Source organism: Heloderma suspectum, chromosome 2, assembly GCF_057233095.1.
Source record: "Heloderma suspectum isolate Gila_16-S chromosome 2, 16-S_ref, whole genome shotgun sequence".
NCBI classification, from domain to species: domain Eukaryota; kingdom Metazoa; phylum Chordata; class Lepidosauria; order Squamata; family Helodermatidae; genus Heloderma; species Heloderma suspectum.
In genome coordinates, this window is record NC_139459.1 from 300,070,586 (window position 1) to 300,307,181 (window position 236,596).

At 42.7% G+C, this 236,596-nt stretch overlaps 1 protein-coding gene and 1 pseudogene across 4 annotated transcripts; one reads left to right on the plus strand and one right to left on the minus strand.

The window, feature by feature from the left end:
• Positions 1-855: 855 nt before the first annotated feature.
• Positions 856-230,254, minus strand: ARHGEF3 (Rho guanine nucleotide exchange factor 3). Of its 4 annotated transcripts, none has more exons than XM_084840053.1 (12): positions 229,734-230,254; positions 173,488-173,554; positions 144,689-144,751; positions 46,209-46,316; positions 28,940-29,110; positions 16,483-16,545; positions 16,215-16,311; positions 15,455-15,531; positions 13,775-14,032; positions 12,229-12,399; positions 9,880-10,066; positions 856-6,919 (listed from the first exon to the last, which is right to left on the minus strand). In XM_084840053.1, exons 1-12 carry the CDS (start codon positions 229,766-229,768, stop codon positions 6,570-6,572), a joined length of 1,647 nt encoding a protein of 548 aa, XP_084696179.1. In that variant the 5' UTR covers positions 229,769-230,254; the 3' UTR covers positions 856-6,569. The 4 variants fall into 4 exon arrangements, with proteins under 4 accessions (XP_084696179.1, XP_084696182.1, XP_084696181.1 ...); XM_084840056.1 differs by lacking the exon at positions 229,734-230,254 and adding an exon at positions 216,149-216,237; XM_084840055.1 differs by lacking the exons at positions 173,488-173,554; positions 229,734-230,254 and adding an exon at positions 157,804-157,907.
• LOC146354880 (uncharacterized) lies at positions 177,589-182,673 on the plus strand (annotated as a pseudogene).
• Positions 230,255-236,596: the final 6,342 nt, after the last annotated feature.

Genomic DNA, 236,596 nt, shown 5'->3' on the forward strand with positions numbered 1-236,596 from the left:
TAGTAATTAAACTATTATTGTAAAGTCATTTCCTATTTTTTTCTTTCTTCATCATCTATTTCTTTTTCAAAAGCAACCTAGCTCCTTATTAAAACTTCAAGTCAACTGCATAAGTCAACTTAATTCCCAGTGCACAAAACCTATTCAGTTACAAATTAGAATAGAGTCTGATGCAATTATCAATGTACAAGCCCCACCAAATGTATTTGACTTGTAATTTCTCTTTAAATATTTACTGATGCTTACAATGGTCTCATGAAGTTTCTTATCTAGTTTTACTAATCTTTTCTCTTTAGTTATTTAAACTACAATTACTCATTCGTTTTTTCTAATTATAACTGTAGTTTAACCACTGTAGTCCAGTTTGCACAATAATAAAATATCCATATTTTATAACAAAACACAAAGTACAAAAGTTTGAAGATGCATACTTGATTCAAAACTGTTAGGGTAGATGATTTTTTTAAAACATCAGGGTTCATGATTCAGCTACCACTCTTGGATTTTTATGGTGCTGTGCATCTGCTTCCTATACCCAGATATGTACAAGCACTTTGTTGTACTCAGGCAAAATGTTTGCATTGAGAATTACAATGCACGTTGCTTTCTAACTGTGATTTTCACATTACAGATGAGACAGATGAAATTGGTTAAAACAGATTTTTTTTTTACAGAGCCCATTCAATTTATGTCACATTTCAGTTACTTGTTTTATAAATTTTGATCATCAGTGAAGTATCCTCCATTTAGCTTAGATCAAATGTAAATATTACAAGTAGGATTTTTCAGAAATCAGTGAAGGTTTTGAAGTATGGGGTCATTTAGCTTTGCGTATTGAGCAAGAAGATATGAAAAAATTGTTCAGTGTAATTTATTTGAAATGCTTTGAGAAAAGTGCAAGTTATGCAAAATGATTTCATTAATACGTACATAATTTTTAATAAATGACAACATTACACAGTTTCTCCAACATTTTGGCAAGTATTTGTCATTTCAGTAGTACACATTCTAACAGCGCAATTCTGTGTAGGTTTACTCAGAAGTAGTTCCATCGAGTTCAATGGACCTTACTATCAGGCAAGTGTGTATAGCATTGTAGCCTAATGTATTTTCTATTTCCTTCTCTTTTGTAAAAATTCCACTGGTCCTGTTTGGATGTCACACTAAATCATAGTTCTCTTGTTCTGCTTTTCTTGATTGGCTAATACTCAGCTTCCAAAATGAAGCAATTTAAATAAATTACAAGCCTGAAAGAGAAAATAATTATCATGTTTAAATCCTATACATACAGAAATATGTTCTAGAGAATAAAATTGGCCATAATACTGTTTTTAAAAAATAGAAGTAAAATAATCTCTTTTATATTGATTAATTCAACACAATGATTCCTCTAACACGTGGGAAAACATATATACAAATTAAAATTGACACCTTATTTACTCCCCTAGTTTTTCTGTAAACATGTAAAATATACAACGTATGCATTTTGGCAATATTTTAGGAATATTACTGCATGTGCTGAGGTTGGAGTCAACATGGTACAGAAAATAACAATGGTTTGAGAGACAATTTCAGTGCACTAGGTTGTAAAATTTAGGGCCATCTTTAAGAAATGGATCAAATTTAGCATTCCAATATTGTTCAAACTTTCATTTGAAATTAAAGTTTGACCCAGAACTACCAATTTTATTGACATTTTCCCAGCTTTAAGGGTGCAAAGCTGATCAAAGTTGTTCTTGATCTTAAAGAGTTGGCGAAACATTTTCTGAGATGTAGAAGCCTTTGCAGTTCAGATGCCAGAGTTGCAGCACTAGTGGATATTGCAGACAGTTGCCTCAAGAAGCGAATACGAGGGCACACAGTAGGCCCTGAATGAGGCAAAATTCCTTCAATGGGCCCCAAAGAAAAATGATTGTGAATCATGGGTTTAAATCGAATGCGTAATCACATTTTTTTAAAAAAATATATAATTAAGCTAGTTAAAATCTTAATAGAATGCACCAAAAACATGAAGGTGATTTCTCTGAACATAACCAGTGAAAAATTGACACTTTTGTGAATATGTCTGGTAGAGTCCCATTCCCAGGGTTTGCAAGTTTCTGTAAGCATTTTATATAGGTCTAGACAGTCCATCCCCCTTCATGGATCACTGCCTTATTGTGGCGAAGGGGCTTGCGTAACTCAGTGAAGCCATAAGCTATGCCGTGCAGGGCCACCCAAGACGGACAGGTCATGGCAGAGAGTTCTGACAAAATGTGGTCCACTGGAGAAGGAAATGGCAACCCACTCCAGTATTCTTGCCAAGAAAACCCCACGGAACGTATCACAAGGTTAAAAGAGATGACGCCGGAAGATGAGCCCCTCAGGTCGGAAGGTGTCCAATATACTACTGGGGAAGAGCAGAGGGAATTTGCAAGTAGCGCCAGAAAGAGTGAAGCGGGTGGGCCAAAGCCTAAAGGACACTCAGCTGTGGATGTGTCTGGTGGTGAAAAGAAAGTCCGATGCTGTAAAGAACAATATTGTTTAGGAACCTGGAATGTCAGATCAATGAATCAAGGTAAGCTGGAGGTGGTCAAACATGAGATGGCAAGATTGAACATCGACATCTTGGGAATCAGTGAACTAAAATAGACAAGCACGGGCGAATTTAATTCAGGTGACCATTATATCTACTACTGTGGGCAAGAATCCCTTAGAAGAAATGGAGTAGCACTCATAGTCAACAAAAGGGTGGGAAAAGAGTACTGGGGTACAATCTCAAAAACGACAGAATGATCTCAGTACGAATCCAAGGCAAACCATTCAACATCACAGTAATTCAAGTCTATGCCCCATCCACTGAGGCCGAAGAAGCTGAGGTTGATCGGTTCTATGGAGACCTACAACACCTTCTAGAACTAACACCAAAAAAAGATGTCCTATTCATCATAGGGGATTGGAATGCTAAAGTAGGAAGTCAAGAAATCACCGGGATAACAGGCAGGCATGGCCTTGGTGTACAAAATGAAGCAGGACAAAGGCTAATAGAGTTTTGTCAAGAGAACACGCTGATCATAGCAAACACTCTTTTCCAACAGCACAAGAGGTGACTCTACACATGGACATCACCAGATGGTCAATATCGAAATCAGATTGATTATGTCCTTTGCAGCCAACGATGGAGAAGCTCTATACAGTCAGTAAAAACAAGACCTGGAGGTAACTGTGGCTCAAATCATGAGCTGCTTCTTGCAAAATTTTGGCTTAAATTGAAGAACATAGGGAAAACCACTAAACCATTCAGGTATGACCTCAATCATATCCCTTATGAATATACAGTGGAGGTGAGGAATAGATTTCAGGGATTAGACCTGATAGACAGAGTGCCTGAGGAACTATGGACGGAGGTCCGTAACATTGTTCAGGAGGCAGCAACTCAATCCATCCCAAAGAAAAAGAAATGCAAGAAAGCCAAGTGGCTGTCTGAGGAGGCTTTACAAGTAGCTGAGGAAAGAAGGGAAGCGAAAAGCAAGGGAGAAAGGGGAAGATATACCGAACTGAATGCAGATTTCCAGAGAATAGCAGGAGAGACAAGAAGGCCTTCTTAAATGAACAATGCAAAGAAATGGAGGAAAAGAACAGAATAGGAAAGCGTAGAGATCTCTTCAAGAAAATCGGAGATGTCAAGGGAATGTTTTGTGCAAAGACGGGCATGATAAAGGACAAAGAAGGCAGGGACCTAACGGAAGCAGATGAGATTAAGAAGGGGAGGAAAGAATACACAGAAGAACTATACAGGAAAGATCTGAATGTCCCTGATAGCCATGATAGTGCGGTCACTGAACTTGAGCCAGACATCCTCGAGAGTTAAGTCAAGTGGGCCTTAGGAAGCATTACTAACAACAAAGCTAGCGGAGATGACAGTATTCCAGCTGAGCTATTGAAAATCCTAAAAGATGATGCTGTTAAAGTGCTGCACTCAATATGCCAACAAATTTGGAACACTCAACAGTGGCCACAAGACTAGAAAAGGTCAGTTTACATTCCAGTTCCAAAGAAGGGCAATGCCAAAGAGTGTTCAAACTACCGTACAATTGCGCTCATTTCACATGCCAGCAAGGTTATGCTCAAATCCTACAAGCTAGGCTTCAGCAGTATGTGCACCAAGAACTACCGGAAGTACAAGCTGGGTTTCGAAGAGGCAGAGGAACTAGAGATCAAATCGCCAACTTTCGCTGGATCATGGAGAAAGCAAGAGAATTCCAGAAAAACGTCTATTTCTGCTTCATTGACTACACTACAGCCTTTGATTGTGTGGATCACAACAAACTGTGGCAAATTCTTAAAGTGATGGGAGTACCAGACCACCTTACCTGTCTCCTGACAAACCTGTATGAGGGTCAAGAAGCAACAGTAAGAACCGGACATGGAACAACTGATTGGTTCAAAATTGGGAAAGGAGTACGACAAGGCTGCATATTGTCTCCCTGCTTATTTAACTTATATGCAGAGTACATCATGAGAAACGCCGGGTTGGATGAATCACAGGTCAAAATTAAGATTGCCGGGAGAATTATCAACAACCTCAGATACGCAGACGATACCACCCTAATGGCAGAAAGCGAAGAGGATCTGAAGAGCCTCTTGTTGAGGGTGAAAGTGGAGAATGGAAAAGCTGACTTGAAACTCAACATTAAAAAAACGAAGATCATGGCATCTGGCCCCATACTTCCTGGCATATAGAAGGGGAAGAAAAGGAAGCAGTGACAGATTTTATTTTCTTGGGCTCCAAGATCACGGCAGATGGTGACTGTAGCCATGAAATTAAAAGACGCTTGCTCCTTGGGAGGAAAACTATGGCAAACCTAGACAGCATAGTAAGAAGCAGAGACATCACCTTGCCGACAAAGATTCGTATAATCAAAGCTATGGTTTTCCCAGTAGCAACGTATGGCTGTGAGAGCTGGACTATAAGGAAGGCTGAGCGCCGAAGAATTGATGCTTTCGAACTGTGGTGCTGGAGAAGACTCTTACGAGTCCCCTGGACTGCAAGGAGGTCAAATCAGTCCATCTTAAAGGAAATCAACCCTGACTGCTCATTGGAAGGACAGATACTGAAGCTCAAAGATTTTGGCCACCTAATGTGAAGAGAAAAGACACTGGAAAAGACCCTGATGCTGGGAAAGATTGAAGGCAAAAGGAGAAGGGGACAGCAGAGGATGAGATGGCGAGATAGCATCACCGATGCAATGAATATGAACTTGAGCACACTCTGGGGGAGAACGGATGACAGGAAGGCCTGGTGTGCTATGGTCCATGGGGTCACGAGGAGTTGGACATGACTTAACAACTGAACAACAAGACAGTCCATCTGGGTTTCATTCCAAATCTTGTCCCTGAAAAGGTCACTGAACAGATTCCCTGTAAAGGAGTGTTTATAAAAGTGTCCATACCTGTGAACCACATATTATGAGAACAGGTAGTATACGAGATAGTGAGGGAAGAAAGGCGTATTTTTTGCCAGCATGACATAATAGCCATCCCAAAGACAGGATGACGTTACATACAGCTAAAAGTGTGAATGTAAAAAACTATAAGGGATATTAGCACCATTTTACATACAAACCACCTGGCTGTGACACAGAAAGGGCTGCATGAAACAAAACAGAAGCAATTTAAACCAAATCACTGGGATATTTCAGTTCTACTTTTTTCTGGTACTTTACTTTTTCCTTGTTTTTCTAATGCTTTATTACAAATGGATTAGTAGATACACTGCCACCTGCTTATATAAAAGCACAATCATATAAAAATTCAGATTTTAATCTGAAGGTCCAGGTCTGGCAGCACCATCTGCTTTCAAATGACTGTTTGGCTTATACATTCTGCACTGGGCAGAATTTAGCTGTTAAATGCATGGATCTTGGCTTCCCCATAAGGACTCAGGAATCTATCTATACTTTAAGATTCCTGCTGACCTGATAGCAAAGCTACCTTAGGTTATCCTAAAACATAGAGCTTTTTCACAAATGCTTGTACATCACTTGATTTCTCATCGTTTCGTGAATGGACTCTCCACTGGCTCGCTCACACATAAAAGTGGTCACTGGATTGTGCAAGTCAAGTCATCCAGTAAGGAAACCATTCATTTTAGCCTTTCAAGCTTTTTGATACTTGTGTGTCATTTGCAACAAATGTCTGGCTTTGATAATCTTCTTTAAAAGCTTGTAGATACCTTGTGGTCAGCTGCCATGTAAGATATCAAAATAGGGTACTTTATAAACAGACATCTGTTATGTAATATGCATAAAAACAGTAGTTTAGAGATCATATCTACCAGCAGGACATTTGGAATAATTGATCAAGTACCTCTCTCAGCTACTGAAACATTTATAGAATATCACAGGATTATAATTGCCATACAGTCTAAATTACTCACACTGGCAGTTACAGTACTATGGTCAAAAAGTACAAATATAATAGAGACTGAGTTGACATTGTCACAAAAATATTAAAAAGTGCTTCTTGCTCCATATATGGAATGCTGATACTGTACAGATAAGACACAGAACACCTCTATGAAGTTTTTGTCAGACATTACTTTCTAATGCTTTGTTATTTTCCCAAGTGTCTGTCTGCTCCATGTGGTCACAGTCAATGCTGATTTCACTAGTGTCCATACTACAGTCAGACCCACTGTCTGATTGGTCCATTTGCTCAAGCTTTGATTCCTGCTCGGGTACTCTGTTCCTACTTGATGAGGTTAGCAAGGGTCCTTCGGAATCGGGCAGTCCACCCTCACCTGATACACACAAGACTGATTCTTTGGCTTGACGAATACAGTTGAGCCACTGCTGTTTATTGAAGGTGTCATTTGCTTGTAATGAATGGCACTGGCTTTGAGATCCGTTTGCGAAGCTGACTCTAAAGAAGTTTTTAACTGAAAGAAACCAGCCTTGTTAGTATATAGAATGCTTTCTGGAAGAGCTCATATGCTACTTTGTTAAATTTCAGAAGGAGATTAGATAGATAGATAGATAGATAGATAGATAGATAGATAGATAGATAGATAGATAGATGGTGTGTGTGTGTGTGGTATTTCTATACCACCTTTCTGAAACCAACTAAGGTGATGTTCAAAAAATTCAAAACTTAAAATAATAATCAGATAAAAACATAATAACACCATAAAAGCAACAATAAGAACCATGACAATTAAGGGTGATGTGATCACAATACTGTGCACAGGTTAGCAGCCTAACTGCCATATTTTGCACCAACTGAAATTTCTGGAAACTCTTAAAGGGTAGTTCAAGTCTTAGTTTGTTTCTTCCAGCAAAGTAATAGTAATCTAAATAGCTGCATATTCTATAAAGTGTTTTGAAGAACTTGGATTTTAGATAAAGTCCTCAATATTTATACTTCTATTCTACACTAAAGATACATCTCAACAGCACAGACCTGCACAATTTGGGGCCCACCAAGCCAAATGCAGCCTACCATCCATGCATTCATGTCCCACTAAGTCATTCTCCCCATGCCCCACACCATTTTGGCAGTTCCATATAAGCAGGAGCCAAAGCAGAGGAAGGTTAATTGAGTCTCCTCTATACAAAGCTTGGCGGGCAGGGGTTGGATTGGTCAGTTGCAAGCTGGACATGCCCACATGGGAGAAAACAGTTTCCTACACAAAATGCAGCTCTTCAAACTCAAAACAGTTTGTTTTCTTACTGTAATTACCTCCCCACCTTTTAACTTCTTTTTTTTTTTTAAGAACAAAGTCTCATACAAAAATTAAGTAATGCTAAAAATATGAGGCAATTAGCAGCCAGTGAGATGAAGTAATGGCAGTAAGCAGCAGCCACCACCAACAACAGAAAAAATGACAGAGAATTCTGTCAGTGGCCCTCATGGAACTCTGCACATCTACACAGTGTTGTCCTCGTCTATCCATGCCTCCAGTGATACTAGCAAGAGCACAGGGGCTCCCCTCTCTCCCAGTAATGTGGGCAGCCATTTACCACGGTCTCACTATCTCACCCGTGATCACTGCTGGGAATTAGGTTGCCATGTGTGTTTCACAGCATTATCCTTTAAACGCCACTCACTTAAGGTATCAGTACAAACACTTAAAGGTCTCCTTAGTCTTTCTTGGCAGCAGCATCTAGCACACTTTGATTTTTGAGCTGACATACTGCTTTTTAAACTCTTGCTCCTTCCTAAATAAGAAGCGGTTTGTTACTTTGTATGAATGAGACATTGTGGGGGGGGGGGGTTGTCTTCACCAGCAATTTACTCCGAGCTGGCTATGTTTGGAGGTCGTTAGGGATACATGATGTTGTGGCCATCCCACAGTCACCCCGGAGCTTATCTTGGAAAAAACAGTTCTTCTGAGACGACTTTTAGTCTGATTGTTTTCCTTAATTTGGCTTGTTTGCACTTCTGTTGTGGTGTGCACCACCCTCTGCATTTACTCCGGCATGACAGCCCTGCCCAGGGGTATGTCTCACCTGGCTTGACCTCACTAACCCCGATCAAGGGGTGTTTCCCCAATGTTTTCCCCGCCTGTGTTTCCTCACCGTTTCCACCAATTCACAGCTGGCCATTAGAGTTCTGAGCTACCTCATGGCGTTTACTTCACCTTGCCTACTACTAAACTCTGGTGGCTATCCTGGCAAAGTATACGTGTGCTGCAGGCAGCCTGTAACTTTTTTTAAAAAGTAAAGCATTAAAGCAAACTAGCGCTTTTGTCCGCAATACCTATACCCCCTATCGCACTATTGTGCGATACTGAGATAGTGGGTATAGGAATAGCTGGCAAATGTGAGATACTGAGACAGGGGGTATAGGTATTGCTGGACAAATGTGTGATAGTGACACAGTGACATTCAAAACCCCTTTGTAGGTGTGATTTGTTTAATTACTTCCTTTCAGGATAGGTGATTTCTTCCACCTCACTATGCCTCTATCACGCAATTGCTCTATCACAGAATTGTGCAATTGCATGATAGGACAATTGCGAGAGATAGGGGATGTAGGTGTTGCTAGACAAATGTGCAATAGTGACAAAGTGAGATAGCGCTTTTAAAGGGGAAGGAAAAAAAGAAATTGGCAGAAGCATAGGTTGGGGAAGCAGGTGTCTCCTCAGAAGTAACTCCCATTGTGGTCAATGAGGCTTGTTCCGTAAAGATCCATGCTGCGTGTCTTTACCATTTGCATTGTTGAAAGGAAGTAATTAGTGGGGGTGGGGTGGAAGAGAGAGAAAGAGACTGATTCCATGGGACCATTTCATGGGAGGAGATCTCCCAGGGTTTTATCAAGTATCAAAGGATCCACAGCTGTGTTTCCTTACTGTTTGCTTTGTTGGTGTAAGGAAGAAATTAGTGCTAAGCTCTGACCCATAGCGTTATGGGAATATCAGCGGAAGGAGATCCGGGAGGGGGGGGGGAATACTGTCTTACTGGCTGAGCAGCCCCTGCCAGTCTGGTAACATTTACTCCAGTCCCTCCACCCCACCCAGAAGTATGTTCTGTGAAGTGTCTTATACTGGTGCGAGCCCTGCGCTGATCAAAGCGCACCAAAACTGATTCTTTGAAAAAATCCGGGTAAGCCTCCATTCGCTTCTCCATTATCATGGAGAAACCCCCATGGTGGTTTCTGCTTCCAGGAAAGATTTTGGAAGAGTCTTGTAGTGCATGAGCAGAGGTTTCTTTTTTGGACCTTGTAACCTCTCACTTTACATTTCTAAGAGATTGATTCATTTATACAGTAGCTATTTGAAGAAAAATGCACATTTTCATTCTAACAAAGCAGTTAAATTGGAAGAACGCTTTAAACAAGAATATGCAATTCTGAAATTTCAAAATTTGATAAAACTGAAATAATCTTATTGTTTCTTACTTCTCTCATTGTTGCTAAATGCACCACGTATGGATCCACCCAATCGCATCTCTCCATCTTGCAAATCTTCCAGCACAAGATCCTTCACAGGAATGGGCTGCCGATACAGTTGGTAGCAGAGTTGTTCATTATAGGTAACAGTGCGAGTAATTACCAGCACTTCTTGGAAGAGAAAGACATGCAGTTTCTAGTGGTAAAGAAAAAGGAAATTGTGAGTTGTCATACTTACAGTTTTTGTTTCTAAGGGCACAATCCTATGCATGTTTAGACAGAAATAAGTCCTACAACTCCCAGCATTCCCCAACCAACCATGCTGGCTGGGGAATGCTGGGAGTTGTAGGAGGTTTTTTCTGTCTAAATATGCATAGGATTGTGCCCTAAATTCCCTAGTTGTTTTTTTTAAAGAAAAAAAAAAGTTCAGTAGCTCAGCACTGGACAGAAGAGGGGTGGAAATGGTCCATGACTATTAGGACATTTTCCCTATGCATTCAAATGGTAGTCTAGAGAAATTGCAGGATGATGTACCAAAAATATAGTCCTCAGAAGCAAATAGTTAAATGGTCTAAATGAGAAAACACCCTACTCTTAGCTTAAAAAGCAATGATTAAAAAACAAATAAATGCTGCAGTACCTTTGCTCTTTACAAGCAGCTTTCCCCCCGCCATCAAGGGTGCATATGAAAATAATGTACCCCTGGTGTATGCATTCATTGGCTGTCTGGTGAGAGCCATGACAGCCTGGGTGAAAACAGAAGTCTTTTTCTGACTAGTTGGGAAGCATAACTGAGCTCACAGAGAAGACAGGGACAAGAGTGTTCTTAGAGAGAAGTTGCCCATGCCCACAGAAATTCTTTTAATCTCTGTTAAATGGGTATAAACATCAATTAGTATTCCATGAACATGGAATCTAGCATCTATTCAAAAAACCTGGATGCATGTGGATTTACACTATGAGATGTAATATCTGTTATTCTCTTGAATAAATGTAGTTGTGTTCTCGATACATCTTTGTACAGCACATTTTTTTCCAATTTTGCCCACCCTTATAGGAGAACAAAAGTCGTATGGCTATGGGCACACTGGGACATTTATTTATATTTAGCATTATTACCCTGTCATTCAGCTCAAAGAACACTCAGGGCAGTTCTCTGAACAGTCCTAACACTACCACCACTTAAAAATACTATAATATTCTATAGTATGGAGGATGTAAACAACATCTAAAACTAGCAGTTATTTAGGTGTAGAATTATTTCCACATTTATTTTATTTCCATATAAAATTATGATACCATTTTTCTATAAAACATATTCAAAGTGGTTTACAATTAAAATAATACAATACAAAACAGTTTAAGAAGGTAACACTCAAACACTAATAAAAAAAATGCAAATATCTAAGTCATCAATCAAACCAAACATCATAAGGAGAAAAATAGGTTTCGGTCTGATCAGAACCTGGTTGGTGGACCACCAGGGGAATGCTATCTATATATGCCATCTCAAGTTCCATGAGGGACGAAAGGCAAGATATCAATATACTACAGTCAGAAACCATAATAAATAAGGTGTGCAAGGATGGAGTTTGACAGATCCCTCAAGGAAACAAGTTCTATAGTTGTGGCACAATGCTTCAAGTATCTCCAATTCTAATCTCATACAGATGGGGAATCAGGCATCCTGAAAGGGACATAGTGAATGGGGAAGCTAACATGAAGATGGTTAAGAGACGGCCTTTCTACATGAAGCTTTTATGCTACACCTTTACCAGAACTTCTGCTTTTGGATTCTTTGCAGGATTAAGATCAGCTCCTTTACATGTGTTTTTTTCCGGTGGGGGTGTGTGGTGGTGGTGTTCTTTTCTGGCTTTCTGTAAGTTCCATTACACAACCACTAGGCGATGTTGTGCTATAGCAGAATTGAGCATTACCCAGGGCTTTATAACACCATTCAGAAAAAATGCCACACTTTCCTTGTTAGGAAAAAACCCTGCAATAATGGATGCAAAGCATGGAGAGAGGCCCTGGAGGATGACGGCGTTGTGCAAAGGACCATGAATGAGCAATCACGAGAGCACAATAAAAGCCTCAGAGAGTCTAGGGGAATATGATAGGGGCTTATTATAAAACCTGACAAATGTGTTAAAAGTAGATAAAGAATACCTTCTCTCCTGAACACAATATGATCCATTCCACCCATGCCCCGCCTCCCAGTTCTAAACTCTGTTATAAAGCCAGTTGCAACCTTAAATGTCAAAATAAGCAGTTCACTCTGATTATAAATTATTATCAAAGTATAAAACAGATAAAACATCACTGGCAAAAAAGAGTTTTGAAAAATGAATTCCTTACCGCTCCCCTGTTGTTCTTTAGTTCACCATGACAACACACAACACGTGAATCATCTATCAGAGAGTCCTTTTGGCCTTCATCAAGATATATTAGCCTCTCTTTGTAATATTGACATTCAGATTCACCTGTCTTTTTGTTGATTTCCGCCACTATACCTTGGACAATATTAATCTGTGAGAAAGACAATTAAAGATAAATCATAATTTACCAAGCTAATTTTGCTACCTCCTGTCCTAGCTTTTTAAATGCTTGCTTCTGAAGTATTTAAAATCCTCCTAAAGGCCAGCAAAGAGCATGTCCTGGGGGAAAGCATTCCCAAGATGTCCAAAGAAAAAGCACTGTCCCTAACACAGTTAAGACTATTTGCCTTTTGGATCAACTTCCTGAAAAATTTTAACACTTCAAATTCATTTAGCCTGATGTGTCATATGATCTGACTTTAGCAATTTGCATTGTTGTATTACAACAGTACAATACAATGCAACTATTCTAGCATAAGCAGTCAGTGGATTATAGTGCTTACAGTCCCCTAGTTAAATTAAATTTTCCAAAACTATACTTTGGGAAAGGCAACCCTTCCAAAACTTAAATACCAGTATGCTAAAACTGAATATGCAGAACAAAATAAGGTTCTTTGAGTACCAAGTAACATATATTTACATTATATAATTGTGAACATTCTGTAAGGAAATTTATTAAAGTCAAGAGATTTGGGAAATAAATTGGCTAGACATGCAAATCAAATGCCACCTAAAGCTACAGGCTACAGCTATGTAATTTGGCACTGGAGCACATTGGTGCAACACTACTAGGCACTGTACATTAAGTACATGTACTGTACATGTCATGCCTGCCCTGCAGATCTGTGAGATAGATATAAAGCCAGAAATTGATGAGGAAAGAAACATGGTGATTCCTTTGTGGTTCCACATGGGGTGGCGGGGGAGGTGGTTTGGTGAGGCTACTTATAATCCTGTCCATAATGCTAGGATGAGGACCGCCCCTTTTCATGTACAACACTGCACACAAAAATCAAGAGCGTTTAGTAAAAACACAATGATAGGCAACTGATAGTCCCATTGGACAGACATCACCAGGTAAGTCTAGTGAGACTGGCAGTTTTTATGGTAAATCACTTCAGCTCTTGTCTATATAACACCTATTTGATGTAATGGGCAAAGTCAATTTTAATGATCACTAGAGAAGGAGCACATTGTTATTTTTCCCTTCACTCACATCAGTCAAGTCTTTTTCTTTAAAAAAAACGACTGGGGAATACCAGTTTTGAATATAATTAATGGCTATATATCATGACTTTAACGTACATATTACTTTTTTACTTATGCATTGCCTCGGTGCAATGGCATGATGGCGTCTTTCTTGAATACAGTTGTGTTAAGCATACAAGCAAAACAGAAACTGAGGCATGTCAGGAATGTGAATCTCTTCCATGCAAGAGCCTTGAAATTGACTGTGGCAACATTTTTAAACAATGCTCTATTATAGAAGATTAATTAGATTACTAAGTACATTACTAAGTACATACAGCTTCTTCAAGGTGCTGTTGGTCTGGATGATCATTTGGCGTGTGTCTCAGAATCTCTCTGAGTAGTAGTGGGTACTTCACCAGACGGCTTCTTGGGATGTCAAGGAAATTCCATAGGTCTAGTTTGCGGCTGAAAGGTGACTCTAGACAACGCTGCAGGAAATCTTGCACCCGATGGTCCTGCTTCTTATGGTCCAGCAAAGCTTTGGCAGCTACTTGGTTGCTACAATAGCTATCATAGGAATTCAGGCAAGGCAGCTAAGGAAAAAATAAATATTTGGAAATAGTTTGTGGGATGTACATTTGGCAAGTGTTTTTAATATATTCGCGTCCTCTAATTCATGTTCACGTTCTAAGAATATACATCTTGCACAGATTGTTTTCAACATTTTAATCCTGTTGCGCAGTGGTTTTGACTTATGCAAAAAAAAAAGCAACTTTTTATTTGATAATAGTTGCTACTGAAGGATACCAGTTCTACAGCTTATTTTATGATCCCAAGAAGCCTGGTACTGCTGCTTACTACCATCTAGAAGTATAAGGGAGCAATCCTAAGGCCACTAGACACTGTCTAGAGAGCCATAGGATTGTTCTGTTTCTGGGAACCAAGGTCGGAGCCAGGGCTCTGACCTCAGTCCCCAGAAACCGTGTTTTCCACTCCCTCATAGCCAGCGTGGTTCTCTCTGTGCTGGCTACATCTCCGTGCTTAGAAATGGAACACGGAGACAGGGAAAAGGGGGTGGTCCTGGGGGTGGTGAGGGGAGGACACAGCAGAAGCTGCTTTACACAGCTTCCTATCGAGTCTTCAGGCCCCTTCCCTCCCGCACTCCAAAATCGCCCGTCTAGGCAAAAATGCAGGGTGGCCGGAGCACGGAGGAGAGAATCCCCTCCATGCTCCAGCCACCCTTCATAGGATAGTCAGCAGCCTCCAAGTTTGGAGGCTGGCGATTATCTAGATGGGATTGCGTCCTAAATTGAGCAATCTAAAATATAATACAAAACAGACAGCAGCAAAACTGTTTAAACATTAAAAGCCTGTCATAAAAGAAATAAGAGGCCATACGGAGTTGACGTTTCTCTTCAGCTATCTACCATAACTCCAAAATGCAGTAGTGAGATGTGATGATATGATTGGTTCATTTATGCATGTGAAAGTAAGATAACCCTCACACATACATATCCCTTTCTCCATATTTAGATACCTTAACATTTTCTTCTTTATTGAACTTTACTTCTTCCTTTCAAGGCTCTTCTGTCCTTACTCTGCGCTTTACCATGTAACATCGCTACATAGATAAGCACAGATCTTAGACATTTCAAGACACTTGGACCTTGCAAGGGAGGAGGCTGTCTGGCAAAAGAGGTGCAAGTGGCTCTGTCCACAGTGACCCCTTGGCTCTGCCTCTGCCAGCGGGCTGCCCTCTGTTCTCTCAGCCTAAGTAGTCACCAGTCACCACTGCAATTTAGCTCTACTCATTAGAAGATGAACGCCCACATAGGGTTTAGATTGTTTGTAAATCCTGACATCAGTGTCCATTCTTTGCATATTTTACTAGCCTCAGTTATCATACTGCCTGATTGCTGTGATATCCAAATACTATTATCTTGTTTTCAATTTTCTAACCTCGAAAAATGGTAACAAGAAAACAAGTTAGCACCATTTATGAACATTTTCCATACCCAGCCAACAAGGATGTGACCAGCTGAGTCTGTAGATCCATCAGGCTTCCTAATTTCTTTCAGTCTCCTAAGAAGATCTGATGAAAATACAAGGGAAATAAAACATTAAAAACATTATGGAAAAAATCATGGCTTGTAAAGAAATACAATCTTCAACTTTCTCAGGTGCTGGTATGTGAGACCTTCACTGTCTTTGATGGCCTGGTTATCACTTCATCATGAGAGACAATGGTAGTTTGATATATATATATATATATATACAGAGGTCCACCCACACACATACACACCACAATTACACAAATCTTATGAAAAAGTTGAAATGGACAATTATTTTAAAAACCCTCTGATAGATCGAAAATAAATTTTGCTGGTACACAGATAGCCACTTCCACACAGTTTTTGCCAGTGAAGTTTTTTTGGGAACATTTTACCCAAGTAATGAAACTTTAACAGTGTAAATACTGAACCAATTCCAAGATGTGTGTCAACAAAGACACTGAAAGTTAAAATCAACAAACACAGCAACGACAACTAATAAAACCATAATGTAGTTGGTAAACAATGAAAAGTCAATTCCAATATACATTCTTCCTCCATACACAAAAATCCACACAGGATTTTGTAGGGGAGCTCAAAGATTAGATTCCTTTCCATTTCAGTTCATGGGTTTTCTTTCCTTCAAATCCATTGTGGAATTTGCAGTCCAAAATACCATTTTACACAACTGTTCCGCAAACATATTGAATAAAAAGAATCATACCTTCATGCAGAGGAATTAAAGAGTCCAGTGTCCCAAAAATTTGGTTTAATTCTTGCTCTGACATTATAGAGAGCTTAAGCATCGGGTCATGGTAAGCCTGCACAAAGACAGAAAAGTCATAAAATAAACACATATTTGAAATTTCCAAATTAATGATATCCTTTACACTCTGGCTCTTGTGCCCCCCAAATTTTTATGTATTAGAAACCTTATCCATATGCCTATGAACAAATTCAATAGAGGGACAAAACATTCAAGAGTATAATACCTTCTTCGCTAACTTCAAGTCTTCTATCAAGTCTTCTTCCCCTTGCAAAAGCTCGAAAATAGCCTGTAAAAGGAAACATAATCTTGAAAAATGCAGGTTGCTTACCCATAACTGTACTTTATTTTATTTTTATTATTAAATTTATTAATCGCCCATCTGGCTCGTCACCCAGCCACTCTGGGCGATGTACAACACACAATAAAAACAATTTAAAACAATAAAATTCTACAATAAAAACATTTTCTAAAATACCCTAACCCACCCCAAACGCCTGCCTGAACAACAGCGTTTTTAATGCATGACGGAAGCTCATTAAAGAGGGGGCATGACGGAGTTCCCTAGGGAGGGAGTTCCACAGAGTGGGGGCCACCACAGAAAAGGCCCTCTCCCTCGTCCCCACCAGTCTAGCTGTCCTGGCTGATGGGACAGAGAGAAGGCCATCCGAGGCTGATCTTGTTAAGCGGCCTGTCTGGTGCTGCTGGAGGCGCTCCTTAAGATAGGCTGGGCCGGAACCATATAGGGTTTTAAAGGTCAAAACCAACACCTTGAATTTGGCTCGGAAAACAACTGGTAACCAGTGCAACTCCTTCAGCACTGGAGTGATGTGATCTTGCCGGTGGCTGCCTTTAATCAGGCGAGCCGCCGCATTCTGTACCAGCTGCAGTTTCTGAACCGTCTTCAAGGGTAACCCCACGTAGAGTGCATTACAGTAGTCTAAACGAGAGGAGACCAGGGCATGTACTACCGATGGGAGCAGATGGTCGGGAAGGAAGGGGCGCAGCCGCTGTATCAAATGGAGTTGATACAGCACTGTCTGGCTCACAGCTGACACCTGAGCCTCCATGGACAGCTGGGAGTCCAAAATGACCCCCAGGCTGCGGACCTGGTCTTTCAAGGGTAGCCGTACCCCATTCAACACCAGGTCAACATCCCCTAGCCTCCTCTTCTCTCCCACCAAAAGTACCTCGGTCTTGTCAGGGTTCAGCTTATTCCTCCCCATCCAGCCACTCACCGTCTCCAGACATTTGAAAAGCACCTTGTCCACTTCATCAGGAGGAAGAAGCTGGAACCGATCCCACAAAACCGGTTTGCCACAGGCCGCCTCTTGCTCACTAACTGTATCCACAGCGTGCAGAGTAATACACCTAATCTGATCAATTTTATCTGCAAAGTGCCTTGCCAAGGCCTCACAGGAGGCCTTAGAATGCTCCAGTGGTTCCGGAGCCACAGGACCGACCAGGCTCCGGACCACTTGGAACAGCCTCCTGGGACAGCACTCTGCAGATGCGATGGAGGCAGCATAATATTCCTTTTTTGCTGCCTTCACTGCCACATGATAAGCTGAAGATACAGCTCTAGCCCGTGTCTGATTGTCTTTGGAGCGAGACTTCCGCCACCGGCGCTCTAGCCGTCTCACCTCCTGTTTCAGAGCTCGTAACTGCGGATTGAACCATGGTGCAGTCCGAGCCCTGTTCAGGGGGAGAGGGCGTTTCGGAGCCACCTGATCTAATGCCCCAGTGATTGCGGCATTCCAGCCACCCACCAGGGTTTCGACCGAGTGGCCGTTGGCATGCCCCAGAGAATCCCCAAGCACGTTCAGGAATCCATTTGGATCCATAAGACGCCTGGGGCGGACCATTTCAATGGGTCCTCCACCCCTGCGGAGGGGTTGTGGAACCGAGAAGTCCAACGTCACCAGATAGTGATCTGACCATGACAAGGGGGTGGTGGATATACCCCCGACTTCCAGATCACTCCCCGCTTCTCCAGAAACAAACACAAGGTCTAGTGCATGACCGGCTACATGGGTGGGTCCAGTTAGAATATGGTGCAGCTCCCAGGAGGCCATGGTCTCCATGAAGTCCTAAAGTGCTCCTGTAAGGATGGCCTCTGAATGTACGCTGAAGTCCCCCAACACCAGTAAGTTAGGGGACTGCACACGCACATCAGAGACCACCTCGGCCAGGGAGTCAGTCGTGCAGCGGGGTGGACGGTACACGAGCAGAATCCCCAGACTGCCCTTCGGGCCCAACCTCCAGTACATGCACTCAGCAACCTTGGTCTCCCGGAGAGGGGGTCTGGTGAAGACTAAGGATTCTCGGTAGATAACAGCCACTCCCCCTCCCCGATCCCCAGCCCTCGGCTGCTGTGCATACGAAAATCCAGCTGGACACATGGCTGCAAAGGTTGGAGCAGCAGCCTCGGCCAGCCAGGTCTCCGTAATACATGCCAGGTCTGCACCCCCATCCAGGATCATGTCATGGATGAGGGAGGTTTTCTGGGTAACAGACCTGGCATTGCAGAGCAGCAAACGAAGGCCAGAAGATGGGGTCACGCCTCCCCCAGCCATCCTTTGGCTCTGGACAGGCCCGGAGCAGGGGACAGATACTACACATCTCTCGCTTGTTCCCCTTACCTGGCATGGCCTGCCCCTAGCACTCCGCCAGCGCCTGCCACCCAGCCTCGGTATGTTCTGGCCCCCAACACTCTCCCCACTGCCTCCATCAGGTGGACACATGCCCCCTCGCTCCTGCCTATCAGGCAGGCTACCCACCCCTAAAACCACAACAAAATCCCCCAAGAAAAAGAACACACACACACACACAACAATTAAAAATCCCCTTAAAAATAATGCCAGGCCGGAGTCCACAGGGAAGGCCAGGTGGTGGTGGTGGTGGTGGTGGCGGCGGCGGCAGCAGCAGCAGCCGCTGCAGGCCCAGCAGCAGCAGGCGCGCCTCTTCCCCGGTGATGGTGGTGGCCTCTCCTGCAGGCCCTGGCTCTCCCAGGCCACCTCAGCCAGCCAGCTTAAGTAGCCCCTCCAGGGAGGGCAGGTGGAGCAGCACAGCTGGCTCGGTACCTGGGGGCCTGCAGGGACTGACGGTCTGCCAGGCAGAAGTCTCCAGGGAAGGCCTGGTGGTGGTGGCAGTGGCGGCGGCGGCGGCAGCGGCGGCGGCAGCAGCAGCAGCAGCAGGCCCAGCAGCAGCAGGCCCAGCAGCAGCAGGCCCGCCTCTTCCCTGGTGGTGGTGGTGGCGGCCTCTCCTGCAGGCCCTGGCTCTCCCAGGCCTCCTCAGCCAGCCAGCTTATGTAGCCCCTCCAGGGAGGGCAGGTGGAGCAGCACAGCTGGCTCGGTACCTGGGGGCCTGGTCCTGCAGGGACTGGCGGTCTGCCAGGCAGAAGTCTCCAGGGAAGGCCTGGTGGTGGTGGCAGCGGTGGTGGCGGTGGCGGCAGCAGCAGCAGCAGCAGCAGGCCCAGCAGCAGCAGGCCCAGCAGCAGCAGGCCCGCCTCTTCCCCGGTTGTGGTGGTGGCCTCTCCTGCAGGCCCTGGCTCTCCCAGGCCACCTCAGCCAGCCAGCTTATGTAGCCCCTCCAGGGAGGGCAGGTGGAGCAGCACAGCTGGCTCGGTACCTGGGGGCCTGGTCCTGCAGGGACTGGCGGTCTGCCAGGCAGAAGTCTCCAGGGAAGGCCTGGTGGTGGTGGCAGCGGCGGCGGCAGCAGCAGCAGCAGGCCCAGCAGCAGCAGGGCCAGTAGCAGAAGGCCCGCCTCTTCCCCGGTGGTGGTGGTGGCTTCTCCTGCAGGCCCTGGCTCTTCTTCGAGTGGTCATCTGTGCATTCACACACATGGGCTCTGTGCCTGTGCTGAGTCCAGTCGGGAAGCTTCCATAGCTGAGGAACGTTTTAGTGGGATCCCTTCCCCCACTGTCCACTGCACATGTCCCAGTGGGTTCCCGCCCATTCCCTCAGTTCCATGAGACCGCCTAATGTGGCGTTGGATCCGAGGGAAATCAATCACACCTTGGTACCAACATCAAATGCGACACTGACACTGAAGTGGGGACGGTGGGAGGGTTGTTTGAATGCACAGATGACCACTCGAAGAACTACAGTTACAGGTAAGCAACCTGCATTTCTTCTTCGTGGTCTCTGTGCATCACACATACGGGCGACTAACAAGCTCACTTACTGCAGGAGGGTAGGTGTCTTTAAGTCAAAACTGATGACAGGACGGCTCGCCCAAAAGCACAGTCTGAACGTGCTTGAATGTCGAGTTTGTAGTACTTCACAAACGTTGACGGTTTCGACCATGTCGCTGCCCTGCACAAGTCCGACAACAGTAAACCTCTGGTGAAAGCCGTAGACGTGGCCACTGCACGAGCGCACACCAAGGGGATGAGGGCATTCCAACCCTGACAAATCATAGGCCAATCCAATGGTCTGCACAACCCAGGAGGCCAGTCATTGGGAGGAGACAGGAGAGCCCCTCTTAGGACCACCGTAATAAATGAAAAGGCATTGCATGGTATGGAACGATGCCGTCTGTCAGGGTGGAAACTGAGCCAATAGAACCCCAGAGCAGTTCTGATTCTGAGGAGGAACAGCAATCCGTGGGAGAGGAGCGCGCTCATCTCTCACAGGCACAGCAGCTGACAGAGATTCCTCCTGCCAGCATTCCTAAGATAGATAGTGCACCTGGCAGCGAGAGAGTGCGGGAGGGGGGCTTGCTGGACGCTTGACGCCGAGAGCGAAGACAGCTGGAGGGCGTGGAAAGGAGGCGTAGTGCTCCTTTGGCACGCAAGCAATGGTCACGTCCCAAGGACCCAAGGGAAAGAGGAACTCTCCCTAGCCCATAAGTTCAGGGTCTTCCTGTGATTCTCCTTCAAATGGGGACCAACTGCCTAACCTGGAGCATAGGCTACTCTGCTGTTCCTTGCTTAGTCGCTGGTGATTAGCATCTGAAAGAGTCATTACGCTGTAAAAGGATTAAAGCCTTGAAAAGAATCCTTTTGTCTGTGTCTTGAGTTAGCTACTGGAGTAGACTGAAAGAGGCCGCCAGGGCACTTCTGACACCGTCCTGGATTTGTAGAAAGCCAGTGCCCTCCTGAAATTGAGAGAGTGCAACTTACTCTCCAGGTCAGAAGAGGGGTCCGGGAAGAAGGTTGGGAGCAATATGGACTGGTTAACATGGAAGTCAGAGACTACTTTTGGGAGAAAGGCAACATCTAGCCTAAGATCAACCTTGTCTTTATGAAAAGTCATGCATGGATGGTCTACCCTCAAGGCACAAAGTTCACTAACACGTCTAGAGAACGTGATAGCCACTAAGAAGGCAATTTTCCATGAGAGCAGGCGAAAGTCTGTCATGGCCAGGGGTTCAAAAGGCATTGTCCAAAGAGGTGTGAAGAGGACCGAAAGCATGACGATTGGCAGAGGACTGGAAAGAGGACCATTTCACGGCATAGGAACGACAAGTAGCCAGCTCCCTCGCCGCATCGAGGATTGCCTGAACTCCAGGCTGAACCTGAGAAGGAGAGATCAGTGCTGGATCCTCCAGGCTGTGAGGCACAATGTGTGGAGGTGGCAAATCCTGCCTCGGTCCAGAGCGATTATGTCCGGATCCTGCAGAAGGCGGAAGAATCGTCTCCTCACAAGGTGGCGTAAAGTTGGAAGCCATGGTTGTCTCGGCCACCAAGAAGCAACAAGAATGCAGTCCGTCCTGTTGTGTGCTATCTTCTGCAGCACCTTGGAGAGGAGCAGAAATGGCAGGAACAGGTAAAAAAGTTCTCCCCACCACCAAATTTGGAAAGTATTGCCTAGGGAGGATCGACCGACTCCTGCTCTCATACAGAAGTGGGAGCATACGGCATTTGCTGCAGTGGTGAACAGATCTGTTGTTGGAGTGCCCCAATGCTGGAAGAGGAGATGTAGACTAGAAGCTGACATCTGTCACTCGTGAGGAGACTGGTACCGTCGGCTTAGAGTGTTTACTAAGACATTGTCCTTTCCAGCAATATGAACAGTGCTCAAGAGAATGCCCCGCTGAATTGTCCATTGAAAAATGCTCAATGTGAGGTTGACGAGTCATGAAGAATGTGTCCTGCCCTGCTTCTGGATGTGCCAGAAGACTGATGTATTGTCCATCAAGATTTGAATGTGTCTGCCTTGAAGGTAAGGCTCGAAAGCATGCATTGCTTTCCACGTCGCAAGGAATGCCAAAAGATTTATGTAGTATTCCTTTTCTTTTGGAGAGCATAGGCCCTGATTGGGCTCCCCATCCGGAAAGCGAGGCGTCCGCTGTCAAGACTCGTGTACGCTGGATGAAAGGCATGCCCCGATCCAAATTGTAAGGCTGTATCCACCAGAGGAGGGGCGTTAGCACCTTGGTTGGGACGAAAAGGCGACAGCACCGAGCATCTAGGCTGGAGTTGTAGTTTCGAAGTAACCAATTTTGTAGTAGTCGCATCCAAAGTCTTTCCCACCTGACAACAGAGACCGTAGCAGCCATGTGGCCCAAGAGAACTTGAATGGAGTGGGCAGTGACCAAACGACGGGTAAAGACAGTCTCCGCAAGAGCATTTAATTGTGTTTGTTGACTGAGAGGGAGGTAGGCTCACGCAACCATGGAATCCAGTAGAGCTCCTATAAACTGGAGAGGTTGAGTTGGCTCCAAAGTTGACTTTTCTCTGTTGACATAGAGACCCAATGCGCCCAGAAGGTTCAAAACAATTCCAATAGCATGGCAAAGATCCCTCCTTGAATCCGAGACCAGGAGCCAATCTTCGAGATAAGGATAAATTCCGATGCCTTGCAGTGTCAGGTAGACACAACCACCATGCACTTGGTAAAAACTCTCGGAGTGATCGCCAGGCCGAATGGCAGGACCCGAAACTGGAACATGTTGGTACCAGTGATGAAGCGCAGGTATCAATTATGGGCATCCGCAATTGCTATGTAGAAGTAGGTGTCCTTCAGGTCCACAGCAGCAAACCAGACATTTTTTCGAAGAAGGAGGAGGATTGTAGCCAAAGTGTACCTTTGTACATTCTGTACCTTCTGGATTGATAAACTTGTTCAAGTTCCTTAAATCCATGATGGGGCAAAGGCCTCCACCCCGTTTCGGTATGGTGAAGTACAGGGGAAGAAGCCGTCATCCTGATGGAATGGAAGGACTCTCTGAATAGCTCCCTTTTGGAGCAAGGTAGACGTCTCCAGAAGGAGGGCCAGTGAAGGTGGTGTGACGCAAACAGCCCCCAGTGGGGGAAGAGTGTGAAATTCTATCATATAACCCCAAGCAATTATGTCCAACACCCAGGTGTCTGATGTTATCCTCTTCCAGGTCCGTAGGAAGCGTGACAGAATGGAACCAAGAAAGAGAGTGTTGGAAAGAGTGGGAGCAATGAACATCGGGGAGTCAAAGCTAACGCTTTGAAGATAAGTTGTTCCTGCTGCGGAGTTGACAAAATTTAGCAGAGGAAGTAGGCTCTTTCTTTTATTGAGTCGGTTGGTAGTGCTGGTACCGGTCAAACTGCTGCTTGGTCATGTATGGTTGGGGCCAAAACCATCTGTGACCCTTGTACTTTTGCTGTAATGGTTGAGGGGCCAAGCCCATTTTGGTTATCTTCGCTTTCTGGACAGAGTCCATCTGCTCATCCGTTTTTTAATTGAAGAGCCCTTCTCTGTTAAAAGGCAGATCTTCTATTCAAGACCTAGCTTCAGGAGTCAAACCCACAGACCTCAGCCAAGCATGTCTTCTGAGGGCAATGGAACCGACTATTGATTTGGCATGACAATCTGGGGCATGCCTCGAAGTATTAATCTGCTGTCTTGATAATCTGACAGCTTCGGCATGGAAGACCCTAGCAAGTTCCTTTTGATCCTCTGGAAGGATCACAGAGGGAATCCATCTTCTCCCACAGAAATAACTGATATCTGATAGTTGGCCACTCGGAGCCCCAAAGCAGCCATTGAATACATCCTCCGACCCAGGAGGTCCAATCTTCTCCCTTCTTTATCAGCAGGAGATGCATGAGACTTCTGTGAGCGAACCTGCGCTGCCTCCACAATGATGGAATTGGGGTGTGGATGTAAATACAGGAATGTCGTGTCCTTTTCCTGCACTCTATAAAGGGATTCAAGGCATTTGGATGTTGGAGCCATGGAGGAAGGAGCCTTCCAAGACTGGTGGACTGTCTGTAAAAGAGTCAGGAGAAAAGGCACTGCTACCAGTTTCAACGTTTCGGTGTGGTCAGCATCGAAAACAGGATCCTGTATATGCTCCTCCAGTTGCTGTACATCGATTCCTAAAGACTGCACCATTCTGCAGACTTGTTCAGCAAAGTGAAACATATCCTCAGAGAGGGACACCCCATCAAAGGAGCCCACTATATCGTCCGGAGATGGAAGGGACGGCAGAACAGAGGAGTATGACAAAGAATCCGATTGGTAGTCATCGGTGGAGTCATGGTGCAAAGTTGCTGGTGGAACAGTCTGTTGATGGAATCGGTGGTAGGACTGAGGTCAGGGTTGAGAGCACCAGTTTAGATGACTCCACTTGGCTCTTCAGCAGTGAAGTGGAACGAGGTGGCACAGGTGGAGGTACTGGGAACTCATCCCTGTCAGGAGGCTGCGACATAGTCTTCGGCGGAAGAGGCTGATATTGCAGAGAGAAAAGAGCAGCATACCTGGAGCGCTCCGAAAAGTATCCTCGATCCCGAGCAGCATGCCATTCACCAAAATGGTAAGACCCTTGCAGAGGGTAAGACCATTCAGAGCATATGTCTCAGTCACCTTGGGGGGACCATGATCTGTCTCTGTGATGACAGTCAAAACGAAGGTCCCGATTGTCAGGGTAGAAACTGAGCCAATACAGCCCCAGAGCAGTTCTGATTCTGAGGAGGAACAGCAATCCGTGGGAGAGGAGCTCGCTCATCTCTCACAAGCACAGCAGCTGGCAGAGATTCCTCCTGCCAGCTTTCCTGGGATAGATAGTGACCCTGGCAGTGAGAGAGTGCTGGAGGGGGGCTTGCTGGACGCTCGGCGCAGATGCAGGGAGCGACGACAGATGGAGGGCTTAGAAAGGAGGCGTAGCGCTCGCTTGGCACACAAACAACCGTCGCGTCCCGAGGCCCCAAGGGAAAGAGGGAGGATCTCTCCCTAGCCCATAAGTTCAGGGTCTTCCCGTGGTTCTCCTTCAAACGGGGACCAACTGCCTTACCTGGAGCATAGGCTACTCTGCTATCTTTCCCCAGTGCTGTTCCTTGCTTTGTTGCTAGTGATTAGTATCTGAAAGAGTCATAAAGTAATAAAGGAATAAAGTCTCGGAAAGAATACTCGTCTGTGTCCTGAGTTGGCTATTGGTGGGGACTGCAAGAGGCAGCTAGGGCGCTCCTGACACCGATAAGAAGAGAGATATGGTCCTGAGTGGAACCAATGCTCTTGATCCCGAGGAGGGGATGATAGACAGCAATGCGGGGCTTCCTGCCTGAAGAGCGAATGACAGCCTCCGGACAGAGAGAACTCTTGATCCCAAGAGGCTGGTAGCAGAGGGGAAAATTCCCGGATTTCGCCATCGGACACGATCGACACCAGCTCGGTGACCGGACTGCCAGGTGCCGGACAGAGTACACGGATTGGCGAGTCCAGCAATGGAGGGGGTGCTGGGATCAAAGAGGTGAAAACTTCTTTTTCTTATGTTTTTTCAGGCTACTTGATCCCGACTTCAGAATCGTTGCCTTTTTTGTGATTTTCCTCACGACCGAGAGTGCTAAGGAGCGCCCAGGAGTCAGAGAGTCAGTCTGCTCGACTGAGGTAGCCGGACGAGGAGACTTTGGCTTAGAGGAAGACAAAGTCGCCTCAAGTCTGTCACTCGTGGAGGACTCAGCAGTGGTTTTGGGGTCAGTAGCCAACAATGCTCTCCTCCACAACTCTGCCTTCAGTCTGTTCGTTCTGTTCTTTCATGCTTACTTAGTAAAGGATTTGGCACAGAAAGCAGGAGTCAGGAAGGTGTCCTTCTCGGTGTGGGTCAGTGAGGGGCAGCTTGCTCCCACACTTGACACACTTTCAAAAGGGTGCCTTTGCAGCCCTAAGACAGCACTGCAGCCACAGTAGATAGACGACAAAGACCAGATGACAAAGGAACTTTTTGTTGTTGTTGAAGGAAGACAACGACGAGGGGGACGATGAAGAAGAAAACGGACAAACAAGAAGACACACAAAAAACAGTATGAAGGACCTCAGCACTTCTCTTTCTGCACAGAGGAAGCTCCAAAAGGACTAACCACTGTGGCGGTCTCAAGGAACTGAACAAACGGGCAGGAACCCGCTGGGACATGCACAGTGGATGGTGGGGGAAGGGTTCCCACTATAACATTCCTCAACTGTGGAAGCTTCCCAAATGGACTCAGTGCAGGTGCCGAGCCCATATGTGTGATGAACAGAGACCACGAAGATGAAATTTGCTATTTTAAGGTTTCTCATATAATTTTTTAAAACTATGGATAAAAATATAAATTTGATCCTAGCATATGTATTATACTGGAAGGAAGGACTAGAAAACCAACGGACTAAATAACCTTTCCATAGCATCTATTCTGTCTTATTTAACTTTTTATATTCTTATCTATAACTTATTTTGGCAAGATAATTACTAGCCATATCATTAATTATATGGTTCATTTCTATATGTCAAAAGTTCTAAATCAGTGAATGGCAACAAAATTAAGAAGGGGGCATACAGTTAAAGCTCTGTTACAGCTGATTGGGTAATGACCCAAATAGTCATCTGTTGTTTTGTTTATGTTGTGATGCTTATATACTAAAGATTAATATTTCATACCAATATTTCAGGACAAGTTTAATTTCTTCATAAAAGACGACTTAGAAACATTTCCACCTATGACTACAAGTCAAGCTGTATTCACCACCCTTTGTTAGTCCCTTACTCCAGATGGTGTTTAAAAAGCTTCTAATCTTATTAAAAATGTTGTCAGCCTGCTTGCTCTGAGACCCACTGCTGTTGACTGGGCTTCTATGATATCATGGTATGCTCAGAAGCATTCTAATTGTACAGGGTGAATCTTAACAGCGCAATTTTGGGGAGTGAAAGGATGGTTTGGCTTGGAAAATCTTCACACAGCCTAGGGAAAGGAGGAGGTCTCAGGACAGACATAGTGACCAAAAGCTGAGGAATTTGTGAAAAGAGCCCAGGGTAGAGAAGCTAAGATATAAGGAACCCAGAGGCAGTGTTGCTCAAGGAAGGAAAGAAGGAAGAATAGGCAGTGAGCTCAGAATAAGGAACCTGAAGGAAAAAGCAGTGGGGAAGGCAGAAGACTGAAACAGAATAGAACAAGGCCTAGGGGAAAGGCTCTCTGATTTTGTTAAGAATTGTGGCAGGAAAGAAAGCAATGTTGGGTTGGCATGGGAACGGAGGGCCTGAAGTTGAATGGGACAAGGGGCAAGATGGCTGAAAAAAATGGGGCAGTGAGATAAGGATGGAATCAAGTAAACAATGATAATGAAGGCGTCCAAAAATCAGAAAGAGTGGCCAGGGAAAACCCTCCCAGAGCACAGTCACTCAAGTGGATGCCTGCTGTTTACAAAAGTGGGTAAAATATTTTCAAGGCTGGGGAACTCTGTTCAAGGAAGTCCAGAAAGGGAATTGGCATGGGGGACCTCAATTTCACATACTGATTAACCAGCCAAAATTTTCGCTATAAGTCTTCAGTCAGAGATGGCATTCAGCATGGTTGGGCACCTGCCAGGGACCACAATCTGGCAGCACCTCTTCGGTCATTCCCATCACCTTCTACCTGATCCTTTTAACTGGAAACAGATACTGGGCTAGATGGAAAAATACCTGACTGTCCAGTACAATAATGGGACCAGCAAGCCCATGCATGACAAGGTATTGTGAAAATGGGTCAGTATTTCTGCTTCCTCTTTTTAACCAAAAATACCTTCTGCATGTAAAGCAATGCCAAATGAAAAGTGCCAAATGCCAAATGAAAAGAAATAAGGCCAGCTTGAAAGCTGTAACACAGCAAAAGAAGAAAAACAAATAGGACCGGGCTATAAGTTTTCCTTTAAAAACAGAGAGCTTTATTTATATCTCCCCTTTGTTACATGATGGAATTTCAAGGTGACAGACACAGAGTTCTCCGACAGTCTTCCATCAGCACAGATCAAACCCAGACCTGTTCAGCTTCAGCAGATTGCCCTGGAGCCTTTTAATTAGGTAACTTGTAGGACTCAGGATACTATGCTAAGCTAGGAATGAATGCTACGCTATGCATGGAATTTCCTTCATTTCCAACATATTTTCTTCAGTTTCATAGCCTATTCATTATGAACATTTTATCCATGCCAAGACATTTACCCCTCCCTCCCTCAGCTTAGAAGAAAGAGTGGTTAGCTTCTTGCTTAGTTCCTCCTGGGTCAAGAATGTGCTACGTTGTCTTCTTTGATTGTGAGGGATCCTTTGAAAGCATGAAGTAGTTGTGCATTTACATGTTCTCTGTTAATTCAGTGTATGCCAAGGAGATAGGTGACAGCTAATTCTGTTACTGCCTAGCCAAGCAAGGAATGTTGGGATTTATATTCCGAAGGGTATGTGAATGTCTATGCTCACCTGCATTCCTTAATCCCATTTCATGCAAAGGTGTCCAAAGAAAATATAAATACACAAACCTCTTGGCGCTTGATTTCTTTGGATGTGAGCATCTGATTGACACGAACGTCAAAGGTCTCGCTCCAGAGTTTACTGTCTCTTCGCTTGGTGCTAGCGGGGAGTACATTTCTAGTCCAGGGACGTGAAGTAAGCAGATCAGGCCGACTGTCACTGCGGAAACTGATGGAACGCTATAAAAAAAAGAAAAGTAAAGGTATCCGTAATTATCGCTTAGCTTACATTTCATTTTAAATATTGGATTTGATCCAAAGTGGCATGAAGCTCCCTGGGTGACCTTGGACCAGTCACATTCTCTCAGGCTGTGTTTCCACCAGTGATTTACTCCGAGCCAGCTGCGTGTTGAAGTCATTAGGATTAGATGACGTTGTCGCTATCCAGCAGCCACCCTGCAGCTTATCAGGGAAAAACTGGATTTCCTGAGACTGCTTAAAGTCCGATTCTTTTCCTCAAGTCGTGTTCTCCCTGGAATAGTTGCTGTATGCCCCAACCCCCACATTGACCTCAGGAACGCTAGCCCTACCCAGGGGTGTGCCTTTCACCATGACCCTGGTCAATGGGTGTTTCCTTTCTCCTGTCCCTGTGATTCCCAGCACAAACCAATTAGTGTTTACTCAGAAGTAACATTGTGCTCAATGAGGCCTCTCTCCCAAATGCCCACATCGGAAGTAATTCATTTCCCCTGCCCTATTAGAGCAATCAAGCACAACAACAGGAGAGAAAGATTGGGGCTCATTAGGAAGCTTCTCCCTCACTTGTGCACATTGGAAGTAATCACTTCTAATTTTCACCTTTCTTAGGGAGAAAGTGGGGAGAGCCTGGAGTGGGATAAGCCTCTATTACTGGTTGAGCAGCCCCTGCCAGTCAGATGACGTTCACTCCAACCCCTCCACCTTACCCAGAAGTATGTTAGGAGAAGCGATTGAAAATGGGGTGATGCACACCCCCATGGAGCCTTGCCCAGACCAAAAGCGGGTTCTAGAAAAATGTGAGTAAGCCACTCTTTCCTTCTCTTTCTGTTGTCGTGGAAACATGGCCTCAGCCTTAACCTACCTCACAGATGTTGTGAGGATAAAATAGGTGGGGAGGTGGAAACTGTGTATACAGTCTTGGACTCCTTGGAGGAAAGGAGGGATGTTAATGCAGTGAATTAATAATATAAATATGAGCATGTTTCATACAGTTTCCTTTTCAAATGCTGCCTCCACAAAACTCTAAAAAATCACTAAATTCCACCAAGTTCAAAAAGCAGTCAGGAAATATAGTAGTAGAGCAGTTGAAGTGCTGCTTCATACAGTTTCTTCAAGGGTCTAAATCTTGGGTGTGGGTGTAGAACAAATGTGATTATTATTCCAGGTCAGAAGGAAACCGACAAACTGGGACACTAAAAGTTCAACACATTACGTGGGGGAGGGGGGCAGACATAATTTACTATAAATGAATACAAGTTCTGCAAAACAAGCAAGAGTTTCAAAAATTTAGGGGAAGTTTACCAATATGAAAATACCAAATACGCACATTTTTGATCACCAATAGTTAGCAGAAGGAAGGGGCTTAGTGAATTAATGTGTTCAATAGTGGCTATCTGTACTGATTACAGAATATAAGCTACCTCATTCACTGTAATCACCAAATTACAAATCAGAAGTTTTAAAAGACTATTATTTATCAAACACATTGCACCATTTATATATTAGGACGCACTCCTATGGGATTGCAGCCCATTAGACAGAAGCCTCCATTAGCCACTGATGTGCAAATACATGTAGCAAAGGATTGGGCTGGTATAGCTGACTTATTTATTTATTTATTTATTTATTTCTATACTGCCCAATAGCCGAAGCTCTCTGGGCGGTTCACAAAAATTAAATCCAAGCAACACACAATAAAACAATTTAAAATATACAGAACATTAAAACCACAATATAACAATACAACCACAATAAAACCTAGCAGCAGTGCAGGAGTTTAAAATACAGATTTAAAACACCAAAGATAAAAATTTAGAAAGCTAAAATGCTAAAATGCCTGGGAAAATAAAAAGGTCTTCACCTGGCGCCAAAAGGAATACAATATAGGCGCCAGGCGAACCTCACTAGGGAGCTCATTCCAGAGCCAGGGTGCCACAGCAGAAAAAGCCCTCCTCCTAGTAGCCACCCGCCTCACTTCCTTTGGCAGGGGCTCACGGAGAAGGGCCGCTGATGATGATCTTAAGGTCCGGGCAGGCACATATGGGAGGAGGCGATCCTTCAGGTAACCTGGCCCCAAGCCGTTAAGGGCTTTGAATGTTAACACCAGCACTTTGAATCGGGCCCGGAAATGGACAGGCAGCCAGTGCAGCTGGAAAAGTACTGGCGTAATATGAGCTCGCAGGCCAGTCCCTGTTAACAACCTTGCTGCCCTATTTTGGACCAGCTGAAGTTTCCGGACCGTTTTCAAAGGCAGCCCCACATATAACGCATTGCAGTAACCCAGACGAGAAGTTATCAGAGCATGGATAACTGTAGCAAGGCTATCTCTGTCCAGGTAAGGGCGTAGTTGGTATACCAGCCTAAGCTGATAAAAAGTGCTCCATGCCACTGAGTTCACCTGTGCCTCAAGTGACAGTTCTGGATCCAAGAGCACCCCCAAACTACGATCCTGATCCTTTAGGGGGAGTGCAACCCCCTCCAGAACAGGTTGAATATCACCTAGCCGTGCAGACGAACCACGCACTAACAGTACCTCCATCTTGTCTGGATTGAGTTTCAGTTTATTAGCCCTCATCCAGTCCATTACCGTGCCCAGGCACTGATTCAGAACAGTCACTGCCTCACCTGGTTTTGATGTAAAAGAGAGGTAGAGCTGGGTGTCATGTGCATATTGATGGCACCTCAGCCCACACCTCCGGATAACCTCCCCCAGCGGTTTCATGTAGATGTTAAACAGCATGGGGGATAAAATAGAGCCCTGTGGAACCCCATGGCACAATTGCCATGGCACAGAGCAATAATCCCCCAGCACCACCTTCTGGAATCGGCCATCCAAGTAGGAGCGGAACCACTGTAGGGCAGTGCCTCCTACTCCCAACCCAGACAACTTATCCAGAAGGATACCATGGTCGATGGTATCGAAAGCCGCTGAGAGGTCCAGGAGAATCAACAGGGTCACACTCCCCCTGTCCCTCTCCCGGCAGAGGTCATCCCACAGGGCAACCAAGGCAGTTTCTGTTCCAAAACCAGGCCTGAAGCCCGATTGAAATGGATCTAGATAATCCATTTCATTCAACACTACCTGGAGCTGTCCTACAACCACCCGCTCAAGCACCTTGCCCAGGAAGGGGATGTTGGCCACTGGCCTATAATTGTTAACATTCTCTGGGTCCAGGTTAGGCTTTTTCAGGGGTGGTCTAATTACTGCCTCTTTTAAAGCGGCAGGCACCACTCCCTCTCTCAAGGAGGAATTTACAACCTCCTGGACCCAGCCGGACAACCCCTCCTTGTTTGATTTAATAAGCCATGAAGGGCAAGGGTCAAGCACACAAGTGGTCGATCGGACTTGGCCAAGCACCTTGTCCGCATCCTCAGGCCTCAGTAACTGAAACTCATCCAATAAAACTGGACCAGACGGTGCTCTGAACACCTCTACCAATGGAACTGCATTAATCGTGGTGTCCAATTCATGACGAATCTGAGCGACTTTATCCTCAAAGTGCCGTGCAAACTCGTCACAGCGTGCTACCGAGGGTTCCACCGTCTCTCTCCCTGGCCCAGAATGTAACAGGCCGCGAAGCACTCGGAAAAGCTCCACTGGACAACAATGAGAAGATGCAATGCTGGTGGAAAAGAACTGCCTCTTTGCCACCCTCACCGCCACAGAGTAGGCTTGATAGTGGGCTCTTACCTGTGTTCGGTCAGACTCAGCACGAGTTTTCCTCCACCTGCGTTCTAGCCGTCTCCCCTCTTGCTTCATTGCCCTCAGCTCAGATGTATACCAAGGAGCTGGCCGGGCTCTGCTCAGAGGGAGAGGGCGCTTGGGCACGATCGTGTCAACCGCCCGAGTCATCTCTGCATTCCACAGAGCGACCTGGGCTTCGACAGGAGCACCAGCCATACCAGCAGGAAAATCCCCCAGAGCCCTCTGGAATCCATCGGAATCCATTAATCTCCGGGGGCGGACCATTTTAATAGTTCCCCCACCCTTGCAGAGGGGAAAGGCCGCCAGAAGTCTAAACCTCAGCAGGAAGTGATCTGACCATGACAAAGGGACAGATGTTAATTCCTCCACTTTCAGATCACCATCCTCCTGCCCAGTCGAGAAAACCAGATCAAGCGTGTGTCCTTTTGTATGTGTTGGGCCGATGACATGTTGGGACAGCCCCATGGTTGTCATGGCGGCCATGAAGTCCTGAGCCGCCCCGGATACAGCGGCCTCGGCATGGAAGTTGAGATCCCCCAGGACCATCATCCTAGGGGTCCTCAACACCAACACTTGCAGTTACTTCACCATTATCAAGTATTGCTTCCTCTTGCCTCCTCATTGCCCAGATGGCACTGAATTCATATGCAATGCCAGACTGATGTAGCCAGGGACCCACTCTTTAAGTAGGTATGGACACCTGGGGGCAAGTGCAAGATCAGGTCTTTGTCCTCTAAGAGCAAGCAGTAGGGCCAAGAGAGAAAGGGATCTTGTAGGACCTCCCATTTATGTACTCAGATGGATCATTTTCCTTGGTATTGACAATTATTTTATTTAAACATGGTATCAGTCATATCAAAGTAGTTTTCAAAGATAAAAAAACAAGTAAAATAATGACACTGAATTCATATTCAATACCAGACTGATGTCTGATTGATACAAGCAAAACAGCAGATAAATGTGGAATTAATAGTCAGAGTTTTAAATATTTACAATGTAATCATCCTATATACAGCTACACAGAGGTGTGTCCCATTGAGTTAAATGAGACTTAATTCCTGACTTAACACCTGACTTCCTATGTTCTTGCCAAGAAAGCAATTCCAAAAGCCTCTGGAGCAAATCATTTAGAGAACCTCTGTCTGCTAACACTTAGAAACAAACTCAATATGACAGCTCTGATACTTTCAGCATTCAGACACGCTACTAACTGTGTTTCGGTTTTCTGAAAAGCAGCTGCTTCATTTCCTAAGTACTAAGTTATACACCCCCTTCATGGATCACTGCCTTGTTGTGGCGAAGGGGCTTGCGTAACTCAGTGAAGCCATAAGCTATGCCGTGCAGGGCCACCCAAGACGGACAGGTCATGGCAGAGAGTTCTGACAAAATGTGGCCCACTGGAGAAGGAAATGGCAACCCACTCCAGTATTCTTGCCAGGAAAACCCCATGGGACATATCACAAGGCTAAACAATACGATGCCGGAAGATGAGCCCCTCAGGTCGGAAGGTGTCCAATATACTACTAGGGAAGAGCAGAGGGAATTTCCAAGTAGTGCCAGAAATAGCGAAGCGGCTGGGCCAAAGCTGAAAGGACACTCAGCTGTGGATGTGTCTGGTGGTGAAAAGAAAGTCCAATGCTGTAAAGAACAATATTGTTTAGGAACCTGGAATGTCAGATCAATGAATCAAGGTAAGCTGGAGGTGGTCAAACATGAGATGGCAAGATTGAACATCGACATCTTGGGAATCAGCGAACTAAAATGGACAGGCATGGGCGAATTTAATTCAGGTGACCATCATATCTACTATTGTGGGCAAGAATCCCTTAGAAGAAATGAAGTAGCACTCATAGTCAACAAAAGGGTGGGAAAAGCAGTACTGGGGTACAATCTTAAAAATCATAGAATGATCTCAGTACGAATCCAAGGCAAACCATTAAACATCACAGTAATTCAAGTCTATGCCCCAACCACTGATGCCGAAGAAGCTGAGGTTGATCGGTTCTATGAAGACCTACAACACCTTCTAGAAGTAACACCAAAAAAAGATGTCCTCTTCATCCTAGGGGATTGGAATGCTAAAGTAGGAAGTCAAGCAATCACCAGGATAACAGGCAGGCATGGCCTTGGTGTACAAAATGAAGCAGGACAAAAGCTAATAGAGTTTTGCCAAGAGAACATGCTGATCATAGCAAACACTCTTTTCCAACAGCACAAGAGGTGACTCTACACATGGATGTCACCAGATGGTCAATATCGAAATCAGACTGATTATGTCCTTTGCAGCCAAAGATGGAGAAGCTCCATACAGTCAGTCAAAACAAGACCTGGAGCTGACTGTGGCTCAGATCATGAGCTGCTTCTTCAAAATTTCAGCTTAAATTGAAGAACGTCGGGAAAACCACTAAACCGTTCAGGTATGACATAAATCATATCCCTGATGAATATACAGTGGAGGTGAGGAATAGATTTCAGGGATTAGACCTGATAGACAGAGTGCCTGAGGAACTATGGACGGAGGTCCGTAACATTGTTCAGGAGGCAGCAACTCAATCCATCCCAAAGAAAAAGAAGTGCAAGAAAGCAAAGTGGCTGTCTGATGAGGCTTTACAAGTAGCTCACGAAAGAAGGGAAGCGAAAAGCAAGGGAGAAAGGGGAAGATATACCCAACTGAATGCAGAGTTCCAGAGAATAGCAAGGAGAGACAAGAAGGCCTTCTTAAATGAACAATGCAAAGAAATCGAGGAAAACAACAGAATGGGAAAGACTAGAGATCTCTTCAAGAAAATCGGAGATCTGAAGGGAACGTTTTGTGCAAAGACGGGCATGATAAAGGACAAAGAAGGCAGGGACCTAACAGAAGCAGATGAGATTAAGAAGAGGTGGCAAGAATACACAGAAGAACTATACAGGAAAGATCTGAATGTCCCTGATAGCCATGATAGTGCGGTCACTGAACTGGAGCCGGACATCCTCGAGAGTGAAGTCAAGTGGGCCTTAGGAAGCATTAGTAACAACAAAGCTAGCGGAGATGACAGTATTCCAGCTGAGCTATTGAAAATCCTAAAAGATGATGCTGTTAAAGTGCTGCATTCAATATGCCAACAAATCTGGAACACTCAACAGTGGCCACAAGACTGGAAAAGGTCAGTTTACATTCCAATTCCAAAGAAGGGCAATGCCAAAGAGTGTTCAAACTACCGCACAATTGCGCTCATTTCACATGCCAGCAAGGTGATGCTCAATATCCTACAAGCTAGGCTTCAGCAGTATGTGAACCGAGAACTACCGGAAGTACAAGCTGGGTTTCGAAGAGGCAGAGGAACTAGAGATCAAATCGCCAACATTCGCTGCATCATGGAGAAAGCAAGAGAATTCCAGAAAAACGTCTATTTCTGCTTCATTGACTACGCTAAAGCCTTTGATTGTGTGGATCACAACAAACTGTGGCAAATTCTTAAAGTGATGGGAGTACCAGACCACCTTACCTGTCTCCTGAGAAACCTGTACGAGGGTCAAGAAGCAACAGTAAGAACCAGACATGGAACAACCGAGTGGTTCAAAATTGGGAAAGGAGTACGACAAGGCTGCATATTGTCACCCTGCTTATTTAACTTATATGCAGAGTACATCATGAGAAATGCCGGGTTGGATGAATCAGAGGTCGGAATTAAGATTGCTGGGAGAATTATCAACAATCTCTGATATGCAGACGATACCACCCTAATGGCAGAAAGCGAAGAGGATCTCAAGAGCCTCTTGTTGAGGGTGAAAGAGGAGAGTGCAAAAGCTGGTTTGAAACTCAACATTAAAAAAACGAAGATCATGGCATCTGGCCCCATCACTTCCTGGCATATAGAAGGGGAAGAAATGGAAGCAGTGACAGATTTTACTTTCTTGGGCTCCAAGATCACCGCAGACGGTGACTGTAGCCCTGAAATTAAAAGACGCTTGCTCCTTGGGAGGAAAGCTATGGCCAACCTAGACAGCATAGTAAGAAGCAGTAAGAGGTCAAATCAGTCCATCCTAAAGGAAATCAACCCTGACTGCTCATTGGAAGGACAGATACTGAAGCTCAAAGATTTTGGCCACCTAATGTGAAGAGAAAAGACACTGGAAAAGACCCTGATGCTGGGAAAGATTGAAGGCAAAAGGAGAAGGGGACGGCAGAGGATGAGATGGCTAGATAGCATCACGGATGCAATGAATATGAACTTGAGCACGCTCCGGGAGAGAGTGCAGGACAGGAAGGCCTGGCGTGCTATGGTCCATGGGTTCACGAAGAGTCGGACACGACTGAATGACTGAACAACAACAACAAAGTTATACACCCTTGCCACCCAATGGAAACAGAGTTGGTCAATAACAGCCTTTTTGATTCAACTGCAGTCTTGTGAAGTAGCATTTCTCTCCTGATATATGTGAGCAAATATATCTTTAGACTTGAAGTGGCTTTAGATTTGAAGTGGCTTTAGATTTGAAGTGTCTATTTCAACTCATGGAGGTTGCTTCCAACATGTGCTTTCAGAGGGCATCTCTTCTTTCTCTCTCTCTCTTTATGTTGCCATTAAAAAAAATCACACTAGAATAGTAGAACGTGGTCAGTAGTTGAAACTAAGTACTGAGCAAAGATGGGCAGAACGACCAGAAGTTATGATCCAAATTTGACCAGCTGGCCACTGTACTCAAACCAAATTTTAGATGGTTTTGCTAATATTTCAGATAACGTATGGTGTATTTTTCTTTGTTTTAGTCAAAGGTTCTCTTTGTTTTGGCTGTCTGCTGACAACAGGCTATATATATAGTCCCTGCCAATTCCTATAATTTTTCATAACAACAGTGTTGAAGAAGTATATAAAGTGAAATATAGGATATATAGACAAAAGGGGCAACATATAAGTGCTCTGTAGTCAATACAAAAAAAGTTAACCAATATGTTAAAAAATTAAATCAATTTAATATTTTATTTCAGCTCATTGTGCATTGAGATATAAAGATTTGAAAAGCAGCCAAATGCATTAAATAATAATAACAATAGCAGCAGACACAGAAACATGCTAGCTACAAGAAGGTACACCCACCCACACCCACATACATGCAGAAAGTTCCAGAAGCATAACTATGCTAGTCGTTCATATGTTAAAGAATAAAACATATTACAGCAAGAACAGGAAGAAAGCATTGCTTAAGAAAGGTTGCTGATAAAGCTATTTATGAAAAATATTTCAAAATTAATCAATCTTGATTATTATTAAACATCCATTGTAAATGGACTGCTTTTTGTCCAGCTTCGGATGGTGTATGCCACTACAACCATTCCTGTTATGGTCAAACCTGGCCATGGTCCTGCATATATTAGTTATATCTCATCTGGACTACTGCAACACACTCTCCATGGGGCTGGCCCTGGAAACTTCAGCTAGTGCAGAATGCTGCAGCTATAATTTTGACTGGCACAAAGTGCTGGGATCGTGAAACTCCTTTTGTAACAGCTGTACTGGCTGCCAACTTGATTCTGAGTGCAATTCAAGGTGCTGGTTATTACCTTCAAAGCCCTAAGTGGCTTGGGACTTGGCTACTTGAGGGAACATTTCCTCCCATGGGAATCTGCCTGTCACTTAAGATCAGCTGTTGCACCCCTCTTCCATGTGCCATTGCTTTCTGAGGCACAGTTCTTGGCAATGCATGAGAGAGCTTTCTTGGCGGTGGTACCCTGCATGTAAAACTCCTGACCCCAAGAGGTTAGGTCATCTTCCTCTTTATCTGTGTTCTGCTAAACAGAAGGCTTTTCTATTTAAACAAGCACTGCTTGTTTAATTTTATTTATTGATTGCTATCTTGGATTCTTTGTGCTCTTGTCTTTATTGCCACTTTTAGTCATAAATGTGTTTTAATGACTGTTTTTAAAATTTGTAAACTGCTCTGATTCCTTTTTTGGAGAGGAAAAGTGAGGTGTGTATGTGTGTGTATTTCTTAATACACACCACACCCTGGGGCTAATTCCTAGCTATATATAAAAATCTTCATAGGAATCTGTTAGCAGGTGGAACTTACATTAATATACATGGATATACCACATCTGGAGCTTGGATTCCTTCATTTCAAAGCATGACTGGTGTTCAAAGAATATTGTTAAATACTGATGTGGAGGGGGGGACGGATGTGAGTATGTTTAATTCTGTTACCTATTTCTAATTTTCTTTATTTGTTCTTGGGACTGAAATATATATCCTGAATCATGCACATTAGGGCAACAATTCCAGCTTTGTAAGATGATGGGATCTGAGCTAGCGGTCACTGACTAAGACAGAGTTCTTGTGGCTATGGTGGACAGCTTGATGAAAATGTCAACCCGGTGTACAGCTGCTGAGAAAAAGGAAAATTCCATGCTAGATATATTTAAGAAAGAAATCTAAAAGCTGTCAATATCATACTGTCCTTATACAAATGTATGGTGCAGCCACACTTGGAATACTATGTACAGCTCAGGTCACCACACCTAAAAAAGGATATTGTAGAACTGGAAAAGTACAGAAAAGAATAACTAAAATGAATAAGGCGTTGAAGCAACTCCACTATGAGGAAAAGTTACAACATCTGGAGCTGTTTAGCTAAGAGAAAAGGCGAGTGAGTGGAGACATGATTGCTGTTGTTCAGTCGTTCAGTCGTGTCCGACTCTTCGTGACCCCATGAACCATAGCACGCCAGGCCTTCCTGTCCTACGCTCTCTCCCGGAGTGTGCTCAAGTTCATATTCATTGCATTGGTGATACTATCTAGCCATCTCATCCTCTGCCGTCCCCTTCTCCTTTTGCCTTCAGTCTTTCCCAGCATCAGGGTCTTTTCCAGAGAGTTTTCTCTTTGCATTAGGTGGCCAAAATCTTTGAGCTTCAGATTCAGTATCTGTCCTTCCAATGAGCACTCAGGGTTGATTTCCTTTAGGATGGACTGATTTGACCTCCTTGCAGTCCAGGGGACTCGTAAGAGTCTTCTCCAGCACCACAGTTCGAAAGCATCAATTCTTCGGCGCTCAGCCTTCCTTATAGTCCAGCTCTCACAGCCATACATTACTACTGGGAAAACCATAGCTTTGATTAGACGGACCTTTGTCGGCAAGGTGATGTCTCTGCTTCTTATTACGCTGTCTAGGTTTGCCATAGCTTTCCTCCCAAGGAGCAAGCGTCTTTTAATTTCAGGGCTACAGTCACCGTCTGCAGTGATCTTGGAGCCCAAGAAAGTAAAATCTGTCACTGCTTCCATTTCTTCCCCTTCTATATGCCAGGAAGTGATGGGGCCAGATGCCATGATCTTCGTTTTTTTAATGTTGAGTTTCAAACCAGCTTTTGCACTCTCCTCTTTCACCCTCAACAAGAGGCTCTTGAGATCCTCTTCGCTTTCTGCCATTAGGGTGGTATCGTCTGCATATCGGAGGTTGTTGATAATTCTCCCAGCAATCTTAATTCCGACCTCTGATTCATCCAACCCGGCGTTTCTCATGATGTACTCTGCATATAAGTTAAATAAGCAGGGTGACAATATGCAGCCTTGTCGTACTCCTTTCCCAATTTTGAACCACTTGGTTGTTCCATGTCTGGTTCTTACTGTTGCTTCTTGACCCTCGTACAGGTTTCTCAGGAGACAGGTAAGGTGGTCTGGTATTCCCATCTCTTTAAGAATTTGCCACAGTTTGTTGTGATCCACACAATCAAAGGCTTTAGCGTAGTCAATGAAGCAGTAATAGACGTTTTTCTGGAATTCTCTTGCTTTCTCCATGATCCAGCGAAAGGTGGCGATTTGATCTCTAGTTCCTCTGCCTCTTCGAAACCCCGCTTGTACTTCCAGTAGTTCTCGGTTCGCATACTGCTGAAGCCTAGCTTGTAGGATTTTGAGCATCACCTTGCTGGCATGTGAAATGAGCGCAATTGTGCGGTAGTTTGAACACTCTTTGGCATTGCCCTTCTTTGGAATTGGAATGTAAACTGACCTTTTCCAGTCTTGCGGCCATTGTTGAGTGTTCCAAATTTGTTGGCATATTGAATGCAGCACTTTAACAGCATCATCTTTTAAGATTTTACATAGCTCAGCTGGAATACTGTCATCTCCGCTAGCTTTGTTGTTACTAATGCTTCCTAAGGCCCACTTGACTTCACTCTTGAGGATGTCCGGCTCCAGTTCAGTGACTGCACTATCATGGCTATCAGGGACATTCAGATCTTTCCTGTATAGTTCTTCTGTGTATTCTTGCCACCTCTTCTTAATCTCCTCTGCTTCTGTTAGGTCCCTGCCTTCTTTGTCCTTTATCATGCCCGTCTTTGCACAAAACGTTCCCTTGAGATCTCCAATTTTCTTGAAGAGATCTCTACGCTTTCCCATTCTGTTGTTTTCCTCGATTTCTTTGCATTGTTCATTTAAGAAGGCCTTCTTGTCTCTCCTTGCTATTCTCTGGAAATCTGCATTCAGTTGGATATGTCTTCCCCTTTCTCCCTTGCTTTTCACTTCCCTTCTTTCCTCAGCTCCTTGTAAAGCCTCATCAGACAGCCACTTGGCTTTCTTGCACTTCTTTTTCTTTGGGATAGATTGAGTTGCTGCCTCCTGAACAATGTTACTGACCTCCGTCCATAGTTCCTCAGGCACTCTGTCTATCAGGTCTAATCCCTTAAATCTATTCCTCACCTCCACTGTATATTCATATGGGATATGATTTAGGTCATACCTGAATGCTTTAGTGGTTTTCCCTATGTTCTTCAATTTAAGCCGAAATTTTGCAACAAGAAGCTCATGATCTGAGCCACAGTCAGCTCCAGGTCTTGTTTTTACTGACTGTATAGAGCTTCTCCATCTTTGGCTGCAAAGGACATAATCAATCTGATTTCGATATTGACCATCTGGTGATGTCCATGTGTAGAGTCGTCTCTTGTGCTGTTGGAAAAGAGTGTTTGCTATGATCAGTGTGTTCTCTTGGCAAAACTCTATTAGCTTTTGTCCTGCTTCATTTTGTACACCAAGGCCATGCCTGCCTGTTATCCCGGTGATTTCTTGACTTCCTACTTTAGCATTCCAATCCCCTATGATGAAGAGTATATCTTTTTTTGGTGTTAGTTCTAGAAGGTGTTGTAGGTCTTCATAGAACCGATCAACCTCAGCTTCTTCGGCCTCAGTGGTTGGGGCATAGACTTGAATTACTGTGATGTTGAATGGTTTGCCTTGGATTCGTACTGAGATCATTCTGTCGTTTTTAAGACTGTACCCCAGTACTGCTTTGATAGGGGTGTACAAAATTATGCATAGTGTGGAGAAAGTGGATGGGAAGCCATTTTTCTCCCTCTCTAATAATATTCTCTCATAAAACATGAAGCTGAACGGTGGAAGATACAGGACAGATAAAGGAAGTTCTTCTTTACGCAATACATAGTTAAATTATGGAATTCACTTCCACAAGATGTAGTGATAGCCACCATTTTGGATGGCTTTAAAAGAGGATTGGACAAATGCATGGAGCATAAGGCTATCAATGGCTACTAGTCCCGATGCATATATGCTACCTCCATTATCAGAGGCAGTATGCCTATATATACCAGTTGCTGGGGAACATGGACAGGAGGGTGCTCTTGCACTCATGTCCTGCTTGTGGGTTTCCTGTAGGCAACTGACTGATGGACCTTGGTCTGACACAACATGGCTTCTTATGTTCTCATTATTCTGAACTCACCAATCTTCAGTCTTTCTGTCCATTGTTTGGTTGGTATTAGCAGAATCTAGCAATGAAGACATAGGCCTTGACAAATCATGGTTTGTCATTACAAAAAGGAATCAGAGCAAAATTCAGGTTCGTGAGCTCTCCCTTTTCCTCCTCCTTCATCCACAATTAGAAACTTCTATTCAATGAAGTTTCCTCTTTTATCCAAATACATGAAAATATGGTTTGCACATACCATAGTTAATTAACAAAGCAGGACCTAATCTAATCCTGATTTGATATCATTGCTTATTAACTATGGTTTATCCAAACTACAATTTCACATATTGGAACAAAATGGGAAACTGCAGTTTGATACAAACTGCAAAGAAAACAGTTCACCCCCTCCCAATCTTGGGCCCCCATATGATTTGAACTACAGCCCCCATCATCCCCAGCCAGCAAGGTCAATGGTCAGAGATAAGGGGAGTTATAGGGCAACATCATCTGGGGACCTAAGACTGGGGAAAATTTCACATCTGAAGTGAATGCATGAACTAGAAGCTACTGCAAGAAGCAATTGGAATTAAGATTTTGCAATCATAGAATAGTAGGGTTGGAAGGGGCCTGGTAGACCATTGAGTCCACCACCACCACCCCAATATAAATTAACATTTGTCATTAGGAAGCAGCATTAGAATATCACAAAGCACATCTCTCAGGAAAGTTAAGGTTTTCAGCTAGTGGTGCAATGTGTTTAATTTAGCAGAGATGAACACCCCCACAAATATCTCCGTTCCCTCAAGCTACCCCTTTCTCTGGGGCATCAGAGATTGCCACATTCAGAGAATGAATGCTGGATAGCATGGGTCTGTTATCCAATACAAAATCAATAGTTGGGCAATAGTTTTATTAGGGCCGACTAAAAAAAAAAATGTGAAAGATTTTGAGTTCACCACAATTCTTCATTAGGCTAGGTGGTGCAAAAATCGGGGGATGGGGAAAAAAAACAGCAAAGTCACAAAATTTGCCCCATTGTTGTAGCCATGAGGTCTGCAGTCTAGACCTAGACTGGGTCTATCTATACTGCAGACCTCATAGCCACAACCTTGGTCAAATTTTTGAACTGTTTTTAGGTTCATTATGGAGCACAACACCTAAGGAGACAAGTGGATGTCCATTCAGCCAATCTGCTTCTCCCTCAGGTTTGCAAGGTATGTCCAGACAGCCAAGTCACAGCCAAGGCACAGCACAGAGGGCAGAATCAGAGTCATATAAATAAAATCGCAGTGAGGAAAATGTAATGGCATCCAAGTAGGAAATGAAAAGAGCATAGGGTTCAATTTCCCAAAACATCATTCCAAAATGACAGCTCTTTTAAAAAGATGGAAGAGTAACACTAAGGGTCTCCACACCTTCTATTTCTCTTCTGCTCTTTCTTTTTCTTCTTCTTCTTCTTCTAAGTTAAACTTTCTGTGTTATGGGAAAAGATGGAAGAATCCTAGAGAAAACACAGGAAGGCCACAACAGGAGAGATGATTCCATCATATGAACATCCCATAAGAAGTGTGTACAAAAAGGGTGGCAATTCTGGAATAATTAGTTCATCTGATAGTTGCCCCAGGATGAGATTTATATGCCCAACAATACAGTTTCTAGACTCCACAAGTGAATTCGATAATCTTATTTCCCTGCTCAAAATGTCTAATTTGTATGCAGAGTGTGGTAATTTCTGTAGCATACATGTGTCATTCAGGAAAGAAGTGGTTATTGTTTTAAAAGCTTGTAATATCTCTTGTCCGTTAAGAATCCTGACAGTGAAGTATGTGAAATGCAATGACATATACTACAATTAAAAAAAAAAAAACTTAAAAAAAAGTTTTTTCTTCTTAAAGGCGATTTCAAGCAGGATGATGTTTTGTTCATGGAAATATGAAAAACTCCTCAGATCCCTTGTGTAGTTTGTCACCTATGAGTGTGTAAGGTTGCTGGCTTGAGATATCATGATGCTAGCATCCTGGGACAGATCAGACACAGACCAGCAAGCATACGCAATTACACAGACACTTAAAGAGTAGGGCTTCTCTGCATTGAAGCAAGAATCCCGCAACCTAACCGGGGCTTCACCTTCTGGAGTCTTTGCAGGATTACGATCAGCACAATACACGTGCTTCCCCCCTCCCCTTTTTTTGGCCATTTCCTTTACGGGCAAGTTCCATATATTTCATTTATACAGCCAATAGATGGCACCGTGATATTGCACGATACACCACCTCATTGATAGCAGTTTATATTTATTACTGTATTTTTGGTGATTTTTAAAAAGGCGGAATAAAGCGTAAAAACAATGGAAGAGGCACTGGAGGTTGACGACACTGTGAAAAGGACACGCAAATTTCCATGAGTGACTGACCACAGGCGCACGAGAAAAGCCTCATGTGAAGAGGGCCATAGTCTCTGACAAGCAGTTGGCCTGGCCCCGTAGTGGCTTCAGTGTTTCGCATCCATGTCCACACAATAATAATACATGAATACTTTGAGTCACACACTGAAAGGGTGCTGGTAGTGAGCCCTGTACACAAGGCTGAGTGTCCACACAGCACTTTGCTGTGCACTATGGATGTTGTTATTTTGCAGCCATGGTCACTAACCACAAAGGCTGGGTCAGGAGCAGTCAGCCTCTTCAATATACTGAACTAGAATATCTCTCCCTAATATCAGTTAGCTCTTTCTATGGTAATTACATGGGTGGGACAATTTCTCTGTCAGATGACATACCAAACTGCCACTGAAAACGTGCAAGTTTCAAAAACTGAGAAATGTAGAGTAGAATGAGAGATGTTTATTGCTTCACATTCATGTTTTCTTGTTATTTGGTAATTTTAGTAAGTTCAGTTTTCTACCTCCTTCCCTCAAAGAAGATAACACACACAACAAACAGACTATTTTGATTATTCTCAAATCTTACATACCAGGACAGCTCATTCCTCTGTATGCATTTTAATGCCATCCATATATAAATATAGATAGCATGTAAGGGCTTATTTAACACTTGTAGATGGCACCACTATTTTTCCATAAGTGCTTGAAAATTGAACAGAGAGCAGTAGTTATGAAAATTGCTCACTGGGAGGTGAATTATGAATGCTAACGTTGCCTAGTTCAGTGACGAGAGATTATCTTAAGTAGTACTATGCCTGCATTTCAGTCTATAGTTTTAAACTGTCATATGCTTCTAGAAAGGTTATATTTTTAAGCAAAGGATCCCAAATTTAATATCTTGAATTCTTGTTGATGAGAAATCAAAATGCTAGTTTATGCATGCACGGCGTTCAAACAATTGTTATGTTGGCACTTCTGTCAGAATAATGGAAGATCTATTCCAGATATTTCCACCCAAAGCTGTTTAATATTTTGAAAAGAGCACAGATCCATCTACACCAGAAGAATGAATCATTAGGAACTGTGCATACATAAACTGTTGTGCAACAGAAATCATTTACTTGTTCTTACTGAAAGTGAAAACCATGATTCATATCTGATATTTGATTGTGAAAACAATGTTTTTCATTATCAACATATGGATGTGCAATATGAAAAAGAAATGTTCTACACAGAACATAAGAAAAAAGCCACAACAGTAGATGTATTCCTTATATTGAAACACAACAACAACAACAACAATAATAATGGTTTTACCTGAAGAGTCTGGCCAAATCGCTTCAAAGGTGTTGCTCGGACAGGAGGGATTAAGCTTGCTAGTGATGTAACTCTAGAAAGAGGCTTGACCCGTTTATTACTGGGTTCCTGTAAATTTTAGGCAAAATAATTGCATGTTAGAATCATAAAGCAACAGAGTGATTCTGTCATACAAGAGAGGACCCACAACAAAATGTTGCAATTGTATTCCCAGTACCTAACAAGAGCCCGGCTATTTAAAATTGGAGCCTTGTGGCACCTTTGGGCTCATAGAAAAACGGGGAGGTTTCAGATGGAGAAAAGAAAAAGAATACCTTGTTTTCCCTTTCACATTATCCCAAAACCTTTGTAATATATAGTGCTAAAGGGCTCTGATTTGAGTCTGGCTGATAAACCCAAATCTGAGTATTATCATCATCATTTATTATTATTGGTGTTAATAATATTTATTTTTACCCCATTGTACAAAAACAGAATCAAATATAAAACCAATAAAAATACTGAAACAGTAACAACTGCAGCATTAAAACACCCAAAATACCAACAATGTAAAATATGTAACATTTAAAAGCAGACTAAAATGGAAAGACCAGGGAGGGGGGTATTGGAGGATCTCTATTAGGAGGGTAAGGCCCTGTCTCTCATGCCCACCTGTCTGATCTCATGTAATGAGATGTAATGATGGGACAGAGAGCAGGGCCTCAAATGTCAGTCTCAATGATTGGGCAGGTTCATGTGGACTAGGTGATTTTCTGAGGACTGCTATATAGTGGCAGGAGATGGGGAAATAAAAATGTCCCCTTTCCTGTTTATAAAGTGCAGGGAGGGGGATTAACCTGATGGTGCATATAGCCCCCTCAACACTACAAGCTGTTACAGTCTCAAGCAGGGCAATTCTTTTGCTTATGCCATTTTTCCCCTCCTCCAACCCATCCAAAGCCACATGTTCAATGTTCCATGGCTCAGCTGCCCTCATCCGTTCCACTGAAAGCACTGTGGTTCCACTGAAAGCACCGAAAGCACTGAGCAAAGGCTCTTGCCAGACTATTTGGGGGGTTAAAAGCATTTTTCCTCTCTTAATTTACATACTAATATTCCTCTGCATACCTGGAGGTTGTCCCCAAGTAGGGAAAAACACTAGCCATAAGAAGACAGGTCCTCTTATGGATCAGTAACTAGGGAAAGAACAGACAGCAGAGCATGGGAATAAATGGTAAATTCTCCCAGTGGAGGGAAGTAAATAGTGGGGTGCCACAGGGCTCTGTATTAGGTCCAATGCTTTTCAACATGTTCATTAATGATCTGGAATTAGGAGTGAGCAATGAAGTGTCCAAGTTTGCTGATGACACCAAATTATTTAGGGTGGTTAAAACAAAAAAGGGATTGTGAAGAGCTCCAAAAGGATCTCTCCAAACTAGGAGAATGAGCATCTAAATGGCAAATGCAGTTCAACATAAGCAAGTGTAAAGTGATGCACGTTGGGGCAAAAAAATCCAATTTCAAGTATAGCCTGATGGGATCTGAGCTAGCAGTGACAGATCAAGAAAGAGATATTGGGTTTTTGGTGGACAGCTCAATAAAGATGTCAACCCAGTGTGCAGCCACTGTAAAAAAGGCAAACTCCATGCTAGGTAAAATTAGAAAAGGAATTGAGAATAAAACTGCCAGTATCATACTCCCCCTATACAAATCTATGGTGCGACCACACTTGGAATACTGTGTACAGTTCTGGTTACCACACCTAAAAAAAAAAAAAAAAGATACTGTAGAGCTGGAAAAAGTGCAGAAAAGGGCAACTAAAATGATCAAGGGGCTGGAGCATCTCCCCTATGAGGGAAGGTTACAACAGCTGGGATTGTTTAGCTTGGAAAATAAGAGGTTAAGGGGAGACATGATAGAGAGCTACAAAATTATGCATGGTGTGGAGAATGTGGATAGGGAGACATTTTTCTCCCTCTCACAAAGTACTAGAACCTGGGGTCATTCTATAAAGTTGATTGGTGGGAGATTCAGGACAGATAAAAGGAAGTACTTCTTCACACAGCGCATAGTTAAACTATGGAATTCGCTACCACAGGATGTAGTGATGGCCACCAATTTGGATGGCTTTAAAAGGGGGTTGGACAAATTCCTGGAGGAAAAAGGCTATCAGTGGCTACTAGTCTTGATGGCTATGTGCTAGCTCCAGTACAAGAGGGAGTGAGCCTATGTACACCAGTTGCTGGGGAACATGGTTGGGAGGGTGCAGTTGTGCTCATGCCCTGCTTATGGGTTCCTGGTGGACAACTGGCTGGCCACTGTATGAATAGAATGCTGGACTAGATAGACCTTGTGTCTGATCCAGCATGGCTCTTCTTTTGTTGTTAAGGTATTAGAGAGATTCAGCTATAACTATAAATGAACACAACCAATTCTTGTGATCATAATTAAGATTTGTTTTGCTCAATACACACAAATGTGTACTGGCAAATGCAGCCCAAGGAGAAAATGCTGTGCAGGGGGAAGCAAAGAGACACTATTGACTTATGTAATTTCATACACACAGTGCAAACCTATCCACGTTTACTCTGAATTAAATCCCACTGGGTTCAATGGTGCTTACTCTCAAGTAGGTGTGCGCAGGATTGCACTTTTAGACAACATCCTACACATGCATTTAATTGCTTCCCGGTAAAATTCCCTATCCCCTTTAATAACGTAAACGGTTCAGCAGGTTTTCTTGTTATGACAACCTTGCAATTGAAGGGCATAGATAGAGTTTAAAAACAGAACTCTTTAGCATCAAATATTTCTCCATGCTGGTAGTCAAATCACTTCACATTTCTGCATTCAATAAATATAATCTGTTCCAAGAGAAATTAGAAAGCTAAAGATTACAGTATCTGTAAAGGTCATTTGTTCACATGTACATCTCCTGAATGTATTATACATATATATTATACAACATCCAATATGTATTTAAATGAAATGAGATTTAAAAAATGGAATAAGCATCTGGCATCAAAGAACAATTCAATAACTAAGATTTACAATACATCTCATACACTATTTAATACCTTGTATGACAAGATCCTCTAAAAAATAATATTCTATTTCTGCACCACCATAAAGTGTAAACAAAACTATGATGGAAGAATCAGAAAGAGCTCTAGCAGTAATAATTGTTAAAGTTTACTATTACCCTTGCCTTCCTAATCTCCATCCGACATTGAAGGGTTCTTGGGCAACACATGTAAAAGATAAGTTGTGAAAGAAAAACCAAAATCTTCCAGGTAATGGGAATGAATCCATCAAAAATCATATTGCAAGAGCATCCTAAGCCATTCACCTTTCTTTTTCAGCCATGATTATGACGTTTGCTTAAGCACCTTATAGCTCCAGTTTCCTAGAAAAATCTCTGGGAAAATAAATCAGAGCTTACTGCAGTCTTCCACATCTTAGCAGATTCATGTTAGCAGTTCTTCTAGTACACACACACAAAAGTTAGAGCAGTGGTAGATTAATTAATATTGGCCAGAAATATTACTTGCACCAGCAGAGTTACTAAAAGAACCAAAAGCCAGCTAAATATTTATTTCTCCACAAAGCTGAAATCCATCAATACTCATAAAACATGGCACAAAAACATGCTAAAAAGCCCTATATAGATAATGGATTTATACACTTGTGGATCCTAATAAGAAGCAAACAAAAAGCATGCTGCACCCTAATCTTCAACCAAGGTGCATTCAGTTTCTTTTGTCTTCAGCAGCAGTCACTTGGCTCAGTGTTTTTGAAGGTACGTTTATTTTTATGGCACTGCAGCACCATTGGAATACTGAACACAGTAGAAAAATCTTTGAGCTTTCACTGTAATTTTCCTCTAAATGGCGCCTCAGCCACCCTCTGTTTCTTATTTTTCATGCCAGTGCTGCCGGGCCACAATACTCCTATGACAGAGAGAAGCTTTTCATCAGTAATACTGCACTGCACTGCAGTCAGAACACAAACAATGTGACAGAACGTCTCAAGTGTGTGGGTCAAAGCTATGTTACAATACACTGAGTTAAAAGCTTACCTGGGTATATATTTCCTTTACTTTCATGCCTCTGGAATATAATAACCTATTGAAAAATGATACTGACTTATAGGGGTTGTTATTTTTAGACTATAATTCCTGTCAAGGAATTCCAGGATGTTTAGTCACACACACCCCTTGCTGACTGTCTTATTTCTCTCCATGAACAGTGACCTTCACTCAGACAACCTGCTCTTGTCCTTGGATAAAAGAGGAAAACGCATGATACTGCTGGAGTTGTGGACTTGCAGCTCATCCCAACCCCCGTTTTGCTATGAAAACAAGGGATAGTATCCTACTGGGCTGCGTGCTCATGGGACGCACTGTTCATGCAATGGGACTTTGGAGCTTCTAAAAATAACCGCAAAGGAGCAGAAATGATTATTTCTGGAACAGGGAAGGTTAGTGGTGTTCTCAGAAGGGAGCTCGGCTGACCTGTTCCAATCTGGACATAAGCATTTCTGCTTGTTTCCGGGGTTGTTTTCAGAAGCAACTAACGCACTGTCACGCAAGCAGTGGGTCCCGCAAGCACTGCAGAACCAGCAGAGATGGAGCAGCCCTGTTGAATATTGCTCAAGATGCCCTTAAATTTTTTTTAAAAAACATTTCTTTACCACCTTTCTGGAAAAACCAATCAAAGCAGTTTACAAAAAAATCAAAAAATGCACATCACAAACAAATAAGTTACATGTGAAAAACAACTTGAAAAACTGTAACAGTTTAAGGGATGTGTCTTGACTTCCTTCAAGTTCAGCAAGAGTGGGGATCAGTCATAGTTCCAGTGGGAGTGCATTCTAGAGCCTGAAAGGAACAGAAGAGAACCCTTTCCCATGTTCCCGACAAGCAGGCCTCTGTAAGTGAGGGTATCTTCAAAAGGGCCTCTCCTGCTGATCTTAGTAACTGACCAGTTTCATACCAGATAGGGCCTACTTATCTGAGGACTGCATAAGTATCCTGCTAAGGCTGGGTCACACTCAGCGATAAGGCAAATAAAGGGTCAAATCCACTGGCAAGTCAATAAACAGGCAAAGGTCAAGCACAAAGGTATTAGTCCATCAAAAGAGCAGTTCTAGGCAGGAATAGTCAGTACAGGCAATGGTCAAAGGCACAGTATTACCAGGGAAGAGGGAGGGTTCCAAGAGAGAGGTCTGAGGTATGGACCAGGTCCAAACACAGACAAGCAGTCAGATACAAACTCAATCCAACGAGCAGAGTCAGGCAGGAGTCCAAAAGTCAGTAACACAAAACTTATCACAGAACAAGACACTGGAGCTAGTAGTAAGACATCATTTCCAGCAGCTCTCAAGTTCCAACTGATAGCTGAAACTGCCAGAGCCCCACCCAAAGGCACGGCTGCAAGTCCTCTGCGCAACAGCAGGAGTCTTACTTATGAGGTGTACCTTTCCTCCTGAGTAGACCTTTACTCATGGGGAGTCTGGTTATGATTCTTGAAGTGTGGGCTTTGTGTCTTTGTGGAAGCCTATGGCTCCACCTTATGGAGCCAATGCACTTGAGAGCTGAATGGGCACTTTGCTTCCTCCTCTGCAGCAATGGGTGACTTACAGTCCTCAGGGATCCCATCTGGGGGTCTCCCAGAGTCCAGTGCTGAAGAAGAGCCTGATCTATCCTCTTTACTGATGCTAGAGGTGCCTGAGGTCTTGCTAATGTGCGGTCCCCAAACCAGTATCACGTGTGGCTCTCAGGGCCAGAAGGTTGTAAACCCGATGTAAACTGATCTTAACAGATGGACTAAGAACAAGACCAAAGTGCATGTTCAGACTCTCTTATCCACAAACTATGAAACCTAGGGCCCATCTACATGGAGACGCTTTCCAATGTGATTTCAGTTAAAAATTGGATTTGCTCCTCCCATGGCACATGCAGCCAATGAAGGTGGTGTACACAAAAGAAGAAGAAAGAAATGCTTTTGCATGGCAGATGAGAAACGGCATTAGTTCAGACATATGTTGGCGGACTCTCGTGGCATCAACAAGCTTCCTTTTAAAAAAAACTCAGCTCCATGCTGAGGAAGTGCAGTGCAAGTCAATGGAAATTACTTCTGAGTAGACATGTGCAGCAGGCTGTTTTCAGGTCATAAGTGCAGATTTCAAAAGAACAGACTCACCCCAAAGCGCAGGCTCATTTGGGGAAAAAACAAAACATGTTAAAGTTATTAACATTATGTGAGAAGCTGCGCTCCTCCGCTCCTCCAGAAAAGCGGAGATTCTCCACGCCTCTCTCTGGGCTCTGTGCAGAGTACACACAGTGCAAGTCAATGGGAATTACTTCTGAGTAGACATGTTTAGCGGGCTGTTTTCAGGGCAGAAGTGGAGATTTCCAGAGAACAAAAGTCATTCCATAGCAATGTGCTGATTTTAAGGCTCGTTTTGGGAAAACAAAGCATGATCATGCACAGGTCTGGTCCTCCAGATATGATGCAACTTTCCTTTTCTCCTATCAGTGCTGCACCCCCCAACTGGCGCCAATGGCAGAATCACCAGTTGAGGTCACACAGACTCCCAAACTGCACTGAAGCTGGTGCGACAAAACTACTTTGCAAAAATGCGGGGTTTTCAGCATGAAAACGCCCAGGAGGAACATCATGTGCCACAATTGTTTGTGAGGCACAGTAGAACTGGAGTAAATCCCCTGTGTAGGTGGGGTCCTGAAAGCATTAGACAGGTGGATCCTACTTTCTCCAATATAAGTGCTATGTAGTCTACAATGTTCTGCCAACTCTGTTGCCTGGTTTTTGGAAGAGGCACACAGAATCAAGTTAGCAGGTTGTTGGCTGGATAATATCACCTTATATGAGAGTGGTCCTGAAATTCATTCAGATTAACTAATTTGAATACCCTCCTGTCAATTGGCTGCTAGCACTGGCAGAGCCAGTGTGGTTTAGTAGTTAGAATGTCTGACTAGGGTGCGACTCAAGATTGCATATATTGTCAAATTCCTGAAATTTAATATATCAGTATCTGGGCCATTAAATGTACTTACAATAAACCATGAAAGTTATCAAACTGTTAATTTGACTAGAGGAGCAAAACAAAAAACAAAACACAACAAATGGGCCAGTACTGAACTCAGGATTTGTTGGAAAAGCTTATATTACAAAGTGAACTTCTGTTCTGCTATGGTTATAAAGCAATTTCATGAAGGCTCAATAGGATTTTTGAAGTTGGGCTAGCAGAATGTCATCATTATTGAAGCAGTGGGAGTCTTCTATTGCAGGGACCTCTGGGGGATGCTGTGCAACTTTCTGTGCTCTGAACAGAACCGGCCCCTATCTGCATTGCTCTATCCTATGTTCTGTCTTGAACACACTGAAGGGTGTGAGAACCCACAATCTGGCTTTGATAGAGATATGTTTTACTCCGTGTGTTCTATATTATTCTGAACTACTTATAAATCTATATAATTATCTAGAAAGCCACATTTTGCCATCTTTTTGCCTTTTTTGTATCAAGGTTTCAGAGTGATACAATGCTATTATTTTTGCATAATCTAAATACTGATTGCAAAGAATGAAAGAGGTTGTTGGTATCTGACTTCTTATGCCTACTGAAGGAAAATGGTTCATCATAGATAAAACACAACTCTGACTTGGCAGACCACATCAGAACTCTATCTCGGTTTTCACAACAGTATTGTTCTGTATCTTTATCGCCTAGAAGTTTCCAGCAAAACTGTTTAAAGGTGTAATTTGACATTATCTTTTTTTTGCTATCAAACAATAGTTAAGTACTACGGCCTTGTTCTGATGATCATATCAAGATATGAATGAGCCTTTCACCCATGCACTCAGCCCCTTTGTTCTTCATGGTGTGCCACAATTAAACCAGGAAATCTCTAATTCAGCATATTTTCCTGTTTTATCTGAACCAGGTTTAAGTGAGGCTCTTAGACCAACTTCAAACTATGGTTTGTGATCCTAGCTTGTTCCAAAGCTGATATCCATCATTTCCCAGTTCAACAAAACAAGGAACTACGTTTCATTAGAAACTTCCTGGCTTAATTGCAGTGCACCATGAAGGAAGGAGCAAAGAGGCTTCATGTGTGGGCAAAAGGCTTGTTTGTATCTTGATTTATTACGCCAAGATATGATCATCCGAATGCAGCCACAGTGTGCAGTCCATAAAATTGAGCTCTTATCCTTTTTACAGTTTGCTGACAACTGATATTGTATTTTCTATATAACAGAATTCACGGGCTAGATCATTTGAGACAGAAATGATGAATAACCCCGACTCACACATTCAAAGCCATCCACAAGACAAACTAAGTCTATTCATTTACTTACGGAATGGGAATTGGTATTGCCTCAGAAAAGGTTCCCCTAGTTAGGTTAAATTAATTCCATTTCACAATATTTATTAGTTTTTTTATACAGTTAATTCAACAAGACCACCCAAAAGCTCCTTACCTTATTTTGAAGGAGAAAAGGAGACGTAGACAATTTTCTTAATAGAGAAAAAAAAGAAAAAGGCCAGAGTTCCTTGATTGTCTTTAGATTGACAGAAGCAGTGACCTGAATAATAAGTACTAGAAAACTGCAGTATTGACTGAAGCAGGTTCCACAAAATTGTTTTGATTTGTAGGCTAAATTTGTTTCCAAGGTAGCTAATTAGTTTCAGCTAATAAAAATATTTAAGAAGAGCGTATTTTTAATATGCTGTTCTTACATCCTTGCATCTTATTTATACAATAGGATGCAAAGACCGTACAAAATATTGAGAAACAAATCTCCAGAGAGATATCCCCTGAGAATCCATTCTATCTTTGACAATCAATACTGTACCCTACAGTTGCCATTCCATTGTGTTCAGTACGTCAAGTTATTCTTTTGCCATTCATAATATTTCTTTATTAAATCAAAATTTCATGGCAACAGTTACAGGCTGCAATCCTACTTTGGAATAAGCCTCACTGAAGTCTGTGGGACTTATTTTTGAATATACATGTACAAGATTGGGCTGTAAATCTCCTTACGCTCAAAGTCCTGAAGAAATCCTTCATTAGAAAATATTTCAATCAAATTCCATATTTTAAAACAGGTTCTACTATTTAACAACAAAGTCCTAAAAAGTACTGTTGCATATAAATTTATACAATGGCTATACCAACATCTGTGACAGTATAATAGTATCTCACAGCATGTTGCCAGCTAGAGACACTGGTATAAGATGCAGAGTAAAACTAACCAACTGAAACTAGCATAAATCAATAGGGATTGTTTTTTGCAACAACATGTTCAAAAGTGGGATTTTAAAAATGGTAAATGGCAAATCTACATAAAAATCTGCACACTTTACATATTTTCTTGATCCTGCTAGGGTTAAAATAATCCTGCTAGGAATTAAAAATAATCCTGCTAAGGTTATCTGATCAACATGCAGATTGACTTCCAGATTGGGCCCCATATACAAAAAGGATTTGCCCAGTGCTTCATTTGCAGTGCCTCTTGCTAGAGCGGGATTGCTCATGCACTGCCAGATGGTTAGCACTGACCAGCCTTAACAACTAATGAGCTGTTTGGATAGACTGGATAACTTATTGTAACCTCAGTAGATGATCAGAAGCAGCAAAAGACCTAGGATAGACTCCAATATTAGTCCTACTTAGAGTAGAAAATGAAATGGGGCTTAGGTTAGACTAACACCCTTATATGTGTTATTTGGGGAGATCATTAGCCACTGCTGCATATTATGGACTGAAATCACTATGCTATGCCAAAAATTCAGTAATGTGTACCACAAAGTAACTGGAAATATCTATATTCCACACACAAAAGACCAGAAAAAACTATTGACTGCCCCGTGGAACAGATTCCAGGAGAGAGGCAGGTGAAGAGAACTTCAGAGACTGCTTCTCCTGGACTCTCCCCCTGTCCCCCACTGCGCCATCTACCATCAACTAGCCTATGGGAAGGATTCCGGGGTGGTGGTGTCTCCATGAGCGTTTTACTGCGAGGTTGCTGCATTCAGAGACCATTTGGGGCACATGACATTGCGGCCACCCCAGAGTTTTGTGCCGAAAAGCCAGTTCTTCTGAGACTACTTTTAGTCCAGTTGTTTTCCTTTAAGTTGGCTTGTCTAAGCTTCTGTTGTAGCGTGCACCTCCTTCTGTATTTACTCAGGCATGACTTCCCTGTCCAGGGATGGATGTGTCTTTCACCTGTCCATGACCTCACTGACCTGGTCAAGGGGCGTTTCCCCAATGTATTCCCCACCTGTCTTTCCCCAGTGTTTCTGCCATTTCGCAGCTGGCCATCAGAGTTCTGAGCTACCGCATGGCATTTACTTCACCTTGCCTACCGCTAAACGCTGGTGGCCATCCCGCAAAGTAGAAGTGTGCTCCAAGCAGCCCCAACTTTAAAAAAAAAAGAATTAAAGCAAAATAGCACTTTTCTTGGCAGTATCTACACCTCCTATTTCAATATCATGCATTTGCCAGCAATTCCTACACCCCGTAATTCGCTATCTCACTATCACACAATAGTAGCGCTTGCTAATGTGGTTTTAAAGGAAAATTTTTTTTTAAAAATAGGCAGAATCGGGCATAGGTTGAGGAAGCAGGTGTCTCCTCAGAAGTAACTCCCATTGTGGTCAATGAGGCTTGTTCCCTAAATAACAATGCTGTGTTTCTTTACTGCTTGCTTTGTTGCTGTAAGGAAATAATGCAAAGCTTCGCTCCATCGCATTACAGGAGCTTCAGGGGAAGGAGACAAGGGAGTAGAGCCTGGGGGACAGGAGCCTCTCTTATTTGTTGAGCCGTCCCTGCCAGTCTGATGCAAACCCCCCCGCCCCCGGAAGCATGTTCCTGTGAAGCGACTTAGAATGATGCAGTGCACTCGTTCATGGAACCCTGCACGGACCAAAGCTGGTTCCTTGAAAAATCCAGATAAGCCACCATTTACTTCTCCCGTTGTCGTGGAGACACTCTGAGGAGAGAGATGGGAGGCAGATGAGGATGACACCAGACACTTGCTCCTGTTCCAGCTGGACAGCTATCTCTGTCCCAGAGCCATCTTCCACCAACTCCCCTGAGTGAAGGATTCTGATGATTTTTTTAAAAATTGTTAATATTGTTTATTGTGATTTTATTATTTTTATCTTACTTGTAAGCCACCTTGGTAAGATTTGGATCCTGAAAGGTGACTTACAAATAATTTGAAAGAAAGAAAGAAAGAAAGAAAGAAAGAAAGAACAGCAGCTAACCCGTGTCTTTCATCACACTCCGAAAATTGAGTGTTTCAAGAATACATAAAAGTTTGGTTGTTGGATTTTTTTGATGCAAGACTATTAATCATAACAGTAAAGCAATGATTAGGGCTTGAAGGAAGTGATCTGGAAAACAAATTAGACTGCATTTAACCATGTAACAGAGACTCCTAAAGTTGAAACAGTATATAGTCTTTGTCTCAAATATAAACCCCCAGCCTTACAACTAAAATAAAACAGAACTGCTTTGTTTCAGACACCTTATTCCTGGTACAGCTTCTATACTCATTTACTTTCAAAATTTCTAGTTTGGTCAACACTGTAAGGGCATGTCAACATTTTTGATGGCAGAAAGCCTAAAAAATTATTATTTGCATTAGTTTGCTACTGATTGAATTGGCACTAGATAAAATAATTGTAACAAAATAACCCCAAGTACTGGGCTTTAGTGGAAAACCACATTACAGGAAAGTCACGTTCAAGCTCTGCTACACAGCAAGTTACCAATATTTAGAACTGGACAGGATTTTGTTTTTTAATTATGAAGGTTGGGGGCATTTTTCGATGTTTAATTCACTGATCACAATCCTATGCTCACTTCACTGGTAGTAAATTCCACTGAACTCACCGAAAATGATTTCTGAGTAAATATGCATAGCAGCAGGCTACAACTCTTATTGTGCACTCTCAGACAGAAACATTTTTCTCATGAGAAGAGAGCTAATGAGAACTGAGCAGTGAATAAGTGTTAAATTTTAGCTTGAAGAGTAGACACATTCCTGGAAAACTAGCCTTTTGGATTACGTTGTAATTTGAGCAATTTTTTTAATTGGGGGGGATCATGAAATTTGCGCAAATGGTGGTGTAATTTTTTAAAATATTTTTTTATTGGCAGTCCTGTGCAAGTGCTCATAATCGCAAGTCCACCTGTTAGTTATGTAGCCCCATAGAGTTATATTCCCCTCTTGTCGATATCCTTGTCAGTTTCATCATCTCCACACACTACTTGGTTTAGCCCAGCAGAGCCATATCAAAAAACTTGTCAAGTTCCCTCACCCATTCACTCTGGAAGAAGTGGTCGATGAAACTCACACGTTCTTTGACAAGTACGGAATACAGCTCTGCCAAATTTCTGCCATTATAAAAAACTCGCAGAATCCATGTATTGGCTCAACTCGATACAGATCGATTCAACAGCAGGGGGAGAACAGAATGAAATCCACAGGGCCGAACCAGAAAAATCTGTCAAGTTTTCACCCCCAAAACAGAATGCTCATACATCCCCACTTGCACTACAGCCTAAATGAATTAAGGTGAATGCTGCCAGGTGAATTCTTTGCCTGTTTCACATTAATCATGGAGTCCCAGTTTGGCAAAGAAATCCTGATATGGGTTATCTTTGCTTTAGAGTAGTGGTCTGGATTATATAGGTGCCAATTCTGATTTAATGAGCCCCTTCTGTTTCTTCAATATCTGTAATCAAGGGGGTTGTTGGATGTGTAAGCTGGAAGCAACAATTTAAAAAGCGCTCCTGGAAAGAGATTAGTTTTTACTTAACTCAGTTTTTATTTCAGTGCTATACTGTGTAACAGTGGCATGGTGAGCGCCTTTACTATACAGAGTTGGGTGAAGCTCAAATTCCTGAGAAGCTCACAATGACCTGAGTATAAACCCAGATAATAAGCAAGAGGATGTGGCTAAGAACACCTTCAAATTCCTGCCAATGCTGCTTGTTCAAGCTCTTAATCAGTATATTGGATTAATTGAAAAAGCTGGTCACAGCTCTATGCTGTGCTGATCAAAGTACAACCGAAACATCAGAGAAGACAGGAGACAAGCCAGCATTAGTAAAATACGAAAGATCTTTCTAACCAACTTTTATATTTCAGGTTCTGATAACATACGAAGGAGTTTAAATATATGAATGTCTGGATTGTCCAGAGCCAAGAGCTTCAATGCAAGTTCTATTGTAAGCACAAGTATTCTCTTTAGGCTTAAACCTAAACATAATACTTATTAAGTTATTACATTATGTATTATGTGTAAATTATGTGTCCACCTAATGGAGGCAGTGGGGGGAGTGTTGGGGGCCAAAACATACCGAGGCTGGGCGGCAGGCACTGGCGGAGCGCTAGGGGCAGGCCATGCCAGGTAAGGGGAACAAGGGAGAGATGTGTAATATCTGTCCCCTGCTCTGGGCCTGTCCAGAGCCAAAGGATGGTGGGGGAGGCGTGACCCCATCTTCTGGCCTTCGTTTGCTGCTCTGCAATGCCAGGTCTGTTACCCAGAAAACCTCCCTCATCCATGACATGATCCTGGATGAGGGTGCAGACCTGGCATGTATTACGGAGACCTGGCTGGCTGAGGCTGCTGCTCCAACCCTTGCAGCCATGTGTCCAGCTGGATTTTCGTATGCACAGCAGCCGAGGGCTGGGGATCGGGGAGGGGGAGTGGCTGTTATCTACCGAGAGTCCTTGGTCTTCACCAGACCCCCTCTCTGGGAGACCAAGGTTGCTGAGTGCATGTACTGGAGGTTGGGCCTGAAGGGCAGTCCGGGGATTCTGCTTGTGTACTGTCCACCCCACTGCACGACTGACTCCCTGGCCGAGGTGCCTGAGGTGGTCTCTGATGTGCGTGTACAGTCCCCTAACTTATTGGTGTTGGGGGACTTCAACGTACATTCGGAGGCCATCCTCACAGGAGCACCTCGGTACTTCATGGAGACCATGGCTTCCTGGGAGCTGCACCATATTCTAACTGGGCCCACCCATGTAGCCGGTCATGCACTAGACCTTATTGAAGAGCTGTATCTTCAGCCTATCACGTGGCGGTGAAGGCAGCAAAAAAGGAATATTATGCTGCCTCTATCGCGTCTGCAGAGTGCTGTCCCAGGAGGCTGTTCCAAGTGGTCCGGAGCCTGGTCGGTCCTGTGGCTCCAGAACCACTGGAGCATTCTAAGGCCTCCTGTGAGGCCTTGGCAAGGCACTTTGCAGGTAATTGATCAGATTAGGTGTTACTCTGCACGCTGTGGATACAGTTAGTGAGCAAGAGGCGGCCTGTGGCAAACCGGTTTTGTGGGATCGGTTCCAGCTTCTTCCTCCTGATGAAGTGGACAAGGTGCTTTCATCTGTACGGCCGACCACCTGCTTACTTGATCCTTGCCCATCTTGGCTCATTATGGGCTGCGGAGAGAGACTGGGTGAGGGGATCAGGGTGGTGGTGAACTCTTCCCTTGAGGAGGGAGTGATGCCATCAGCCCTCAAGGAGGCAGTGATAAGACCGCTCTTAAAGAAGCCCTCCTTGGATCCTCAAGTTTTGAACAACTTTCGCCCAGTCTCGAATCAGCCATTTTTGGGCAAGGTGATTGAGCGGGTGTTGGCGGTGCAGTTGAAGGCACACTTGGAAGAAACTGATTATCTAGACCCATTTCAGTCAGGCTTCAGGCTTGGGCATGGGACAGAAATGGCCTTGGTCGCCTTGGTAGATGATATGAGGAGGGCTCTGGATAGGGGTGAATGCTCCTTCCTTGTTCTCTTCGACCTCTCAGCGGCTTTTGATACCGTTGACCACGGTATCCTCCTGGACCGCCTGGAGGGGTTGAGCATTGGAGACACCGTACTGCGGTGGTTCCGGTCCTTCCTCTCTGGCAGATACCAGAGGGTAGCACTGGGAGAGGAGGTTTCAGACCCGTGGCCACTCACTTGTGGGGTGCCACAGGGTTCCATCCTCTCCCCGATGCTATTTAACATCTATGTGAAGCCGCTGGGGGCTATCATCAGGAGGTTTGGGGTGCAGTGTCATCAATATGTGGATGACATGCAGCTCTACCTCTCATTCAAATCTTCACAAAGGGTGGCTGTAGAATCCCTGTCCAAATGTCTGGAGATGGTGAGTGGCTGGATGGGGAGGAATAAGCTGAAGCTGAACCCTGACAAGACTGAGGTACTTTTGGTGGGAGACAAGAGGAGGTTGGGGGATGTTGACCTGGTGTTGAATGGGGTATGGCTACCCTTGAAGGACCAGGTCCGCAGCCTGGGGGTCATTTTGGACTCCCAGCTGTCCATGGAGGCTCAGGTGTCAGCTGTGAGCCGGACAGCGCTGTATCAACTCCATCTGATATGGAGGCTGCGCCCCTTTCCTTCCCGACTATCTGCTCCCATCGGTAGTATATGCCCTGGTCTCCTCTCGTTTAGACTACTGTAATGCACTCTATGTGGGGTTACCCTTGAAGACGGTTCGGAAACTGCAGCTGGTACAGAACGCGGCAGCTCGCCTGATTAAAGGCAGCTGCCGGCGAGATCACATCACTCCAGTGCTGAAAGAGTTGCACTGGTTACCAGTTGTTTTCCGGGCCAAATTCAAGGTGTTGGTTTTGACCTTTAAAACCCTATATGGTTCCAGCCCAGCCTATCTTAAGGAGCGCCTCCAGCAGCACCAGACAAGCTGCTTAACAAGATCAGCCTCGGATGGCCTTCTCTCTGTCCCATCAGCCAGGACAGCTAGACTGGTGGGGACGAGGGAGAGGGCCTTTTCTGTGGTGGCCCCCACTCTGTGGAACTCCCTCCCTAGGGAACTCCGTCATGCCCCCTCTTTAATGAGCTTCCGTCATGCATTAAAAACGTGGTTGTTCAGGCAGGCATTTGGGGTGGGTTAGGGTATTTTAGAAAATGTTTTTATTGTAGAATGTTATTGTTTTAAACTGTTTTATTGTATGTTGTACATCGCCCAGAGTGGCTGGGTGACCAGCCAGATGGGCGATTAATAAATTTAATAATAATTATAATAATTATAATTATTATTATTAACACTGGAATAAGTAACCACTGGGATAAACATAATAATGCTATCCAATGGTAATTCTGTACATACATATTAAGTTTCTGTCATAGCATCAAATGAAGTACTATAGCCTTGCAAATTGCCCGTGTCACAATAGTGAGTTAACCTGGCACAACTGGGGATAAAGTCATTTTGAACTGCTTCCAAGGCCATGCTTCCATGACAATGGAAGGAGAAGCTAATGGAGGAGTACCAGATTTTTTTAAAGGAGTCGGCTTTGCTGTGAGCACAGTTCCACAAGCAGATTCTCCGAAGCAGTAAAAATTGCTTCACAGAACATACTTTCTGGTGGGGGTGGGGGTTGGAGTGAACATCATCTGACTGGCAGGGGCTGCTCAACCAATAAAAGAGGCTTCTCCCTCCCCCCCATTTTCTGCTTTCCCCTGAAAGTCCAGATGCACCTGCATTTCAGGAGCAAACCTCATTGAGCACAATGGGAGTTACTTCCCAATAGACATATGCTTGTGCTGGGAAGGGGCGGGGGAGAATACAAAGATGGAACCCAGACCCCATTTTAACCCACAGGAGCTCATTGACCACAATAGGAGTTACTTCTGAGAAGACAGTAATAGGTTTGTTTTAGGCAAAACAGCAGTAAACACAAAGACAGAAACCAGCCCCCACTGTAACCCGCAGAATATCTATAACGCTGTGAAGTACTTCCTAAGGCAATGGATTGGAGCCTCGAGGTCACGCTTAATCGCATTTAAGGAATTGGGCTTTGATATATGCCCTGTCAATTGAGGGGCTTTTCTGTTATTTCTGTGGTCATTGAGAGGGCAAGCCTCATTCAGCACAAGGGGAGGAAACACCTCTTGACTGGGGCCATGGTGAAAGGCACACCCCTGGGCAGGGCTAGCATACCCAAGCTAAATGCGGGGGTTGGGGCATATACCAGGGAGAACCCGATTTAAGGAAAGAATAGGACTTTAAGCAGTCTCAGGAAATCTGGTTTTTTCCCTGATAAGCTCTGAACTGGCTGCTGAATGGCCGCGACGTCATGTATCCCTAACGACCTCAACATGCAGCCAGCTCAGAGTAAATTGCTGGTCGAAACACCCCCCAATATGATGTGCTGCTTTTAATATATCTTACATGAATGTCCACAGATGGAAACATTATATGGGAAGTGTAGAACTTTTCTAGAGCTAAACCCATTGACAAATATAGGATCCTGTTCATAAATCCATCAGAAAATGTTACAGATCACATGTAAGATTTCTGCTTTTTGGCACTATTGCAATACCTTTTAAAAGTCAACACAAAGTGTTACATCCAAACACTTAGAAAACATTTCAAAGTATCAGGAAAGGATCACCCCTAAAGAATGGCAAAACATTCACTCTTCCAATACGATTTCTAAAAACTACATAATAATAGGAAGACTTTTATGAGAAGACTAGAAATCTAAAATGTCTGGAAATTTTGAAGCAATGGGAGGAATTAAAAAAAAATCAGTAAGATTCCCAGCATAGTTATTTCTTCCATTCCTTATTAAAATTATTAATCTATCTTTTACTGACAGACATCAGTAGAGATACTCCAAGTCATGCTCAGTTTCCCAAAATGACTAGAGTCATCATATAATGTGTGAAGAAAATGTCAATTCTTCTTGATAGTTTTGGTTTTGTTCTATAGAGTCCTATGTTTCTGGGCTTGTTCTGGATAGATGTTATAGCAGTCTTGTGATATCATATCCCCCCTCAGTCTTCTTTTCTTAAGGCTAAACATGCTCAGTTCAATCTTTCATCACAGGACTTAAGTTTCTAGTCACCTGATCATCTTTATTGTCCTTCTCTGAACTCGTTCCAATTTCTCTGAATCCTTCTTAAAGAAGTGGACACAGTACTGAAGGTGAGGTCTGACCAGCACAGAGTGGAATGGAACTATTACTTCCTGTGATTTGGAAACTATACTTCTATTGATGCAACCCAAAAGTGCATTTGCCTTCTTTACAGCTACATCCCTGTCCTCTGTAAAGTGCCATGCACTTTACATGTGATGATGATGACGACGATAGAGGAACTTGTATGTCATTACAGTGAAATAAAGCACTTAAATAAATCACACAGTCTTTAGATGCTTAGGAGAACAATACTAATTATTTTTCTTATTAGAAAGTTAATCATTCTTGCTCTCTTACAATTTATTAGTATGACGAATCAGTCAACTAATGGTCTCTGTGTAGGCTTAACAACCCCCCCCCCCAGCAAAACAGATAATTACGTCACACCCTGAGCATTCTATATACAAATTAATCAGTCAGATTTATTAATAAATAAGCCAAGGACCAAAACATCTCAAAAAAGAAAATACAAAAGAGCATACACAATGCATACAGTATAAAATATATGGGCAGTATAGATAACATAAATAAATAAAATAGGTGGACAAAATACAATAAAATAACCAATACCAATACACTGAATTACAACCCTAAAAAATTGGCTCTGATTTTTCTTGCAGCCAGAGTAAATCAGGTAACACATCTATAATCCCTAGGTCCCAAAAATAGGAACCAGCCATCTCATTCTACCATCAGACAGAGCAGCATAACAGATAAGGCAATTTACCAGCACCCCAAAACCTGATTAGAGATGGAAGGATACTAAAGCACAAGAAGATGTGGCTGCCATTTATCTCTACCAAGATTTCTCCTTGCTACAGGTTCTTCAAGGCAGATTTTAAAATGGAGTGCTACCTATCTAAGCTAACCTACCATCAAATGCTTGTGAAATTTCACAGCACGGAGGAAGAGTATGTTTTCTCTTACAAACAGCAGCAAATCATTACCTTAGGACAGCCTTCTCCAACCTGGCTGAGGATGATGAGAGTTATAGCCCAACATGTCTGAAGGTCACTGAGTTGAGAAAGGTTGACTCAGGACTACTTCATAAGTCTTGAAGGGGAGAATCTCTCCACCATGGAGGTGTAAGATTTTGGTGTGGCCCAAAGTTTACTTTGGGGTGCAGAGGCCTGTAAACTTCCCTTCTTTATTCAGGCTGCTCATGCATCTTCAGTCTTTTACATTTAGTGGGTGCATGTTATAGATCTGTGCTGTATACTTATGTATTTATTTTTAGTGTTACATTTATATCCCACCTTTTTTTCCTCTTGCAAGGAACTGAAGGTGGGTTGTACACTCACTAAAATAGTATTGTTTGAAGTTGTTGTTGTTCAGTCGTTGTCGTGTCTGACTCTTCGTGACCCCATGGACCATAGCACGCCAGGCCTTCCTGTCCTCCGCTCTCTCCTGGAGCGTGCTCAAGTTCATATTCATTGCATCGGTGATGCTATCTAGCCATCTCATCCTCTGCCGTCCCCTTCTCCTTTTGCCTTCAATCTTTCCCAGCATCAGGGTCTTTTCCAGTGACTATTGTTCAAGTATCTCAATGTTTATGTGTTGTTTTGTTTCTAAAACTGCATGTACTCTAAGAGTGTGTAATGTTGGATGTCCTGGCTAAACAGCTCTCTGCAGTGTGTATCCTTAGATTAAGAGGATACACAACATTAACAGAAGGCTTTGGGGGCACAGATCCAGGTCTGAGTCTGATCTGAGTGTTATCCATCAATAGTAAATAGTATCAATCCACAGAAAAACAAAGAGGCACAGCGATGGGCCACACAGCTGCTGATTCCTGTTTATTCAAGGCACAGACAGAAAAACATGACTGAGGCAATGGCTCATAAAACAACTCAACATTCCCTTCTTGTTTTACCTTAGTGATTTATATGTCTCTCTTTCAGAACGATAGTCATAGAAAATATCGACCATTATTGTATTTATTTATTTATTTCCCACCCTTCCTTCAAAGAGCCAAAAGATGCATACATGATCCTCCTCCTCCTGTGATGTAGGCTATGCTGAGAGTCAGTGAGTGACTGACCCAAAATCACCCAGAGAGCTTTGTGGCCAAGTACAGACTAGAACTGGGGTCTCCCAAATCCCAGTTCAGCACTGTAACCACTACACTACACTGGCTCTCATTATGAAAACAATTATTTCTAATGGTGCATACTATTAACTGTGAAAGAAATCTTATTATCTGACTGTAATGTGTATTAAGTACAGGCATGAATTAAAGGAATCACAACTGAAGAAAAAATTGATATTAATTGATAGCCATGACAATGTCTAATCAATTGAGAAGTCCTCCAAATTAAGAAGATTACGTAACAGTGTTCTTTGATGCTTTTAGAGTAGAATTTCCTTCTACGTTATAGTTTTAGTGGACACACAATTAGACCTTGTCTTGTATACCCACTAAACAGTCATCTTTGGAAAGCCTGCATATTTATATATTTTTGTTAACATATATACTAGATCTACCAGAGAGATGTGAGGTTGCTTCTGCTCAAGTACTGTTCTCCCACTCCCACCCCCCATTTTTCTTTTCAGGCAGAAGCCACTACAGCCCATTCTATCCATACCTCAGCCCCATCATAAGTTTGTAAAAACACTAATCTGAGCACATATTCCTATGTTGTGAATCTATATGACATTAGAGATGAACATGGACAGTAGCCAATGGCTCATAGACTGATGCTGGAAAAAGGCAGCAAAGTTTCAAACCAGAGTAAACCATGTGGTAACTGTAACTCTATTACAAATAGTTTGGGTTTTGTTTTTATTACTTTTGCCATTATTTCTTCCTTTTTTCCCTCATTTTCAGGCAATTTCCACACAGAGAGAGAAAACACATTTTCTCCCTCCCTTCCATATCTAGAACACACCTAATTTCCCAAGAATTTCGTAAAGAGGTTGTTGGAAAAAATAACCAAGAAAACTGCTAGTAACTGATCTTATCCAAAGTCATCATGAATAAGACAAGGGTGACTTCAAAAGACAAAGATCTCCTACTCTTTACCTTTGCCACCTCCCCACAAGCTTCCTCTTGTTTACTTCCTGCCACTACTGCCTATTCAAACTCCCTGCTGTTCTTTGCTTGCATATAGTAACCAGGTCCAGCTTTCTATTTTTTGTTCACAGCTGCCAAATACAGAGCTTCACTCATTCCGTTAATACTGTAGATATTTGCTTGCCTTAAAATTACCCTCCCCATTATTTAATTTTTAAAAATCATTTTTCCAAAACAGAGCTGAAGGAAATTTGTTGAAAAAATAATTAAAATAAATAAATTTATATAATTTACATAATTATGGGTTGGTGTGTTGTCCGGACCTGGCACGCAGCAGGGGTAGCTTCATACCCACCCTATAACCACTACTGCAAGTCATGGGTTGTAGGGCAGGTACAACCCCCTCACCCCCCTGCACCTGATTTGGACAACACACCAATCTGCACTGCGGCGTGGGTAACTACACAAATGACAGGCACACAGAAGGAGATGCCACAATGGCTTGTTTTCCTCCCGTGATCATTCAAACCCGAGTACGATTAATTTCAGTTGCTTTTATACTGCTTTTATCTGCTTTATTTCTCCCACAGGTGTAAGATTTTAAAAGATTTACCATTAATTGTTCCAGCTTGCTGCTATTTGATATATGCATAACTGTCTTATTGAAGCAAAATCTATTTGGCCAGGGACCATAGCTGCCCTAAATTCTGTGATACGTTTCCAAGTTTCTGAAAAGCTACTGACTCTCTCTGTTCAAGAACAGGTGGCAGGTACACTGGCAACCACTGCCTCTACCACCACCACCATCACGACCATCCACCTATCTAATTTTAGAGAGAGAAAGAAAAACCCTTCCTGTGTCTATGATCTCCTCAGAATACCTGCTATTCATATGAAGAAGCAAACAGCAGAGAAATTAACAAAGATCCTTATGGGGTAGAAGCTATAAATATTTATATCAGAGGATGTTGCATTTTTCCTGTTTATTTTCCTTCCTTCCTTTTCAAGGAACACATGTTTGAAATATTAATGTTAAATTAACAATGCTGACATTGTTTCTACTTATTATTACAAATTAAAAACAAATTTATTACAAATTAACAATTAACAACCTTTTCACAACAAAGCTGTTTATTACTTAATGTGCATATAGCTTTAACTTGAAAATAAAACTATTTAGTTGCTGTACTATAGATGAAATAAATTTCTAGGAAGGAAACTCTTTCTCATATATCCTGTTTATACCCACTACTCAGAGGGCTAGATTTACCCATTTACCCTAACGTGTATCCTTTTCTCTTTAAGTACTTCATGAGCAAATTACAATGCAACTTAAACAGGGCAGACTTCTGTAAAGCAGAGATGTCAGATGCCATAGGCTCCTATTTGAAGTCACCACATCAAACAGCATGCTAAAAATATTCTATAGAACCTCAGAGATGCAGGCTCGTCTTGAAGGAGAATATTCTCAACTTCAAAATGTTTCTAATCCTGATTAGAAACAACCAGCTTCTAATATCAGCTTCTCACAACCAGCTTCTCAAACCCCTCTGCACAATGGCTTCTTTATATTCACCCCTTTCTATGCAGAAACTTTCCCATCAGTTTCTTGTTAGTTCCTTCCATAGCTTCCAAATGCTCCAGTTAGAACAATGTTCTCTCATTCTGCCTTGCATTTGGACTTAACTATCAAGCAGGAACACAGTAAAACTTACTGAGATGGTGAGAGGTATGTATGGGGTTGTTGACAGTAAGTTACCTATCCAGAGGCCAGAATACATTAGACCTGCAGGAACAGGAAAACTAGGACCAAGGGGCTTTACTGACTTGATAATGGTGGGGGCTATGCCTCTACAGACCTTCTGTAATAGCTGGCCAGGAAGGAGCAAAATCTCTATTTAAAGGCCTTGTTGCCTGTGACAGCTAGTTTGGAGAAGTTAAGCTGGGGTGGGAAACCTGTGACCTTCCAGATTTTGTTGAACTACACTCCCCATCATTCCTGACCATTGTCCATGCTGGCTGAGGCTGATGGGAGTTGGAGTCCAACTTCAACTAGAGGACCACAGATATCCCACCACTGGGTTAAAGTAATGTCCCTCATTGAGATGTTACTTCAATCTCCAATATTAAATCCAGAGGCTAAAAATACACTGGTTATTTGCAACGATTGCATCTGCATATCAATCCTTACTTGAAAACAAGGGTGGTGACGAGATGAGAAACATGCAAATTCATTACTTTTAAGTAGCACTTGGCCTCACTTGACTCCCACAATTGGCACTCCCTTAAAGCACAACATCATGTTAAAGCTTATTATCATTATGAAACTAGATTACAGTGCATCAAATGCCTCTCAGGTTTTTAGTCCCATTACATCACACAGTTCAACGTTCTTGTTTTTAGGTGGATTAGCCAAAGTTAATTGTTATATTTATTTATTATTTATTTATTGAGTTGTTATATTTCTTAGCTGATACACTTTTACTGTACATTGTCTGATTTAGGTCCAGCAAAATACAGCAGTAATTTTGTAACATTCATATTACAAAAACTTAGAAACTAGAGACACTACACAAAGAGACACAGATTTATAAAGAAATTTAAAGAAATCTACTAAATTAATAACATTAATTCTGAATGAATGAAAAGTGACCATGTGTGTTCTTCAAAGCTGCATGTCTGCTGACTTCATCATTTGAGGGTAGGGTTCATTCTTTTCAGCAAAAAAGCTGATATTTGTGGAAATGTCAATGAATTTGTCAATTTCTGCACACAAGTTCTGAGCCTATTTCTGATCACGAACAATTTCTAGTCACATAGAAGAAGAAAATAATAGGCAACTAAACGAACAGTTGAAAACACCCGTCTTTTAAAAAATGACAGATTTGTTCCACGTGGATATGAAGTTTACCAGCTCCGGAAGAACTACCTGTTCACTACATAATATAATGCAACTTTCTGCACAACCAGGGCAGGTTGCAATCAGAGGCAGCTAGCTTAAATTGTGCAGCACTGAAGCAGACTGGGCGGTGGATTGCATCTCTCAGCCCAAGGGTCAGGTGACCTGAGTAACCAATACGGTCCCCATAGAGCCATTTACATAACTGCCAATTTTAGCCTGCCTTCTCAGACAGAGTAAGTGGACATTCTGTGCAGCTGAACTGCTCACAGACCGAATTCCAGCCTACAGCCTTGCTTGCACCTCTGCTGACCCACTGGCTTAGTTTCCTACCTGTCTGTGCTGACATTAAGAATTGCTTCATCGCCAAAGAAAGCACTTCCTTTCTCAAACTGATAAAATAATAACATCTTATTTAGAGTGCTGTAATGCTGGTTTGGTATTATTCTGAGCACAAATATTCTGCTTCTTTTCCTCCAATTTCAGAAGCACTTTGAATACAAACGATTCTCACACTAAACACACACTTTGAAATTTTATGGACAAGACTATGTCAAGAATAGCTCCATCCACTTTAGCTAGCAAGCCCCTACACATCCTCGTGATGCCATGTCTGATCGCATGGATGGGTTTCTAGAAGAAGGTAAGACTATGCATGTTTCTCTTGGCCCCACCAACATTCACCAATAAGCACCACATATGACAACCTTTGTACCACTCAATACACACCAATACCTTGTAATAAAATAGGTTTTTAAATATGGATATTTATACATGTATACTCCAGAGTATCATTGTGTATGCAGAAAGTAACATCTATTCTTACATTTATTTATTAACAAAATTAGGTAACATTATACCTAGCATTATTCAAGAGAGAAATGAAGAAATGAATATGTTAACCCCAATAATTTTTAAATATGATAATATGTAATACCAAGTCTTTTAATTCACCAAGATTTGTTCAGTTGGCAAATTTGGTGCATACACTAGACTAGTGGTAGGCAACCTTTTCAGGACTATGGGAACATTTTATATTTTTTTCGGGACTGCAGGCATATTTTACATTGGTGGGGGCCTGTGAGCACATTTTACGTTTTTTCAAGGCCGCTGGCACATGTGACATTTTTCTTCCCCGACCCCCTTCCAGAATTCCCAATGTTCTTGACCCCTCTTCCTTCCCATTTGGAATTTCCTTTCCCCCACCACCTCTCCTTTCATATTCCTACCCCTGCTGCTTCTGTCCCCACTACCTCCCTTCTTACCCTCGTTTCCCCCCCCTCACCCCCACTGTAGCTTCTGCCTCCCACCACACCCACCTCAACAACAAGGAAACAGTAATCCAGCAGATTGGGAGATAAGGAATTAATAACAACGACCTTTTCTACATGAGGCTGTTTAACCCGCTGTTTCTACTTCCAGTTTCATTGCAGAATTAAGATCGGAGCTCTACATGTAGTTATTTTTCTTTCCTGCCTTTCTGTACTTTCTGCTACATAACCTCTAAGTGGTGCTGTCATACAGAAGAATAACGCAATTACCCAGGTGAGACTTGTGCTTTGCTTTGCAATGCCAAAAAATACCAGATTTTCCTCACTCCAAAAACTGCTACAAAAGTGCTCTTAAAAAACAGAAGTGAAACTGGAGGATTATGTCATCTAAAACACCTGTAAGCAACTGTGAGTGATAAATGGCAAGCACACAATAAAAGCCTCATCTAGAAAAGCTGAAGATGACCATGATCTCAGCCAGTTTCAACTGCCTGCAGCTAACAAGCAGAGGATTTGCAAGGCTAAGGATTGCTGATACTCAAAGCTGCTTTGATTCATAATGGCTAATATCACAAAATCATCATACAACTAATGTCACAAAATCATAGTAGTTAGAGTGTGAAATGAACTGTCTAATATTAATGTCCCTCCCTATTAATATCATATTAGACCATTTTGGCCATGTTCAGGTGATCCGATGAAGCTGAGATACATACAAGTTTCATGCACACACATGCAGCCACTTTGCTCCTACTTTGCTCCTCCTCCTTTATGTGACTGAGCAAACAAACCAGGTAACAATAGCTTCTTCTTACATCCATACCGAGAACTACGGTTAATGACTTTCAAACAAGCCAGAATATGGAAGCCAACTTTAAACCACAGCTTCATATCCTGGCTAGTTTGCAAGAGTTTGGAAACCATTAACCATAGTTTCCCAGTTCAGATATAATGGGAAGCTATGGTTAACTGCAGCTTCCTGGCTTGTTTTGCCATTTGTGCAAAGGGAGGACTGAAGCAGCTGCATGTGAGCACAGCAGGCTTGCGCATATCTCAGTTTATTAAACTGAGATTTGATTGTCTGAACCGGGTCAATATGCACATAACATACTTGCTTCTATAAACATTTAATTCAAAGTTGTATTTTTAAAATGACATTTTACTCCCAGTTTGTCCGTCTTTTCTGTCCATTATAAAAAGGTCTACACCTCTTCAAGAAGAGAGCTGTTCAACTTCTCTTTTGTCACTTTAGCAAAACACTTTTTCCATCATAAATGTTTGTGTTTATCTAACACTGAAATTTAGGAATCAGAGCTGCAGAACTAAACTGATTAAAGAATGTGATTTTCATAATCTGAATGAATTATGTTGATTGATAATTGCATCTCAAAGATCAAGACCATTATTATTTCAGAATTTTTGATTGGTAAAAATTTACAGTTACAACTGTTACAACTGATTGAAACAACCCATATAAAACTATATTGTATATACATTCAAGCAAGTCAGTTCGGGAAACATTTACTGTTTCATACAACTACATGCCTGAACCCATTGAACAATACCTTACTGCAGTTATTAAGATAAGCTTCAAGTGCAAAGCACTTCACAAAACAGAAAGGGAGTGGTGAGATTTCTACTTGTTTTCTAAGTAATTAACCATGACATTTTTAAAAAGTAACAGCTGTATTTGTATTTTCTGGACACAGGCTGCAGTCCTAAACCCACGTCCTCGGAAATTAAATCCCACTAAAATCAATGGGACATACTTCCAAGTAAATATAGTTTGGACTGGCTAGTAAATGTTATAAAAGATAACAGAAGCAGCTAGCGCTGAAAAGTCCCAGAAAATCACAATCATGGTGACCTAAATAGTATCTGAAACATACATGAATTCATCAACATATTATGTAATAGATTCTTGTTAAAATGATAATTTATTCCTTAATCCCTCTTGTGAATTTATGAGAATGACAGTGTTTAAAATAGCCTTATTTAACAGATCATTTATATCCTAAAAGATTTTACCTGCAAGTAATTTATTTTATCATGAAATCTGCTTTTCATTTTCATGAAATTTACTACCAATTGTACCAAATAGTCACTAATACTATGCATTTAAATGCAGTATGACGCATACAACTCAAACACTTATTCCAGAAATGATTCCTATTTTACTAAAGTGCATTCTGACCTAAGACTTATTTCACTGTATAAACAACTAAAGAAAGCTGCGCAGATCCTCTGTGTGAGAAATAGAAGACTTCAGCATCTACATTTGAGGTTGAGTCGTCATTCTGCCCCAGCGAACGCAGCTTCTTTAGACTAGAAAAGGTACATACTGCTGTGAAATCTCTCAAAATCCATAGACCATACCTCTGTCTCTCTTGCGGAGACACTTGCTGTCTGTGCATCCAATCCACAGTTAGCTCTCTTGACTGTGAGATAAAATGGATAATCCTTTGCCACCATTGTGGCTGAAGGAGCAGCAGTTTCGGATGTCACCGCTGATTCTGTTGCTCTACAAAATATGAAAGCAAAGCCAAGTCTTCCCCCTCAAACTCTCTGGCGCCTTGCAGCTGGGGAATTGAAGTGTGCTCCTGCTGCTGCACTAAGCTTCTGATAGCATTATCTAAGGCAACTCTTGGGCTCCACTGAAATAGGACGCAGAAAAGCTCTCGAGTGTGTCAAAGAAGTGTAACTGAACACTGCTCATTACTGAGACCCGCCCACTGACACAGGATGGGAGGAGAGTGGGCGAGATACTTCAGTGCAAATCAGCAGAACACAGCAAATTACTGAAAACACATTTGGAATCCAATGGGAAACACTTGACTAAGAGCAGTTAATAAAAAACAAAAGATTAAAAAGAAAGACTTTTTTCAAAGAAAAGGAAAAATCACTGCTAGCTGTCCTCACTTTTCCACAAAGTGCTATTTGATTGTTGGCTATCTGCATTTAAATAAGAAGATACATGTATGTATGTATGTATGTATTTATTAAATTTCTGAATTGCCTTAATACATGACATTGGAATACAGGACAAAACCACCACTTTTGAATTTTTTTTTTTTGTCTGTTCAGAAGTGAATCTCTCCCACATCCTTCATGACTGTGTCCTCCTTGCACTTTATGAGCTCAGAGTTTATTTTTTTTATGTGAGAGAGCATTCAAGCATGCAATTCTCCTACCTGTGTTCTGAAATGATACAATCCCAAGAAGGCTGTATTATATGCATTTTTTAAAGCAGGTAGTTTGTCTTTTGTATGGTAAGAATGTAAGATATAAAGGACATTTATGCAGCGTGTAGGGAGATTAAATTTCATTACTGCTGTGCCCATCCAGTAACATTCTCTGACTTGTACTTATCAAATCAGCACCTGCCTAAAAAAGAAAGTTATTACATTCTACTAGGTGCTGTTCTTCAGCTATTATTAGTTGACACTGTTGCCTTTTCCCATTTGGCAGAGGAAAGGTTTGTTTGATGGTTACAGTTATTACACAGACAGCTTCCTCTTCTTCATCTCCTCCAAAGGGTGCAAGGTAAAGCAAGTGGAAAAATAATTCTGTATGATGCATCACGGGTGTTCTTCAATCCATGAATGCAAAGGATTCCTTTTGCGATTTACAAAAGTACAAAAAGGGAGGGAAGTGTTCTGGGATCCTCTTAATGCAAGAGAAATACAGGGAAATGCTTATTGATTGATTATTTAAAGTATTTTATCCCACTCTGCAGCCAAAGAGGGTCCCAGAGTGGCTTACATGCAATCATTACACAAGACAGTCCCTGTCTGCAGGCATACTATCTAAAATAAGACACACACAAGGAAAAAGGGATGGGAAAGGAAGATAGAAGAAAAAATTAGACCTTCAGCCAGTGATGTGGGATGGAAAATTTTGCAATGCTTTATTTTTGTGTGGAAAATATTCCATTTCATAAGTTAATTAGTAACAATAAATGGATGCCAACTGCAAATACAATAGTAACCAAGCTTGGCAATTTTAAAGTTGTAATTAATGTTTTTCAGGTGATTATGTTTAGCAAGTATATATGTCAGTGAAATGCATGTATGTCTCAGTGTGAAATAGAACTAATAAGTAATGACAGTGAAATTGAAGGTGCCTGAATGACAGTAGTGGAAGAAAATTGAACTCTGTTGAAATAGATGAGTGGTTCTCAGTATATCATGCACAGTTCTTTGGGTTGCTAAAATTAGTGCAGCCTTCCCCAACCTGGTTCCCCCCATGTTGACTGAGGGATGTCAGGAGTTGTAGTCCAACATATATAGAGGGCACCGGGTTGAGTAAGGCAAAATTAGTGTCTCAACCTTTGTTGTTTTTCTTACATTTAAACAATAAGGGAAGTATATGCTATTGTCTTTAAATTTTTAGAAGTAATCGAGTAAACATATCTGCATAATATAACACTTATATCACATTAAGTGTGCTTTAATTTTTTTCCTCTAATACTTCAGGTCACATACTTATGATGTACTAAGACAAAAAATTAACATGGCTACTTTTTTTTTGCTTTGTTGTTTATTTTACTTGTATTTACTAAACATGCTAAATTAGAATAAAGGTAAGGTAAAGGTAAAGGTGTCCCCAACCAGTCGTGTCCGACTCTAGGGTGCGGTGCTCATCCCCGTTTCTAAGCCGAAGAGCCAGCGCTGTCCGAAGATGCTTCCGTGGTCATGTGGCCGGCATGACTGAACACCGAGGTGCATGGAACGCTGTTACCTTTCCCGCCGAAGCGGTACCTATTTATCTACTTGCAATTTCTTGCTTTCGAACTGCTAGGTTGGCAGAAGCTGGGACTGAAGACGGGAGCTCACTCCGTCACGCAGCACTCGGGTCTCGAACTGCTGACCTGCCGACCTTCCAGTCTGCAGTTCAGCGTCTTAACCACTAAGCCACCGCGGCCCTTAAATTAGAATACTCTCTAGCAATTTTTCAATGGAAACGGAAAATCTTCCAATGCAAACGGAACATTTTCTGATGCAAATGACCCTATGCAAATTAACCTAATTTTCTGTACTGGAAAATTTTCCAATTCAAATTTTTCCAAAAAAATCCACATCACTGCTTTCAGAAGGACTGGTGGAATTGCCCCGCTTCCCCTCTCATCTGCTTCTGTTCAGCCTGCTTGAATGGCTTACAGACAAATATTTTATTTGATGTATATGGGCTTTTGAATCTTGCTTTAACAGTACATAGTCCTGAGATCTACTTGCTGTAGGGTGACCAATAAATTTAATAAATAAAACTTAAATGACAAGAGAAAGAGTCCAGGGCCCAAGGTAAAGAAAACGATGAAGATCAGAAAGAAAAGGAAAGGGAAATAATATTTAAAAACTTCTTTAAGAGGGACAAATGCAAAAGTTGTTCATAACTATCATATATAACCTCATTAGAGAAACTGACATCCGTGTGATAAATTTTTTAAAGAAATCAAAGCCTGAAGAACTGTATTACAGCACATTATAGTCTTAGAATGATTTATATCAGATGTTTCAAGGTTGACTACTATTTCTGAGACTGCAATCATGAAATAAGACTTACATTTCCAGAAGTTATTTCACTATATATATTCTACCTCTCTTCCTAGTGACTAAGCCAATGCACTTTTGTTTAACATTATTTGTTTTAAAGACAAACTATCATTTCAACAGGATTATATTGGACGGTCTACAATTTCAAGTAAAATTAAAAAGAACGGTAAAGATATGGGTGCTTTAGTCAAACCCATGGTTTGCTTATGGCTTATAACTCTAGGTTGTTTCTCCCTCAACAACCTACATTCCAGGTTCGAACATCATGAAGAACAACCTAGGGACGTCCCTGGGTTATTTAGCGCACTGGATGCAGGCAGGAGCCACACTTTTGTTCCCGCAGATTTCCAAACACCCATGGTTAACAAACCATGGATTGTTTAATTATACAAACTGGGTTATTATGATGCACACTGAGCACCTGTTTTCCCTCCTCAAAGTCTAGCTTCTGCAACAGTTTGTGCAGCTAGCTGCTGATATTTTTTCCCTAATGGAAATAAATCTGATGGGAGCTGACATAAGGAAGGTTTGGAATAGTTTTCCGCATTAGCAGAACTACAATATGTGTGTCAGAAATTTAATCTGGTGGGTTACTATGGCATCCCTATCTTATGCCAATTTACACTAATAAGTGTGCTGAAGCTACAATTCTAATGATACTTATGAGTAATTAATTCTGACTGAACGAAGTGGGACTTCCAAGCAAACATGTTTAGGATCAGGTAGCAGATGTACATGCACACAACACCTTCATCAGAGAAGATTGAGACAAATGTTTTAGGGAATACATTTGAACTCAACAGCCTGCACAAAATTAATTAATGCATACCATAGACACTATAGTATAGAGGAAGGTCACAGAGCGTTCATTCTTTCTGTAGAACAGACCATAATCATGTCTCTACATCAAGAGAGAGCCAAAATAGTGTCAGACTTCTGAGAAATCCATCTACGGAAACTGCAAGACAACCACAATGACTTCCCATATTACCCAAAGTCTATTTCAATTATCCAAAGCAAAGATGAAACTTTAAAATAACTGTAGTGTCACAGAGATATGTGTTTATCATGTATATGAACACAGAAATATATAAACATGCAGCATTAAACATTATTGAAAATGCAACTAATTTTTTCCAAAGAATGGAATCCTATAACATACTCTACATGAGTGCCCCAAAACGGAAGCTGATACGAAATGCAGCCACCAGCTTATTAACTAGAACAGAACACAAATATTTTGACAACTTCATTGGTTTCCAAGTAGTTTCTGGGCCCAATTTCAAGTGCTGGTGTTGACTTTTAAAATTCAAAATAGCCTTGGCCCAAGATATCTAAACTTTCCTGGGAGAACCTGGGGGGTATCTCCACAAGTGACTTACTGCAAAGTTGCTGTGTTTTGAGGTTGTTCGAGGCACATGATGTTATGACCATCCTGCAGCCACCCCAGACTTTTGTGCCAGAAAAACGGTTCTTCTGAAACTACCTTTAGTCCAATTGTTTTCCTTAATTCAGCTTGTCTCCACTTCTGTTGTGGTGTGCACCAACCCTCTGCATTTACTCCAGCATGATAGCCCTGCCCAGGGGTGTATCTTTCACCTGGCCGTGACCTCACTGACCCAGTCAAGGGGTGTTTCCCCAAAGTTTTCCCCTCCTATGTTTCACCAATGTTTCCATCACTTTGGGCTGGCCGTCAAGAGTTCTGAGCTACCTCATGGCATTTACTTCACCTTGCCAACCACTAAACTCTGGTGGCCAGCCCCAAGAAAGTATAGGTGTGCTCCGGGCAGCCTCTAACTTTTTTTAAAAAGTAAAGGATTAAAGCAAAATAGCGCTTTACTGGGCCAGATCGCAGTTCCAGAGGTAGATACTGCAGAATCCGCAGTTGCACATTTAAAAGCTATCCCTATCATGTGATAGCAAAATAGGATATTTGTCCTATATCCCCTGTCCCACTATCTCACTATAGCAATATCGCGCATTTGTCTAGCAGTACCGATACCTCCTATCTCACTACAGCACTATTGCGAAATAGCACATTTGTTCAGGAATGGCTGCTAAAGCGGTAATGCGGTTTTAGAGGGAAGTTTAAAAAAATGGAGGAATCAGGCATAGGTTGGGGAGGCAGGCACTAACACACACTGGTCAGAGAAAGCAGAAAAGGCAGAACAAGGTGAGACTGGAAGGGAGGGAACAGGCTCTCTAAGTGATGATGTAGATCAGACTCCTCCTGGTAGCCACCCAAACAATTCGGGGTAAAGTGCTGTGTGACCTGCCAAGTGCCCCAGGCTAGCTTTGGGATAATCCGGGCTTTCAAGCCCTGTGTATCCCCACACAGAGTAGATTCAAATCCAGTAAAAACCACAGTAAAGTGGCAAACTAAATCTGTCGCCATGGAGATCCCCCCTGCTCTGTATGCCCTCCTTGCTTCTAAAGGAGTGGATGGTTACATGGGGCGGGGCCTTTTCAAAAGTGGTACCAACATCCTAAAACTCCTTGCCTACGGAGGTTCACTTCATTTTTTCCTTGTTGTACTTTAGGCATTTGACAAAGGCAATACTTTTTCAGCAGGAGTCTTGCAACGGTTCTGTTGTATTTATGTTTTGCTTATAGCTTGATCCTCTGCTAGAATACTGCTGATTTTATTTTCTGGATGATGACGATGATGATTTATGATGATTTAAAATTTCCATTGGGGTTTTAATGAAGTGTTAAGACAGCTTGTGGATTTTTGAATGGCTGTTTTAGAAAATAAATACATGCTTCTCTTTTTCAAAACAGTACTCCTGGGAAGTGGAGGTTTCCTTCAAGCAGATTGAATTTGGCTTGCTGTCAACTGCAAATTTAGACCAGACACTGGGGGCATTTAGCTGTGAAATTAGACTCTAGGTAGGAATTGACACCTATCTAGAAGTGATGAGCTTAATGGTCACCAGTCAACACCAATTTCCATCCACAAGTAGTATCTCTCTTCGGAAGGAAGCATAGTGGGGTGTCCTGGAAGGTATGTGACAATTCTCTGGGACATCTTTTGCTGTTTCCTGGAAGGTGACTAGAAAAAGAGGGATTTTCCACCTAGAAGTCTGTCATGGTTGGTCAGTTCTGACCACCAGCCAAAAAAAGCCACTCAAGCTCTATTAATATTGGAAATCACAGTCACAAACTGGCAGCCACCCAATCAACACTCTGAATGGAATGGGAAGGGCTGTTATCAGCCCCATTGCCTCCCTGACAATTCTATGCAAAGTCCCTTGCATGGCACTTGCACATTGTATCGTAAAAGAGTAAACAATGGGTCCAGAGTTGAATCTCTGAGCATTGGTACAAAAATGCCAGATGTGACTTTGGGCCTGTACTGGGACTCTTAAGGCTGATCTTCTGAACTGGAATGGCAAACAGGAATCAGAATCAATCTGTCCTTTTTCCTTTTGCAAGCTGAAACTTGCTTAGGCTCTTGAAGTAAGGCTAGGTCCAGTAACTACATGCAAACAGGGTCACGCATCTGTTGCAATGCAAACAAGAACCTTTTATCTACATGTTCCACATTCAACATTCATTTTAGAGCAACAATTTCTGCCTGTCCAGCAATATCTCTAGAGGCAGAGGATGAACAAACTATGTTGATCCTATTGATTTGGCAACAAGACTACCATTTGACTCAAGTTAGGATTTTCAAGGAATCGAGGAATGAAGTAGTACCTACTTCCCAGCAACCAGATACCCTACATACTTAAAGCACCTCAAAAATCTGTTCAGTGGCCCTTTGCTTCCACCAGGAAGGAAATTCCCTGGGCAGCTTAAACCACTATTGAAATGCTTTTATAGGTAAAAAGGCTCTTTAAAATATTTCTTCCTCCCTTTAAGTTAAAATTATTGCTTCTTGTTCTATCCTTTCCAGACACAGTATAACTGTTGTCTGTTTTCTTACATACAGCTTTTCAGAAGACAACAGACAGCACATCTCTTCTTATTCTCCTGTACTGTAGATCAAACATACCCAGTTCTTCATCTTCGAGGCTTTCTTCCTAATCATTTCCAATTTGTTGATATTCCTCTTGAACCCAAGTGCCCTCAACTGGACCCAGCATAGTCCCTGTTCCCTGGGACCAGATGTCTATGTGAAGTGCATGGCTGCTTTCCAGGGATTCCGTATATCAGTATTTGGGGTCTGGGGGGCGGGGGGGGGGGCGGAATAGCTGCATTTAAGAGCATAAGAACTGCTGTGCTGCACATGCTGATAGCCAAATGCTGGAAAGACTCAAAAGGCTTAAATATAAGGAGGTGGTACAACATAGTATGGGAAATAGTACTCTCAGAGAAACTTAACTAATGTCTGAGAATGGGCAAAGGCAAAAGGGAAAAATAAAAAAAGACACTTTTATAATAGAATGGTGGCACTTCATCACATATACAAACAAAACAACAGCATCAACACAGGTCCCAACTACCTTCAATAACCTATGGTCGCAATAACGTTTAATCTAAAGAATACTTTTTCTGGAGATAAAATAACAGACAAATAAATAATGTCACACCTGTTGTTGTTATAGTTTAAAGAGAATATAAAGTCAGTCAAACTGTAGATAATAAAGTTAAGAAGACAAAAGCATGCTTATGCATGTATTTGTATGGAGAATATCAGCTGACTGAATTATGTACTATGCTGTTTGCTGAAATGGAAAATTAATAAAAATTATTAGAAAAAAGAGAAGTAGTACTGTGCTGGATCAGACCAAATGCCTACCTAGTCCATCATTCTGTTCTGGCAGTAGCCAAATAGATGCCTTTGGGAAGTCCAAACGCAGGACATGAGTGCATCCTCCCACTCGTGTTCCCTTGCAACTGAGATAATGTTCTTACATAAGCACATAAGAGAACCATGCTGGATCAGACCAAGAGTCCATCTAGTCCAGCATTCTGTTCACAGTGTTAGTCCAGCATTTCGTTCACATTTTGTTGAACAGTGGTACTGAGACGCATATTGCCTCTGAAAGTGGAGATAATATATAGCCATCATGACTAGCAGCTATTGATAGCCTTATTGTCCATGAATTGTCTAATCTCCTTTTAAAGTTGTCCGAGTTAGTGGCCATCACTATATCTTGTGCTAGAGAATTCCATAGTTTAACTATGTGTTGTGTGAAGAAGTGCTTCCTTCTGTCTGTCCTGAATGTCTTACGATTCAGTCTCATTGGATGACCCTGGGTTCTAGTATTATAAGATACACTTTCTCCTATCCACTTTCTCCACCTCATGCATAATTTTAAGCACCTCTATCATGTCTCCCCTTACTCATTTTTTTTCTAAGCTAAAGAGTGTGGGTTGTTGTTGAACCGTGGGTTGTTTGTTGAACCGTGGATTAGCGTGTTGTCTGAACGTCCATAGGGTGGCTTGTTAAACATGCAGTGTGGCTTATTTTCTTGAACAAGCCACCTTGAGAACCCATGGTTTGTTGTTGGTTGTTCAGGGTGGATAACAAGACACACTGCATGGTAAACAAGCCATTGTTCCCATGGTTCAACAAACAACCCATGGTTTAACAAACAACCTACACTCAACCACTGAGTATGGGTTAGCATGTTGTCTGAATGCCCCATTGACTGGGTTCACATGACACAATCACCCATCATGGATGACAAGCCACGGTCGGTTGTCATGTTGTCCAAACCCAAACCGATTTCAGCAGGGTGGCTTGTGCGTCGGCAACAAGCCACCCCAACAACCCATGGCTTGTTCTAGGGGTTGTTGTAGCCACGATGGGTTGGCATGTTGTACAAACCCAGCACTGCCAACCCATTGTGGGTTGCAGGCATTGGGCAGTGAGTGCTTGGCAAGAGCAGCAGAAACCCCCACCACTCTTCCTGAGCACAAGCCACAATCAGCCTTCACGATGGAAGACAAGCCGCTTAAAGTGCCCCTTGCCAATGACAGCCCTTTCAAGTGTGCCCAAACAGCACTTTGGAGGGGATGTCACTGTCTTCTGCTGTCTTCCACCAAGCCCCCCCACCCCTGCTCTGATTGCAACCCCAGTTGCAGTTGGAGCTTTAAAATGTGTGTGTGTGTGTATGTATAAAATCTGCATAAAACAGGGCTATTTTTTTTTGTATTTGCCCTCCTCCCCGTCCACCCCTCCCCGAGTTGGCAGCGACTCTTTTTCAAGAGGATCTATGCACACGCCCTTTTTATCTTCAAAACACAGTAACTGTGTCTAATTTGACAGCTATCAAATTAGCTGTGTCTAATTTGACAGCTATCTCCCAATTTAAAAAAAGATGAGGGTATAAATCTCCCTCAAAAACACCTGCTGGGGATTTGGGCAAGTGGGGATTCAAGGCAGGGTTCCCCCAAGGTTCAGGGCAACCCTTTCAACCCTGGGGATAACTTTGCTAAGGGGGTGATCTACAGCCCATTTCCCCACCTGTTAACTGTCAAAGGCTGTCAAACCATCCTGTATACAATCTAGTCTTACCTGTTACCTTGTATGTTTGACAGCTCAAACATACAAGGCTCCAGATAAGGCAAACCTGTATATTTTAAAAGTTATGCAAGCGTGCAACTCTGAAAACCCGCTAATTCTCTTTTTTTTTAAGGGGACATTTGTGCACATTCCCCAGGGCTGGGAAAATACAAAACAAAAATATTTTGGCCCTGTTTTGTGCAAATAAAAGGACAAATTAAAAAATGCTCCAACCACGACCAGGGTCATGATCAGAGCAGGCATGGGGGACTTGGTGGCAGACAAGACAGGTTCTGACACCAAGTCCCCTGGGATATCGGGCGGAGCCAGTTGAAGGACGAAGGTGGAGAACAACAAACAGACTGATCATCTTTCGGGCTCACCAAGGGTTATTCCAGTGACAACCTGCATTGCTGGCTTATTCCACAGGTTGGGTTGTCGTGATGTGCAAACTCAGCCATTGACCTGGTTTGCACAACACAGCACAGTACCCATGGGCACCACTTTGCATATCCAAGCCCCACTCGGGGGTTATTGTGCCATGGAAACTCGGGGAGTGTGGGTTATGTGAAGCTTAAACAACCCTCGTATAACCCATGGTCTGCTGCAGGGTTAGAACACGGTTTATTTAACCCACAGCATCACTGTGGGTTAAATAAATATTGGAAGTTTTCTTTTATCCCCAACAACTGCTTGGCCACTGTTTGAACAGAATGCTGGACTAGATTGACCCTTGGTCTGATCCAGCATGGCTCTTATGTTCTTAACATGGTATTCACCTTTTTCACAGCTGCTGTGCACTGTGCTGACATTTTCACTGAGCTATCCACCACAATTGCCAGTCATTCACTACCAGCTCAGACCCTGTGTCAGTGTATATGAAGTTGGAATTCTTTACTCCAATGTGCACCACTTTACACTTACTTGCATTTGCCATTTTGATTCCCATTCCCCGGGTTTGGAGAGATTGTACTGGAGCTCTTCGCTGTCCCTTTTTGTTTTAACCATCCTAAATAATCTGGTGTCTTCAGCAAACTTGGTCAACTCCCTGCTCCACTGTTTATTTATTTGCCCTGTATGAGGCTACTCGTGCAGAGCAGCAGAGTCTAGGGATGCAACTGTTTTTCACCTTGATGCCAGGTGATCTCATGGCCTAGAAACCCAAGCACACATAGGCCTGCTTTCACTTCCTGTCTTCAGTCCTCTTGCAATTATTCTCTTGGCACCACAGACCATCAGCTTCAAAACTTAGCTAAAGCAGATTTCACCACCTCCTGCAAGAAGCGGCAGCTGTTATTTATAGATGTGTAAAATCAAATGTTACTTCCTCCTTTAACTTGCATTCCCATAGTCTCTCCGTATGTATGTATGTATGTATGTATGTATTTATTTATTTATTTATTTATTAAATTTATTAATCGCCCATCTGGCTGGTCTGGCGATGTACAAAGCATATAATAAAACAGTTTAAAACAATAAAATTCTACAATAAAAACATTTTCTAAAATACCCTAACCCACCCCAAATGCCTGCCTGAACAACCACGTTTTTAATGCATGACGGAAGCTCATTAAAGAGGGGGCATAACGGAGTTCCCTAGGGAGGGAGTTCCACAGAGTGGGGGCCACCACAGAAAAGGCCCTCTCCCTCGTCCCCACCAGTCTAGCTGTCCTGGCTGATGGGACAGAGAGAAGGCCATCCGAGGCTGATCTTGTTAAGCGGCTTGCCTGGTGCTGCTGGAGGCGCTCCTTAAGATAGGCTGGGCTGGAACCATATAGGGTTTTAAAGGTCAAAACCAACACCTTGAATTTGGCCCGGAAAACAACTGGTAACCAGTGCAACTCCTTCAGCACTGGAGTGATGTGATCTCGCCGGCAGCTGCCTTTAATCAGGCGAGCTGCCGCGTTCTGTACCAGCTGCTGCTTCCGAACCATCTTCAAGGGTAACCCCACGTACAGCACATTACAGTAGTCTAAACGAGAGGAGACCAGGGCATGTACTATAGATGGGAGCAGATGGTCGGGAAGGAAGGGGTGCAGCCGCCGTATCAGATGGAGTTGATACAGCGCTGTCTGGCTCACAGCTGACACCTGAGCCTCCATGGACAGCTGGGAGTCCAAAACGACCCCCAGGCTGCGGACCTGGTCTTTCCAGGGTAGCCGTACCCCATTCAACACCAGCTCAACATCCCCCAGCCTCCTCTTGTCTCCCACCAAAAGTACCTCGGTCTCGTCAGGGTTCAGCTTCAGCTTATTCCTCCCCATCCAGCCACTCACCATCTCCAGACATTTGGACAGGGATTCCACAGCCAACCCTGGTGAAGATTTGAATGAGAGGTAGAGCTGCATGTCATCTGCATATTGATGACACCGCACCCCAAACCTCCTGATGGTAGCCCCCAGCAGCTTCACATAGATGTTAAATAGCATCGGGGAGAGGATGGAACCCTGTGGCACTCCACAAGTGAGTGGCCACGGGTCTGAAACCTCCTCTCACAGTGCTACCCTCTGGTACCTGCCGGAGAGGAAGGACCGGAACCACCATACGGTGTCTCCAATGTCCAACCTCTCCAGGCGGTCCAGGAGGATACCGTGGTCAACGGTATCAAAAGCCACTGAGAGGTCGAGGAGAACAAGGAAGGAGCATTCACCCCTATCCAGAGCCCTCCTCATATCATCCACCAAGGCGACCAAGGCCATTTCTGTCCCATGTATGTAACAGTTTACACACAAACTGAATCTGAAAGCCAGATTTTCAGAGAATTTGAAATTTCATGTCATGAACTGATAAAAGAAAACGTATGCAACTCTCAGAAAGGCTGTAGGGTCAGGAGAAAAATAACCATGGAGAAAACAACAAAGAACTCTGAAAGATAGTGAAACCTCATCCATTGACTACCAAAGGGTTTGCTCAACTTTTCCACCCTGGCTTTTGAGATTTTACTACATAATGACCACAGGTTTTCAGGTTTTCATGATAGCTGAGATTATCCAGATGCCATATTGTATACCTCCACAGCAATCCTGGGGATATATAAACTATACACAAAGACCTGATGGCTGTGAAGGTGATTTAGGAAACTGAAAATAAGTGGTGACTACAATGCCCAAACTCACAGGTAGCATATCACAAAACCTTTACATTACTACAGATTACTGTATATTTATATCTGAGCCACTGTCACTTCACTCAAGATAAAGGAATGCAATTGAGGCGAGAAAGAAAAAAACTGATATAAAAATCAGGAAGTACATCTTTTCATAAGATAGAAAGTAAGATATTTAATAAGACATTTTACTGCTGAGAATGTACAGAAAAGGTGATCAATAATATATCAGAACTTAAAAACTGAGCTATTTCATATCAGATTTAACTTTGGAACCTCATTTCAAGAAGTCCTGTAGTAATTCGAACTAATGTCATAGCCAAACACTCTCTTTCCAAAAATAGCCGCTACTGAGCTATGGTTAACAAAAAGTGAAGAGGGAAAGCACAAAGCAAGTCTGCCACACAACTTCACACAGTCAGGTGCGATATAAATAAAATAAAACAAAATACAATATCTTTATCAGGTTTTCCCTATGCTTGCCATTGGTAGAGAAGTTACATTTTTCATCTACTAGCTTTTTATTGTTTCTTCATTCATGGAATTCCATCACATTCCCCAGTTACTTATCCCCCTCCTCTTCCATAGTTTGCATAAATACATAGTTGGCATACGGATTCTATTATAACAAGGTCTGTTAATACCTAACAAGAGTAAGAAAGATAAGGGTTTAGTTCTGACATTATGGAAAATCATAATCTAGTGAGTGAAGGTTTGAGGCCTACAGAAGCAAAGGGAAAAGAGGTCATGCCTGGGGTTTTTTGTTGAGAGCTCTGAGAGGAGCAGTTCCATTTCCCCAGTTAGGTTTCAGTCTCATTTCCCCAGTTAAGTTTCATTTCTTCAGGTTTGAAGCAGTACTTTCGGTTTGGGGGGAGGAGGGTATATAAAGAGAGTGAGAGAGCCAGTAACAGCAGAGTCCTGGAGACCACAGCCTGAAGAGGGAGCAGAAAGAAGCAGCTTGAAGAAGACTAAGTACCACTAGGGTAAAGGAACTTGCATTTTGCAACTTCTATATTCTCTTAATGCCTTTTGTATCACTCAGCTCTATTGTGTAAATACCCTTCCTTACTTGTGATTTTCTTGCCTTAATTTACCCATAAACTGTTTTGGTTGAACCCTGTGACTAGAGTGTAAATCACCCCACATCTACAGCCTAAAGCCCATGTTACTGGACAGGGGAAGGTAAAAGAAGGAAGGTGGGACTCTTAAGGAGGCAAGAGATCCTTAAGGAGTTGCTCAGGGGGTCCAGATCATAAGGGGAACCCTGACAAGTAGCATAAGAAAAACAAGCCTGGAAGAAGCATCAGGCTTATTTATTTAGTTAGAACAATTAAATACCACATTCAGCAACAAAAAATCTTGAAATGGCTTGCATATTTCACTGAAGTCATTTACACTCTTAAAAGGGATGGGCTTATACGTGTAGATCTTAACACGCGTAGGGATGTACGAAAGTTCCACCACGGATCTTGGGGAGGCCGAACGCCAGCGCATTTGGCTCCCTGAAATCGGTGGCAGAACGGCCCGCCACCCCCCCCTGGGATGGGACTTACCTGGGGCGGATCTCCTGGCGGCGGTGGCTCCGGCGGTGGCTCCAGTGGCGGTTCGGCGGCAGCAGCTGCGGCGGCTGGTCTTCCGACCGGCTGCCATCACCGCCATTTCCAAGTTTAAAAAAAAACAAAAAACAAAAAACATGATAGGCTATGTAAAGATTTACGTAGCCTATCACGGCTAAATTAAAAAAAACACCATGATAGGCTATGTAAATGTTTATGTAGCCTATCACGGCTGATTTAAAAAAAAAACAAAAACACGCATACGCAAATGGCAGCGCCCATGGGCGCCGCCATTTGCATTCCTTATTTTGGCATGTCTTCGTCTACGTAAACATTTACGTAGACTAAGGTGGCGAAAATAAGGGGAACACAAATAGCGTAGCATCTACATTGCACGTGTTTTTTGTGTTTTTTTAATCAGCTGTGATAGGTTACATAAACATTTACGTAGCCTATCACAGCTGACTGCAGGGATGCAAACGGCGGCAGCTACGGCCGCCGCCCTTTGCGTCCCTGCTAGCCAGCGGCCGGATGTCCGGCTGCTGGCGGAGCCGGCTGGCGGCTCCGCAAAATTGCTGCAGAGCACAGCCGGCTGGCCAGGAAATTCTCAAGGCGCAATTACAAACAATTCCAACAAGAAAAAAAGGCGGAAGAAAACAGAAGTAGCCCATGTAGCGTCACAAAAAGCTTAGAGATGACCTGAAAACAAAAAAGCACACCTATAGGAAGTGGAAAGAAGGCCAAGCTACAAAGGAAGGGTATCGGCAGGTAGCACTGAAGTGCAGGGATGGCGTCAGGAAGGCTAAAGCTGAGAACGAGCTGAGGTTAGCGAGGCAGGCCCAAAGCAACAAAGAGGCTTTCTTCAGAGACGTGCATAGTAAAAGACAGAGGAAAGAAATGGTGGTTCAACTATTAAGGATGGCAAAATGATAACAGATGACAAAGAAAAGGCAGGTGTGCTCAATTCATACTTCAGCTCAGTCTTCTCCGGAAAAAGGGTCTATGAGCCCCCTGGCAAAGGCGAAGTACAGGCTGAAGGGGCAGGATTGCAGCTTGAGATCGATAGGCATATGGTCAAGGAACACCTAATTACTTTGAATGAGTTCAAATCCCCAGGGCCAGATGAACTGAATCCTAAAGTAATAAAGGAACTGGCAGAAGGACTCTCAGAACCATTGTCCTTGCGAAATCATGTAGGATGGATGAAGTGCCAGAGAACTGGAGGAGGGCTAATGTTGTCCCTATCTTCAAAAAGGGCAAATATGAGGAACCAGTCAGTCTGACATCAATCCCTGGGAACATTCTGGAGCAGATGATAAAGCAATCCATCTGTAAGCACCTTGAAAACAACCCAGTGATTACTCAAAGCCAACATGGATTTATCAAGTACAAATCCTGTCAGACTAATCTGATCTCATTTTTTGATCAGGTAACCTGCCTTGTGGACTGTGGGAATGCTGTGGACATAATATATCTCGACTTCAGCAAAGCTTTTGACAAAGTGCCCCATGATATCCTAATGAGCAAACTAGCTCAAAGTGGGCTAGCTGAAACAACGATCCGGTGGATCTACAGTTGGCTACACAATCGGACTCAAAGAGTGCTTATCAATGGGATCTTCTCAAACTGGGGAGAGGTAATGAACGGGGTACCACAGGGCTCAGTCCTGGGCCCAGTGCTCTTCAACATTTTTATTAATGACTTGGAGGAGGTGCAGGGAATACTTCTCAAATTTGCAGATGACACAAAATTGGGCGGGATAGCTAATACTTTGGAAGACATAAACAAAATTCAAAGTGATCTTGATAGGCTGAAGCGCTGGGCAGAAAACAACAAAATGAAATTTAATAGAGATAAATGCCAAGTTCTGCACCTAGGAAAAAGAAACCAAAGGCACAGTTACAAGTATGGGGGATACTTGGCTCAACCACACTACAAGAGAGAAGGATCTTGGAATTGTTGTCGATCACAAGCTGAATATGAGCCAACAATGTGATGTGGCTACGAAAAAAGGAAATGCTGTTTTGGGCTGCATTAATACAAGTAGAGCTTCCAAATCCTGTGAAGTACTAGTTCCCCTCTACTCAGCACTGGTTAGGCCTCATCTGGAGTACTGTGTCCAGTTCTGGGCACCACACTTTAAGAAGGATGCAGACAAGCTAGAGAGGGTTCAAAGGAGGGCAACGAAGATGATCAGGGGACTGAAAACAAAGCCCTATGAAGAGAGACTGGAAGAACTGGGCATGTTTAGCCTGGAAAAGACTGAGAAGAGATACGATAGCATTCTTCAAGTACTTGAAAGTCTGTCACAGAGAGGAAGGCCAGGATCTCTTCTCCATCATCCCAGAGTGCAGGACACGGCAGAATGGGCTCAAGTTACAGGAAGCCAGATTCCAGCTGAACATCAGGAAAAACTTCCTGACTGTAAGAGCAATACGACAATGGAATCCATTACTAGGGAGTTGGTGGGCTCTCCCACACTGGAGGCATTCAAGATGAAGCTGGACAGCCATCTGTCAGGGATGCTTTGACTTGGATTCCTGCAATGAGCAGGGGGTTGGACTCGATGGTCTTATAGGCCCCTTCCAACCCTACTATTCTATGATTCTATGATTCCACTATCAGACAAAGGAACTGACTCCATCATCTTACACCTGATTTTCTATGCAGGTTCTAGCTGTCTTGGACAGCAATCTCTCCTTTGAAGCACCGCCCCCAAGACCAGATTAAAAAACAGTTCAGAAAAAGATCAGGACAAGAGGACAGGGCTGCTCCTGCCACAAGGTTCTTCAAATAGCTGACTTGCTGACAGTTGAATCCTCACAGGAGGGGATTTGGTGTAGTTACCTTCCTCTGCTACCACAGACCGTGGCATTCTGACTGACTTGGCCTCCCCAGAAGCACCATCAGATCCAAGAGCAGAGCAGGTAACAATGTCCAGGCTAAGAGGGCAGTACTGCTCCTGCTACACAGTTCTTCCCTCAGACAGCACTCCCTCCTCTCCTAACATGCTCAGAGTTAAGTACTTCCTTCCTTTTTCTTTCTCTTTTAAACCAGGGAGGATTAGACAAAAGGGCATTTTGACTTCTTTCCACTCTTGCCAGGAGAGCAAAATCCCACCACCATTTTATATGTTCCCCTGTAGCAAAAGGTTTAATTTTGTTTGAGAAAGGTGAGCTATGCCAAGGCTTGGCTACACAGGGAAAATCTAGGTGTACTCAAAATGTTTCTCATCAAATAGTCAAGTGTGTGGCTCCACCCATAGCGTGGGACCTCCAGAAACCATAAACACCCAACTTCCTATTATAAACTAATCCCGCCTATGATTACCTACCAGTTGAACTGGACACTGAAAGCCCTAAATCATGGGTGTCAAACCTAAGGCCTATGGGCTAAATGCAGCCAGCTAGGGTTCCAATCAAGCCCCTTGGGATTTCCCAGATGGCCACACCACCTTCCCCTGACCTCACCCTCTTTCCCTGGCCACTGATAGTTTGTTTGTTTGTTTGTGTATTGCATTTACCCCCGCCTTTTTTCCTCTTGCAAGGAACCCAAGGCAGCTTACATTATCCTCCTCCTCTCCATTTTATCCTCACAATAACAACTCTGTGAGGTGGGTTGGGCTGAGAGTCTGTGACTGGCCCAAAGTCACCCAGTGAGCTTCCATGGTCGAGTGGGGACTAGAACTCAGATCTCCCAGCTCCTAGTCCAACACTCTTGCCACTACACCACACTGGCTCTCACACTGGTTTGGTGGTTTCCTGGCCTTCGCATGGGTTTTTTCCCATTCTAATAGGTTGAAATGCCTCTCCTACGGTTTAGTTACTGGCACTAAGAGCTTTAAGCTAAAATATGCTGGTATTTTGGCCCTGCCCCCTTTTGCCTTCAGCCCCATCCATCACTGAAAGAACTGAGCTGGACAGCCCTGACCTAATTAGTAAGGGCCACTGTAGAAGAACTAATGTAAAACCCACTACTAGTGTACACTCCGTATTTTTGTTCAACAAGCACAAGAAAATTACTCTCTTTTTGTGTGCTGTTTTGTGGGAGTCGCCCTTCCAGGGTTCCCTTGCAAGCCTTTTATTGCCCAAACCAATAACTTGGCCAGGAACCTGTCTCCCCCCTCCTCTGGCATTCCCAGCTTCCCCTCCCTTAAGTTCATGATCTGCCAGCCAAATGTCTGCTGTGACTGCACCCTTGAATCAGTGCCTAATCCTCTGATCACACAGAGCAATAAGGAAGGACTGGTATTCTCAATCTCTTCCCCTGCTTTTTAAAAATGTCTATTCCTATCTCCTTTCCACTGAAGCCACAAGCCATACTGAGCAGCCACACCGCTCACTCCATGAACCTTCCCTCTCTCTTCTGGGAAACTTCGTAGTGAATCATTTAATTCATATTTATTATATCCTTCTCAAATAAACTTCACTTTTTTGAAAGTCCTAGCTTTGTCTCATTGCCTCCATTTTCCAGACTTAACAATCCAGTTATGCACACTTGGCTCCCAGTGTTTTTGGTTAAAAGACACTAGCTTCAATGTGCTTTACTGGACCAACAGAAGCCTGTCCTCCAACAGAATGAGCCCAAAGCCATATAGGGAAAAGGTTCCCTTAGCACACATTTCAGCTACGTTCCCCCTTTGGAATTGAAGACGCATTCATTTGAATTTTTTCATTTGGATATGCATTGACAAACAACTTCCTTCAGGAGAGAAACAAATAAAACTTTTTGATCACTTACTTCTAGGTTTACTGGAAAGACAGAGAACTCTTGGACCAACCACACTGTCTCAGATATTGTTTATAAGAACAAAAGTTAACTGAAGGCTACCCTCACTTTATATTATTGCAGTTATTTCAGGTTTGGCTTCCTTCATCTCAGTGCTATAATGCTAGCCCACTGACAAAGTTACTGGCTGCTTAATGCTTCCCCTCCTATTTAACACAAGAACAATACAAATGTCTGACCATGGTGGCTCTTCACTACAGAGTGCATGAGAGGTGATGAGGTATACTAGTATAGAATTATCTGTACAATAAACATTACCCTTTGGAAAATAACAATACCAGAACAAACTCCACAGTTTCTTAAGTTTTCTTCTGGATCCGGAGCCGAGGACCAATTTTAGAACAATATGTAAGAAACTATCTTTTAATGAGCCAGCCTGAAGTTGCTTAGCAACTTGCAACTTAGTTGCAAAGCTGACCAGCAAGAGAACTTTGAAACCAATTCTCCAGGGGCTCTGAAGCAGAGTAGTTTCTCAGCCTACTGTTAAGCTACTACCTCTGCCTAAATCCACAACTATTCCCTGTATTTACATTAAATGCTATTTGTAAATATACAAGTTGAATATGTGCGGGTAGGCAAGCACCCAGACAGGCAGCGTCAGCTGACATCAGTTCTCAAAAGCCCCCCCCCCCCCCCAGCTTCTTGCCACTGAGCTGGAAGAACTCAGAATTCTTTCTCTCTCGTTGGCATCATTCCAAACGATGTCACAATCCTCACCAAGCATGTCTGCTGCCCAGTAGCTAGTAGTCACCAGCTGTCAAAAGACCATTAAGCAAGCAGTCAAGAAGTACAGATGCCTAGCAAGATGGCCATCTCAGCACTTTGCTTGATCATAACAGTATTTAAACCAGAAGTGCAGAACCTCTTCCAGCCCAAGGGCCAAATTTCATTTCAAAGAAGCTCTTGGGAGCCACATTTCACGGGGGGTAGGGCCAATGGAAAAAGGGGCAGGGACAAAACAAAAACAAAACCCAGCCCCAGCATATTGTAGCTTGAAGTTCTTACTGCCAGTAACCAAGCCTTAGGAAAGGTACTGCAACCTTTTAGAATTAGAAAAAAAAAGCTGCACAAAATATGGGAAACCACCAAATGATTTGCAGTTGGAGGAAAAGGGCTGGGGCTGGGGAGGGAGGCCTTCTGGCGAACCCCGGAGAGATGGATTGGGAACCCTGGAGGGCCAGATTTGGCCTCGGGCCTCAGATTCTGCACCCCTGATTTAAACAATACATATGAAATACTCATCATATACAATGCAATTAATTAAAATCAAGTTATCAGCAGTATTTTGATCCTGTCATATGTACAGGCATTTGAAGATCTAAACTACAAAACAAACACATTAATTTCCATATTGAGGAAGCCTACTGTGGTACATACATAGCCTGTGGATTTTGAAGCACAAATTCTTTCTACCAATTTTTGCATTGGTAAATAGATACTGGGTATAAATATATGTAACTCTTGCTATTGTACAGCTGAGTCCCCTTTCCTTTGTATCTGGCATCTCACAAAAATGAGCTTGACATCAGTGGTACTTAAAGGTTTCACAATTGATTAAAAATAGAATACATGTGCATCATCTCTGCTCAGCAATTTCTTCCTTTTGTCCTTTAAAATTTAACAACAATGCACGTTCAATATACAAAGTCTGTGACTGTCACTGAAATGAAGCTCCTATTAAAGAAAAACTTTGAACTGAACATAACTAACTTAGGATAAAAAGAAGCTATTAAAATTTTGTAACTATAGTGATTGCATGGGTGACATCATGGCTACAAATCCCATTGCCAATTCCTCAGCCTTTTACTTGTGACTTCTCCTCCTTGCTACCTCTCTACTCTCCTAGACTGTACCTGGCACATCATTTCCTCTACTACTGACTGTTTGATAGGAATGCTGGATAAGAGAACAACAATCTGTTGTACTCTTTACTTAGCAAACCTATTGCCAAACAGACATGGCACTAGTTTGTGCCATCATGGTAAAGCCCAGTAAGGCTAATGTTCTGTATCTATTCTTTTTATTCTGGGTCTTTTGTGAACTTGTGTGCGTGGGCCAGAAGTTAAGGAGGCTGGAGAAGGACTCACACAAACCTATGACAAATCTTATCATACATACAGGCCGCAGAGGTACTATCTGAACAAGCCCAGTGAGTGATTTGAATTAGTTTATTAAACTCTCACATACATACACTATATATATAGTCCACTTTCACTGAGGCTCTGAAATATATCGTTTATCAATAAACTGGTTATAAACTAGAGACTTAGGGAGCAATCCTATGGCCGCTAGACAGCAGCTAGATGGCCATAAGATATGCTGTTTTCTGGGAACCGACCTTGGAGCCCGCACTCCAAGGTCGGTTGCCAGAAAAGTGACCTCCCCCCACATCTGTGCTGCCTCCAAGGCAGTGCAGAACAGCCCCGTCTTTTGCGCTCGCAAGAGGAGTGTGGAGGGGCCAGAAAGGGGCACGGCTGGGGGCGTTCCGAGGCAGGGAGATTGTAGCTGCCTGTACAACACACCCAAAGTGTCGTACAGCAGCCTCCTTCCCCGCTCCATGCTCCTGCAGCTATACAGCCCCAATTGGCTGTCTAGCAGAAAAAGCAGGGATCGTTCCCTCCGTGCTTCTCCTGCCCTGCTCTAGATAGGCAGTCGCCTCCGAGTTCGGAGGCGGTCGCCTATCTAGATAGGATTGCGCCCTTAATCAATTAAAAATATCTTGTGCCAGTTGACAGTTCTGAATCTTGCATCCCTTCTGGACCTCTCAACAGCTTTTAACACCATTGATTGCAACAACTTCTGGGCTGCCTTAAAGGGATGGGGTTGGGGGAGACAATGTGGTGAAGTTCCAGTCCTTTCTTGTGGGTAGGTCTCAGAAGGGGGCTCATGTTCAATCCCTTCGGCTTTTGTCTATGAGGTCCCACAGAGTTTGATCTTGTCCCCTACATTCTTCAACATCTACATGAAACTTCTCAAGGAGCTGGTCCAGGGACAGTCCATATTTCCTTGCCATTATATTCTGGGGAGGCCGTGAAGCTTCCAAATTGTGTTTAGAGTCAGTGATGGAGTGAAAGAGGCTAAACAAACTGAAATTAAATCCAGACACAACAGACATGCTATTTAGTCAGGAAGTCTACCAGTCCAGGGATAGGATTTCAGCCTGTACTGGATGAGGTTGCAATGCCCTTAAAAGTTCAGGTTTGTAGCTTGGAAGTACTCCTAAACTCAGCTTTGTTACTAAATGCTCAGGTGTTGGTTGTGGCCAGGAATATTGTTGCCCAGCTTTGGCTGGTGCACCAGCTGTGCCCATTCCTATTATGCTCAGACCTAGCATAGTCCTACACACATTAGTGACAGCTTGTTTGGATTGCTATAATGTGCTCTATGTGGGGTGCCATTGAAAACTACTTGGGAACTTCAACAAATGAAGAATGTTGATGCTAAAATCTTGACTGAGGCAAAGTGCTGGGATCGTGTGACACCTTTACTGTATCTGTTGCACTGGCTTCCAGTCTGTTTCTTTTCTTTTTCTAAACTTTATTAAGAGATTTCAGTGACAAAAGGAAGCCAAGTAGTATCATATGCCTCAGAATTAGTATGCCCCTTTGCCATACGTAAGTTGTAAGTTAGCTTTTCCATCAGGGCAAGCTTCCATACATGACTATACCAAATCTCTAAAGAAAAATCTGAAGATGTCCACGCCCCTGCTATTCTAAGTCAAGCTGCTGTTAAAAGAAAAATTATACATTCCCTATGTAATAATTTGGTACCTATAAATTGGGAAAGGAGTGCGAGTACTGGGGTTTGGGGAACTAATTATTTAGTAATCATGGAAATCTGATTAAAAATGCAATCCCAGAAATCTGATACATGGGGGCAAAGAAACCACATGTGAAATAAAGAACTGTGTTCCATGCATCCTCTCCAACAATTAGGGGATAAAGAAGGGTTCATAAAACTCGGTTTCACTGGAGTAAGATACCATCTATGAAGCAACTTTAAGGTTACTTCCCGTACTGAACAGGAAACAGATTTTAATGGAGGAGATGACCACATGTTCTTCCATGCTGAGTCAGAGATAGTCAGACCTAGGTCTCCCTCCCAAACAGCCCTGAGTCTGGAAAATTGGTCAAATTTTGCATCTATCATTATGTGATATAAAATGGAGATCAGACCCTTTCTCTGGCTTGGAGATTAATTATATTATAATTAATTATATTAATTATATTAATTCTTAATTAATTAAGAATATATTGCAGATATTCTTAAATGAGGTGAGATCCCTAGTCATGTCATGAGAGTGGTTTAATTTTTTAGCAAAGATTTGGACTTGGAAGACTTTCAACCATTGCAAAGTAGAAGTGGGAAGTGCTGAAAACAAACTGGTATAAGATCTCAGGCAGTCATTTGCAGATACATTTTTCATACACTTGATCCCATCTTCTTCCCAATGTTTAAATTGATTGTAACATTCTATCTTCAGATCCAGAATGGGACAGAGAAGAGAAGGTGGGGAGTGTAAAAAGCTTTTGCCATCTTTTCCATGCCATTAAAGTGGTCTTCAAAAACAGGTTCTATAAATTATCTAACTCTTGCTGCAAAAGTGGGCCAAATGGAAGTGCCTAAAACCTAATAGATACTTGTTGGCCTTCTAATCTGACCCATGGCAGTTCAATGTTTCTTTGAATAATAGGAATTAATTAGTGGATTTGGCAAGCCTCCCAATATATTCTTAAACTGGGTACACCCATGCCTCCATCTATGTTCACCCTGGCCTGTTTGCCTTTATGGCAGAACCTCTCATTATATCGCTGCCAGTTTTGGAGTTGGGAGAGTGAGATGAAAACTGGCAGCGCTTGAAGCAGGTAGAAGATCCTTGGAAGAAACATTTATTTTTATTGCAGCAATTCTCCCCCACCAAGTGAATGATGATGCCTGCCATGATTTTATGTTTTGCTTAAAGGATTTTATTAAAGGGCCGTAGTTGCGCCATTTAAGCTGCAATAAGTCTTTTGTAATAAGCACTCCAAGATATTTAACACTAGCTTCTTGTAAGATTAAGTTAGCTTTTACTGCTAATGCATTCTGCTCTCATCTTGGTATGCTTATGCACAAGAGCGGTGACTTCTAGTCTTTTTCTGAGTGCAATTCAAAGTGCTCGTTATTACTTTAAAGCCCAGAGGGAGCAATCCTATGGCCCCTAGACAGCATCTGAGGGGCCACAGGATTATTCAGAGTCCCCCTCTGAGGCTGGAGCCAGTGCTCTGACCTCAGAAAGGGGAGTCAGAGAACCCACCCCCCAAATCCTCGCAGCCAATGTGGAAAGAACCGCATCGGTTGCTCTCCAAGGTTGGAAAAGCAGCCTCGGAGAGGGGGAAAGGGTGGGGAGGACACTGGAGAGGCCAAGATACGAGCAATCCCTCCCCCTCTGAAGCAGCCCAGCTAGACAGGCAAAAAAGCCCACCTAGCAAAAAAATTCAGGGCGGGAGGATGGGGAGGTGAAGATGGCCCACGTCATTCCTCCTGCCCTGCGTAAGATGACTGTAAACCTCCAAGTTCGCAGGCTTACTACTGTCAAGGGTGCATTCGATAGGACTGTACTCTAAACGACTTGGGACAAAGCTTCTTGAACATCCATGTTTTCCCATTTGAATCTGCTCGCCGTATAAGATTAGCTGGTGCAGCCCTCTTGGATGTGCACCAGTGATACAGAAGAGTGAGAAAAACTGTGTTTAGGAAGGCTGAGGGAAGAAGAGACAATAACTGGGTTCGCATGACATGACAACCCATCGTGGGTTGTGCTGTGAAACAAGCCATGCTCGGTTATCGTGTCATCTGAACCTGGACTGCTTCCCGCAAGGTGGCTTGTTTTTCGCCAACAAGTCACCCTGACATCCCATGGCTTGTTCTAGGGGTTGTTTTACACACAGTGACTTGATGTGTTGTCCAAACTTGGCAGAGCCCACCACTGTGGGTTGCAGTGATTGGGTACAAAGCCACTCGGTAAGAGCAGCAAAACCCCTTGCTGATCTTCCTGATTGTGCCCATCTGAGCCACCTGAAGCCTCCCTTGCCAGTGACAGCACTTCCAACAATGCCCAAACGGCACCCGTTTCTAAGCCGAAGAGCCAGCGCTGTCCGAAGATGCTTCCGTGGTCATGTGGCCGGCATGACTGAACACCAAGGTGCACGGAACGCTGTTACCTTTCCCGCCGAGGCGGTACCTATTTATCTACTTGCAATTTCTTGCTTTCGAACTGCTAGGTTGGCAGAAGCTGGGACTGAAGATGGGAGCTCACTCCGTCACGCAGCACTCAGGTCTCGAACTGCTGTCCTGCCGACCTTCCAGTCTGCAGTTCAGCGTCTTAACCACTAAGCCACCGCGGCCCTGTCACTCATTTACCAACCCCTTTATATTTTTTCAGCCCCTGAAATTTGCACAGCTGGGACCGTAATGTACATTTTATTTTTTCAGCCCCAGGAATTTGCACAAATATATTCATAATTTTTTTTTGCCAGTCTCTCACAGTGGCACACTTACAGCTGTCAAATATATATATAGCCCTGCCTTGTCAATGCCTTTGTATGTTTCAGCTGTCAAAGGGAACAAAGGACAGTATGAAACCTACAAAGAAATTGACAAGATGAGACTTCATATAGAGTGATTTGACAGCTAGGAATAGTGGGAGTTGTAATCCAAAATATCAGGAGGGCACCAGGTCGGGGAGGCTGATATACAGCAATAGATGGGTAATCTGGTGTTCTTCCACTTCCCTTGTTTGTGGACGTGATCATAAACATACACCTTTTTGAAAAGTTGCCACATTTTGGTAACCCAAATCACTAGTCATTTCTGAAAGCCTAGGTTAAAAAATACATAGGGGCAAATAAGTAATAGCTAGATAACACTACACTTAGCACTGACAAAATCTGCAGATTATTAAACACAGTTAAATCTAGAGCCATTTGGAATGTAAATGTGACTTGCCACTAGTGACATGAATTTCATGTATTCCTGGTTTCAGTAACAACAGAGAAACAGATTAATGATCCGCAAATTTAGGTACCATGATGTCCACAGCATGTGCACAATTAAAAGTCAAGCAAATTCCATAATGTATGCAAGCCAGCTCCTATTGTAATCACTTCCCAGAACAAAATATGCATCGTAGAACAGGCTACTGCAGTCATAGTTCATTATATCAACATTCTGTGCTTTGATCAGTTGTGGGGAGAAAAAAGGTTGTGGAGGGGGAGAGAAATTCCTTGTTAGAAAAAACAACAACTCTAGTTCTTTTTCCTTTCACATGTGATTAACATCAGATCCATAAGTTAATTATTTTAATGCAGTCTTTACTATGATTTTGAACTTAGGAGCCCAATCCTAGATACCAAAATGACAATGTGTGTTGATGGGGGCAATTTTGCTGAACCTAGTGTTTTTATTGGCTCCCTTGCCCCCTGAGAACTAAGAAGATTGTTGCTCAGGTAGGTAGGTAGGTAGGTCTTTATGGCTCTATTTAAGCAAATTTTCGGGGGCCAAATTTTTGTTTTTAAGGAGGTTGGCAAACAAGTGCCAACCCTTCCGAGGTGCTGTTTCAGCATTGTTGGAGGGGCTGTCACTGGCAAGGAAGGATTGACACAGTTTGGGCAGGCACAGTCGGGAAGAGCAGCAAGGTTTTTTACACAGAGTTGCTCTTGCTGAGCAACTCTGTGTGCAACATATGTGCATTTGTCATATGTGATGATGTACGCACTTTTAAAGACACCGAGATGCCAAACATGCAGGAAAATCATCCTGTCTAAAGCAGCCTCTCTTTTCCTGGGTTAAGTAGGCCAAGTTCTTTTAATCTCAAAATAAAGTCTCCATCCTTGTGATCATTTCAGTTGTGATAGTCTTTGCATTTGTTCCAGCTTTAATTTGTTTATCTTAAATAAAGGCAATTTTAAAAGCTGGGAATAGTGTTCCTGATATTGCCCCATCAATGCCTTGTACACAGGTATCAATACTTCCCTGTACTTACTATTTCTAGTTCATCTAATCTGTCCAAGAAGGACACTGCATTTTTGCAGCAGCATTATATTGCTGCTCAGCATTATCTCTGATGAAACAATATTCACAGATCTTTTTTCAGTTGATGAGCCTCCAGCCAGTAACAAAAATGCTTTTTCTGGGTCAAGGGTACCTGAAGGAATAACTTCACTCAAATGTTCCCAATTCTTCCATGTGTCTTAAGTTGTGCAGGAAATCCCCTGCTCTCATGCTTTTGTGCACAGATAGTGGTGATAGGATCAAGGAAGTCCCTTCTCTGTTTTGACTTTCTGTCCTTGGAATCCCCACTCTAGGGAGGCTTACCTGGCTGGTTTCTTTTGGTATTTAGAAGAGTTGTGAATCAATTCCTCTGTAGGAAAGCTATTGGCGTTCTGGAAGGGTGAAAATATTAATTCAATGTGGCTTCCTTGATTATTGCACCTTAGATGGTGCAGGGAGCTGCTGAGGCACAGTGAGTTGCAGGAGCCAGACCAGAGTGGCCACATGTTCCAACACCACTTCTGATACCATATATGGATGCCAAGAGTCAACTGGCATGCTTGGTGACAGGTTAGAGCCCACTGAGAGGCTGGCTGGAGAAAGCGAGACATGGCTTTTCTGCAGAATTGGGCCACTGAAGTGGCTCAGTGAGACAGGACAGGAGAAGTGAGGGCGGAATCAAAGAGGAGGGTGGAGCCAGTTGCTGGTGAAGTCAAAGCTCTGCAGCAGGGTGTGGTACAGCAGACACCCAACCAGGACCGGATGCTGCTAGTTCTGGAACAAAGGCAGAGAGAAGCAAGGAGAACCTTTCGCCAGCCAGGGTGGTTTGGGGACACAGAGCAGGGTGTGCACAGTACAAGGGCTAGTCCATTTTGCTACCCAAGCAAGAAGGCAAAGAAGTCACAAGAGCCAGGGAGTCAGACTTTTGCTACTACTCTCCTTCCTCTTCCATGGCAAACATGGAACCCCAGACAAGGTAGGCCCCAGGGCAAAGACAGCAATAAGACCTTCCCTGAGAAGCACAAACAGATGAGAGGAGCTCAAGCTCATATGCACAGGAATTGCCCTAAGACGTGGGACAGTCAGCCCATGACAAAAGACGCTGGGGGCAGGGGGGACTCTCCACCTTGAGCTGAAGTGTTGTTATTTAAAGTAGGGCTGTGCACCGCTTCAGCCTGAAGCCCGAGTGCCAAGCCGAAGAAGGGTGCTTCAGGCCACTTCCAAGGTGAGGCAGAGGGAGCACGAAGCAGCACGAAGTGGGTCAGGTCGCTCCGAAACACTTCTGCAGCACTTCGGAGCAATCCAGAAGCCCAGCCACACCACCGCTGCCCAGTCCCCAGCTCCTTACTTGGGACGTGCACCAGCAGCCCTCTTCCTGTTCCAGGGAGTCACCGTGACTCCCTGGAACAGGAAGAGGGCTGCTGGTGCATGTCCCGAGGGCCCAGGAGCTGGCGGCAGTGACAATGGCAGCAACAGTGACTGTGGCGACGACTCCCTGGAACAGGGAGCAATTGCACTGCAGCTGGCACACATCTCGAAGGCTCAGCTAAGGAACTGGGAGCTCGTGAGGGCAGCAGAGGTGAAGCAGGATTTGGCCATCCGAATCCTGCTTCAGTTCCAGAGGCCGAAGTGGGTTGGGGGGGGGGGGGCGGCAAAGCAAAGCAGGCCAGTACTTAAGAAGCCCCAAAGTGGCCTCCTAGGTGGATCGGGGGTCCCTGCACAGCCCTAGTCAAAAGGACAGCCTATGTGACGTAACTAGTGGGGGCCAATAAGTCTTATCCTGTGGAAATATTTGCTTTCAATTTTTCTTTGTGTCAAGGGATGGAGGGGAGTAGCTTTGATGTTCTTGTCCCCAGGGAATGCCTGACAGATGAGCTTTTAAATTATGTAAAAAATATTATATTAATTACTTGCACACTACATGGAACGCCCACTGGGGCTAGTTTAAGCAGGGTATAAATTATGAAATAAATAAATGTTAGATCCATGACCTTTATGTCTATTGAACTGTATTGCATTCCTAATCCTCCAATTCACCAGGCATGCTTGCAGACAGAAGGCTCCTAACACTGACAGTCAAAAGGCATTTTGCAGCTATTCCTTCTCTTTTCTTCCTCGACGGTTTTTTTCTGGTAAGAACAAAGATGGAAGAAGTGGTGGAAAAGCACAGGCAGGCTACAAATTGAATACGTTGTTGTCTGGTCCCTCTGTAAAATTCCATGAATAAGGCAGTGCAATTGCACAATAAAAACCTCATCAGGAAGCACCAGAGATCATCCCATTTATCCTGCATAACTTCGCCTTTCATTTTTAACAGTGCCGCATTTTTTTCAACACATCTCAAGACTGATCTCTTGAATTCCTGGGGTTATTTCTCTTCGCTATAACCATCAGTGTGGATTATGTATACCTTTTACATAATTTTCAGTCATTACAGTTGGAACAAACAACTAATCTGTTACATCTAATCTATCTTTTTATTAAAAGGAATGGAAATTACTCCAACAGCAGATGAAGAACCCTCATTTCAAAAGTACTGCCTGGGGCAGAATCAAGTCCAGTCTGCTATGCACTGAAAGGGAAAGCCCCTTTACAAAGAAAAATACAAGAGAAGGGAAGATCAAAGGAGCAAAAAGAATGTTAAAAGCTTGCTTCCTTGATCGGAATTAAGTTTCTAAAAAGGACAAGCTGGATACCCCTCCACTGGGCTGCTCACACTTTCTATATTCTATAAATAAAAACCAAGTAATAAAATTAGAAATCATGGTAAACAGGGAGGGATTGTATTTATTGGCTACTATATGGCAATTACTCACCTCTTCCCTTTGTTTTATCTCTTCCTTTTTCAACCCTAGGAAGCATTTTTTAGTAATATTCATTCTATCATTCCACCTACTTAACTATCCCACATTTATATTATTTATTTATAATGTTTATATCCTGTTTTTCTGTCCATACATGGAAGCTCAAAGCAGAAACTTATAACATGTATCAATTATAACATTAAGAGATTGATGGATTAAACCCTTAAGTGTGTAAATCTCCCATGCATACCTGGTCACATTTAAAATTCACTTATGACATGGGCTGGCCTATTCACATTGAACATTACCTTGATAGATGCCCCAGTCAAATGCACCACCGGAGTTCCCTATAAACTCACTGCAAGGTGACTGCAACTGCTGTGGTAAGCTAGCCATTTTTTGGCATCTATAATATACAAGCATTTTCATACTTGGCTGATAATTGTATATTCAGCCCTCATAAAAATTACTGCATCTTGAGTGAGGTTTTCAAAGGTCACAGAAGAGTTAAACACTCTGCTCTCACCACAAAGGCAATGGCTACGGTGTATATAATTGCATTTATCCGTTTTAAATCCCCAGCTATAAGACTGATAGACAAGAGCAGCATGGCTGATGCTAGAATGCACATATATTTTAGTGCAGATATCACATTACAGAGGCTTAAAATGGTAATGATGTGATAACTGCTTTTTAATAGAAGGGGGAGAGAATCTGGCACATTACCAATTCTCTCCAATGTGAAGATCTTTTTTATTTTTCCTTCTCCAGGAGTGCTTTCAAATTTTAATTACTTAGAGTTATTCTTCTTATTTGGTTGGAGGGCTGAACTGTGCAATAGGCTACATTTCAGGATATATTTAACCACATCACAGGAATAAACCAGATAGCTAAAACAAGAAAATACAAAGATCTTTTAGAATTTAAGATCCTCCAATATTTTGGCCACCTAATGCGAAGAGAAAGGCACTGGAAAAGACCCTGATGCTGGGAAAGATTGAAGGCAAAAGGAGAAGGGGGCGGCAGAGGATGAGATGGCTAGATAGCATCACTGATGCAATGAATATGAACTTGAGCACACTCCGGGAGAGAGAGGAGGACAGGAAGGCCTGACGTGCCATGGAGTCCATGGAGTCACAAAGAGTCGGACATGACTTAATGACTGAACAACAAAAGATGGCAGTTAAATAGGCCCAATTTATATATCTACACTACCAGCAATATGATGCAGAGGTTCCCAAACAATTTTTCATTCAGAATGTTCAGTAGTGTGTGACCATGCACATATGGCCCCCTGGGTGACCTCAGCACATCTCATGGGTTATTAACACCACCTATATGCTAATGATACCCAGTTCTGCCTCAGAAGTTTCTCATTCCATCCAGTATCCCATCCCCAGCTGCCTGTTCACTAGTGTGCCTCATTATCACCTCAAGCACAATACATCCAAGAAGATCAAATTTCTTACCTATCTTCATTCACTCTATTATATCCATTGGAAACACCACCTTCCAGTCTGTTTACCAGGCACAGATTCTTAGCTTTATCTTTTCTTCTTCTCTCTCCTTTGTTCCCCACATTCTGCCTAGTCATGTCACTTCTCCAAGTCATGTCACTTCTCCTTTTAAAACATTGCAAAAATATGGCCCTTCCTCTCTGTCCCTTTGGCAAAAGTTCTGGTCCACACCCTTGTAATCTTTCACCTTCGCTACTGCAACTTTCCCCTCTCTGGTTTTCCATTGTCTCATCTTGTTCCCCTACAGGCAGCACTCCGCGGCTAAAGTCATTCACTTTCTCTTTCATTGCTCTAATCATGTAATACTCCTCCCTCAATCCCTACACTGACTTCCTGTCTGATCCCAGAGCTAGCACAAGTGCCTTGTCCTTACCTTCAAAGCCCTCCATGGCCTTGCGCCACCCTTATTTGTCTGTTCTTATATACAGACACAATGCTGCCCATGACCTTCAGTGCTCCAGCTCCACCACCCCCAGCCATCTGAAGATCTCCAGCTCCCTGAAAAGACTCCTGTTTTTTTCCCCTTGCTGCCCTGATGCTTGGAACTGTCTCATCTGCATGATGCCACCTCTCTTACTTCCTTCAAATATCTAATCAAAACCGACCTTTTCCATGAAGCCTTTGTCATAACCTCTTAATCCCCGTGCCCTATGAGAACTCAGCCTCTTTCTTATTATTTTTTATTGCTGTGCTGTATTTTGCTGATATATCTTGCTGCCCCATGTCTTCTAATTTTTTATGACATTTTATTGTGTTATTTGGATTTTATTTGTTTTTAATCTGTGTCTGCTTTGAAGACATTTAGGTTGAAAAGTGGCCTATAAATAAACATTTTAAAAATATAGGCCTAAAACTAACCTTTAGTTAGGTAAAAATATAAGCCTAGAATTAACCTTATTCTCTCCTTGTTTAACCCTTCCTTCACTTACATCCTCTTCCTCTGTTTTCTCCAGTGTTGACCTATAGATTGTCCTCCCTCTGGGCAGGGACTTGGCTATCAGAGGCACAGAAATGTGGCTAAAGAAAGATGGCAATGCTATCCCTAATCTTAATCTGTCCCTCTTGCTGGTCTGTCCTTCATTTCTGGAGGAAAAATCTCTCTACATTCTCTTAAACTGAACAACAGATTGGAAAGGGATTCTTGCCACAGCAAACAACTAATTGAACGTCGAGTGCTTCTTCTGAGTTAATTCAGCAAAATTCTGCTCCAAAGAGAATGGTTCTTCCACATATTGCATGACAGATATAGCTTGACTATTACATCAGATCTAGGTAAGTTCTGGGATGACACAACACAGTTTGGCACAAAGAACAAAACTGCATCAATGTGGCTTTCCCACTATAAGAATTATAACCGCATTTGACTGGTAGTAGTTGGGTGAATCTTTTCTTAGCAAAAAAACAGTGGGAGTACTAAAGAAGACTTTATAGAGTCTTAGTGCTTTTTCATATTACCGTGTGGCTAATATGTCACATGCAGTTACTGAATTACCTGGCAGACCTAACACTGAAAAAGCAAATTGTGTTTTGAGTGTTAACTCACCTGTCTCACCATATATTAATGAAGTGTTTGCTTTTTAAAAATATACAGGATTTATATTCATGAAATATTTACAACTGTCCTAGGATTACATAGTATATCCAACACTGCTGTTCCTTGAGTTAAGCATTCAGCTCCTTAAAAGGCCAGGGATACATCTTTGTGCTCTGGTTGGTGTTTTTTCAAAAAAAGTAAATCTCTCAGGAAGAATACATCAGTTTAACATAGACACACACAAATACACAAAACAGTTCCTTCCTTAAGCTGATAAAGTTGGCATCAAATACAAAGTAGGAAATAACGAGAAGTTCCTGAAGCATATGGAAAAAGGAAAATGTGACCTTTAATTTAATTCAAAGGTGTTGCTTCTTCCTTTTGAATAGAGTTATGTATACTTTAGTCAAGCAGGCAGAGATTGTAGCAGTAAGGTACCCCCCATAATGAGTAAATTAGGAACAGAAAAAACTAACAATGAACAAATACTGTACTCTCATCTCTTTTCATTTTTACTAAGATCTAAAGACAATATAGCCATAGCATAAATGAAACAAAGTGTGCTTACACAGTTTTGCAGGCAAGATCCAATGCTGAAATATTACATAAATATTCAAATATAGTCCAACTTTGTTGTCTGAGCCTGTCCTTATATTCTGCCACCCTGCACCCCAAGAACAGCTGCTTGGGGAGAAGGAGATTTTGAGAAGGAAAAGCTTAGCATGGAAAGAGAAGATAAAGCACCCACTCCCCACCTGCCCTTTCTCCAATCCCTATGCAGCCTCAAGCAACTAATATCTCAAAAACTGGGAGAAAGTTGCAGAGAACTCTATATAATATGTAGTTTGGACCTAAGCCTCCACTGGACAAAAGGGTCACAGCTTTCTCCCCATTAAGCTGGTGAGTAGCACTCCTGGCTACTGCAACCTGGAATTCTGGGATCAGAGAGGAACGCAGAAGCTTACAAAGAATGTGAGCTTGAGTGACCAGGGATACTAAATCCTGCTGATAACAGGCATCCCAGCAGCACCTCCCATGCTCACAGGTGCTGCCAGTCATGACATCACTCTTGTCTGGATCAGCTTCAATCAATTTGCCTGCTGATTTTTAAAAACTCCATCCAGGGGGGTAATATCTGTCAGCCAGACTGATAAGGACTAGCCCTTCAGCAGGCCCACATTCCCTTAGCCATATATTTCTTTTCAATATGTTGTCTATAGCCAATCTGATTCACGTGTCCATTCCAAACAGTCTCAGCTGGGATCACTCAGTATACAAAGACAACACTTCAGCTACTAATTCAGCTGGAATGTCAGGGTCATGAATCCAGTCAGGCCTATGTACCCAGTGACTCATCACAGAAGCTTCAACTTCTGCTGCTTTTCCCCTTGATCTGCTCTGAGCAGTCTACAGCAGTTGCCTTCTGTTATACAAGACCTGGTATGTACCTGTCATACTTTGAAGAATGATTGCTTCCCTTATTCCAGACATCTCCCTCATGTACCATACCACAACTTTGTCAGTTCAGCAAATGTTTTTGTTGAAAAAGGCCACATCAAGTGACTTTGGGAAGGCAAGCAAGCCATTTGTTTTTCAGGAAGCTTTTTTCAATTTAATTTTATTCATACATACACAATTGTAATTTTATTCATGCATATCTTATTTCTTAATTACACACTAACAGCTCAATCCAATCACAAACACATACTGCATGTGTGGAGACCAAAGAATGGAGGAATGCACATGTCCAAAAAGTGGGATACCAAGTAAGCATTGACCCAACCAAAAAGATCCCCTCTGGAGGAGTACACAGAGACAGCACCAATGGCAGCAATGGAACTTGACCCCAGGCAGTGTGTGAAAGTAGTGTGCAGTAGCATACCTAGAACAGGGTAGCAATTACCACTTTCCATTTATTGCAGAAATAAGAAGCTGCAGGACAACCCATCATCTTCAAACCAAGCTGGGCAGCCAAAAAACATAACATCTCAGCAAGGCTCCCCAGCTTGAGATGAGAGAGGTGGTAAATCTGTCCAGCCTCAGAATCACTCAAGATTGACCACCTGCCAGCAAAGGTGATCCAGTCAGACAAACCACTTCAGAATAGGGATGTACAGATTTTATGTAATCTGTTACATCTCTGTTTTGCGGATTGTCAGGCATCATTTGTTCCATTCTCTGCTCATTAATGGTACCTGATTTTGCCCCCTTCAGAAAAATATGCAAAAAAAACCCCTGCCATAATTTACATAACTTTTCAGTGGCGTGTAACATTTTGTGTATTTTTCTTAGCTCAGCATATAATCAATGAGCAGAGCACACAAAAAAGAGTGGTACACAGTGGGGGCTGAAGACAGATCAGTATAAAACTTTTAAAAATACATATATGATAGCATTATCTTTTTCATATTTTCATACAACTAAATTTGTGTACAATTCCAGAAAGTAAAAAATTTCCTTCAAGTCCGCAGAACCCACATGACTCAAATGATTCCAGAAGGTCGGGTTCATAGAAATCAGAAGTCATATGCATCAGTTTCAGATTTCTCTGATATCCCCACTTCAGAATGAGGGCCCATGCCTTCAAGTCCTCCACTCTGGGACAGACAGGGGCATATCTCAGCACCACCAGTGATTCCCATACACACCATCCCCATTCTCGTTTAGTAACTGCAGCCATCCATGTCAGTGGGCCAATTTGCACAACACAACAGCCCATCGAGGGCTAATTTACCCTGCAGAGCTGCGGTGTGTGCCAGCCATTATGCAATTCCTGACCAGAGGTTGTTGGGGATTGTTGTGTCAAGCAAAACTGGCTGGCAGGGCTTTGTTGTTGTTCAGTCGTTAAGTCGTGTCCGACTCTTGGTGACCCCATGGACCATAGCACACCAGGCCTTCCTGTCCTGCGCTCTCTCCCGGAGTGTACTCAAGTTCATATTCATTGCATCAGTGATGCTATCTAGCCATCTCATCCTCTGCCGTCCCCTTCTCCTTTTGCCTTCAATCTTTCCCAGCATCAGGGTCTTTTCCAGAGAGTTTTCTCTTCGCATTAGGTGGCCAAAATATTGGAGCTTCAGATTCAGTATCTGTCCTTCCAATAAGCACTCAGGGTTGATTTCCTTTAGGATTGACTGATTTGACCTCCTTGCAGTCCAGGGGACTCGTAAGAGACTTCTCCAGCACCACAGTTCAAAAGCATCAATTCTCCAGTGCTCAGCCTTCCTTATAGCCCAGCTCTCACAGCCATACATTACTACTGGGAAAACCATAGCTTTGATTAGACGGACCTTTGTCGGCAAGGTGATGTCTCTGCTTCTTACTATGCTGTCTAGGTGTGCCATAGCTTTCCTCCCAAGGAGCAAGCATCTTTTAATTTCATGGCTACAGTCACCGTCTGCCGTGATCTTGGAGCCCAAGAAAATACAATCTGTCACTGCTTCCATTTCTTCCCCTTCTATATGCCAGGAAGTGATGGGGCCAGATGCCATGATCTTAGTTTTTTTAATGTTGAGTTTCAAACCAGCTTTTGCACTCTCCACTTTCACCCTCAACAAGAGGCTCTTTAGATCTTCTTTGCTTTCTGCCATTAGGGTGATATCGTCTGCGTATTTGAGGTTGTTGATAATTCTCCCAGCAATCTTAATTCCGACCTCTGATTCATCCAACCCAGTGTTTCTCATGATGTATTCTGCATATAAGTTAAATAAGCAGGGCAACAATATGCAGCCTTGTCGTACTCCTTTCCCAATTTTGAACCAATCGGTTGTTCCATGTCCGGTTCTTACTGTTGCTTCTTGACCCTAATACAGATTTCTCAGGAGACAGGTAAGGTGGTCTAGTACTCCCATCTCTTTCAGAATTTGTTGTGATTCACACAATCAAAGGCTTTAGCGTAGTCAATGAAGCAGAAATAGATGCTTTTCTGGAATTCTCTTGCTTTCTCCATGACCCAGCGAATGCTGGCGATTTGATCTCTAGTTCCTCTGCCTCTTCGAAACCCCGCTTGTACTTCCAGTAGTTCTCGGTTCGCATACTGCTGAAGCCTAGCTTGTAGGATTTTGAGCATCACCTTGCTGGCATGTGAAATGAGCGCAATTGTACAGCAGTTTCAACACTCTTTGGCATTGCCCTTCTTTGGAACTGGAATGTAAACTGACCTTTTCCAGTCTTGTGGCCATTGTTGAGTGTTCCAAATTGGTTGGCATATTGAGTGCAGCACTTTCACAGCATCATCTTTTAGGATTTTCAATAGCTCAGCTGGAATACTGTCATCGCCACTAGCTTTGTTGTTAGTAATGCTTCCTGAGGCCCACTTGACTTCACTCTCTAGGATGTCCAGCTCAAGTTCAGTGACCGCACTCTCATGGCTATCAGGGACATTCAGATCTTTCCTGTATAGTTCTTCTGTGTTTTCTTTCCACCTGTTCTTAATCTCCTCTGCTTCTGTTAGGTCCCTGCCTTCTTTGTCCTTTATCATGCCCATCTTTGCACAAAACGTTCCCTTGAGATCTCCGATTTTCTTGAAAAGATCTCTAGTCTTTCCCATTCTGTTGTTTTCCTCGATTTCTTTGCATGGCTCATTTAAGAAGGCCTTCTTGTCTCTCCTTGCTATTCTCTGGAACTCTGCATTCAGTTGGATATATCTTCTCCTTTCTCCCTTGCTTTTCGCTTCCCTTCTTTCCTCAGCTACTTGTAAAGCCTCATCAGACAGCCACTTGGCTTTCTTGCACTTCTTTTTCTTTGGGATGGATTTCGTTGCTGCCTCCTGAACAATGTTACAGACCTCCGTCCATAGTTCCTTAGGCACTCTGTCTATCAGGTCTAATCCCTTAAATCTATTAATCACCTCCACTGTATATTCATAAGGGATATGATTGAGGTCATACCTGAATGGTTTAGTGGTTTTCCCTACGTTCTTCAATTTAAGCCGAAATTTTGCAAGCAGCAGCTCATGATCTGAGCCACAGTCAGCTCCAGGTCTTGTTTTTACTGACTGTATAGAGCTTCTCCATCTTTGGCTGCAAAGGACATAATCAATCTGATTTCGATATTGACCATCTGGCGATGTCCATATATAGAGTCGCCTCTTGTGCTGTTGGAAAAGAGTGTTTGCTATGATCAGCGTGTTCTCTTGGCAAAACTCTATTAGCCTTTGTCCTGCTTCATTTTGTACACCAAGGCCATGCTTGACTGTTATCCCGGTGATTTCGTGACTTCCTGCTTTAGCATTCTAATCCCCTATGATGAAAAGGACATCTTTTTTTTTTTGGTGTTAGTTCTAGAAGGTGTTGTAGGTCTTCATAGAACCAATCAACCTCAGCTTCTTCAGCCTCAGTGGTTGGGGCACAGACTTGAATTACTGTGATGTTGAATGGTTTGCCTTGGATTCATATTGAGATCATTCTGTCGTTTTTGAGATTGTACCCCAGTACTGCTTTTGCCACCCTTTTATTGACTATGATTGTACCCCAGTCCTGCTTTTCCCACCCTTTTGTTGACTATGAGTGCTACTCCATTTCTTCTAAGGGATTCTTGCCCACAGTAGTAGATATAATGGTCACCTGAATTAAATTCACCCGTGCCTGTCCATTTTAGTTCGCTGATTCCCAAGATGTCGATGTTCAATCTTGCCATCTCATGTTTGACCACCTCCAGCTTAAACAACACTCGCATAACCCTACAAATGACTGGGCCGGTTCGCATGATTGCCACAGCCCACCATGGTGTCTCACTACACACATAAACCAAGACTCTGTGACTACTAGAAAGACCAAAACACTGAATACTTGGGCAAGTGATTGACCTGTCGGTTGTGAGAACACAAGAAAAAACAGATAAATAATTTTTTACTCTTACCATGCAGAACCTGGCAATTTCTTTGCCCTGAACTCTTGGCAATAGATTTATTTTAGCTGGATTTTAACTGCTCTAGCATGGCAACCTTTCCATTAAAAGGTTTAAGTTAAACCACTGCATGTTTGATAGCTTTAGACTGAGACTCTGAACTTGATGTTGGACCTTCACTGAAGGTTCAGGTGTATCTGTTTTCCCCTTTTTGTCCAAGCTTCTTATTCCTGGCTTAGCTTTTCAAGAGTCTCTTTACAACTGGATTTTGTAAACATTGTTATAACAAAAATCTCCACATTTGAAGATTAAGGAATCACTTTGGCAATGGAATAAATTAATATTGCATACTAATTCTCAGTGGTGAGTGATCTGGAGTATTGACTGATGAAGCAATCAGGTTTTATTTACAAATGCCTAAGAAGAATGTGGGCATTCAAGAATTTGTTTAGATTAGATGCATACTTGATCAGTTCTACTTCTATGCATGAGCCAAGCGTGGTGGCAGGGACCTGCCAGTTATTTAGTCTCAGCTGGCACCTATGCTGATGTAATTTAGGCATCAGGCAAATACGTCTGTTATTTGTCTAGACCTTTAAAGAACTTCTAGCTCTGGGATTTTAAGCAGCTGATGTAAAGGATACTGTTTTACTTTATTGTGTCTGCTGCAGCTGTGTTTGAGTTTTAGTAGTTTTTATATTTTACTGACCTTGCATTTCATGTTTTCATATTGTTAGCACTGGAAACGTCTGGAAGGTGTGATATATAAATAGTGTAAGTTAGTAAAATAAGTAACATATAACTTAAATCTACAGAGGGAACCTAATGCAGAAGTTGAGGACTTAAAGGAATATCTTGGCATGGAAACACAAATCTAGAATATAAGGTATCTTCCAAACTAGTGTGAAAATGCTTCTCACAACAAAACAGATTGCATTAGTGTAACTGCCAAGTGTACAGCAGATCATACAATCTACAATAGTGGCACAATTCAGTGCACAGCTGCAGAAGACATGTGCAGAAGGGAAACAGCATACAGCTGAGCAGTATAACGACAGCAAATAACAAATGAGATCCATTAGGAGAACAGGAAAAGGAAATTCCCACTATTATAACCACTGAATGTTTTGTCTGTTGTTGTTTTTTTAAAAGAATTGGCTTTCTATTTCAGCCTACTGAAAACTCAACATAAATGCTGCAAAATGTCTTTAATTACAAGCAGTAACCATAACCATATAGGACTCATTTAGACTAGAAACAGCATTTCAAAAAGAGGAGATCCTGAATTCTATTGCTGGTTAAGCCACATTCTGTACTGCCTTAAGTGTGGATTTATTGTAGTAATAATTATATTTAGAAGGTAGCACTGTTAGTCTACTGCAGCAAAAATGACAGAGTATTGTGGCACCTTAAGGACTAACAAATTTATTCTGGCATAAGCTTTCGGGGACTTTTGTCCACTTCATCTGATTTAAGGTGCCACAAGACTCTTTCTTTTAAATTATTATAGTTTATAATTAATAGGAATGAATTATTTATTTATTATTTATTTATTTATGATAATCAGGAGATTTATTGCTGTGACTCAAGTCAAGTGCATACGCCCAGTCCAAGTAATATAACAACCACAATGTATAAAATATAATTTAAGACAGCCCATCAGCATAACTATGGTGTTATCCACCACTGTCACTGGTGTTGACAGTGAAAAATCTGTCAAAGTGCCCTTTACCCTGGTAAAGAATAACCACAAGCAGGGTTTGTAGCAGTGTTCTAAACTAAACGGACCTAAGATTTTCTTATGCTATAATAGACTAGCAAGGGAGCAGTTTACTAGTCAATCCATCTACAGCAGTATCCTGACTTCAACCATCATTGCTATTTGATGCTGCACAGGAAAGGTATAATGCCTACCGTTATGAAGAGTCTTCTTCAGTCCCTGTCAGTCTTTCATATAGAGAATTTCCAACAAGATGGTATGTGTCTTAAGCACGTTAATTTTGCTTGTTTATCTCTATGTAGAAACAGCTACATCAGCTACAAAAACAAAACAAAACTCTGCTCTATGAAAAACCTCTAATGCTGTAAGATATGGAAGCTCTCCTACTTCACAGGAGATCGTGGGAATGAGCTGGCCATAATGACCCTTGGAAGAATAATTTGCCATATTATATGCAACGCATTACAGTCCAGTAACAGCAGAACAGCAAGGATGGAGCTGAATTTGAATGGAACTAAATTTGTGAACAGGAATTTCTAGGAATCTGAGTACTTCCATTAGAAATGTTTTAAAAATTGCTTGAAGTCTGCATGGCAATAGCAGATTACCAATTATTGCTTTGGAATTACCAATGAATTATATGGACAAAGCAACAGAACCTTTCCATTAGCCAATTTTCAGAGTTGGTATTAACCCCTTTTGCTACAGAGCTTCTTCAGAAAACATTTAATATTTTTTCAGGCATAGATCTTAAAAACTGGAATGCAACAGGTTTGTATTAAAGCAAAGTTCTCTCGGAGTTACCCAAAACAACCATCATGTCAACTCAGCCCCATGGTGCATGACAAAGTCTGGATAGTTCTTGGCATTTCTCTATAAATGGACTAAAGCAGGTTTAATGTTATCTTCTCCTATTTCTTCAAATCCCAGTGCAAATGATCACTGCCTTGTTGTGGTGAAGGGGCTTGCGTAACTCAGTGAAGCCATAAGCTATGCCGTGCAGGGCCACCCAAGACGGACAGGTCATGGCAGAGAGTTCTGACAAAATGTGGTCCACTGGAGAAGGAAATGGCAACCCACTCCAGTATTCTTGCCAAGAAAACCCCATGGAACGTATCACAAGGCTAAAAGAGATGACGCCGGAAGATGAGCCCCTCAGGTCGGAAGGTGTCCAATATGCTACTGGGGAAGAGCAGAGGGTATTTCCAAGTAGCGCCAGAAAGAGTGAAGCGGCTGGGCCAAACACGAAAGGACACTCAGCTATGGATGTGTCTGGCGGTGAAAAGAAAATCCGATGCTGTAAAGAACAATATTGTTTAGGAACCTGGAATGTCAGATCAATGAATCAAGGTAAGCTGGAGGTGGTCAAACATGAGATGGCAAGATTGAACATTGACATCTTGGGAATCAGCGAACTAAAATGGACAGGCATGGGCGAATTTAATTCAGGTGACCATCATATCTACTATTGTGGGCAAGAATCCCTTAGAAGAAATGGAGTAGCACTCATAGTCAACAAAAGGGTGGGAAAAGCAGTACTGGGGTACAATCTCAAAAATGATAGAATGATCTCAGTACGAATCCAAGGCAAACCATTCAACATCACAGTAATTCAAGTCTATGCCCCAACCACTGAGGCCGAAGAAGCTGAGGTTGATCGGTTCTATGAAGACCTACAACACCTTCTAGAACTAACACCAAAAAAAGATGTACTCTTCATCATAGGGGATTGGAATGCTAAAGTAGGAAGTCAAGAAATCACCGGGATAACAGGCAGGCATGGCCTTGGTGTACAAAATGAAGCAGGACAAAAGCTAATAGAGTTTTGCCAAGAGAACATGCTGATCATAGCAAACACTCTTTTCCAACAGCACAAGAGGCGACTCTACACATGGACGTCACCAGATGGTCAATATCGAAATCAGATTGATTATGTCCTTTGCAGCCAAAGATGGAGAAGCTCCATACAGTCAGTCAAAACAAGACCTGGAGCTGACTGTGGCTCAGATCATGAGCTGCTGCTTGCAAAATTTCGGCTTAAATTGAAGAACATCGGGAAAACCACTAAACCGTTCAGGTATGACCTAAATCATATCCCTGATGAATATACAGTGGAGGTGAGGAATAGATTTCAGGGATTAGACCTGATAGACAGAGTGCCTGAGGAACTATGGACGGAGGTCCGTAACATTGTTCAGGAGGCAGCAACGAAATCCGTCCCAAAGAAAAAGAAATGCAAGAAAGCCAAGTGGCTGTCTGATGAGGCTTTACAAGTAGCTCACGAAAGAAGGGAAGCGAAAAGCAAGGGAGAAAGGGGAAGATATACCCAACTGAATGCAGAGTTCCAGAGAATAGCAAGGAGAGACAAGAAGGCCTTCTTAAATGAACAATGCAAAGAAATCGAGGAAAACAACAGCATGGGAAAGACTAGAGATCTCTTCAAGAAAATTGGAGATCTCAAGGGAACGTTTTGTGCAAAGACGGGCATGATAAAGGACAAAGAAGGCAGGGACCTAACAGAAGCAGATGAGATTAAGAAGAGGTGGCAAGAATACACAGAAGAACTATACAGGAAAGATCTTTATGTCCCTGATAGCCATGATAGTGCGGTCACTGAACTTGAGCCGGACATCCTAGAGAGTGAAGTCAAGTGGGCCTTAGGAAGCATTAGTAACAACAAAGCTAGCGGAGATGACAGTATTCCAGCCGAGCTATTTAAAATCCTAAAAGATGATGCTGTTAAAGTGCTGCATTCAATATGCCAACAAATCTGGAACACTCAACAGTGGCCACAAGACTGGAAAAGGTCAGTTTATATTCCAATTCCAAAGAAGGGCAACGCCAAAAGAGTGTTCAAACTACCGCACAATTGCGCTCATTTCACATGCCAGCAAGGTGATGCTCAAAATCCTACAAGCTAGGCTTCAGCAGTATGCGAACTGAGAACTAACGAAAGTACAAGCTGGGTTTAGAAGAGGCAGAGGAACTAGAGATCAAATTGCCAACATTCGCTGGATCATGGAGAAAGCAAGAGAATTCCAGAAAAACGTCTATTTCTGCTTCATTGACTACGCTAAAGCCTTTGATTGTGTGGATCACAACAAACTGTGGCAAATTCTTAAAGTGATGGGAGTACCAGACCACCTTACCTGTCTCCTGAGAAACCTGTACGAGGGTCAAGAAGCAACAGTAAGAACCAGAGATGGAACAACCGATTGGTTCAAAATTGGGAAAGGAGTACGACAAGGCTGCATATTGTCACCCTGCTTATTTAACTTATATGCAGAGTACATCATGAGAAATGCCAGGTTGGATGAATCAGAGGTCGGAATTAAGATTGCCGGGAGAATTATCAACAATCTCCGATATGCAGACGATACCACCCTAATGGCAGAAAGCGAAGAGGATCTAAAGAGCCTCTTGTTGAGGGTGAAAGAGGAGAGTTTAAAAGCTGGTTTGAAACTCAACATTAAAAAAACGAAGATCATGGCATCTGGCCCTATCACTTCCTGGCATATAGAAGGGGAAGAAATGGAAGCAGTGACAGATTTTACTTCCTTGGGCTCCAAGATCACCGCAGATGGTGACTGTAGCCATGAAATTAAAAGACGCTTGCTCCTTGGGAGGAAAGCTATGGCAAACCTAGACAGCATAGTAAGAAGCAGAGACATCACCTTGCCGACAAAGGTCCGTCTAATCAAAGCTATGGTTTTCCCAGTAGTAATGTATGGCTGTGAGAGCTGGACTATAAGGAAGGCTGAGCACCGAAGAATTGATGCTTTCGAACTGTGGTGCTGGAGAAGACTCTTATGAGTCCCCTGGACTGCAAGGAGGTCAAATCAGTCCATCCTAAAGGAAATCAACCCTGAGTGCTCATTGGAAGGACAGATACTGAATCTGAAGCTCCAATATTTTGGCCACCTAATGCGAAGAGAAAACTCCCTGGAAAAGACCCTGATACTGGGAAAGACTGAAGGCAAAAGGAGAAGGGGACGGCAGAGGATGAGATGGCTAGATAGAATCACGGATGCAATGAATATGAACTTGAGCACGCTCCGGGAGAGAGCGCAGGACAGGAAGGCCTGGCGTGCTATGGTCCATGGGGTCACGAAGAGTCGGACACGACTGAACGACTGAACAACAACAACAACAAAGCAAGCAAATTACGGTCTCCATACTACTGGCTCTTTGCCATATACTCCTCCTTCACTATCAGCAACAACAATCGGCAAAAATAATTTTATAAAAGCTGATGATGTATATGTATGAATGTACTGACTCCTGGGGAGAAAGCCAACAGGAGCTGGGGAGCTTCTGGTTAGGAATATGCTATTTATTTTGGCCCTGCCCCCTTTTGCCTTCAGCCCCATCCATCACTGAAAGAACTGAGCTGGACAGCCCTGACCTAATTAGTACGGGCCACTGTAGAAGAACTAATGTAAAACCCACTACTAGTGTACACTCCGTATTTTTGTTCAACAAGCACAAGAAAATTATTCTCTTTTTGTGTGCTGTTTTGTGGGAGTCGCCCTTCCAGGGTTCCCTTGCAAGCCTTTTGTTGCCCAAACCAATAACTTGGCCAGGAACCTGTCTCCCCCCTCCTCTGGCATTCCCAGCTTCCCCTCCCTTAAGTTCATGATCTGCCAGCCAAATGTCTGCTGTGACTGCACCCTTGAATCAGTGCCTAATCCTCTGATCACACAGAGCAATAAGGAAGGACTGGTATTCTCAATCTCTTCCCCTGCTTTTTAAAAATGTCTATTCCTATCTCCTTTCCACTGAAGCCACAAGCCATACTGAGCAGCCACACCGCTCACTCCATGAACCTTCCCTCTCTCTCTATGAAACTAGGCAGAAACAAATTCCCTGCACCCTGACAATCCAAAACTTAACTAGGCCCTAAATCAGATTCATCAGTCTCTGAACCAGACTCTTCCTCTGAGAATGCAGCATCAGGAGTAAACATGACAGACCTAATCCTAAGTGGTATCCAGGCTGAGTGTGAGATGTAAGCATTGTTGAACCATCTGGAAACTGGGCTATCAGTTTATATATTTTCCACTCAATTTATATGTGAGTGTAAAATTGCCAAGCAAATCCAACATAGTCACATTTTACTTCAAAAGAGGAAACTTCTAAAAAATGAGGGGATAGGTAAAAAGGATATTGAAAGAGGAAGTCAAGAGAGTCAAATCAATGGGGCAACCACATTTGGAATACTTCATGCAATTCTAGTCTCTGCACCTCAAACAGGACATTGTAGAGCTGGAAAAGGTACAGGAAAGGGCAATAAAATTATCAAGGGTCTGAGCAACTGCTACATAAACAAAGTTACAATGACTGGTTTCATACAACACAATAACCCACACTCAAGGTTGAGTATGGATTGAGTGTGGGTTGTCGTCAAACCATAGGTTGTTGTTGAAATGTGGGTTGTTGTATTGTCCAAACCCAGCTGCAGTAACCATGGTTTGTTCATCACAAACAACACACAGTTCACAACCCAACAACAAAGAGTTCTCTTTATGGGTTGTTTGTGGTTAACAAACCATGGTTTGTTAGCACAGCTGGGTTCAGACAACACAACAACCCACATTTCAACAACAACCCAAGGTTCATCAACAACCCACACTCAACCTTGAATGTGGGTTATTGTGTTGTGTGAATCCAGTCAATGTCTGGGGCATTTTAGCTTTTAAAAAAGGCAAGTAAGGGGGGCATGATAGAGGTATAAAAAAAATTAAGTGGCATGAGAAAATGGATAGGAAGGCAGGGTTTTTTTTCTGTTGAAGAATATATAACATGTGGGATAAGAACAGAAGCGCCCTGCTAGATCAGACCAAAGGCCTATCTAGTCCAGCATTCTGTCAAACAGATAACTATGGAAACCCACAAGCATGACATGATGGCAATACAGCCACCCCTTGAATGTATTCTCCAGCAACTGATACTAGAGGTAATATATAGCTATCATGACTAGTAGTTATTGATAGCCTTATCCTCCTTGAATCTGTCTAATCCCCTTCTGAAGCCGTCCAAGTTGGCAGCCATCAATAGTAGTGAATTACATAATTTGACTATGTGTGATGAAATATTTCCTTTTATCTGTTTTGAATCTCCCACCATTCAGCTTCATTAGATGACCAAGAGTTCTAGTATTATGAGACAGGGAAAAGAAGTACTATAGCAAAACACTGAAAGCCCACCATTCCATTTAAATTTCTGTCTTAACCCTGAAACACCAAGCACAGCAGAAAAGATGATATCTCTGGCCTAATTGTTTCATGACAGTAAACAATAATAGCAAAACCAGATCTGTCATTACCAATTAATCAGGATGTTAGATAATGCCAGTGCAGCCACATGTATAATCAACAAGTTCAAAAAGCTGAGATCATGTTAACATAGCTCATCTGAAGAATTAATTAATAACCTTTTTACAAAGTCAGTCATCTTTAAACTATAATACAGACATGTTCAGACCAAACACTGGCAGTGTTGCATTCTCACCTTCAATCCTGTGGAAATGAATCAAAGAATTATTCAATTAGTTTATATAATTATGGTGTGTATGTAGTTCCTTGTGGGCTCCACAAAGATTTTGTTCACATTTCAAGTTCCTGCCATGGACACTGGTTATTTAGTTAATGCAAATGTATTGTTCAATTTAATCACACAAAGGAACAAATGCTAAATTTCCAGCTACTCTTATCTTAACTTACCAGCCTTTATGCATTACATTGGTGAGAGGAAAAAATAGGAGTGAGTGGTAATTACTCAGGTTTATGGAAAGCTACAGTGTTCCTTACTGGAACTGGATGATACGGTCTGTGAAATTTTGAATCTATACCATCCAAGAGACCAGTTTTAAAAACTCAGTATCATCTTCTAAATCAGATGGTCAATAGTTTGTAATCTCTTTCCAGGATACTGTGCTGGCTGAAGTGTTGGCTGAAAGATGCCTTTCTGCTTTATAAGCAGTAACACACGGGGGGGGGGGGGGGGAAGGGTTGTCAACCATTCACTTGCAGTATTAAGAACATGTTTATGTAGTATTTTATATCTTCAAAAGAATTATACAAATACACCACTTTGTTGTAAATATAGTATACATGTATCGCTGAAATGGATCAAAATGCCAAAGCTGAATATATTTTACAATCATTACCTATTATTTTTCCTTCAAATTATGTGATGATGACCTAAGGATGTGCCAGGTGTTCAATGGGAAGCTACAGCCAGGGCCAGAAATATTGGAACAAAGATAACTGTACATCTATTCAGGAAGCACAGCCAGTGGTATACACCCCCCACCCCCATCATTGGCTCATAAGTAATGGAACAAACCAACATAATTCCAAACTTAAGGATCGCCTTTAATACCTGGATGAAAATCCTTTGCAGTCAATGACTGCCTGAAGTCTGGAATCCATGGACATCAAATGCTGAGTTTCCTCCCTCAAGATGCTTTGCCAGGCCTTTACTGCAGCTGCCTTCAGCTGTTGCTTGTTTGTGGGTCTTTCTGCCTTCAGTCTTGTCTTCAGTAAGTGAGAAGCATGCTCCATTGGGCTGAGATCAGGTGACTGACTTAGCCATTGAAGAACATCCCACTTCTTTGCCTTGAGAAACCCTTCGGTAGCTTTTGCTGTATGTTTTGGGTCATTATCCATCTGCAATATGAAGCAGCATCCTATCAGTTTGGCAGCATTCGGCTGAATCTGAGCAGAAAGTATAGCCCTATACACTTCAAAATTCATCCTGCTGCTTTTATCAGCAGTCAGGTCATCAATAAACACCAGTGACCCGGTTCCATTGGCAGCCATACATGCCCATGCCAGAACACTGCCTCCACCATGTTTGACAGATGATGTGGTATGCTTCAGATCATGAGCTGTTCCTTTCCTTCTCCATACTTTTCTCTTCCCATCATTCTGGTACAAGTTAATCTTGGTTTCATCAGTCCAAAGAATCTTATTCCAGAATTGGGCAGGCTTTTTTAGGTGTTTGCTGGCAAAGGCTAATCTGGCCTGTCTGTTCTTGAGCGTTACCAGTGGTTTGCATCTTGTTGTGAAGTCTCTGTATTTACATTAATAAAGCTGTCTCTTGACTGTTGATGTTGACAATGACATGCCTACCTCTGCAAGAGTGTTCTTGACCTGGCAGGATGTTGTAAAAGGGTTCCTCTTCACCATGAGCAGAATTCTGCGGTCATCCACTTTAGTTGTCTTCCATGGTCTGCCAGGCCTTTCGCTGTTGCTGAGCTTACCAGTTAATTCCTTCTTTTTCAGGATGTTCCAAACTGTTGCATTGGCCACTCCCACTGTTTTTGCTATCTCTCTCGATGGGTTTATTTTGTTTCCTCAGCCTAATGATGGCCTCCTTCACTCGCATGGACACCTCTTTGGATCTTGTGTTCGGAGTTCCAGTGAACAGCTACCAAATGCAAATGTAACACTCAGAACCACCTCCAGGCCTTTTATCTGCTTGATTGGTCATGGGGTAGCCAGGAAACAGACCACACCTGGCCATGCAGCTGCTTGTCAGCCATTTGTTCCATTACTTATGAGCCACCAATGATTGGGGGGGGGGTATGCCACTGGCTGTACTTCCTGAATGGGTAGTGCCCCACTTTTGTCAAACCCCTTGAATTACAGCTGAAAGTCCTGACTTCGCTCCCATCTGGGTGTGTTTCCTTTCAACTTCAGTGTGGTGGTGTACCGAGGCCAACTGCCAAAACAGTTATTCTTGTTCCAATATTTCTGGCCCTGACTGTATATAGTCCTACACACAAAGACTTTTAAAACAAAGAGTGGCACCTGCCATCTTGAAGGAGGTGGTAGTGTGACAGCTCCTGAAGAAGTACTCCCTGGACCCTGGATGTGAGATAGCTATTGCCCGATTGTGAATACCCCATTTTTAGGGAAGGTGATTGAGATGGTTGTGGTAGAGGAACTACAAGATTTCTTGGATAATTTAGATGCATCCAGTCTAGGCTGAGGCCTGGTTTGGGAATTAAAACAGCCTCCATCACCCTGCTGGATGGTCTTCATTGAGAGGGACTGGGGGAGTACAAGCTTGCTCCTCTTACTCCATCTTTCTGCAGCTTTTGATACCATCAGCTATGGTACCTTCCTACACCGTCTCTGTGGGATGGGTATTGGGGGCACTCTGTTTCAGTGGCTCTGCTCCTACCAACAAGATAGGTCTCAGAGAGTGCTTGGGGAATGCACTTCAGCCCCCTGGCACTTGAGCTATGGGGTGCCGCGGGGCACTGTTCTCTCCCCAATGCTGTTTAACAGCTATAAGAATCCACCCGGAATGATCAACTGAGGATTTGGAGCAAGGTGCCATAAGTATGTTGGTGATACCTAGCTCTATTTTCCCATAACGTCCAAAGCAGAGGTGGCCATGCAGGCTCTGGATCGGTGCTTGGACACAGTGGTAGGCTGGATGAAGGCCAATAAACTGAGTACAAATCCTGGCAAGACAGAAACATTGTGGAGAAGTGGGTCATGGGTCTGGGAAATAGGTCAGTTGCCTGTCCTAGATGAGGTTGCACACCCCCTGAAGGAACAGGTGTATAGCTTGGGGGTGTTTCAAGATCCATCTTTGTCACTAGAGCCTCAGGAGTGCCTTTTACCAGCTTCAGCTGGTTCACCAGGTTTGCCAGCTACGGCAGTTGCTAGACGGTGATAACTTGGTCATGGTGGCTCAGGCATAGGTAACCTCAAGACTGGATTATCATAATGTGCTCTACCCTTAGGCCTGGTCTGGAAGCTGCAGCTGGTGCAGAATGCAGCTGTGAAGCTACTAACGGGGGGGGGGGGCTCTTTTTGACAGCCGGTTACACCTCTGTTAAAATAACCGCACTGGCTGCCAGTAAGCTACTAGGCTATATTTAAGGTTCTGTTGTCAACATATAAAGCCCTAAACAACTTGGGACCAGGTTACCTTAGAGATTGCCTCACCCCTTATGTCCCTGCCCAGTTCTTGTGGTCCTCAGGAGGAGCACTTTTGAATGTGTTGCATGCATCCACCCTCTGTAACTCACTCCCCACTGATATTAAGCAGACATCTTCAGCCTTGATCTTTAGATGTCTGCTCAGGAACCATCTTCAACATCCCCCTCGGGTCCAGCTTGCCAGATGCAGCTCAGGAGTTCATGGCAATCATGACAACCATGGGTCTGTCCCAGGTGATCAAGGGGCCGACACATGTAGCTGGTCACACACTCGATTTGATCTTCTGCTCCCATCAGGAGAATGATCCGTGGGTGGAGGTTTTATCTGTCTCCACATTGTCATGAATGGATGACTGTCTGGTCAGGGCTGGTATCACAGCTACTACCTGCCTCCACAGGGGTGGAGGACCAATTAAGACGGTGCACCCCCAAAAGCTGATGGATCCATTGCGATTCAAAAATGCTTTGGAGGATTTCTTGGCTGGTGCCACCACCGACCCTGTCAAGTCCCTGGTCTCTGTGTAGAATGAAGATCTGACCAGGTTTATTGACATGGTCACTCCTAAACGTCCTCTCCTACCCACTTCCAAACACACTCCATGGTTTATAGAAGAACCGAGGGAGCTGAAGTGGCAAGGACGACTCGAGCGCCGATGGTGGAAAACTCAACTTGAATCCAACAAGACACGTCACAGGGACCATTTGAAGACCTATGAGGTGGCAATATGTGCAACGAGGACAGCTTTCTACTCTACACATGCCATGTCCACGAACTCACGCCCAGCTGAGCTGTTCAGAGTGGTTAGGGAGCTGAGTCAGCCCCCACCCCGCCGAATCTGCTCTTAGAGCCTTTGATAGCTCACTGTGATGCCTCTAATGAGTTATTTGCGGATAAAATGTCTTAGATACGAGCCGACTTGTATGCTGTCATGGGGACAGAAATCAACAGTGGGGTGTCCAGCAACTCTGTTTGCATGATTAAACTAGATCATTTTCAGCTTGTGATTCCTGATGATGTGGACACACTGCTTGGTTTGGTCAAAAAGACAACTTGTCCTCTCCCATCCTGGCTTGTAGTCCAGGGAAGGGAGATTGTAAAGCAATGTTTGCTGAATATTATTAATGCCTCCCTAAGAGAAAGTAATTTTCCATCGTGTCTGAAAGAAGCAATTGTTAGACCACTTCTGAAGAAGCCTTCACTTGACCCCCTAGGCTTCAATAATTATAGACCAGTAAGTAATTTACCATTTGGGGACAAGGTAATTGAGAAGGTGGTGTTCATTCAACTCCAAGCAGTCTTGGATAAAACTGATTACCTGGACCCATTTAAAACTGGCTTCAGAGCGGGATACAGAGTTGAGACTGCCATGGTCACCTTGGTGGATTATCTTCACCTGGGAATCAATAGGGAGAGTGCATCCCCATTGATTCTTTTGGATCTCTCAGCAGGATTTGATACCAGCGACCATGGTATCCTTCTGGACTGCCTGAGGGAGTTGTGGGCAACTCCCTCTGTCCTTTCTCTCAGGACAGTTCCAGATGGTGTCGCTTGGGGATAGTTATGAGATTGGTAGCCACATGCAAGAGGACCTTTTCCTGTGCTGCCCCTCAGTTGTGGAATGGCTTGTCGGTTGAAATGCGCCTGCTGACCTCCTTGAAGTTTTTTAAGCAGGCATTAAAGACTCTATTATTCTGGCAGAACTTCCTTTTTCAGAACTCTTGTTCCTTTTGCTGACTTTTGTATACTCTTTTTTAAGCTGTGTTGTTTTAAGCTGTGTTGTTTTATTGTTGGATTTTTAAAAATTGTTTTTAGTTCAAAGTTATTTTAGTTATATGTTGTTTGTATATATTGTCCGTATGCTTTTATGTGAATGGTTTTTAAACTTCGTATATTGTATTTTAATGTTTTAACTTCTGTAAACCGCTCAGAGAGCTTCAGCTATGGGGCAGTATAAAAATGCAATAAATATTAATAACAACAACAACAACAATAATAATAATAGAATTGTTGGGTTGGAAGGGGCCTATAAAACCATCAAGTCTAACCCCCTGCTCAATGCAGGAATCCAAGTCAGAGCTTCCCTGACAGATAGCTGTCCAGCTTTATCATGAATGCCTCCAGTGTGGGAGAGCCCACCACCTCCGTAGGTCATTGGTTCCATTGTCATATTGCTCTAACAGTCAGGAAGCTTTTCCTGATGTTCAGCCAGAATCTGGCTTCCTGTAACTTGAGCCCATTATTCTGTGTCCTATACTCTGGGATGATTGAGAAGAGATCCTGGCCTTCCTCTCTGTGACAACCTTTCAAGTACTTGAAGAGCATTATCATATCTCCCCTCAGTCTTCTCTTCTCAAGGCTAAGCATGCCCAGAGATAATAATCTCTTCATGCTGGCTTTCTCTGAGGGGTGACGCAGCCAGTATTGTTATATTCAACCAGCAATTATTTTATTGTACTTTTATTGTTAGATTTTATGTTTTATCATTTTTGGTAACTGCTTTGATAGTTTACTGGAAAGAGGTATATAAAGTTATGTAATAAAATAAAATAAAAAATAAAATAAAATAAATAACATGTTGAAACTGATCCACAGTTTTATTTACAAGCTTTCACATTTTAAATAACGCAATATAAATTCAGAAGGAGGACATAGAGCAAGCACAGTGGTTAGAGCGTCTGACTAGGACCAGAGAAATTCAGGTTCGAGCAGCCACCAAGACATGAAACTCACGAGATGATCATCAGTTAGTCAACCTCTCAGCCTAACCTAAAGAACATAAGAATATAAGAAGAGCCCTGGTGGACCAGATCAAAGGCCTTTCTACTTCTACTTCCTACTTCTCACAGTAGCCAACAAGATCCCTATGGGAAGCCCACAATGAGGACATGAGGACAATAGCCTTTTCCTGGTCATATTCCCCAGTAACTGGCATTCAGAGGCATCTTGCTTCTAATCCTGGAGGTAACATATAGTCAACATGACTAGTTGCCATTGCTAGCCATATCTTCCCTGGATGTATCTAATCCCTTTTTAAAGCAATCTAAATTGGTGGCCATCACCAGATTCTGTGGAAGTGAATTCCATAGTTTAATTATGCATTGTATAAAGAAGTACTTTCTTTTATCTGTACTGACTCTCCCACCATTCAGCTTCATTGGATGATCCTAGTATTACAAGAGAGGGAGAAAAACATTTCTCTATCTACTTTCTCCACACCATCCATAGCTGTATACACTCCTATCACGTCCTCCTCTTACTCACCTTATTCAATATCCATTTGGGGATATATTATGACAATTCAGTATTGGCAATTCAATTTTTTGATACCTTTCCGAATGATCCCTATCACAGAATTTGCCTTTTTCGCAGTTGCCGCATGGGTTACGCACACATACTCAGCTCAAATATTACTGTAATACTTTGCTGAAGAGCTTCTCCTGACACATTGAGTCACTTATTCAGCCTTCCTTAAAACTGCTTTTGCACACTGTGTACACATCACTGGTCATGTTTATACCTTCTGTGGTCAATGCCCATCTTAAAAGGCTTTAACTTCAAAGGAACTAATGGAAACCCTTATGAATCAGATTTGTATTAAGTCTACCCCAACTTCACTTAATTATATTTCAGATGATTGAAGCTTCTTAAATAAAGCAAACCTTTTTTTCACTTATATAATAATCTGGTGCCTGGCTATACCTCAGACAAGCTCTGAGAATGTCAATGAGTAATTTAACCCTTTTTATTTTAGTTAGTGATTATCACTGCTTATACTCTGTATTCTGACAATTTCAGGTTCCATAACAGTTTGCCAAGCACTGTGCAACTGTGAAATTAACAGCAGTATGTAATATTTTGCAAGAGAATACATACATACAGCCAGGTAAAGAACATTTGGCTACCAAAAGGAACCTTAAATATTTCTAAACGTGAGCAAGTTCTATTTGCCAATTCATTAGAACTAAGGTATGGGACTGCAGTGATGAACTGGCTATGTTACTTATATTTCACAATCCATATTCTCTGTATTAAAATAAGAGAATCCAATGCATGCCATAAACGTTATATAGCCAGTTACTTGCTGACTAGATATTATTCGTCTTTATTATTTTATTTACTTCATTTCTATACCGGCCAATAGCTGAAGTTCTCTGGGCAGTTCACAAAAATTAAAACCACAAGGTACAGCATAAAACAATATAAAATATGAAAGCTTAAAACTTAATCAGTAATCGCTGCCTGTCTGCCTACATAGCTTCATTGTCAGATACAAATGCTTTGCTTGGTTTTTTTCTTCCTTTGCCCCTCTTTTGCACATATTCAGCCCATAACATTCTAGTAATGAGAATATTTTTATTAACTGTTATTCTTACTTTTCATTAAGAATTACTTCTAAACCATTGTGCAATAAATACAATTAGAGACAGGCCTTATCCACAAGTATACAGTCCAATAAACAAAGAAGAATAAGGAAGGAACACAACAGGAAGGGGGAAGCAACTAACAGGTAATAGTCATGGCAAATAAACATGTTTTCAAATGCTCTTTCAAAATCAAAACTTGTGGAGTTGGTGGATATCATATGATCAAGTTTCCTCAAACACAATTGGATCCAAGTAGAACAGTCTTTTGTACTACAGTTTTGTTTTTAAACCCTTCAGGCTGTATATGCTACAAAGACCTGGTTCACACAATCAAAACAGCCCACCATGAGTTGTTTAAGCCATGGTGAGCTGCGTGCCGGCCAGCATTTTGCATATTCAACCCCTGACCATGGGATGTTGTGTTGTGCAAACCCGAGTGGCACAGGTTATGCAAGGGTTAAATAACCCCTGCCGGGCAGGCTTGCATGACACGACATTCCACAGTTGGGTGTTGAAAAACCTTCGTATAACCCATAGTCTGTTGTAGGGTTATGCAGGGGTTGTTAAGCCGCAGCTCACCATGGCTTAAATAACCTGCTGTGGGCTGTTTGATCATGCGAACAGGCCCGTAGTGATGCAACAGGAGTGAGTTAACATTTGATTCCCAGGCTTTTAAAATAAATTATGCTCCTTTCACCAGTCTAGTGACTATTCAGCAGCAGCATTAGCTCCTTTTGACTTTACCCATCACTTCCTTATTTTGACTATGAAAGTCCTTTCCACACCAGTATCCTTTACTGTTACTGTTTCTATCTATTCTGCAATCAGCTGGAAACACAATTATAACTCTGGTTCCACATGGCACTTTCTACAATGCTATATTCTCCAATGCAGTCTTACAACGCCGATGCCCAAGGGCAAGATTTTGAGAACATTTAATTCAGAAGTAAGTACCATTTGGTTGAACGGGGCTTACACTTTAGAAAATGTGTCTAGGATTGCTGCCTTCATACAGGAAAAGTCTCCTAAATTCTTGTGATTTAAAGTGGCTCCTGCAGCTCCCAAAATTATTAAAATAGGCCTGACTTTGTTTCCTCCTGGCCACCAGCGTTCAGTACTTTAATTATTCTCAACTACCATCATATCTTTGTTCTTATTTGCACATTTCTACCGAACCCAAAATAAGAATGTTTTACATGAAAATCAAGACCCTGTCCCCTCCAATGTACATACTTCTGGTATGGGGAACCTGTACTGGGGAAGGAGTTGCCAACAACCTCTGTGGGTTCAGAAGATTCCTGAGGCAGATGAGCAAGAAAGGAAGGACTGAAATGGTTCACACAAAGCCACCCAAAGAGTCCCTGGCTATCTTAACACAAACTGCTCCTTTCCAAAGCAACCCAGAGGGTGGCAGTAGGAGGTGGTCAAATATATGCTATTCAGGAGTTGGTATCAGCCATCTTGGCTGCCAACTTTAGTTTCAGGGTCAACACTAAAGTGTATGACTTAGAATGGGGTCTCCAAACAATTGTAACGTAGGCACCTCCACAAACTTTGAGGAACTACCCTAGGCACCACATACTTCTATTCTGCACGGATGCAATGGCAGCAGAATTCACCACTGCCCTGACCATCACAGAGTAGGCTTTCAAAAGGACTCTAGTTTATCCATCCCTTCACATCTGATATCATAATTTGTATGCCCATTGGTACCATTTATTCTCCTCTGCCACCAATAGAATTTCTTCAAAATTCTTCTATAGAGAATCAGTTATTTTGTTACTGAAAAATATCTAAATAATAATTCAAAATTCAACACTGCAGCTAAACATCATTCAGTTAACATTGACCTTACATTTAGTTGCTTTCTTTGGACTTTCTTTGGACATTGGTAAATCCCTTAATGTTATTACTGTGCTATGCTTCCTGATAGTAACCTACAAGTGAGAGCTGCAGTCCATTAAAGCACAAGGCATCACCTCTAATAGTTTGGGTCACCAGGAGTTTGATTGTGCCTCGTGTATGAGTAAACTATAATTGCTAAGTAAAAAAATAAAATAAAAAAGCCACACAGTTACAAAAGCAAGCATTTATTGTCTATCTTAATGGGAAATAATTGCATGCTTTTGAGCTCTCCCTCTTCACAAGGGGTACAATCGATACATCAGGGTTAGGCAACATTTTGGGGCCCATGGGCGTATTTGATTTGAGAAACTGTCCTGGGAACCCCCCAAAAAGGCTGGCGTGGGATGCCTGGCTAAACATAAAGGACAAGAAACCTGCCTAAAAGACTGAGTAAGAGGGAGAGGTAGGGTCTGAGCCCCAACACACGAAACAACTCTTTTGAACACATAGTTTTCAGCACCAACAGTAACCTATTTCACAGAAGGCAAAATCTTTTTTTTTCTCCCCTCACCCCACTCCCTACTCTCTGCCAATGAATTTATTTCCTCCATCTCTCTCACCCTAGTTCATCACACATACATACATGCACATTCTCTCCCCCCCCCTCTCTCTCACACACACACACACACACACACACACACACAAGCATGCCATGAATCCATTATGTGTTTGTATGTATGCATTTTGCCTGTGGTTTCCTCTTTTTTGGTATGAGGTGTGGCTGGGTGTTTTGTGGGTGGTTGCTTTGCCTATGTGCCTGAGGAACACCAGTTTGCCTTCAGTGAAATAGGTATTGTGCTTTGGGGGCAAATATATGACTTGGCATTTGGGGCTCAGCCCCACTTCTGCCTTGTACTCAGTTTCTTGGCCAAATAACTTGCATCTGTGGGTTCAGAAGAGTGGTTTTGTGTTTTGGAGCTCAAACCTCTCTTTTGCCTTATACTTAGGTTCTTGGGCAAGTAATGTTTCTTTTAGCCTCACCAGTTTGCCTTCTGGGAAATGGGTGTTTTGTGACCAGCCATCTCCATCAGGGCAACCTTTTTGTTAGAGCACCCACCACACTTTCTCAAAATTCCCAATGTGCCCACTGACCTAAGAAGGTTGGGGACCCAGCTGTAGCAACTTCATTTTCCAAATACTGGCTAATGATTTCAAGGACCTTACTTAATAAGATGCATCTATTAAGACTCAGCCTAAAGGGACTGCTTATGAAGCACCTCTGCGCTTCGGCTGATTTCTGGATTAAAAGAAAAGCAGATGAGAAAGACACAGTCCTGCCTTACTGACAGCATTACAACAATCAAAACCTCACATTCATCACGTACACACCACACCTCAACTTCTTCCTGGTTTTGCTCTGTCAATGTAAACGTCTATAATAACATTCAACAGCAGGATACTATATACCACATCTTAGGTGGTCTGCTGGAAGAAGCATGTCAGAAAATTACATAGCATTAAAAGTGGTTCAGAGATCAAATCTCAGAATCTAAATGTCTAACTCCAGCTTTTTGCAGGAAGGCAGGAGGCAAATAATGCACACGTCTCTGCCATCATATATTAAAACAGTCAAGTAGTCAAATTTCCATATATTTTAGAAGAGATTGTCCTTGCAAAATTAGTTGTTAATGTCTTTCATCTCATAAAAAAGCTTTTGAGTGTTTCCTTTTGTCCTGTTTTAGTCACTATAACACTTGTACATATGCCATTTCAGAGTGCCAAAAGTTAATACACAATTTTGCTATCCATCTCAGTATTTTAGGATCAGTATTAAAACCATATCATTTTCCTCATAAGAGAGAAACTGCAGCTAATAATGTTGACGCAGATTGTCCATACAATGGATTACTAATAGATTAGATATATTGACTTTATTATAAATTCTGAATCCAGATGAACAGTGGCCTACTCTGTTAGAAATTAGAATAACATACATAATTCATTAATATCTACCCCTATTGCCTAAGTTTTACATCCTCTCTACCACTACTGGGTAACAGAGTTAAATTTTAATCAAACAATAAAAGCAACAACAATCTATTTTCCATTACCTCAAGTCCATTAATCAGAGATGAAGTTAATCCCCTTTGATCTTCCTAATATAAGCTTTCTAGAATTTGGTAATCAGGTTTTTATTAGCCTTAATTAGGTCAGAAGAATTGTCAGCAATATTGACCTTTTCACACCCCAAGGTCAAATTCAGTCCTTAAAGCAGAAGAAACAAAAACCAGCATGCAAGGAATGTTTGTGAATTAGAATGATTCCATATTCAAAGTTCATAACATGAAAACTAATAAAACATCGAATTGGACTAACATCACCTCTCCAGATCATAATAAAATGTCACAGGCATTCACTGCTCCGAGTCTGCTACAATACAATAGTGATTTATGATCCAGTCCTAAAATTTGTGGCACCAGAGTTTGTTAGCTGCATGCTATAGACTATGACATTATACAGTCAGTCATTGAAGATGGATACATTCTCATAAGTCTGGCCATCAGAAGATCGCTGGTATAAAATCTACCCACCTAACCTGTCTAACAGAACAATCAATCATGAACATAAGTCATACTGTTAATTTTACTATGACTGTGATTTATGTATACAATGATAAATGAATCCTGAAAGGTCAGATTTTCAAAACAGCAGATCCATTAGAAATTAGTGCATTTTGTTTTAATTTTTAAAACTATAAAAAACAGGTGATGTTGGTTTGGGAGCTGGGAGCCGCACACATGGATACATGTGCACACAGCCCAGCAATCCTGACACAGATCACTCTTCCTTCGCTACTGCTTTACCAGTGAGGAAAGAGTGATCTGTGTCAGCATCTCTGAGAGGAAATTTGATGGCGAGAGAGCAGGGCTTCTGCAGGGGGCGCATGTGCCCTTTGGGTGTGCACCCTGATTTAGGGTCTTCATGTTGGTTATTGTGGGGGGGGTTCCTTTATGATGTTTTCATATATTCTCCATGTACATTGTTTTATTTTGTAAGCCACTGAGTACTTTTTGTAGAAAAACATCTGGAGCAGATTTTGAGTGTCCGTTGGGGGGGGGAATTGCCCCCCTCCTGGTTCCATTGATGCATTTCACCTCATGATTGCCCCCCCTCCTGGTACCTCACTGGATTTCACCTCATTATTGTTTTTAATAGTCATATTATGTTTACGGTGGAGAGAACTGGGGGACATCAACACCCAGTGCCTGATACAGGATTCACGCACAGGAGGTTCAAGAGGTAAAAAAAATATAGGTAAACATAAAGCTTATTTTACCGGACCAGCTTTTGCTGGTGAAAAAAGTGCAGGCTTTCAAACTTCACAAGGCTCTTCTTCCCCCACCCACTCTGAATGAAAAACAGCATTGTGCACAAAAGTAAAAGGACGTTCCGCTTGTATGTTTAAAATCAAATTCACAATCTCTTTGCTTTGCATTTTGTGTGGTACCTTGAATGCAAAACTGTGGCATAATATTTGAAAGCTTGAATTCTATTTTGTATTCCCAATACTAATTTTACTAGCATCCTATGTGCAATAAGACTTCCATGATAAATTACAACACATTCAAGCAAGAAGCTGCGATTTGGTTTTCTCTGCTTCTCCACCCTAATTCTGATCAATTGTCTAAAAAAGATTGATGTCTTTATGCCAAGTATCTCTATTGTTTTGAACTAGCAGAACCATGAGCAATGCTTGAACGCATCCTGTGAAAGACTGACAGGAAATTATTCCTACATGACAGACTATTATGGAAAAGGTAGACAGTCTGGCACTGCTAGAATGCATTATATGTTACAATTCTATTTTTATACGTGGGGATGAAGTGTGGACAGATATATATGCTAAATGGAAATGGATCCACCCATTTGCAATACAAATGGATCCACCCATCTGCATGAAGAAAAGTTTTAAAAACTTATCATCACATCTTCCCTAATGTATAAGTAAATTGTTTACCAGACTAATTTAATCAATGCTATAATTTATTTTGCTTTTGGCATCGAGGAGCGTGATGTAGCCAACAGCCTCGATACTTGTGCCACTAGTCTATTAGTAATTAAAATCCACCAAAATTAAAAATTCAGGAGTGTTCATGAGGTGTTTAAGGCAAGCTAAACTATTCACACAAATGTTGTGCCAGCAATTCTAATGTTTAATTAGTGGATATAAGTAGTCTTTACTATGAAAGACGGTAAAAAACTAGAAACTAGTCTGTCCACTATTTATTTAGCCAACATGCAATGTTATACAACAGTAGACTGCAGAAGTGAAATCTCTCTTGAATAAAATGCAAAACTGGGTTATGTCCATCCAATTCCAACTAAGAGGGAACCTTTTCCACCATAATCCATCCTGGTTTTTGATCTCCTTTTTTACTTTTGATACTCTGAATTGGTTACAACTCAGTTTCCAGTGTACTGCTGGTTAAAAGGGAGGTAAAAACTTAAATGAAACTGCTGTCTCATTTGTGTACTCTGAATGACAGCCACTTCTTTTATCTGTAATGGTTTAAAGTTCTACTTTGGCTCAGTAATCTAACAGAGAAAGACACAGCAACTTATATTTAATGCAAGAAAATATGGGGGTTCATATACTGTAACTGCACCACGCCCACAAAAAGGAAATTGGCTGGTTATTTATTAATTATTTTAGGGATTTTTATATAAAGCTTCTCAGAGCAGCTTACAAGTTGGTTAGTTATATTAGCCTAGTACACCTTGCATCCAAAATTTGGATTTGGACCAGTATTTGAATTTAAGATAATTGAAACACATGGAACCAAACAGTTCCAGCTTAAGACAGTTGTAGGCTGAAGTCTTAACATCCACATTTTCCAGACTCAGATGGGTTTCTGTCTCAGTCTGCCTGCACACAATAGGACACAATCTGGTACAGTGTGAATGAGCTTGGTGCTCATGCATTCCTTCTACCAACCCCCCTTCTGTTATATGTGCTGCTTCCTTCCCATTTTAGCAACAAACCATAGCTTGCCATAACATACAAACCACAGCTTGCTTGGTTCAAATGTAATAGAAAACTTAAGATTTGCCACTCAATCAGAAAACGAGGGAGAAAGCTGAAGGAAAAGGGAGAGGAAGGGGGGGAATACACAGCCGCAAGGCTCATTCAAGTAGCGCCAAACCATGATTTGCCATTACATGGGAACCAACTCAATTTGGGAAGCGGGGAGAAGGGGTTTGAAAAAACACAGTCTTTTCTTTCTTTGGGAAAAACAAAGAAACTGATCGCTATCTTGAAAAGTTTACAAGAAAATAAACTTGTGAGTTAATTGCATTGCATCTTCTTTTCTATGCACTTGGGAAGCTTATTGAAATGCATGCTTTTCCAATTAGATAATAGCTTCCAGCAGTGAAGTGGTGGCCCAACAGGTTTTGCTAACCCATCTCACAGCTGGAAACAAACAGCTTCTTACTGGCATTTCCATTAACACTGAAATGGGAGGAGAGTATTCGTGTGTGTGTGTATGCTTAATTTTCAAAATTAATTATCTGGTGATATTTATGTGGCTTGCAATTCATTCAGAATAAAAACAATTTTAACCTGCTGCTTCTCACATATACTTAACAATTCCAACAACTTCACCTTTCCCTTTCCTTCTTGTCTCTTTTCTTTGGATGTCTCGCTCCATGGGGCAAAGACCTCTCCTTCTGCATTCCCTAAAGCAGGGTTGGGTAGAAAGATCTCATGGGGTTCATCTACACCAGGCTTTTACTCTGGTTCTGCTCCGCCCCCAAGTTGATCATGTCAGAAGATGCACGTCCCTCCCCATAGCTAATGTGGTGTTTAATGTGCTCAATCGGTGCCTGTCCCTTTATATATTCCCTGAGCAGGAGTGGGGAGGCAGCAGAATGAGGCTATTATGCATGAACATGCAAAAGTATGCAGAGCCTTACTGATTTTAGAAGCTGGGGGGGGGGGGACAGCACGCCTCCTCGCTTCCCGACATCTACCCATTCTGTCTGGGTGGAAACTGAGCCCATAGAGCCCCACAGCAGTTATGTTTCTGAGGAGGAACAGCAATCCGTGGGAGAGGAGCCAGCTCATCCCTCACAGGCACAGCAGCTGGCAGAGATTCCTCCTGCTGGCATTCCTGAGTTAGATGGTGATCCTAGCAGTGAGAAAGTGCAGGAACGAGGCTTGCTAGATGCTCGATGCAGACGCAGAGAGCAACGAGAGATGGAGGGCGCGGAAAGGCGGCGTAGCGCCCGTTTGGCGTGCAAGCAATGGCCGCCTCCCATGGTCCCAAGGGAAAGAGGGAGGATCTCTCCCTAGCCCATAAGTTCTGGGTCTTCAAGTGACTCTCTTTCAAATGGGGATCAACTGCCTATTCGAAGCTTAGGCCACTCTTCTGTTCCTTGCTTTACTCGCTGGTGATTAGCATCTGAAAGAGTCCTTAAGTTGTAAAAGAATTAAAGCTTTGAAAAGAATCCTTTCATCTGTGTCTTGAGTTGGCTATTGGAGTCTACTGAAAGGCCGCCAGAGAGCTCCTGACACATTTGATGCCATTCAGTTCTACTCATATGCCCCATGCAAACAGATTTTAAAATATATACACCGCATTACTGGCTACCGTTTGCCCTGGGGGGAGCTAACCCAATTTCATAAAAATCCATATTTAAATGGAACCGCCTCAAAACCAGTTTCCATGTAGATTGGCTCCAGATGTTTTGCAATTCAACTTCCCGCATTCCTGACCATTGGCCATGCTAGGGAGCTAGGGCCTTCTGGGAGTTGAGGTCCAAAACATCTAGAGATCTACCTTCTGCCCAGCCCTGCCTTAAAGCACTGTGCACACTGTTGGCACTATATACAAAAATGAAAATAGAATCTACTCCCAACCACTTCAATTCTATGGGCAGTATTAAAATTGACACAAGTGCTAGTGCTGCGCTAGTGCAAGGGACCTCTCGCACAATGCCAGTAGCATTAGCTGGTGTGACATGATTCCCAGGAAAACCCTGATGCACCAGATAATGCTATTGGCATTGCACTAGAGGTCCCTTATGTTAATAATTCCCAATAATTAATCTGGCATTTCACAGTTTGTCCTCCCTATATCTTCAATAATATAAACAGACTTAGAACTTGGTAAAGTGTGCACACTTCTGTGCCCATTTCAAACAGCTGCAACCAGGACCACCTTAAACAAAGCCTGAGGGGTGTTTCCACCATCGATTTACTCCGAGCTGACTGCGTGTTGAGGTCGTTACGGATACATGACGTCGTGGCTATCCAGCAGCCACCCTGGAGCTTATCAGGGAAAAACCAGATTTCCTGAGACTGCTTAAAATCCTATTCTTTTCCTCAAGTCGGGTTCTCCCCGGTATAGTTGCTGTGTCTTCCATACCCATTTACCCTGGGTATGCTAGCCCTGCCCAGGGGTGTGCCTTTCACCGTGACCCCGGTCAAGGGGTGTTTCCTCCCATTGTGCTGAATGAGGCTTGCCCTCTGAATGCACACAGAACTTACCTAGATTCCCCTCAATTTACATGGCATACTTTAAAGCGGTAAAGTGCGAGGCTCTGGTTCTCCTTTGTTTGGTTTATTGCTTTAGGAAGAAACTATTTTGACCCTTCCCTATAGAGAACCTGCAGGTTAAAATGGGAGCTAGTTTCCATCTTTGTGTTCTCCCCCGACTCTTTCCCGGCACAAATATATGTGTGTCTACTCAGAAGTAACTCCCATTGTGCTCAATGAGCCTTGCTCCTGAAATGCAGGTGCATCTGGCCTTTCAGGGGAAAGGAGAAAGAGGGGGAGAGGGGAGGACACCTCTCTTATTGGTTGACCCCTGCCAGTAAAATGACATTCACTCCAATCCCCACCCCCACCAGGAAGTATGTTCTGTGAAGCAATTTTTAGTGCTGAGGAGAACCTGCTCATGGAGCCCTGCATGGACCAAATCGCAACAAAGCTGATTTCTTTTAAAAAATCCGGTTCTCCTCCATTGTCATGGAAACACGGCCCTGGTTCCTGAACCTTCTTCCCAGCCTTCCATTTACTACTACTACTTATAAGTTAACTTTATTATCAGTAATACTTTGACAGTATCTTTAATCAGAAAATGTATCCGTATACAATTAAGCCTGAGACAATACTTATAGCAGGTTTTGTAATTTTGATTTCACAAGCGTGAGGTATCAAATACCATAAAGATGTTCTTGATATGAACATCATCACTACCAATAAAATAAAAGTAAGAATTTTAAAAATGGAAATCGTAACATTTTTCCACAGTTAACACTGCCTTACCATGTTTTAAGATCTATAAAGCCTTTTTAGTTAGAAACCATTATAATACATTTCAGTAATTGTTTAATTATGGAAAATACTATGAATCACACATAGCACCTGCCTTCCGGAATTATAAGTGCTTGCATATTATGCAACATCATGGTCTTAGTGGTATAGATCAGTGTAGAGAACTGGAGCACTGTCATCAAGTAATATAATGAGCTAAATCAAACATTGGTCAGGCAACTGACAAGCTTCTCCACACACATATGACACAGTTTCCTCACATTTGCATCACGCATGCCAGGGGGCTAGTGAAACATGGGCAGATGCCAGCTCCCCAACAAGGCCCACTACTGATGCTGGGTCTGACCCCCCTTAAAAAAGTTTCCCCCTAGCCCAGCAACCGCTGGATCAAGCTACCCTCAAGCTAAGTCATGATGCAATTGCAAGCAGACATTGATCAACTATAGCACAGGTATAATTCGTATTCTATTGGATTAGTGTTAGTAATCATGTACTGAATTACTTATAGTTATATAATCAAGCACAGAACAATTCTGTGACTTAGGCTGCAATCCTATAGACACTGACCTGGGAGTAAGGCCCATCAAATTCAATGGAGCTAAGTTCTGAATAGACGTTTATAGGATTGCACTGTTAGAAACATCTACGTGAAGTAACAATGCACATTTCAGAACAACTGGCTTTTAGTCGCCAAAGACAGAGGTTGCATTCAGACATTTAATATTACAAGAATAAGTGTGGCCTTCCCTGGGCTTACACACTCCCTTCTCCAAAGTGAACACAAGAGGAGAATGGAAGCTTCTGCTTCTGTTTTAGTTTAACCACAATTTACCATGTCATCTGAACCCCAAACTGTGGTTAATCTTAACTGTGGTTAGCAGAGGAAAACCAGCTTCATAAACTATAGTTTGAAGTTGACGTGTTTCCACTAAATATAGTTAAGATTAACCACAGTTTATCTGGGGCCAGATCTACATGGAAACTCATGCAGAAGCGATAGACTTCCAATCAGAGCCAATGTCGCCCTTGCAGCTTCCCGCGGGGCTCCGCGGGATGCTGTAGCGGGATGCTACAGGCATATGGTCAAGGAACACCTCATTACTTTGAATGAGTTCAAATCTCCAGGGCCAGATGAACTGCATCCTAGAGTCATAAAGGAACTGGCAGAAGAACTCTCAGAACCGCTGTCTATTCTCTTTGAGAAATCATGGAGAACGGGGGAAGTGCCAGATGACTGGAGGAGGGCTAACGTTGTCCCTATCTTCAAAAAGGATAAAAAGGAGGAACCTGGGAACTACAGACCAGTCAGTCTGACATCAATCCTTGGGAAAATTCTGGAGCAGATCATAAAGCAATCTATCTGGAAGCACCTTGACAACAATGCCGTGATTACTCGAAGCCAACATGGATTTGTCAAAAACAAGTCCTGCCAGACAAATCTGATCTCATTTTTTGATCAAGTAACCTCCCTTGTAGACCGTGGGAATGCTGTAGACATCATATACCTCGACTTCAGCAAAGCTTTCGACAAAGTGCCCCATGATATCCTGATGAGCAAACTAGCTCAAAGTGGGCTAGATGAAACAACGATCCGGTGGATCCACAGTTGGCTACAGAATCGGACTCAAAGAGTGCTTATCAATGGGACCTTCTCAAGCTGGGGAGAGGTAACGAGCGGGGTACCACAGGGCTCAGTCCTGGGCCCAGTGCTCTTCAACATTTTTATTAATGACTTGGAGGAGGAGGTGCAGGGAATGCTGATCAAATTTGCAGATGACACAAAATTGGGAGGGATAGCTAATACTTTGGAAGACAGAAACAAAATTCAAAGTGATCTGGATAGACTGGAGCGCTGGGCAGAAAACAACAGAATGGCATTTAATAGGGACAAATGCCAAGTTCTGCACCTAGGAAAAAGAAACCAAATGCACAGTTACAAGATGGGGGATACGTGGCTCAACCACACTATGAGCGAGAAGGATCTTGGAATTGTTGTCGATCACAAGCTGAATATGAGCCAACAATGTCATGTGGCTGCAAAAAAGGCAAATGCTCTTTTGGGCTGCATTCATAGAAGCATCGCTTCCAAATCCCGGGAAGTACTAGTTCCCCTCTACTCAGCACTGGTTAGGCCTCATCTGGAGTACTGTGTCCAGTTCTGGGCACCACACTTTAAGAAGGATGCGGACAAACTGGAGAGGGTTCAGAGGAGGGCAACAGAGATGATCAGGGGACTGGAAACAAAGCCCTATGAAGACAGACTGAAAGAACTGGGCATGTTTAGCCTTGAGAAGAGAAGACTGAGGGGAGATATGATAGCACTCTTCAAGTACTTGAAAGGTTGTCACAGAGAAGAAGGCCAGGATCTCTTCTCGATCATCCCAGAGTGCAGGACACGGAATAATGGGCTCAAGTTACAGGAAGCCAGATTCCGGCTGAACATCAGAAAAAACTTCCTGAGTGTCAGAGCAATACGACAATGGAACCAATTACCTGGGGAGGTGGTGGGCTCTCCCACACTGGAGGCCTTCAAGACGAGGCTGGACAGCCATTTGTCAGGGATGCTCTGACTTGGATTCCTGCATTGAGCAGGGGGTTGGACTCGATGGCCTTGTAGGCCCCTTCCAACCCTATTATTCTATGATTCTATGATCTCAAACAGCTTTTTAAAAGGTTGAAAAACCTTTCTATCTCACCCCTGGAATTAAAAGGGGAGGTGGGAGCAGCTCTGGATGTGGTTTTGGAAGAACAGCTCTCTTGGCGTGGTAGCAGGGGGGCTGTACTCTGGGGATAGTCTGCCAGAGCTTAATCATCGCTCAAAGCTGTTTGAACCTCCTAATTAATTAGGAGAAACTAGGGCTGACGTGCTCCATTGTAGTTTTTGGATTAAGCAATGCCAACAACATCTGAGGAATGGATTAAGAAATATCAATAATATTTGAGGACTTGCAAGATTTGTTTGAAGAGAAGGATGACTACACTAAGGCAAAAAAAAGGATCTCCACCCACCCCACCCCCCACACCTCCCTTGGCAAAGGCTTCGAAAAGTGGAGATACAGAGGAGTTACTTGCTTTGATAAAAACTTTGTCCTTGCAATTTGTGGAACAGGCTGGATACCATCCAACATTCCATCACTGCCCCGCAAGGGACTGTGGATTTAATTAACACTTCTTGGCAAAAAATGGAGGCGAAGGTTAACGAGCTGCAAGATCGGCTGGCAGAGAATGAAACTACATCACAAACTTTTTTCAACAATTTTTCTGTCAGAATTTCTCAACTGGAGGCGTTAGCGCGCAGGGCAAATGTACATATTATTGGTATTAAATATTTACCTACTGATGTAAATCTGTCTACTTCTGTAGATATGTTCCTGCATGAGATACTCCCTGTGCCATCTGATTATTCATTTGATATTGAGCAGGTATTCCGTGTGTCAAATGCCAAAGAGACTGGTTATAGAATTATACTCCAATTTGCAAGAATATCCACAAAAAATTATATCCCGCATTTGGCAAGAGAGGCTGGAAACCTTTTATGGAAACAAGACAAAGTTATGCTATTTCCAGATTACATCAAAGAAATTGCTGATAAAAGAAGGCAAAAAATATGGCAAAACAAATGAACTTACAATATCACTTAAAATATCCTGCTACATTTTGCATTTTTTCTGAAGGTCAGATGAAGAAGTTTCTAAATCATAAAATGGCGGAGGCGTGGCTAAATGGAAAATCGTGTGAGATTTCTGTTCCAGCACCATGAACTGGGATCTACAAACATGTTTTGCTAACTGACTATGTTTAGTCTGGAAGATACAGGATAGGCCAGATTTTTTTTTCGTCTTACTTTTCCTCTTTTTTTCTTTTCTTTAAATCTTCATGATATACTGTACAATGTATACACGCATTTATATATCTAGTACAAAATATATTAGTGATAGTTGTGAGGTTGATTTTAAGCTTTATTATTATATAACATTATAAAATTTATTAGTGATTTGTTATTATTATTATTATGTATGCTTTTAAATATCTTTTTTTAATTACTATTACCATTATTTCTGGTTAGTAAGATCTTTGGCTGGTTAAATTGTTAAGCTTTATTACAATATGTTAGCTGAAGGGCAATATATGGTAACTGGAAATGAATTTGAGGCCTGCTTCCTTGCTATTATAAGACTGATGATATGATATTGAAATGTTAGGTTGATTATGTATGCTGCACTGAATTGTAATATTACCAATGTTATAGGTATAATTTTTAAGCAGAATGGGATTTGAAGTTTCTGTGTAATGGAGTTTAAATTTAATTTCTTTAAATAATCCTTTATATATATTTTTTCTTCATGTTTTTTCTCTCTCTTCTTTCTCCTTATGTTTTCTCTTTCTTTTCTGTTATTGCTGTGTCCTCTTAAGAATACTGTATTGATGGGAAATTGTAGTTATTGATTAGGTTGTTGGTATTGTTTATTTCATTTATAAAGTTAAAAAATAGAATAAAAAGTATTTTCAAAAAAAGGAAACTCATGCAGAAGCGTTTTCAGCTTTTATCCAAATTATCATGTAATCAGCTTTGGTCCATCAGCAACACACAAAGCAAGAAAAGCAGAGTATATACCACCTAAAAACCTGCTTTCACAAGTCACACAAGAGCGCTTTAAACTGCCTTATTTGGGGGTTGGGCGGAATCTCGCCAGTTGAAGTGAACATCATCAACCTCAGAGATACTGCTCAGGGAATGAGAGAGGCTTGTTCCCTGCCCTGTCCATGCTCCCACTACTGGCCAGCCCCTCTCCTTCCCCTCTGTGTATTCTTTAGTTTGCAGCATATCACAGTGATGATACTGCAAAATACTGCTGCTGCTGACTCCCACTACTGGTCGCCCCCTCTCCTTCCCCTCTGTGAATGAAACTACCCTATTGTGAATAGGAAAAAGAGGCTAGATAGCTCCTGTGCTATTGGGAAGATTTGAGGCAGCGTGGCTCTGATTTTCTCAATGGGAAAAAGATGTTACAGATTCTCATTAAGCAGGAAGGTTGCTTATTCTGAAGGCTGGAAACAGCACGGATCCGATTTTCCCAATGGGAAAAAGGAACAGTGCCTGAGTCCAAAAAGAGGGAATGGGGGGGTAGAAGGGGGGTATCCCCACCCCTTGACCAGGTCACTGTAACGCCACAGAAATAGGCACACCCAGGGTTTAATACCAGGGACAGGGCACACTGCAGTGGAACCTTTGTGGAGCTGCATTTAAGAAAAACAAAGCACTAAAACAACTTTTCAGAAATGCGCCTTTTCCAGAAGGAAGCTGCAGGGTGGCTGCGGACCAGCAACAGTGTCATCTGTCACAAACAACCCTGATGTGCTCTCCTTCCACATTAAATCAGCCATGTAGATTGGCTTTGGGTAGCTGTGGTCACTCTAAAATGAAAACCAAAGCTTCCAAATTCCTGCTCGCAGCCATAGAAGGAGTGGAGAGCATGTGAGCCCAGCAAGATATGATTCACCAAGATTTCACTATAGAATTAGTATCAAGCTCCTCATTTTGCAACATCAGCATTAACGCATCATCAAGTAAAGTCAGATCAAACAAAGCACAGCAATATTTCCACACAGTTTAATGTCTTGGCATTTCTTTCATGTAGAGTTTTAAGCCTAATATTAATATCAGCAGGATCTCACGTGACAATGCTCTATTCTGCTTGCACTATCTTCCTGGATGTAAACCTGATTCCGTGAATAAAACATGCCTCAAAAATAGACTGTTTTCAGTCAATTTGTCAGCAATATTTCAACATGCAAAGCAGAAGATATTTTTTAGCACAAGCATAAACAGTTTGGCACTAAAATGGCCAGCAATACTCCCGCTTTACAAACACACACTGTGCATATTCCCTTTAAATAACCAGTTACTCACACTTGATTCAAAGCTGCAGACACTGATGGCATCTTCATCCTGGATGCTCTGTTTGCGTTTCTTCTATAAAAAGAGAATAACAAGAAGAGCTCGGTGGTAGAAGGCAGTAAGACAACATATTTATTATGTGCTTATTTTGCACCTTACTGCATTATATTAATAAAAGCCTTTTCAAATAAAAAATATGGCTGGATTCTACAGAGGGTCACATCCTGCTTGTGCACCCAAATTTATGTCAGAGTTAGCCTTTCAGGAGATACTGCTCTTCTAATTCCAGACTTCAGAAAGCAGTTTCGGGATGTGGAACAAGAGCATTTGAAGAGGGGAAAATATGGCAAAACCAGCACCATTTCTCTTTTAAGTTGTTTCACCAAATTCCAAACCTTGCTTTTCTAAGTCGTGGGAGTTTAAATAATTTGGAGGTTCTGCAGGGGGAACCTCCTGTAAGTCAATCACTGAGAAAAGTCTGAGCGTGCATTCAGTGTGTGTGCCCTTCTGAGAGCATCTCTACACCAGCCTAAAATACATTTAAAATGGGGCTTTCTCCTTCGGTTTTAAATGCAGGATCATGACGGACTCCCTTTACAAGCGCCTCCTCCCTGCCCTTCCCCCTCCTTTCTGCTCTTATCTGAGTCTTCCATATTTTTCACTGGTCTAGCTCCTCTTATTACAGCTTTTCCTTTTTCACAAAGGGAACTCAAGAGCAGTAATATGATAGCTCATCTCCGATCTTTTAAAAAAATGGAATAAAGGTCATTTAGTGCAGAAGACACCCTGGAGGTTGACAACGTCATCTAAAGGTCCCACAAACTTCCATGAGTAACCAATCTCAATAGCAGGATAAAAGCTCTGTGTGAAGAAGCCCTAAGAATGCAATACCCAATCTATAACTGCTGCATTAACAGTAGCATAAATAAGATCCTCCCACCAGGTTTATTCTTAAACAGAACTTGTTATTTTTGCATGGGACTTTGAATGGGGAAAAAATTAATCATCAACGACAAAATGGTGCTCAGGAAGCAACCCTATCTTGTCCGCCGTCCATTTGCTGTTTCTACATTCAGTTGTTCCTATTCCATGAAGAAATTTATTCCATGATAGAGCAAGCATATTCATGAACCAAAGGAATGATAGCCATCTCAAATCATGATTTTTAAAGACTGTAAACTCAGTGCAGACTAATAACTGTTACAGAATCTATTTTGTGACACTCAGTAGTTTAGAATAAATTCCATAACACTTAAAAAGAGCACACATGTTTGTAATCTGAAGCACAGAGATTCAGGTTTCATTCAAAATTATCTTCAAAACATGTTTTCCCTTTTTTTAATCACTTTAGACAACATTAGAAATTTCTATAAATTTCTGATAAGTTCAAGGCAATGGATCGCACCTAATGGTGCCCATCTGCTAGTGTAACAGACGCTGCTTGTGGAATGGATCCCTTCTCTCCCCTGCAGCCCACTGCGCCCCTGCCAATACCATTTTGGAGGACTGTGTAACCCTCTGGAATAGATTTGGGGTGCATGTTCAGAGGGAAGGGGAAGTCCACTCGCATGACATTAGGTGTAGTCCAGTATTTTCTCTTTGATGAAATAGGATACAGTAAGATTTTTCATGGCTGCAGCCTTATGAGCTTTTCTTTTCTTTTGAATGAGGGAATCCTCTGGCACAGTGTGTGGGGTAGCCCAAGGGGTTTCAGAGGGGAGGGCAAACTGGTGAATATCACCTCTCCATCTCTTCCTCCAGTGGAAACCTCCGCTGGATTGGAGTCCCTTCTGCAGACATAAGAAACTCTCCAACCCACAGAAACGAACTCAGGATCCAACCCAATATGATTAATTACAAAATGTCTACATTTTGAAAACTACTATTTTGATCCTTGGTATCTCCAGGTAGGGTTAGGAAAGAATCCTACTTGAAACCCTGGGGAGCTGCTGCCAGTCAGCATTGACAATACGAAGTCTGATGGACCAATGGCCTGGCTTGGAAGATTCCTGTGTTCTTAAATATCTAGCTTTTTTATGGTTAACCCATATTTGGAACCTCATTATTTTATTGTGAACTTTTTCCAAGGAGCTTAAAGCAGCATATATAAGGCTATACGATTTCATCCCCACAACTTACCTTGTGAGGTACACTGCAATGCAAGATAGTGACTAATCCAACCCTACCAAGTGATTTTTATGGTGAAATGGGGATTTGACCCAGGACTCCATGGTGCATGTACAACACTATCCTATGCCATATTGATTCTCTGTGTCTTAAGTGATGTGCATTTCAAATCTGCATAGTTAAAATAAATGGCCTTACTTTGCAGTACAGAGATCAACAAGCATGGCAAGGCCAGAATTACTGCTATGAAGTCCACATTTTTCCTGCCTTGCTTTCTTTCTAGTTATCTTCAAGTGATGAGGAAGAGATCTCCAATTAGATTAAAAAACAGTATTTTAATCACAGGAATTAATGGAAAAGGAAGCCTAATTTAGCATTATCACTGGATTAAGCTGCTGATAAATGAGATTTATACACAGCCACCGGGAGAGGAAATGCAAAGCTGTAACACAGCGACAAAAGTAGTTTCCTGTGATGTGCACAGAAACATAGAATGTTTGTTGTTCAAAAGATTTTTCCCTTCAGCTCTGCCACCAAGCTACCTGAAGACTTAAATGATATCACCAATCCTTCAACCATGTCAGTTTCTTCATCTATACATACAATATTCTCTCTCACACACACACATACACTCACACACTCACAAGTATTTAAGGGGTTCATCACATGGAGCTTTTATCCTGATATTGAGTTGGCTCTCTTTTAGAAGTTTGCGGGCTCTTTAGATGACACCATTACCCTCCAGGGTATTTCCCGCCATTTCTTCCAGCCTATCTCGTGCTTTCCGCAAACAATGTGAGGTATTTTTTCCAGCCCATGAAACAGGAGCACCATGACCTCCCTGTGAAATTCTCCAATAGTGGAAGGAACTGCTGTGTCTGCCTGCTGTGAGCGTTTGTTTTCAGTTGTTGGGGGCACTGTTAGGATGAGATTTGACAGGGGCGAGGGCAAGAATTGTCTGCCGATTGCATCTCCTGCCTCTGCATTTCTCAGTTGGAGGGGGAAGAGGGTAAAATGCCTCCCTGCAATGAAGGGAGACACATCTGATCCCCCAAGCTCAGAAGCAACAGCCTCTGTTTCAGAGCATCCTATTAAGTTGAATGGGGCTTTCTCCCAAGTAAGTGTGCCGTGGGTTGCAGACTTACAGCACAGTCTTACATTTTATGTCTACTCAGAAGTAAGTCAGAGGTTTCCTGGGGGCTGCGATAAAACAGTACAGCAGAAGTTAAGTTACGAAAACAAGGCTCCCCCCGCCCTTTGCACACATGCCAGGGAAGGAGGAAGGCACTCCCTCAGTTCAAACCATGTGGCTGCTGTGTAAAGAAGCCCTTCCTAGTCCTGCAAAGAAACTGAAAGCAGGAAGCTCCAGAAAGGATGTGAGTTTTTGCGGGGGGCTTGCTTAATGTAGAAACACCCTAAGGTACCACTAGGCACAAGCTTTTGTACAGCCCACTTTATGAGACATATGAAGTGTTATCCTTGATTGACAGGTATATGTACATATGGGCATTAGAGAAAACAAATGTAAACAGTGGAGCCAAAAGGCCATGAAATACAACATGTATTGAGAGTGAGAGCACTGAAATAAACACTACCCAAAATCAAGCTAGTTATTTTGTTGCATGCTTCTGTAATACGGAGTCTTCAGAAACATGCATTAGAATAACTAAGGTTTCTCTATTCAATAAAAAACAAAGTAAGAACACATTTGCAGAAGATCTTCATCATCCGTCAAGCCATACATTAGATGTTAGTTTTGCTGGATCCATAGAACAGGACAAGAGACCTTCTTCTCTACTGTCACAGTAAGCTTGCCAACATGAAGAATAAAGCTCCCTAAAGCAGTCTTCTCCAAACTGGCACCTTCCAGATGTGTCAGAATACAACTGCCATGCTAGCTGTGGGATAAGGGAGTGGGAGTCCAACACATCTGGAGGGCACCAGGTTAGGGAAGGCTATAAAACTACTGATTGGCTATTGGCATCTACCTCCTGGCACGAATAGAGACAGATCTGTAACAATTCAACAAAAATCTCTGCTAGGAATTGTCTCACATGTGAGTAACATGGCCACGTGTAAGGTTCTCCCACATTAAACAAAAAGTCATTTCAGAAGCTATGCTCTATGTTTACTTAAAGTAACACTGTGGGACTGCAAAACAACCTGTGCTATAGTGACAGCCAATAGGGATGTTTACATTTCTCCAATTGTGAATTAAACAAATTAGGGGTGAAGTAAGTTCCTAATCACACCCTTACCTTCTTTATAAATCCCACACATGACATCTTGTTTGTTTCTCTTTGGGGTCTTTACTCTTCTGACCTTTACAACAGATAGTATTTAAATACTATCATTACAAATAATTTCTTAGAACAAACCAAGATTGACCTGTTCTGTGTTCACAAAATGTTACTGACATATGTTTAATTCCCAAGTTGCTGTGTGTAATACATTAGAAGAAGGAAAATGCAAAGGCTGCTTATATACTTGTTATGAAAACCTATCAGGTATCCTTGGATGATCTTTCATACATGCACGATTCTAGTTTTGAATCCAATCTGTAAATATTTCTCTAAAGGCTCAAAGGTTTAGTACTTCAGGTCAATAAAGGATAGCTAAATCTTGTTTCTAAAAAGTATATGCACTGGGAAAGCTCACTACCTTGGGCGGGCTCTTGCCCTGAAAAGCAGCCAAGAAAGGTTATAATAGGGATGTCAGAGAATTCCGCCACAGATCTCGGTGAGGCCGAATGCCAGTGCATTCGGCCTCCCGAACTCCATGGCAGAACGGCCTGCCACCCCCCCCGCCCCCCGTGGATCCCCCCGGGACTAGACTTACCTGGGGCAGATGTTCCAGACAGCGGCGGCTCCAGCGGCGGCTTCGGCTGCAGCTGGTCTTCTGACCAGCTGCCGCTGCCACCGCCATTTGCAGTCTCCCCCCCCCCCATTTGTGATAGGCTACATAAAGACTTACGTAGCCTATCACATCTGGGTTAAAAACAAAACAAAACACATACGCAAATGGCGGCGGCAATGGCCGCCGCCATTTGCGTTCCCTATTTTTGGTTGTCTTAGTCTACGTAAATATTTACGTAGACTAAGACAACCCAAAATAGGGAATGCAAATGGCGGCATACGCATGCCGTACAATGCATTCCCATACGCATTTTTTTTAAAAAAAAAATTTTTAACCCAGACGTGATAGGCTATGTAAGTCTTTACGTAGCCTATCACGGCTGAATACAGGGATGCAAACAGCCGGATGTCCGGCTGCTGGCGGAGCCGGCCGGCGGCTCTGCGGAATCCCCATGGAGCGAAGCCGGACGGGCAGGATTCCAAGGGGAGGGACGGAGCGCCTCCCCCCACCAGCGGAACCCGGCGGAGCTAGGTAAGGGGGGTTTCATACATCCCTAGGTTATAAATAAATACACAAATAGTTTTGCTGAAAATATATTTGTCATGAAAGCAGGACTTTCACGTATCTAAACTCTTGCCATCACAACTGGAGTGATAAAATGTGCAGACTAAAATGAAAAATTGCGATTAAACATAGGTTCAGATACATTGCCACATCAGTTTAAACCAACACAATGTTTGGATGGGGATATCAAAGCCCCCCTGGAAAAGAAAAGATGACATGAAGTTGTTCTCAATTTCATAGTGTACTGGGGCTCTTTGCATCCATTACAACACTTGTAATATCTCAAAAACAACCATTATATTGGCAAATGTGAACAATACATTATAGGGATTAGATATCACTTTAACTACTAATCACATCAATAGGTTACAATTACCTACATTTATAATTAGGTAAATTAATGTCTTTGGTATAAAGCAGGAGTGGGGAACTTGTGGACCTCTCAATGTTGTTAGACTCCAACTCACATCAGCCCCAGCCAGCATGGCCAATAGTCAGGGAATTGTAGTCCAGTAACATCTGGAGGGCCACAATTCCCCACTCCTGGTACAAACGTTGGTACTTCCAGCACAAAAGCTAAATGTGCTTTACATCTGTGGTCCTCAATCAACTATTTGAAATCCAATTTAAATTGGATATAAAACAACCAGAACAAGATTAACCTTTTGGTCATCCGAAAGGTTAATTAAATGGTTACTAACATAACATTTCCTGCAATAGGTGGCAAAATAAAACCTATCAAAAGGGGACTTCTGAGAAGGGCCACAGCAGTTAGAGGTGGCCTCTAACTGGGTTGTGTGTGTTTTTTAACCGAAGCTTGGTGCAAGTTTAAAAGTGTTCTGTCTTTTTTTTAAGGGTTTAATTTTATTTGCAATTATAACAAAACAAAAAGGGGGGGACAACAAACAACAAAAAACAAAGCAGCCATTCGCAATAACTATTTACAATACCATTAATTTTTTAAAAATGAGAGAGAAAGATTCAACATTTCTGTTTCTAAATACTTTAATGTAAGCAGTCCGGATGAAATTGATGGCTATAGGATATATGTTCAAATGCAGAAAGAGCAGTAAGAACTTCAGATTATTGAATGATAGGTGGTGGGTGTTTATTCTTCTAGGTTTGAAATATGAGTTTCTTTGCCATTGTAAGGGCTGTCAAAGTCCACTTTTGCTGTCCATATGTTATTCCCCACATCACAGGAATATAATTTTAAAATGCATGAACATCCACAATTATCACAGATTTTCAATAAAAATTCATACTACTGGCTTCTACTTTGAAATAAAAATCACAGGTGCCAAAAGAAGGAAATACGATTACTTGATACAATAGCCTTGTTAGGATTAGTGGTTGTTTCAGAAATAGACTTATCTCATGGGCTTACCTAAGCACTGCAGCACCTAATAAGTAGCCTGTGATTTTCCATTTGGAAAACATCTTTTCTACCAACTATTTCACTTTGCCCTTACATAGAGTTATAATTGCCTTTTAGAGGCAAATGACGTAAAGAATATATAAACTGAGTTGTATACTAGTTTAAAAATTAAAATAAATATTAATATTTTAGAGGATGAAAAAGGCATTATTTGTGAATGGGTGAGATGAAATTTTTTTTCAGTTGAGCAACTGATCTGACTGATTGATTTTGGCCATACTGGCTTGAAATGAACAATTAAAATGTGACTGACATTAAAGGTGGAACCCCGTGCATGTTTAGACAGAAAACAGTCCTACAACTTCCAGCATTCACCAGCCACCCATGCTATAATGTGTAAATGTGCATAGGTTGTTGTTGTTGTTCAGTCGTTCAGTCGTGTCCGACTCTTCGTGACCCCATGGACCATAGCACTCCAGGCCTTCCTGTCCTCTGCTCTCTCCCGGAGCGTGCTCAAGTTCATATTCATTGCATCCGTGATGCTATCTAGCCATCTCATCCTCTGCCGTCCCCTTCTCCTTTTGCCTTCAGTCTTTCCCAGCATCAGGGTCTTTTCCAGTGACTTTCCTCTTCGCATTAGGTGGCCAAAATATTGGAGCTTCAGCTTCATTATCTGTCCTTCCAATGAGCACTCAGGGTTGATTTCCTTTAGGAAATGTGCATAGGACTGCACCCTAAATATCTCTAATCGTAACAGGAAATATATGTCCTTGTATGAGATGCCCAGTAAATCTTTGTTTGAGAACTGGTATTATTTACTTAACTTTCTTCCTTCCGTTTTTTGAAAGTCAAGAAAGAATACAGGTATTGGAATATAGCAGATATCTACAGTTGCTGAAATCAGTTTCCTGATTTGCTGTAGATTTCTCAGATAAAATTCATAAGCAAAAGAAATCAGCTTCCTCTTCTCTCCTCCCCATTATTGAAAAAGGTTTTATATAGACATACACCCATTATGACTTCCCAAGATGAAGTCTCCAAGGGAAACTAGCTTAAACTCTACAGACAGACACTAAAAAGCAAAAATAATCTACAAACCAAGTATCCACTTTTCTATATTTCTCTGCTAAGACAGCAGTATAAAAACTCTTGGTACAGACCTATTTCTTAACCTCCTGTGTAATTCCCAGGTTCTTTTTTGTCCTGTGCTTTCACAGAGCTCCAAAATCTAAAGGCGCAATCCTATGCATGTTAGACTGAAAAAAGTCCTACAACTCCCAGCATTCGCCATGCTGGCTGGGGAATGCTCAGAGCTATAGAACTTCTTTCCCATCTAAACATGCATAGGAACGCACCCTAAACATCTTAGCTACCACAAGCCACTAGAATGCTTTTCTTTATAACCATCCTCCACTGCCTCATCTCCATTAAAAAGTAGAAGCAGACTTCACTCCAAGTTTCCATATCATCTTACACAACAGTTTTATGTTGAACAGCATGGGTGACAAAATAGAGTCTGGTGGCATCCCATAGTTTAAATGCCATGGGGCAAGTACTAGTCCCCCAGTATCACTTCTGGAAATGGAACCAGAAAGGACTGGAACCACTGAAGGCAGCATCCCCATTTTCTGTGTTACCATGAGTCCCATGTTACTGTGCGTCCTCATTCCCACAGACACATAACTTGCATGTATACACATGCAACAACCAACACAGGTCTAAGGAGACCCTTAACCAGAGGTCTGGTGCGCCACAACAGATTTATGCACTATGCTGTTACAAATGGGGAATAACTATTTCTAAAATGGTAAAATTGAAACACTTGTTCAAAGTCCAAAAGTTTTGACTTTATTTTTACAGTTGTTTGTTCTCAAAGAACACATGCAAGCACATTCAATAATGAAGAGAAAATTGGCTTGATTAGCATACCCACCCCCAGCACATAGGCCAGTACACCAGTTCTAGTAGGCCTAAATAGAAAAGATAGAACAAGATGAAGACTGGGGAAATTAGTGTTTACCAAATAAGGAGCAGAAGGTGGCACAATGGAAATAGCAAAGCAGGGGACTGGGAGCCTATATGCCCAAGGAAGCTCGGGTGCTGGGGGCAGAAATGGTTAGGTTTAGGAGAAAAGGAAAATAAATAAAGCAGGAGTGGCTATAATTACCTGACTTCAGAGGAAGGGGAACCCAAAGAAGTTCACTTCCTGGTTAGTTGCAAAAAGTTAGAAAAATTGTGTTGGCACGGACTACCCTCAGGTTCTCAGCTTTAGTTTAGAATTCAAAAAGTGACCAGTAACCTCACGCCACTTTGCCCTTATTGACAACTAATTGTACCACATTGTCTACGGACAGCTGTCCTGTCCATCTTGGTTCAAAGCACCCAGAGGGACTAAAACCAGCAAGGTACATACAGGCAAGGACCTGGCAAGTCAGGTCAGGTCAAGTCCAGTCAAGGCGAGGCAAAGACAGTCTGGTTTAAGCATGCTGAATAGCCAGGCAAGTTAGACCAGGCAAGGTCTTCCAGGACCTTGGCTAGCTCCCAGTTAGCTGAGATTCAAGCAAGGACAACAGTTGACTCAGCAACAGTCAAAGGCTTTCTGAAGCCTTATAAAGGCCAGCAGCTCAAGACCTGCAGTTAACTCCACCCCCTCAGAGAAGTAGCTTGTTTCTCAAAGGGCTACTGCCCAATTTGTAGCCACTGGCTCCTACGGGGTGGTGTGGTGTAGGCTGTAATGTGGGAGGGCCTTCTGCACCAAAGGAGTCAGGTAGAGGCACATCCTCTGGTATGGGAGAGCCTGGCCTAGTGGGAACTGGATTGATGGAGGGAGTCTCCTCTGCCTCTGAGTCCTCTTCAGAGCCAGAGGACAGTTTAAGGCTGGGCAACATGACAACATCCAAAATAAAGGCGAGGTGGGAAACCCAAAAGAACCACCACAAGTTTGGTTAAAAACAAGTTTGGATGGACAGCCTTACTAATGGGGCTTCTCTTTAGAGTTTCTGATAAAATTCAAGAATTGTGCATTCAGCTCAAGACTTTTTGGTAGCCAGCCACTTCCCAGTGTTCTATGCTTCCTGTGGGGACAATTCCACTATTTGACTCAGAACCAACAACTCACACATAGGTCTCAGACCCCTGCGAGGCACCAAATGGTTTGGATGAAGTTAGCACGTTGCGCTGTATTATGTGTACAACCCAGCTCTGGACTCAATGGGACACTTTACAGGGAGTAAAGCTCCCTCCGGGTATACGAGGAAAATAGATCTGGGGCAAACAAGCCAGGAAAGCAGAGACTCTGACCTTAGAAATGTGGTTTAGGTACCAGAGCAGAGTGGAGAATCATGCTAGGAAAGAGTCCTGAGGAATGATCTATTAATGCCAATCAGACCTTGGGTTATTCTCAGAGATGAGTCACACCAGCATGATGAATGCCCAAGCAGAAAAAATTAGCATGAACAGAAAGAATGGGCAACTCCAAGGCAATTATAGGTTTAAAAACAAAGGGAACAAATAGCTTGATGGCTCAAAGGCTGGATCCAGGATGGGTTAAAACAAATTGCATAATAGTTTGGTTCCAGCAACTGAATTGAAGGCTCAGGGAAGTTCCTTGCCTCTTGACTCATTTACATTAGTTGGCCACATAGAGTAGCATAGTATAATACTCAAAACAAAAAGTGTCAGGTAGTGCTTGATCTTGCGGATCTGTCTGGGAGGTAGGGAAGCTTCAGGATTGGGCCATTTTTCCTGCTTTTGATTGGTCAATTCAAAGGTACCCTCATTTGTTAGATGACTGGGTGGTAGGATGGCAATCAGGCAGGTATTCTCATGTTTTCCCCAGTCACAGGGAGCAGCCTTCTTAAATCTAATCAGGGAGGAAGCGAGTATGTTGTATGGCTCCTATGCTGGCTGGGGATGATAAGAATTAAAGTCCAAAACATCTGGAGGGTGCCAGGTTGGGAAAGGCAGATCTACAATTTCCCTTGTCTACTATGCTGACTAGCAGTCAGCAGAGTGAAGGACCTATTTGTGCATCTTGTAGTGAGCAGATATACTAAGTAATAGTCATGTGGCTACCAACCCCACCCCCCATTATCAATGCCACAAGGCCTTGCCACTCCCAGAATGGTTTACATAAGAGATCCAATCCTAATAGCTCCAAAAGGACCAAGATAATATTCGTGGACAAAGCATCCATTTTGTCTCTGCTGTCATCCCCGCCACCACTCCCTACATTTCAAGGGGCTAAAACTCTGACTGGCAAATTAGACTGACCAGTCCCAAGCAGTGTCAGAAACCTCCCATCCATCACCCCTAGTTTTGTCCACGCTCACCAATCCCAGTGCTAGATAGCACTCTTGCCCCTACTTCAAAGGATGGGATGGCCGGGAGGGGCTGCTTTTGTTTGCTACCATCTCTGCAAATTCAAGTGTCATCAACATTTTCCACTGCTTAGTGTAAACTGGGCTCAGTATGTTTCAATGGTAAAAAGACAAAAGATAACAGGTAGTAACTACACAAGCAGCCCTGACTGCTTCTGTGTTAAACAGGAAGCAAAAAGGGAACACCAAGGTAGCAGTAAATTAACCACACACATCCTCAACTCCAACTCCTTCTCCCTTTCCATTTTAAGATTTTCTGAGCCCAGCTGTCACAAAATTACAGTAGTGGTTGCATTTGAAGTGTCACCAGAGATCTACAGCATGTATCAAGGAACAGGTGTTTTCTGGCAGCCTTCCTCAGGCCTGATCTAGCTCAAGAGCTGCCAGTTGTGAAATCTAGATTATAGAATAGCTTTCTAGCATTCACTGTAGAAGGTCTGGGAAAATTAATACTTCTGCAACAACATTAGCATATACATAGCAACAATTAATTCTCACTAATTAAGTGTAAAATTTGGAAACAGAATTAGATTAAACACTAGTTGGGCATCACCTTGAATTTTTTATGGAAAGGTGGGGTAGAAATTTTGATAATAAATACATCAGTAATTTGCTGCTATCAGTCAGTGTTGCAGAAATGCTTAAAACTTTATTTTATTACTGAAGTTAGCTAACAGGTATACTTTACTTACTATTGGCATACCAGCTGAGTTTCATGTACCATTCAAACTACTCCAGGCCAGATTTGAAGGAATTTTCTGACTATTTTTGTAACAGAATATTGCAGGCCAGCAACTGATCCATTCTTTTCCCTCTCTTGTCAGCTAGATGTGTAAATCAGGCTAGCCACAGAATTAGTCAACATCAATAAAAACAGGAAAACGAATCCTAAGCAATCATTAGCAGTTATTTCTTGACCATCTTTACCTCTATGAAAAAAACATTCTAACATACCTCAGTGAAATCTAAACTAGGAACCACAAATTCATTGCGTCACAGTTTCTAATAATCACCACTATCCCTGGATAATGCATTTGCAATACAAGCCTAACCACTATTAAATATTGTTTCTGTAATGAAATTTCCATGACAAGTTATCAGGAAACTTATATCTAAAAGAGGTTTAACCATGAGGAATGTGAATAAGATCTGTTTTATACAACAGAAGCCATCTAGTTTGGCTCCTGGGAACTCAAAAAGAAAACCTCTTTCCCAGGACTTCATTGTGAAAACTATTTTTATTTATTTAGATTTAGGGTGGTGTTATTTTAATCTCGTTTTCAGCTCAAGGGCCCTCAACATGGCTTACAATAAGAACATGAGATTACCACAAAAAGTATAAACAATGAAAACATTATTAAATCCAAATAATACAATTTAACGACTAATACATTTAAAGGCAGCAACAGTTCACTAAGATCAATCAGCTCCATAGTCACAAAAAGGAACCTTTTCAAGAAACACTTGAAAATGACAGGCCTATCAGATCTCATTTGGGAAGGTTTAGTGAGTCACAGCATATAATTATGCAAACAAATATTGTACAGGCATTGTACTAGCATACAATCAGAGAAAACACTTGACAGATTAAGGATTTAGCAGTGTTTACTAGCTAATGACAGTCATCCAAAAAGGATACTTCTGTGCAGGACTGCAACACAACTCAAGCACTTTGGGAAGAGGAACTTTCCAGTCTTGACTGTTCTGGAACCTACTTTTAAGAATTAACTCTCGCTGTGCTTTTATGAAAGAAATATACCTATTAAAACTCCTTCTGAACAAAAACGGCACCACATCTAAACAGTCTCAAAAAACTAACTTACCTGATGGTGCACAAAAAAGCAACACCACCCCATGAGGTACTTTATACGTACACTGCATCCAGACTTCAAGAGTGCACAGTTCACAGTGTAACTCTTACAGCTATCTGTATGCCACACCAAGGCCCTACATTTCCCCTTCAGTTTCTTTCTGTAGCAACGCCTCCCTGCATAGCCACATTCTATGACAGGAAGTGGCAGAGAGCCACCTCTTAGAAGTGAAAGACCGAGTGATGCACAGCTATCTCTATATTGTGATTTTCTCCTTTGCTGTTATCACAATATATCTGAACATACCAAGCAGCAACTACAGAAAAGCAGCAGCCAATGAAATGCTGTCAAGAAAGCAACCTTTCGGATGCAAAAAAGCCCCTATAAAATTATGCTCTTCTTGACTGTAATTTGCACTGAAAACAAAGAACTATCTTGAATGTTCTAAAACACATATAATGAGATAAGTTTTTAACACTGTAGTCCTAAGTTTTGTCTTCAAGAAACTTCACCTTGCTTTTTCTTTGCCAGAGAAAACCTAGGCAATTGCTGCTCCTGCCTCTTATAGTACTCCTACAAAAGAACTGAACAAGATATTCCAAACTGAATGATCATATTAAAAATCCTCTTCAAATGCTCCATTTCTTCCTAAAAGCCATTTTAAATAGTTTGTGTTCTCACTAAAAGGAATTACATTCTTTAATAGATATTGACAGGTGTGGGTGTTAAACAAAAGAAGGTTAAGTAGGCAACTCAGGTCTTTAAAATCAGGTTTCCTGGCAATATTCAGTTCCTTTATGTGATTTCCTGGTAGTGAAGCACATGCATTTAATCCTGGTTACAGACTCCTTTATGAGCTGATTTCATGCAAACAGAGAAATGCTAAGAGAAAATATTTGGTATTCTGCATACACAACCACCACTTACTTATACATTAAAACAGGGGTCCACAATGGGGCACCCACTGGGACCTCCAACGGTGCCTATGAAGCCTGTCCCCTTCAAACATTTATTTTTAATTTTAAAAAAGCCTTGGAAAACATTAGGGCACTAGGTTCTCCTTCCTATTCCTACACCTGCTGCAGATCTGCTGCTGGTGGGCAGGCAGAGGAAGAGAGAGTGGTTTTCTGGCTCCGCCCAATTTCTTCAGCCCACGCAGACTTTTCCCCTTTGCTGTGCCCCCGCACTCCCTGTCTCTAACCTCATTATTTCTCTCCTCACCCCCATCCACTTGCCTTGCTATTTTTCTCTCCTCCACCACCTCTTTAGCTTGCTTTTGACTAGCCAGGCCTTCACAGCAGCCATTATATGACTAGCCAGATTCACAGTGGGAGCCATTTTGTGGTGGTACCCACAACGGTTTCTCAAATTCCCAAGTGTGCCCATGAATCCAAAAAGGTTGAGGACCCCTGCATTAAAATATAAACCTCTTTGAACTTCCTCTAGCTGAGCAAACCATAATGTGTTCCTTGTCTCCCCTGTCTCCCCAAACATATGGAGATAGGCTTCTCCCCTTCATACATTTATGGCCAGATTCAGATGTAATGTTAAAGTATGATGTCTAAACTGAGGGAACTGTGGTTTGTTTTAACTACTGTTAATCAAAACAAACTAGGATCAAGCCAAGATACTGATTTCAATAGGTGATTGTGACCTTTAAACTACAACATTACTGCAGCTGACTTACCAATGCAAACAACTAATCATGCAAGTGACAATACTAATAAGGGAAAAGGAGGCTCATAGATATTTAACTCCTATTCCTTGACCAGACCACTCACTTGAGCAGTTAATTGCAATGGTAAGGCAGCTGTAGAAACTAATTTTTTTAAGGATTTTTCTTATATAGGTTTGTTGCCCTAGCTGAAGGCCAAACTAGAGGTTAAATGCAGTGTGGTATCTAATGTGCAGGTTTTTAAAAATGCAATTTGCGGCAGCAGGTTAAGGACAGCAGCAAATAACTGACAAAGAAGACATGGAGGAGGAATTTAAACCTTCCCTCCCTTGTTGCAGTCTTGAGGAAAACCCCTTTTCTGAAGCTGGTATTTGCTTTTAATGAGAACATTAACAATTTTGTTTTCTATGCCCTGGTTGGCACATAACGACAACCAAGAGTATGGGTTGAATATGGGCTGTTGAATCCTGGATTGTCATTACACGCAAACTCTTGACTATGGTTTAAATATGGGTTGATAAACACAAACAACTCGGAGCTCACAACCTAACAAACCATGGGTTCTCTTCCTGGGTTGTTTATGGTTAACAACTCAGTTAAACCATAGTACAAGGTTCACTTGTAACAACAATTCATGATTCAACAACAACCCACACTTAACCCATAGTCTGGGGCTGTGTTTCCACCAGCGATTTACTCCAACCAGGCCGCGCGGTGCGGGCTCTGTATTTCCATGACATCATGTCCATTCAGCACCAGACCCACATTTTAACGTGGAAAAACCGCTTCTTCTGAGACTGCTTATGGTCTGACTTTTCCAGCTTACTTCAGCTCCATTACTGACTTGTTTCCACAACTGCACTGGATTCAGTATCATAGTCCTGCCCATGGGGCGTGTAGCCCGGCCTTTGTGGGTGCGTTGCTCTGACCTCAGTGACCCAACCTTTTTCCTCCCTGTTTTCCAGAAGTTTCATCAGTGTTTTGGAGCATGATGCTGAGGGACCAACTTTTAAAACATCATTGAAAATAAGCACTAGAACATAGCCCATGACCCCAGTCAAGGGGTGTTTTCTCCCATTGTGCTGAATAAGGCTTGCTCTCTCAATGACCACAGAAATAACAGAGAAGCCGTTCAATTGACACGGCACATATCAAAGCCCTATTCCTTAAATGCGATTAAGCACGATCTCAAGGCTTCAGTCCATTGCCTTAGGGCATAACCCCTTCACAGCTTCCATATAGAGATCCTGTGCATTAAATGGGGGCTGGTTTCCATCTCTTTCCCACAACAAACCCATTAGTGTCTCCTCAGAAGTAACTCCCACTGCGATCCAAGAGGCTTGCTTTTGAATGCCCACATCAGAATGTACAGAGATTCCCCCTCAATTAAAATGGCACACTTCAAAGTCCAATCCTTTAAGTGTGATTAAGCGATCAAGTGGGATCTCAAGGCTCCGAATAATTGCCTTAGGAAGAAAGTACTTCACAGCTTTGTTATGGATATCCTGCAGGTTACAACGGGGGCTGGTTTCTGTCTTTGTGTTTACTACTCTTTTACCCACAATAAACCCTTTACTGTCTCGGCAGAGGCAACTCCCATTGTGGTCAATGAGGTCCTCTGGGTTAAAATGGGGGCTGGTTTCCCCCTTTGTGTTCTCTCCCCGCCTTTTCCCAGCACAAGCATATGTGTGTCTATTCGGAAGTAACTCTCATCGTGCTCAGTGAGGCTTGGTCCTGAAATGCAGGTGCATCTGGACTTTTTTTGGGGGGAGGGAAGACTCTCTTCAGAGCAAAGCTGATTCCTTTTTAAAAATCCAGTACTCCTCCATTAGCTTCTCGTGCTGTTGTCCTGGAAACATGGCCAAGGAGGTGGGAACACTGATGAGGTCATCAGATCCAACCCAGACTCCACTCAGACTCCACCCAGTTATCAAGAAAATAATTTGATTAGAGCTCAGTGGAAACAGCACAGAGCTCCAGGCTACAGTGATAAGCCAGGTTTTTAAGGGCTGTGGAAACAGAAAAAGGAGAAGATGTGATTGGGGAAACATTGCAACAAAGTTGCAAACAAAGTGAAGCCAACAGCATGGAAACACGCCCTGGGGTGTCAATATGGGATTTCCCCCCACAGCAAATACTAGCTTCAGAAGTTGGATGCTCCTTAGGACTGCAGCGGGGGGGGGGGAGTTTAATTCCCCCTCCATGCCTGCTCTGATCCCGTTAATTATCAGCTCCCTTTTCCAGCTGTTTTGTTATAAACTGTCTTGGTCATGGTTTACAGAAGTGTTTTCTGAAACAAATGTGGCAGTAGTAAATTGCACATTTGTTTATGTTTGCCCAAAGCAGAGCTCATATCAGGAATACACTGACAAGTAGGGATGTACGAATCCCACCCACCAATCCGTTCCGGGACATCAGCAGTGGGAGGGAAGCACTCTGTCCCTCCCCCCGGAATCCTCCCCAGCCGGCTCCGCTCTGCAGCGACTCCACAGAGCTGCTGGCTGGGACAGGCCGCAGCCAGAATTCCGGCCACAGCCAGGCTGCTGCAGCCACTACACCAGCTGCCATTTGCGTGGCTGTCAAGCCGTGATAGGCTACATAAATACTTACGTAGCCTATCATGGCAAAAGGCAGCCACGCAAATGGCGGCCGCTATGACAGCAGCCATTTGCAGCCGCAGCAACCTGGCAGCGGCTGGGAGACCTGCCGGAGCCACCGCTGCATCCACCACCGCCTCCAGAGCCGCCGCATCCGCAGCCAGCTCCTTCCCGGGGGGATTCCACGGGGTGGCAGGTGGGGAGGCTGTTCCGCCACGGATTCCAGGGGGGCGGATTCTAAGGAATCCGGCCTCACTGGAGGCCGTGGCAGAATTCTCTGATATCCCTACTGACAAGTGCCGTTTCTTGGTAACACTTTGTGCAAGGAAAGCAGGCAAACAGACTGCCACGTTCACATGAAGCAGTACCTGTCAATGTGATCATGCTGGGTCAGTCATTATTTCTTCCATGTAAGTCTTCCATATAGGAACACATTGCATGGAGGGCTTTAGAGTACCAATACTGAATATATAACACAGAGCTTTCCAAGTATTATCAATCAATCAAGCTGCCTTGGGTGCCATTTCTTTGGGTACAAATCAAATAAATAAATACATAAATAACCAATCTTTATTACAGTCACCCCTTCATGGATCACTGCCTTGTTGTGGTGAAGGGTCTTGCGTAACGCAGTGAAGCCATAAGCTATGCCGTGCAAGTGTTCAAACTACCGTACAATTGCGCTCATTTCACATGCCAGCAAGGTGATGCTCAAAATCCTACAAGCTAGGCTTCAGCAGTATGTGAACCAAGAACTACCAGAAGTACAAGCTGGGTTTCGAAGAGGCAGAGGAGCTAGAGATCAAATCGCCAACATTCGCTGGATCATGGAGAAAGAAAGAGAATTCCAGAAAAACGTCTATTTCTGCTTCACTGACTATGCTAAAGCCTTTGATTGTGTGGATCACAACAAACTGTGGCAATTTCTTAAAGAGATGGGAGTACCAGACCACCTTACCTGTCTCCTGACAAACCTGTATGAGGGCTAAGAAGCAACAGTAAGAACCAGACATGGAACAACCGATTGGTTCAAAACTGGGAAAGGAGTACGACAAGGCTGCATATTGTCGCCCTGCTTATTTAACTTATATGCAGAGTACATCATGAGAAATGCTGGGTTGGATGAATCACAGGTCGGAATTAAGATTGCCGGGAGAATTATCAACAACCTCCGATATGCAGACGATACCACCCTAATGGCAGAAAGCGAAGAGGATCTAAAGAGCCTCTTGTTGAGGGTGAAAGCGGAGAGTGCAAAAGCTGGTTTGAAACTCAACATTAAAAAAAACGAAGATCATGGCATCTGGCCCCATCACTTCCTGGCATATAGAAGGGGAAGAAATGGAAGCAGTGACAGATTTTACTTTCTTGGGCTCCAAGATCACGGCAGACGGTGACTGTAGCCATGAAATTAAAAGATGCTTGCTCCTTGGGAGGAAAGCTATGGCAAACCTAGACAGCGTAGTAAAAAGCAGAGACATCACCTTGCCGACAAAGGTCCGTCTAATCAAAGCTATGGTTTTCCCAGTAGTACTGTATGGCTGTGAGAGCTGGACTATAAGGGAGGCTGAGCGCCAAAGAATTGATGCTTTCGAACTGTGGTGCTGGAGAAGACTCTTACGAGTCCCCTGGACTGCAAGGAGGTCAAATCAGTCAATCCTAAAGGAAATCAACCCTGAGTGCTCATTGGAAGGCCAGATACTGAAGCTGAAGCTCAAATATTTTGGCCACCTAATGCGAAGAGAAAACTCTCTGGAAAAGACCCTGATGCTGGGAAAGATTGAAGGCAAAAGGAGAAGGGGCGGCAGAGGATGAGATGGCTAGATAGCATCACTGATGCAATGAATATGAACCTGAGCACACTCCGGGAGAGAGCGCAGGACAGGAAGGCCTGGCGTGCTATGGTCCATGGGGTCACGAAGAGTCGGACACGACTTATCGACTGAACAACAACATTACAGTCACATGACCCATTCAGGTTAAAATACAAAAGACAAATAGAACAACCAACAAAAAGGACAATTTATCTGGTTTAGCTAACACAGTTGAGCTCTTATGTGCACAGCAATTAGAAAAAAGTTAGTCGCGGGCTCAGTAATATATGGTATCTTATCTGACAGAAAATGCATAATCAGTCTTTTTTCTGAATGCCTGGATAAAGTAGTCAAGTTTCATCAGGAAACATCCGTAACATTCTTCCCTCAAATCAGTTTTTGTCTAACTAACGCACTAAGACTCAGTATGGTAAAGTGGTTTAAGTGTTTTGGACTTAGACCTGGGAGACCAGGATTCAAATTCACACTCAGCCATGAAGCAGTCTGGCTGACCATGGGCCAGTCACTACTTCTTAGCCTAGCCTAACTTATAGGGTTGTCCTCAGAGAACCATGTACACCACCCTGAGCTTCTTCAGCGAAGGGTAGAATATAAACGTACTACATAAAACACATAGAATAATCAAGATGGTGCTGTGGATGTGTATTACACAAAATGCACCTGCAAAAATAGATACTCCAGTGTGGCATGTTAGAATATGCAGAGCCCATGGAAGAATTACAGAGCTACATTCTCTCTGCCAATGCTGAACTGTCTATGGGTATAAATCTGAAAAGATTTTTAAAAAGCTAGTGACCCCAAATTGCTCCATAAACGAGATTGTTCAGACAAAAGTCTTTCTAGATAGGCTTTGTAGTTTTTGTTGTTTATTCCCTCAGTCGCTTCCGACTCTTCATGACTTCATGGACCAGCACACGCCGTCGCATGAGCTTCCTGTCGGCCGTTGGCACCCCCAGCTCTCCCAAGGTCAAATCCATCACCTCCAGAATATCATCCATCTTGCCCTTGGTCGGCCCCTCTTCCTTTTGCCTTCCACTTTCCCTAGCATCAGCATCTTCTCCAGGGTGTCCTGTCTTCTCATGATGTGGCCAAAGTACTTCAGTTTTGCCTTTCATATCATTCCCTCAAGTGAGCAGTCTGGCTTTCTTTCCTGGAGTATGGACTGGTTTGACCTTCTTGCAGTCCAAGGCACTCTCAGAATTTTCCTCCAACACCACAGTTCAAAAGCACCTATCTTCCTTCACTCAGCCTTCCTTATGGTCCAGCTCTCGCAGCCATAGGTTACTACAGGGAATACCATTGCTTTAACTATGCGGACCTTTGTTGTCGGTGTGATGTCTCTGCTCTTCACTATTTTGTCAAGATTGGTCATTGCTCTCCTCCCAAGAAGTAAACATCTTCTGATTTCCTGGCTGCAGTCAGCGTCTGCAGTAATCTTTGCGCCTAGAAAGACAAAGTCTGTCACTGCCTCCACGTTTTCTCCCTCTATTCGCCAGTTATCAATCAAGCTGGTTGCCATAATTTTGGTTCTTTTGAGGTTTAACTGCAACCCAGCTTTTGCACTTTCTTCTTTCACCTTCGTCATAAGGTTCCTCAGCTCTTCCTCGCTTTCAGCCATCAAAGTGGTATCATCTGCATATCTGAGATTGTTAATGTTTCTTCCAGCAACTTTAACTCCAGCCTTGGCTTCACCAAGCCCAGCACATCGCATGATGTGTTCTGCGTACAGCTTGAACAGGTAGGGTGAGAATATACAACCCTGCCGTACTCCTTTCCCAATCTTAAACCAGTACGTTGTTCCGTGGTCTGTTCTTACCGTTGCTACTTGGTCGTTATACAGATTCCTCAGGAGGCAGACAAGATGACTTGGTATCCCCATACCATCAAAAATTTGCCACAATTTGTGATGATCCACACAGTCAAAGGCTTTAGAATAGTCAATAAAACAGAAATAGATGTTTTTCTGAAACTCCCTGGCTTTCTCCATTATCCAGTGGACATTGGCAATTTGGTCTCTAGTTCCTCTGCCTTTTCTAAACCCAGCTTGTACATCTGGCAGTTGTCGTTCCATGAATTGCTGGAGTCTACCTTGCAAGATCTTGAGCATTACCTTACTGGCATGTGAAATAAGTGCCACTGTTCGATTGTTTGAACATTCTTTAGTGTTTCCCTTTTTTGGTATGGGGATATAAGTTGATTTTTTCCAATCTGGTGGCCATTCTTGTGTTTTCCAATCACAGAATGATCTGAACATCCAGTGTCCCCAAAATGATAAACAAGAAGGAGGGGGCAGGCATAAAACAAACTGCCCATTTCTCAATGTGTGTGGAACCGAAGTAAGGTCAAGTTCATCTGTTGCTCACAAAGAACTGGCAACAGCTACACCCTGTCCCAGACTATAATTAACAATGGGAAATCTGTAATGTAACAGCATGGCACTTAGTTTCAGAGGGTGGGTAACAACTGTATTTATTTCTTATATCACATGCTGCTTGTAAATTTTAGTATCTTTTGTATGCAGAACAGCAAGGAAGTGACAGGTTTATAGCAGATAACCACACCCACGATGAGAGAGCAGTCTAGCTGAAATGCTTTAAAAGCATCCAGTGAACATTACTGAAATATTGTAGGGGCGTGCTAGAGAGACATTGCTCAATTTCAATTTTTAATCTGCTTCATCTCAGAAGATTCAACTAGTAACTATACTTAAGTGCAATACATTAAAAATACCAGAGTTTAATATACTATAGCAGCCATTAGGAGAACTCCTTGCTTATTTCTAACTAGTAAGACAACAGAAATATAATAAAAATCTTTCCTTACCTTACACTAAATGTGCTTTTTTGAAATGCTGACATTAACTGGTAATTCCTACCTGAACTCTATAAAGTAGGCATTATCCTCATATTGTTGATAGGTTGCTGAAGCTGAAATACAGCTGCTTGCCTTAGAGCACCTACTAAGCATGTGGCTATAAGATTGGAATGGAGGACTTCTATCTCACAACTTACACTGCCACTACTCTACACCAAAGTAAGCACGTTAAGAGGGAAAATTAACTCTAATTAATCTCATTGAAATAAACATTTTTTTGTTGGATGCCGTAAAAAAAAAATTAAAGATTGCACCAGTAGTGCTATGGAGCACCAAAAGGGTCAAATTTAGCTTTGTGGCACTATGGACAGAATTGTTCACCATAATTTTGTCTTCAAATTGGGGGGGGGGGGCATACAGCCTGGGGGACTGCATGTTGCCCACCTGTGAAATGAAGGGATGACAAAATAAAGGCATACATTGAGTATTTACTTTTCAAGCCTTACTTGTGTCTGAATAGATTTTACAAATAATTTTATAATCAATTAAAATCCATTAATCATGAAAACTTTGGCTGCAGAAAGTGTCTCATATGCAAGGCAGCCAGAAATCATGTGCAATTAAAATTTACAATGTAGATGTAATTGGAAATGTGATTCAAACCTAGTTAGTTTTTAATTTAGACTATGTTTACTGACAAGTCTGCAAAGTCCTCAGCATCAAATGATTTAATTAGCACTTAAACATGTTCAAAAGATGAGTCACTGATAAGGAATCATGTTTGTTCATGCTCTTCAAGCTACTATAAAAAACCACGTTGGCACTTGTCAGTGCTTTCTACTCTTGCTTTCTCCTTTGTTAGAAGGGAGACAGAAGTTATTGTATCTTAGCGGTATGGTACAGGAAACCCCTACAAAATCATCAGTCTTGTTCCTGTGTAGATAACATCCAATCAGCTGGCCTCAGTGCAGCAGGACAAGGAACCAGGCACAGGATGATTCATTGTGGACTGTGGGTGTTGGAAGGAAAAGGATGCATGTCCAAACTTGACAAACAAACAAAAACCAGCCTACACAGATTCACCCAACCATTTTGATTTGGGGACAAGTGATATAATAATTTCCAAATACTATCTTAGATATTAAAAATAACTTGAGCAAAAAAAGCTGTTATAAAGCCACACTGTACTACGTATAGTGTGGTTAGCATGATAACCAGTGGTTAGCATTGCTCCTGTGGCATCTATCTGTGTTCTGTATTAATAAAAAGGTTTTCTCACAGAATTGTTGAATAGATTCACTTCATTACCTGCCTGTTCAACAGTTAAATTAATTAACAGAGCAATGCTATAGTCCCTAGGCAGCATCTGGGGTGCCATAAGATGCTGCGAATCTCCTTCTCTGTGCCCATAGACAGAGCTACGAGCACAGAGAAATTGCCTCCATCCTTCTCTCACCCTGTCTGGCTCTTTCCAGAAGGCATAGGATAGGCTGAGGGCTTCGAACGTGGAGCCCTCTGTCTATTGGGGGCACTTTTCACTAATTAAAACAGTGCCCATGATTAATCAACCAGTAGATTTTAACTTGTTTAACTATTTTAATACAAAGTACTTATAAACAAAGCAAGCGGCAGGCACCATTTTAGAACAGCCATTTCCCCTTTCTCACACAAAGGAAGGAATTCCCCTAAGATGCTGCCTACTGAGATTTATTTTATTTATTTATAATTACATTTATATCCTACCTTTCTTCCATCTTGGAACTCAAGGTGGCTACATGTGGTTCCCACGCGGTCTCCCCTCTAAGCACTGACCAGACCCAGACCTGCTTAGCTTCAGCAAGGTGTCTGCTTCACATACCTTCAGACCATGCCCTGAGATGTACACATCAAGTAAAACCAGATAAATTATCTTTTGAATTACTGTTTTTACCCAGGGACAAATTAATGGGGATGTAATCAGGATCCATTAAAACTGGTAATATCAATCAACTTGGCCTTTGGCAAAACTCCTTAGTCCCAATACTCTATTGCCCTCCCCCTCCCACTTTTAATTTAAAAAATAAAGTAACAAATTTTCTTACCAGCAGCTGGGATCTCTTCAAAGCAAAGTGAGGGCCTCCAGTCACTGCTATTTTCATTTTCCAGGAATGCCTCTGGGCCACTCAAGGGGCTCAGAGAGATTCTTAGGAAATGAAGATGGCGGGAGATTGCAGGGAAGCCAGCAAAGAGGTGGTGATGGAGAGCTGCAGGAAGCCAGACAGGACTGGGGGAGCCAGCTGGGAGAAATCTGGGGCATTGGAGAGGGTTGTGTGCTTGTATGTCTGAATGGACAGGGGTTGCATGTGTGTGAGAAACAGATGAGTTTAGTGGGATAACCTGGAAGGATTAATGTGGAATTTTGGAGATCCTGAAAATGAGTGTAGTTTCTCAAGTGCTTGCAGTGTGGAGAAGGGAGGGCTATGCAGGCATGCATGATGGATGCATGGGGTGCTTGGTTGTGTGTGTGTGTGGGGGAGGAGAGTGTCTATGGGTGATGAGCAGGGGACAGAGAAAAAAAAGACAGGCGGGAATGAGTTGGATGGCAGTGGGGGAGAGAGAGAAAAAGCATTTGCCTCCTGGGAAATACGTTTCTGTTGGTGCTGAATCTGTGGGTTCAAAAGGGTTGCTTAATGTGTGGGGGCTCAGTCTCCACCTCTGTATGGAATTCAGACTTTTGCACAGGTTACACTTCCTCTGGGCCTAGCAATGCATACTACGTTAGCCATTTTATGGTGGTGCCCAGGACAGCTTCTCAAATTCAGAGCCAGTGTGGTGTAGTGGTTAGAGTTTTGGACTGGGGCTTAGGAGATCTGGATTCTAGTCCCCAGTCAGCCATGAATTCACTGGGTGACTTTGGGCCAAGTACTGACTCTCAGCCTAGCCTACCTCACAGGGTTGTTTTGAGGATAAAACAGAAAGTAGGAGGACCATGTAAGCCACCTTGGGTTCCTGGCAAGTGGAAAAAGGCAGGATTTAAATGTAATAATAAAAAAATTAAGATAAATTGCCAAATGTGGTCATGAGCCCAAAATGGTTGCTTACCCCTCCTCTACTGTAACTAAGCCTAAGTTTGTGTAACTGAAATAAATTCCTATTTCTCCCTGTCTATCTCCATCTGCTTCTAATTCCTCCGAGTTCTCCTCTGCTGAATTTCAGATAGTATGCTCCTCAAGGCAGAGGCCTGTCCTCTTCTGCCTTGTAAAACATGATGCCAGTGTGTAAAAATCTATCTATAATAATAAAAGAGGATGTGTTTGTCTGTCAGCACCATAGCTTCAAGACCATGAAACCTAGACACCTGAAACTTGGCATGCATACTAAGCGGTTCCTAGGAGTGTGCACCTTGGGGTTATTTGGGGTTTTTTAAGCATTAATTAATTTTATGTTATTTATTACACTTATATACTGCCTTTTTTCCTCTTGCGAGGAACCCAAGGTAGCTTACATAGCCCTCCTCCTCTCCATTTGATCCTCACAACAACCCTGTGACTGAGTCAGTGACTGGCCCAAATTCACATAGTGAGCTTACATGGCTGAGTGGGCACTATAACCCATATCTCCCAAGCCCCAGTCCAACACCCTAACCATACCACACTGACTTGAATGTGTCTGTGTGTTGGAAGCTAGCAATACTGACTTCACTCACTAGATGGCAGGCTTCCCTTACCAGCACATAGTTTTGCAATTGATACAGTTTGAAGCCAGGAGGGGAGGGGAGGGGAGGGGAGGGGAAGGGAGGGGAGGGTCAAGGGAGAGAGTTCTACAGCTACCCCCTTCCCCTGCTGTGGGGCAGCACTTCCTCTTAGGTAATGGGTAGACCTCTCCCCCAGGGGGCTATAGGGATGCACCATGGCAGGGGGCATGCCGAAGAATGCCAGCGTCCCTCACTTCACTCAGACAGGATTGGCACAATATATCAAGCTCTGACACCTGCGTAACTCTGTTTTAATAATTCGCTGCATCAAGCTAAGGGCGATTTCATTCACTAGTTAATAAATATTTGGAATTAGGCCATTTTAACTTTTTAAGACTCTTTTTTTAAATGTAGGAAAAGAGAAATATTTACAGAAAACATGACCCTCTCTCTAAAAGAGAAAAAAAAGCAAACTCTCTTTGAAAAATGTGTTTAAAAACAGTGTAATTTGGGACTTAGCTGTAAACATATGCTTACCTGAAATACTGAGCTTACCTGAAGTTAACAATATATTATATTACAAAGTACATAATTTGTACAAAGTACAAATTAATCAGTATTTTTAAATTTTATTTGGAATTGGCTGCAACCATCTGTTAAACAAACATCACACAATGAATTTCTGATAGCATCGCTCCTTCCTTGCCAAAATAAACTCTCCTGTTCCAGCAGAAATCAATCTTTTGATTGTAGTTAACAATAGTTCCAGTGGTCTGTTCATATAAACAATGCCAGTAATGAGTAAAAACAGCATAAATGTAGCCAACTTCAAGAACAGTATTAATAAGGACAAAGAGCAGAGTTAAGAGTTCACCCATGTAGCGCAAACGATCTTGAAATGTTCTCTAAAAGTGACTCCGGTTGCAATCCTAAATTCCAGATATGCCAGCTGGTGGGGCTTTAGGATTTGGCAGAAGCCACTTACACCCATATACCCTGAGCTACTCCTCTGCCAGTAAAAATATGCCAGTATAACATCAGGGTATGCCAACAGAACGCTACACAACTCCCACCAGCAGAGAGACCAAAATGGGAACGCAATAAGGGTAAGCCAAGTGAGGAACAGATTTACACCACATCCTATGCTCCCTCAGACCCAGTTCCTGGCAATTATGCCATCAAAAGAAGTTACCTCCCCTGCCCCCGAACTCAACAGAGAGCAAAATAACACTCCTCTGCCCCTTCCCATTCCACCACAATAGAGAACAGGATTTAGACCAAGGGTGGTCAACCTTTTCAAGATGGGGGCTGCATTGGCCCCTGTGGAAACCTAGGGGGGCTGCATGAGTGAAACAGTGGTGGCAGGGCCTAGGGGAAACATACACACACACACACTCTCAACTAGCGTAAATGAAAGCAGTCAGTAGCAATCTCTACTACCACCACCAATCCCATTCAAGATTGCTCTTTCCCCACTGCTATTAGCAGCATGTAAATAGTGATTTTGATCAAGATCGGGGGGGGGGGCTTTAACCACACCCCTCCCCACAATCCTGATGAAGATTGCTGTTTCCCTGCTGCTAATAGTATCTGTTATCTGCCACCCAGCTGATGAATGATCAGCTGAACAGTAAGGGAAAGTGGGTGGGGCATCCTGGGCCTCCGTGGGCTACACAAAGTGAGGCCAACAGCCGCATGCAGCACGCAGGTTGCCCACATGTAATTTAGACGAACTCTTCATGCAATCACAGCACACTCATAGCAGCATGTAAACCCCTATCACAAATTATACTTTACCCTGGATACATAACCCACAGCCTATTACTGTGGTCCAAATTATCAGCCTTGTAGGGGAGGAACAAATATAGGGATGTATTAAGTTCTAACAAAATATTCATGTTCCAAGTCATAAAGAAGCTGTTTTGGGAGACATATGTGGCTATTTCGGTTGAGTAAGATTAGTTTTATGGAGCAGCCCTACGGAAAAATAGCTGAAGCTAGCTATCAGCACAAAGATAAATGCAGAATTCTTGTAAATAATATTTAGGAAGAATGCTATCTTATTTTTTAAAAGTTTTTTTAAAGCTAGGCAAGCAAAGAAAACACTACGGCCCCATCTACACAGAGACGCTCTCTGAGGCGATTCAGTTTAAAACTGGATTCTCCGTCATTTTGGATTTCCTCCTCCCACTGCACATGCTGCCAGCTAATGTGGCATTTACCTGGGGAAAAACCACTGTCACCGGGCAAACGTCAGCAGGAGAAACTGCATTATTTTGTGCCTATGTGGGCAGAATCCTGCGACCAAGCAACACATCATCAGCAAGTATCCATCAAAGAAGAGAATCAGGAAGTCAGGGGGAGTAAGTGCAATTGAAGATAATGTGATTTACATCCGAGTAGACATGTCTTATAGAGGCTACCCATGATCCCAAAAGCAATTTCCAATTCCCCACCCATCTCTCCTGTGCTGAGTAAGTTGAAGTCAATGTGATTTACTTCTGAGTAGATGCAAAAACCTGATCCTGGTCAGCACAGGACAGACTCAACCAGGAAGGGGTTAACTTTTGTCCTCTAAAGGGTCCATCCTTCACTGGAGGTGAACCTTCCCACCCCCCACCTCCTCACCTGCAAAGATCCTAAATCTACCCCTTCTCAGTTCTGGAGGTGAAGGGAGATTTCTTTTTTTAAGAAAAAAGGGTTCGCCTCCAGCAAAAGGTGGACGCTTTGGAGGAGAGAAGTTAGCCCTTTCCTCATTGAGTCCACCTGCCCCTGACAAAGATCAGGTTCAATGAAGGTTCACCCCTTCACAGCTTTGCATAATGGTGGCTGAGCAAGGGCCATAGAGGTTCTGGGAAAATACTTAATCCTTGATCTTCTTGACATGGGGGGGAGGAGTCACCTTAGGTGGATAGTGACAGCAGGACAAGTGAAGCTATTATTTCTGAAGTTCCATCTTTAGGGCATTTAAAGGTCTGAGTTTGGAGAATTACCTCATCTTACTTCAGTTTGCTTTGCAAATTACAATCTGGTGGGTGGAAATAAGAGTGTTAAAAGAAAAATATATACACAAATCAATCACCTAAAACAGAAAACACTTACACCTCTGAAATGCCAGCCTTTGGTGGAAGAAAACAAGGAAAAGTTGTTCTGCTGCTGCGGTGGCGGCCTGCAAGATAAAGAGAGAGCATTTATTTCTTGCATGCCAGATTTCCCTTATTCACACAGGCTGGAGAGACACACATTCGTCCTCTTTCTCACCCTCACACAAACATCTTACATTTCCTACCACCTTGTTTTTACTAACTGTGCTCCTGAGAAATCTTCTTTTCATGATGGAAAACTGGTTTAATTGATAGTCAAAAGGAAAAAGGTAATCTCTCTCTCTCTCTCTCTCTCTAACTGTAGGCCATCCAGAGCTTTCAGAAATTGATTTTAGGTGGAATTGCTGATAGCACTGAAGTAAGCAAGGCCAGCAATGCCTCTGGAGAAGAGCAGAAACACCATAAAATATCTTATTATTGAGAAAGTGGGAAAGGGCTTTCTTTGCACATTGTACTACCACCTCTCTCAAATAGCATATTATTTTTATCTTTTAATTTCTCGCATCCCCAGCTCTTTGACTTAAGAAGTCTTATCCCCATGGGTGTACACAGATTACACTAATAAGGTAAAGGCAGTAAGTAAATGAAACCTACCTCATACTTTAGGAGGGACAGTTTATCTAACTCATAAAATGTGTTAAATTCAAGACGAGGCTGAACAGCCATCTGTCAGGGATGCTCTGACATGGATTCCTGCACTGAGCAGGGGGTTGGACTCGATGGCCTTGTAGGCCCCTTCCAACCCTACTATTCTATGATTCTATGATTCTATAAATTCTCCAAAGTACAAACAGCTTAAAGACAGCTGTATTGTAACTAACTACCTACTTTCAGGTGGTCACATAACTAAAGTAGCTCAATAACCAGTTCTAATGGCCTAGGACAGAGGGCTTCTTACCATTACTTTGAACAAACTGTGAACAAAAGAAAATGAATATGGGTTCAGCCTAACCAAGAAAGGAATTATGTATGTTTCCCAATAAACAGAAGTGGAAAAGTGAAGGTGGAGAAAGAAAGAGGTAATATTAGAAACAAAGTTCTCAAATAATTATGGGTATGCTTCAGATTCAGGCAAATTCCAAACCCTGAAGACAGATTAAGGAGACATTTGAATCAAAGTGGGACTTCTCTGAAGTGGACCGAATCAGAATACTTGTGAAGATTTGGAGAGAGGAACACAGAGATACAGACAGTGGGTCTCCAAAAATTTCTCCCCAAGCTCTCAATTTAAGGAAAACGCCAGGGTAGAGAGAGGGGCAGGGAGAGGATGGGATATAGTTTTCTTGATTGGCAGCTCCTATTCAGTGAATGCTTTTACCAGGGCTCTCTGATCCCAGTGCTTTTCTGGAGGGATGTTGAAGTAATATATTTCAATACCGATCCAGTGTTGAGTGCTGTTTGCTAGTTCTCTCTCCCAGAAGCAGGAATGTTAAAAGAGGTTTGGTGGAGTCTTTGGGACTTGGGAAAGTATAGCACTGGGTGCTTGCTAGGAAAATGCTGAATGTTCAAAATCAGTGTTTAAAAGAGTATTCTTCAATACAAGGCCTGAGGGTCACTAGCGGATCCCACTCACCTCAAGTGCAGCTCTGCAGCTCTCCCTCCCTCTCTCCCGTAGGTATTCTAGCTTTGCCTTATCAGTGGGCTGGCTGCTGTATTCTAGGCTACAGGAGGAGCTTTCAGGGGTGAGGAGTCATGAGACCTGCCACTTGTCAGCTGTAAGATGGCTGGGTGGGAGAGGAAAATGCAGGAGCAATCAGCCAATTAGCTGTGTTGGGCAGGGGGAGCCCAACAAGCAAAGAGCAAGGTGAGTGGCTAAATGGAGTGGGGCACTGCACAGGCACTAGAGGGGAAAATTACTGTGTGGCCGAGAGACAGAGAGAGTGCAACTTCAATCCGTACTGGGAGATTTTGCAGCGCACTCTCGCAGGGATGAGAAAAAAATCTATCCCGATCCAAGGACCTGACAGAATTTGCCTGCCTTGTGACTTGGTGACTGGTTTATGAGACTTTGCTTGGATGATGTGGTTGGGGGTGGGAAAAAGAGACCCAAACTGGCCTCCAGCTGAGTCCAGTGCACAGTGTCACTGCTTGACTGGAGGAAGGAGATGCCCCCCATGGCCTGGGAAAGGTCCCCAAGTGGCATCTGCAGTGTTGCCTATAGCCAAAGTGACTCTGCTTGAAAAATAGTGAAGATCACTGGTTTAAAGACATGTAGCCTTATCTAGTTCAGCAACACAACAGTCTGTTTTTTCAGGGGAAAAAAGGGTCCAATTTGGGGCAGGGTGGTCAACTATTAACATCCAATGAGATTTATGATTGAAAATATTCCAAGCTCTACTATTTACTAAATACCAATCCAGCACTAACTCAATTATTTTAACTTCAATCCAATGAATTAACACAAAATAACTTGTCTAAAGTAGCCACTCAGTTAAGACATCAACAGAACAATTCTACACGTATTAAATAAGAGATAATTTTTGTGAACAACCCAGACAGCTTCAGCTATTGGGAGGTATAGAAATGTAAGAAATAAATAAAAAGTCCTACTCCATTAAACTTACTCCCAGGGATATACATAGGACTGCAGCTTGAGACTAAAACACTGACCAGGACTAATGGCATTGACTCCAATAAGCAGAATTGTAATGGGGAAGAGAGTTGGATAACAGCTGCTCCCCGTTCCCCAGTAACCCTTGCAAGCCTTGCCATATTGAGAATACCTGCAGCAAAACCACCAGGAGAAGGAGTCAGTGAGAAGCTCTGGGAAGTTTGCCAATTAACACCTCACAATAGAACTAAAATAGCACACTGCTGTGCCTCTGGAGAAAAACACTGACTTTTTGGTAATAAGCAGAACTGGAATGGGGAAGAGGGTTGGATAACAGGTGTCTTCAAATCTCCCGGTAACCCTTGCTAGCTCTGCCTGAGAGCGTCACCGCACGAGGCTAAAATTCCACATCCTTACCGGGGCTTCTGCTTCCAAATTCTTTGCAGGATTAAGAGTGTCTCCTTTACATGGGCAGATATATGCTTTAAATCAGGGAATTCCTTTTGGCAAGTTCTATATGTTTCATTTTACAGCCACTAGATGGTGCTGGGGTTACAGCAGAACTGTGCAATTACACACAGCTGATCAGAATAAAGTTCTTTATCGAGTTATCTCTGCTCTTTTTTAAAGCAGGATAAAGGTCAGAAAGCAAGGGAGACACCCTGGAGGTTGACAACATAATGTAAAAGACCCATTAGTAACCAATCATGAGCATGCAATAAAAGCCTCATATTGAAATGCTCTTACTGAGAACACCTGCAGCAGGATCACCAGGAGGAGGGAAGCTTGCCAATTATCATCTCAACTTTATTTATTTATTACATTTCTATACTGCCCAATAGCCAAAGCTCTCTGGGTGATTCACAAAAATTAAAACCATGAAGTACAGCATAAAACAATATAAACTCTATTTATAACATAGAGTTATAAATAGCCTGCTGCTGCGTGGTGGACCAGTTCTGAATACGGGGATAACAAGGGTGGGGTTAACACACTACCCCCTTTTAGTCTGATGAATTATTATCCTAGGGCTATCTCTAAGTGAAAGTTGGAGATCTTTGGGAGTGAGAATGCTTGGCCATGTCACTCAGGGTGGGAGTCAGGATTGGGGAGGTCAATTCTTGCACCAAGTAAGAGGTGGGGCGGTGAGGATGTTGTGAGGTTTCATTATTTGTTGTAATCATTTGGCATCTGAGAGATGGCTGTGTGTATGTGAAATGGGTGCTTTTGTTTACAGGTAGTCAGTGTCTGTTATTGGCTGATATTTGTGTGAGTTGGGGGAGAGTGGTGCTGCATGTATCTGGGTGATCATGATGGAGGGGGGAAAGAAGGGGGCAGGGGTGCCCCTATAAGTGTGATTATGGGCAGGGGTTGATATGGCACTGTGGGAGGGCAGGTCATCAAGGAGGAGGGGTCAGATATCTGTAGGCTGTCCCTCCATCTCTTGGATTCCTGGTTGCTCTACTACTGGGCCCTTTAGCCTTGGTGGTGCTGATATTTAATGCCAAGTTGGTGCATAACAAGACCACCATCTTCCATGATTTGACTATGGACAAGGGAGCTAACCTGGCATGGACTGCCAAGAACTGGGTGGGGGAACTGGATGCAGTGGACCTGACCCAGTTGTGCCTGCCTGGGTACTCAGTAGAGCACCAGCCCAGGTTGGAGGGGAAAGAGGAGTTGCTGTGATATCATCCAAAATGATACCATCTCTCTCCAGAAGGCTTATTTGAGTTGGAGAGGGCTTTGAGGATCTGTAGTGAATGCTAGGCCAAAGAGACAGACTGGGGAAGTTGCTGGTGTACCATCCACACTGCCCAATGGCTTCCTTAACCAAGCTGGATGCATTTGCCTCCAGCATGGTATTGGAGAATCCAAGAACAGTCATTCTGCGGGACTTCAACATACAGACAGGGACTGTCATGCATAGGTTAACTCAACTTTTCATGTCCTTCATGACAACTGTGTGGCTATCTAAGGTTGTCACTGGCCTAACACACAGAGCAGAGCATACCCTTGATCTACTCTTTGCCACAGGGAATGAGTGAAATGGTCTGAAGATTGGGGGTGGGGAAGGGGTCAAGTAATCTGATTTCATGGTCAGACCATTTTCTGGTGAGGTTTGGTATCACAGTCCCCCATCTCCACCCCCACCCCTACCCCACTACCCTGCCTCCTAGCAGACCCAGGTCCAGCTAAGCACCACACCACTCCCAGCTGCAACACCTGTGGGAGTTGGGGCATAAAACCCAGGCCCCGGTGGGGGTGGGACCACCACTGGCGGGTGTTGTCGCTGAAGGGGGCAACACCAAAGGGGGTCGCCCCTTTGGGGGAGTCACTTCGGGGGAACACAAGGGCAAGGGCCTGTCCCCCTGCTTGAAAGGAGGGAAAGGGACTGTTTGCCTCAGTGTGGCCTGCTGGACTGCCTGCACTAGAGATGTGTTTTTTAAAGATGGGGGGAGGTGTTGGGAGCCAGGGAACGGCCATTACAGTTCTACAGGGCAGAGGGAGATACAGAGGGGGGAGACAGTCACACTCTAAAGGCAGAGTGTGTAGCAATAGGGTGCTGACTGTCCCCCAACTTAAATAACCTGGATGGCCCTGGCAACAGACCCCCTGGGTTGAAACTGCTGCTGCTGAATGCCAGGTCGGTGAATGGTAAAACAACTGCTATCCAGGATTTGATCCTGGATGAGCACACTGACCTGGCTTGTATTACAGAGACCTGGCTGGATGAAGCTGGGGGGGGGGGGGGATCTCTCTCAGCTCTGCCCTCCAGGGTTCTGTGTTCAGCAGCAGGCAAGACCTGGGGGGCGGGGAGGTGGAGTGGCAGTGATCTATCAGAATTCGATCCCCCTCACCAGGTGCCCTATCCCGCAGTCTTCTGGGTTCAAGTGTGTGTATTTGAAGGTGGGTGCCTGGGACAGAATAGGGATTTTGTTGTGGTACCGTCCACCCCGCTGCTCAACAGTCTCCCTTCCTGAGCTAGCCAGGGTAGTCTCGGGGTTGGTGTTGGAGACCCCTCAGCCTGTTGTGCTGGGGGATCTCAACATCCATGCTAAGGCTGCCCTGTCGGGAGCGGCTCAAGACTTCATGTCCACTATGACAACCATGGGTCTGTCCCAGAAGGTATCTGGCACTACCCATGCTGCTGAGCACACTCTGGACCTCGTTTTCTGTGATGGATGGGGTAATAGTGATCTGAGACTGGAGGAACTCTCTATAGTTACGTTGTCATGGACGGATCACTACCTGGTGGGGTTTAGACTTGCTGGCACTCAGAACCTCTACAGGGGTGGAGGGCCGATTAAGATGGTCCGCCCCAGGAGGCTGATGGATCCAAATGGTTTCCTGACGGTTCTTGGGGATTTTCCTGTTGCCTTGGCAGGTGATTCTGTCGATGCCCTGGCCAATCTCTGGAATGGAGAAATGACCAGGGCCGTGGACACAATTGCTCCCGAGTGTCCTCTCTCACAAAGTGGAGCCACACCAGCACCCTGGTTTTCTAGGGAGCTTGCGGTGATGAAACGAGTGAGAAAACAGCTAGAGCGATGTTGGAAGAAAACTCGGAGTGAATCCGATCGAACATTGGCTAGAACCTATTTGAAGGCCTACTCTGTGGCAATACAGGCAGCAAAAAAAAATTTTTTTCTGCCACTATTGCGTCTGCAAAAAGCTGTCCAGCGGAACTGTTTCGAGTGGTTAGGGGTCTTTTGCACACCAGCATGCAAGAAGATAAGTTAAACCTCTCAACAGCCTGCTGTGAACAATTTGCTCAGCACTTTGCAGACAAAATCGCTCAGATCTGCTCTGACTTGGACGCTATAGTTGACACAGACCCAGTGGATGTAACTTTGGCCCCTGCTTGTCCAGTGTTGTTGGATACTTTTCAATTTGTACAGCTGAGGATGTGGACAGGATCCTGGAAGAGATGAGAACCACCACGTGTGTTCTAGATCCTTGCCCTTCCTGGCTCATAAAAGCAGCCAGAGGTGGACTGGCCGAGTGGGTAAGGGGAGTGGTTAAAGCCTCCCTTAGGCAAGGCAGAGTTCCAGCCTGCCTGAAGGAGGCGGTGGTGAGAGCTTTGTTTAAAAAGCCTCCCTAAACCCCACCATATTGGATAATTATCGGCCAGTCTCCAATACTCCATTTCTGGGCAAGATATTGGAGCATGTGGAGGCCTCCCAACTCCAGGGATTCCTGGATGAGACAGATTATCTAGATCCATTTCAATCTGGCTTCAGACCTGGTTATGGGACAGAAACAGCTTTGGTTGCCTTGCTGGATGACCTACGCCGGGAACTAGACAGGGAGAGAGTGTCCCTGTTGGTTCTGCTGGACCTCTCAGCGGCTTTTGATACCATCGACCATGGTATCCTTCTTGGCTGCCTCACTGGGAAGGGACTTGGAGGCACTGTTTTACACTGGCTCCATTCTTTCTTGGAGGGGAGGACCCAGAAGGTGGTGCTGGGGGATTCCTGTTCAACTTCCTGGCCATTGGCTTGTGGGGTCCCTCAGGGTTCTGTTTTGTCCCCATGCTATTTAACATATGCATGAAACCACTGGGGGAGGTTGTCCAGAGTTTGGGGGTTCGGTGTCACCAGTACGCTGATGACATCCAACTCTACTTTTCCTTTCCATCTAATTCCAAGGAAGCTGTTGGGGTGCTGAACCGGTGTCTGTCGGCAGTAATGGACTGGATGAGGGCAAACAAATTGAAGCTTAATCCAGACAAGACAGAGGTGCTGCTGGTCAGTCGAAAGGTAGATCAGGGAATAGGGATACAGCTTGTGCTAGATGGGGTTACACTCCCCCTGAAGACACAGGTTCGCAGCTTGGGTGTACTTCTAGATTCAGCCCTGAGCCTGGATGCTCAGGTTTCAGCGGTGGCCAGGAGTGCATTTGCACAGTTAAAGCTAGTGAGCCAGCTGCACCCATTCCTTGAGATGTCTGACTTGGCCACAGTGACACATGCCTTAGTTACATCCCGTTTCGATTACTGTAATGCACTCTACATGGGGCTGCCTCAGAAGAGTGTTCGGAAACTTCAGCTAGTTCAAAGAGCTGCTGCCAGATTGCTGACTGGGGCTGGTTACAGGGAGCATACAACTTCCCTGTTAAAACAGCTTCACTGGCTCCCGGTCTGTTTCCGGGCACAACTCAGAGTGCTGGTCATGTCCTATAAGGCACTATACGGCTCAGGTCTAGGTTATCTGAAAGACCATATTCTCCCCTATCAGCCTACTCATGCCCTGAGATCTTCAGGAGAAGCCCTTCTCGCCATCCCGCCATCATCACAGGCACGCCTGGTGGGAACGCGCAAGAGGGCCTTCTCGGTAGCTGCCCCAAGGCTCTGGAACTCCCTTCCCAGGGAGACAAGAGTGGCACCCTCCTTGATATGCTTTCGTAGGCATGTAAAAACTTTTGTTCCAGCAGGCCTTTGGGGATAACTAGTCTGGACCTGTGAAAATATGACGGATGGATACTATTTTTCTTTTTGTCTTTTCAATTTTAATATTGATGATTTAATTATATTTTTAACTTTTGTACACTTGTATTTATATTTCTGTTTATAGGTTTTAATTGTACAAGTTTTAACGTTGAAAAGCTGCCTTGAGTCCCAGTATTGGGGAAAAGACAGGATAGAAAGAGGAGGAGGAGGAGGAGAAGACAAAGAAGAAGATCTGCCACCAGAGACGTATGAAACCCAAAGGATTCCTGAATGTTCTGGGACAGTTCCTGGTAGACACAGCATGATTCTGTTAAGTTTCTAGTCTAGCTGTGGAATGGTGAGATAAGATGGGCTTGTCTTGTCATGTCATCCAAATCTGGGCAGCATGGCTTGTTGGAGGGGGAAACAACCCCCAAATAACCCTACAACAGCCACAGTGGCTTATTTTGATCATCTGAACTGGCCCATTGACACACTTGATTGAACATAAGAGAGGTAGTTGTCTTCTTTTTCTGCTGTGCTGTATTATCAAAACCACCTTCACAGGAAATGAAAATAATCTAACCACTCGATTCACACCTCCACACCCCAGTATTGCTAACTAACAAAGTGATGAAGCATGTGAAGTCAACGTGCATCCTAATGAAACAAATGACTAACTTCTTGTGGTCTAATACATGTGGAAGAGAGAAATACTCTGGGTTTCTTTTTTATGTTTTCCCAGCACAGGCAATTTTCTTGTTATCAACATAAATCAGGAGTTGGTAATTAGAACTCAGTAGTTTTCAGCCTATAGCATTGTTTTGCCTTAGCCAACTCCCAAGAGCTAGCCTTGCACTTTTGCAATAAGAAGATGACCTAGAATGACCTGTCAAGCTTTCATTCATTTTAGAGAATGTGCCAAAGAGAATTATGAAAATTATTTTAGGAAGCACATACAAATATGGGTTTCGATCCAGGAATAGGAAAGCAGAACTCCGCTCATGCAACAGGGCTGTCTTGTGTGAGCAAAAGTGCCTTTCTGCTTGCCAAGACAATTCTTGATCCAAGCTATGGCCTTGAACAAAAACATACTTTGACTACACTTCTCTTTTATATGTTGCTAGAATGCTGGAGTCAAGTACCACACAATCATTGAAGAGATGGTGTACAAGATAAATAGAAAGGGGGGAAATATTTGAAATAAGCAATGGTAAACACTGGAGCTAAATCATACCAATACCTATTTATACAAATGTGTAGAATTATTATTAATTTATACCCCATGTTGTGAGCTGGGTCCCAACATCCAGTTTCCCCCAAAATATGTTCAAAACAGTTTATAATAAATAGTTGGCTTTATATTGTAATACAAATCACAATATAAGCCAACACAATAAAACCAGCATTTTAAAAAGTTATTTATTACATTTCTATACCACCCAATAGCCGAAGATCCACCATCAACTGAAGCAAAACTAATTTCTTTTAGAAGAATCAGCCAAGAACATAAAAAGGAGAAGCCTGATGCAGAACCTTTTGGGGGCATCTTCCAAAGACACATCACCAAATCTGCAAAGCCCAACTCGGGTCACCACCCCTCTCAATGTCAATGGCATGGAGGCCAGAGAAGGGCCTCTGATGAAGAGCAGATGAGCAGTTACATACATGAGAAGGTGGTGCTTCAGGTACACTAAGCCCAGGCCATTTATATGTTTATTTCTCCTGCAGATTTATAGGCCACACTTCACACAAGGCTTCCAGGGCAGTATACATATTTTGTAATTTTAAATATAAAAACTACAATATAAAACAGCAAAATGCAGATGCACACTGGTCAATAAAACCCAGTGAACAATAAATAAGTTAAAAATGGCTACGTAATACACTGGGCTTTAAAAAAAAAAGGTATTCACCTGGAGCTCGAGAGACACTGAAGCTGGTTATCAATCCAGCTTCTCTGGGGAGATCATTCCATATATGGGGCACCATCACAACCCAAAAGACCATCTACTGGGTCACGACCTACCAATCCTCAGACAGTGAGTGGACTTAGAGGAAGGCTTCTGAAGAGTAATGTTCCAGGGTTTCTAGCAGTTAAATCTCTTAAGGCCCAATCCTTTTGATTGCACCCTCGCTGTTCAGAAGCTCCTAAACTCAAGGGCTTCCTAGATTCCTATGTCCTGCTGAGATGAAGCCAGCAGGGCGGGAGGAGTGGTGGAGGAGATTTTTGCCTCCCTGCCCTCCATCCTTTTTTTTCACTAGATGGGCTTTTCAACCCATCTAAGCAAGGGCACTTTGGAGGGGGAGGGAAGGAGACTGGAGGAGATTCAGGAAAGATCATATCCTGGCCTCTCCAGTCTCTTCCCCTTGCCCCAGAGCTCAATGCAGGAATCCAAGTCAGAGCAGAGCAGAGCAGAATCCTTCCTGCTCAATGCAGGAATCCAAGTCAGAGCATCCCTGACAGATGGCTGTCCAGCCTCGTCTTGAAGGCCTCCAGTGTGGGAGAGCCCACCACCTCCCTAGGTAATTGGTTCCATTGTCGTATTGCTCTTACAGTCAGGAAGTTTTTCCTGATGTTCAGCTGGAATCTGGCTTCCTGTAACTTGAGCCCATGATTCTGTGTCCTGCACTCTGGGATGATCGAGAAGAGATCCTGGCCTTCTTCTCTGTGACAACCTTTCAAGGACTTGAAGAGTGCTATCATATCTCCCCTCAGTCTTCTCTTCTCAAGGCTAAACATGCCCAGTTCTTTCAGTCTCTCTTCATAGGGCTTTGTTTCCAGTCCCCTGATCATCTTTGTTGCCCTCCTCTGAACCCTCTCAGGTTTGTCCGCATCCTTCTTAAAGTGTGGTGCCCAGAACTGGACACAGTACTCCAGATGAGGCCTAACCACTGCTGAGTAGAGGGGAACTAGTACTTCCCGGGATTTGGAAGCGATGCTTCTATTAATGCAGCCCAAAAGCGCATTTGCCTTTTTTGCAGCCACATCACATTGTTGGCTCATATTCAGCTTGTGATCGACAACAATTCCAAGATCCTTCTCGCTTGTAGTGTGGTTGAGCCACGTATCCCCCATCTTGTAACTGCGCATTTGGTTTCTTTTTACTAGGTGCAGAACTTGGCATTTATCCCTATTAAATGTCATTCTGTTGTTTTCTTGTTATCACAAGAAGAGTACTGTTCATGTCAGTGCTAACTGGAACACTTCTTTGTCCTAAACCAGGGGTGGCCAGAAGGTAGATCTGGATCTACTGGTAGATCTCTGGTTGATATTCAGTACATCAGCAATGATTTCTGACTCCCAATAGTTTAATAAAAGCAGCAAAAAAAATGACACACACACACCCATCCTGAATTAAGCTGCTGAAATGAAGAAAATGTAGGGGATCAAGGGGTAGATATTTGTGTAGGAGGCCAGTGAGCTCATTCGGTTCAGGTACATAAAACTAATTCCTGGGCTCAGAATTCTTTAATTCTAAGTAACAAATGTACCTGGCACTGCCTTTCTTCCCATGGCTGCCTTAGATGGGGGTAAAACAGAGTAAATAAGTCATGTGGTGAGTGCATCTCTAAGGTCCTATTACTGACTGTGTAGCAACTTTAGTTTCTCGCTTGCCTCTTATGTTAGTTGCAAATGTGGGTTGGTTTGGAGATATACTTTTGATTTTTAAGATACTCAGTAAGAACCTGCAGAATACAATTGACATGGAAAAGAAACTACTGAATCATTATTTTGTTTCTTTAACAGAGGGCATTATTCATTGCCTAGCTTTGTATCAAGTAGGATACTCATAGTTTCCAAATTACTGGGAGGAAAACCAAAGTCAACCCAGTCTTGTACTTTGCAACAACATGTATTTGGATTTTTGAAGAGAAGAAAACACAGAGAATTACACATCATTAACTTCCACTCTCCAATTGCAATTTAAAAGCTTCCATACCAAAGACAGACGAATCGTATTTCCAAGAAGTACCACAATACTCAGTTCCACAGAATTACCACATAGATTCCATTTTGTTTCAAAACAAAACTTGATACTGGGGTTTTACAAAGGAAAATAAAGTCCAACTGGATGGTTTTAATCTGCGGATGTTTCTGATGTCATAAAGGAGGCTCCTTGTTGGGGAAGAGATAATCAGCAATGGTCTCCATCTTCTTTTCTGTAGATCTTGAGTCATCCCAAATTTGAAGTGTCCCAATACAAGCAAAAGAAATAAATTCTGTATGGAGAATATCAAATCCATTTGACAGGCAATCAGGCCCAGGGACTCTGGGTAGTATCCAAGGGGGGGTCTCCAGTGTATGGACAGCCCCCGCTGTTCTGGTGAGCACACAGCCATCCCTGCTGCATGTGCACCCCCTACCACTCACAGGTGCGATTAGCACTTCCAAGGGCAAGCACTAAAACTAGCATTTTCACTAGTTTGGGCACTTGCCCCCCGAAATGCAAATTGCCCCCGCCAGCGGTAGGGGTCATGTGCGCACCAGCGCTGGCTAGGATAGCTACATGTGCATCAGGACCAGCGGGGGCTGGCCGCTCACTGGTGTCAGGGTGGAAACTGAGCCGATAGAACCCCAGAGCAGTTCTGATTCTGAGGAGGATCAGCAATCCGTGGAAGAGGAGCCAGCTCATCCCTCACAGGCACAGCAGCTGGCAAAGATTCCTCCTGCCGGCATTCCTGAGATAGATAGTGATCCTAGCAGTGAGAAAGTGCGGGAGGGGGGCTTCCTAGACGCTCAGCACAGACGCAGGGAGCGACGAGTGATGGAGGGCGCGGAAAGGAGGCATAGCGCCCGTTTGGCGCGCAAGCAATGGCCGCCTCCCGTGGACCCAAGGGAAAGAGGGAGGATCTCTCCCTAGCCCATAAGTTCAGGGTCTTCAAGTGATTCTCCTTCAAACAGGGATCAACTGCCTACTCGGAGCATAGGTTATTCTGCTGTTCATTGCTTAGTCGCTGGTGATTAGCATCTGAAAGAGTCATTAAGTTGAAAAAGGATTAAAGCCTTGAAAAGAATCCTTTCATCTGTGTCTTGAGTTGGCTATTGGAGTGTACTGAAAGAGGCCGCTAGGGCGCTCCTGACAACTGGAGACCCCCGTTGGATACTACACTCCCTTACCTTGACCAATTTCACAGCAGCATACTTTCATATTCTAGTTCTTCCACCCCACAAAAAGTGGAATGGCTCACTTCATGAACCTTTCAATTCAGTGCTCCTACACCAGTTGACAAATGTGCCACATAATAAATTGACTAGAACTTGGAGGTGTCCACCTGACTTTAAGAATCTTTGGCAAGACCTCTGTGCATATCAAGTTCTAGTCAGTACAGGCAACACAAGAATGAAAGCTTTCATCATCTGGAGGATGGGGGACAAAATCAGTCAATACTCACAAAAAGGCCTCCTCCCTTCCATCTGGTTGGCTCAACGATCTATTGTTGTGAATAGAGCATCGGAAATGAGAGCTGAACCTTAGACTGGCTGAACTAGCAAGAAACAGCTAGACCCACCAGAGTGGTCCCTTTCTCCACAGGTTTTTCTAATCAGATCACTGAATTATCCCAAAAGTAGACTAATTAGCCTACATACAGAATCAGCAATTCACAAGATTCTCAGGAGTCTTCACAAAGAATCCAGTGAGGGGAGCCCAAGGCATATACATTCAGGAGACGCTACAGGGTCAAATGACATGTTACGCTTACCGTATAGTATATAGCTTCATCTTCAGTTTTTATTTATTAAATTACAGGTATGGGGTGTGGGTGATTCCTACCTTAAGCAGAGCACATGATGAGGGGAAGCCTACCACTTCCACCACTCCCAGCCCTTAACCAAATGAAAATCACCCCTCTCAAGTGGCATGGGGCTTGGAAAAAATGTCCCGTTGGTTCCACTGCTCATAGGAGTTATTCCTGCCATCCTTTTGCCCAAACCATTTCCACTACTTGGAGAGGAAATTGCATAAACTGGATGTTCAAGCATACCTTAACCCTCTTCTTTAGAGAACCAAAACCTCAAGGAGATCTATAATGAACCCTCATTACTACGTACAGCTGGGGCCCAGAGTCAAGATTTCTAAAGCTACCCTGGTTAAGTGAATAAGAAGTTGTTTTAGTTTGGCCTAACAAACATCAGGCAAGGGAACACCCAAGAAATTAGTGACAATTCTATACTTCAGGAGCCTTTGGGGGATGTTATCCTATAGAAGAGACTTGTAGGGCTACCACCTAGCCAAATCCTCATTCCTTCACAAATTAAATAAAAATTGAACAAAAAAGGCACCCATGGCACTACAGACCACTGAAAAGGTCAAATTTAGTTTGCAAACCAGCTAAATTTGACCCTTTGGTTGCTAAATAGCACTACGAACAGCATTCTTTAAAAACATTTCCATGCCCTATACAGTATGGGCTGTGGGGGGGTCTAGGGGTAAAAATGGCCCCCCGACCTCCTGCAGTTGCCCAACCCTGACATAAAGGATAAAGATTCTGGTCCGATCTTTTTCCTGCTGTGAAGGTTTTCTGTTTGTACATCTTGCATCTTAGTTACAAGGGGAGATGTTTTTAAAAAAGGCATCTTCTACCTGCAGACTGAAGAGCTACAGTCCACTTGACCACCTCAGTGTTCCACAACTACATTCTGCCATAGATATAGATCAGGCCCTGGCTGCTTGTCATCAAACTATGTGCAGGACTGTGTCAACTAGCCCGTAATCCACATTATGGATTTCTCCAGAGCAAAAGAAAAGGAGGAGAAGAAGAATAAATTATTGGAACTCAGCCAGGTTCTATTAAGTTATTTTGTAGAGTGATAAAGCCTAATAAAGGGTAACCAGAATGACACAATTGCAAATCCACCCCCCGCCACCTAAAAAGCAGATGCAGAGCCCACTTGAAAGTGCATCTGTGTGATGGCTGCTTTGCATTAACCACCTAAATTGCCTTTCACCATGCCAGTGGTGCTTAATGCTAATAGCACTTATTTTCACCATCTCACCATTGATTCAAATCCTCAACAATTCCAAATACTTTAAGCACTACTGCATACTTACCCTGGCATTTTTATTTGACATAGTTTTCTCAATTTTTGGATCCAGTTTTAAGTGTTCTAATGTTTAGGCCTAATTTCAGTCTCATAGAGCTTTCCAGCAAAATATTCTGTAACCTTACGCTGTTATACATTTTGAACTGTGCGCTCTACATTTTGTTCTCATTTCCTAACAGAATAGGCACTTTGAATACTTATTCCATTATCTCTTCAGGGTCATGTTATTAACCTAATGTAAGATACAACAGAACAAAAATGTTTTCAAATGACTGGTTGTCACAGTTGGGTTCCTGCAGGAATATTTCTTGCATCAGTGTTGTCATAGCAATTTCTACAGAAAAACTGCTGAATACACTGGAGTGACACCTGATGAAATTCCCAGGGAAGCTTTATTGAGAATGTCAACTAAGAACAGAACACACTCAGTCTTCATCAAAATTTACACTACATTAATTCTAAAATGCAATTGCTATGTTTCTGAAACTTGTCACCTCCACAGCAAATTCAGATGATTAATAAAAATCAGTAAGTTAATTGTAATGTAAGTCAATCTGATTTTCAGGAGCTTTCGACAGTGGGTATCCTAGCACTTCTAAGACACATACAGCATGCCAGCTATGAGACTTAGGGTGCAATCCTATCAAGATAGGCAGCCACTTCCGAATTCGGAGGCGACTGCCTATCCAAAGCAGGGCAGCGGAAGCACGGAGGAGATCATTCCCTCCGCGCTCCTCCTGCCCTGCATTTTTGTCTAGACAGATGCTTTCAGCTTCTAGCCATGGGAGCATGGAACGGGGAAGGAGGCTGCTGTACAACACATAGGATGTGTCATACAGGCAGTTCCACCTTCCCCGCCCCGGAATGCCCCCAGCCACGCCCCTCTCCAGCCGCTCTGTGCTCCTCTTGCGAGCGTGGAGGATGGGGCTGTTCCACGCTGCCTCCGAGGCAGCACAGAAGTTGGGGGAAGTCGGTTCTCTGGGAACCAACCTCAGGGCACGGGCTCCGAGGTCAGCTCCCGGAAAACACCATATCCTATGGCCATCTAGCCACTGTCTAGCTGCCATAGGATTGCTCCCTTAATGAGCATATTAAAATTTTGTTCTTTCAAGATACACAAAAAACATGGACCTAATCCTTTCTCAGGGCATCTCTACACCTGCAATTTATCACAGATTCATGACTGGCCACTCATGGAAGTCTGAGGGTCCATTACACGACAGCGTAATCATCCAGTGATTTTCCCGCCATTTTCCCCTGAACAACAACAACAATCCCGTGGTATCCCCAAACAGAAAAAAATGAAGCATTGTTTCAGCCTATGTAACAGGAGCACCATGGCCTGCACATGTACTTCTCCCATTGCATGAAAAATGTGCTTTCTTTGGTGTTGTTGGGGGCATGGTCATAATGACGATGGCATCATGACCACCATCACGGGGTGGTGGGCGTGTTGGTATACTGACCTGCTGGCTTGCTGCTATGCCCTAGCTAAATGCAATACACTAACTTTTGCTCCTGACTTCGGCTGCTTACTCCACAGCACAGAATGGCCAGCATGCCAGCATTTCAGCAGTTCGCTGGGAAACCAGTGCCAGCGAAGGCAGGGTTCAGGCAGTTCAATGGTGGTTGCTGTCCACCTGCATTGCATGTCAATCACAACCAAAGCACCAGTAATGTGTGAGAGGAGGGAAAGGGGCAGGAATCAGGGAGGAAATTTCCAATGCCCCCAATGCATACAATGGTTTTTCATGGAAAAGTAGCCACCCTGTGAAAAGGTAAGCAACAGAATATAACAAGAGCGAAACAACTGTGTAAAGGAGCCCGATCTAATCCCGCAGTGAAACCGGACGGAGAAAGCCCTGGTTTTGATGTGGATTTCTGCCCCCGTGTAATGAACCCCTCAGACATTACTCCCACATATTTTTAAGAGACACAAACAATACATCGTGGATTGGATCCGGGATCTGCCTCCCACAAGAAAAAGTGACTTTATGTGAGAGGAAGGACTCCACTCACGGAAGGTCCCTCCACCTGATTTTTGGTGATCCCCCCTCCTCCCACATATCATCGCTCACCCCATTTAGCACTGTCTTCTGATTCTTGGTGTAGCATTTCAGGGGGCTGGAGGAGCTGCAGTGGGTAGGAAATTCAGAATATAAATACAAAAAACATAGGCCTAATTCTTTCTCAGACATTACTTACACTGCTTGAGAAACCACCCTTATCTACTTGAACCAAACATTCTGCATTTTGTATACCACTTGCCTAGTTCTCACCGAGATACTAAACACATATCTAGGCTGTACCACTTCAAAATACAGAAGGAGATGCTCACACTGTTTAATGCCTCTCCATTAAAAAAAGAGAAAAGAATCCCTCCACACAGAAAACTAGCAAGTCAGGGAGAAGGCTATACTAAACCCCTTCTCCCTAATACGCTATTTTCCTATGCAGAGTGAGTTTTTCTATTGGTTTAGTTTATTACATTTATCTATTGTTTCACGCAACCAAAACAAGTCCTGAGGCACTTTACAAAGAAACTGTATAAAGGTGCATTCAGTCATACAAAACCTACACCAGTCTTAAGTGATACAGTTTGGACACAGGTTTACTGTCTCAGTGAGAGCCAAACTAGATGTGACACGGGACATCTGATCAACCTTTCTTAGCACAAAAGCAGTCAGAGGGGACCAAACTGGACTGAGGCCACAGCACTGGAGTGTGGGTTAACCCCACCCCCACCCCCGCCATGCCAATAGAAAAACATCCCATTCACTCACACAGCTGCTGTTAGCCACAGAGGGAGGGAATGGTTAGGTACCCATACTGTACCTGTGTTCCTCCTCTCCACAGCTACGAGCAGCTGCAGAGGTGGAGGAGAGAACAATTTTCTATTGAGAAAACTGCACTGGTAAGAAGGTCAACCCCCTCTCTGCCAGAACTGAAGATCCAAGCCAATTCACTACCGCTATACCCGCAGCTGCTTTGGGGAAAAGAAAAAGGAACTAGTTGTATCTCTCACATCATAAACCTTTCTACACCAGGCTAAAATCACGCAACTTTACCGGGGCTTTCTGCTTCTGTTTTAAATGCAGGATCACGATGGGCTCCCTTTACCCACACTTCCCTTCCCTCTTTTCCCCCCTTATCTGTGTTGTTCTAAGTTTCATTATACAGCCACTAGAGGGTGCTGGGGTCTAGCTCTTCTAATTGTGAGATTTCCTCTTTTCCTTTAGGGAACTCAAAGTGCTGTAATTTGACAGCTCATTATCTTCGATCTTTTTGAAAATTGGATATAGGTCATTTAATGCGGGAGACACCCTGGAGGTTGATGACGTCATGTAAAGAACCCACAAACTTTCATGAATAACCAATCTCAACAGCAGGATAAAAGCCCCTGTGTGGAGAAGTCCCATGCCTAGCTTGGCCTCAAGCCTAGGCCACTACATTATGTGTATTTAGTACATTAGCATCTGTACTAGAATCCAGAACATTGTGGGAGAAGCCACTCTCAGAGCAGCTATATCCTCAATTTGCCTAAAACCATTTTGCAGCTTTTCCAGTATGAAACTTCTTCAAACAAATGTTCCTACACAAAGGTGACAAAACCACCCCAAAACTGATTCAAGGGACCATGACTGAATTGTATTTCTGTGGTGTAGCAGCAGCACATAATTCTCCAAACCCCCAGTAACATTAAATAATTCATTCTGACATGTGGAAACTATTTACATCAGACCCTGCCAATTGCTGCTATTTATGCTGCAGCGTGTTTGCAATTATATGATGTTTTATTTTGCATTTTCATCCAAGTTTTCACTAATTCCACTGCACACCATATTATGGGATTCCTGTATGCCTTGCCCCATTTTTAGCCATATTTTTTAATACAACCCAGTTTGGATTTCTCACCTTTCTTTGCGCTGAACAGTACAGTACATTGCATTTTCTCTTTTAAAATTGATAGAAGAGCAACCATACGAAAATCAGAATTAAGCAGGAGATCAGAGATATTTTCCTGGGGACTAGTGGAGGTTACAGTGCTAGGAGGTAGATTTAGAACTTTGACCACTGTGATGAGTTAGCCCACCCAGGTCAAAGTCAAGGCTAGGAGATATTTAACTCTCTCAAGGATTGCAGATGCTAAATTGGCTCTTTTATCAGTGAAGAGGTTTTTCACAACTTCATTTCTACAACCTTAATTGTGAAAAGAATTGTGGCTTTTGAAAAAACACATTCAGTTTACAGGACAAGTTGTTTTATACACATTAAAGTGCATTCTCCCTCTCTCCTCCCTCAAAATATAATTGAAAACTCGAACATGAACGAACAACGTTTTCACTTATTCAGTTGTTAAAATCTGAGTCATGATATACAAGGAAAGTAAACAAGGAATATAAATTTGGCTATAGATGATGAAAAAAAAGAACCCAACATAATTTACATGGTTCACTTTGTAGAATATAATGGGTATCATAGCTACTATTATCAATAACTAGCAGAGCGACAGGAACACAATCTGGCATGTGAACTATGAAGCAGTTTTGGCTCTGCTTATCTTGGAAACACAGAGTGCCCTGGAATTTCTTTCTTTTATTGTAAACGTGGACATGTAGTGAACTTTCTGGAATTTTTCCACCATTTGTTAACAAAAAGCTTGCCACTATATAGAGATTTCATTCCACCAGCAAAGTTCTGAGTTGGTCTAGTTACATTCTCATAGAATCTTAGAATAGTAGGGTTGGAAGAGGCCTATCAGACCATCAAGTCCAACCCCCTGCTCAGTGCAGGAATCCAAGTCAAAGCATCCCTGACAGATGGCTGTCCAGCTTCATCTTGAATGCCTCCAGTGTGGGAGAGCCCACTACCTCCCTATGTCATTGGTTCCATTGTCGTATTGCTCTTACAGTCAGGAGGTTTTTCCTGATGTTCAGCCGGAATCTGGCTTCCTGTCACTTGAGCCCATTCTGCCGTGTCCTGCACCCTGGGATAATCGAGAAGACATCCTGGCCTTCCTCTCTGTGACAACCTTTCAAGGACTTGAAGAGCGCTATCACATCTCCCCTCAGTCTTCTCTTCTCAAGGCTAAACATGCCCAATTCTTTCAGTCTCTCCTCATAGGGCTTTGTTTCCAGTCCCCTGATCATCTTCGCTGCCCTCCTCTGAACCCTCTCCAGTTTGTCCGCATCCTTCTTAAAGTGTGGTGCCCAGAATTGGACACAGTACTCAAGATGAGGCCTAACCAGTGCTGAGTGGAGAGGAACTAGTACTTCATGTGATTTGGAATGTAGCCCAAAATAGCATTTGCCTTTTTTGCAGCCACATCACATTGTTGGCTCATATTCAGCTTGTGATCTACAACAATTCTCTCCACTGTCATTTAGTCACTGTATTTGATCTAAATGAAAACAACTGTTTGATAAACAATTGTAACATAGCATACTGAGGCTGCGCACATGAAGTAATACTGATTGAAATCCACAAGTTTTACTTTCAAGTAAATGTATTCAGGATCAGGATATAAAATACAAGAAGTATATTCACTTCAGAATATCAGTGTCAAGGAAGATAAATTCATCTGATGAAGTGGACTATAGTCCACAAAAGCTTGTGTCAGAATAAATTTATTAGTATTTAAGGGCACAATTATTATTATTATACCACCCCATAGCTGAAGCTCTCTGGGCGGTTTACAGAAGTTAAAACATTAAATACAATATAAAAAGTTTAAAAGCCATTTACATAAAAGCAAACAGACAATATACACAAACAACATATAGCTATTGAGGTAGTCAGCAATCCTATTGAGGTAGTCGGTAGCCTCCAAAATCGGAGGCTACTGACTATCCAATGCAGGGCAGACAGAGCATGGAGGGGTTCCTCTCCTCCGCGCCCCGCCCACCTTGCATTTGTGCCTAGATGCGTGTTTTCACATGTCTAGCCGTAGCTTCGGGAGGGAACGAGCCTGGAGACCTGATAGGAAGCTGTCTAAAGCAGCTTCCACGGTATCCTCCTCTCCCTGCCCCCAGGAACTCCCCCTTTACCCCTTCTCCATGCCCCATTTCTGAACATGGCAACAGTGCGGAAAGAATCACACTGGCTACGAGGGGCGGGGGGCAGGGAGAGCCGTTTCTGGAAACCAAGGTTGATGACACTGGTTTCCAAAAACTAAAAAATCCTATACCATCTAGACGGTGTCTAGTGGCCATAGGATTGCTCTCTAAGACTCCTTGTTGTTTTTTCTGCAATAGACTAGCACGGCTACCCTCTAGAAAAAGGAAGAAATTGAATATTTGCTTATGGGAGATTTTGTCTCTTGCTATTACTCTCACAATATCTGAAAACCAGGAATCAATATCCATAAGTCATCCAAGGAATTACTATATTGCAACTAAAGTTTAAATGACTTCTCTAGACATCCCAGGGAAATATAAAGGAAATACACCACTGAAGTCCAGAAGCCAATTTCAGTTGTGTGTCCCACCCTTCCTTTTTTTCATTGTTCATTAGAATATGGCCTATTTAGAGGAGAGCTGTAACTAGGGAAACATGAATTCTGGGTATATACCTGGAATCACTTAAATTAGTTACCACTTAACACATATCAAAATATATAACCATACAATGAAAAAACAGGGGAGATTTTTTTATGTATTACATTCCTCCAAGAACCTCAAGGCAGTATACATGGTCATTTTCCCCCTCCCCACATTTTTCCTTACAACAACCCTGTGAGGTAGCTTAGGCTGAGAGATAGTGGCTGGCCCAAAGTCATCTAATCAGCTTCATAGCTGAGTGGGCATTTCAACTTGGTTTCCACCAGTCCTACTCCAACAATCTAACCATTACATATGTACACCACTGCAACTTGCATAATAAGCAATAGTAAGCCCACAGTGAGTGGGTAGAATTTAATTTGAAGGAACAAGTGTGATTTTTTGTGTTCGTACTGATCATAAGCCTATTCTATTTAGACTAGGGGGAAAGTGCCATCCAAACAAAACACAAACCCCAGATTTAACCATTTGCCAAGTAGTATCTTACCATTTTGAGCATATAAGCTCAGAGGGACAGGGCACTTGGGAGCGATCATGTCAACTGCAGTAGTCATCTCTGCATTCCACAGAGTAACCAGGGCTTCAACAGGAGAGTCATCCATACCTGCAGGAAAATCCCCCGCAGCCCTCTGGAATCCATCAGAATCCATTGGCCTCTGAGAGCGGACCAATGCAGAGAGGAAAGGCTGCTGGCACTTGGGGGGGAGCAATCCTATGGCCACTAGTCAGTGGCTAGACGGCCATAGGATATGTGGTTTTCTGGGAACTGATTCCCCCCCCCCCCTTTAGGGATCCACAATTAAATTGTGGATGAGGGAGATTTTATTTTGGACTGACCTGGCATTCAGCAACAGTGCCATCAGATCCAAGGGCAAGCTGGTTAGACAACCAGGGACAGAAAGCTGTATGGCCTACATTTTGTGCCAACTGTAAGCTCTGGGCTTCAATGTTATTTTAACATTTTTGCCTAGATTCTCTCCCAAATGTACCTCAATGCAGCTTTATTCAAGCCTACTGCCCATTACATGTTAGCTTCATAAACTGTGGAGTGGGTACCTTTGTATATCTACACCTTTAGGCATCAGTGCATAGAGTTCTGCATGAAGGAAAATACACACACGAGAACTCTGCACACTTTCTACAGGCCCCCCACCCATTTTGATAGCTTCCCTAATACCATTGAAATCTACCTTGATACCACAGCAATCCACAAAATAATGTAGCTTGAGTACAGAGAAAATATGAGAGGTTCACAACAACTGTACTAATTTGCAATTTGGGCTATTAACGTTGAGAAACAAGTACATTTTTGTGAAAAACAAGTGATTGTGCTAAAAGTCTCTTAAGGAGCTCACTAGGGCTAAGCTCTAGGATGCTCAGTATAGGCATATAGAACAATACATTACATAACTGAAAAGATTCCAAATCAAAAACCATCTTACACTAGCTTGAAGACTTTGGACATTTTAGCAAAACAGATAGCTTGTTATATGCTTGACCACAGAGTTGATGGCTTGGATCCAGAGAGGTGATGCATGAGCAGAAAGGCATTTCCATTTGTGCAAGCCAGCCCTTCTGAATTCTCTCTATTTCCCCATCCCACTGCAGGCCCCTGTGCCCCATCACACACACCGTTTTAGTGGGTTCCTGGACCCCCTGGAGTGACTTTTTCGGGGAAAACAGTGAGCTGTATTGTGTGTGTATGGTGGGAGGAAGCCAGGAAAGGCAGGTGCTATCTCTGGATCCAACTTAGTGTAGTTTGACAATGAGAATTTGAAACAAGAACAAACATCGTGCACAAATTAATAAAAACACTTCACATCCCCCACTTAAATGCCAGCACAGAAGATATATTTAATTAGGACAACAAATATACCAACATCTATGTTTTCAATGCATATGACTTTTAATTTTTTTTTTAAATCCAAAACAAAAAAAACCTTACAGAATGTTATTGCACCATTATGGCGACTGTTAAACATTAAAGGAGAGAAATGCAAATACATAGGATTTTACATTCTTGGTAAATACAGCCCCCTGCTGTTCAGAGTGGTTAACTCCCAATGATTGAGATAACAATCAAGAAGAACATATATTATCTTCTCATCAGGGTATAGAAAATATGATCCGTTTCAAATATTCAGTTCGTAGATGTGGGCCATGATTTAACTACTAAACCATTCAAGAAGCTGTTCTATGAGTAGCAAAGCACTATTTATGGCGAATTATAGATCTCAGAGAATATAAGATATTTGTTTTTCACAGATGGGAAAACGAAGTCTGCATGTGTATGGGGTTTTGTTTTACACCTGACTAATTCTTTGTTAAAGAATACATTAGCTTTTCTTGGGTTGAGAAACTTTGACACCAGTTACTATTCTCTGAATTTCAGTGCCTGCAACAAAACATTATGTTCCAAGATAATCTTAACTTGGTCTATCATATACATAGCTTCTCCAGATTTCCCACATCTCAAAACACAACTTCTTTTCTTTTTCTTTTTCATTTTTATTTGTTGTTAAAGCCAAGTTGTTAAAATCAGAAACAACAAATGGCTGTTAGAATACAAATATACTGTACTGTGGGCTTGAACTATGCAATACGTACTATATTTTACAACTTGATTGATATACAAAGAAGTATTACTAAATTATCACTCAGTAGCTGCAAGCCCAGCTGTAAGTATAGTTAGAGATAAAGCACAAAGCATCACCTAGCAATTGGAGAGTATCTTAAATACATCAAAGGGTCAGATATCACCTATCCTCATTCTGTACAGTCCTACCCTGAAGTAGGGGTCAGATTAGATGCTATTTGCAGAAATGGCTGATATGCCCACTCCAAGCCACACACCTCAAGGAAACTTCTCATCAGTAGAGTTAACTGAACAGTTATTGATCAACAACCAAACAAGGGGGCACAGAATAGAGAAAAGAGTTAAGCTGCACTGGGCATCATTTTAAAAAATGTAATGGCTGCACTATGACTTCTGCCAAAGAACTTTATAACAGGTGGAGGGTATTTGTGTTCACACTCCACACACCCCGAAAAAACTTTTGCCAATTCCTGATAGAGCTTCTAACCCCAACTACTTCATTTCAGGATTTTTGTACAATATTTAGGACCCCCACATAGCTGAAGCACAGCAAGACAGAACAGAGGTCAAACTGTGAATTTTCAGCATGGAGTGGGATTCCCACTGATGGTTTTACTCCAGTGTAGGTAGTAACTTTGGAACTGTTTTTCTGAAGTGTCAAACTACAGTAAATTTATATATTGTATGCAGTACAACAGTACTTGGCTCAAATGAGAGAACATAAAGTACATATTAAGTAGGTACAATACAAGGCTATGGCTTCATGCTTCTTACTCTTTCCCATTTGGCAATGTGCAGTGCAAATACATTGTCCACAAAGTATTCTTAAAAGAGTATTTTTAAAACCTGCAAAATCACAACTTCATATTGCATTCTTTTACACAGATAATCTTTTTTTTACACAGAGGGGAAAACCACCTGTGTAAAACAGCCCTAAACAGAACTTTACCAGGCACAAATTTAAAACAGAAACATAACTTTCCACAGTGCTCCTTATTTGGAATGTGTTTTCTATTCACCCCAAGATCATAATTTTCATTAATTCATATTGCAAAGTAACTACATATTACTCTATAATAAGAAAAAAGATAGCTACGTGGATGACCCATTTATATGTCATCTATTGTTTAAAGGCAGCCAGGGAATATTTAGAAACAGATTAAATTTCCATCCTTGCTGATATACGATCTTAAACATATTGCCCATTTTCATGCATTCCCACATTAGGCAGAAGGACTGAAGAATGTTTTATTCCCGTAGATATTCATGATAGAAGCCAACAGGTGTTGTGCAACTTACTAAAATTTGCAGTAATTCCAGAAGTCAGCTTCTTCCCACTCTGCTGATTAATCTCAATTTGAAAGGGAGATACATTTTCAATCACTCATACATATAGAAGTGTATCTATCTGCTTTGGCTGTTGCATGCTTACTTTGGTGCCATTAATTACTGCTCCTCTGATTCTCAGACTCTGCACAATACTCTGTGCTCATTAGATGGCCTAGCAACAATTACACTTCCCTTGCTTTCTCAAAATGGCTAAAAAGGAGAAGAACCAATGAGAGCTCAAGGTATTGGCCAGGATCCAAACAGCCACTTTATGTACCACCCAACAACAAAGTTCTCCAGGTGTCTTAATATCATAAAATATTAAAGTACATCTATAAACCATATATGCAGCATATAAACTGGCACCAAAGAGATCAAATTGAGAGCCACTCTGGGATGAGCATTCCATAGCCAGGGTGCCACTACTGAAAATGTTCTTTCTCCAATAACCACCTACCACACCTCACTTGGCAGGGACAGCCAGAGAATGGGCTCCAAGGTTGATCTCAGGGTCCTGATAGATGCATACGGGATGATTCTTCAGGTAATGTAGACCTAACATGTACCCTACGTGTTCAAAGGCACCAAATAGCCATTGCTCAGAAGCAACAGCAGGCAAGGGCTGTTGGCTTTACGCTCTGCCTTGCTCATGGGATTTCCATAGGCATCTGGTTGGCCACTGTGGAAAACAAGATGCTGGACTAGATAGGTGTTTTATCTGATTCAGCAGGGCTGTTATAGTCTTCTGCACAAAAGCAATTCCTAATCAGTTTTGTAGGGTTTCAAGGCAAAAGTATGCAAGAGACCAAACAATTGCACCATTCTCCACTAGGCTGCTCAAAACATCCTGCAAACTTTTCCTAATGCCAGTTCACCAAGACAAAGGGATTAAAAACTACAATCCCTAACAGCCTTCACTTACATGCACCTGTAACAGTATCAGAAAACACAAGCAGTAGTGAGATAATGGCCACAGCAATATTTGTCCCTAGTCGGTCTGTACTGAGTATTTTTTCACTTAAGTCTTAGGTTTGTTTCAATTTTTATTTGCCTCTGGGATGTCTTTTCTTTTGTTTTGTCACAAGGCCTATTTTTCTGAATGCATATATGTAAGACTGAGATCACCTTCTGGACTGTCATCACCATGTTACCAGTGGAGCACAATGTTTTGTATACATTTCTGGGCATACACTACAAGAATTGCTGTGCTATGTGACTCATCTTCTCCAAGTGAAATCTCAGCTTCACAGGATCTTTGCCCATTTCTGAGGGCTTTAGATTCTCATGCAACTAATTCTATTATAACAACTCAAATCTACTCCTTTTAGGGGCACAATATGTGGAGCAAGATATTGGGCCAGTTCGCACATCACGATAACTCAGAATTTTTTTAAATATAGGGTTATTGTGAACATGGCAGCATACTGGTGCATTCTGCCTGATCGTTCCCATTGCAAGTAGGAGCAGCTAAGCAAAACACAGACTTTCTATTAGTGGTTTGGTTAGCATTACATGAGAACCAGGAACTCTGGGTTATCTCTGCCCCGACAAGCCAGTCATTACCCAAGATGGTTATGACTCCATTTCCATTATAACAACTCAAATGTACTCCTTTTAGGGGAACAGCATGTGGAACAAGATATAACCCAAGATGACTTGACAGGCAGAGACAAACCAGAGTACCTGGATGGGTTATGACAACTCTGGCTTGTCAGGGAGAGACAAGGCAATGTACCAAACCACTGACAGAAGGTCCATGGTTTGTTTAGTTGCTCCTGCTTGTAGTGGGACCAACTGGGCAGTCAAACCCAGCATTAAAAAAACAACAACTGGGCTATTGTGACATGAGAACTGGGCCACTAAATAAATGAAGTTATTCTTAAGTGTTCCAGAACAGAAGCCTTTAAGTTATGTGAATGTTACTGCCACACCTTCCAGAAGGTACAAAGAGAATCCGCAGTACATCTTCGTTACACGCTTCCAGACTCACACACACAAATAGATCTAAATTTAGTCAGATTAAACCTGGAATTCAGTCTCCGAACATTTTAACCATAGAACCTTCAACTGCTGAACTGACATTCAATCACCAGAAGCAGGCTATAGATAGGAAATACAAGACAACAATCGTCCAGGATTACTACAATGCCATCAGCTCCATGGGCTATTCTACAGTTAGTGAAACTTTCATGTAAGAAGGCCAGGCGCGTGTCAAACTCTTGCAGCTGCCATCACCATCGATTTGCATGCTGTGCTGCCAGAAAGTGAACAAGAATGACACTCAGAAGTGAGAATAATATGGTGGAGGACACACAGACAACAGATGATGACAGTGAATGCGATTAATATGAACGATACTGTTGCATGCATGCTTTCGTCACCTGAGTTGCACTATATAACATCCATGAATAACATATGCTGCTATCACTAACATGTCTGCTATTGCTTTCTTTTATGGCATGAAAGAATACTTCACAGATGAACATGTTTGCTCAGATCTGCAGGTATTGAATGCTAGTTACTCAAACATGTATTGATAACTGAATAACTGAATAAAATTATATAATTCTTATTAAACTCTTCACTAGTTCAAATGACAGCAATTTCAGGCTGTACAATAGTGATTTCTAACCAAATTTTTATTAAGGCCACTTTTTTGCACTTAGTATTAACAACCAACCTAGACCAGTTACAGAACAAAAAATTACAGTTAATTGTAATCATGAATGGTTTCTGTACAACCACAAATGAGGGCGATATTGCCAGTTTTCTGAACAAGATTGTGGCCATTGTGAGTATTGCCTCCTGCCCCCTGTCAGGTTTCCCGATCCCCCCCAGCGTACATGGTCAGACAATCTGACACCATACACCCAAATCAGTGAGATGTCTTTATTGCATGAAATCCCACGGCAAAAGCTTAATAGTTTCACTCTTCAGAAATCATATAGCTGGTGGTCAGTAGCTATAGGCTCTATGTAATTCCAGAACAGTCCAGAGTTAAACACTACTACCATGACTGAGATCCTCATCAACATGGTTTCCCCGTTGCTATCTCCAAGGTTCTGAACACAAGGGAAGGGACTCGGGATTCCTGGCACATCTAACCCAGGCAATCCATACACAGGGTTCCAACTCTGGAAAGGAATGGGAATGATTCCTGGAATGACCCAATCAGGCAATCAAGGGATAAATTCTTGAAAGGCCTAAACAAAACCACACCCATAGAGAGTCCAACTTTGAATCTTTTGTTGATAACTCCAGGCTACATGGTCGAGGCCTATCAAGATCAAGGGAAGAGTCAATCCAGACACTCCAGTTCCATGCCACTGCTTTTGCATTGGTAACTCCACACTGCATGCATACAGGCAGAGGAAAGTCCAACAGTCATAGATCAAACCCAGTCTGCCAGAACACTGAGCTGACGACAAAGTCACACAATCTTCAGCAAATGAGCGTTGAAGTCTATGAAAAGCCTCACAGTACTTTTAATGGCAAGTCTTTAGCAATCCAAAGTTCCAATTAAGGGAGAGCCCATGTGCGGAGTGCAGGGGTGTTGCTAGGTTCTTAAAAGATTCGGGACACAGGCCCATAACACAAATTTGCATATACATACATACACAAGTCTAAGCGCATGTCTAGTGTGTGTGTGTGTGTGTGTGTGTGTGTGTGGTGTGTGCATGTGCTGTGCTTGCATGTGTGTATAGATTACATGCCCCTTCATGGATCACTGCCTTGTTGTGGCAAAGGGGCTTGCGTAACTCAGTGAAGCCATACACTATGCCGTGTAGGGCCACCCAAGACTGACAGGTCATGGGAGAGAGTTCTGAGAAAATGTGGTCCACTGGAGAAGGAAATGGCAACCCACTCCAGTATTCTTGCCAAGAAAACCCCACGGAACGTATCACAAGGCTAAAAGATATGATGCCGGAAGATGAGCCCCTCAGGTCGGAAGGTGTCCAATATACTACTGGGGAAGAGCAGAGGGTATTTCCAAGTAGCGCCAGAAAGACTGAAGCGGCTGGGCCAAAGCCAAAAGGACACTCAGCTGTGGATGTGTCTGGTGGTGAAAAGAAAATCCGATGCTGTAAAGAACAATATTGTTTAGGAACCTGGAATGTCAGATCAATGAATCAAGGTAAGCTGGAGGTGGTCAAACATGAGATGGCAAGACTGAACATCGACATCTTGGGAATCAGCGAACTAAAATGGACAAGCACGGGCGAATTTAATTCAGGTGACCATTATATCTACTACTGTGGGCAAGAATCCCTTAGAAGAAATGGAGTAGCACTCATAGTCAACAAAAGGGTGGGAAAAGCAGTACTGGGGTACAATCTCAAAAATGACAGAATGATCTCAGTACAAACCCAAGGCAAACCATTCAACATCACAGTAATTCAAGTCTATGCCCCAACCACTGAGGCCGAAGAAGCTGAGGTTGATCGGTTCTATGAAGACCTACAACACCTTCTAGAACTAACACCAAAAAAAGATGTCCTCTTCATCATAGGGGATTGGAATGCTAAAGTAGGAAGTCATGAAATCACCGGGATAACAGGCAAGCATGGCCTTGGTGTACAAAATGAAGCAGGACAAAGGCTAATAGAGTTTTGCCAAGAGAACACACTGATCATAGCAAACACTCTTTTCCAACAGCACAAGAGGCGACTCTACAGAGTCATCACCATCACCAGATGGTCAATATCGAAATCAGATTGATTATGTCCTTTGCAGTCAAAGATGGAGAAGCTCTACACAGTCAGTAAAAACAAGACCTGGAGCTGACTGTGGCTCAGATCATGAGCTGCTGCTTGCAAAATTTCGGCTTAAATTGAAGAATGTAGGGAAAACCACTAAACCATTCAGGTATGACCTAAATCATATCCTTTATGGATATACAGTGGAGGTGACGAATAGATTTAAGGGATTAGACTTGATAGACAAGAGTGCCTGAGGAACTATGGACGGAGGTCCGTAACATTGTTCAGGAGGCGGCAACTCAATCCATCCCGAAGAAAAAGAAATGCAAGAAAGCCAAATGGCTGTCTGATGAGGCTTTACAAGTAGCTGAGGAAAGAAGGGAAGTGAAAAGAAAGGGAGAAAGGGGAAGATATATCCAACTGAATGCAGATTTCCAGAGAATAGCAAAGAGAGACAAGAAGGCCTTCTTAAATGAGCAATGCAAAGAAATGGAGGAAAACAACAGAATGGGAAAGACGAGAGATCTTTTCAAGAAAATCGGAGATATCAAGGGAACGTTTTGTGCAAAGACGGGCATGATAAAGGACAAAGAAGGCAGGGACCTAACAGAAGCAGATGAGATTAAGAACAGGTGGAAAGAATACACAGAAGAACTATACAGGAAAGACCTTAATGTCCCTGATAGCCATGAGAGTGCAGTCACTGAACTTGAGCCGGACATCCTAGAGAGTGAAGTCAAGTGGGCCTTAGGAAGCATTAGTAACAACAAAGCTAGCGGAGATGACAGTATTCCAGCTGAGCTATTTAAAATCCGAAAAGATGATGCTGTTAAAGTGCTGCACTCAATATGCCAACAAATTTGGAACACTCAACAGTGGCCACAAGACTGGAAAAGGTCAGTTTACATTCCAGTTCCAAAGAAGGGCAATGCCAAAGAGTGTTCAAACTACTGTACAATTGCGCTCATTTCACATGCCAGCAAGGTTATGCTCAAGATCCTACAAGCTAGGCTTCAGCAGTATGTGAACCGAGAACTACCGGAAGTACAAGCGGGGTTTCGAAGAGGCAGAGGAACTAGAGATCAAATCGCCAACATTCGCTGGATCATGGAGAAAGAAAGAGAATTCCAGAAAAACGTCTATTTCTGCTTCATTGACTATGTTAAAGCCTTTGATTGTGTGGATCACAACAAACTGTGGCAAATTCTGAAAGAGATGGGAGTACCAGACCACCTTACCTGTCTCCTGAGAAACCTGTACGAGGGTCAAGAAGCAACAGTAAAAACCAGACATGGAACAACTGATTGGTTCAAAATTGGGAAAGGAGTACGACAAGGCTGTATATTGCCGCCCTGCTTATTTTACAGAGCACATCATGAGAAATGCCAGGTTGGATGAATCACAGGTCGGAATTAAGATTGCCGGGAGAATTATCAACAACCTCCGATATGCAGACGATACCGCCCTAATGGCAGAAAGCGAAGAGGATCTAAAGAGCCTCTTGTTGAGGGTGAAAGTGGAGAGTGCAAAAGCTGGTTTGAAACTCAACATTAAAAAAATGAAGATCATGGCATCTGGCCCCATCACTTCCTGGCATATAGAAGGGGAAGAAATGGAAGCAGAGACAGATTTTACTTTCTTGGGCTCCAAGATCACTGCAGACGGTGACTGTAGCCATGAAATTAAAAGACGCTTGCTCCTTGGGAGGAAAGCTATGGCAAACCTAGACAGCATAGTAAGAAGCAGAGACATCACCTTGCCGACAAAGGTTTGTATAATCAAAGCTATGGTTTTCCCAGTAGCAACGTATGGCTGTGAGAGCTGGATGCCAAGCATGTGCTCTACCACTGAGCTACAGCCATTCCTATGGCTGGATAATGACAACTGACAAACAAAGCAGCCCCAGAATTCCCCAAGATATGCTCTGGGTGGAATAAAGAAGAGAAAGAACAAACAAACAGGGGAGGGAAGAAGAAAAGAAGAATGGTGATTGGAAATACGCGTGGGGTTGGGGGGTAGAGAGAATTCCCTAAGCCAAGTGGCTCCTTTCAGAGAAGTAGTACTTCAGAGGAATTTAGGAGGCTGTGGAGGGTTTGTAAGGATTGCATCTACTTAAATTAACTTTATGAAGTGAGGTGGCTGAGGGCTTTTTCTAGCTTTTTTAAAACTGCAGAACCTATTTAAAAGCCCCAGCAGTTTCTCCATCATGACACCACATAATACTAACCCTCCCTTTGGGATTATTTGAGTCCTGCAGCTATTTAGGAGAAATTAAAGTGGAGGGGGAGAAAGACGTTTGTGGAGGCTGATTAGACCCTTTGCTGTGCTGAAGCTACTAACTTCTGCAGAAGCCAAAGGTTCCAGTTTGGGGCAGTAAAATCAGATGCTGTGTGAAATACCAGTGTTTCACATGGAGCTCTTTCTTCCCTTCCTTCTCCCTCTTCAAAATTTCATTGCAGTCAAGCTCACAACACTGGGCATGTAAGAGCAGAAAAGTAGGAGGAGAGAGGTTTTTCGCAATTCAAAAAAACCCTACACCAGCGATTAAGGATAGTGACCTCCTAATAGTCACCTTAAACAACTTCTGATTAGGATCCCTAATCCCCTGGGTGGCTTGAAAGTTTTTACTTTTTATTTTAGGCTTTGAGAAAAGGAAACTTTATGCACGGCTAGCGCAAAAGCCACTGGACCTGTCTGAAATTTGGTAGGTTCAGTCAGCTGCATAGGGCCTGCCAGCTCTCCAAATTCCATGAATTTTTGTGGAAGCACAAAAAAATTATAGCTCTTTAACAGATTTTCTTGGGAAAAGCAATTTTTACCTGTGGCTAGCACAAAAGCCACTGGACCTAACTGTCTGAACTTTAGCAGGCTCAGTCATCTCTATAGGGGCTCCCAGGTCCCCAAATTCCAAGCACATATGTGGAAGCACACAAAAAATTTAGCTCTTTGCTTTGACACATTTTCTTGAAAATAGCAAACTTTACCTGTGACTAGCACAAAAGCCACTGGACCTAACTGCCTGAAAATAACTGAAAATTTGGCATATTCAATCAGCTCCACAGGGGCTACCAAGCCTCCAAATGTCATGCATTTGTTGTACACACTAAAAAAAGTTATGACCATTTTTGTTTTCCAATGCAAGCCTATGGGAAAATGTAAAAAAAAAATGGCAATTAGGACAGCTCAAAAGATCTGGGACACAGCTCCAAAAATATCCAGGGCCCATACCCAGGTGGTCCCTCTTATACGACACCCCTGGCAGAGTGCCTCGAAAAGCCCAGACAAATATGGATCCAAACAGAGAAGGCTTTGGGCAATGAAGACGAGATGTTCCTAGCAAAGGCTCTTTGCCTTTGCACCAGCTTAAAAGGGAAGACATGACTGTAAGACATCCTCTCCGAATCGCTTGACAGACAAGGCCCTTTGGCCTTTCAGCAAGGCCCCTGTCTAAACAAGGCATCACTGCTCAGCCCTCCAGCATTGACACTTCAACCTGGGCAACCCTTCTGAAAACCCCACCCCACCTCTGACAGGTTCTCATGGACTTCCAGCCTCCCTGCCTGCCAAGGCCAAACCAGCAGGTGGACAGGGAGTTGGGTGACTCCCCCTGGCTCTGCTCTGAGAACACTGACAGAGTTAAGCTCACACAGATTCTGACATTCCAGAGGTTAAATAGGCCTAAGCCTTTCCAGGCTACCTCTAAGCAAATCCTGACTATAACCTACAAGGCCCACTGCAGTGCTGAAGCTGGGCCCTGACACCCACACTGCAGTACCTGGATGTGGTAACATGTGGACGGTCAAGAAAAAATATGCCCCAATATTGTACCACTAATTCCCCATTGAAATTGTCCCCCTTCTAACACAGAGATATGTGAAACAGCATGGCAAGTTTCCCCCAAGCATACTGTGAGCAGACATGTACAGCTGTAACATCCTGGATTTCCCAAAATACATCCCTTAAACAGAGTTGTATTTTGGAGAACTGTGAATCAATTTGCATTGTTACACTGATCATGCTACAGTCCAACCATAAAGATTTAATAAACACACAAAGGAGATCCAGGGGTGGAGGAACTGCCTTAGGGCTCGCACTGGCAGGGCAAGATGAACAGAGATGGACAATGTTTGTCCTTCTTTCCTTTCCTGATTTTTGTTCATCATCATCATCATCTCTTTGAGAAATCATGGAGGATGGGTGAAGTGCCAGATGACTGGAGGAGGGCTAATGTTGTCCCTATCTTCAAAAAGGGTAAAAAGGAGGAACATGGGAACTACAGACCAGTCAGTCTGACATCAATCCCTGGGAAAATTCTGGAGCAGATGATAAAGCAATCCATCTGGAAGCACCTTGAAAACAATGCAGTGATTGATTACTTGAAGCCAACATGGATTTGTCAAGAACTGCCAGATGAATCTAATTTCATTTTTTGATCAAGTCACCTCCCTTGTGGACCGTGGGAATGTTGTAAACATAATATACCTTGACTTCAGCAAAGCTTTCGACAAAGTGCCCCATGATACCCTGATGAGCAAACTAACTCAAAGTGGGCTAGATGGAACAATGATCTGGTGGATCCACAGTTGGCTACAGAATCGGACTCGAAGAGTGCTTATCAATGGGACCTTCTCAAACTGGGGAGAGGTAACGAGTGGGGTACCACAGGGCTCAGTCCTGGGCCCAGTGCTCTTCAACATTTTTATTAATGACTTGGAGGAGGAGGTGCAGGGAATGCTGATCAAATTTGCAGATGACACAAAATTGGGCGGGATAGCTAATACTTTGGAAGACAGAAACAGAATTCAAAGTGATCTTGATAGACTGGGCAGAAAACAACAGAATGATATTTAATAGGGATAAATGCCAAGTTCTGCATACACCTAGGAAAAAGAAACCAAATGCACAATTACAAGATGGGGGATACGTGGCTCAACCACACTACAAGCGAGAAGGATCTTGGAATTGTTGTCGATCACAAGCTGAATATGAGCCAACAATGTGATGTGGCTGCAAAAAAGGCAAATGCGCTTTTGGGCTGCATTAATAGAAGCATAGCTTCCAAATCCCGTGAGTACTAGTTCCCCACTACTCAGCACTGGTTAGGCTTCATCTTGAGTATTGTGTCCAATTCTGGGCACTACATTTTAAGAAGGATGCAGACAAACTGGAGAGGGTTCGGAGGAGGGCAACGAAGATGATCAGGGGACTGGAAACAAAGCCCTAAGATGAGAGACTGAAAGAACTGGGCATGTTTAGCCTTGAGAAGAGAAGACTGAGGGGAGATATGATAGAGCTCTTCAAGTCCTTGAAAGGTTGTCACAGACAGGAAGGCCAGGATCTCTTCTCGATCATCCCAGAGTGCAGGACACGGAATAATGGGCTCAAGTTACAGGAAGCCAGATTCCAGCTGAACATCAGGAAAAAAACCCTGACTGTTAGAGCAATACGACAATGGAACCAATGACCTAGGGAGGTAGTGGGCTCTCCCACACTGGTAGCGTTCAAGACGCAGCTGGACAGCCATCTGTCAGCGATGCTCTGACTTGGATTCCTGCATTGAGCAGGGGGTTGGACTCGATGGCCTTGTAGGCCCCTTCCAATCCTACTATTCTATGATTCTATGATCATCATCTTTATTACAGTCACTCACCAGACTGTGAACATACAAAAATACAAAGAGTCTAGAAACACATTCGGGAAATATACAGTAAAATCAGTTCTGAAGAGATCTTATTCTCATAGCATTCAAGAAGAATTTAGCAAAGCCTCAGTTGTATCCCTATCCTCTGTTGTCCTCAAACAGTAGAGAAGTACATTTCTATCTTATCTAGTATCAGACAGTAATTTCTCTCTAATCTCTATATAAAAGGAGCAGCAAAGTAAAACATGAATAACTGATTTGATTTCATTCCTTTCACATGGGCATATACCATCTAAAAGGCTAGTTTTCTGAAACCTCCCTTGTAACAGAGCAGAGGGTAAGACATTAAATCTTGCTAAAGTAAATACACGCCGATATTTGGGAATGTTAAGGATTAAGAGATATTTCGCTTCTCCCAGCCCCTAACTCAGATTTGCATCCCAAAACAAAGGAGAACAAGTTCTATCCACTGCAGAACTTAAAGTCTGTAGATCATAATCCCTGACCCTTTGAGACAGAAGAGCTCTGGCTTGCTTAGCTTCCATCATTAGTACAAACTCTGGGCATAAGCCCAGAGAATTGATCTTATTCCAGAGCAATTTCATCCACTCAGAGATGTAAGGGTCACTGTGTATTTTATATAAATAACCTGAAGGTCCAGGGCCATACAAACGGATCCAAAAATATAATGCGCTAATCCAAGCTTTTGAGGTGATTGTCTGTAGGCCAGTTTCCAACAAGAGAGAGGAGGTTGCTACACATTTTGGAAGACCAAGGATGGAGTGGATGAAAGCTGCCTGCACAGATTCTATTGAAAAATTAACAGCTTTGATCCAGATTGCAATGCCATACGACAACTGCATAAGTGACTTAGCCTTAAACACCTGAAGTACAGCAGGAACAAATTGACCCCCTTTGGTATAATAGAACCTTATTATTGCAGCAGCTGTATTGTTAGCTGTTGCTCTAGCCCTATCTCTCTGCAAAGACCAATTGAGAGTTTTATGAAAGTATATACCCAAATATTTATAGCCTGAAATTTGTTTGATAAGATTCCCATTCACAGACCATCCAAAGGTCCTCCTGCGTCTTGAAAAAAACAGCACTTTAGATTTATTATAGTTAATTCTCAACTGGTTAATTTTACAGTAGCTGGTGAACACTGCCAGCAGATGCAGGAGGCCAACCCTTGTCCATGACATTAAGACGGCGTCGTCTGCATAGAGTAAAATGGGGATCTTTGTATCAGCCAGTTTTGGAGTATGAGAATCTGTAGTATTCAAAGCATTAGGTAAATCGCTCAGGAAAATATTAAAAAATGGAGCTAAAACACAGCCTTGTCTTACACCCCTAGTTGATACTATTCGTTCCAACAGGCTACCACTGGGATTACATCTGATTTGAACTTCCATCTGTTGATGAAGATTTTGGATCAAATATAGAAGTCTTTTATCAATACCCAGCATTTCTAATTTTGCCCACAGCTTATTTCTTGAAACTGAGTCAAAAGCGGATTTCAAATCTATGAATGCAGAAAATAATTGGCCCCCTTTTGGTTTAGAATACTTTTCAGCTAAATGGGCCAAAACAAAACAGTGGTCCAAAGTTGAGCAACCAGGAGTAAAACCAATTTGTTCATCTCCTAGCCTGTTTTCTGTTGTTGTTTTTACAATTTCCCAATGGGAGGGAAATTATTTAAACCAGCTACAGCACTGGTATACATTTCCCCCATCTACCCACTGTGTTGAGAGTATATCTGGACCTATACCGATGAGCCCCCCACCCTTTTGCCTCTACTGCCACCAGAGATCCAGCAAGGCAAAGGCCACAGAGGCTTCCATGGGGGCTGGGAGGTGACATCCAAGGTCAAATATCCCACTCTGAGGGCAAACCTTTCTCTCTACCATCTGAAGGGAAGATCCAAACTATCTTATGGCCCCTGGGATACCCTCCCCGGGACCATAGGATTATAGCCTTACCAGGGTGGCAAACCAGTTCACCTTTCATGCCTAAAGCAAGGAAATATTAATTCTTAGCCATTGTCTAGCAGAAATAGCACCCTTTTTTCCAAGATATGCATTATTATTATTTTATTAATTACATCTGTATACAGCCCAACTGGCAAATGCCCTGGGGAGGTTCACAATCATAAAACAGCAGCAACACCTAAATAATCAAAAATTTAAAACCAATTATTTAAAAAATGGAACAATAAAAATATCAAAATAATAAATGAATTGCATTTCAATTTACATCTGTATATATTGACATTAAAATATTCACAGTGGTAGTACATATACTCCCATACTCAGAATAAGGCAAGAGCCCATTTCCCTACAACAGAGGAACCTAGAAAGAGTTAATTTCTGGAGTTTTTATCTCACCAATATTAGGAAGGGTAAGAATTAATACTTTACTAAAAACTGACATAAGTTGCCATACCATGTCAGTGATGATATTTCAAACACTTGCTACTTAATCTGTTTTGTTTTGTTTGTTTTGTTTTAATCTTATTCTTGAATTCTTGACATTTCTTACTACATTTTGCCCAGTTTTCTAGTGAAGAAAGCAAAAATTCCAATTGGTTTGTTTATTCTGTTTACACGATGATAGTTTTTCCACAGGTTCCTAAAACAGTGCTGTACCTACCCATCAGCTACTATTACTATATACAGAAGGAAGAATTTAACCTGCCCCTTTCAAAGTCTAATTTCACTATTTATTATCAAAACATAAAGCAAACCCAACATATCATATAGAATTAAGGATTCCAATTCTCCTGAAGAGTAGCAATGGACCATTAAGCAGATAAGCATCCACCCTCTTCTTCTCAAAGCTGTCCACTGCTGCTTCAGATAATGGGGTGACAGGAAATTCAATACGGACAGCTTTAGCCTCTCCTCTGCCCTGCAGGAGTGGATTCCATTGGTTGGGATTCATCACAGCTACACTCCTAATCCTATCTTGCTTCAGGGCATGGTCAGAAGAAAAGCAAAAATAGCATTAGTGGACAACGTGGGTTAATGACATGCCTAGAATTCATTGAAGATTTGATATCCCGCACATCATTCCGCAGTTGTACAAAACACTTATTCCTCCATGGTGCAGTGAGGCCCTTCGATAGAGCATAGAAAGCCTGTGGGTATGCCAAGTTTCTAAGCAGGTATAACAACCTATGAGGTTCATTTCTAAGACAAGGGCTGGCTCTGTACAATAGCAAAACTCTGCTTGTGGGACACCTTGGTAAAACGTTTTGGAAACAATGGTATGCAGCTTACATAATACTAAATGACAGCTGAACTTAGGTCTGGTGTATACATGGAGTAGAATGGGGTGGTAGAGCTACTGTACTACTTCAGACTGAAAGTGTATGATGCTATTTATTTATGTGCAAATAAAAAACTAGTACATCAGAGGAAAGAAGTTTTTTCCCAGACCAATCTATGCTATGCTAGTTTTCTATAAGCAGGAAGGTTTTTCTCCATAGGTGAGCATTCAAAATGTGATCCCCCTGTTACCGAATGTCGTCCTCTAAACACCTGTACAAGCTTGTTTATCTTGAGAATGTGTACATTTATTAAGGGACCTTTTTTACTTTTGCAGTAAGACATCTGGCTGGAAGAACCCAATTACACACACACAGGCTTCTTTAATAATGGGGGAATTTATTAAAGCAAGGATTTAAAATATACATTCATTAACTGGGGAAATAAACTTGGTAGAGTATTTATGAATCAAAACAAGCAAAACATATATCAACCTGCATGAAACCATCAGCAGGTGCAGAGAGAACCAGACTGTAGGACAACTAGCTGAGTTCTCTTAGTAGCTGAATCAGAGGTCTTCGGGATTTAAAATTAGGCCAGTTGGGCAGACTGGGGATGGGCTTGTGAGTGTGGAGCTGCATGCCATTGCTTACAAAACATTTCACCAAAATGCCCCACAAGCAGAATTTTGCTATTGTACAGAGTGTGGAGAGGTCAACCTGTTGAAGATGCGGTTGCACTCCCCTTAAAGGAACAGGTTCATAGCTTGGGGGTTCTCCTGGAGCCATCTCTTGTCACTTGAGGCTAAGGTGGGCTCAGTGGCACAGATTGCCTTTTACCAGCTTCAGCTGGTGGCCCAGCTATGCTCCTAACTGAACAGGGATAACCTTGCTTCAGTAATCTATGGTCTGGTAACCTCCAAGTTAGATTACTGCAATGCACTCTGCTTGGGGTTGCCCTTGAAGACTGTTCAGAAGCTGCAGCTTGTGCAAAATGCAGCAGCCAGATTAATAACTGGGACCAGAAGGTCTGAGCATATAAAACCAATTCTGGCCAACTTGCATCTGACTTGTATGTTTCCAAGCCCGAGTCAAGGTGCTGGTTTTCAGCTATAAAGCCTTACATGGCTTGGGACCACAATACCTGACGGAACGCCTCTCCCAACATGAACCTACCGGGATACTACAATCAATGTCTGAGGCCTTCCTCTGAGTGCTTCCTCCGAGTGAGTCTTGGAAAGTGACAACAAGGGAGGGGGCCTTCTCAGTCATGGCACCCCAATTGTGGAACAATCTCCCCACTGTGGCCTGCCTAGCGTCAACACTGTCATCTTTTCAGCACCAGGTTAAAACTGCCCTCTATTCCCAAGCATTTAATGGCATATAACGGGGCACTTATGTCAGCTGTCTTGAACAGGTATAGTATTTAAATTGTTTATTGAAATTTTTAGCTGTTTAAATTGTTCAAAATTTTGTATGTTACAAATTTCATACTATGTTTTATTATAATGTTGTATCTGTAGTTTGTAATTTTGTGAGTTGTGGTGAACTGCCAAGAAAGCCTCGGCTATTGGGCAGTATAGAAATGAAATAATAAAATAGTAATAATCCTGATGTACATCCACAATAACAAAAGGGGATGGGAGAAGGAGGTTACCTAGAGCTCAAATTACATTCACTCCAATTTATGCTGCTTTGTTCGCCTATTCTTACCTTCCCCTCCAGAAATTTACTGGGCAAAATGGTGCCCAATATTACACTTTGCATCAAAACCACTCCTCTAGGAGAATTTATCCTGACACAATGGAGTGAAGTGGAAACAAGGGGTGAGCCTGCCCAAATGAAACAGGAGCCCCAGCCGCAATCTCTCCCACTAGTTGACCAGGAAAGCCTGTACGAAATGGCTGGGGTTTAAATTAAATAAAGTCCAAAATTAAACCAAGTTAGCACACACACAACCTAGATAAGAGGGTGCAGAGTAGGAGGCCACAATTTGTACAAGAATCTCCTGAAAATAGGATATTCCAAGATACCTTTCCCTGGGTTTGTGTGACCTGTTCCTGTAGCTGAAGTTTGGGACATGTTGAAACTCATGAGTCTCAGCAGATGAAGAAAAAAATATGTCCATTTAAAAAGGGGTGCCACAGATTTTAGCCTGTGGCTAGGCAAGAACCTAAATGGCCAGACTCAGATGACACTGGGCAAAAGTAGTAGAGAAGAGACATAACTGCAGCATCCTGTGCCCATGTGATTCTGAGAATTGCCTATGGGACTCCGGAGTTTATTCTACTCCAAACACACTAACTGTACTCTTTCCAACACTGGGGTGGCAAGGAGACTGAAGTGGGTTTCATTAGCATGGAACCAGATGGTACTGGTCCAACACCTACAAATGAGGACAATCAGTAGAGACAGCAGGGTCTACCAGTCCACTGAGTACTTGGAGCCCAGGGTTCTTATACCCTTCAAACAACCATTTCAAAAGAATGAAAGATTCTCAGGTTTGAACATTACAAAACCACAACAAAGTCATAAGAAGACTTCCAGGTGACAATGATAGCCATTCCAGGCTGAAACAAAAGAGGTGAGGCAAGTCCTTGCCAGAGTCATCTTGTGTAAAAACAGAGGGCAATGGGCGCTGTGGTAAGATGCTCAACAAAGACGCTGCTGTGCCTGCTATTCAAGGATTGGATTCCTGTAAAACGTTGAAAACTTTTCAAGTTATCCTGGATACTGATTTAATTATGTATCAGGAAATCACTTTGGGCTGCCAAAGGCATTCATAATTATACTGGAATACTGCTTATCTTATAACTACTGAATATTTACGTTCAACTTAAGCTAGTATTGCTAGATTTGACCTCGCGTACATGGCCGATAGTCGTTAAGCAAGATTAGGAACATAGAAAGTTGCCTTATATTGAGTCAGACCATTGGTCCATCTTGCCCAGGATTGTCGACACTGATTGGCAGCTCTCTAGGGTTTCATCCAGGATTCCTTCCCAGTCCTACCCGGAGATGCCAGGGATTGAAACTGGGACTTTCTGCATGCAAAGCATGTGCTCTACTGCTGTCAACTTTCCCTGCCTTGTCTTCCACAAGGATTTCTTGAAGTGATCATCTCCTGTTTGGTTGCCAATTTTCTCAGGGTCTACAGTGCTTGCCCTTCACTGAGCAGTCTGCTAACACCCTGCTAACATTCTGAAATGACACAGCACAAGACTCTGCCACCTCAGTCTGTGTAGAAACTGTCCTAAGATTAATAAGTAGAAGACGGACATTTAACACAATAGTAAAATGGTCTGTTTCCAAACTAAATGAGTGCTCTAGGTCGCATTCCTCCTTTGTCCTCTTTATTTAACATTTAACATAGTTTTAACACTGTAAAGCCGCCTTGAATCCCAGTATTGGGAAAAGGGCGGGATATAAATTAATATAATAATAATATAATAACTTAAAAAGCTACTGTTTCTGTTTATATAATTCATATTGATTTCTGTCATGAAAAGTTTAAAATCTAAGAAAGAAGTTGCCTTACCATGTTGTGTTTTCTTCCATCCCGCTTTGGGCACAATGGCTTATCACTGTAGGGCCGTTTATAAAGATTGTGGTTTTACTAGTGTTCATTACCCTTAAAGAAAATACAAGTCTGTGTTGAGCACTTAAAGGAGGGAGGGAGAGATTACATGTGACCACTTCCACGTATGTGTGCATTTTAATATGATGAAAGTAACAGATTCCTGCCTCCTTAATGCAAGTGAGCAAATTGCTATTGATAATGAAACAATTTAATAGATAAGCAACAAATTGCCACAAATACAGTGAACTGAAAGTCTCCCATGTTCAAGATATAGTTTCTTTTTCCTTCATTCCCCAGCAGTCTGGCAAGCATCAGAATTTACTGCAGGGGTGGGAGGATGAAACCTACGAACCCGCAGAAGTATTGGCATTAACTTCTGTATACTTCCGCTCTACATCAATTTGAAGAAATGCTCTCTATTTTAGCACTTCACAGAAAAAACAGACATTTCAATGACAATTATTAACTCTACAGTGATATTGTTGTATCCTCCCCAACATTACCAATTTGGTTATGAGGTCCATCAGGGCTCAGCAGCAAGGAGAAAAGAACCAGCCATAAGGGGCAAAACCATAATTCTGATAACTGACAGCCTTTTTGTTCCAGACTGCTACCATAAGCCCTTAGTAGTGGACTCTGATTTTCCTCCCACATGAAAAGTTGGGGTGAAGTATATTCCTCATGAATGTTAGAGATGGAGAGAAAACAAGTGAGGAAGAAGAGTTTTACTTGTATGATGAATGAATTAACGGAATAAATTTTAGGCCTTGTTTTGTCAACTGTTCTCTCTCCTCCGCCCTACTGCAAAAGCCAGCACAATTTGCCTTTTGTTTATATCTCTGAACATGTGCCAAGACAGTTGGTGTCAGTAGGATTATGCCCAAAAGCTATGCAAAGTAGAAGAAGCAGGGCTGAAAAGTAGCATTCAGAACTAACTCATTACTGTGATATTAAGTTGATAACTAAATTTTAACATTGAAAAGGTTAAGATGTCAGCAATATTCAACTTCTTTCTTAAGTCTTTTAAATAACATTGCAAGCAACTTTAAGACATCATAAAACGTTACTGGCCATAATTACTGCCAAGCTGCAATATTTTTAAAGGGGCTACAATAAAGCTAGAAAGTGTTTCAAGCCCCAGCATTCCCCAGCAGGGCTGCTAAAAATCATCTCCTCAGTCCCCAAGTCCACAATCTAATGCTAATTGTTCACTGCTTTCAGAAGAGTCGTATTGTTAAACCTAAGAAAGAATCAACCTATAAATTACATAAGCAAAGCAACTGGAGTTGTCAGTTCTTTATTGACCCTGCTCTTTGGCAGTGAACAGCAGCCTGATATGCAAAAAATAAGCAAAGGAAGCTTTTCCTGACAATCATTTCTGAAGTGCTTTCAAAACACAAACACATATAATAAATAATACTAGAGACAGGTTCTGTCCCCAGACTTACAACCAAGTAGACATCAGAAAAATAGCAAATGCAAAGGGCCACAGAAGAACAAGTTATGTCCAAGCCTACCTTTAAATGTTACTAAAAAATAAAGGGGGGGATATGTTATAACATCAGAAGGCAGAGCATTCCAGAGATAAGAATAACGAAGGAAAGGGGAACAAGCAAGGCATACAAATTTTGATTTAAAATACTACTAGAAAGTAAAAGGAGAGAGGGCATATAAAGATAGCAGAAAAGTCATAAGGATCCTGAACATAAAGACACTTATTAAGGAGGCTAATGTAAAGGAGAACCCTGGATAAAATGAGAAGTAATAAAAACCAAAATGAGCCACAAAATTTGAGAAAGCAAAGCAGGTGAAGATAGAAAATAGGAAGCCCAGATAAAAGGCCACAGCAATAAGCAAGTGCACACAGTGCAAGATAAATAAACAGAGTTTGTTTGTTTGTTTTTCAACTGATACTACAAAACTCAGAGATATTCAAGATATGGAAATAAGAATTAGCTATAGCAGAAATACAAGGATGAAAAGATCAGAGGAGAAGAGAACTCCCGAAGTTGTGAAAGAAGAGAAATACAGACCAAAAAAGGGAAAATATTAAAAAGGGGCAGAAGCAATACTACAATGATAAGTAAAAGTTCCGTTTTTTATAAATTCAGATTTTTAAAAAGAGACATCTACGACAAGACAACCAAAAGATAGGCAGAGATATTAACGAAAGGTGACAATGATGTCAGGTACGGAAAGATACAGTTGTGGGTTATCAGCATAAAAATTATAATTAGTGTGAAAAGAAATTAATAAGGAAACCCAGAGGCAAAAAATGGCACCCTGTGGAACTCCCAACAGAAGGAGTGTAAGAACAGGAGGACCCATTAACAAAATATGGTATAGAAATAAAAAGATGGGGAAAGTTTCCCCTTCTTAATTTTTGCACACACACTGGGCTATTAGATAGACACAGGAATGGGATGAGGAGGTGGGGGAGAGAAGTGTTTTGGCTTACCACTTGACAATAGACCAGTAACTTAATACCAATCAATTAAAAGGCCACATTTAGAAAAGGTTATGAGGAAGGCCGTTGGTTGTATTTTCCACAAAATGTTAAGACACTGCTATTTTTCATGTATGTATTTCATTGATACTAACAGTTTCCACCATTTGCGCTGAACCATCTGTTTCCTGACCAGCTTGGCCCTTAAGACACCCATTCCCTTTTGTTAATATGTTTCTGTTGCGCCAAAAACCCTTGCCTGTATAAAATAGTATAAGTATTATGTCCATAAACAGTAAAGGAGTCCTTAACTGGATATTCTACTACCTCAAATGGCAGGGAGGCGGGGAGAGAAAGGAGAAGATTTGTAAAAACGATGTACATAAAATGGCTTCATCTACACCACATTAAGTAGCATAACTATGAGAGTCATAATCCTCAATTGAGGTTTACCTGTTCAGGATCAAAGACTAGTTACTTCTGCTCCTGATTCTATCTGAAGTACAGACAGCACAAGGAAGAGATGGATGGAGCAAACCTATCTGGATCGACAGTCACCTCTGACCCCAAGGGCCACCGCCTATCCAGTGCAGGGCGGGAGGAGTGGTGAAGAGCAGATCTCCTCCTCGCTCCCCCAGCCCTGCTTTTGCAACTAGATGGCCGATTTCGGCTGTCTAGCCGCAGGACCTCGGAGCATGGGAAGCAGCGGCCAGATGACACATAGGATGTGTCCAACTTCCCCATCCCCAGGAATGCCCCATTTTCGCCACTCCATGCTACTCTTATGAGCGTGGGGCTGATCCGCGCTGCCTATGAGGCAGCGCGGCAGAGGGTCAGTTCTCCAGGAACTGACCTATCCTACAGCCGTCTAGCCACTGACTAGCGGCCATAGGCTTGAGCCCTTAATTACTTTGTACAAACCAAAGCATTCTTTTCCCTTTCAGGCACTGAGCAAACATTTATAAAAGACCCATTAATGTACAGTTTTCAAAAGATAAATTAATCTGTAAGCAATACCAGGATTAATCAAGTCAGAAGGTCTTTAAAAGGACAGGAAGAAAGTTCACATAGAAGAGTAACAATTTGCCTATGCAATTTAGGGATGCAAAGGATGTAAATAAATAGGTCCACTTGGTAATAAAAATTCTAACTGTATATTGCCAGGAAAGCATTTGGTTAAAAAAAAGCAAGCATTGGGGCAATTGATTATACATTTTCAGTGCATAAACATAATGCAAATTTAAAGCAATGTAGGATTTTATGATGGTTTACAGCATAATATTTTATCATCTATAGATTAAGTCACCAGTGATGTCATTTTCAAATTTAAAAATTTGAAGAATGATTGCCAGCACAGTTTAACATGGGGGAGAGAACAGACCTATGTCCAGAAGTATTACTACCCATGTTCAACTTCTGAACTTTAAGCAGTATTGGCAAAAATGCTAAGAATTCCAAAATAAGAAATAAAACAACTTTACCGCAATGCTCCAAGCCAGACTCTAAGTGCTTCCAGACAGACGACTTTTGGCACCATCAATCACATTACATTGTGCAGCTATTCCATCTTTTCTTCCTTAACAGATTTTATATGGTAAGAAAAAAGGACAGAAGAAGCTATTGGAAAACATGAGAGGGTTACATATGGAAGTTGATGACATCTGGATTTCGCATAATATTCCATGAATGAAGCAGAGCGATTGCACAATAAAAGCCTCAACTGGAAGCACCCCCAGAGACTATTTGGATTACAAGACATCCCTGTTTTTGACAACATGCTATGAGCCATTACAAAAACAGAATGCTTCTATATGCATTTAAGGGCACAATCCTATGCCTGTTTAGACAGAAAGAAGTCCTACAGCTGGGGCATGTTGGGAGTTGTAGGACTTTTTTCTGTCTACGGCATAGGATTGCACCCTAAATCAATATTGTAATTTCCCTCCCAAAATCCCCAAAGGTTTCTGGTTTTGTTTGTCCTTTAAGTCTCACCGTTTCTGTGAGTTTAAATATATGTGTAAATGTACAAAGTTTTATTCAGTCACTGGAATGTCTGGAGTTATCCAATATTTTGCTGAAACAATTTTCCTGAAGTTTATACATGTGATTCTGTTAGATAGTCTTAGTCTCTGGGTAGATTGTACATAGTAATGTATTTAAAATGTATTTCTATTATTCCTGTATATTCTCATTACTGAACAAGTCCACCACATATACAGCAAGGAATATCAACCGCACCAGAGACTGAAGTCCTAGAGTTTCCTTAATTGTGATGTTTTTATCTGGAAAGGAATTATGCTCCTAATATACTGTTTTGTACTCTCACTTCCCTGAGCAATGGGAAATTCAGGGCAGTCTTTTATGGGGCCAGTTTCCCTTTGAAGCAAATAGCATTGCTGACTTGTGGTCCCTAATATAATAGTATGTTTACTTACAAACTTATAGATATAGCAGGAAGCAATTCAGTAAGCACACACACATGCAATAGTACCATCAAAACAACACCAATCTACTCCTCTGGAAAGCTAATACACTGTTCTCCAACTAGAAACCTCTTAGCATGCAATCCTATGCATGTTTAGACAGAAAGAAGACCTACAACTCCTAGCATTCCCCCACCAGCATAGGTGGCAGGGGAATGCTGGAAGTTGTAGGATTTTTTTCTGTATAAACATGCATAGGATTGCGCCCTTAGTAGTTCTGGTTGTTCCTACCACCAAGCTTACAACCAAACCTGACTAGATTTACTAAGAAATGCCTCAATAATTTCCATAGGGCTTGTTTCTAATCGAATATGCTTAGGACTTGAGCTCAAGATGTTATCTTTTAGTTACCTTGGTACGCATTTTCCTTTTCAGTCCAAAATCCAAACTTAGCTGAGCAGTACTGAAAGGCCAAGTACACAGACATAGGAAAGCACTACATCAACAGCTCCCTTGTCTGCACACTGGATTCCCTGGATATTTTTGGTGTTATGTTTCCTCATTAGAGTGGTAACAAGGACAGTTGTTAATTGGAGACAATACAGATATCCAACACTTCATTGTTGCCGTGACTTAGCAGGATCATGTCAGTCATTTACATTACACACAGACGCATGCTCACACATAGAAGCAGTCATGCTCTTTCAAACGCAATCTTCTTGCAGAGCAAAAAAAATAGGCTTTAAAAAAATTGTTATTAAATTTAAGAGACTCCCTTGCAAATGCTTCCTGTGCTAGTAGGAGAAAAAAAGTTGTCTAGTATTATCATCCCCTATGGCTGGGGAGTAGGGGTGGGGGTGGGGAGTGGAGGAGATAAAGAGAGATTGAGTAATGATTTACAGCAAGCCTGTAATGTAGTGTAATGTAGAACAATAATAACACTCCCATATTGCAAATTGAAGTGGGGGGAATAGAGGTGGAGGCTGAGAAAGACAGCATTTTCCCACATGTAATATAGTCTATTTTATATCCCCCATTTTGCAGTTGGAGTGTAGTTATAATAACTATCCCATATGCCAACTTCCACATTTCAGATAGGGGCTGATGAGGATCGCACTTTATAGCCACTCTCTAATAAGGGTTTCAAAAATTGTTACCCTAGTCGTTCTTTATTGAAGTAGAAGTCAAAAATCTTGGTCTCCACTGCAATACCGCACAGTACACATTATCAAGATAAACAGCAGTTACATAGGAAATACAGATAGTTCAAGTGAATTAATTTAATTAACTGTATCCCTGTCATGTTGAAAACAGACAATACAGCAAAAGGTATCCCACACAAAAAACATATCTCAGGATATAGCAAAGGTAAATCTAGCTACGTTGCCTCTTCATACAGCTTTTCATATACCCCTCTCCTCAAAATCAATTAAATGCAGTTCCATCTAGCTTTAGTACTTTAACAGTACAAAATTGAGCCCACACACACACATACAAAAAATGTACACCAGGAAATGTACACCAGGTTCCATTGTTGTATTAAAGCAATACGACAATGGAACCAATTACCTGGGGAGGTGGTGGGCTCTCCCACACTGGAGGCATTCAAGATGAGGCTGGACAGCCATCTGTCAGGGATGCTCTGACTTGGATTCCTGCATTAAGCAGGGGCTGGATGGTCTTGTAGGCCCCTTCCAACCCTTCTATTCTATGATTCCATGAAACATGTGTGCGTGTGTGTTCCTCTTGCCTTTTTCTGTTTCTATGGATAAACAGGTATGATGTGTGTTAAAAGCTTGCCTATCAGGAGCTATTAATCAGACATCTACTGTTCATGATCAAGTACCAGGCTATACGAAAACCTAGAAAGAGTGCTCTCTCACACACACTCTTGCTCTACCTCTCTTGATGCAACAGAGTAGTTTGGCAGTAACAATACTTTTGCATTTACCCCGCTGTATGCATGGAACATTCTCTTGGTCCAAATAAAGCACACATTTAGATATCGTTGCTTTGCTAGCTATTTTGTTTATACACTTTTGGCAAATGAATGGGAAAAAGCAATCACAGAATAAAGTGAGGGACTACACCCATATTACAACTGCATTCAAGTCACTTGCAAATATTTCATGGATGCATCCCAGCAGGTACATATTACTCAGCACACCCACAGCATCTACACCAACACCACCAAATACAGGGCCCACCCTCAAAGTCTGGTTTTCTCCCCCATGTGTGTGCATATACATGTGTGCATGCACACACAAGCATGTGGGGGGTGCTAGGATTGTTGGTGCTGGGTGAGTTGTCTGTAATAGAACCTGGTGGGCACAGAATTTACATGGCTAGGTATTGGCTGATAAGCATGTCAATAGATATCTAGCACTACAACACTGAAAATTATACTTAATGTTAGGATAAAACCAAAGCTATTGCTAGTGAGATCAGGAGGTATGAGCGGGGGGGGGGGGGGTGCTAAGAAAAACAGCCTATCCCAGCTTCCCGTTTTCTTCCTCCTTAAAAACAGCAACTCTCAGGCCTCAACAGTTGCTTCAGAAGAACACATCTTTGTAATCAAATTCAAGTGCTTTGAATATCGTAGTGGGCTTCCCCTCACTTCCCCTGATTTAACAAGTACTTTAACAAGAAGCCTAGACATTCACACTGCATGATTTATATGCGCAGTGTCAGTTAAAAACAATGTACAAAATATATCCGCTCTCCCAGGCACATGATCAGTTAAAAACAAAAACAATTTACAAAATAATTAAACACAAGGCAGAAAAGAAATTGGGTGGCTATAGTTGAGGCTGGTCAGCCATCTGTCAGGGATGCTCTGACTTGGATTCCTGCATTGAGCAGGGGGTTGGACTCGATGGTCTTGTAGGCCCCTTCCAACCCTACTATTCTATGATTCTATGAATGGGCACCACCTTTATTATTAAATGTTCACGACTGTACATAAAAATGCAAAATAGAGATAAACTTTAAAAGGTATGCAATATAGCTACAGAGACCATTCATAATAGCAGTAACTGGTGATAGCTTCCAACTGAGGATAACACAATAGATTTTATGAAGTCTAGTCCATGAACTTTACGCTATAATAAACCTGTTACTTGGAAGTTTCACAAAAATTTTCTTTTCTTTTACTATCATGTAGGCATATTAGCTTCTAAGCTAAGATAGAACAACCTTTACATTTCTGGTCTGCAACACTACATTCTTAAAAGGCCTGGTTTTGGAACGGAAACTGCCTTGGTCGCCCTGTGGGATGACCTCTGCCAGGAGAGGGACAGGGGGAGTGCGACCCTGCTGATTCTCCTGGACCTCTCAGCGGCTTTCGATACCATCGACCATGGTATCCTTCTGGATAGGTTGTCTGGGTTAGGAGTTGGAGGCACTGCACTACAGTGGTTCCGCTCCTACTTGGATGGCCGATTCCAGAAGGTGGTGCTGGGGGATTATTGCTCTGTGCCATGGCAATTGTGCCATGGGGTTCCACAGGGCTCTATTTTATCCCCCATGCTGTTTAACATCTACATGAAATCGCTGGGCAAGGTTATCTGGAGGTGTGGGCTGAGGTGCCATCAATATGCAGATGACACCCAGCTCTACCTCTCTTTCTCATCAAAACCAGGTGAGGCAGTGGCTGTTCTGAATCAGTGCCTGGGCACGGTAATGGACTGGATGAGGGCTAATAAACTGAAACTCAATCCAGACAAGACGGAGGTACTGTTAGTGGGTGGTTCGTCTGCCCGGCTAGGTGATATTCAACCTGTTCTGGAGGGGGTTGCACTCCCCCTAAAGGATCAGGTTCGTAGTTTGGGGGTGCTCTTGGATCCAGAACTGTCACTTGAGGCACAGGTGAACTCAGTGGCACGGAGCACTTTTTATCAGCTTAGGCTGGTAGACCAACTACGCCCTTATCTGGACAGAGATAGCCTAGCTACAGTTATCCATGCTCTGATAACTTCTCGTCTGGGTTACTGCAATGCGTTATACGTGGGGCTGCCTTTGAAAACGGTCTGGAAACTTCAGCTGGTCCAAAATAGGGCAGCAAGATTGTTAACAGGGACTGGCCAGCGAGTTCATATTACGCCAGTACTTTTCCAGCTGCACTGGCTGCCAGTCCATTTCCGGGCCCGATTCAAAGTGCTGGTGTTAACATTCAAAGCCCTTAACGGCTTGGGGCCAGGTTACCTGAAGGATCGCCTCCTCCCATATGTGCCTGCCCGGACCTTAAGATCATCATCAGCGGCCCTTCTCCGTGAGCCCCTGCCAAAGGAAGTGAGGCAGGTGGCTACTAGGAGGAGGGCTTTTTCTGCTGTGGCACCCCAGCTCTGGAATGAGCTCCCTAGTGAGGTTCGCCTGGCGCCTACATTGTATTCCTTTCGGCGCCAGGTGAAGACCTTTTTATTTTCCCAGGCATTTTAGCATTTTAGCTTTCTAAATTTTTATCTTTGCTGTTTTAAATCTGTATTTTAAACTCTTGCACTGCTGCTAGGTTTTATTGTGGTTGTATTGTTATATTGTGGTTTTAATGTTCTATATATTTTAAATTGTTTTATTGTGTGTTGTTTGGTTTTAATTTTTGTGAACCGCCCAGAGAGCTTCGGCTATTGGGCAGTATAGAAATGAAATAAATAAATAAATAAATGTGGGGCCTGAAATAAAATGTTGCACTATATCGTCATGTCCTAACAGGAGTGGTCTTGTACAGGATGCAGTCTGACCTCTTCCATAATACTATAAGCTCTAAAGCAAAGGTGGGAACATTTCCACTTCGTACCACCACCCCTGTGAAGCAATTCGATTGCAAACAGAATGTTTTTTAACCCAGATTTCCATGCTGGGCGGGAGGATTTTCAGTGGAGAGAGTGTGAAGTGCAGGTAGAGAAAATGGGGTGGCAGAGAGAGAGAGAGAGAGAGAGAGAGAGAGAGAGAGAATGGATGGTCCACCACCAGCCCTGCCCTACCCCACTTTTGGCTTCAGCCCTCTGCCACCAATTCTGGCCCCTCCCACCACTTGCAGGCAGCCCCCCCCCCCAAGATTTCTCTCAAAGATCACCCTTCAAATTTAAAAGGTTCCTCACCCCTGCTCTAAACAGTTCAAGCAGGTCAATTCACTCTTCTTCACATGTTTTCCATTTTCTTTTCCAACTGATACCCAATATTCCATGGCTCCTGGAGGCCACTGAGCATGTTCAGTCCTCATCAGGCTGGGTTTTTTGGAGGTGATCTTTGTTTTTAAATATATACTTTGTACTTTTGAAATCCTTGTGGCTAATACCTTCCTCTTGTTTCTAAGTGGGTCTTCCAGTCCCATCAGCACTCAACTTTGCTATTAGAGGGAACGATGATAATGCTAACTGGGAAATTCCAGCTTGGAATACTGGTAGACCAACATGGCACAAAGTTTATTCATGCTTACATAACTTTTTGCTGGAAAGACAGAAATGTGCTCTGAAGTAATAGGGGGAATGGAGTAAAGGTTTGTCTATCTCAGTACATTTGCTATTCTAGCAAATCCCAGAGTCTCACTACACTCAAGATTTAGACCCTATCTTGGATATTGCCAAGACCCTAACTTGGCAAGAACAAATAGGAATATTGCCAACTTAGTTTTTCGGTGCCCAAGACACACACTTGTCATTTCAGTTCAAAAACCATGAGCTAAGACATGTTACGACAGATCTATTTTTCCAATTACAAGACAATCATCAATTACCACACCTATTATCAGCCAGTACAGCTTGCATCAACACAGATGATAAAGCATGGATGTGAATTTTCAAACTGCTCCCAAGTGAAATGATATGCCAATACAATACATAACTTGTGAGAATAGTGAGTTCAGTGTCTGAAGATCTGATTTCTAACCTTATTTTGTAGTGGAAGGAAAGTAAGTTGGCTTTAAATAAATGCAAGTACTGAGAAACATATTTCATTGTCACTTGTCAAATATTTGTAAACCTGCTTAAGAACAAATTCCCATAGATGTAAGATAGCAAGTCTATACATATGCTTAACTGCTCTCCACCAGTTTTGAAGGAATCTATATAATGGAGGGAGCAATCCTTTGGCCGCTAGACAGTGGCTAGATGGCCACAGGATATGCTGTTTTCCGGGAACTGACCTCGGAGCCCAAGCTCCAAAGTCAGTTCCCGGAAAACCGAGCTCCCCCCAAGTCTGCGCTGCCTCACAGGCAGCGCAGAGAAGCCCTGTCCTCCGCACTCAGAAGAAGAGTGCGGAGCAGCTGAAAAGGGGCAGGGCTGGGGGCATTCCGGGGGCGGGGAACACAGATCTTCCTCTCCCACTTGGCCCCCCCATGGCTAGACAGCCGAAATCGGAACGATCCCCTCTGTGCTTCTCCTATGGTCACCTCCAAGTTCGGAGGCGGCCACCTATCTAGATAGGATTGTGCCCTTAAGAACATAAGAAGAACCATGCTGGATCAAACCAAAAGTTAATTTAGTCCAATATTCTGTTCACACAGTGGCCAACCAGCTGTCTGTGGGAAACCTACAAATAGGACATGAGTAAAGTAGCATTGTGTTTCCCAGCAACTGTTACTGGAGGTCATATACAGCCATCAGGACTAGTACCCATGGATAGCCTTATCCTCCATGAATTTGTCTAATTACCTTTTAAAGCCATCCAAACTGGTGACCATCACTACATCTTGTGGTAGCAAATTTCACAGTTTAACTATGTGCGATGCAAAGAAGTACTTCCTTTTATCTGTCCTGAATCTCCCACCAATCAGCTTCATGGGATCACCCCGGGTTCTACTATAATGAGAGAGGGAGAAAAATGTTTCCCTGTCCGCTTTCTCTACACCGTGCATAATTTTGTAAATCTCAATTGTGTCCAAAATAAAACTTATTTTAAGGATGCCCCTGATGGTCACTTCACACTGTGCATTTTGCTGCAGTGATGTAGGTAGATTATATGTGCACATGTATCTGGGTATGCACAAATATGAGGAAGTCTTGTTGAGTGTTTTGGGAACTACAGATGCTGACACAAAGCTCTCCATCTGCAACACAACCTAGTCTATAAATGTGCCAATATACATCTGTGTTTGGGATTCATAGTGTCATTGTAGTCATGCAATTGTGTCACATGAAAAAAGCCTTCAAGTCAACCAATCCTATTTTGTCCCATTCCTGTACCATGCATTCTACAGAATGATCACTGGCAATCTAGTTTTTATTTGGCAAGCATGGTCTTCTGCTGATGATACAAACTCTTGACACATTTATTAAGTGAAAAATGGTAAACTTCTCAATTTCAAAAAACCTTTGAAGAGCAATGGAGACAATTTTCACCTCTCCAGACTCTGTGTTTTGTGCTGGCAGAGGCAGGAATGAGCCTTGAGAGGCTATTGGATTGCTCATATCCTGGCCTCTCTTCTCCCCTCCCCATCCAACCCACTGGCACACCCCCTTTCTGAGCTCTCCAAGGCCACTTTTGCAATCCCAGGAAGCAGCTAGCGCAGTTCTTTCTGCAGTGGTTGTGACAGGGTGGGGGAAGGGATCCAATACCAGAGTCTCCCTTATGAGGTCATAGCAGTATCTACAGCCTCAAAGGGGCAACTCTGAAGAATCCTATGGTCCCTGGGCCGCTCTCCCAGGACCACAGGCTTGCTCTCCCCAGGAATTAGGCATCCTAGATATTCAAGTAGGACTACAACCGTTACAGGCTTTGAAAGGCTACAGAACTTGGCTCCAACAGAAACAACCAGATCTAAGTTCAATTGGGCTTACTTCCAAATGATTGTGCATAGGGTTATTTGCATAGGATTATATCCTAAAACAAAATTATATCATGTCTGTCATACACACACACATATATTCCACCAGATAACAAGAGTTTTCTCAATATATTACATGAGCCTAGAATCCTATTAGTCTGGAGATAAGCATGGTAATAGCTTCTCGTTTAGTCTTTTTTTTCTCATCAAAGGGTAGCTATGAGGGTAAACTAGACAAACCGGTAGGAGTGTCTGTGCATCTTAAAGAGACTGAACTCATTTTCTGTTAGAGCCTTATCAGCTGCCCCCAAAAGGACACTTTTTATCGTTTCACAGCTGCAGACTAGCAGGGATAACTCTTGTGGAATCTGCTGGTGCTCTAAGCAGTGCTTTGAACTACAGCAGTCGATGCAAGCTGTAGGTACCGTTTTCCCCTTCTGGAAGCAGAAGATACCCGGCTCAACCACTATCCAGACGACCCCTCAGCAATCATTAATAGGCCCTCTCCCAGAAAAAAATAACATAACGGACGTTTTCTGCGTACACAACAAAAGCAAGAGGAGAAGCCCTTCCTTCTCCTTTTACAGAAGAGCAGCCCTGGCTGGGCTGAGCTGAAGCTGGTGTGGATCTTTTAAAACTTTCTGAGCTCGAGACATGCTTGGGGGCTTTCTGAGAGCGCAGTGTAGCCTCTGTGGAGGCTAAACCGCCGCCGCCGCCGCCGCCCCCTTGAGGAGCTGCTTTTTCAGTCGCTAAGAACTTCTCTCAGCTCGGGCTAAAATAAAACCAGTCGTCTTTGAGTGTTCACTTGACAGGCCAGGCACGCTGCCGCGTCCCCCCGCCCCGGCCGTAAGCAAAACTCCCCTCCCCTCCGTTCAAATCTCTGCAAGGATCCCACAGTGCGGTATTATACCTTACCTGGCGCTTTCTGGCTCTTCTCCGCGCCCCTGCATGGGCGCTCCGGGGTCGCAAGCAAGGCGGCAAGGCAGAGCTCCCCGCCGATGCCGCCCCCGCGGCGACCTCGCAGCTGCGGCCCGGGGAGCAGCGCGGGACGCCGCGCTAACGGCTGCTCGGGGGGCCACCTTCCCGCCGGGCAGAAAGGAGAGAGGAGTCACCCGCGGTGGGTGAGCGGGCGAGGAGGACTCGGCGGCAGGCAGCTGCTGCGCCCCAAACCAGTCGCCCGCCAGGCAGCGGCAAGGGGGCTCCCCAACGGAGCGGCAAATAACGACAACCACGGAACCTTCCCCTTGAGCCGCCGCGACTCCCGCAGTCGCGAACAAGGCCCCGCCCCTTGGCTCGGCTCCTCACGCAACACCCGCCTCAGTTTTGAAACCGCCGGGAGGGCGGCCGCGGGGGAAACGGTCGCCCGTGGAAGCGTTTCAGGCGCGCCCCCCTCAAGGTAGAAACGCGCTGACGGGGGCAGTCGGCCCACGGAAGGCGAAGCTTCGCACACGAATAGGCCGGATGCTGCCCCGGCCAGCGCGTTTCTACCTGACGGGGCGCACCTGAAACGCTTCCACAGGCGTTTGGCCCGTGGGCCTCGGCCCGACATTTTCTTTCTCCTTTCGCTTCGCTGTCGTAATTCGGTGTTCGTTTCGCGTCGCACGCAGCCTTTATTCACTCAGGGAGTGCTGTTTTCAAGGCGGGAGGCTGCCTCGTGAAAATATCGTTATTACTACGTGTCAAGGTTTAATGTCTGAAAAGAGGAGGTGCGGGAGTGTCAGCCATCCCGGAAGTCCCGCCGTCTGCTCGGAGGTCCCCCTCTTCCTACTCCGAATATAAGGGCTGGTTGTGGTCGCTCGGTGCCGGCGGTGAAGGAAGTTCTTATTGCAGGCGCTTCGATGCGCTCTTCTTAATGGGTTCAGGATTACTGAAAGCGTGTTCCGGAGCTGAGCCTTGTTAACTCTCTGACTTTTCCAATTAAAACAAAGCAAAGCCCAGCAACCTTCTTGCTGGTAAAGCCTTGAGGCTCCAACCCGCCGCCCCCAGTAGGCTGTATCAAGACCACGTTAGTTGCTTTTAGGTCGTATTGAAATCTAGACGTGTAAACCCCATTCTGTGAGCCCCTTTTGCCCCAGCCAGCAACTAAGCTTCTGTGATGCCATGGAATGTTCATGAATATGTCAACTGTTCATCTAATAGTATCAGCGTTAGGATGCTGACAAAAAAGTGCAGCTTCTGTAAGGGAAATGAAGCTAGACCAATAAGCAGGAGGCATGACAGCCAAGCGAACTTCGGAGGCTGAGTATAAACCAGGGAACAAGGGCAAGGTGGGGCCAAAACGGACATTACTTTAAAGGTGTAGCTAGCAGCTACATCTTTCATTTTTACTCTAAGGGAGGCACAGGGGGACCAATCTGGATTGTAATCCTTGTGTGTAAGGGGTAGAGGGGCTTTACCCCTTTCACCCCACTGTAGGGCCAATTAAGAGGGGGGGCACACCTGCAATTTATATTGTAAAATTACTTCATGGATCACTATTGCAATCAAAATTGTGGGACAGATTTGGATTGGGCCCATAGTGGAGGGAAAGGGTTTTTAAAAAAAAAAAAAAAAAAACACTATTCCCCATGCTAGAGCTCTGACTGGGCTCCCTCCTGTAGAGTAAAAATGTCAGCCATGCCCCGCACCCCAAAACATGATTTAAGGGGGGGGGGAACAACCTTTAAAAGTCCAGACCTATTTTTCCTTTATAAAATAGCCTTCCATTCAACAAGAAATCAGTAGATTTATTTTTTCATTTCATGCATGCAGAATTGCATCATGACAGTCCACACTATAAGGTCTAAAATATCTTGTCTTGGGCTGGCCATGCTGACTGAATATTTGACTACATTAGTGCTGTCAATTTCCCAGTTTTGAGGATTTTATCTCTGCGTATGTAGCTTTTAAATGTCAGGAAGTGTGAATCTAAGCAACAAAGCACATGCACACACAGAAGGAAAATGCACAGGTGTGTTGCAGCATCATCTGCATGCACAACTTAGAATCCCATACCGCTGTGCAGTTTAAATTTTCCTTCAAAAAGGCCCTGTAAGGAAGAGCATATATAGGTCTTAGCATTAATATAGCTCTTCAGGGAATTCAAAGGTCTTTTTATATCACTGCAATCCTACAAGCAGAACATGGTCTGAATGCACATGATGCAGCAATCTTGCTGAAGCTAAATAAGGCTAAGGGTGGTCTATACCTGATGGGAGATTGCCTGGAGACTTTATGGATGCTGCTTTCAGTTCCAACATGGAAGAAAAGTAAGCTATAAATATAATAAAATAAAATAAGCGTGCTGTGAGGTAGGTTAGTGTTACAGTGCTCACTTTGCGGATGTAGGGAGGAGGCTTAGACTGAAAGAAGAGTGGCTTGCCTAAGGCCACAGTAAGCTAATTGCTAAGGTGACATTTAAACAAAGGATTTCCTGGCTCACATACTTAGCCACTACTACAAGATACCAACTTTATTTCTAAGAAGATCCATCTTAAGTTTTGGGGAGAAGCTGTGTTTGGAAAGTTCCAAGGGCCAGCCTGAAGAAAGTACAAGAGATTGTTAGTGAAGAAATTGGAAACTTAAGTATTTGAATGTAAAGTGAAGGCAGGCTGAATAAAGATAGAACTACACTGTTGTAAATAAAGACAGTTATATGCCCAGTATTTGGGTGTAAGTTAATGAGTAGTGTTGAAGAGGCAATTACAGGAGTAACCAAGATGGCAATTGACCATATTCACAAAGTAGAAAGGTGGGTGAAGGATCCAGAGAAAAATCAGGAGCTACATTTTGGGAAGTGTTGTTGGGTGGACAATCCTAAAAGGACAGTTGGAGGACTAAACAGAGTTTAACAGTGGATGGGAAAATGGTCTACAATAGATTTTTAGACAGGTGTCTTGTTTATTTATTTATTGCATTTATAATCCCACCTTTTTTCCTCTTGCAAGGAACCCAAGGTGGCTTACATTCTCCTCCTCCTCCTCTCCATTTTATCCTCACAACAACAATCCTGTGAGGTAGGTTGGGCTGAGAGTCTGTGATTGGCCCAAAGTCACCCAGTGAGCTTCCATGGCCAAGTGGAGACTAGAACCTGGATCTCCCAGTCCAGCACTCTCACCACTACACCACGCTGGCTCTCAATTTGTGATTTGTAATTTGTGATGGCTGTTCCTATTGTTTTAAAATATTAAACACTATGCAGAAAACCGGAATAGAAATAATTTATTAGATAAATATTCTGCACACAGATCAGTACAATGTATTATGAATATACTAAATGTGTTCATTTGTTATGGTTTCACTGAAACTTTCACTCCATCCCCACCCTTAATTACTGTGTACAGGGCAGGTGTTACCCTGAAAAGACACTGTAGCTTCCTTTTAAACTAACTCCTCACTCAACGCCTGGCATGTTTGCAAAGGCTCTAATAAAGGGTAGCCAGCTTCCTTCTGTTATGACTAATGTGGTTTCATTGGAACATTCACAAGCTCTCAACAGATTATTAGGTGTGCAGAGTAATGCTAAGCATATTTACTTGGAGGTAAATCCCACTGAATTCAGTGGGACTTACTTCAAATTTCTGCATATGATTGCAGCTTTAGGATTATTAAAAATATTCTTCTTTTCTCATGTGTAGTAGGATCTCACTAGAGTAGCACCTTTTTTCCAACAACTGTAAGGCATATAGGAGCTTCCTCATAAAGATTCATGTCCACCAGCATTTAGGAATGAAGGACATGTAAACAATGTATGGCATGGGTTTTGAAGTCAAATGATGGAAGTCAAGTACTCTGAGTAACATGGAGGGAAGTGATATTATCCTTCAGCAAAAAGGAATACTAGAGAAAACACACAGGACGACTGTCTGATTTGAATTCTAGTATGATCTACAGGTACAAAAATGGGATTCATAAATATGTCTTAAGTTTTGTTTTCCTTTTCTATCCTAACCTCAACGTATTTCCATTCTGTACTGCAAGCTTTCAAACTTTTAGACTATTATAGAAGTGGGCCAGAAAGACCTGTATGAAAAGCATACTGTTGTGAACTCCATTACGGAGATGGGAATTATGATCATTTAATGATCTTTTTGTAGGATTTTTATTATTTTAAAGCACCTCAGCAACAACTATAAGTCAAGACTCCATATTTGTACTTAAAAATGTCTTGATCTATTGCCAGTAGTACAGAATCTTTGCTAGTTGTAGAAGTAAGTATCTGGAAGGCACACGTTTTTTTCACTTTGGTTTCTGCTGAGAAACACAGATTAAATTGCTATTTCTACACCACAAGCAGTTATGTCAAGAAATAATGCAGTTTATTGATATTTGCACACATTTTGCTTTTAATACTTATTCTGCTTGAAGAATCAAAGGGCTCTGCAGACGCAGGAGCTCTCTTTTGTGTGTGTCTTTTTTGTTTTGCAGGAACTGGTCCCTAGGTTAAGAATGTATTACAGTACATTGTAGAGAGGGTAATACATCCACAACCCCATCGCACCACATGCTCTAGCTAGAGAGGTCAGATTTGGTGCCAAGTGCACAGACATAGAATCATAGTAGGGTTGGAAGGGGCCTACAAGGCCATCAAGTCCAACCCCCTCCTCAATGCAGGAATCCAAGTCAGAGCATCCCTGACAGATGGCTGTCCAGCCTCGCCTTGAACGCCTCTAGTGTGGGAGAGCCCACCACCTCCCTAGGTAATTGGTTCCATTGTCGTATTGCTCCAACAGTCAGGAAGCTTTTCCTGATGTTCAGCCGGAATCTGGCTTCCTGTAACTTGAGCCCATGATTCCGTGTCCTGCACTCTGGGATGATTGAGAAGAGATGCTGGCCTTCCTCTCTGTGACAACCTTTCAAGGACTTGAAGAGCGCTATCATATCTCCCCTCAGTCTTCTCTTCTCAAAGCTAAACATGCCCAGTTCTTTCAGTCTCTCTTCATAGGGCTTTGTTTCCAGCCCCCTGATCATCTTTGTTGCCCTCCTCTGAACCCTCTCCAGTTTGTCTGCATCCTTCTTAAAGTGTGGTGCCCAGAACTGGACACAGTACTCCAGATGAGGCCTAGCCAGTGCTGAGTAGAGGGGAACTAGTACTTCCCGGGATTTGGAAGCTATGCTTCTATTAATGCAGCCCAAAAGAGCATTTGCCTTTTTTGCAGCCACATGACATTGTTGGCTCATTCAGCTTGTGATCGACAACAATTCCAAGATCCTTCTTGCTTGTAGTGTTGTTGAGCCACGTATCCCCCATCTTGTAACTGTGCATTTGGTTTCTTTTTCCTAGGTGCAGAACTTGGCATTTATCCCTATTAAATGTCATTGTTGTTTTCAGCCCAGCGCTCCAGTCTATCAAGATCATTTTGAATTTGGTTTCTGTCTTCCAAAGTATTAGCTGTCCCACCCAATTTTGTGTCATCTGCAAATTTGATCAGCATTCCCTGCACCTCCTCCTCCAAGTCATTAAAAAAAATATTGAAGAGCACTGGGCCCAGGACTGAGCCCTGCGGTACCCTGCTCGTTACCTCTCCCCAGTTTGAGGAGATCCCATAAAGCACATAAAGCAAGTGATCCACATAAAGCAACTGATAAATCTTTAGGCAGATGCATGAAGGTTATGATAAAGAAATAACTTGCCAATATAGCACCAAGTGTGCAAATCCATCCTAGTGAACCCACAGGTTTATAAAGTGCCCCAAGCATTCTTTGATGCAATTGAAAAATGTCCTAAGCAGACAATGTATTTAAGTAAATCATAACTCAAAACTTATAATCCATATGGCATTTGTTTTACAGTAAAGCTAATTTATCTGCCTAGTGATCAATACCTAATAAATAACAGCCCACCTACTTCATGCTTGGAGCTGAGGGAAAGAGATAGAATCTAGTATATTTTATCATTCAAGTGTCACCTGAAAAATCTACACTATGCTTATTAGCTTGACTATATCAGTTGGCGTCTCATTATATTAGAGGACCAACCTCCAGGCACAGGACTTAAGTGAGACAAAATGTTACTACTACAAAAGTTTGAGAAGGCAACGTTTTGGAACTACTAAAGTGGGCAGTAAATCATACCACCCATTGTGTGTGCACGCACGTGTGCTCCATACCACACATGGCAATAATAGAGAACATTCACATCAGTAAAATGTTGGTGAATTCTTCTTGTAGCATACTGTCTATTGGTTTTGGTCAGGAAGAGCATGTAAAACCAGTTTTTTCAGCAGTTGCACTGGCTGTTAAGCTGGTTCTGTGAACAATTCATGGGCCTGGTTATATAGGCAGTATTCAATGGTACTCCTACACAGAGCAGACCCGCTGAAGTGAATGGGCTTAGTTTATGTAGGACTACCATTGGATACTACCCAAAGCTCTGAATGCCCTAAGTGTCTACACATTTTATGGGTTGCCTGTTTTCCTATCTTAAGGTAATCTCAGTCTGCCACTTCTGCAGGCTGGGTATTCAAAAAATAAAGGGAAAACAAGCCATTATTACATTGTTGTGAAACAGGAGATGGACGTATCTTTTTGTGAAACAAGGTATGTTGTAAAACAAGATATGGACATATCCACTGAATTGTCATATTTTTTAATAATGGGCACTTTTAAAATAAAAGCATCTGGAAGTCTGAGGAGCTTCAGAATGTCTACTATCATAATCTTCGTAGCCACATTGATCCTACCACAGCAGCAACAGAGAGAGAATACAGTTTATTTAGTCCAGGCAGACTTGCTTGACACAAGTGTCTGAGTTACAGGAAGCTCCTCCCCAAGCTAGATGTAAAAGTAAATGCCATGTT

What these genes read in the sequence shown, in the direction of transcription:
- ARHGEF3 (XM_084840056.1), bottom strand. Translation starts at nt 216,237, where the DNA reads ATGAACACTAGTAAAACCACAATCTTTATAAACGGCCCTACAGTGATA. An exon ending in AAGGCTGGCATTTCAGAGGT is followed by an intron (nt 144,752 to 173,487) that starts GTAAGTGTTTTC and finishes CTCTTTTTATAG; the next exon opens with AAGAAACGCAAACAGAGCAT. An exon ending in GTCACATCCTTGTTGGCTGG is followed by an intron (nt 14,033 to 15,454) that starts GTATGGAAAATG and finishes TTTTTTCCTTAG; the next exon opens with CTGCCTTGCCTGAATTCCTA.